The sequence below is a fragment of the Saccopteryx leptura genome, chromosome 5 (assembly GCF_036850995.1).
Source record: "Saccopteryx leptura isolate mSacLep1 chromosome 5, mSacLep1_pri_phased_curated, whole genome shotgun sequence".
NCBI classification, from domain to species: domain Eukaryota; kingdom Metazoa; phylum Chordata; class Mammalia; order Chiroptera; family Emballonuridae; genus Saccopteryx; species Saccopteryx leptura.
In genome coordinates this window covers 112,767,015-113,055,372 of record NC_089507.1, presented here as the reverse complement: position 1 = coordinate 113,055,372, position 288,358 = coordinate 112,767,015, and the positions used below count along the sequence as shown (strand labels likewise).

The 288,358-nt window shown below is 41.7% G+C and overlaps 1 protein-coding gene, 1 long non-coding RNA gene and 1 pseudogene across 5 annotated transcripts in view; 1 reads left to right on the top strand and 2 right to left on the bottom strand.

Annotated features, from left to right (window-relative positions):
* Nucleotides 1-73,716: 73,716 nt before the first annotated feature.
* LOC136406541 (probable ATP-dependent RNA helicase DDX5) lies at nt 73,717-133,734 on the bottom strand (annotated as a pseudogene).
* CUL2 (cullin 2) lies at nt 132,455-251,894 on the bottom strand. 3 transcript variants are annotated; one of them, XM_066384899.1, is made up of 21 exons: nt 251,786-251,894; nt 228,891-229,031; nt 219,402-219,504; nt 215,968-216,062; nt 208,752-208,857; nt 203,357-203,439; nt 187,967-188,063; nt 187,766-187,876; nt 183,301-183,463; nt 179,948-180,072; nt 177,572-177,679; nt 175,053-175,112; nt 173,832-173,960; nt 173,638-173,724; nt 172,986-173,138; nt 172,383-172,460; nt 156,691-156,757; nt 148,535-148,737; nt 146,588-146,689; nt 137,803-137,919; nt 132,455-136,613 (listed from the first exon to the last, which is right to left on the bottom strand). In XM_066384899.1, the coding sequence occupies exons 2-21, from the start codon at nt 229,007-229,009 to the stop codon at nt 136,482-136,484; spliced, it is 2,238 nt and encodes a 745-aa protein (XP_066240996.1). In that variant the 5' UTR covers nt 229,010-229,031; nt 251,786-251,894; the 3' UTR covers nt 132,455-136,481. The 3 variants fall into 3 exon arrangements, with proteins under 3 accessions (XP_066240996.1, XP_066240994.1, XP_066240995.1); XM_066384897.1 differs by lacking the exon at nt 251,786-251,894 and adding an exon at nt 251,546-251,715; XM_066384898.1 differs by lacking the exon at nt 251,786-251,894 and adding an exon at nt 250,811-250,895.
* A 17,371-nt stretch (nt 251,895-269,265) lies between these two features.
* The window catches only part of LOC136406101 (uncharacterized), a 20,259-nt gene continuing 1,166 nt past the window's right edge, over nt 269,266-288,358 (top strand). Inside the window, exons 1-2 of one of the 2 annotated variants that reach the window (XR_010751627.1) lie at nt 269,266-269,397; nt 273,427-273,607. This is a non-coding gene — a long non-coding RNA (uncharacterized lncRNA). Of the gene's footprint in view, nt 269,398-269,496; nt 269,680-273,426; nt 273,608-288,358 lie in introns of those variants that run through there. The other variant, XR_010751628.1, reaches the window with a different exon arrangement.

The following is a 288,358-nucleotide window of genomic DNA, read 5'->3' as shown; positions in this document are numbered from 1 at the left end:
TACTTAAGGTGTTTCCACTATAAAGACTGCTGTCTTAGGGATGAATGCTGATGAACTATTTCAGCAGTTCCCCCTTCTTCAAAGACTTATATGTCAACATAGAGCTCCATGTTTCATAGGACATACTCAAGCTCACTCCATGCTCCCTGGAGCTTTAACACAAGGGAATGCCCTTTTTTTTTTCTTTCCTCTTTTCTTTTTCTTTCTTTTTTTTTTTTTTGTTGTTGTTGTTGTTGTTGTATTTTTCTGAGGATGAAAATGGGGAGGCAGTCAGACAGACTCCCGCATGCTCCTGACCGGGATCCACCTGGCATGCCTACCAGGGGGGAATGCTCTGCCCATCTGATCTGGGGTGTTGCTCTGTTACAACCAGAGCCATTCTGGTGACTGGGGTGGAGGCCATGGGACCATCCTTAGTGCCCAGGGTGGCTTTGCTCCGGTGGAGCCTTGGACGCGGGAGGGGAGGTGAGAGGCGGAGAGGAGGGAGAGGGGGAGGGGTGGAGAGGTAGATGGGCGCTTCTCCTGTGTGATCTGGCCAAGAATCGAACCCGGGAATCCTGCACACCAGGTCAATGACTCCTACGGGTCTACCATATCATGCTTTTTACTTAAAAAAAAAAAAAATTTACATTTCTTTTGAAGGCTGATGAACAGGAGACACCAAATCTTTTTTGCCTGCAAACTACTCCCTTCTTTATTAGATCCAGCCAATAACACTGTTTTGTCTTTTTCCAAATAGCTCCAGATATATGGAAAATATTTATATAGGCGGAAGGGGATCCTCAAACCCCTCAGCGAGATCTTCTGAGCATGGCTTTTAAGATACCTAGAGGCAGAAAAAGCCCAATAGAGATCAGGGGAACTACCAGCTTTTAGGATACACCCTTAAAGGCTCCAACGCCCCAAAGGGGTCTCATAGGATGCCATCTGGGTCCTGCTTCAATAGTGGAAAGGAAGGTCATTGAGCTAAATAAAGCCTGCCAGGCTTATATGCCTCTGCTGTGAGGAAACAGGGACACTGGAAGGTAGGCTTCCCCCTCGCTCCTCTAAGGGACGGTTCAGTCTCTTCCAGCCCTGCTCCAGCCACCTATGACCTAACCTTGCCCAGAAAGCTGGGGTTTGCCACTGAAGGCTGAAGGTGCCCAGGGCCATAGGCCCCATCTACGACACTGTGGACGAGCCTAGGTTGTTTCTTCCAAGAAGCAGGTAAACTGATCTCATTTGCACAAGGGCCACTTAACTATGTTTTGCCTGAATAGTCAGGTTTTTTATTCTTCCCTCAAAGATCTCTGTTGTGGGTGTTGATAGACCTATTTTCTGCTGCTTTGCTCAATATATAGTGTTTCCTTTATCCCTTCTACTTCAATGTCCCACTCATATTTCAGGCTGGGACCTACTCTTAATTTAGAGCTCTCTTTCCCCTTTTTGCCAACTTGTATTATGAATTTACCTTTGCCACCCAGCTTAGTGTATCCCAAGGTTCTCTTTACCATGTCACAGTTGCAGAGCTCCAGGGAAAAGCAACCCGGGCTCAACTCTCCAGGCAGAGGGGAACAGAAGCTCCATATCCACGCATGCTGCAAATGGCTTTTCCAGTCTACCTGAATCATTACCAGCCAGAGCAGCAGTCATTGGGACTTGGACATGAGCTGCAAAGTGTAGAATGGTGACAACAATTCCAGTGCCATGCGGACTTTTCCTGGATGTGGACTTTTCCTGGACTCCTGCTCCCTGTGACAGCTCCTGACAGACTGAACTGTGGTTGGGTTGCATTTTTCAGCGATTTGGCATGGTGATGGGGCCAACTTGGACTTGGTGAACATGTTAAGGACACTACTCTTTTATGGATTCTTTCTGTATTGGCCAAAAGTTTGCTTAAAGGCTTTAAATCACTGTAAAAAAAAATAGAAGACTGGATAAAGAAGATGGGGCACATATACACCATGGTATACTATTCAGCTAGAAGAAATGATGACATCGGATCACTTACAGCAGAATGATGGAATCTTGATAACATTATGCGGAGTGAAATAAGCGAATCAGAAAAACACAAGAACTGCAGGATTCCATACATTGGTGGGACATAAAAGCGAGACTAAGAGACATGGACAGGAGTGTGGTGGTTACGGGGGGTGGGGGGAGGGAAGGAGGAAGAGGAGGAAGGGGAGGGGGAGGGGTACAAAGAAAACTGGATAGAGGGTGACGGAGGACGATCTCTCTTTGGGGGATGGGTATGCAACAGAACTAAATGACAAGATAACCTGGAAATGTTTTCTTTGAATATATGTACCCTGATTTATTGATGTCACTCCATTAAAATAAAAATTTATTTATAATAATAAAAAAAAAGAAATCAGAGGCATTTTTATACACCAACAATTAATAGTCAGAAAGAGTAACTGAGGAAACAATCCCCTTCACTATTACAACCAAAAAATTGAAGTACCTAGGAGTACATTTAACCAAAAATACTAAAGACTTGTACTCGGAAAATTATAAAACATTGATAAAAGAAATCAAGGAAGATACAAACAAGTGCAAGCATATACTTTTCTCATGGTTAGGAAGAATAAATATCATTAAAATGTCTATATTACACAAAGCAATTTATAAAGTCAATGCAATACCAATTAAAATACAAATGACATACTTCAAAGATATAGATCACATATTCCAAAACTTTATATGGAACCAAAAGAGAACACGAATAGCCTCAGGAATCTTAAAAAAGAAGAATAAAGTGGGAGGTATCACACTTCCTGATATCAAGTTATACTACAAGGCCATTGTACTCAAAACAGCCTGGTACTGGCATAAGAACAGGCATATAGATCAATGGAACAGAACAGAGAACCTAGAAATAAACCCACAGCTCTATGGACAACTGATATTTGACAAAGGAGGTAGGAAAATACAATGGAGTAAAGACAGGTTCTTCAACAAATGGTATTGAGAAAATTGGACAGCTACCTGCAAAAATGAAACTAGACCACCAACTTACACCATTCACAAAAGTAAACTCAAAATGGATAAAAGATTTAAATGTAATCCGTGAAACCATAAGCATCTTAGATGAAAACATAGGCATTAATCTCTCCGACATCTCTCGGAGCAATATGTTTGCTGATTTATCTCCACGGGCAAGTGAAATAAAAGACAGGATAAACAAATGGGACTATATCAAACTAAAAAGCTTTTGCACAGCCAAAGACAATAAGAACAGAATAAAGAGACAAAACTACACAATGGGAGAACATATTTGACAATGCATCTGATAAGGGGTTAATAGCCAAAATTTTAAAGAATTTGTAAATCTCAACACCAGGAAGACTAACAATCCAATCAAAATATGAACAAAAGAAATGAATAGACACTTCTCCAAAGAGGACATACGGATGGCCAATAGGCATATGAAATAATGCTCAACATCCTAATCATTAGAGAAATGCAAATTAAAACCACAATGAGATATCACTTCACACCAGTCAGAATGGTGCTCATCAACAAAACAACACAGAATAAGTGCTGGCGAGGATGTGGAGAAAAGGGAACCCTCCTGCACTGCTGGTGGGAATGCAGACTGGTGCAGCCACTGTGGAAAACAGTATGGAGATTTCTTAAAAAATTGAAAATTGAACTGCTTTTTGACCCAGCTATCCCACTTTTAGGAATATACCCTAAGAACACCATAGTACTGTTCCAAAAGGAGAAATGCACCCCCACATTTATGACAGCATTATTTACAATAGCGAAGATCTGGAAACAGCCCAAGTGTTCATCAGAGAACTAGTGGATTAAAAAGCTTTGGTACATATATACTATGGAATACTACTCAGCCATTAGAAATGATGACATTGGATCATTTACAATAACATCGATGGACCTTGACAACATTATACGGAGTGAAATAAGTAAATCAGAAAAAATTAAGTACTATATGAATCAATACATTGATGGGACATAAAAATGAGACTCAGAGACATGGAGAAGAATGAGATGGTAATGGGGGCAGGGTTGGGGGGAGGGGGTGAGGAAGGAGGGGGTGGAGGGGAGGGGCATAAAGAAACCAGATAGAAGGTGACAGAAGACAATTTGACTTTGGGTGAGGGGTATGCAACATAATCAAATGTCAATATAATCTGGGGATCTTTTCTCTGAACCTATGTACCCTGATTTATCAATGTGACTGCATTAAAATTAATAATAAAAAAATAGAAGATCGCCTGCAAACTACTACCTTCTTTATTAGGTCTAGCTAATAACACTGTTCTGTCTTTTTTCCAAATAGCTCCAGATATATGGAAAAGATTTATATAGGCGGAAGGGGATCCTCAAACCCCTCAGCGAGATCTTCTGAGCATGGCTTTTAAGATACCTAGAGGCAGAAAAAGCCCAATAGAGATCAGGGGAACTACCAGCTTTTAGGATACACCCTTAAAGGCTCCAATGCCCCAAAGGGGTCTCCTAGGATGCCATCTGGGTCCTGCTTCAATAGTGGAAAGGAAAGTCATTGAGCTAAAGCCTGCCAGGCTTACATGCCTCTACTGTGAGGAAACAGGGACACTGGAATGTAGGCTTCCCCCTCACTCCTCTAAGAGAGGGTTCAGTCTCTTCCAGCCCTGCTCCAGCCACCTATGACCTAACCTTGCCCAGAAAGCTGGGGTTTGCCACTGAAGGCTGAAGGTGCCCAGGGCCATAGGCCCCATCTACGACACTGTGGACGAGCCTAGGGTATTTCTTCCAAGAAGCAGGTAAACTGATCTCATTTGCACAAGGGCCACTTAACTATGTTTTGCCTGAATAGTCAGGTTTTTTATTCTTCCCTCAAAGATCTCTGTTGTGGGTGTTGATAGTCCTATTTTCTGCTGCTTTGCTTAATATATAGTGTTTCCTTTATCCCTCCTACCTCAATGCCCCACTCATATTTCAGGCTGAGACCTACTCTTAATTTAGAGCTCTCTTTCCTCCTTTTGCCAACTTGTATTATGAATTTACCTTTGCCACCCAGCTTAGTGTATCCCAAGGTTCTCTTTACCAGGCCACAGTCACAGAGCTCCAGGGAAAAGCAACCTGGTCTCAACTCTCTAGGCAGAGGAGAACAGAAGCTCCATATCCACGCATGCTGCAAATGGCTTTTTCCAGTCTGCCTGAATCATTACCAGCTAGAAGCAGCGGTCATTGGGACTTGGACGTGAGCTGCAAAGTATAGAATGGTGACAACAATTCCAGTGCCATGCGGACTTTTCCTGTGGGGAACTTTCCTGGACTCCTGCTCCCTGTGACAGCTCCTAACAGACTGAACTGTGGTTGGGTTGCATTTTTCAGCGATTTGGCATGGTGATGGGGCCAACTTGGACTTGGGGAACATGTTAAGGACACTACTCATTCATGGATTCTTGCTGTATTGGCCAAGAGTTTGCTTAAAGGCTGTTAATCACTGTAAAAAAAATAGAGGACTGGATGAAGAAAATGGGGCACATATACACCATGGTATATTATTCAGCTAGGAGAAATGGTGACATCGGATCACTTATAGCGGAATGGTGGAGTCTTGGTAGCATTGTGCGGGGTGAAATAAGCGAATCAGAAAAAAACAGGAACTGCAGGATTCCATACATTGGTGGGACATAAAAGTGAGACTAAGAGGCATGAACAGGAGTGTGGTGGCTATGGGGGGTGGGGGGAGGGAAGAGGGAGAGGGGGAGGGGGAGGGGTACAGAGAGAACTGGATGGAGGGTGGCGGAGGACGATCTCTCTTCGGGTGATGGGTATGCAACAGAACTAAATGACAAGATAACCTGGAAATGTTTTCTTTGAATGTATGTACCCTGATTTATTGATGTCACCCCATTAAAATAAAAATTTATTTATTAAAAAAAAAAATAGAAGAAAGGCTTTTCAGTTGAGGGTCTAATGTGATATGTCTCCTTCCCTGGGGCTCTTCCTGAGTCAGATAGAAGGAAACCCAGGTAGCGTCTGAGCTCTGCACAAACTCATCTGATTGACCAGTCAGTGATTTCACTACTGAACATACTTTCTGCACACTAGGCTCTTAGAGAATTATAAAGAAATCAAAACATAGTAAAAAAAAATCATTCTCATTCTCAAGCAGATGAAGTGCAAACACACACACTTATTTATGAAGCCCAAATAAAGAGCCTCTAGACAACATAAATAACCTTAAAAACAGCTTGCTAGAACTTGTCCTGAACAGATCACAGTTATTTCTATAGGACATTTTTTTCTTGGGCAATGACTGGTATGTGAAGAAGATTTTCATTAGCAGTGGTAACTGTGTTGGTCATGGGAGAGTAAACACAATAATTTTACATAGAAATACTATGACACTGCTTCATTATTATTATTATTATTATTATTATTATTATTAAATGAGAAGTGATGAGGTAGAGACAGACTCCCTCATGCACTCTGACAGGGATCCACCTGGCAAGCCTCCTACAGCAATGCTCTGCCCATCCGGGGCTGCTGCTCCATTTCTTGGCAACCAAACTACTTTAGTACCTGAGGCAAGGCCATGGAGCCATCCTCAGCACCTGGGGCCCAACTTGCTCAAATTGAGCCATGGCTGCAGGAGGGGATGAGAAGGAGGGAGAGAGAGGGGTGGAGAAGCAGATGGGCGCTTCTTTTCTGTGCCCTGACTGGGAATCAAACCCAGGACATTCACAGGCTAGGCCAACACTATACCATTGAGCCAACTGGCCAGGGCCTATGACACTGCTTCTAAACAGAACAGTGTGATAGGTTCCCAGTGTCTTGGCCATCGTCACCCACAGCCAAGCCCCCGTGCTCTGTGGCAGGAGCCCAGGGCCTCTAGGGTTCTGAGTGGAGGAGTGTCAGGAGGGGGCCTGCTAACCAGGAGGTGTCTGTGCATCATCGGGCAACAGAAGCACTTTGGCATCAACCAGTTTGGATTCAGGTCCAAGATCTGTCACCTGTTCATTGTGTGCCAGTGAAACTTTCTGAGCCTCAACTTCCTACTCTGTAAAAACGTGTAAACAGTAACAAAATTTTCACCTGACTGTTGTGTGAGTAATAAACTTAATCAAGTAGCACAGTACGTGACTCCTTAGGTAAGTTTAATAGAACCCCTTAATAAAAGTATATAGTTCTCTTACCATTGTCATTGTAACTGAATTTTTTTTTCCAAAATGAACTTTCAGGAACATTCTTCTTGACAATTCTCTTATTCTATAGTCCCCTTTTTTTCTTATCTCAAGAACTTTGGCCTGACCTGTGCTGGTGCAGTGGATAAAGCTTTGACTTGGAATGCTGAGGTCATTGGTTTGAAACCTTGGGCTTGCCTGGTCAAGGCACAAATGAGAAACAACTGCTATGAGTTGATGCTTCCCTCCCACTTCCCCACTTTCTCTCTCTAAAATCAATAAATAAAATCTTTTTTTAATAAAGAGAACTTTGGTCCCCAAATATTTCATCATCAGTGCTTTCTTCTCTAATAAACCACCCCCATGAGCATATAAACCAGTTCTATAATCTTCTATCTTGAACAGAAAACAAAAACCCAAAACCTTCCCTGGTACTCACACCTCTCAGCAGAAAGCACGCCCAGTTCCCTGCTGTCCTTTAGCATGAGACACTGTGAAGGACTTGTTTGGACCTGCCATCCCCATTTCCTGATCAGCCTTCTCAAATCCTGTTCCTGTCCCCACAATGCCATCCAACCCCCTCTGGTAAAAGTCACACGTAAGTTCCATGTTTCCAAAGCTGATGGTCTTTTCTTATTCGACCCTCAGCCACATTCCACACCTCCTGAAGCGTTTCTCTTCTGGGTTTCCATAACGTCCTATGCTTCATCTTTCTTTTACCTTGCAGCTGCTCCTTTTCCCTCACTTTGGCTGCATGTCTCACATCCAAAGAACCTCTCAACGTTGGAGTAGCATGAGGATCAACCCCATTATCTTCTTCTCTTGGCTGCCCCGATAATATCATCTCATTCCCTGGACTTCCATGGCCTCCATGACTAATGCAGAGACAGATGGATGAGCAGAGAGAGGGCTGGGAATGGTTGTCCATCTCCATCTTTCCTCTGAGTTCCAGATGGCGACTTCCACCTACTCACAAAACATGGCCTTCTGGATGCAGAGAAGGCACATCGAAAAAGAACCTGGATGCCTGACCAGGTGGATGGAACACTGACCTCGGATGCTGAGGACCCAGGTTTGAAACCCTGAGGTCATTGGCTTCAGCGCAGACTTATCCGGCTTGAGCATGGGCTCACCAGCTTGAGCACAAGGTCACCAGCTTGAGCAGGGGATCATCAACATGACTCCATAGTCAATGGCTTGAGCAAGGGGCCACTGGTTCAGCTAGAGCCTCCAGTCCAGGCACATATGAGAAAGCAATCAATGAACAACTAAAGTGCTATAATTCTAAGTTGATGCTTCTCATCTCTCTCCCTTTCTTTTTTTTTTTTTTTTTTTTTCATTTTTCTGAAGCTGGAAACAGGGAGAGACAGTCAGACAGACTCCCGCATGCGCCCGACCGGGATCCACCCGGCACGCCCACCAGGGGGCGACGCTCTGCCCACCAGGGGGCGATGCTCTGCCCATCCTGGGCGTCGCCATGTTGCGACCAGAGCCACTCTAGCACCTGAGGCAGAGGCCACAGAGCCATCCCCAGCGCCCGGGCCATTTTTGCTCCAATGGAGCCTTGGCTGCGGGAGGGGAAGAGAGAGACAGAGAGGAAAGCACGGCGGAGGGGTGGAGAAGCAAATGGGCGCTTCTCCTGTGTGCCCTGGCCGGGAATCGAACCCAGGTCCTCCGCACGCTAGGCCGATGCTCTATCTCTCCCTTTCTATCTCTCTATCCCTGTCTGTCCCTGCCTGCCCCTCTCTCTCTTTCACTAAAAAAATAAAATAAAAAGAACCTGGACATCTCTACCTCTTTTCCCCAGATTCATTCCTCTCCCAGGCTCCGGAAAACCACCAGCATCCACCCAGTGCTCAAGCCATGAACCTGAAAATCACTGAGTCTCCCTTCCCCTCCCCTTCACAGTGTGCAGACTCCACTTGCAAAGCTCATCTTGAAGCTGCTCCAGGTGCCCCAGGTTCATGTGGTCACCACCATCTCAGCCTCCCCTGTCTCCTGCCTACCCTCCTCACCCCATCCCAGCTGTTTTCCACAGAGAAGTCAGATGATGTTTTCAAAAATAAGTCAGACCGTGCTGCTCCTTGTATTAAAATCCTCAAATGACTTTTCACCCCACTTAGAATAGCCTCATTTGACCCAAGGGACCCTGCATGACCTAGTCCGTACCACATTCCCCCAGGTTTATTCCCCACCCCCCACAACATTCCCACCGCACCAACCTCCTTCTGTCCCTCTGTCCTTCTCTGAGCCTCTGCACTTTCTATCCCCTCTAGTTTCCCAGTGATTCTCATATACCTGCTTCTTGTCATCAGGCTTCAAGGCCAGCTTCTCAGACAGGCTTCCACTAACCTGCGTTAATTATGTGCACATACATATCACTATGCGACAGCTCCTTGTCCATTCTCTCTCACAAGGAGGAGGGCCTCCGGGGAGATGCCTGGGTCAGTGGCCAGTGCACAGCAGGCCTTTGTAAGAATTTGTCGAATGACAGCATTGTCTAACAGCTGGTGGTCAGATATCCAAGGATAACACTCTTTATGGGTTGTCAGACGTAGAATTCTCATCCTGTACTTTTTTGTGGGGTAGTATAATGTTGACATTTGCTTTACATTTTAAGGGAAAATGCACACACAAAAAATGCAGTCATTTTGGTATTGTATGTCCCTCTCTCTCACTCAGAATGTGTACAATATTGCAAGGCAAAATTACATAAACACAAGTAAGCCGACTAACACAAGGGTTTACTGCTTTGAATGCTCTTGTTAGTGTGTCCTCAGACAGCCTACCGTGGGAGTGGTCTGTACTCTCCTACTGCTGTAACCAACGAGCAGCCATTGAGCACCCACTGACTGAGACAGCAAAGAAGAATGTCCCTTGCTTGTCCTCAGAGAGCTCAGAGTCACAGAAACAGAGGGGGCCAATCTGTGTCTTTGTAATGCTAGAACAGGCACAGGGGAACTTGAACATCCCAGGCAGGGACGCCCTTCTGAGCCCAACCCATACAGTTGGAGAAAGGCTTCCTGGAGGTCAAACAGCAAGGCGAGGTCTGCAGGCACGACCTGGGAGATGCCAGGGAGTGAGAGGCATGCCAGGTAGAGGGACAGCAGGAGCAATGGTGTCCTTCTGTCCCTCTGTCCTTCTCTGAGCCTCAGCAGGAGCAATGGTGAACGCTTGAGGATTCAAGTGCACAGCAGGTGCATGAAAAGGCTCTGCATGTAACAGAATCAACTCAAGGAGTGGCATTAGTTCGTTAGGGTAGCCACAACAAAGCACCACATGCTGGCCGGTTTGAGCAACAGGACAGTATTTTGTCACTGTTCTGGAGGCTGGAAGTTCTGGATCAAGTTCTGTATCAAGCTATGGGCAGGGTTGGTTTCTAAGGCTTCTCCCCTTTGTGTTGGAGGTGATCATCTCCTTGTAGCTTCCCAGTATTGCCTCTCTGTACCTGTCTGTTTCTAATCTCCTCGTCCAATAAAGACACCAGTCATACTGGACCAGGGTCCACACTCACAATCTCGTGTTGCCCAAATTACTTAAAGACCCTATCTCCTAATGCAGTCATATTCTGAGGTTCCCGAAGGGCTAGAACTTTAACATGTGAAGTTTGAGGGGATGAAAGTCAGCCCTAACAATAGAAAACAACAAAAGAAAGCTTACTGTAAACGTAGCAAGATGTCATATGACAAGATTGCAGTAAGGAAGTAACAAGAACCATCTATGTAACTGCTCACTAAGAAACAGATCCTTCCAGTTACATGTTTCTAAGTAAGCCCTTCTCAAGGGCTTCCATTCCTCCTCTTTTCTGAATTGCATGTCATATTTGCCCCTACCTTTCCTTTATTTTACCCAATAAGAACATATAGAAGTGAAATTATGTAGTGCATAGTATATGACATGCTTTCTTCAATGCAAACATACTATTGAGATTCAAGCATGTTGATGCACATTGCAATAGTTTATTTTCATGCTGAGTAATATGTGTGACCATTGTATGACTGTATTACTATCTGCGCGTCCTACCAGTTATAACCATCGGGATTATTTCCCATAGTCAGCTGTTAGTCACAGGCCAAGTGGGTTTCTGGACTAGCTCTCTTGGTGCACATGTGCTAGAAATTATCTATGAGATATTCTTAGGAGTAGAGTTTCTTGCTCATAGGTTCTACACATGTTGACTTTACAAGTCAGTGCCACATTGTTTTCCAAAATGAAATTTCCCGTGTCACCAAATGCTTGCCAACACCTAGTATTGTTAGACTTTTACATTTTGGGGGGAGTGTGCAATAGTACCTCACTGTTGGTTTCCTTTTCCTTGCCTTGATTATTGAAGAGATGGTGCCCCTTTTCATGTATTTATGGGTGTGACTTGTTTCCTGTTCTGTGAAGTGGATTTTCATGCCTTTTCCTATTTTCCATTTTCTATTGGGTTCTCTGTCTTTTTCTCATTGATTTGTGTAGTAAATTTATGTATTTTATAGATTAATCCTTTGTCTATGATATGTATATAAAATATCCACTCCTGGTTTGTTTCTTATTTATTTATTTTTTTACTCTCTGAATTGTCTATTAATGAGCAAACATTTTTATGTTTTATGTACTTGAATTTATCATTTTTCTTTAGAGTTTGTACTTTTTTGCAACTTATTTTAAAAACATATACCTTCCCTAAGTTTATAATTATGTATATTCTCCTATTTGTCTTCAAAATTAATTTTAGTTTTATCTTTCAATTTTAAGTCTTCAGTTTATCTAGAATAGATTTTTAATGTGTGAGGAAGCAATCCAACGTGATTTTATTTTTTTTCTGTATGGGTATCCAATTGATTCAAAAGCATTTAATGAATTGTGCATCCTTTTTTCACTGATCCGGTCTGCAGTGCTTGTCCAGTCTTAAATAAAGTTTCCATATTTGTATTCATTTGTTCCAGGGTTTTCTATCCTTTCTCACTGGTTTTTCTAATCTTATGCTAACATCAATGGTCTTTATTGCCATGGCTGCCCCAAAAGTCCTGAAATAACAAACCAAGACACTTCTTTAGGAGTTCTTCACCCTCTGCTTTTCTTCATACATTTTAGGGTCTGTTCATCAAGTTCCAGGCAGAGTAGGATGGGGGAGATCCTTTGGCACCTCAATTTAATAAATTAATGAGCATGGAGAAAATTGAAATGAAATCTTTCCATTTGTGAACACAATATGTCTTTCCATTTATTTAGCCTTTCTTCAGTGTCAATCCACAAAATCTTAAAGGTTGTAAAGAGTTCACTTATTCCAGAAGAGTTCTATCTTGTTCCTTTTCTACTTCTGTTGCTACTGTAAGTGACATCTCTCTTCAAAACTATCATTTTCTAACTGGTTTTGCTGGTGTATAAAAATGCATTTGGTGCTTGTGCTTTGATTTGGTATTCGGCAACCCAGCCAAACTGTCATATTGACTTTCATGATTTTTTTCTATAGATTCTTCTGCTGTTTCTATATAGACAAGATCATCAATAAGCAATAAAAGATTTATTTCTTCCTTTCTAATACCCATGTGGGAGACATAAAGGAAAAATATTTTGGAGTTGTAATTGAAAGCCCTGAGGTGTGTTGGATAAGAGAGGTAGACAAAGGGACAGAATCCAGGATTCTACATGAAAAGATGACAAAAGAGGAAATGCCTTAAATTCAGTAAAAACAAAGAATATACACACAGGCTCATAAATTAAATTTGTTTTCTTCTGTATGGAATTACTAAGCTGTATAGACTGGAACCCTGTCCTTAACTTTTCTCATCACCAGCTTTTATAAATGATATTAATAGTGATTGCAAGGTAATCTCTACAAAACAAGACCATATGGGTTTATTTTTCTGGAGCTTTGGAAATTCCTAGGAGCAGTATTGGTATCACTGTATCACCCACAGTTCTCCTCTTAGAACTATACCAAATCACTTTGGTCAGCTTCAAAATAGTGAATTTTGGTGTTTTCATATATTCACTATCGAGGTTATACATATTTGTAAGTATTGCATTTTCAAAGGTCAAAAATCTTCCCTCCTGGTCCTGGTCGGTTGGTTAAGTGGTAGAGCGTCGACCTGGCATGCGGAAGCCCTGGGTTCGATTCCCGGCCAGGGCACACAGAAGAGGGGCCCATCTGATTCTCCACCCTTCCCCCTCTCCTTTCTCTTTACCTCTCTCTTCCCTTCCCTCAGCCAAGGTTTCACTGGAGCAAAGTTGGCCTGGGTGCTGAGGATGGCTCTATGGCCTCTGCCTGAGGCATTAGAATGGTTGCAATGGAGCAATGACCCAGATAGGTAGAGCATTGCCCCCTCGTGGGAATGCCAGGTGGATCCTGGTCGGGTGCATGCGGGTGTCTGTCTCTCTGCCCGCTTCTCACTTCAGAAAAAAAAAAATCCTCCCTCCTAAGAAAAGCTGAGAGAACAATGTGAGCCAAGAAAAGCGGGTCAGTCTTAGGTCAGTGAAGATACACCATGAAGAGAGGGGACCACCCTTGAGAGGACCCTGGAGCAGTGGAGATCTTAGCAGAGATGTGGAAATGTTTCTTAGAGGAGGCATGAGCTGTTGAACTACTTGAGGAAATGCAGAGGAGGAGAACATGGCTTTTCCTCCTAAGATTGAAGATGTAGAAATCTGGATTAGAAAGTGTGAGGTTGACAGGCACTTAAATATTCTTAGACCCAATACAATAAACATAAAATAAATGAAAGGTAAAAAGCTAATGTGTTTAACAAGAAAACTCGACAGAAACAGTACTTAGTAAAATTGTCAGGTAAGAAAATGCATCTATTTTTTTTGAAGTGCCTAAAAAAAAAGACGTTCCTTTTTTCTGTAATTTGAGGTTTGTTTTCTCAGCTGACTGGGTTTGTCTCAGGGTACCCTGGAGGTCTGGAGTGACATCACCATCTGGACAGCCTCTGAAAACATGTTGAGTAATTTTAATAAACAGAGATTTTTGAACATGCTCTCTTACTTACAGCTGACCATTGGAGCCCACTGCGCAGAAATCCTGTGTAGACAGCCTGTTTTGCAATTTGTTTTTAAAAACAGGGGCCAGGAGGAGTCTGTTTAGTGGGTGTACACTGTGAATCACAGTTTCAAAGGGAAACAACACTACACATCGCAGCCAAGTCATCTGTAAGGCTGGATTGCTGACAGAGGTCTAGGAAGCAGCAGGAAACAACCAACCAGAGAAAGCGTTGAGTGCCTGATAGGAGCTGAAGAAACCACGAGGCATGAACCCAGGATGAGACAGGCGCGCAAGGGGGCAGGGAGGGACTCCCAGGGGCAGTCTCGTGTTTTATTTTTTAATTTTATCTAGAAGTTAAATGTAATGGAGTGACATCGATCCATAAGAGTACCTAGGTTTCAGATGAACATCTCTACAGCATTTGAACTATTGATCGTGTTGTGTGCCCATCACCCACAGTCAAATCATTTTCTGTTACCGTATAACTGTCCCTCTTGACTCTCCTCCGCCCTGCCCCTCCCCCGATAACCACTTCACTTTTATCTGTGCCCACGAATCTCAGTTTTAGGTCCCACCTAGGTGTGAGACTTTGTTTTGAAAAGCTGCCAGACAGGGATGATCTGAGCCTGAAAGCGTGAGAGGCTGGGTGGCGTCGGCAGGCTCCTGTGTCTGGTGCACAGCGGCCTTTTCCCTCCTCCCCCCTCTGAATGTGGGAACAAATTCTGTGTTTTATTGTTTTCATTAATGCCATCAACACAAATCTCTTGGCATAATTACTTTCCAATATTTCATGGTCTTTTCTTAAACAACAACAAATACTTGTTGAGCTTTCTCCCTTCAAAATGTATCAGTGTTTCCATAAGCTACACAAAGGCAAGATGTTTTACCTCTTCTGTTCATGAATGCATTCACAGAACCTAGGAGACTGCCCAGCATGGAGCAGGTGCTCCTTAGATGTTTCTCGAGTGACTGGACAGGTGAACACACACCTGCTGCACATTGGCAGGCAATATTCTAAGTGCTTTAGCTTTAGTGATTCTCTTCATCTCCATCACAATCTGGCAGGGCAGGCACTTACTATTAGCCTTGATTACAGAGAAGCCACCTTCCTCCCAGAGAACTGAATTAGCTTGTCCAAGGCCATGTGCTTGTAAGGGGTAGAGAGGCAGCATCACACCCGGGCCATTTGACTCCAGAATCCACCTCTCCACACTGTTGGTCTTCAAGCTTCATATTTTTCCTTTTAGTTTTTCCTCCATCACCCTACATTTAATTTTCTATAATGCTCTTCTTTTAATTAATTAATTTATTATTATTTTATTTAAAGTATTTTTATTTTTCAATGACAGTTTACATGCAATACTATTTTGTATTGGATTTAGATGTACAGCACAGTGGTTAGACAATCATGTACTTTACGAAGTGTTCCCCTGATGTTTCCAGTACCCACTTGACCATACATAGTTATTACAATAGTATTGACTATATTCTCTAAACTGTACTTTATGTCCCTGTGACTATTTTGTAACTGCCAGTTTGTAGTTCTTAACCCCTTCACCTTTTTTCAGCCAGTCTACCACCCGCCCTCCTCTCTGGCAACCATCAGTCTGTTCTCTGTGTCTATGAGTCTGTTTCTATTTTGTTTGTTCGTTTATTTTGCTCTCTAGATTCCACATATAAGTGAAATCATATGATATTTGTCTTTCTCTGCCTGGCTTATTTCACTGAGCATAATACCACCTAGGTTTATCCATGTTGTCACAAATGATAGGATTTTATTCTTTTTCTTATGATGGAGTGATACTCCATTGTATATATTTATCATTGTTTTTTATCCATTTGTCTAGGGAAGCACTTACGTTGCTTCCAGATCTTGGCTATTGTAATAACACTGCAATAAACATAGGGGTGCATATATTCTTCTGAATTGGTGTTTTGAGTTTCTTCAGATAGATAACCAGAGTGAAATTACTGGGTCATAGGTTATAATGCAATTCTAACAGGTCAAACTAGTTCATACCGCAGCCTTCTCTACATGCAAAGGAAAAGCTTTATTTTGCTCTTTTTAAAAATTATTATTGATTTGAGAGAGAGAGAGAAACATGGATTTGTCGTTCCACTTATTCATGCACTCACTGGTTGATTCTTGTGTGTGCCCCGATAGGGACTGAACTTGCAGCCTTGGTGCATTGGGATGACACTCTCACTAAATAAGCTACCCCACCAGGGCTTATTTTGCTCTTTTAAAAACATATATTATTCAATGTTCTTATCACTTATGCCAAAGGGCCTCAAATTTGTGCAGATGCAGAAAAAAAAATTAAGGCCAGAGAGTAAAAGTATTACCTTGAGATCTTAAATTTACATTTTTTTTGAGACAATATAAGCTATCATGACTTTTTAGAAATAAAAACACATTTAGCCCTGGCCAGTTGGCTAGTGATAGAGTGTCGGCCCCATGTGTGCTTATCCCAGGTTCAATTCCCAGTCAGGGCACACAAGAGAAGCGCCTATCTGCTTCTCCACCCCTCCCCCTCTTGCTTCTCTCTATATATCTTTTCTCCTTCCCTCTTGCAGCCAAGGCTCAATTAGAGCGAGTTGGCCCCAGGTGCTGAGGATGGCTCCATGGCTTCCACCTTAGGCACTAAGAAAAGCTTGGTTGCTGAGCAACAGAGCAACACCTCAGATGGGCAGAGCATTGCCCCCTAGTGGGTTTGCTGGATGGATTCTGGTTGGGGCACATGCAGGAGTCTGTCTCTGCCTCCTTGCCTCTCACTGAATTAAAAAATAATATAAAGTAAAAATAACAAAAAAAACCCATATTTATCTTCAGGTTTGCTCTGTGACACAGCACAGGAAATCATTTTAAGAAGAAAGTAATATGAGGCAAAATGAAGCAGGCCATAAAATTATAAATCTTACTTTTCAATTCTTCATTTTTATATAGTCTTACTAGTCAGAGGCGGATTTAATGGCAGGCACACCAGGTGCATGCCCTGGGCCCCGACTTCTGAAGGGCCCTGCAAAACCCCAACTTTACACTTTTTTCTAATGACACCAAGTTTGGTCTCATATGTGCAGTTTTAACATTAATAGTACATAATATTTTCATTTATTTAAAAATATGGTTAACATGTATTTTTATTTTCTTCTGTGCCGAGGGCCTCAACCCACCTTAATCTGCTTCTGGGCTCCCACAGTCACTCCCGCAGACCCCACGGTCCCGCCCAGCCTGTCCTCACACATCCTGGAGTTGGGGAGGTTTTTTCCCTGGGAGAACATTTTGGTTTTAGGGAAAGGCAGCAAGCCCTTCTCTGGGACACGATCTTGGTCCCTTCCAACTGTGCAAGCATGGGCAACTGCTTGGCCTTCAGTGCCTTAGTGCCCTCACAGGGTCACGGTCAGGTGCTCACGTGAGAAGCAGTGAGCTCAGCATTGCTGCTCTCTGTTGTCCTCAGCCTCAAGCCCAGAGCTCTGCTACCAAGGGTCCACACCAACCATGTTCCCCTCAATCACCATCCTGGGCAAAACTAGAACTCTTCCTCCTTTCTCCCCTTCATCCAGCATCACAAGACCAAGACCCCCTCCAGATTTTATCTATCCCTTTCCCCATCCTCACCACCACCACCTTCTTTCAGACTTTAATAGAGTCAAGAAAGCATTGCAACAGCAGCTTAACAAAATGTGACTTTTCATCTTGGCCCCTTCCTTTCTGAATACTCTCCATTCTGCAGAAGCGTAGAGACAGGCTACCAGTACACCCTGCCTGCAGGAAAAGACAACACTCAGCACTTTAGAAAGACATGGTAGGCCCCTCTTGGGAATGAGTTAGTGCCCCTCTTCTAGGTCTAAGCATCACAGTGGTGGATGTCACTGCTCTTGCCTTCTACTCAGCCCTGAGGGGTGGGGCTCAGGATGTGGACCCACCTAGAAGACAGAGAGGGTACCCTGCCCCGGTCATTCCCAGTGTCTCACCCATCTGCTTAGTGATCCAGGGTCTTTGGTTTTTGATACTTCATACATACTATACCATCTATTTTGGAATGGCTGTCTCTCTTGCTGTCATCTTGGCCAATCCTTATTTATCCATCAAGAAATATATTACTTTCATCCCTAGCCAGATAGCTCAGTTAGTTAGAGCATTGTCCAGAAGTACATAGATTGTTGGTTTGATCCCCATCAGGGCACATGCAGGAACAAATCAATGTTCCTGTCTCTGACTCCCCCTTCCTCTCTCTCTAAAGTTAATTAAAAAAAAATTTTTAAAGAAGTATATCGACTTTTACCCCCTCATATCTGACTTACAGCTCACATCACTGAATGTTCACAGATTTTCCCCCCTAACTTTAGTTCCTCAATTTGATCATGTCTTGCCTGACTGGTGGTGATGCAATGAATAGAGCATGTTCTACCAGGAACACTGAGGTCCCTGGTTTGAAACCCCAAGGTCATCAGCTTGAGTGTGGACTTGCTAGCTTGAGCAAAGAATCATCGACATAATCCCAAGGCTTTGAAGCCCAAGGTTGCTGGCTTGAGCAAGGGGTCACTGGCTCAGTTTGAGCCCCTCCAACACTTGCATCCTATCAGGGTATGTATGAGAATCAATTAGTGAACAACTAAAGTGAAGTGACAACGAGTTGATAATTTTCACACTCCTCCTTCTCTCTTTCTCTATCTCAAAGAAAGAAAAGATTATGTTTTCTTCATCTTTTGACATCCAACTCCTAGGAAATGACATAGTAAGTTCTCAGTAAATATTTGATGAATGGATAACTGAGTGAAAGCAATGTTGTTTCTTTCCCTTATACATAAGACACAGTTTTAAACCTAGAATTCTGGGAAAGTAGGAAATAGTTCTTTTCCAAAGGCAATTTCCCAGGGATTTGAAACAATTTCCCAGATAAATCTCACACTGACCACTTAAACTAGATGAAGATTCCTTTGAATTCCCGCTTTGACTTTGTGTGTGGGGACCAAGCCCTAGAGCATCTGACAAGAAGGGCCGGCCACATTGGAACCTTTCATTGGGTTGTCCTGTAAGGTGAATCTGGGGCTCTGGGCTGACTCAAAAAAATGCAAAACTTCTTGCTATTTTAGAGTTTGAGTGAAACAAAAGGAGGTTTTGAAAGCAACTGTCTGGCAAAATGTAGAATAATAATTCCTAGCAGTGGCTCTTCCTCAACAAGGGTGTAGTAAGACCATGCAGAACGTAAGGATTTAAACCTCATGGCAAACGAGTGCTCTCTATAATAATAAATTAAGGGTAAGTGCATGTGGTGTATGCTTGGAGACAGGACTGTAAGTGCTTCATCCCCATTCACTCATTGTATCCTCACAGCCATCATGACATGTGACAGAATTTCTGTTACCAACCTACCATACTTACAGGTGAGCAGACTGAGCCCTGGAATTGACACCCGTTGGATCCTTAGTGCCCTGGCTGAGACAAAAATAAAGAGGGGGCAGCCTTTTGAGAATCACATTGCTTTTTAAAAAGTCTTAATATTGCTTTATAAAAATTCCAAATAGTATGAGCTCTTCAGACCTAGAATTCTGAAGCCTAACATTTGACAAGGTTGACCCCCCCGATAAACACACAGGGAGGCAGAACAGTGTGAATGCAGCACACGTTGTCCTCACACCCAAGGGGAGGTCTCCTGTAACCAGAACAATATGACTCATGTGTCCATGGGGCAGAGTGGGTTAAAGCATAGCCAGTGTATCTGGGTGCTGCAAGGACCAATGTCTCCCGACGAAGGGTCTGGACAGACACCCCAGTGCCCACTGTCCAAATCTTACCGGATTCATCTCATGGCACTTATACATTTCTTTCTGCATATTCAATTCCCTTGGTGAGTGGGAATTTCTACCTGCATCTTCAATTCATACCTACCAGCCTTTGCAAAAAAGAAGCAAACATACTTTGTGATTTAGTTCAGTGGACTCAGATTTGGGCTTTCCTGTCTATTGCATGCATTGTCCTGAAGGAAGAGAACTTGGCTTCAGAGTCTCATGGGTGAGAGAATGAAGATATAAAACTTGAGTGGCCTCCACAGTACAGCAAAGGCTAAAGACACTTGAGGTAGAGAAGCTGCAGTACCAGCACCATCAACAGCTAGACCTTCTGGTCTCTCTCTCTCTCTTTCTTTTTTAGGTGAGAGGAGGGAGATAGTGAGGCAGACTCCTGCATGCACCCCAACCATGATCCACCTGGCAATGCCACTTGGGGTCAATGCTAGAGTACTGAGCTACTTTTAGCATCTGGGGCTGATGTGCTCCAAATGAGCTATCCTCAACGCATGGGACCCCTCTCAAACCAATTGAGCCACTGGCTGCCAGAGGGAAAGAGGGAGCAAAGGGGAGGAAGAAGGGGGAGGAAAGCAAATGGTTGCTTTCTCTTGTGTGCTCTGACCAGGAATCGAACCTGCGATGTCCATACACCAGGCTGATGCTCTATCCACTGAGCCACTGACCAGAGCCTCTGGTTTCTCATAAATGGTGTATATTTATTACTATCTCAATAGTTGGTATTTGAAGCTCCAGAAAACCCAGTTTTTTCATTGGATAAAAAAAAAGCAATTAGAACATAAATACATGAGAGAGTTCAGAAGCAGATACCTCATCATATTTTCAGAATACCAAGTACGGCACTTGACTTGGTTTGGAGTTGCCTATTACACCAACAACTTCCTTCCGGGCGAGGCAGGCCCTGCCTTCTGGGCTTCCAGGTCCTCAGAGGCACCCACTAGGCTCCCTGAAAGCCAAAGCCACACAACGTCAGCTCACAACACTGTATAAATATTTGCTCCCAAGAACATGTCTTAAATGCTTGTGCAACCCTTTTTCTAGCAGTTGGTCAGATGAAAAGGAGAATTAATGTACATTTTAAAAGATTCCTTCTGAGATCCCCATCAATTGCCTTCTTCACAACACACTTAATGGCTTTTCCCTCCTACTCTCTCCCTCCAAGTTCCCTCCTTCCCAGCTCCTCTAATAAAAAGCACTCTGAGTATTTAGCTCCATTGGCAAGGAGAATTAAATTACAATTTGCCACCTGGTGTTGTCTTACTTAACATATTTCCAAGTGGCTCATAAATCTCTCTCTTTGGAATTCAGAGTGTAAATACTAGAAAGGGAGAAAGGGCAGAAAAAGAGAGAAAGACAGGGAAGTGAGCAAATTTATATACCCCCCCCCCCCCCCGCAGTCAGCTTTCTTTTTAATACATTTTAGTCTGCATTTCTTTTTTTCCCTCCCTTTGCCTTTACAGCTGTCTGTCAACATATCGTGGTTCACTTTTCACAGTCTCACTGTATCGCAGGTTTTAAAATTGTGAACATCTAATGTTGTATCGTGGATTTTTCACTATATTGCAGGATTTTGTGGTATATAGGTATTTTTACATATTTATTATTTTAATTATTTTTTGAGGTAAAATAAGCATTTTCTAGTGTGGAAAGGTTAATAACAGTGTGGGAACGATTTATAAGAGTGTAGGGAGGGTATATAAAGCCTTAAAATATATATAAATAATAAAATAAATATAAGGTCGCTACTTCGTGGATTTTCATTTATCACGGGGTATTCTGTAACCTGACCCCCATAATAGATGAGGGACCACTGTATTTTCTGTGCCTCTTCTCTCAACATACATCTTTTTCTCCTCTTTTTGTCCTCCAGGATTCTATTCCAAAAAGAAACCCGTGTGTTCCCCATGACAATATCATACTTGTGTTCAAAATAGGATGGTCTGCGTGTTTTCATTGAATTTGATCCCAGAAGCTCTGAGATACTGCCCATCTTAACCCTGTTTTAAAATTTTCAGGATTCCTTTCCCCTCCTCTCACTCATTTATTCAGCAAACATTTGCTGAGAACCTATTCTGGCCTAGCACTGTGCTCTCTTCTTTTCCCTATTATTTTTGGACCTATTTTTAGCTCAATTATGAAACATCAGGAGTAAGTAAAATGGTAAAATACCTCCTCTCAACAAAGTCTGTTCTTTCCAACCATAAGTCACTCTTCCCTCTGCAGCCTTCAGCAATAAAATGAGGAATTATAATTAGCAAAAAGTTCTGTAAGACTTGACAAGGTATAAATAATTATTTCTACTATAATGGGTTTTTAATTTAATTTTTGTTTGTTTATTTAATTCAGTGAGAGGAAGGGAGGCAGAGACAGACTCCTGTCTGTGCCCTGACTGGGATCCACCTGGCAACGCCCATCTGGGGCAGATCCTCAAATGAACTGAGCTATTTTTAGTGCCTGAGGGCCAAAGCTTGAACCATGAGTGAGGGGAATAGGGAGAGAAGGGGGAGGGGGAGGGTAAGAGAAGCAGATGGTCGCTTCTCCTGTGTGCCCTGACTGGGAATCGAACCCGGGACATCCACACACCAGGTCCATACTCTAAAAACTGAGCCAAAAAGGCAGGGCCTCTTAGCACTTCTTTTGTTTTTTCTTTATTTTTTTTGTATTTTTCTGAAGTGAGAAGCAGGGAGGCAGACAAACAGACTCCCGCATGCACCCAACAGAGATCCACTTGGCGTGCCCACCAAGGGGTGTTGCTCTGCTCCTCTGGGGTGTTGCTTTGTTGCAACCAGAGCCACTCTAGCACCTGAGGCAGAGGCCATGGAGCCATCCCCAGTGCCCGGGCCATCTTTGCTCTAATGGAGCCTCGCTGCGGGAGGGGAAGAGAGAGACAGAGAGGAAGGAGAGGGGAAGGGGTGGAGAAGCAGATGGGCGCTTCTCCTGTGTGCCCTGGCCGGGAATCAAATGCGGGACTTTCACATGCCGGGCAATGCTCTACTGCTGAGCCAACCATCCAGAGCCTTAGCACTTCTTTATCTAGGTAGTTTGGGCATTAATGAGAAGAAGGCTTATGTATTGTTATCTAAATGAATAGTTCTTTGAAAAAAAAGTGCATGTAATATAATGAGTAATGGATCCTTGCATCTCTAGTCTCTCCATCTGGATAAAAATTTAATCTGTGCCAGGAACAATCAATGAAACAGGGGCAGCGACCTATCCAAAGCTATATAGTAGAATATATGATATTTTTTAGGAATCTCATGCCATGTGATGTTTTTCACTGTGAAAATATCACCTCACACAAACGGTGCTTGGTAAAACTGAGCAAACAGGGATTAGCTCATATATAAAAGTCAATTCAAAACGTATCAACAGAAATGCAACAGGAAAAGTCTCATGCAGTTAAAGCCACAATTATGGATAGTCTGGTAGAAACACTTGCTTTCAAAAAGCTAAATTCTAAACAGCAAAGAATTTACTGATTTTGTGGACCTTCAAAAACAACTAAATGTTAGAGGAGATTCAAGATGTCAGTGGTAGGTACAAGTTTACACTCACCTCCTCCCAGGACCAAACTGGCATTACAACTAAAATATAGAACAACCAACCTGAATAACCAACTGAAGCCTAGCTGAACAAAAGTCTATAACCAAGGACTTACAGAAGAAGCCACACTGAGACTGGTAGGAAGGGCAGAGAAGGAAAAAGGGCTGGTCTCACTGCCCTTTAGCCACTAATGGTAGCTAAAATTCTGGAGGGATATCTCAGCTGCAAACCGAGAGGAGCTGGGGTCTCACCCCCACACAGGGCTTCCCAGCCCAGAACACCTGAGCTGTAGAGAGACGTCCTTGTAACATCTGGCTGTGAAAACTGGCAGGGGTTCTGTCTGCCAGGGAATGATGGGAATCTGCTAGAGACCCAGATGCCTTCCTAAAGGGCCTGCACACAAGATTTCATTCTCTGCCCCTCGCCTTGGTCCCTGGTGGAGGGAGAGTAGAGCAGACTAGAGTCATGTGAGGACAGTCTAAGATTTGTGGCTCTGAGGAGAGAGGTGAAAGGACAGCTGTCAGGGTCCCTATGCTGAGCTCCTCTCCCACCTACAGAAGCTATCTTTCCTGGGTGGAGCACTCCCCTCTATACAACATCAGCCTGGAAGGATGCAACAACCTCGACTTCTGGACTTCCTGTCACCCCCACCCTGTGGAGCTCATGCCCTGCTGAAGAGTCAGCTGCCTTGGTCGGGGTATAGAGTTCTGGGCAGACTCAGAGGGTGTCACTGACTGTGATGTGTAGCTTTGGGACAGGAGCCATTTCCCTTTATTTCTCATGAACCTGACCAGAGCCTTCCCTTCACCCCATATCCTCTAGCTCCTCTCTCTGGGTCCTGGGGGCCTCACCCTCTTGACACTTGATGGTTCCACCCTCCAAGGACTGGGCAGAATGCAGGACAGACTGAATTGTGTGGCTCTGAGATGGAGACAACTCCTCCCACTTTTCCCTAATCCTGACCTGCACCTCCTTATTCCAGGAGACCAACTAGACCCACCCTCCCTACTCTCAGCAGCCCCACTCTGTAGAGCTTGGACTTCTGGCATAATCTTGGACAGACTTGACTGTGTGGCTCTAGGCCAGGGCCATCATTCCCTCAGAAATAAAGATCAGAGCAGAAATAAATAAAATAGAGTCTTAAAAAACAATACGAAAGATCAATGAAATCGAACTGGCTCTGAAAAGATAAGCAAGATCGACAAACCTTTAACCAGACTCATCAAGAAAAAAAGAAGACCTGGCCAGTTGGCTCAGTGGTAGATCATCAGCCTGGTGTGTGGAAGTCCTGATTTCGATTCCTGGCCAGGGCACACAGGAGAAGCGCCCATCTGCTTCTCCACCACTTCCCCTCTCCTTCCTCTCCATCTCTCTCTTCCCCTCCTGCAGCCAAGGCTCCATTGGAGCAAAGTTGGCCTGAGCTCTGAGGATGGTTCCATGGCCTCCACCTCAGGTGCTAGAATGGCCCTGGTTGCAGCAGAGCAATGCCCCAGATGGGCAGAGCATCGCCCCCTGGTGGGCGTGCTGGGTGGATCCTGGTTAGGCACATGCGGGAGTCTGTCTTTCTGCCTCCCCCCCTTCTCACTTTGGAAAAATCCAAAAAAAAATAAAAAGAGAGAGAGAGAGAACCTACCCAAATAAGTAATATTAGAAATGAAAGAGGAGAAGTAACAACCGACTTTACAGAAATACAAGGGATTGTAAGATAATATTACAAACAACTGTATGCCAACAAATTGGACAATCTGGGGGAAAAAATGGATACATTCCTAGAAATAAGCAATTTTCCAAAATTGAGTCTGGGAAAATTAGAAAATCTTAATAGACTGATAACAACTAGTATAATCAAAGCAGGAATAATAATTTTTAAAACATCTAAAAAGAAAGTCCTGGACTGAATGTCCTCACAGATGAATTTTACCAAATATTTAAAGAAGAACTAACACCTATCCTTTTCAAACAATTCCAAAATATTCAAGGAGAGAGAAGAATCCCAAATTCATTTTATAAGGATTTATTCTAATTCCAAAATGAGATAAAGACACTACCAAGAAAGAAAACTATAGCCCTGGAATTAGTTGTGCCCAGCATGCAAATTAGCTCAGGCTCTCAATTCTAAATTCCTGAGAAGCAGCAACTGATTGGCTTAGGTGTGTCTGGCCGCCTTTGTTCCCTCACCTGTGACTGGAGGTGCGGGTTGGGGAGGGGCAGAGACAGCCTCCAGGACCGGAGAAGTTCCTTAAATCCAGCACAGTGATTACCTCTGGTGGGAAGAAAGGAGAAAGGGGTCCATAGGTGGCTTAACTACTTTACATTTGGTTTATTTTCTGAACTCTAGGGTGCATTTCCTGGTGTTTGCTATATTATTTTTTATAGTATTTTGAATGTCTGAAGTCCTTCTTGAACATTTTAACATTAAAAGGAGATGTTCTTCTTTAAATTAAGAAGCAGAAAACTGACATAAAACTGCCTGTACATAAACACATGCATCTCCACAAATGATGAGCTTTTAATAAGATAATTAGATACTTCTCTGTTACTCCTTTGCTTCTCAAACTCTTTGTCCTAGTTTACTGATAGACTTTGTCTTACGCAGGGGTTGATCATTTATTTATTCATTCAATAAACACTGATTGACTGCCTGCCTTACACCGGAGTAGTGGGAAGCTTGGGCTTACAGGACAGCTGAGAACCAGGGGCTTAAACAGGGAGAAACACCTGCAGCTAGGGAGCAGTCGGGTGAAATTTTAATTTTTAAAAAAAATATGAGAGTAGCTTCTATGTAGTTTATCACCATTTCTGTCTAGGAGAATCCTCAATTATTGGAGAGCAATTATTGTTTTTGTGTTGGACTCACTTGAGTGGCCCTGCTTAGTGGTAGGAGGGGGCCGAGGGGGTAGAAAGGCACTTGTATGTGAGTGCTTGACACAGGCTGCTCTCCCTAGTTCTTTAGGTCAGCTGGGGAGGTAGGGTGACTCGGATGGACTGGGACTGGGACGGAAGGGGAAAGGGAAGGAGACTGTGAGGTGGGTGCAGAGTGTCAGAGCCTTTGAGATGCCAGTGGCTTCAAGAGATCTTCTGGCATAGAGGCTCCCAGAGGTGCTGCAAGGGCTCACAGTGCTGGCGGGGTGCCTTCAATTTCTCCGAGAAGCAGGCCCTGAGAGGAGAAGAGAACTCCACAGTAGGTGAATTCCTGAGGAGGCTGTCCCAGCAGGGGCCCGGGGGCAGGGACGCATGGCTGAAGAGCAGCTAGGTAAGTCTGCTACCAGCAGATTCCACAGGAGAAGCTGGAGTGTAGCTGTCTACACTCTGAAGTGAGTAGGGGGGGTCTTGGGTCTAGATTAATCAATCCAGGTTAGCTCAGTCTCCACTGATTCAGTGCAATGTGAGACTGACTAATCATGGACGGACTTAATCTCTATTACCCTTCCTACAGATAGATGCATGTCCCCACTTCTGGCATTCTATTGAGAGCACAACTGGAACTCAAGGCAGAACCAACCACTAAAACTCCCCAGCAACATCTCGGTCTTGGAGAGCCTGCATAAACTTATGACCATGTCTGGTCTGTTTCACAGCAGATCCAGTTCAAAACATAAAGACTACAGACTAGTAACAACCAACAAGCAGTTTTGAAAGCCCTACCTACTCCACTGGGGTTCCACATCCCCAGAGTCATAACTTAGCAAAGACCCCAAATTCATTTTACCTACATTTTAGTCCGACACAAACTACAAACTAGTTACAAACATAAAAACTAAAGCAAAAGTTCAAAGGGAAGCCAGAAAGTTTAGTAAAGCAGAAAGAGTTACTTTACCTACCATCTCGATTTTTTCTGCCAAATTATCCAAATTGTCAAATTTGGGAACTGGGAGGCATCTACCAAGGAACGGTCCAGACCCCACAGAAAGACCAGGAGCCCTGAAAAGTCTCAGGTGGCACACCTCTCCACGAGACTCAAGCGGGGTCGGGCAGCTCAGCAGAGAGTCCAGCCGATTCAAGGTGTCTCAATCCGGTGATGCAAAACACCGAATCTTGGACAAGCCCCCATATGTTATAAAGTACTGCACCCCAGATTCTGAAAGGCACTGTACCTCATTTCATTGAGTTCACATAAAGACAACCAATCTAGATGAATTTTGAACAGTTTTATTAGAGGAGGAAATTTTAATGTGCTGGCCGCATATGGCTGACATGGGACATCTGCAAGCCCAAATCGTGCAGTCCCAAAAGTAGTTCAGGGGCTGCTTATATAACCTTGACCACACACGGGCAGAGGAGAGCATGACATCATAGTATAAGCTGACGACATTTGTTTAGGGGATACACAGAAACATTAAGACTCTCAAGGTAACAAAATCAAAGACATTTACAAATCTTTCAGGGTTCCTCTTCCCTCACTAGCCTAGAGGTATTTTACTCTCAAGATTCCAGGAAGGGGGAGGAACTACAGTCAATGCAAGGTGGTATGTAAATTCTGCCTCCTATTGAAAGAGAAGAAGTTTCTAGGTTAACCTTTATTTTAGATTTGAAACTGAATAACCCATTGTTCTTGCAAGCCAGAAACTTCTACATTCTTCTTCTTCCCCTCCCTAAAAGAGGGACGGGACAGGAAAGCCTGATAGGAAAGCCTGATCTTTCCTCCCAGAATATCAATATCAATTTTCAGCTTTTGGTACCTTTCAACAATATAGTTCATGGGAACCTGCATGACCTGGCCTCTGCTATCCTTCTCAGTCTCATTAGAGCCACTTTCTCCTCGCTTACTAGTCCTGAGCCACATTCACCTTTTTTTGACCATACTTATCAGGTATATCAAATGGCTTCCTGCCTCAGGACCTTTGCACATGTTCATTACATGAGAGGCTCTTCCTGCTTCCTTTACCCCACATGATTGATTCTTCAGGCTTTGTTGAAATATAACACTTCTAAAAACACTTTTCTGATCCCCTCTCCTCCAAATTCAACCATGTCTCTTGATGATTCTCTCTCCTTTTAACTTGTGCTTTGCAGCCATAGCAGCACTTACCCGCAATTTGAAACTATTTTTCTATTCCTGTATGTAACTGGTATGACCTGTTTCACCAGCTTGAGGTGAAAATCAAGTCACCATGCTTTATTCTTTAAATCAGAATTGGCTCTAGTTCCCACTTGTCAGATTTTCAGGAAGCTTACTCCCTTCCCGGGGTTGTGAGGAGATTCTTCTCCCATTGTATTGTTGAGTAACTTTAGGGATTTACACTCAGCCGAGGGGACAGTCCTGATCCTAAAAACCATGGCAAGAGTAAGCTGGTCCTCTCATGGGTTCAGTAGTTCACGCTGTTTTTTTGTTTGTTTTTATTATGCAAATGAGATGCAAAACCAACTTTTATTTCATTGGTGAAAACACACTATACAAAAGGCTGAAAGTTCTGGAGTAGCTGCATGTTCCCTGATCCCCTAATTTTTGTGAGCAGTGTAGATAAGCCCCTGGCAGTTTTCTCAAGTGAAATTTTTTGTCTATATACACACAGGCAGGTGAGCAGGGGTAGGAGAAAGGGTACATGCTGTCCTATCTTGTCCCTCTTTGATACAAATCTGGTGACTTGGTTTCACTGTTCTTAGTAAAACCTTAGTTACAGTTTTATTACCCTTTATCTCATGGCCTGAGGTCAGGATCCATGATCATGGTGCCACTATGGCTGGGGAGGGGGAAGAGCCATGTCCAGCATAGACCCTATAATAAGTAAGAAGAAAATGAAATAATCCAAAGAGTAATTTTTTTGATATTGAGCCTTCTACATAAATAAAATGTCATGGATAATACCATTAATAATATTCCTACAGAAATATGTGCATTTATAATTTTCATACCACTGTTTATGATAGAGTATCTTAAAATACTAATTCTGAAAAAAAAGTCCTACAGTGGAGCAAAATAATTCAATGTCAGTATCTCATTGTCTGAAACTTAATCTAGGGGCAAAATTTGAACTCTAGAGCTATGATTTTGAACCATGCATTGTGGATGCCTTGAATTCCAAGGCTGTGCTGGTTGGGAGAGCAGGGTTGTCTGAGGAATCCAGGGTCTTACCCTTTTAATGTATTTTTGCATTTAATTTAGTAATATTTTTGTTACAGATTTTAGTATCTATGCTTATGAGGGATATTGGTCCATAGTTTCTTTGCTTGTACTATCTTTGTCTGAATGATGCTGACCTTTTAACATGAGTTGGGAGGTAAATCCCAGAGGGAAGGGGAGAAGGAGTTAGGACGAGGGAGAGAAAGTAGGTGTAATTGGGGACATGGGGTGAGGGTATTATATTGAGTGGGACACTTGTATCTAACATAATAAATTGAAATTAATAAAAATTTTTTTTAAAGAAATATAAAATGAGTTAGGAAGTGTTTCTTCCTCCTATGTTATCTGTAAAAGGTTGTGTAGAATTAGTATTATTTTTTTTCTAAATTTATTTATTTAAACTATTAAATTTAACAGGGTGACATTGGTTAACCAGAGTACATAGATTTAGAGAAAAACATCTCCATGTCATTTGGACAGTTGATTATGCTGTATACCCATCACCCAAAGTCAAATCATCTTCCGTCACCCTATATTTGTTTCTCTTTATGCCCCTCCCCTCCCCCCACTCTCTCCTTCTCCTTTCTTCCCCTCCCCCTGGTAATCAATGCACTTTTATCCATTTCTATGAGTCTCAATTTTGTGTCCCACCTATGTATGGAATCACACAATTCTTCGTTTTTTCTGGTTTACTTATTTTACTCCGTATAATGTTATCAAGGTCCATCCATGTTGTCATAAATGATACTATGTCATCATCTCTTATGGCTGAGTAGTATTCCATTTTATATATGTAACACATCTTTTTTTTTTTTTTTTCATTTTTCTGAAGCTGGAAACAGGGAGAGACAGTCAGACAGACTACCGCATGCGCCCGACCGGGATCCACCCAGCACGCCCACCAGGGGGCGATGCTCTGCCCACCAGGGTGCGATGCTCTGTCCATCCTGGGCGTCGCCATGTTGCGACCAGAGCCACTCTAGCGCCTGAGGCAGAGGCCACAGAGCCATCCCCAGCGCCCGGGCCATCTTTGCTCCAATGGAGCCTTGGCTGCGGGAGGGGAAGAAAGAGACAGAGAGGAAAGCGCGGCAGAGGGGTGGAGAAGCAAATGGGCGCTTCTCCTGTGTGCCCTGGCCAGGAATCGAACCCGTGTCCTTCACACGCTAGGCCAACGCTCTACCGCTGAGCCAACCGGCCAGGGTGTAACACATCTTCTTTATCCAATCCTCTATTGAAGGGCATTTTGGTTGTTTTCATGTCTTGGCCACTGTGAACAATGCTGCAATGAACATGTGGGTGCATATGTCTTTGCGTACCCATGTTTTTGAGTTTTGAGGGTATATACCCAGTGGAGGAATTGCTGGGTAATATGGTAGTTCTATTCTTAACTTTTTGAGGAACCACCATACTTTTTTCCATAATGGTTGTATTACTTTACATTCCCACCAACAGTGAATGAGGGTTTCTTTACAGCCTCTCCAATACATGTTATTACCTGTCTTGTTGATAATAGCTAATTTAACAGGTGTGAGGTGGTATCTCATTGTAGTTTTAATTTGCATTTCTCTAATAGCTAATATAGATGAGCATCTTTTCATATATCTGTTGGCCATTTGTATTTCTTCCTGGGAGAAGTGTCTGTTCATGTCCTCTTCCCATTTTTTTTATTGGATTGTTTTCTTGTTTATTGCTGAGTTTTGTGAGTTTTTTATATATTTAAGATATTAGCTCCTTATCTAAGCTGTTATTTGAAAATATCATCTCCCATTTAGTTGGCTGTCTGTTTGTTTTGTTGTCAGTATCTTTTGCTGTGCAGAAGCTTATTAGTTTGATACAGTCCCATTCATTTATTTTTGCCTTCACTTCCCTTGCCTTTGGAGTCAAATTCATAAAATGTTCTCTATGGTCAAGGTCCATGAGTTTAGTACCTATGTTTCCTTCTATGTAATTTATTGTTTCAGATCTTATATTTAGATCTTTGATCCACTTTGAATTAATTTTTGTGCAAGAGGACAAACTGTAGTCGAGTTTCATTCTTTTGCATGTGACTTTCCAATTTTCCCAGCACCATTTATTGAAGAGGCTTTCTTTTCTCCATTTTGTGTTTTTGGCTCATTTGGATCTCTATCCCATTCCATTGGTCTATGTGTCTGTTTTTCTGCCAATACCATGGTATCTTGATTATCGTGGCTTTATAGTATAATTTGAAATCAGATATTGTAATGCCTCCAGTTTCATTTTATTTTTCCTTAGGATTACTTTGGTTATTCAGGTTTTATATGGTTCCATACAAACCTGATTTTTTGTTCCATTTCTTTAAAAAAAGACATTGAAATTTTGATGGGAATTGCATTAACTTTGTATATTGCTTTGGGTAATATGGCCATTTTAACTATATTTATTCTTCTTATTCACGAACAAGGAATATTTTTGCATTTCATTGTGTCTTTTTCAATTTCCTTTAATAATGCTTTGTAGTTTTTATTATATAGGTCCTTTTCATTCTTTGTTATGTTTATTCTTTTTTTGTGGCAGAGACAGAGAGAGTCAGAGAGAGGGACAGATAGGGACAGACAGGAAGGGAGAGAGATGAGAAACATCAGTTCTTCGTTGTGGTTCCTTAGTTGTTCATTGATTGATTTCTCATATGTACCTTGACAGTAGGGCTACAGCAGACTGAGTAACCCCTTGCTCAAGCCAGCAATCTGTGCTCAAGCTGGTGAGCCTTGCTCAAACCAGATGAGCCCACGCTCAAGCTGGCAACCTCGGGGTCTCGAACCTGAGTCCTCCACATCCCAGTTCGACACTCTATCCATTGCGCCACTGCCTGGTCAGGCTGTTATGTTTATTCTAAGATATTTTATTTTTGTTGCAACTGTAATGGAGATTTTTTTTTAGTTCTTTTTCCGAAGTTTCATTGTTGACATACAAGAAAGCAATAGACTTCTGTATATTAATTTTGTATTCTGTGACCTTACTATATTGGTTTATTGTTCCTAGTAGCCTTTCTATGGAGTCTTTGGGGTTTTCTATATACAGGATCATGTCATCTGCAAAAAGTGAAACCTTTACTTCTTCTTTCCCAGTATGAATGCCTTTTATTTCTTTCTCTTGTCTGATTGATCTGGCTAGAACGTCTAGCACTATGTTGAATAGGAGTGGAGAGAGTGGACAACCTTGTATTGTTCCTGATTTTAGAGGAAAAGTTTTCAGTTTTTTACCATTTAGTATGATGTTAGCTGATGGTCTGTCATAAATAGCCTTTATTATGTTGAGGTATTTTCTTTCTATAGCCATTTTGTTGAGTGTTTTCAAAATAAAGAGATGTTGTATTTTATCAAATGCCTTTTCTGTATCTATTGACAAGATCGTATGGTTTTTGTTCTTTGGTTTGTTGATATGATGTATTATGTTAATCGTTTTACATATATTGAAGCATCCTTATGTTTCTGGAATAAATACCACTTGGTCATGATTAATTATTTTTTTAATGTGTTGTTGTATTCAATTTGCTTGCTGTTGTTTTTTAAAGTGTTGCTGCTTCCCTTAGTTTTGAAAACTAACCCTGTACTCTGGGATGGGTCAGTTGTCCACTGGCTTTAATCCATCTTTGCTGGTCCGGAGCTCACTATTTGGGGCTCGCCATGCCAGGGTGGCTTCTTGGCTTAGCCCTTGGCTGGGCTAAGATTTGCTCCCAGACTCCAACCTTCTGCATCTAGCCTGTAACCAGAGGGCTTAGCACTGCACCCTCTCACCAGCAAGCTCAGCCCCTCTGTGGCACTTGATGACAAGTTTCAGCTGGGATTCATTAGTTTCATTTTTTTGCAGGTAGCTGTCCAATTTTCCCAACACCATTTGTTGAAGAGGCTGTCTTTACTCCATTGTATTTCCTTACCTCCTTTGTCAAATATCAGTTGTCCATAGAGCTGTGGGTTTATTTCTGGGTTCTCTGTTCTGTTCCATTGATCTATGTGCCTGTTCTTATGCCAGTACCACACTGTTTTGAGTACAATGGCCTTATAATATAACTAGATATCCGGAAGTGTGATACCTCCCGCTTTATTCTTCCTTTTCAAGATTGCTGAGGCTATTCATGTTCTCTTTTGGTTCCGTATAAATTTTTGGAATAGGTGTTCTATATCTTTGAAGTAAGTCATTTGTATTTTAATTGGTATTGCATTGAATTTATAAATTGCTTTGGGTAATATAGACATTTAATGATGTTTATTCTTCCTAACCATGAGCACGGTATATGCCTCCACTTAATCCTATCTTCCCTGATTTCTTTTATCAGTGTTTTATAATTTTCTGAGTACAAGTCTTTAATCTCCTTGGTTAGATTTATTCCTAGGTACTTAATTTTTTTGGTTGCAATGGTAAAGGGGATTGATTCCTTGATTTCTCTTTCTGACAGTTAATTATTAGTGTATAAAAATGCCTTTGATTTCTGAGTATTGATTTTATATCCTGCCACCTTGCCGAATTCATTTATCAGGTCTAGTAGTTTTTTGACTGAGACTTTAGGGTTTTCTATATACAATATCATATCATCTGCAAATAATGATAGTTTTACTTCTTCTTTTCCAATTCGGATGCCTTTTATTTCTTTTTCTTGTCTGATTGCTGTGGCTAGGACTTCCAGAACTATGTTGAATAAGAGTGGTGAAAAAGGGCACCCCTGCCTTGTTCCTGATCTTAAGGGGATTGCTTTTAATTTTTGCCCTTTGAATATGATGTTGGCTGCGGGTTTGTCATAGATGGCCTTTATTGTGTTGAGGTATGTTCCCTGTATTCCCACTTTGCTGAGAGTTTTGATCATGAATGGGTGCTGGATTTTATCAAATGCTTTTTCTGCATCTATTGAAATTATCATGTGGTTTTTCTCCTTTCTTTTGTTTATGTGATGAATCACATTGATTGATTTGCGAATATTGTACCAGCCTTGCCTCCCAAGAATAATTCCCACTTGATCATGGTGTATGATTTTTTTCATATATTGCTGGATCTGGTTTGCTAATATTTCTTTGAGGATTTTTGCATCTAAGTTCATCAGGGATATTGGCCTATTATTTTCTTTTTTTGTGTTGTCTTTGCCTGGTTTTGGAATCAGAATCAGGCTCACCTCATAATAGGAGTTTGGAAGTCTTCCTTCCTCTTGAATTTTTTGAAATAGCTTGAGAAGGATAGGAGTTAGTTCTTCTTTGAATATTTGGTAGAATTCACTTGTGTAAGCCATCAGGCCCAGGAATTTTCTTTTTTGGGAGTTTTTTGATAGCTGTTTCAATCTCATTTGTTGTAATCGGTCTGTTTAGGTTTTCTGATTCTTCCAGATTGATTTTTGGAAGATTGTATGTTTCAAGGAATTTGTCCATTTCATCTAGGTTGTCTAAGTTTTTTGGCATACAGTTCTTCATTGTATTTTCTTAAAATATTTTGTATTTCTGTTGTGTCAGTTTTTATTTCTCCACTCTCGTTTCTAATTTTATTTATTTGAGCCCTCTCTCTTTTTTTCTTGGTGAGTCTTGTTAAAGGTTCATTGATCTTGTTTACCTTTTCACAGAACCAGCTCCTGGTTTCATTGATCCTCTGTATTGTTTCTTTAGCCTCTATGCCATTTATTTCTGCTCTGATCTTCATTATTTTCTTCCTTCTACTAGCTCTGGGATTTACTTCCTGTTCTTTTTCTAGTTCTTTTAGATGCAAGATTAAGTTGTTTATTTGAGCTTTCTATATTCTTGAGGTATGCCTGTAATGCTATAAACTTCCCTCTCAGGACTGCTTTTGCTGTGTCCCATAAATTTTGAGTTGTTGTATGCTCATTATCATTTGTTTCTAAGAATTTTTTAATTTCTTCTTTGATCTCAATGTTAACCCATTTGTTATTTAATAACATGCTATTCAGTTTCCAAGTGTTTGAATGTTTTTCAAGTTTTCTGTTGTGGTTGATTTCTAGTTTAATGCCATTGTGATCAAAGAAAGTGCTTGATATGATTTCAATCTTCTTAAATTTGTTAAGACTGCTTTTGTGCCCTAACATGTGGTCTATTCTAGAGAATGTACCATGAGCACTTGAAAAGAATGTATATTCTGCTGTTTTAGGGTGAAAGGTTCTGAAGATATCTATTAAATCGAGTTGATCTAACATGTCCCTTAAGTCTGCTGTTTCTTTGTTAATTTTCTTTCTTGAGGACCTATCTAATGATGTTAATGGGGTATTGACATCCCCTACTATTATAGTATTGCTGTTGATCTCACCCATTAAGTCCATCAAAGTCTGCTTTATATATTTAGGTGCTCTTATATTAGGTGCATAGATATTTATAATGGTTCTATCTTCTTTTTGGATTGCTCCCTTTATCATTATGTAGTGACCTTCTTTATCTCTAACTATGGTCTTTGTTTTAAAGTCCATTTTGGGCCCTGGCCGGTTGGCTCAGCGGTAGAGCGTCGGCCTGGCGTGCGGGGGACCCAGGTTTGATTCCTGGCTGGGGCGCATAGGAGAGGCGCCCATTTGCTTCTCCAGTCCCCCCCTCCTTCCTCTCTGTTTCTCTCTTCCCCTCCCGCAGCCAAGGCTCCATTGGAGCAAAGATGGCCCGGGCGCTGGGGATGGCTCCTTGGCCTCTGCCCCAGGCGTTAGAGTGGCTCTGGTTGCAGCAGAGCAATGCCGCGGAGGGACAGAGCATCGCCCCCTGGTGGGCAGAGCGTGGCCCCTGGTGGGCATGCCGGGTGGATCCCGGTCGGGCGCATGCGGGAGTCTGTCTGTCTCTCCCCGTTTCCAGCTTCAGAAAAATACAATAAATAAATAAATAAATAAATAAATAAAGTCCATTTTGTCTGATATAAGTATTGCTACCCCAGCTTTTTTTCATTTCCATTTGCGTGTAATATTTTTTTCCATCCTTTTATCTTCAGTCTGTGTGCATCTTTTGATTTAAGGTGTGTCTCTTGTAGACAGCATATGTATGGGTCCTGTTTTCTTATCCACTCAGCTACCCTATGTCTCTTGATCGGATCATTTAAACCATTAACATTTAAGGTTATTACTGATATGTAATTGTTTATTGCCATTTTTTTCTTTAAAACTGTATTCCTCTTTTGCTATATTCTTTTTTTCCTTTGATCTGTTTACAACAGGTTCCTTAGCATTTCTTGCAGCCTTGGTTTGGTTGCAGTGAATTCCTTGAGGGTTTTTTTTTTGTCTGTAAAGCTTTTTATTTCTCCTTCAATTTTAAATGATAGCCTTGCTGGATAAAGTAGTCTTGGTTATAGGTTCTTGTTCTGCATTACTTTGAATATTTCTTGCCATTCCCTTCTGGCCTCAAGTGTTTCTGTTGAGAAGTCAGAAGTCATCCTTATGGGGGCTCCTTTGTAGGTGATAGTCTTTTTTTTCTCTAGCAGCTTTTAATATTTTCTCTTTATCATTTAGCTTTGCTATTTTAATTATGATGTGTCTTGGTGTTGGTTTCTTTGGGTTTCTCCTTAATGGAGTTCTCTGTGCTTCCTGAACATGTGAAATGTTTTCCTGCCTTAATTGGGGGAAGTTTTCTGCTATAATATGTTTGAACAAAGTCTCTATCCCTTGTTCTTTCTCTTCTTCTTCAGGAACCCCAATGATGCGGATCTTGTTTCTCTTCATGTTGTCACAGAGCTCTCTTAGAGGTTCCTCAGACTTTTTGAGTCTCTTTTCTTTTTTCTGCTCTTCTTCCGTGCCTTTATTTATTGTGTCCTCTAACTCGCTGATTCAATTCTCTGCTTTATCAATCTTGCTTTTAATTCTTTCCATTGTAATCTTTATTTCAGATATTGTATTTGTCATTTCTGACTGATTCTTTTTTATTATTTCAATGTCCTTTTTTATATTTGTTATCTCTTTATTTAGGTTTTTGTAATGGCCATCTATGGTTGTTCTAATATCTTTGAGCATCCTAACAATCGTTATTTTAAACTCTGCATCTGGTAATTTGGTTATATCTGATTCAGTTAGGTCCTTTTCTGGGGATTTATCTTGGTTTATTTGTGTTGTATTTCTCTGCCTCCACATTTTCTCTTCATGGGAGTGGCTGTGATCACGCGCTCGGGTGCACAGCGTTGGTGGCCTTGGCCTTTGCCCCGCCCCCGTGTGTGACGTTATGCTTGGTCCTGAGGGCACTGGTGAGCACCTTTGCTCAGCTGCGGGTCTCCGCCTGTTTCTGGGCTTTCGCCCTGCCCTTGCAGGAGGAGCCCACTCGAGCAACAGCTGCTAGCCTTGACTCTACTGCCAGGCAGGACTGCATGCCCAAGCTCAGCTCAGTAGCAGAACTCCGCCTCTTCTGGGCTTTTGGCTCCACCCCTGCGGAGGAGCCAGCTACCAAGTCAGACCGCAAGGCTGGATTGCACGGGTGGGGCAAGGCTGTGCTCCTGTGCCCTTGCTCAGGGACTGGTCTCCACCCTTTCCAGGGTTCCAGCCCTTCTCTCGCAGGCTGGATTACAGGCTGCTGGCAGCTGAGCTTGACCGCTTTTGCATGCCCCCTTCTCCCCAGCTGGGCAAGATTGAGCTCACACCTGAGCCCAGTGGTGGCCAGCTGGCTTCCGCCCCTGCCAGCAGAACCGTGCTTTTGTCTCCCGCTGCTGCCTGCCTTCCGGCGAGCCCTCAGCTGCATGGGTGAGGACTTTGCAGCTCGGACCCTAAGACTCACCTCTGTAGACCCAAAAGCTCCCTCCTTCTATGTGACTCTGCTCTGAATGCCACGGGGGAGCTTGTTTGGCTGCTCTCCTGCTTCCCTTTTCTGGTATTGCTGTTTCCAGGGGAAATATTCACTTCAGCCTTGGGGAGTGACTTGTCCCAGGGGTTAGGGTGACTATCTCCCAAAATGTTTCTCCCTGTGCCTCCTAGATTACACTCTCTTCCTGTTACTCTGGTCCTCTCCTCTCTCCCCATTCCCAGGAGCCCTGGGTGAATGGTTGTGAGAGAGATGTTCTGCGCGGTCCCTTTAAGAAGGATCCTGGGTCTGAGAAATCAGACTCTTTCTCACAAACAGTATCCTGACTTGTTTCCAGCTAAATACTGTCCTTATGCCTCTTCTGGGCTCTGGGGATGCAGGCTGGGGCTTTGTTCCTGGGGCTCAGGACCTTTCCTCCTCTGCTAAACTCACTTCCTGCCATGCGAGTCTCTCCACAAAAAAGGTTTATATAGGCTGATGGGGATCCTCAAACCCCTCAGCAAGATCTTCTGAGCATGGCTTTTAAGGTACCAAGAGGCAGAAAAAGCCCAGAAGAGATCAGGTGAAATACTAGCTCTTGGGATACACCCTCAAAAGGCTCCAATGCCCCAATGGGGCCTCATAGGACTCCATCAGGGCCCTGCTTCAATAGTGGAAAGGATGGTCATTTAAGCCAAAGCCTTCCAGGCTTACATGCCTTTGCTGTGAGGAAGAAGGGACACTGGAAGGTAGGCTTCCCTCTTGTTCCTCTTTCAGCCCTGTTCCAGCCACCTGTGACCTAACCTTGCCCAGAATGCTGGGATTTGCCACTGAAGGCTGAAGGTGCCCAGGGCCATCGGCCCCATCTATGACACTGTGGATGAGCGTAGGGTATTTATTCCAAGTAGTAGGTAAACTGATCTCATTTACACAAGGGCCACATAACTATGTCTTGCCTGAATATTCAGGTATATTATTCTTCCCTTGAAGATCTCTGTTGTGGGTGTTGATAGTCCTATTTTCTGCTGCTTTATTTAATATATAGTTTTCCTTTATTCCTCCTGCTTCAATGCCCCATTCATATTTTAAGCTGGGACCTATTCCTAATTTAGAGCTCCTTTTTTTCTTTTTTGCCAACTTACAAATTTACCTCTGCCACCCAGCTTAGTGTATTCCAATGTTTGCCTTACCACCCCATGGCTGTAAAGTTCCAGTATAAGGCCCCCTGGGTTCATTTTTCCAGTTTAAAGAAAACGGAAGCTCCATCTTCATGCACGCTGCGGATGGTTTTTCCAGTCTACCTGGGTCATTGCCAGCTGGGAGCAGTGGTCATTGGGACTTTGATGCTAGCTTCAGAGTGTGGAAGTGTGACAGCAATTCCAGTGCCATGTGGACTTTTCCTGGATTTGTTTCTTGGACTCCTGCTCCTGTGACAGCTTTTGATGGACTAAACTGGGGTTGGGTTGCATTTGCAGAGATTTGGAATGGTGTTGGTGCTAATTTGAACTTGGTGAACATGTTAAAGACACTACTCTTTTATGGATTCTTGTTGTACTGTCCAAGAGTTTGCTTAAAGGCTTTAATCACTGTAATGTATTAGAATGTTTGTTTGGGATCTGTTAGCATTGACTATACTAATTTTGTGTTTGTTCTGTATTTTTTTTCAGTCTGCCTCCAAATTAGAATCTGGGAAACTAGGAAATCAGATGAGTGCAAATTTCAGCACACAAATTAAAAAGAAAAAAGAAAAGGGGGATATGTTGTGGACCATAAATGGCAAGAAGCCATTGTAGATTCGAGGCTTAGAAAAAGGCTAAGTTCTCCCCCCTCCATGTCCATATTTGGCTATGATGCTGAGTATTTGCACTCACTCTACTTGCTTCCTTGGGTTGCTGGAAGCAATATACATGCCCTTCCTCTGACTCTTTGTTTGTTTCAGATGTTGGTTCATGAATGTATCCTATGTTTGCCTTGAGAGAGTTCCTGTCTTAGCCTTGGATGTGCAACTTTGTATCAAGGTCCTTGATTTGCATATGGCTATATAATAAAGCAAACTGGGGCTATGAGGCACTCAGATACTGCCAGGCATTTTGAAGAGTCCTCCTGGTCCCATCATTTTTGTTTTGATAAGTGTGTTTCCTTAATTCCGCACCGTTATTAGGAACCGTGCTGGTCCGCAGCATCAGACAGGGCATTTTCTGACAGAGATTAACAATGGATGGGACTAATCAAAATCTTCCCAAGAAAAAAAACTCATGGCTGCTGGGAGATTTTATAATCAGATCCATCGGGAGTCCCCCATCTAAATTTCCGGGCAAAGAATAGGAAAGAAACAAAATGATATTTTAAAGGATTGTAGCTAAAATATTAAAGAAAATCAGACTATAAAAGGAAAAGCTGTGACTTTCCTAATACCTGAGTCTCCTACCCATTCTCAAAATCTATAGCTGCTGCAACTGGAAGTTCAGGTTGACATTGCTGAGACCACTCTTCCATACCAATTCCAGCTGAGTAGCAAACTAAGTTAATAAGTTCTGATAACTCACTACAATCGGACTAGCCTTTAATATTTTTTTATTTATAAATTTTTATAAATTTTTAAATATATTTCTCTATTTATTGTGTTTACATAGATTCTAATGTCTCCCCAAAAGCATTCCCCCTCCCCCATATTCTGCTCAATATCTCCCTTACCTCCCTCCCAACAGCTCCCTCCCCCCTTCACTTCAGGTTTAATTTCATTCCTCAGTTCACATTGTTTCTTGGATTCCTCAAATGAGTGAGGTCATATGATATTTTTCTTTCTCTGCCTGGCTTATTTCACTCAACATAATATTTTCCAGGTCCCTCCATATTGTTGCAAACTGTAATATTTTCTTCTTTTTCATGGCCCCATAGTATTCCATTGTATATATGTACCACTGCTTTTTAATCCACTCATCCACTGTTGGACAATTGGGCTCTTTCCAGATCTTCGCTATTGTGAACAATGATGCCATAAATATGGGGGTGCATTTCTTTTTATCAGTTGGTGATATGGTGTCCTTGAGATATATTCCTATAAGTGGAATGGCTGGGCTAAAGGGCAGTTCCATTTCTAATTTTTTGAGGAATCTCCAAACTGTTTTCCACAGTAACTGCACCAGTCTGCATTCCCACCAGCAATGCAGGAGGGTTCCCCTTTCTCCACATTTTTGCCAGCACCTATTGTGTGTTGTTTTGTTAATGAGTGCCATTCTGACTGGTGTGAGGTGGTTTCTCATTGTGTGTTAAACATTTTTTCATCTGTCTATTGGCCATCTGTATGTCCTCTTTGGAGAAGTGTCTATTCATTTCTTGTGCTCATTTTTTGATTGAATTATTTGTCTTCCTGGTGTTGAGTTTTACAGGTTCTTTATAAAGTTTGGTTATTAACCCCTTATCAGATGTATTATCAAATATGTTCTCCCACTGTGTGTTTTATCTTTTTATTCTGTTCATATTATCTTTAGCTGTGCAAAAGCTTTTCAGCTTGATATAGTCCCATTTGTTTATCCTGTCTTTTATTTCAATTGCCTGTGGAGATAAATCAGCAAATATATTGCTGCGATAGATGTCAGTGAGCTTACTGCCTATGTTTTCTTCTAAGATGCTTATGGTTTCATGACTTACATTTAAGTCTTTTATCCATTTTGAGTTTATTTTTGTGCATGGTATAAGTTGGTGGTCAAGTTTTATTTTTTTGCAGGTAGCTGTCCAGTTTACCCAATACCATTTGTAAAGAGACTGTCTTTACTCCATTATATGCTCTTACTTTCTTTATCAAATATTAGTTGTCCATAAAGGTGTGGGTTTATTTCTCAGTTCTCTATTCTGTTCCATTAACCTATATGCCTGTTCTTATGCCAGTACCAGGCTGTTTTGAATACAATGGCCTTGTAATATAACTTGATATCAGGGAGTGTAATACCACCCACTTTATTTTTCTTTTTCAAGATTGCTGAGGCTATTTGTGTTCTTTTTTGGTTTCATCTAAATTTTTGGAATATGTGTTCTACATCTTTGAAATATGTCATTGGTATTTTAATTGGTATTGCATTGAACTTATAAATTGCTTTGGGTAATATAGACATTTTAATGATGTTTATTCTTTCTAACTATAAGCATGGTATATGTTTCCACTTGTTTGTATCTTCCTTTATTTCTTTTATCAATGTTTTATAATTTTCTGAGTACAAGTCTTTAACCACCTTGGTTAAATTTACTCCTAAGTACTTTATTTTTTTGGTTGCAATAGTGAAGAAGATGGTTTCCTTAATTTCTCTTTATACATATTATTGGTGTATAAAAATGCCTCTGATTTCTGAGTATTAATTTTATATCCTGCCACCTTGCTAAATTCATTTATCAGATCCAGTAGTTTTTTGACTGAGATTTTAGGGTTTTTTATATACATTATCATATCATCTGCAAATAATGAAATAGTTTTACTTCTTCTTTTCCAATGTGGATGTCTTTTATTTCTTCTTCTTGTCTGATTGCTGTGGCTAGGACTTCCAGGACTATATTGAATAAAAGTGGTGAAAGGGGGCACCCCTGCCTTGTTCCTGATTTTAGGGTGATTGCTTTTAGTTTTTGTCCATTAATTATAATGTTGGCTGTGGGTTTGTCATAGATGGCCTTTGTCATGTTGAGGTATGTTCCCTGTATTCCCACTTTGCTAAGAGTTTTGATCATAAATGTGTGCTGTATTTTATCAAATGCTTTTTCTGCATCTATTAAAATTATTATGTGGTTTTTCTCCTTCCTTTTGTTTATGTGGTGGATCACATTGATTGATTTACAAATGTTGTACCATCCTTGCTTCCCCAGAATAAATCCCACTTGATCATGATATATGATTTTTTTCATGTATTGCTGAATCTGGTTTGCTAATATTCTCTTGAGGACTTTAGGGTCTAAATATATCAGGGATATTGGCCTATAATTTTCTTTCTTTGTGTTTTCTTTGCCTGGATTTGGAATCAGAATTATGCTTGCCTTATAAAAGAAACTTGGAAATGTTCCTTTCTCTTGAATTTTTTGAAATAGCTTGAGAAAGATAGGAGTTAGTTCTTCTTTGAATATTTGGTAGAATTCACCAGTGAAGCCATCAGGCCCAGGGCTTTTGTTTTTTGGGGAGCTTTTTGATAACGGTTTCAATCTCATTTGCTGTAATTGGTCTGTTTAGGTTTTCTGATTCTTCCAGATTGATTTTTGGAAGATTATATGTTTCAAGGAATTTGTCCATTTCACCTAGTTTGTTTAAATTTTTGGCATACAGTTCTTCATAGTATTTTCTTAAAATATTTTGTATTTCTGTTGTGTCAGTTGTTATTTCTCCACTCTCATTTCTAATTTTATTTGTTTGAGTCCTCTCTCTTTTTTTCTTTGTGAATCTCATTAAAGGTTCATCGATCTTGTTTACCCTTTCAAAGAACCAGCTCTTGGTTTCATTGATCCTCTGTATTGTTTCTTTAGCCTCTATATCATCTATTTCCACTTTGATCTTTATTATTTCCTTCCTACTACTACCTCTGGGCTTTTCTTTCTGTTCTTTTTCTAGTTCTTTTAGATGAAAGGTTAGGTTGTTTATTTGAGCTTTTTCAAACTTCTTAAGGAATGCCTGTAGTACTATAAGCTTTCCTCTCAGAACTGCTTTTGCTGTGTCCCATAAATTTTGAGTTGTAGTATGTTCATTATTATTTGTTTTGAGAAATTTTTTATTTCTCCTTTGATTTTATTGTCAACCCATTCATTATTTAATAACATGCTATTTAGTTTTCAAGTCTTTGAGTATTTTTCAGTTTTTCTATTGTGGTTGATTTCTAGTTTCATGCCACTGTGATCAGAGAAGTTGCTTGATATGATTTCTATCTTTTTAAATTTGTTGAGACTGCTTTTGTGTCCTAATATGTGGTCTAGCCTAGAGAATGTACACTTGAAAAGAATGTATATTTTGCTGCTTTAGGGTGAAAGGTTCTGAAGATCTCTATTAAATCGAGTTGATCTAGTGTGTTCTTTATGTCTGTTTTTTGTTAATTTTCTTTCTTGAGGGTCTATCTAGTGATGTTAGTGGGGTATTGAAATCCCCTACTATTATAGTATTGTTGTTGATCTCACCCTTTATATCCATCAAAGTCTGCTTTATATATTTAGGTGCTTCTATATTAGGTGTGTAGATATTTATGATGGTTATATCTTCCTGTTGGATTGCTCCCTTTATCATTATGTAGTGGCCTTCCTTATCTCTTACTATATTTTTTTGTTTTAAAGTTCATTTTGTCTGATATAAGTATTGCTACCTCAGCTATTTTTCTTTTTCATTTGCATAAAATATTTTTTCCATCCTTTTACCTTTAGTCTATGTGTATTTTTTGTTTTGAGGTGTGTCTCTTGTAGACAGCATATGTATGGGTCCTGTTTTCTTATCCATGCAGCTACTCTATGTCTTTTGATTGGATCATTTAATCCATTAACATTTAAGGTTATTATTGATATGTAGTTGTTTATTGCCATTTTGTTCTTTAAAGCTATATTTCTCTTTTGCTGTATTCTTTTCTCCCTTTGTTCTGTTTACAACAGGCCCCTTAACATTTCTTGTAGCCTTGGTTTGGTTGTAATAAATTTTTAAAATTTTTATTTTTGTCTGGGAAGCTTTTTATTTCTCCTTTGATTTTAAATGATAGCCTTGCTGGATAAAGTAGTCTTGGTTGTAGGTTCTTGTTCTGCATTACTTTGAATATTTCTTGCCATTCCCTTCTGGCCTCAAGTGTTTCTGTTGAGAAGTTGGAAGTCATCCTTATGGGTGCTCCTTTGTAGGTGATAGCCCTTTTTTCTCTAGCAGCTTTTAATATTTTCTCTTTATCTCTTAGCTTTGCTATTTTAATTATGATGTGTCTTGGTGTGGATTTCTTTTGTTTCTCTTTAATGGAGTTCTCTGTGCTTCTTGAACTTTTGTGACTTTGTCCTGTGTCAATTTAGGGAAGTTTTCAGCTATGATTTGATTGAACTAGGTTTCTAACCCTTGTTCTTTCTCTTCTTCTTCAGGAACTCCTATGATAAGGGTGTTCTTTCTCTTTAGATTGTCACAGAATTTTCTTAGAGTTCCCTCAAATTTTTTCATTCTCTTTTCTTTTTGGTGCTCCACTTCTGTGTTTTTATTTATCTTGTCTTCTAAATTGCTGATTTGATCCTCTGCTTTATCCAGCCTGCTTTTAATTGCTTCTAGTGTAGTCTTCATTTCTGACCTTGTATTTGTCTTTTCTGACTGATTTTTCTTTTTTTATTTCAATGTCCTTTTTAATACTTGTTATTTCTTCATTTATGTGCTCACTGTGATCATCCATTGTTGTTCTAAGATCTTTCAGCATTCTAATAACCATTATTCTAAACTCTGCCTCTGGTAGTTTGCTTATATCTATCTCACTCCGCTCATTTTCTGAGGGTTTCTCTTTTTGAGTCATTTGGATTTTACTTACTCTGTCTTTCCATTTTATCTGTGTTGCTTTGGGCTTCCCTGGTTGGGGCAGATCTGTGGGAGTCACTGCCTGTGACTGGTTCTTATCCACTTTTTTGGGGCTACAGGTTATCCAGATCTTGTGGCTGCCCCTGCTGGGTCCAGGTGTTGTTGTAAATATCAGCTGCACTCCTAGGCTTGCTTTTATCTACTCTTGGCCTGGGAGAAGTTACTTTAAAAGTTAAAGCTCCCCTGAAATTCGCTTTCTGTTGTCTTTTATTGCTGGCTACTTGTTGGGCTCAGTACTGTAATTCAGTGATTATGTACAGTATTAGATGTGGCCTACTTCTTCACTTCAGGTGTTTTTCTATATAGACATTTTAGCTCCTGTTTTCTGGTCTCTCTACCAGGCCACCACTGCTGTTGCTGCCAGGGGCTTTTGGGCTCAGACGCTGTTGGCTCCAGCCCACCTCCATGACTGCAGCTGCCCTGGTTGGGCTCATGCGTGCCAGTGCACCCGTTTGGACCACTTCTGGGACTGCCTCAGTTGGCTCAGATCTCAGCAGCCACCTCAGGGGTCTCGCGCACCCTCTTGGATCTTTGCCAAGGTCGCCTGTGCTGACATTACTGCTGAGGGCATGTCCGCACCTTGAGCAACTTTGCCTGCCACCGGGGTTCCTGCAGTAGCTTGTGCCACTTTTGCCCTGCTGGCAGACTCGTGCACATACCTGTGCTTCCCCACTGGGGCTCTGCCTCCAATCGGACCACTGCCAAGGACGCGCCCAGCCCCGCCCAGCCCCAGTCTGGCTTGCGCACCTGCCCGGCTCCCTGCGGCTGCCAGGCGACTTCCACCTTTGCTGGCGGGCTCAAGCGTGCCCCTGTGTTACCCCTCTGTTGACTCTCGGGCCTCTGCATTTGCCTAGGGCAGGCCACTCAGGGAGCAGGGGTATATCTGAGTCCAGGCTTCTCCAGCAGCAATGGCGGTCCCAGGCTCCGCGGGCCGTCTGTGCGTGCACGCTTGAACCTCTGCAGCCACGCCCTGCCGCGTCTGGCCTGTCTGCCCCAGCAAGATTCAGCAGTGTGTTGGGTGGTGTAGCTTAGACTTCTGCAGTCCCTATTTGTGTTCCTAACATAGTGCCTGGCGCTAAGCACCTTTGTTCTAGCTAGGGTAGGGGAGCCCCTGGTGGACAGGGCACTTTCTCTCCTTTGCTGGTGATGCTGGTTCACTTTAAATCTGGGGAGTGACTCAGCCAAGGGGTTAGGATGTCCTCCTGAAGCCCCTGGAAAGTTGCTGTGAGCGAGGTTCTCTGTGTTGTTCCTTTAATACAGAGCCTTGGTCTGAGAGTCCTGCCTCCTCTCAAACTGTGTCCAGGCTTTTTTCTCAACTAAATATAGTCAGTCAGCCCCTTCCTGGCTCCAGGGCTCTAGGCTAGGATTCCAGTTTTGGGGATAAGGACCTGCTACTCGCTGGACAGCCCTCTCCTTTGTGAAAATTCCTCCCAGATGCTGCTCCCCATTCCCTGCTCAATGGTACCAGGAGCGGGGTAGCCTTAACATCTCTGCCCCTCCTACCAGACTCTGTGTGGTTTCTTTGGTGGTCCTTGGTTGTAGAATCCTCCTAGTTCAGTCCAAAATTTTTATTTCACAATGAATATTCTCAGATTTAAGTTGTAATCCACCTTGGTCTGGGAAGTGGTTGGCATGTCTGCCTACTCTGTGTCCATTTTAGAATGCCCTGGACCAGCCTTTTAGAGGAATGATTTCTCCACTCTGATGAGCTCTCTGGGGAGACTTCATTACTAATCTCCACTGTTGTAAATTAAGTAAATTTTTTCCTGTGGGGGTAAACCAATAACAATGCCTTCTAACTAAATACCATAGTTCGTCTAAAGTTTCTCTCTTAACTTTGACTTTGGAACTACGTAACAGTCTCTTAAGCAACTACAAATAAACATAGGCTTCATAGTCACTTGATGGGGAATTCCCCATTGCTCCACTATCCCAGAGTAGGGACTTACCAGTCAGCACGAATCCCTCTGGTTCCCTTGGGCTGAAAACCAAAAGCTGTCTTGAAGACTTGTTTCCTCCTCATGTCCCATGTTCAGGTGCCATTCAGGGTTTTATGAAGAGGAGCTGCAAAGGAATGAGGCAACAACAGTACTGCAAGTGGAGGTGCCCAATCTCTCCAGGATTTAGGTGCCTTGGAGAGATCAGCTATCCCAGTGGTCGGCAAACTTCAGCTCACAAGCTATGTGCAGCTCTTTGGCCCCTTGAGGGTGGCTCTTCCACAAAATACCACGTGCAGGTGCATAAGTATGAGCAAGGGGTGTCGGTAGGTCCGGCGACAGGAGACATGAAGGCGGGTGGCGGGATACACAGTGTGGGGGAGGCGCATACAATTCATGCAGAAGTTAAGTGAGCCAGTCAGTCAGCAGTCTCACTGTGCAGTGGTTAGTGCTAGTCACGTTCACAAATCGCACATGGTGACAAAAGTACCTACTCGAAGCATAAAGTTACCTGTATTTTTCCCACCAGCTGCAAATCCTGCAGGCATTTTTGTCATCAATTTAAGAATTGTAATTATTTTGTGTTGGTGGCTTTATAAAATGAAACATTTTTTTAGGTGCCCTGTCTGACATGGCTACAATGAAGAAGCAAAGAAAAACGGAAGATGAAAATCATGAATTTGAAGTTGAATGGACCGAGACTTTCGCATTTATTCAAAACTTAAATGGCCTTCCAAACTGCCTTATTTGTCAGGAAAAATTGACGCATAACAAGAAATCAAATTTGGAGAGACACTTTACAACTAAACACGTGTCATTTAGTACTAAATATCCTGTCCATGATGCAAGGAAGAAAACAGTTGAGGGACTTCAGAAGAGTCAAGAAAAATCAAGTTCTGTCTTTAATTACTAGATGCAGTCTTCCAGCAATGTTTATATTGCAAGTGTTGTGGTTAGTCAAGAGACTGCTAAGAGAGGAAAACCATACACAGATGGCGAATACATAAAACATTGTTTTATAAATGCATCCGAAGAGCTATTTTTGGGATTTTAAGAACAAAGCAGATATTCTAAAAAAATTAAAGAGTTACCATTGTCTGCTAAAACAGTGAAAGATAGAACAGTCAAAATGTCTTCGAATATAACCAACCAGCAAGTCGAAGTTTTTAAATTGGTTTCAGCTTTATCAATAGCAGTTGACGGGTCTTGTGACATAAATGATATAGCGCAAGTTTCACTTTTGTACGATTTATTTCATCTACAGGTCCTAAAGAAGAACTTTGAGGATTATTGCCACTCAGAGGTCAAACACGTGGAGAGGATATAGCAAATGCTGTAATTGAGTGTATTGCAAAACATCATATTTCACTCGATAAAATTGTCTCAATTTCAAAAGGCGGGGAGAAAAGTATGACCAGCGTAAGAAACGGGTTTGTTGCTATTTTGAAAGAATAAGTTAATCACGAGATACTTAATTACCATTGCATCATTCATCAAGAAGCGCTTTGTGCACAGACATTTCCAGAAGAAATTTGCAAAGTTACGGAATTGGTGATTAAGATTATCAACTCCATTATAGCTAAAGCTCTTAATCATTGCCAATTTAAAGAATTTCTAGTTGAAATGGAGAGTGAGTACCCAGATCTTCTGCTGCATAACAAGGTACCTTGGTTATCAAGAGGAAATGTTTTGAAACGTTTCACTTCCTTATTAACAGAAATTAAAGCATTTCTCCTTGAGGATGGTGTTCACTCTCCAGAACTAACGAACGATCAGTGAATCCAAAAATTTTATTTCATGGTAGACATTATGTCTCATCTAAATCAGCTTAATCATAAACTACAGGGGAAAGGAAACACAATGTTTTCGATGTTAGAAGAAGTTATTTCATTCAATAACAAATTATCTCTTTTTGCTCAAGATTTTGAAAGAGAAACTTTGATTCACTTTCCAAGCCTGTTGAAGCATCGCCAAGAAAATAATTCTGATATTGACATTTGCTATTTCAAAACAACACTTTTAAATATGAGGGAAGCTTTTCTCAACAGGTTTCAGGAATTCAGAAACAGCAAAGCGACGTTAGCCTTTGTTAAAAAAACACCTCTTAATGCTACTGTAACAGAATTAAATCTTTCTCCCTTTAATAGTGACCATGGCAACTTTGAAATGCAATTGCTGGATTTAAAAAACAAAGAATTGTGGAGCTCGAAATTTGAACGTCTTTGTGCTGATATAGAAATATTGGAGAAAAACAAATGTGAACTTAGTTTACAGCACAAGTGGTCTGCTTTGAAAGACCTGGAGAAGGAAGATATGTTAATTTTTAACACCTGGAATAGTATTCCTGACTCATATAATCAGCTGAAAAAACTAGCGTTTGCTGTTCTTTCAATATTCGAGTCTACATATTCATGAGAACACTCATTTTCAAGCATGAACCTTATCAAGAGTAAATTGAGAAGAACTATCGTCTTATTGATGAGAACCTGGAATAGTGCCTAAAATTAAAAGCAACAACATACAAATCTGACTTACCCAAACTTTCCAAGGAAATGCAAGACCATTGTTCACATTAGTGTTTGTCAGTCATTGTCATGATTTAATTTTATGGATACCTTACAACTTGATTTTATCAATAAATAATATCGTTATTAAGTGTGATATCAAGTTTTATTCAATGTACCTATAGTTTACCTAAGACTTAAAACTTTAAGTAAAGTTCATTAGGTTAGTTTTAGGGAGTGTTGTGGAGTGAAAGAAGATGTAGTGTCGAGGATTGAGAGAGGCATGTTGAGATGGGTTGGACATATAGAGAGGATGAACGAAAGGAGATAGACGAAACAAGTATAGAAGACGAGTGTGGATTGGAAAGTTGGAAGGGGTCGACCTCAGCGAACGTACCTCAATCAGACTGAGGACATTTTTAGCAAAGGCCAGCTTAGTAGTACCTTAATTAAATTAGTAACAATGTACCTACCTATGTGGTTTAAGTTTAAAAAATTTGGCTCTGAAAAGAAATTTCAATCGTTTTACTGTTGATATTTGGCTCTGTTGACTAATGAGTTTGCTGACCACTGTTCTAGGGGATTGAAGGGGAAAAGTTAGTCTGAAGTTTTCTTTGCATCCCAAAGACCGTGCTGTTGTAGTTGTTTAAATAGACTGTTAGAATGGTTTTATGTTCACAGCAAACTGATCAGAAAGTACAGAGACTTCATCATCTGCTCATGGCTTGACAGTATATTTATTTTTCACGCCACATAATATCCTGTTATCTAAAATTACCTCAGTTTATTCACCCATTCAGCTACTGAAGAACATCCTGATTGCTTTCAAGCTTTGGCAGTTATGAATAAACTATTATAAGCACTCATGCTTGTTTTTTGGTGTGTGTTTGCTGATTTGTTTTGTGGACATAAGTTTTCCATTCATTTGGGAAATACCAAGGAGCACAATTGCCAGATCATATGGTAAGAGTATGTATAGTTTGGTAAGATGCCGTCAAACTACCTCCCACAGTGGCAGCACCATTTCCCATTTTTACCAGCACTGAGGGAGAGTCCCTGTTCTACATCCTTCCTGGCATTTGATGGTGGCAGTGTTCTGGGTTTTAGTTATTCCAATAGATAGGTAGTATCTTATTGTTTTGTTAATGTGTGATTCCCTAATGACACACAAGGCTCCACACCTTTTCATGTCTTATTTGCCATCTGTATATCTTATTTGGTGAAGCAGTTGCTGAGGTCTTTCAGCCATTTATTTTAATAAGACAGTTGTTTGAAATCTAGTCCCTGTCTTGGCAAATTTCAGGCACAGGAGAGAAGGCTCAGGGATGTTAGGTGTGCGAACTCTACAGGCAGACTGTCTGGATTTGAATCCCAGACCTACCCTTTTATGGTTTGGTGACTTGCCTCTAGTTTCTCCATTTCTTTACCTGGAGAATGGGAATAATGATCACAATAGCATCTAGCTCAGAGTACTGAGTTATGAGAATTACACATACTAACACATGTCAACAACTTCTCAGACCTGTGTTGATGCGTGCATGCGTGCTCAGCATTCAGCATGACTTCCAAGCAGGCACAAAGCCTGTGAGCTGCTCCATGACCAACGTAGCATTGAGACTCACCAGTGGTAAATGCTCACCAGTTACTGAGAGCCTTCTGGGTTGGAATTTTAATCGTCGCATTCTAGGTGCTATCTCCATTCTGTAATGGACTGGGACAGTTGCTGTGCTGGAGAGCCAGGAGGCAGCACTGGGCTTTGCAGGTGTGAGTTCAGGTCTGTTTAACCTGGGCTCCTGACCACTACTAAGCTCCTTTATGCTGTCAGTGAAAGCAAGCTCATCTGCTTCTTTCAAAACAACATCTACTAGGTGAACTGTATGGCATTGTTGTTACTTGACCATTTTTGTTGTACATTTTGTCTGGTTGATCCTAGCTGTGACGAACTTTACCTTTCAGAATACGACCACAAAGCCATCTAGAAAGGGGGATGTGGAGTGCTCTCTCGGAAGAAAGGCTTGCTCAGAGCCAGGGCTGGGCTGCGTGGCCAGGAGCAGGGCACTCACAGGAAGGATGGCTGACTGCTGGACCTGGGGCAGAAAAGACCATGCTGTCCACTTCCCCTGCTTTGCCAAAGGCAGCCCCAGTGGCTCCCCCAGGCTGGAAACCACAGCATGGGTGAGACTCAGCCATTTGCAACTCAAGAAAACAAATTTCCCAACTATCTAAAAAGCTATGATTACTAGGCTTTTAAAACTGACTCTGAGAGCAAGAACCTTTTAATTTGATGTCTATAAATAGTATTTGGCTCATTGTGAAAGCTTAATAGATATCTTAGAAGAAAAATCACAATAAGTCCCTTGTGTCTGGAGACAAAGAGCTCACTGGCTTTACTTTCCTCTCCCCACTCTGAGGAAGTGCTGCAAACCCTGCAGCTGTGAAGCCCCCACCTCCCTATGGCCAGGGCTCCTCTGTCCCCCAGGGAATGATGGTTCCACCACCTTATCAACAGTAGTCACTTTAATTCCAGCTTGGGTGAGAATAACAGAAAACTGCACAACTTTTATATAATTTCAACAAAAACATTTCAATATCATTATCAGAAAAGTAGGAGCCCTGGCTGGTTAGCTTGTGGGTTAAGAGCACCATCCCAAAATGACAAGGTGGCAGGTTCAATCCCCAGTCAGGGCACACAATAGAAGCAATCAATGAATGTATGACTGAGTGAAACAACAAATGACTGCTTCATTCCCCCTACCCTTCTCTCTCTCTCCCTTTCTCTATCTCTCTAAGAATCAATCAATCAATAAAAAATCTGATAGCTCAGTAGGTTGGAGTGTCCTCCTGGAGCACACAGGCTGCCAGTCAATTCCCCCATGTGGCACATACAGGAGCAGCTCCATGTTCTTGTCTCCCTCTCTTCCTCACTCAAAAAAAAAGAAGAAGAAGAAGAAGAAGAAGAAGAAGAAGAAGAGAAGAAGAAGAAGAAGAAGAAGAAGAAGAAGAAGAAGAAGAAGAAGAAGAAGAAGAAGAAGAAAAGAAAGAAAAAGAAAGGAAGGAAGGAAGAAAAAAGCAGGTGCTCCAGGGGTTTGGTGAGCCTCTCAACTGTGACTGTGGCCAGCCAGACACTGAGTCTGCTCTTGGGGGGGGCTTAAGGATCTACTCAGAGGGTGTGCACAGGGGCAGGCTGGGAAGGCTCTGCTGTCCCTCTGACTGTGAAAGGGTGTGCACAGATGACAGGTTCAGAGATCAGCAGGGTCCCCCATAGGAACAGATTGCAGCGAAGCTTAGGAAGCGCAGGATATGGGAGGTGACCAGAGATGGGCGAGAAAGGTAAGGTGAGGAAGGTGTGGAGGTGGGGAAGGAAGACAGAGTGGGAGTCTGACAGAAAGCAGGGGACACGGGACAGGCACCCATGCTGTGGACAGCCTTGAAACCCTCCTGTATGTGGCATAGGGACAGCTCCCAGATGATGTTCACATAGCTCACTTCACTGGATCTGACAGCAACCCTTCGAGGACTGGTGCCACCTCCACCCACAAGGGATGACGTGGGCTGTGGGACTCATCCACAGTCATACGGTTTTCAAAAGGCAGACCCTGAGGGCAAACCCAGGTCCACATCCCACAAGCTTTGTTCTAAGACCCTCTGTGTGAAAACCACATCGTTCTGCCCCAAATGGGGACTGGTGACAAAAACACCAGTGCCTCATGTTTACTGACTGTCTTTCACCTGTCTACGCATATGAAATCATCACATGTCTGTGATGGAGATGCAATGTAAGTAATAGAGATTTTCTCTTTTTACAGAGCCAGAATGGAATTATGGGCAAGTGACAGAAAACAACAACAAAAACAAAAAAATCACGTTTTGACAGACAACCACTTTCTGGCATTTGGTGGCATCCATGAGAAGGCAGTCAGGGCCCAGGGGTCACCCTGGAGAGGCTGAACCAAGTATTCATAACGACACAGTGAAGATTATAGGAAAGACTGGCCCTGCATTCCTGGGTTGGAACCAGGCTGCCATGAGAAGCATGGTAACCCCGTGACCCTAGGACGTGCTCAGAAGTGAGTTATTTCTCCACATCTGCTGCTGCTGTGGCTAACCAGCCTCACCCCTTAATACCCAACGTGAAATGAAATTTGTAACATGATATCTGCATCTCTGACACCTGGTGGGATGCCAAGGTCTCAGAATTACCCAAACAGGTGACTCAGGGCTACCACTCACACGTTTTCAGCTTCTGGCCCAAGAAAGCGACCCTGTGTGGCTCAGCCGAGGCGGGGCTCAGCTGCTAGCTGTTAGAGCAGCTTGGGAGCCCTGCCTTTCTGGGCTTGCCAGCCTGGTGGCTCTCTGGGACAGCAGCCCCCAGGGGCTCCCTTCCAGCTGCTTTCCTTTTGTGTAGTAATTAATTGCTCTAATAGGACCTCCCAGCTGCTCCAGAAAGAAGCCCTCCCCTCATTACACTGTCTCTCATTCCATTTTCCTGAGGAGTCAAATCTGTCCACCGATCATAGCAGAATCAGTCTTAGAAAGACACTAATGAGACAAAGAGGCCAAGTCCCCTTCACTGTTGCTAAATGCCCACTGCTCAGAAATACAGCTGTGATTTGCCTGCCACCCCCTCACTCCCTGCCATCACTGAGTATATGGTGGGGTAGAGGCTTTGTTTCACTATGCACAGCTGTCTCTGTGACATGTGTCAGAAGGATGCAATTCCACCCGCATCTCCCAGGGGCACAGTAAGTGGCCTTTGAGGCCTCGTCATGTTGCCCAGAACGCTGTGAATGAGTCGTGTCAAATGAGATTCACTCTCCCTGGGCACCCACTAGCCTCAAGAGGCATTTATAATTAACAGAATGATAACACCAGATCACACCATTTTAATTATGGCCAGTGGCAGCTCGTGTCCCAATGCACAGCCATCGACTTCTTGTTAAGGTTATACAGTTCAGATATATTTATTTCCCACTCAAAGATGCAAGCACAGTATTCAATTAACTTGGGCTTGTCTGACTTATAAACAAGGAAGTCAGTAACAAGGGCCCTGGTTTTTCTTTTCTTCTTTTTTTTTTTTATGTGGGAGGAGGGGAGATAGTGAGACAGACTCCTGTGTGTGCCTCAACCAGGATCCATCAGCCATCTGGGCTGATGTTCAAATCAACCAAGCTATTTTTAGTGCCTGAGGCCAATATTCAGACCAACTGAGCCATCCTCAGCACCCAGGGCCAAATCTTGAACCAACTGAGCCCCTGGCTGCATGAGGGAAAGAGGGAGAGAAGCGGATGGTCGCTTCTCCTGTGTGCCCTGAGTAGGAATCAAACCCAGGACGTCCATACACTGGGATGATGCTCTGTCCACTGAGCAACTGGCCAGGGACTAGTTTTTTCATGTGTTATCATTTGCTGCTCCCCAGGTCTTGAGAGCCCCCACAATCTTGTGGAAACCACTGAAACTCATGGAAACTGATCTCCAGTCTTCATTTCTAATGCTTTGCATGACCAACTCTCTTAGGCTTGCATCAAAAGTCCTTTGAAATAAAATCAAGGCCACAGATCATAGTTACAGGTAGAAAGAACATAAAGAAATTTCCTTCATTCTTTTGTTCATTTAGTTAACAAATTCATACAATAAAGAAGCAAATGTATACGTTGTCAGAAGGTAGTAAGAATCGTGATGGAAAATAAACTTGGATAAGGGGATAGAGACTGTGGTGCTGAGGGCAGAGCTTGCTATTTTATGGTGCTTGGTCAGAATGCCCAACTGAAGGGATGACATTGAGGGACACCCTGAAGGAGAAGGAGACGTGTGTGACTCAGGCTGATATGTGGACGGAGAATGCTCTGGACAAAGGGACAACTGCCAGGCTCTTAGGATAGGAGCATGCTTGTCATATCTGGGGAAGAGCAAAAAGGCCACAGTGGATGGAGTCGTGTGAAAAAAAGGGGAAGGCTTCATAGATGATGTCAGAGGAGGGAGAGCTAAATCCCACAGACGGTGGCCCTTGGGAGAGTGTGAGCTATGACTTGAGCTGCATGGGAAACCAAAGGGGTTTTCAGCAGAGGAGACCTGCTGCTATCACATCTCACCAGGCTCACCTTGCTGTGCTACACATCCACTACGGGGGTGAAGGCAGAAGCAAGAAAACCAGGCAAGAGTTGGCTAGGGCTGCCATCCCCAAATATTACAGCCTGGGTAGCTCAGCTAATGAAAATGTATTTCTCCCAGTTCTGTAGGCTAGACATCCAAGATAAACGTGTTGGCCAGTGGGACCCGCCTGAGGCCTCTCTCATTGGTGTGCAGATGACTGTTTTCTCTGTGTCTTCACGTGGCCTTTCTCCTGTGTGTGCACGTTTCTGGCATCTGTCTTATTTGTAGGAAGATGCTAGCCATGAATCATTACCTCATTTAACTTCTATTTAACCTTGTTTATTTTAAAGGCCTTGTCTCTGAAGAGAGTCACACAGGAGAGTTAGGGCTTCAACACATGCACATTGGGAGGATGCAATTCTGTTCACAATATAAAGTCTCTGAGGTAATGCCAACAAAAGAGGCCCAGGCCCTGCCTGGTTAGCTCAGTAGGTTAAGAACATCATCCCAAAACAACAAGGTTGCAGGTTCAATCTCTGGTCAGGGCACACAAAAGAAGCAACCAAAGAATACACGACTGAGTGAAACAAGAAATGAATACTTCCCTTCCTTTTCCCCTTCCCCTCTGCCTCTTTTCTCTCTAAAACTCAATAAAGATTAAGCCCTGGCCAGATAGGCTGGTGTTAGAGCATTTTTCCAGAGCGTGGAGGTTGCTGGTTTGATTTCCTGGTCAGGGCACATAGAGGAGCAGCTTGATGTTTCTGTCTCTCTCTCTCTGTGCCTCTCTCTCAAAAAAAAGAAAAAGAAAGAAGAAAGAAGAAAGAAAGAAAGAAAGAAAGAAAGAAAGAAAGAAAGAAAGAAAGAAAGAAGAAAGAAAGAAGAAAGAAAGAAAGAAAGAAAGAAAGAAAGAAAGAAAGAAAGAAAGAAAGAAAGAAAGAAAGAAAGAAAAAGAAAAGAAAAGAAAAAGAAGGAAAAAGGGCCCATGCTTGGACCACAGGTGTACGCACTAGCACAGGGAATGCAAAGAAGCTGGCTCAGGCTCTTATTCAGGAAGGTGAATTTGACAGCACCCCCTGTGTACCAGTTTTCATGGTCATCAGGAATGAGTTGAAGAAAGATCTTACACTGAGATTTTTTTTAATTAAATTTTTTTTCAATTATAGTTGATAACCAGATATTTCCGCTAGAACTGTGGTATATCCATTTCATGTCTTTAACACCCCAATCCAACGCGGACACAGAGCAGACAAAGGTGATTCCATGCTGGAGACTCTGATGGCCTCCTTGTTAAAACTGACCAGCTGACTCTAACTGCTGTCAAGGAAAGGGGCCAGGTCTCTCACGACCTCCTCAAGTATTTTTTTTTAGATAAAAAAAGGAACTTTTATTTATAACCATGGGAGTCCTACAGGAGTACACAGAACACACATAATGGGCACACACGCAAATGGACCTTTGAAGTCCAGGCCATGCCGTGCCCTCACTGCCCTGTCCCCACTAGCATCACGGTAACAACGTTGCCTGCCGAGCCCCATTGCTCCGCCTTGCTGGCCAGCCTGTTACAGGCTGCTTTCTAGACAGTGTCCATGGCTACTGAGGCTGAAGTTTACAGCTCACTGAAACTGTCTGAATTAGCCACAAATTAAACATATTGGTGGGTAGGGTAGCCTGACCAGGAGGTGGCGCAGTGGATAGAGAGTCGGACTGGGATGCGGAGGACCCAGGTTCGAGACCCTGAGGTCGCCAGCTTGAGTGCGGGCTCATCTGGTTTGAGCAAAAGCTCACCAGCTTGGACCCAAGGTTGCTGACTCGAGCAAGGGGTTACTTGGTCTGCTGAAGGCCCAGGGTCAAGGCACATATGAGAAAGCAATCAATGAACAACTAAGGTGTTGCAATGAAAAACTGATGATTGATGCGTCTATCCCTCTCTCTGACTTTCTCTCTGTCCCTGTAAACAAACCCAAAACCAAAAAAACAAACAAAAAAAACATATTGGTGGGTAGAGGAGACTTCCTTAACAAAGTATATAAGTAGGGTCAAGTGTTTTAATACAATATTAGCTTGAGCAGACCAATTTCTTTTATTTAATGAAACATTTTATTTTCAATTACAGTTGACATTCAATGCTATATTGGTTTCAGGTGTAGAGCATAGTGGTTACAGGTTTATATAACTTACAGAGTGATCCTCCCAATAAGTCTATTACCCCCAACACTACGCATAGTTATTACAATAGTATTGACTATATTCCCTATGCTGTGCTTTACATCCCTGTGACTGTTTTCTAACTGCCAATTTGTATTTTTTGATCCCTTCACCTTTTTTACTCCAATCCCCCAACACCCTTGGCAACAACCATCAGTCTGTTCTCTGTGCCTGTGAGTTTGTTCCCGTTTTGTTTATTTACGTATTTTGCTTTTTAGATTCCACACAGAAGTGAGATCATATGGTATTTGTCTGTCTTTGTCTGACATATTTCACTTAGATACCCTAAAGTTTCATCCATGTTGCAGACAGCAAGATTTCACTCTTTTTTTCTGGCTGAATCATAGTCCATTGAATATATGTACCCTTTTCTTGTTCATTTGTCTGTCTATGGACATCATGAGGTGCTTCTATGCCTTGGCTGCAGTAAGTAATAATGTTGTAATGAGCAGAGGGAAGCACAGGTCTTTTTGATTTCGTATTTTGGGTTTCTTTGGATAAACATCCAGAAGTAGAATTACTGGTTCATCTTTGTTTCTCATAAACAGCCTTTGTTTTAATGTCTATTTTGTCTGATTTAAGCATTACCATTTCAGCTTTCTTTTTCTTCATTTTTATCAAATATATTTTTCTATTCCTTTACTTTCCATCAGTGTGCATCTTTCAATCTGAAGTGAACCTCTTGTTTATTGGTTTGAGAGAGACAAAGGAGGAGCAACTCATAGTTGCTTCTCGCATTATGTGCCTTGACCGGGCAAACCCAGGGTTTCGAATTAGTGACCTCAGCATTTCAGGTTGATGCTTTATCCACTGCGCCACCACAGGTCAGTGAAGTGATTATCTTGTAAGGGTCCTGTTTTGTTATCCATTCAGCCATCATATGTCCTTTGGCGCATTTAATCTATTTACATTTAAAGTACTTGTTGATAGATATATGATCACTGCATTTTAATATTTATATTTTTTTATCTTTTTTTCCTTCTTCTTCTCTTAAAGAATCCCTTTAACATTTTTTGCAATACTGGTTTAGTGGTGATAGACTCCTTTTGCTTTGTCTTATCTCTTCCTTTGATTCTAAATGACAGAGTTCCTGGGTAGAGTAGTCTTGGTTGTAGGTCCTCGCTTCCCATTACTTTGAATATTTCATGACAATTCCTTCTGGCCTGCAAAGTTTCTGTTGAGAAATCAGCTGACAGTCTTATGGAAGCTCTCTTGTACATAACTAGCTGCTTTTTTCTTGCTGCTAGTTCTTAAAATTCTATTTTTTGCTTCAAGCTTTGGCATTTAAAACTGATAACAGACACTAGACTTGCTCTTAGCCAAAAGGCCAAGAAACTTTGGCATTTTAATGTGGATGTGTCTTGGTGTGGGCCTCGTTGGGTTTATCTTGTTTGGACTCTCTGTACTTTTTTCTTTTTAATTTTTTAAATCTTATTTTTATTAATTTTAATGTGGTGACATTGATAAATCAGAGTACATATGTTCTGAGAAAACATCTCCAGATTATTTGGACATTTGATTATGTTGCATACCCATCACCCAAAGTCAAATTGTCTTCCATCACCTTCTGTCTGGTTTTCTTTGTGCCCCTTGCCTCCCCCCACCCCCTCTCTCTACTTCCTCACCCCCTCCCCACCCCTTGTTACAATCACATTCTTGTCCATGTCTCTGAGTCTCCTTTTTATGTCCCATCTATGTATGGGTTCATAGAGTTCTTAGTTTTTTCTGATTTACTTATTTCATTCCGTACAATGTTATCAAGGTCCATCCATGTCATTGTAAACGATCTGATGTCATCATTTCTTATGGCTGAGTAGTATTCCATCGTATATATGTACCAAAGCTTTTTAATCAACACTTCCTCTGATGGACACTTGGGCTATTTACAGATCTTCTCTATTGTGAACAATGCTGCCATAAACATGGGGGTGCATTTCTCCTTCTGGAACAGTTCTATGGTATTCTTAGGTTATATTCATAAAACTGGGATAGCTGGGTCCAAAGGCAGTTCAATTTTTAATTTTTTGAGGAATCTCCATACTGTTTTCCACAGAGGCTGCACCAGTCTGCATTCCCATCAGCAGTGCAGGAGGGTTCCCTTTTCTCCACATCCTCGCCACCACTTATTCTGTGCTGTTTTTTTTTATTTTTTTATTTTTATTTATTTTTATTTATTTATTTATTTTCATTTTTCTGAAGCTGGAAACAGGGAGAGACAGTCAGACAGACTCCCGCATGCGCCCGACCGGGATCCACCCGGCACGCCCACCAGGGGCGACGCTCTGCCCACCAGGGGGCGATGCTCTGCCCATCCTGGGCGTCGCCATGTTGCGACCAGAGCCACTCTAGCGCCTGAGGCAGAGGCCACAGAGCCATCCCCAGCGCCCGGGCCATTTTTGCTCCAATGGAGCCTTGGCTGCAGGAGGGGAAGAGAGAGACAGAGAGGAAAGCGCGGCGGAGGGGTGGAGAAGCAAATGGGCGCTTCTCCTGTGTGCCCTGGCCGGGAATCGAACCCGGGTCCTCCGCACGCTAGGCCGACGCTCTACCGCTGAGCCAACCGGCCAGGGCTACTGTTTTCTTGACGAGCACCATTCTGACTGGTGTGAGGTGATATCTCATTGTGGTCTTAATTTGCATTTCTCTAATGATTAGTGATGTTGAGCATTTTTTCATATGCCTATTGGCCATCTGTATGTCCTCTTTGGAGAAGTGTCTATTCATTTCTTTCGTCCATTTTTTTTTTTTTTTGTATTTTTCTGAAGCTAGAAATGGGGAGAGACAGTCAGACAGACTCCCGCATGCGCCCGACTGGGATCCACCCGGCATGCCCCCTAGGGGGCGACGCTCTGCCCACCACAGGGCGATGCTCTGCCCCTCCGGGGCATCGATCTGTTGCGACCAGAGCCACTCTAGCGCCTGGGGCAGAGGCCAAGGAGCCATCCCCAGCGCCCGGGCCATCTTTGCTCCAATGGAGCCTCAGCTGCGGGAGGGGAAGAGAGAGACAGAGAGGAAGGAGAGGGGGAGGGGTGGAGAAGCAGATAGGCGCTTCTCCTGTGTGCCCTGGGCGGGAATAAAACCCGGGACTTCTGCATGCCAGGCCAACACTCTACCACTGAGCCAACCAGCCAGGGCTCGTCCATTTTTTTGATAGGATTGTTTGTCTTTCTGGTGTTGAGATTTACAAGTTCTTTATAAATTTTGGTTATTAACCCCTTATTAGACGTATTGTCAAATATGTTCTCCCATTGTGTAGTTTGTCTCTTTATTCTGTTCTTATTGTCTTTGGCTGTGCAAAAGCTTTTTAGTTTGATATAGTCCCACTTGTTTATCCTGTCTTTTATTTCACTTGCCTGTGGAGATAAATCAGCAAATATATCGCTGCAAGAAGTGTCAGAGAGCTTACTGCCTATGTTTTCTTCTAAGATGCTTATGGTTTCACAGCTAACATTTAAGTCTTTTATCCATTTTGAGTTTATTTTGGTGACTGGTGTAAGTTGGTGGTCTAGTTTCACTTTTTTGCAGGTAGCTGTCCAATTTCCCAACACCATTTATTAAAGAGGCTGTCTTTACTCCATTGTATGCCCTTACCTCCTTTGTCAAATATCAGTTGTCCATAGAGCTTTGGTTTTGTTTCTGGGTTCTCTGTTCTGTTCCATTGATCTATATGCCTGTTCTTATGTCAGTACCAGGCTGTTTTGAGTACAATGGCCTTATAGTATAGCTTGATATCAGGAAGTGTGATACCTCCCCCTTTATTCTTCCTTTTCAAGATTGCTGAGGCTATTCGTGTTCTCTTTTGGTTCCATATAAATTTTTGGAATATGTTTTCTATATCTTTAAAGTATGTCATTGGTATTTTAATTGGTATTGCATTGAATTTATAAAATTGCTTTGGGTAATATAGACATTTTAATAATGTTTATTCTTCCTAACCATGAGCACGGTATATGCTTCCACTTGTTTGTATCTTCCTTGATTTCTTTTATCAATGTTTTATAATTTTCTGAGTACAAGTCTTTAGTCTACTTGGTTAAATGTATTGCTAGGTACTTTATTTTTTTGGTTGCAATAGTGAAGGGGATGGTTTCCTTAATTTCTCTTTCTGACTGTTCATTGTTGGTGTATAAAAATGCCTCTGATTTCTGAGTATTAATTTTATATTCTGCCACTTTGCTAAATTCATTTATCAGGTCCAGTAGTTTTTTTACTGTGACTTTAGGGTTTTCTATATACAATATTATATCATCTGCAAATAATGATAATTTTACTTCTTCTTTTCCAACTTGAATGCCTTTTATTTCTTCTTCATGTCTGATTGCTATGGCTAGGACTTCCAGGACTATGTTGAATAAAAGTGGTGAAAGGGGGCACCCCTGCCTTGTTCCTGATCTTAAGGAGATTGCTTTTAATTTTTGCCCATTGAGCATGATGTTGGCTGTGGGTTTGTCATAGATGGATTTTATCATGTTGAGGTATGTTCCTTCTATTCCCACTTTGTAGAGTTTTGATCATAAATGGGATTTTATCAAATGTTTTTTCTGCATCTATTGAAATTATCATGTGGGTTTTCTCCTTCCTTTTGTTTATGTGATGAATCACATTGATTGATTTGCGAATGTTGTACCAGCCTTGCCTCCCAAGAATAAATCCCACTTGATTATGCTGTATGATTTTTTTCATACATTGTTAGATCCAGTTTGCTAATATTTTGTGGAGGATTTTAGCATCTATATTCATCAGAGATATTGGCCTATAATTCTCTTTCTTTGTGTTGTCTTTGCCTGGTTTTGGAATCAGAATTATGCTTGTCTCATAAAAGGAGCTTGGAAGTCTTTCTTCCTCTTGAATTTTTTGAAATAGCTTGAGAAGGATAGGAGTTAGTTCTTTGAATATTTGGTAGAATTCACTTGTGTAAGCCATCAGGCCCAGGAATTTTCTTTGTTGGGAGATTGTTGATAATTGTTTTGATCTCATTTATTGTAATTGGTCTGTTTAGGTTTTCTGATTCTTCCAGATTGATTTTTGGAAGATTGTATGTTTCAAGGAATTTGTCCATTTCATCTAGGTTGTCTAGTTTTTTTGGCATACAGTTCTTCATAGTATTTTCTTACAATATTTTGTATTTCTGTTGTGTCAGTTGTTATTTCTCCCCTCTCATTTCTAATTTTATTTATTTGATTCCTCTCTCTCTTTTTCTTGGTGAGTTTAGGTAAAGGTTCATCGATCTTGTTTACCCTTTCAAAGAACCAGCTCCTAGTTTCATTGATCCTCTGTATTGTTTCTTTAGCCTCTATGTTATTTATTTCTGCTCTGATCTTTATTATTTCCTTCCTTCTACTACATTTGGGCTTTACTTGCTGTTCTTTTTTCAGTTCTTTTAGATGCAGGATTAAGTTGTTTATTTGAGCTTTTTCTAGCTTCTTAAAGTGTGCCTGTAGTGCTATGAACTTCACTCTCAATACTGCTTTCACTGTGTCCCATAAATTTTGAGTTGTTGTATGCTCATTATCATTCATTTCTAGGAATTTTTATTTCTTCTTTAATCTCATTCTTAATCCATTTGTTATTTAACAACCTACTATTTAGTGTCCATGTGTTTGAGAATTTTTGAGCTTTTCTGTTGTGGTTCATCTCTAGTTTCATGCCATTGTGATTAGAGAAAGTGCTTGATATGATTTCAATCTTCTTTAATTTGTTGAGACCACTTTTGTGCCCTAACATATGGTCTATCCTAGAGAATGTACCATGAGCACTTGAAAAGAATGTATATTCTGCTGCTTTAGGGTGAAAGGTTCTGAAGATATCTATTAAATCAAGTTTATCTAGTGTGTCCTTTAAGTCTGCTGTTTCTTTGTTAATTTTCTTTCTTGAGGATCTATCTAGTGATGTTAGTAGGGTATTGAAATCCCCTACTATTATAGTATTGCTGTTGATCTCATCCTTTATATCCATCAAATTCTGCTTTATTTATTTAGGTGCACAGATATTTATAATAGTTATATCTTCTTGTTGGATTACTCCCTTTATCATTATGTAGTGGCCGTCTTTTTCTCTTACTATATCCTTTGTTTTAAAGTCCATTTTGTCTGATATAAGTATTGCTACCCCATCTTTTTTTTTCATTTTCATTTGCATGAAATGTTTTTTTTTCATCCTTTTTCCTTCAGTCTATGTGCATCTTTTGTTTTAAGGTGTGTCTCTCGTAGACAGCATATATATGGGTCCTGTTTTCTTATTCATGCAGCTACCGTATATCTTTTGATTGGATCATTTAATCCATTTAGATTTAAGGTTATTATTGATATGTAGTTGTTTCTTGCTATTTTATTCTTTAAAGCTGTATTCCTCTTTTGCTATATTCTTTTCCCACTTTGATCTGTTTACACCATGCCCGTTAACATTTCCTGTAGCATTGGTTTGGTTGTATTGAATTCCTTGAGTTGTTTTTTTGTCTGGGAAGCTTTTTATTTCTCCTTCAATTTTAAGTGATATCCTTGCTGGATAAAGTAGTCTTGGTTGTAGGCTCTTGTTCTGCATTACTTTGAATATTTCTTGCCATTACCTTCTGGCCTCAAGTGTTTCTGTTGAGAAGTCTGATGTCATCCTTATGGGGGCTCCTTTGTAGGTGATAGCCTTTTTTTCTCTAGCAGCTTTTAATATTTTCTCTTTATCACTTAGCTTTGGTATTTTAATTATGATGTGTCTTGGTGTAGTTTTCTTTGGGTTTCTCTTTAATGGAGTTCTCTGTGCTTCTTGAACTTGTGTGAGAGTTTCTCCTGCATTAATTTAGGGAAGTTTTCAGCTATAATATGATTAAACAAAGTCTCTATCCCTTGTTCTTTTTCTTCTTCTTCAGGAACCCCTATGATGCAGATGTTATTTCTCTTTATGTTGTCACAGAGCTCTCTAAGAGTTGTCTCAGACTTTTTGTGTTTCTTTTCTTTTTTCTTCTCTGCTTTCATGCCTTCATTCCAGTTGTTCTTCAACTCGCTGATTTGATACTCAGCTCTATCCATCCTGTTTTTAATTCCTTCCATTGTGGTCTTCATTTCTGATAATGTATTTGTGATCTCTGATTGATTCTTTTTTAATATTTCAATATCCTTTTTTATACTTGCTATTTCTTTTTTTAGGTGTTCGTAAGGACTATCTATTGTTGTTCTAAGATTCCTAAGCATCCTTACAATCATTATTTTGAACTCCGCATCCAGAAGTTTGGTTATTTCCATATCACTCAGTTTATTTCCTGGATGTTTGTCTTGTGGTTTCATTTGGATTGCACTTCTCTGTCTTCTCATTATATCTGTGTGTTTGGATGTTTTGTTTGTAGAGCTGGTTGAGTCTAGGCTTGGTGTTGTCTGCCTCCAGTTTTCAATTGTGTTATTTCTAGGTTTTCTTGGGTTGGCATCAACTATTATTTGTAATCCACTTTCAGATTTGGGCCCCTTTGAAATCTTGATTTGTTTGTTTTCTTAATAGGTGATTGTCTTGTTTGCTCATCTCAGCAGGGGGCTTATTTGAAACTGTATCCAGGAATGCAGTGGGTGTAATCTGAGACTCTGAAGTCCTCTTCTGCCAGTTAATCTCTCTGGGGTGGGTTGCTTTCTCAGCTTCATTATGGGGAGGTGTATCACAGATCTCCATAGAGACCTGCGTTACTGACTCTCCTCCCCACTTCTTGTTTTTACCTGTGTCTTGTTGCGCTGTTTGGAGCTGGAGAGATGTCTGGAGATCTGTGACCTGGAAGCACTTTGAGTTTTGTTTTGTGGAAGGATCAGCCCCTCTCCCAGCTATGGCCGCCTCCAGCACTGAATGAGTCAGCTTTTCACATCGTCCCCTGCATTCCTTTGTCCCTCACCATCTGTGTCTCTCTCTCCCCTTTTTTTTGGGAAAACAAGCTGCCCTTTCTTTCTTTTCTTTTTTTTTTTTTTTAATTTTTTTTTCTCTCTTTTTTGTATCCCCCTGAAGCTGGAAACAGGGAGAGACAGTCAGACAGACTCCCGCATGCGCCCAACCAGGATCCACCTGGCACGCCCACCAGGGGCGACGCTCTGCCCACCAGGGGGCAATGCTCTGCCCCTCCGGGACGTCGCCCTGCCGTGACCAGAGCCACTCCAGCACCCAGGGCAGAGGCCAAGGAGCCATCCCCAGTGCCCGGGCCATCTTTGCTCCAATGGAGCGCCAGCTGTGGGAGGGGAAGAGAGAGACAGAGAGGAAGGAGGGGGGTGGAGAAGCAAATGAACGCCTCTCCTATGTGCCCTGGCTGGGAACCGAACCCAGGTCCCCCGCATGCCAGGCCAACGCTCCACCGCTGAGCCAACCGGCCAGGGCCCAAGCTGCCCTTTCAACACACCTCGTTCCCTGGTTACCAGGCAAGTGGCTGTGAGCAGTATTTACTGCTTTTTTGCTTGGGGTGATATCCCTCTGGGCTCTCAGCCTTACCCCTCCCTCTGTTTGTATAAGCAGGGGAGATTCAGGCACTTCCTACCAGGTTTGTTGCGGCTTCTTCTTTGCTTCTTGGTTTTTGAGAGCTGTTCTTGTAGTCCAGATTTGGTTTTTCATGGTGATTGTTCATAAGTTAGTTTGTAATCCAGTTCAGTGGTGTGAGCTGGGAGTCTGTGCATCTGTCTACTTTGCTGCCATCTTCAGGTCTCACTCTCTGTACTTCTTGGATTTGTATGTTTATTTCTTTTTCCAGGGTAGGAAAGTATTCAGTCATTATTTCTTCAAATATGTTCTCAATTCCTAACTCTCTCTCTTCTTCTGGAATGCATATGATGTGAATGTTATTATGCTTCATATTGTCCTAGATGTCCCTTAACAATCCTCATTTTTTAAAATTCTTTTTTATTGTTCTGATTGAGTGTTTTCTGCTTCCTTATCTTCCAAAATACTGTTTCATGGTGATGGGGGAGACTTGACTTGGGGTGGTGAACACACAATGCAATATACAGATGATGCATTATAGGATTATATGCTTGAAACCTGTATAATTTTATTAACCCATGTCACCTCAATAAATTCAATAAAAAATTTATAAATAAATAATAAAGAGATCAAAAGTTAAAAATTAACCACTATTTCAATCCTCTGCTTCATCTAAGCTTCTGTTGACTTCTTCTAGTGTAGTCTTTATTTCAGTTATTGAATTCTTTTATTTTAAAATTTTATTTATTAAGTTTTATAGCGTGAGAAGCATCAAGTCATAGTTAGTTCACTTTAGTTGTTCCTTGCTTGCTTATCATATGTGCCTTGACCAGGGAAGCCTAGGGTTTCAAACCAGTGACCTCAGCATCCTAGCTCAATGCACTATCTACTGTGCCACTATAGATCAGGCTCAGTTATTGTATTTTTCATTTCTGACCTTTTAAAAACAATTTCTATGTCCTTTTTTATTTTTACTATCTCTTTGTTGAAGTTCTCATTGGGTTTCTTGAACATTCTTATAGCTGGTGTTTTGAACTCTGGATCTGGTACATTGCTTGCCTCCATTTTGTACCGTTGTTTTTGGAGTTTGGTCCTGTTTTTTCATTTGGGACATTTTTTTTGTCTCCTCATTTTGGCAGTAAAATGATACAGGGAGGTCTATATTTCCCAGTCTTGGTAGTGTGGCCTTATGTAGTAGATATCTTGGGCTCCAGGGGTGTCCCTGATGTGAGTTGTGGGTGCCCTCCTGTTGTAATTGAGCCTGCATGCTGTTGGCACGTCAGTGGGTAGAACTGGCCCTCAGACTGACTGGATGTTAGATATGGCCATGACTATTAGCCACAACATGCTGTCATGTGAGGGCTGAGCTCATGGAGTGCAACTTGCTATACTGAGGCTCTGGTGCCTGCTGCGTTCACTTTTTGGGTGTGTCATCTGTGAAGCTAATTGGGTGGTGCTCTGGTGTTGTCTGAAGCTGCTCACAATGTGTGTGGGTACTAGGGTTTCTTGGGAAGGATAGTGGTGCAGGCCCAGGTCAGCCATGATCTGTGCCTGGCCCAGCACCTCTTGGTAGGAGCTACAAAGTGATATGCAGTTTATAGCTCCCTGTGCTGGGCTTGAAAACACTTGGGAGAGGCTATGCTGCAATCTCTGGCCAGCTGCCACTAGTGCTGTGCTGGAGGAGCCTCAGCAAGGGTTACAAGGCTTGCCAAGGCTGGCTGAAGCTCATGGGTTTGTGGCCCTTTCAGAGATTTTAGGGAAATCCATAACATGGGCCATGGCCAGCTGCTAGTGAAACCTCTGAAAGAGGTTGCAGCCTGTGCGACTGATGTGTGAGGTCAGTTCTTAGGAAACCACCAGGGTGGAGTGAGTGTGATGGAGACTCAGATTTGGCACCCACCTGAGCCAGTAGCCTGGGTTGGGGGCAGGTTCAGTAAAGAAACAAAATGATGGAGAGAGCTCCTTCTCCGGCCCCCCACCTGAAGCCAGACAGCTTCACTTCTCCTTGACCCACCCCTGGCACTATTTGTACTTTCTGAGTTGCTGCCCCAGTGCTGGAGCTCAGGACACATACGCCCATTAATGAGTAGGTCCAGGCATGGAGCCTTTAAAAGGAATGCCTGGGGCCTGACCAGGTGGTAGTGCAGTGGATATAGCATCAGACTGGGATGCAGAGGACCCAGGTTCGAAACCCTGAGGTCACTGGCTTGAGCAAGGGCTCATCAGGCTTGAGCATGGGGTCACTGGCTTGAGCATGGAATCATAGACATGACCTCATGGTTGCTGGCTTGAGCCCAAAGTTCACTGGCTTGAACCCAAAGGTTGCTAGCTTGACCCAAGGTCACTTGCTGGCTTGAGCAAGGGGTCACTCGCTCTGCTATAGCCCCCTGGTCAAGGCACATGAGAAAGCAATCAATGAACAACTAAGGTGCCACAATGAATTGATGCTTCTCATCTCTCTCCCTCCTGTCTGTATGATCTTATCTGTCCCTCTCTCTGTCTCTGTCACCAAAAAAAATAATTTTTTTTTTTGTAGAAGGCTTTTTCTGGAGCAGATGATTCCGAAGCCAAATAAAAGACGTCTGTGTTTCAATGACATTTCTGGGCTGCAGCCTTGAGGGGAGATGAGGTCAGACAGGTGGTGAGTGGAGGTAGTCCTAATAGACAGTTTAGGGAAAAGAGTGTAGATGTTGTCGGCCATTTTCAAGAGAATGCTCTTCTCTGAGCAAAATGACAAGCCTGTTGGAAATGGTCTTGCCCAGAAGTGGCACGGCTGGAGCAGGTGAAACATTGCCCTGGTGGTTGCTTTGAGAACAGGCTGGAGTGGGGACATTGCAACTTGAAGTAGAGAAGTCAGCTAAGAGCACTGTGTGGCCATTGGTGGCCTGGGTCACTCTGGTGATTGGTAGCAGTCAAGTCTGGATGGAGTCTGGAGATAGACTTGGTGGATTTGCGGACAGCTGGAAGGTGGGAGTGAAAGAGAGGAAGCGGGGACGGAGCTACTTTGGGAGACATGCATAACTTTTATCAATCTGTTCTGGCTGCCATCACAAAATACCACATGACAGGTAATTTAAATAACAGAAACTAATTTCTCAAAGATCTGGAGGCTGAAAGTCCAAGCTCAGGGTGCCAGCAGGGTTTATTTCTGGGGAGGGCTCTCTTTCTGGTCTGCAGATGGCTGTGTCTTCACGTGGTGAAAAAGGTCCCTGGAGTCTTTTCTTCTGTTTTGTGAACAACAGGGGCCTCACCCTGACAGCCTCATTTGACCCTAATTAGGCCCTAGGGCCCCACCTACAACACAGTCACATGCTGGGGTAGGGCATGCACATATGAATTGGAGTGGGTGGGGCAGCACTCAGTCCAAAGCAACAGATGGAGTTCTGTTTATTACTGATGTGAGAAGTTAAGCAACTAGCAAGTTTTAAGGGAATGAGCAAAAGCTGGAGCTTGTGATGCCTGTTCAATGAGGCAGCTGGTCCCAGCATGTGGAGATCAGAGGGCAGGTTTTGGCTGGAGACGTGGGCAATGGCTCTCTCTGGCTGGCCAGGAAAGCAGACAAGATCCCTCGATGGGAGAAGAATCAACGATGAGCCCTGAATACCCTGTGGGCACAGTTTGCAATGGGGAGGAAAAGCACAGGAGACCCTAAGGGAGCAGTAGAGTGTTGGGCAGATAAAATATATTATGCTCACTTTGTTAAAAATGGCAATGCCCATGTGGAAGCCCGTCTCCCAGGTGATGATATTAGTTGCCCTCATGCTTTGAATGGGTATAATTATATTAATGTGTGTTGGGAGCAGGCTGTGGGCAGGCAGAATCCTTGTAGCCTGGGGCTTGATTTTTGGACTAAGCCTTTCCCGCTTTTTTTTTTTTTTTTTTTTTTGTATTTTTCTGAAGCTGGAAACGGGGAGAGACAGTCAGACAGACTCCCGCATGCGCCCGACCGGAATCCACCCGGCACGCCCACCAGGGGGCAACGCTCTGCCCACCAGGGGGCGATGGTCTGCCCCTCCGGGGCGTCACTCTGTTGCGACCAGAGCCACTCCATTGCCTGGGGCAGAGGCCAAGGAGCCATCCCCAGCGCCCGGGCCATCTTTGCTCCAATGGAGCCTCGCTGCGGGAGGGGAAGAGAGAGACAGAGAGGAAGGAGAGGGGGAGGGGTGGAGAAGCAGATGGGCGCTTCTCCTGTGTGCCCTGGCCGGGAATCGAACCCGGGACTTCTGCACGCCAGGCCGACGCTCTACCACTGAGCCAACCGGCCAGGGCCCTTTCCCACCCTTTTTGATGTGGGGTGGACTTTGTATCAGAGACTTCCTTATTTTGTATATTGGATTAAAGGTTTTGATTTCTACACTAGAAAGTGGGTCAGACTGGGAGCTTGCTCTCTCGGTTCCTGAGATTAGCATTAGAGGAGAGAGCAGAGAGGAGAGCAGAGAAACACCACATGGAGGAGGCCAGGAGAAGCAGCCAAGATGGCAAAGTGTTGAAGGAGAAGCCAGTTTGTGCATTTTGTGCAGAGAGAAGGAGATGGGGAACAGATGGCTGGTGAGCTAGAAACCTTTGATTCTAGGAAACTTGGATAAGTCAGTAGCTTTGTGAGCACTGAATGAGTGGGTTTTGGAGCCCAGTGTGTGTTTTTACTTGCCCGCCGGGTGCAAGCTAGGATTAAAGCTAATGGCCCACCAGTTCTTGTCTCCATTGTTTCATTACCATCTGTTCGAATCCAATGCAAACCTGCATGGGCCAGGCAGCTATGATGGTGGTTGTGGCCACTGGCCTAACACAGAGACAGGAGGAAACCCAGGGTGTGTGAGGTCCTCAGAGCAAATGGAAGCAGCAGTGCTGTAAACAGGATATGGTGGACTGTGCCAAGGGCTACAGACAGGGTGAGAAAGAGAGGACTAAGCATTGAGTGCTGATGTACCCCATAAAGGTCACTGGGACCTTGACCACTGAGGCCTTCCCAGGGCGAAGCCTAGCTGGAGCAGGCTCAGGAGTAGGGTGGGGAGCACAGTGAAGATGTTTGTGCCCACTTCTGGGTCATGTTGTAAATGGAGGAGAGGAACAATTCAGTAGCTGAAGGGGTTGGTGGGCCAAAAAAGGATACCTTCCTAGAGAAAAAAAAATTACACTGCATTTATATATTGTATTAAAGAGAAGAAGGGTATTGAAAACATATCAATTTTTTATTTTCTCATTGGCTGATTACTGATTAAACTTTCTCTTTATTTTTTTTAAGTGAGAGGAAGAAAGAGAGTGAGACAGACTCCCACATGCACCCCAACCAAGATCGACCTAGCAGCTCCCTATGAGAACCAACCAAGCTATCCTCAGCATCTGAGGCTGACAATTGAACCAATCCAGCTACTGTCTGCTGGAGAGAAAGAGGGAGAGAAGAGGGAGGGAATAAAAGCAGATGGTCACTTCTCCTATGTGCCCTGACTGGGGATAGAATCTGGGACTTCCACATGCCAGACTGATGCTCTACCACTGAGTCAACTAGCCAGGGCCTTTATAGTTTTCTACATAGAGATTTTACAAATCTTTTGTAAGATTTCTTTAGGTAGTATATCATTTTTATGTCATTTTAAGTGGTATCTTTTTATCCAATGTAAAGCCAGTATCTATGGCCACCATCACAGCCGCCTGGCCCATGCAGGTTTGCATTGGATTTGGACAGATGGTAATGAAACAATGGAGACAAGAACTGGTGGGCCATTAGCTTTAATCCTAGCTTGCACCCGGCGGGCAAGTAAAAACACACACTGGGCTCCAAAACCCACTCATTCAGTGCTCACAAAGCTACTAACTTATCCAAGTTTCCTAGAATCAAAGGTTTCTAGCTCACCAGCCATCTGTTCCCCATCTCCTTCTCTCTGCACAAAATGCACAAACTGGCTTCTCCTTCAACACTTTGTCATCTTGGCTGCCTCTCCTGGCCTCCTCCACATGGCCTTTCTCTCCTCTCCTCTCTGCTCTCTCCTTTAATGCTAATCTCAGGAACCGAAAGAGCAAGCTCCTGGTCTGCCCCACTTTATAGTGTGGAAATCAAAACCTTTAATCCAATATACAAACAAGGAAGTTTCTGATACAAAGTCACTTATCTGAGGCATAATGGGATTCCTCATGAGAGTGTACCACTCTACATCATGCAATCAGTCAAGGGTGTGGGGAAAAGCTTAGTCTTAAAACTAAGCCTTAGGCTATAAACACCCTGCCTTATTACATAAGCCTGTTCCCCACACCCAATGCAAACTATAAGCGAGCAAACATATATATCATATTTACAAACTTATTTGACCAACATCTATCTTGCTTGATAACACAATAGGAAGAGCCATCACAGAAGACAGGCATTACATATGCTCTGAAGTCTTACTGAGAATGTCCTGTTGGCATCAGACAACAATCACAGACACAGCTGGGGTCATGGGATATGCACTGTCCTGTTGGCTCAGACCACGGTGCATATTTGGAACATGACTTTCATATTGCTATTGCTGAGTGCTAGCAGAACAGTTCTGGTAAGTCCTGCTAGATTGCTGGTCCTAACCAGTCATATACAATTAAGTGCAGACATATAATCACTTTCAAGACTCCTTTTGGTATAATTCATCACCCTATAAACACTATTCTGAGTTTTTGCCCCCAAATCTCTCTTACGCAGATGAAAGTAACTTCTGTCATCATTTCCCCTGTCTTTGGGTACCAGATCCACCCCTTTGGGCCACAGAGGGTCTGCCCCAATGGTCATCCTTTGGGCCACAGAGGGTCTGCCCCAATGGTCATCCTTTATCCCTCCTCCACCCCTGGACCAGTCTCAACCTCTGTCTTGGACCAACTGAAGCAATTTGGGATTAACTGCTTGATTGGCTTCATGAAGTACAAAGATAAGGCTGCTTCCTGGCTTTATGCCATTAGGTGTAAAGAAAGTTGTATGCTGAGCCTGTTTTGGTTCTGTGAACAGTTCTTGCAGTCCAGTGAGTATAACCCTCCGAGGAGTTAAGGTTGTCAGAATTGATGACAGATTCCACATCTTTCATGGTAATCTAGTACTCTGGAGGCCGCATCTGCGGCAACCAGAACAGAGGCTTTTACATGTGAATCCATTCAGCAACCAGTTACGTTCTTGTTGACACTTATCACCAAGGATACCCATGGCAGATGACCTGTCTCTCCTCATTTTTCTAGCAAGTCCATCACATCATCTTTTGGTTTCAACAAAAACAATGGCTTCATTTCCCTTCTCACTTGTGCTCCTTTCCTTCCTACAAGTAAGTTTCTCACCCTTTTCTACATCATGAGCCACACCCAGGATCTGAAGAAGGTTGTGGTTCACACTTGGTTCCCATGCCCCCGTGTTCACACAAACATTATCTCTCAGGTCATCATCAGCAAGCCATCTTGCTTCATTTAGCCAAGTCGCACTCTCCATCAGGGTTTGCCTATCTGGTGGCATCTGATACACCATCCTCCTCTTTGGGAGTTGAAGCTCATATCAAGCATTCTGTCTGCTTCATCCAGAACAGGAAAGATGGCCTTTTTTGGATTTTTTTCTCACACTCTAAAAAGTCAATCAGGCCTGGCTTTTAATGGCACAGTGGATAGAGTGTTGACCTGAAATGCTGAGGTTGCCAGTTTGAAACTTGTGGCTGGCCTAGTCAAGGCATGTACGAGAAGCAACTACTATGAGTTGATGCTTCCCACTTCTTCCTACCCTCCTTTCTCTTTCTCTCTTCTTCTTTCTCCTCTCCCTAAAATTAATATAATATAATATAATATAATATAATATAATATAATATAATATAATATAATATAATATAATATAATATAATATAATATAATATAATAAATACAAAAATAAAAAGTCAATCAGTTTTCTAGATGTTGCAAAACAGATTTCCACACCTGTCTCCAAATCACACAGTTGTGGTCCCTCAGGAGCAGGACCACAGGTGCAAATAGACCTTCCACTGACAGGTTCTACAACGTTCTACTTGCTGTACCTAATGGGCCAGTTCCCGAGTTGGTGCTGGCACCAAGAAGACAGGCCCATTGCCTCTCTCTCGAGGAACAAGAAATGAGGAACGGCTGATGATCGACACAGATAACTGCAGGCAGCAAATAAAACAATGTTTTCCCGGATCCAGTCCCTGTTACCCCAACCATATCCAATCCAGTTAGAGCAACTAGCCATCCTGGAACTTAAACAGCAGGGGCTGCAGTCAAGTATGTACTGTCTTGCAGTCACATCCATGATGGTTGCAGGGAAGTTGTCTCCAGAAAAAGTTAGAACTGGTGTTGGGCAGTTGTGACCTCCAACCACAATTTCCTCACTTCTTCTGTGTGAGTTCACTTGTTGCACTGTGCACCTAGCAACATCTTCTCAAATCTGGGGAATTCAACAAGATTCTACTTTATTTTATTTTTATTTTTTTTAGAGAGAGGCTGGGAGAGAGAGGGGAACATTGAGCTGCTCCTGTGTGTGTCCTGATTGGTGAATCAAACCAGCAACCTTCGTGCTCCAGGACGACACTCCAACTGACTGAGCTAAATGGCCAGGGCTAAGATTCCACTTATTTTAAACTCATTTCTCCCCAGGGTTTCCAAATTTCTATCCTGAAAGAGGCCCTGCCTCCAAACCGAGGTGCACCAAATCCTTCATCCCACTATAGTCTGGGTTATTCAAATAACCTGACACAGCATCAATGGTCACGGTTGGTGGGGAACGAAGTGGAAAGAATTGGTGGGATGAGTCTCTGGAGATGGCATCAGTGACAGCTAAGCCTCATGGGAATGGCAATGCTGTAGGAACAGCAATGACAGGAGACAGAGCTGCTTGCCAAGAGATGGGTGGAAGTGAATGAGATTGCAAGCAGTTTATTTTTTAAATTAATTTTTTCAATCATTTGTGATTAGTTTTTGTATCCTAGCTTTAGCCTTAGCTTTTGGTAACTTATTAATTCTAATTATTTATCTAACATTCCTCTTAGATTTTCTATAGACATAGTATTGTCTTCAAATAATGACATGTTGCCCTTTCCCACTCTTATGCTTCTGATTTTCTTTTCTTGATGACTGCACTGGCCAAGAAATGTCACAAAGAAACAGTGAAAGCAGGCATCCTTGTCTTGATTCTGACATTGAATGAAGAGCTTCCAACTCTACTGTGAAGTCTGGTTTTTCTTAAGATTTTCTAGGTATGGGTACAAGTTTCTTTTCCACTTGTCCTCTTTGGAATGTTTTTGTCTTCTGATAATTGTGATTTGATGTCTTTTGTTAGTTTTGGCTATCAATCAGCCAAACCTCCTCAAATATTGCTTCTTCCCCATTTTCTTTTTTATTTGTGTGAGACTCCAATGAAGCCAATAGTCAGTCCAGCACTAATAAAATCTGCTGAAATAATGGAAATGTTTTATATCTATACTGGAACAATTGGGTGTTTGTATTGCATACCAATGTTGTACAGGCTGAGTTTTGAAATGTGGCTAGTGTGATGGAAGAACTAAATTCTTCAGTTTCATTTACTTGTAATTCATTTAAATTTAAATGTAGATAGCCTCATGTGGCTAGTGGCTTCCAAATTGGACAGTGCAGGTTGATAACCTACTCACTCTAGCATATATGTCTCACTCTTTGTCTGTTCTATCCTTCTGATCTGTCTTCCAGTTCCCTAATTCTTTATTCAGTTGTTTTACATCTATTATTAAACTCATCTTTCTTCATTTTGATTATTTTATTTTTCCAGGCCAGCAGGCACAGAAACTTTCTCAGGAGAATGTGCAGGGACATGGCAAGGGAAGGTTCCCGTGTATTAGAGCAGGTGAGCTCCTGCAGAGCACATGGCCTTTCAGGGCCAGGCCATATCTCCTGCAGTGGGGGTAGCTTCCCCAGCACCCAGCCATCAGCTTTGCACCTGATACTGCTTGTCCTGGCAGGTTTGTAACAGACATTTCCTCGTGAGACCCCTCCCTGGGAACAGCATTCCCCAATCCCCCCTAAAGGGGTCCAAGAAGGTTCAGAAGAAATGCTTCTAGCAATTCCCACCAGAAAACAACACAGCAGTTTCTGTTATCCAGTGAGCTACCACCAGCCATGGCCTTGCAACAAGTTCAGAATCTCAGTCCTACCCTGGCTGGTTGGCTCAGTAGTAGAGCATCAGCTTGGTCTGTGGAAGTTTCGGGTTCGATTCCTGGTCAGGGCACCCAGGATAAGCGACTATCTGCTTCTCCATCCCTCTCCCATACCCCCTTCCCCTCCTGCAGCCATGGCTCAAATGAGCAAGTTGGCCCCAGGCACTGAAGATGGCTCCATGGTCTCACCTCAGGCACTAGAATAGCTCAGTTTCCAAGCAGCAGAGCAGCTTCCCCTGAAGGGCAGAACGTCAGCCCCAGACAGGAGTTGCTGGGTGGATCCTGGTCGGGGTACATGTGGGAGTCTGTCTCTCCACCTCCCTAGCTTTTAACTTGATGGAAGAAAAAAAAAAGAATCCCAGCCTTGGGGTAGGGAGGAGTCTTTCTTGTGTGTGCTATCTCAGCCCTAGTGCTAGTGATGAATCCTTAGGGCTGCTATTTCTGTATTACTCAGCATTCTCTTTACTTCTTACTAGCCAATCCCTCATTACTCAAATCCTTTGTTTAAGTATACATATAATTCTCAATATGCAAATTCACCCTGTTTAAATGAGAATGTGGTTTCTCTCTCCTGTTTAAATCCAGACAGAAACAAATCTTTTTCAAATACAGAGTATCCCTTTTTATAGGGGTAGCACCTGCTGAACATTTTACATTTGGCTTTTATCTCCATGAATGTAACAGGTGCAGTTCTTTTACAGTCTGTGTCTGATAATGGTGCCTCCGAGTATCTGTGAGTTCATTCCTACATCTTTCATTTGTGCTTATTTTCATTTATGTGCCTCATTCCCTGATGTCATGGTTTATCTTTGACTCTATGCTGATCATTAATTGCAGTTTCACAATTATTTACAAATTGTGGCCAAACATGACTGAACTCTCTGCCAGAGATGTTTTATGTACATGTCTTCTGAGGTCTTGGGCATACTCACCAATATTCTCTTAATATCATATCAATGGAAATTTTCTGGACAATTCCTAGAAATTGAGAGATAGCTAAAGGGGATGTTTTGGCTACTTCAGGCTTTTCTTTCCTTCTAAGGTGCAGTCCTGGAAGACCCCAGTGCTAACCAGTGAAGTCCTCCCTGTTGGCTGGCCCACCCACACATCCAATGATTGTCCTCATAGCCTGAGAAGCTGTGACTGTATTGCTTACGCCAACTCTGGACCAGCCCATGCCCTCCAGGAAAAGTGGTTCCAAATGCTGGGCTGAATTCTCCAGGTCCCTCTGTCACCCCAGATTTTGTCCTTGTAACTCTTTATTCTATTTCTAGTTATTTGATGCTTTCAGAGGAAGGTTTTTTTAAAAAGAAAACATTTTGTCTAAATTTTTTGTTGACTTCAGCAAGAGGATTGGAGTGTCAGATGGTTCTGGTCAGAACTCCTAGTAGAAATGGAGTCACCATTTATTTTTTGCTGGAAATAAAGTCTTGGTGATGTGAGGTGGGTCATCCTTAGGCTTCATTCTTACTTTGGAGCATCTCTCCCAGGAAGCTGTCTTTGAACACATATCTTCACGTCCTACAGTAGCCTTTGCATATTTAATCATCTTTTAAATCTAGACTGGGAGTTACTTAAGGGCATTCATTGTTCCCTGTTTATTCTTCATGGTGTTGGTGTCTATCACCATGTCACACACATACAGGTGTTCAATAGCTGCTACATGGAGGATTGACAAAGGCCTTCTTCTGATTTCTTAAATTTTTGACATTTCCTCCTAAAAGTTGATCCTATCTTTGGGAAGAAGAGCTTAATCTGTCATTCAAGGACTAAATTGTAAAGCATACAAAAGAAACTTGCTCAGGCTTGTCACAGACTCCTGTTCTTCCTCCTCTGTCTTGTAGAATTAATCTCTTCTCTGCTGGGTGCTTTTCTTTCTACATATTCATGTTTCTGCAGGCCAGGCAGCAAATGAGTCAATGCTGACTTGGTGTCAAAGAGAAGTCAGCCTGGGGTCACAAAATGCATGTCTTTTTTAAATCCACAGAAAGAGAATTCACTTATTTTAAAATGCTGTAACATTCTTCAAAATATGTTTGCAAGAAGAGACCTGAAGATGGCAGCAGAGTAGGCAGAACAGACTCAGCTCACACTACCAAACTGGATTAAAATTAATTTAGGAACAGTCAACATGAAAAACCAACTCTAAACTACAAGAACAGCTCTCAAAAACCAAGGAGCAAAAAAGAAGCCACACCAAGCCTGGTAGGGAGCACTGAGGAGGAGTGAGTTTCCTCTGCTTACAGGAACGGGGTGGGGGGGTGAGGCTGAGAGCCTAGAAGGGCTCTCACTCCAAGGAAAAGAGCAAAAAATATCGCTCACAGCCACTTGCCTGAAGACCTGGGAACAAGGCGTGTTGAAAGGGCTGGCTTGTCTTCCAAAAAGAAAGGGAAGAAAGAGATAGATGGTGATGGGCAGAGGAATGCATGGGACTACCCGAGAAGTTGACTCATCCAGTGCTGGAGGCGGCCATGGCTGCAGGAGAGGTTGATCATTCCACATAACACAAGACTAAAGTGATTCCAGGTCACATATCTCCAGACATCTCTCCAGCTCCAATCAGTGCAACAAGACACAGCTGAAAACAACAAGTGGGGAGGAGGGGCAGTAACTCGGGTCTCCATGGAGACCTGAGATACACCTCCCCCTACTGAAGCTGAGAAAACACCCCATACTAGGAGAGAGTAACTGGAAGATCAGGCCTTTAGAGTCTCATGATACACCCACCCCATGGCTGGATACAGTTTCAAATAAGCCACCTGCTGAGATCAGTAAACAAGACTACAATTGAGAAGAAAACAAAAATTCAAGACTTCAAAAGGGCTCAAATCCAAAAGTGGATTACAAATAACAGCAGATGCCAACCTAAGAAGACCTAGAAATAACACAACTGAAAACTGGAGGCAGACAACACCAAGCCTAGACTCAACCAGCTCTACAAACAATGCACCTAAATACACAGACATAATGAGAAGACAGAGAAGTGCAGTGCAAATAAAACCACAAGAGAAACCTCCAGGAAATGAACTAAGTGATATGGATATAACCAAACTTCCAGATGCAGAGTTTAAAATAATAATTGTAAGGATGCTTAGGGATCTTAGAACAACAATGGATGGTCATTATGAACACCTAAATAAAGAAATAGCAAGTATAAAAACGGACATTGAAATATTAAAAAAGAATCAGTCAGAGATGACAAATACATTATCAGAAATGAAGACCACAATGGAAGGAATTAAAAACAGGATGGATGAAGCTGAGGATCAAATCAGCGAGTTGGGAGGACAAGTTGAATGAAGGCATGGAAAGAGAGCAGAAAAAAGAAGAAAGACTCAAAAATTCGGAGGAAACTCTTAGAGAGCTTTGTGACAACATAAAGAGAAATAACATCCACATCATAGGGGTTCCTGAAGAAGAAGAGAAAGAACAAGGGATAGAGACTTTGTTCAATCATATTATAGCTGAAAACTTCCCTAAATTAATGCAGGAAAAACTCTCACAAGTTCAAGAAGCACAGAGAACTCCATTAAACAGAAACCCAAAGAAACCTACACCAAGACACATCAAACCTAAGTGACAAGAAGAAAATATTAAAAGCTACTAGAGAAAAAAGGCTATCACCTACAAAGGAGCCTCCATAAGGATGACATCAGACTTCTCAACAAAACACTTGAGGCCAGAAGGGAATGGCAAGAAATATTAAAGGTACTGCAGAACAAGAACCTACAACCAAGACTACTTTATCCAGCAAGGATATCATTTAAAATTGAGGAGAAATAAAAAGCTTCCCAGGCAAAAAAAACAAAAAAAACTCAAGGAATTCATTACAACCAAACCAGTGCTGCAGGAAATGTTAAGGGGCCTGTTGTAAACAAATCAAAGAGGGAAAAATATATAGCAAAAGAGGAATATAGCTTTAAAGAATAAAATGGCAATAAACAACTACATATTAATAATAACCTTAAATGTAAATGGTTTAAATGATCCAATCAAAAGACATAGGGTAGCTGCATAGATAAGAAAACAGGACCCATACATATGCTCTCTACAAGAGACACACCTTAAAACAAAAGATGCACATAGACTGAAGGTAAAAGGATGGAAATATAATATTTAATGAAAATGGAAATAAAAAAAAAGCTGGGGTAGCAATACTTATATCAGACTAAATGGACTTTAAAACAAAGGCTATAGCAAGAGATAAAAAAGGCCACATAATGATAAAAAGAGAAATCCAACAGGAAGATAACTATTATAAATATCTGCGTACCTAAAATAGGAGCACCTAAATATATAAAGCAGACTTTAATAGATATAAAGGGTGAGATCAACAGTAATACTATAATAGTAGGGGATTTTAGTACCCCACTAACATCACTAGATAGATCCTCAAGAAAGAAAATTAACAAAGAAACAGCAGACTTAAAGGACACACTAGATCAACTTAATTTAATAGATATCTTCAAAACTTTTCACTATAAAGCAGCAGAATATACACTTTTCAAGTGCTCATGGTACATTCTGTAGGATAGACCACATGTTAGGGCACAAAAGTGATCTCAACAAATTAAAGAAGATTGAAATCATATCAAGCACTTTCTCTAATCACAATGGCATGAAACTAGAAATCAATCACAACAGAAAAACTCAAAAATTCTCAAACACATAAAAACTAAATAGCAGGTTGTTAAATTACAAATGGATTAAGAATGAGATCAAAGAAGAAATAAAAAAGTTCCTAGAAACAAATGATAATGACAGCAACTCAAAATTTATGGAACATAGCAAAAGCAGTGAGAGCTAAGTTCATAGCACTACAGGCACACTTTAAGAAGCTAGAAAAAGCTCAAATAAACAACTTAACCCTGCATCTAAAAGAACTAGAAAAAAAAACAGCAAGTAATGCCCAAATGTAGTAGAAGGAATAAAGATCAGAGTGGAAATAAATGACATAAAGGCTAAAGAAACAATACAGAGGATCAATGAAACCAGAAGCTGGTCTTGGAAAAGGTAAACAAGATTGATGAACCTTTAACTAGACTCACCAAGAATAAAAGAGAGAGGACTCAAGTAAATAAAATTAGAAATGGGAGTGGAGAAATAACAACTGACACAATAGAAATAAAATATATTATAAGAAAATACTATAAAGAACTGTATGCCAAAAAAACTAAACAACCTAGAAGAAATGGACAAATTCCTTGAAACATACAATCTTCCAAAAATCAATCTAGAAGAATCAGAAAACCTAAACAGACTGATTACAACAAATGAGATAGAAACTGTTATCAAAAAACTCCCAACAAAAAAAGTCCTGTGCCTGATGGTTTCACAAGTGAATTCTACCAAATATTCAAAGAAGAACTATCTCCTATCCTTCTCAAGCTGTTTCAAAAACTTCAAGAGGAAGGAAGACTTCCAAGCTCCTTTTATGAGGCAAGCATAATTCTGATTCCAAAACCAGGCAAAGACAACACAAAGAAAGAGAATTATAGGCCAATATCTCTGATGAATATAGATGCTAAAATCCTCAACAAAATATTAGCAAACCAAACACAGCAATATATGAAAAAAATTATACATCATTATCAAGTTAGATTTATTCTGTGGAGGCAAGGCTGGTACAATATTTGCAAATCAATCAATGTGATTCATTACATAAACAGGAGAAAAACCACATGATAATATCAATAGAGGCATGAAAAGCATTTGATAAAATCCAGCACCCATTCATGATCAAAACTCTCAGCAAAGTGGGAATACAGGGAACATACCTCAACATGATAAAAGCCATGACAAACCCACAGCCAACATCATACTCAATGGGCAAAAATTAAAAGCAATTTTCTTAAGATCAGGAACAAGGCTGGGTTGCCCCTTTCAACACTCTTATTCAACATAGTCCTGGAAGTCCTAGCCACAGCAATCAGACAAGAAGAAAAAATAAAGGCATCCAAATTGGAGAAGAAGAAGTAAAATTATCATTATTTGCAGATGATATGATATTGTCTATAGAAAACCCTAAAGTCTCAGTCAAAAAACTACTGGACCTGATAAATAAATTCAGCAAAGTGGCAGAATATAAAATTAATACTCAGAAATCAGAGGCATTTTTATACACCAACAATGAGCAGTCAGAATAAGGTATTAAGGAAACAATCCCCTTCACTATTGCAACCAAAAAAATAAAGTACCTAGGAGTAAATTTAACCAAGTAGATTAAAGACTTGTACTCAGAAAATTATAAAACATTGATAAAAGAAGCCAAGGAAGATATAAACAAGTGGAAGCATATACCATGCTCATGGTTAGGAAGAATAAACATCATTAAAATGTCTATATTACCCAAAGCAATTTATAAATTCAATGCAATACCAATTAAAATACGAATGACATACTTCAAAGATTTAGAACACATTTTCCAAAAATTTATATGGAACCAATAAAGAACACGAATAGCCTCAGCAATCTTGAAAAGGAAGAATAAAGCGGGAGGTATCACACTTCCCGATATCAAGTTATACTACAAGGCCATTGTACTCAAAACAGCCTGGTACTGGCATAAGAACAGGCATATAGATCAATGGAAAAGAACAGAGAACCCAGAAATAAACCCACAGCTTTATAGACAACTGATATTTGACAAAGGAGGTAATGGAATAAAGATAGCCTCTTTAATAAATGGTGTTGGTAATATTGGACAGCTACCTGCAAAAAAATGAAACTATACCATCAACTTACACAATTCACAAAAATAAACTCAAAATAGATAATAGACTTAAATGTAATCCGTGAAACCATAAGCATCTTAGAAGAAAACATAGGCAGTAAGCTCTCTGACATCTCTCGCAGCAATATATTTGCTGATTTATCTCCACAGAGAAGTGAAATAAAAGACAGGACAAACAAATGGGACTTATATCAAACTAAAAAGCTTTTGCACAGCCAAAGACAATAAGAACAGAATAAAGAGACAAACTACACAATGAGAGAACATATTCGACAATACATCTGATAAGGGGTTAATAACCAAAATTTATAAAGAATTGTAAAACTCAACACCAGAAAGACTAACAATCCAATCAAAACATGAGCAAAAGAAATGAATAGACACTTCCTCAAAGAGGACATAGAGATGGCCAATAGGCATATGAAAAAATGCTCAACATCACTAATCATTAGAGAAATCCAAATTAAACCATAATGCGATATCACCTCACACCAGTCAGAATGGTGCTCATCAAGAAAACAACACAGAGCTCTGGCTGGTTGGCTCAGTGGTAGAGCGTCGGCCTGGCGTGCAGAAGTCCCGGGTTCGATTCCCAGCCAGGGCACACAGGAGAAGCGCCCATCTGCTTCTCCACACCTCCCCTTCTCCTTCCTCTCTGTCTCTCTCTTCCCCTCCCGCAGCCAAGGCTCCATTGGAGCAAAGATGGCCCGGGCGCTGGGGATGGCTCTGTGGCCTCTGCCTCAGGTGCTAGAGTGGCTCTGGTTGCAACATAGCGATGCCCAGGATAGGCAGAATGTCGCCCCTGGTGGGTGTGCCGGGTGGATCCCGGTCGGGCCCATGCGGGAGTCTGTCTGACTGTCTCTCCCCATTTCCAGCTTCAGAAAAATACAAAAAAAAAAAGAAAAAGAAAAAAGAAAACAACACGGAATAAGTGCTGGCGAGGATGTGGAGAAAAGGGAACCCTCCTGCACTGCTGGTGGGAATGCAGACTGGTGCAGCCTCTGTGGAAAACAGTATGGAGATTCCTCAAAAAATTAAAAATCGAACTGCCTTTGAACCCAGCTATCTTACTTTTCGGAATATACCCTAAGAACACCATAGAACTGTTCCAAAAGGAGAAATGCACCCCCATGTTTATGGCAGCATTGTTCACAATACCAAAGATCTGGAGACAGCCCAAGTGTCCATCAGAGGATGAATGGATTAAAAAGCTTTGGTATATATATACACACACACACACACACACACACACACACACACACACACACACACATACTATGGAATACTACTCAGCCATAAGAAATGATGACATTGGATCATTTACAATAACATGGATGGACCTTGATAATATTATACTGAATGAAATTAGTAAATTAGAAAAAACTAAGAACTATATGAATCCATACGTTAATGGGACATAAAAATGAGACTCAGAGACATGGACAAGAATGCGATGGTGCCTGACCAGAGACGATGGCGCAGTGGATGGAGCGTCGGACTGGGATGCAGAAGGACCCAGCTTTAAGACCCCAAGGTTGCCAGTTTGAGGGCGGGTTCATCTGGCTTGAGCAAAAAAAAAAAAAGAAAAAAGCTCACCAGCCTGGACCCAGGGTCGCTGGCTTGAGCAAGGAGTTACTCAGTCTGCTGAAGGCCTGCGGTCAAGGCACATGTGGGAGGGCAATCAATGAACAACTAAGGAGTCCCAATGGAAAACTGAAAAACTGATGATTGATGCTTCTCATCTCTCTCCGTTCCTGTCTGCCTATCCCTATCTGTCCCTCTCTCTGACTCTCTTTCTGTCCCTGTAAAAAAAAAAAAAAAAAAAAAAGAATGCGATGGTAATGATAATGAGGGGGGGAGGAAGTAGAGAGTGGGGCTGGGGGGAGGGTAGGGGCACAAAGAAACCCAGATAGAAGGTGACAGAAGACAATTTGACTTTGGGTGAGGGGTATGCAACATAATCAAATGTCCAAATAATCTGGAGATGTTTTCTCTGAACATATGTATCCTGATTTATCAATGTCACAGCATTAAAATTAATAAATTAATATCAAAAAATTTTAATTAGACTGGTCTCAGAGATGACTTCTAGGGAGAGAATGACTAAGTCTACTGGTGTCTTAAGGTAATAATGAATTAAGACATTTATCCCAAAACAGGCATTACCTGCTTTCCACCATATTGGCAGCTTCAGTTAAGGATGGTTGTCAAGCTACCGCACACACGCACACTGCAGAGATGCAGAACAATGTCTGGATGCCTGCCCAAAACTGGTCTTTCCAAATGACAGGCTGAACGTTTGTTTCCAATCTAAAGCTCATTGAGGATTAGTAGTATTTTTCCCCAATTGGTGTGGGAAAGGGGTTAAATTTGGAAAGCTCAAAGCACGGGTCTTCCACCTGCCTGTGTAAAACAGAAAGGCTGACAACATATTCATTAAACTTGATCTGAAGCTCGGGAGCCTGCGAGGTCTTTCCTGAAATATTCATAAGGTGTGTTACCGGATTCGCCACTTACAGGTTGAGCAGAAACGCGCGCGCGCGCGCGCGCGCACACACACACACACACACACACACACACACAAAATACATTTGCAAGGACCATATAAGGTGAGTGTGTTCGGAGTGTGCTCACATCTGTGTGTGTGAGTGTGTTTAAGTATGCTTCAGCTGAAGTCAGTTTCTTCATCAGGAACTTGCTCTTCAAGTGTGGTCAGTTAACATTTAACCTAAAAGCATACAGCAGAGTCAGCTGTTAGCTTTCGTAGGAGAGACATTTTTACTAGAAAAATAAGTGATGTGTCATAAATAGGTTTTCACTTACAAAATCAGTGTCTTGGGTGGGGAGAGATGGAAGAGGGCAAAGAGGGGACAGAGCATGGCGGAAGGAGACTTGACTTTGGGTGGTGAACGCACGATGCGGTGTGCAGATGACGCATTACAGAGTTGTACGTCTGCAACCTGTGTGCATATCACCCCTACAAATATAATAAAAATAAAAAGTAATAATAAAAACAATTTATTAACCCATATCATCCCTACAAATATAATAAAAATAAAAAGTAATAATAAAAACAATTTATTAACCCATATCATCCCTACAAATATAATAAAAATAAAAAGTAATAATAAAAACAATTTATTAACCCATATCATCCCTACAAATATAATAAAAATAAAAAGTAATAATAAAAACAATTTTTAGAGTAAAAAAATAAATAAAATAAAATTAGTGTCTTGCTGAACTGCATGGTGATGGGTGTCAGAAATGAACTCTTACTCCACACAAGCAAACAAACAAAACTCATCATGCCCATTCCGTTTCATAGGCAAGTCCACCTAATGGACAAACAGACCATTCTAATTTTATAAAGTGTTTTCTAGAGAATAGAAAAAATTACCCAAACTCATTTCAAGAGGCAAGTATAACTCTGATTTAAAATTTTAGTAGGAGCTTAACCAGGTGGTAGAGCAGTGGATAGAGCATCAGACTGGGATGCGGAGAACCCAGGTTTGAAACCCCAAGGTTGCTGGCTTGAGCGCGGGCTCATCTGGTTTGAACAAGGCTCACCAGCTTGAGCCCAGGGTTGCTGGCTTAAACATGAGATTATAGACATGACCCCATGGTCGCTGACTTGAGCCAAAAGGTTGCTGACTTGAAGCCCAAGGTTGCTGGCTTGAGCCAAAGGTCACTGACTTGAGCAAAGGGTCACTGGCTCTGCTGTAGCCCCCCGGTCTAGGCACATATGAGAAAGCAATCAATGAACAACTAAGTTGCCACAATGAAGAATTGATGTTTCTCATCTCTCTCTCTTCCTGTCTGTCTGTCCCTATCTGTCCCTCTCTCTGACTTGCTCTTTCAGTCTCTGTTAAAGAAAAAAATTTTGTAGGAGGTCAGATGGCTAAATGGATATTGTTGTCCTGGCACATCAAGGTCATAGGTTTAATCCCCAGTCAGGGCACCTATAAGAAGCGACCAACAAATGCACAACTAAATGGAGCAACAAGTTAATGTTTCTCTCTCTCTTTCTTTCTCCATCTTGTCCTTTCCTCCTCTTGCCCTTCCCCCTTTTCTCTCTCTCTCTCTCAAATCAATGGAAAATTTTTAGACATAATAATGAAATAAAAATTAGTAAAAACAGTAATCTTTAAGACCAGAAAAAAGACAAAGACATCCACTTTCATCACATCCAGTCAACAGGTCCCAGCTGATACAATAAATCAAGAAAAATAAATCCAAGTCATAAGAGTTAAAAAGGAGAAAACAAAATTATAACACGTTATGATGATATCATTATTTTCTTGAAAACTGAAAAGAGTTAACAAATAAATTAGTAGATATAAAAAAGAGATAGAGTTTGACAAAATGATAGCTATAACCATATAAACAACAGTTCCACTCTCTTTACCAGTGACAATTAGTTAGAAAATATTATTTTTAAAAAGACACCATTGAGCAAATCTAACCTGTGGAGGCACACTGGATAAAAGATCGACCTGGTAATGCTGAGGTCACTAGTTTAAAACCCTGGGTTTGGGCCCTGGCCGGTTGGCTCAGTGGTAGAGTGCCGGCCTGGTGTGCAGGAGTCCCGGGTTCGATTCCCGGTCAGGGCACACAGGAGAAGCGCCCATCTGCTTCTCCACCCCTCCCCCTCTCCTTCCTCTCTGTCTCTCTCTTCCCCTCCCGCAGCCAAGGCTCCATTGGAGCAAAGTTGGCCTGGGCGCTGAGGATGGCTCTGTGGCCTCTGCCTCAGGCACTAGAATGGCCTTGGTTGCAACAGGGCAATGCCCCAGATGGGCAGAGCATCACCCCCTGGTGGGCATGCCAGGTGGATCCCGGTCTGGCGCATGCGGGAGTCTGTCTGACTGCCTCCCCGTTTCCAACTTCGGAAAAATACAAAAAAATAAATAAATAAATAAAATTAAAACCCTGGGTTTGCCTGGTCAAGGTACATATGGGAGTTGATGCTTCCTGCTCCTCCCCACTCCTCTCTCCTCCCCTCTCCTCCTCACCCCTCCCCTCCCTTCTCCTCTCCTCTCCTCTCAAAAATGAATACATAAAAATCTAAAAAAAAAAAGAAATGTAAAAAAACTTTAACAAACATAGAAAGAAACCTGATAATAGATACTCCAGCCCTATCCACAGAAAATTGTATAACTGTTATTTTAAAAAAAATAATATTCAAAATGCTCAGATGAAGATTATATATTGATGGGCAGGAAGGTTTAACTTAAAGGTGTCGTGATTCATATAACAGGCTACAGATTTACTGCAAGTGCAGTAAAAACTCACAACAGAGTTTGTGTTCATTTTTATGAAACATGACACATGTATGAAGAAGACCAAAGACTATCTGAGACATTTCTGAACAAGAAGAGTAGGGGGCAAACTAGCCCTGCCACACATGAGACTTAGGATAACATTAGAGCAACTAAGACAATTATGTTATTAGCATGGAGACCAGTAAGCAATGGAATAAAAAGAGCACCTAGAAACAGAACTATGCATGCAAAGAACATCAGTGGATGGCCAAGGTGTCATGGCAAATCTTTGATGATAGAAAAACTGTTCAGTGACCAAAAATTGGTTATTTATACTGGGAGAAAAATGACCCTGGATCACTACCATAAATAACTCTTGAATAGATTAAGAACTTGAATGTCAAAAGAAAAAATGTTAACCTTTAGAAGAAATAATAGGTGACCTCTTCCAAGCATAGAATAAAGAATCATTTTAAAATAAGGCTCAATCTACAAAATACTTGGCCAATACTTTTCAAAACTGTCAAGGTGTGAGAAGCAAAAAAAGACCATCCTAGATCAGAAGATAATAGGGAGATGTGACAACCAATTTTTCTGAGGTTTCCTGGGTGAGATCCTGGAACAAAATTGGCACAAATCAAGCAAAGTCTGGAGCTTAGTTACTAGTAATCATCGATGTTGGTTTCTTAGTTTTAACAATGTAATGTGGGGCTGGCATAGTTAAACATGGTGCCTCCTTCCACAACCACATTAAAATGGCAACTAAACTATAGCACAGCCATCTTCTAGCTGCCTGATATCTGGCTGAATGGAAGTCCTACAACTAGGCATTTAAAGAGGAAGCCATAGGCAGAGTAAATCCCCTCAACAAAGTTCTAGTTTTTTACATTGGGAAGATTAAGAAGGTCATTCTAGATTTTTTTAAGCCTTATGGGCTCCCTGGATGGCCAGTTAATTTGTGGGGTAGAGATGTTTTGAAAAACACGGGAGCATTGCTTGTCAGTCCTAATGGTTTAGTCAGTACTCAGATGCTTGATCAGGGATTTTTGCCCACTAAGGGACTAGGGAAAGAACAGAGAGGAATTCTCACCCCTATAGAAATGGCAACCAACACCAGAAGGCGTGGATTAGGATATCAAAATTTAGCATAGGGGCCTTGGTAGCTCCAGCTACCCCAATAATGCATTGTACAGACCCAATTACTTGGAAATCAGATAATCCTGTATGGGTAGACTAATGGCCCCTTTCTCAGGAGAAACTTAGGGCAGCTGCTCAACTGGTACAAGAGCAGCTACAGCTTGGGCACATTGAACCCTCTAACAGCCCATGGAATACACTTCCATATTTTGACCTTGTCGCCTCCTTGATTATCAAGGGGCATAGGTGACCCTTACAGCTTATAGGTTTTGAACCTCAAAATTATTGTTGTTCCTTTTTCAAAGGATCAACAACAATGGTCTAGGAAACTTCCACTAAATGGCAAATCGCTTTTGCAAATCAATGAACAATTTTATACTGAAACAGTCAAACATAAAATCAGCTCAAAGACTGGAAATATATGCCATTATCATGGCTTTTCAGCATTCGCCATATTTCTCCTTTAATCTATATACAGACAGCAAATATTTACTTATGGTTGCTTCCACTATAAAGACTGCTGTCTTAGGGACAACTGCTGATGAACTATTTCAGCAGTTCCTCCTTCTTTGAAGACTTGTATGTCAACATAGAGCTACATATTTTATATTTTATAGGACATACTCGAGCTCACTCCATGCTCCCTGGAGCTTTAGGACAAGGGAATGCCCTTGTTGATCAAGCTACCCAAAAGAAAATTATTTGGAGCAACCATGACAGATTGAGCAATTCAGTCTCATACTATTCATCACCAGAACGCTGCAGCCCTGTGTAAACAGTTTCAACTTTCTCAGGAAGCAGCACAGCAGATTGGTAAATCCTGTCCAAGGGGTCCTATACTACAATCTGTCCCTTCATTTGGAGTTAACCCTCAAGGACTCCTGCCAGGACAACTTTGGTAAATGGATGTTACTCATATACCTTCATTTGGCAAACAGTCCTATGTCCACGTTACAGTGGATACATATTCTGGATTTATAGTAACCTCTGTCAGAACAGGAAAGGCTGCTAAGCATGTTATAGCTCATTGTCTGTATGCATTTTTCTATTATTGGATTTCCTAAGCTGGTTAAACTGACAATGCTCCTGCACATGTAGCAAAAGCATTTACTGTATTTTGTCAAACCTTTCAAATTATGGGTATCTCTTACAATCGTTAAAGTCAAGGTATTATTAAAGTGTACCCAGCAAATATTTTAAGGTCAATTAAAAAAATTTTTTAAAGGGGGGAGTCGTATGGGTCTGAAACTCCTACGAGTCTACCATATCATGCTTTTTACTTAAAAAAATTTAAATTTCTTTTGAATGCTGATGAACAGGAGACACCAAATCTTCTGCAAACTTCTACTTTCTTTTATTTGATCCAGCTAATAACACTGTTTTGTCTTTTCCAAATAACTCCAGATATACAGAAAAGGTTTATATAGGCGGATGGGGATTCTCAAACCCCTCAGTGAGATCCTCTTATCATGGCCTTTAAGGTACCAAGAGGCAGAAAAAGCCCAATAGAGATCAGGTGAATTACCAGCTTTTAGGATATGCCCTTAAAGGCTCCAACGCCCCAAAGAAGTCTCATAGGAATACATCAGGGTCCTGCTTCAATAGTAAAAAGGAAGGTCATTGAGCTAAAGCCTGCAAGGCTTACATGCCTTTGCCATGAGGAAAAGGGACACTGGAAGGTAGGCTTCCCCCTTGCTCCTCTAAGGGAGGGTTCAGTCTCTTCCAGCCCTGCTCCAGCCACCTATGACCTAACCTTGCCCAGAATGCTGGGGTTTGCCACTGAGGCTGAAGGTGCCCAGGGCCATCAGCCCCATCTACGACACTGTGGATGAGCCTAGGGTATTTATTCCAAGAAGCAAGTAAACTGATCTCATTTACACAAGGGCCACTTAACTATGTATTGCCTGAATAGTCAGGTTTTTTTATTCTCCCCTCAAAGATCTCTGTTGTGGGTGTTGATAGTCCTATTTTCTACTGCTTTGTTCAATATATAGTATTTCCTTTATTCATCCTACCTCAATGCCCCACTCATATTTCAGGCTGGGACCTACTACTAATTTAGAGCTTTCTCTCCCCATTTTGCCAACTTCAATTGTGAATTTACCTTTGCCACCCAGCTTAGTGTATTCCACGGTTCTCTTTACCAAGCCACAGTCGCAGAGTTCCAGGGAAAAGCAACCTGGTCTCATCTCTCCAGGCAGAGGAGAACAGAGGCTCCATCTCCACACATGCTGCAGGTGGCTTTTTCAGTCTACCCGAATCATTACCAGCTAGAAGCAGCGGTCATTGGGACTTGGAAGTGAACTGCAAAGTATAGAATTGTGACAACAATTCCAGTGCCATGCGGACTTTTCCTGGATGTGGACTTTTTCTGGACTCCTGCTCCTTGTGATACCTCCTACTGAACTAGGGTTGGGTTGCATTTGCAGGGATTTGGAATGATGTTGGTGCCAACTTGGACTTGGTGAGCATGTTAAGGACACTCCTCTTTTATGGATTCTTGCTGTATTGGCCAAGAGTTTGCTTAAAGGCTTTAATCACAGTAAAAAAAAAAAAAAAAAAAAAAAAAAAAATATATATATATATATATATATATATATATATATATATATATATATATATATGGCTGGATAAAGAAGATGTGGCACATATACACTATGGTATACTACTCAGCCATAAGAAATAATGACATCAAATCATCTACAACAAAATGGTGGGATTTTGATAACATTATACGAAGTGAAATAAGTAAATCAGAAAAAAACAAGAACTACATGATTTCATACACTGGTGGGACATAAAAACGAGACTAAGAGACATGGACAAGAGTGTGGTGGTTATGGGGGGAGGAAGGAGGGAGAGGGGGAGGGGGAGGGGGAGGGGCACAAAGAAAACTAGATAGAGGGTGACAGAGGACAATCTGACTTTGGGTGATGGGTATGCAACATAATTGAAGGACAAGATAACCTGGACATGTTTTCTTTGAATATATGTACCCTGATTTATTGATGTCACCCCATTAAAATTAATAAGAATTTATGTATAAAAAAAAGAGGCAGCCACATTGGGACTGGTAAGAGGGCAAAGACATGGAGAGAGCTGGTCTCACACCCATGTGCAGTGACTGAAAATTGGGAGGGATATCTCAGCTGTGGAGGTTCCCCCCTAAGAAGAAGGGAGGGGTCCCTGCCCCATATCCGGTCCCCCAGCCCAGGGTTTCAGTGCCAGGAAGAGGAGCCCCCATAAATTCCAGCTGTAGAAACTGGCAGAGATTGTGGCTGGGTGAATGGAGGGTGGCTGGAGTCCCAGGCAACCTATAAAAAGGCCCATGCATTGACTTACCCAGATGCACTTGTTCTGAGTTCCCGCACTGGGGCTGCAGCTTGAAGGGCACCAGGGACATATGGGGAGGAACTGTATTATCTGGCAATAGATGACAGCTGGGGGACAGCTTTTTCCTGACAGAAGTGCTGGGCAGAAGCCATTGTTCCTCTGATGATCCCTCCCCGCACAGAGCCAGCCGGCAAGTACCATATGAGTCTTCCTCAACCTGGCTGGCACTGTGATGTCCTGAGATACTGCTCCACCCAACTTTCAGGCCCACCCAACCTGTTTCCAGTAGCTTTCCCATAGAAATGGCCTGTCTGGGCTCATGCTTCAGGTTTTCCTAAAACCCCTCAAACTAGTAGCATCTCAACTCAGCAAGCCCCATACCTCTTGCTAAGTGGCCCCAAGGTCAACACCAGTGGCAGCCAGCCTTGGTTCGCAGATTGGCCTTATCTAGGCATCTCTAAGCCCAGCACAAATAACAGCCATCTGAAGATTTTTCAGGGACGTCAGAGAAATGGTGCCATGAAGAGTGCAACCAACAAATTTCCCCAAAATTTCAACAAATTCATCAACCAGAGACAGAAAAATCTAACCTTGGAGCGTCTGGGAATTCCACACACTGAAGGCATAGGTAAGATCGAGTGAAAAATTGACTGAATATATAATCAACCCTGAAGAAAATAAGTCTGACAAAGGAACACTCCGCCTTCCTCACTAACCTGAGCAAAGGCTGCTTTCACTTGAAACTGAGAGTTGGGGGGGGCGCTAAGGGTGTGGAGGAAGCTAGGCTGCAGGATGGATGTTCATTCAAGCCAAGGAAAGAGTGTGTTTGTGGTGAATCAGCCCACACGACAAATGCTCGCGCACCAGGAGCAAACGCCCACGCCAGGAGCAGCAGCTGTAAGCGGTGCGCGGGGAGTGCGACAAAGCAAACTTCCCTACGCCCGAGCTTCTCTAGGCAGGTGGGGAGCCTCACCCAGCCATTCAAGCTAACAATCAAGCATTGGGGGAGGGGCATGCGGGCAGCTTGCAGTCCTTTCTGGAGCAGATCCGCGGATCCAATAGCTGAAATTAGCTTAACCCACAGTCTGCTCACCTCTCAACTGACCTACGTGGCTCTAATTGACAAGATCTCTCTCAGTTCAGCGATCTAAGACAAGAAGCGTGATATTTTTTAGTGCCTCTTGCTAAAGTGGTGGGGGCAACTTCTGATTGGCAGAGCTTTCATACTCAGGGATATACGCTAAAAAGAGGGACTTGGCAGATGTTAAGACCTCCTGTACTGCAGGCAGCGACTAGGGCATCTTCTTCCCAGCCAAAACAGGTTACAAAGTGCGGAAAGCCTGGGGAGAGTGGTCCCACAGAGTGCTAGGTGTGCTGAACAGGCCTGGAGGCTCATAGAAGGTCACCTTGAGAGCAATTGGCTCCCAGCCCCGCCTGATTATGCTGGCGGCTCTGACTGCCAGAGCCTTAACCAGAGTCCTGCATTGAGTGGGGATAGAGTGGGGATTTGCCAGTTCTCTAAGCCTCTTACTCCCCAGGCAGAGGCAGCAGCAGCCTCATAGCTGGATCATCAGGCTGCAAATTCAGGAAGGAGAGACTAGGAGAGAGGCTCCAGGAAAATGGATTCTCTCATTGTCGGAGCCTGCAAACACTAACAAGCCTTGACAACCAAGGAGACTGAAACCTAATATATGACATCACCATAGAGTCTCATCAACTGCAAATCTCTACCTAAGCATGCCACAGGGGCAGAGCCTGGGGTACAGAGTCACCGACCAGGAAGAGGGAGAGGAAAGAAAATGGAAGAAGTTAACCTCTCAAAATCAAGAAAAATCCACAGACCTTATAACTTGTTCCACTATTTTTTTTGTTTCTTTCATCTTCTTGCCTTTATTATTATTATTTTATTTCCACCACCTTGGTCCTTTTATTCTCTGCCCTTCTTATTCTTTCCTCTTCTTGAACTACACTACCCATAAGTGTTACATTTTATTTCTTTTCTTCTTTCTTACCCTCCATGAGGGTTACACTCCAAAACCCTTAACTCTCTCTCTCTCTCTTTGTTTTTTTTCTTTGTTCTTCTTTTCCTTTTCCCCTTTATCTTATATCTCCTTCTTTATTAGTTTCTTCTTTTCTCTTTTTACTTTTCCTCTCATTCAATCCTCAATCACGAACAAATTATTTAATTTGAGACTCAAGTTGTTTTTTGGTTTTTTTTAGTGGCATTTTGAGTACTTTTTACTTCACTTTTTAACTCATTAGCACTCCTCCCAACCCAGGATCTCCATTCTATTTTGTTTTTGCTCCACTTAATACAATAGTTTTTTTTTTTTTCCTTTTTCCTGTTTCCCTCTTATCCTTGTCATTATATCTCTTAGTCGACCATCACTTACAAGCAAATCATTTTATACTTGACCCAAATTTTTTCCTTTTTTGCATTTTGTGGGTCCCTACTTCCTTTTTTGCCCCTTGAACACTTCCCCCCAACTCAGGCCCTCCGTTATAGGCAGTTTTTGTTCCATTTAGCATAATAAAATTCACAGTTCATCAAAATATTTTTTTAAGCAATTTATAAATTTACTGCAATTCTCATCAAAATTCCTATGACATGGCCCTGGCCAGTTGGCTCAGCAGTAGAGCGTCGGCCTGGTGTGCGAAAGTCCCAGGTTCGATTCCCGGCCAGGGCACAGAGGAGAGGCGCCCATCTGCTTCTCCACCCCTCCCCCTCTCCTCCTCTCTGTCTCTCTCTTCCCCTCCCACAGCCGAGGCTCCATTGGAGCAAAAGATGGCCCGGGCGCTGGGGATGGCTCCCTGGCTTCTGCCTCAGGCACCAGAGTGGCTCTGGTCACCACAGAGCGATGCCCCGGATGGGCAGATCATCGCCCCCTGGTGGGCGTGCCGGGTGGATCCCGGTCGGGCGCATGTGGGAGTCTGTCTGACTGCCTCCCCATTTCCAGCTTCAGAAAAATACAAAAATACAAAAAAAAATTTCTATGACATTTTTTAAAGAAATGGAACAAAAAATCATCAGATTTATATGGAACTATAAAAAACCCCGAATAGCCAAAGGAATCCTAAATAAAAAGAATGAAGCTGGGGGCATTATAATACCTGACTTCAAACTATATTATAGGGCCACAACAATCAAAACAGCATGGTATTGGCAGAAAAATAGACACTCAGACCAATGGAACAGAATAGAAAGTCCAGAAATAAAACCACATATATATGGTCAAATAATTTTCGATAAAGGGGCCAACAACACACAATAGAGAAAAGAAAGCCTCTTCAACAAATGGTGCTGGGAAAACTACATGCAAAAGAATGAAACTCGACTACAGCTTGTCTCCTTGTACTAAAATTAATTTAAAAAAGATCAAAGACCTAAATATAAGACCTGAAACAATAAAGTACATAGAAGAAAAAATAGGTACTAAACTCATGGACCTGGGTTTTAAAGAGCATTTCATGAATTTGACTCCAAAGGCAAGAGAAGTGATGGCAAAGATAAATGAATGGGACTACATCAGACTAAAAAGTTTTTGCTCAGCAAGAGAAACTGAAAACAAAATAAACAGAGAGCCAACTAACTGGGTAATGATATTTTCAAACAACAGTTCAGATAAGGGCCTAATATTTAAAATATAGAAAGAACTCATAAAACTCAACAACAAACAAACAAACAATCCAATAAAAAATGGGAAGAGGACATGAACAGACACTTCTCCCAGGAAGAAATACAAATGGCCAACAGATATATGAAGAGATGCTCATCTTCATTAGTTATTAGAGAAATGCAAATCAAAACTGCAATGAGATACCACCTCACACCTGTTAGATTAGCTATTATCAACAAGACAGGTAATAGCAAATGTTGGAGAGGCTGTGGAGAAAAAGGAACCCTCATTCACTGTTGGTGGGAATATAAAGTAGTACAACCATTATGGAAGAAAGTATGGTGGTTCCTCAAAAAACTGAAAATAGAACTACCTTATGACCCAGCAATCCCTCTACTGGGTATACACCCCAAAAACTCAGAAACATTGATACATAAAGACACATGCAGCCCCATGTTCATAGCAGCATTGTTCACAGTGGCCAAGACATGGTAACAACCAAAAAGCCCTTCAATAGAAGACTGGATAAAGAAGATGTGGCACATATACACTATGGAATATTACTCAGCCATAAGAAATGATGACATCGAATCATCTACAACAGCGGTTCTCAACCTGTGGGTCATGACCCCGGCGGGGGTCGAACGACCAAAACACAGGGGTCGCCTAAAGCCATCGGAAAATACATATTTATTATACAATACATTTTTAAATAAAATGTAGATTCTACAACAAAATGGTGGGATCTTGATAACATTATACGAAGTGAAATAAGTAAGTCAGAAAAAACCAAGAACTACATGATTCCATACATTGGTGGGACATAAAAACGAGACTAAGAGACATGGACAAAAGTGTGGTGGTTACTGGGGTGGGGGAAGGGGGCATGGGAGGGAAGGAGGGAGAGGGGAAGGTGGAAGGGGAGGGGCACAAAGGAAACTAGATAGAGGGTGACAGAAGACAATCTGACTTTGGGTGATGGGTATGCAACATAATTGAATGACAAGATAACCTGGACATGTTTTCGTTGAATATATGTACCCTGATTTATTGATGTCACCCCATTAACATTAACAAAAATTTATTTATTAAAAAAAAGAAAAGAATGTATATTCTGCTGCTTTAGGGTGAAAGTTTCTGAAGATATCTATTAAATCGAGTTGATCTAGTAAAAAAAAAAAGAATTCTCAGTAAATCATGTTGGGTGATCCTGAGCAGGCAATGGCTGACCTTGGCCTGCATCTACCGGGAGGCCCCAGAAAAAACACACCCAGTGGACAGCTTCTGACCCCATCTAATCACCACCCAACCAACTTCCCAGGCAACACACTCAAGGGGCAGAGTCACTGGGCACCAGAGCCCCACTGAAGTAAGTCTTATTTCCTTGGGTGAGCTCCTGCACAGCTGATTTTCCATGGTGGCTGGTCAGTGGGGTGGTCAGTGGTCACAGCCAGTCCTTGCTGCTGATCAGCCTGGGGGTAAATCCCTTTCATTGACATGTTAACAGCAATCAAGTCTCAACTGCAACAGGAGAGTGTACACACTTCACTCAGGGGATGCACTTCGAATGCTCAGCTTGGGTGATTGGGGGTGGAGGCTGTACCACTGAATCCAACAGAACCCCTAGTATATTAGGCAACACTACCAAGTCTGGGAGACATGATCTAATAATACACAAAAACAAACAGAGGAAGGCTGCCAAAATAAAGAGACAATGAAACATGTCTCAGATGAAAGAACAGAACAAAACACCAGAAAAAGAACTAAACAGGCAGTGGATAAAGGATTGACCTGAAATGCTGAGTTCACTGGTTCAAAATCCCAGGCTTGCCTAGTTAAGGCACATAAGGGAGTTGATGCTTTCTGCTCCTCTTCTTTTTCTCTCTTTCTCTAAAAAGATGAAATCTTAAATTAAAAGAATAAAGAATAAAAAAAGAACTAAATAAAATGGAGACAATCTACTAAATGTAGAGTTCAAATAACTGGTTATAATGATGCTCAATGAATTCTTGCTGTACCTGAGCCTTAATTACTGTTGGGAGGATTGATTACTGTTGGATTACTTGATGCCAATGCGAGAGACTTACCCTCAGGCTGATAGGCTGCAAGGATGAATTGAGATCACCATGGACGGTCAGCTGTGCAGCCCCCGCCCCCCTAGAGCAGGACATACTTCAGCAGGGCTCTGCTGCCTGCTGAGCCCACCCATGGAGTGTGTCACTTGTGGAGGTAGTTGAGTGGTGCTTCAACATGGTTTGAAGCTATCCACTGGGTGTGTTGTGTCTGGGGCCTCCCAGAAGGTGCAGGCCAAGGTCAGCCACAACCTGTGTTCTGCCTAGGTCTACCCAGCATGAGCTACTTGTGCTGAGCTTGGAGATGCCTAAGTGAGGCTAATCTGTGAACCAAGGCTGGCTGCTACTAGTGTTGACCCTGGGGCCACTTAGCAAGAGGTATGGGGCTTGCTGAGTCCAGATGCTGCTAGTTTGAGGGGTTTTAGAAAAACCTAAAGCATGAGCCCAGACATGCCATTCATATGAATAACCCACTGGAAACAGGTTGGGTGGGCCCACAAGTTTGTGGGGTGGGGTCTCAGGGAATCAGCAAGGTGGGGCAAACAATGTGAACCAGGTTGATGAAAACTGAGAGCCTGCCAGCTCTGTGGGTTGAAGGTTCAGAAAAGGAACAATGACCTCTGCCAACACTTCTGTCTAGACCAGGAGTAGTCAACATTTTTATACCTACTGCCCACTTTTGTATCTCTGTTAGTAGTACAATTTTCTAACCACTCACTGGTTCCACAGTAATGGTGATTTATAAAGTAGGGAAGTAACTTTACTTTATAAAATTTATAAAGCAGAGTTACAGCAAGTTAAAGCATATAATAATAATTACTTACCAAGTACTTTATGCCAGATTTTCACTGTTTGGCAGAATAAATCTTTATAAACAACTTACTATAGTTAAATCTATCTTTTTATTTATACTTTGGTTGCTCTGCTACCACCCACCATGAAAGCTGGAATGCCCACTAGTGGGCGGTAGGGACCAGGTTGACTACCACTGATCTAGAAGAACATTGCCCCCAGCTCTAATCCTGATGCCAGACAATCCAGTCCCTCCCCATATGTCCCTGGTGCCTTTCAAGCTGCTGCCCCAGTGCTGGAGCTCAGAGGGAGCAGGTCCAAGTAAGTCTGTGCACGAGCCCTTTAAGAGGAGCTGTCTGAGACTCCAGCAGCCTCTGTCTCCCTTAGCCTCAATTCCCACTGGTTTTTACAGATAGAAGTTGTGAGAACTTCTCATCTTGGTACTGGAACCCTGGGCTGGGGGGCCGGTGTGGGGCTGGGACCCTTCACTCGTTATGGTGGAACTCTGCAGCTGAGAAATTCTTCCTAATTTTTACCCACCACACCTGGGTGTGGGACCAGACTGTCCTGTGTCTCCACCCCTCCTACCAGTCTCCTTTAATCCCCTAATTGTAGGACTTCCATTCAGTCAGATTTCAGGCAATTCCGAATAATGGTTGTTCTGTAGTTTGGTTGTGTTTTGATGTGGTTGTGGGAAGTGTGAGTACCACAGTTACCTACTCTGCCATCTTGACCAGAATTCAACAACAGAAATTTATTTGTCACGGTTTTTTTTTCTTTTTTTTTTTGTTTTCTGAAGTTGGAAACGGGGAGGCAGTCAGACAGACTCCCACATGTGCCCAACTGGGATCCACCCGGCATACCCACCAGGGGGCGATGCTCTGCCCATCTGGGGCATTGCTCTGTCGCAGCCAGAGCCATTCTAGCGCCTGGGGCAGAGGCCATGGAGCCATCCTCAGCGCCCGGGCCAACTTTGCTCCAATGGAGCCTTGGCTGCTGGAGGGGAAGAGAGAGACAGAAAGGAAGGAGAGGGGGAGGGGTGGAGAAGCAGATGGGTGCTTCTCCTGGCCAGGAATCGAATCCGGGACTCCTGCACGCCAGGCCGATGCTCTACCACTGAGCCAACCAGCCAAGGCCTATTTATCACAGTTTTGAAGGCTGGAAGTTCAAGATCAGGGTGTCAGCAACGTCGGGTTCCAACAAGGGCCTCTTTTGGGTTGTAGGCTGCCAACTTCTCTCTGTGTCCTCACATGGCAGACAGAAGAGAGAAAAAGTGACTATTATGAGGGCCCCCACCTCATGACCTCATCTGTTTCTAATTACCCTCTCCAAGGCTATCCCCTTGTACCATCACTTCGTGGGGTATGGTTCAACCTATGAATTTGACAGGACAAAAATGTTCAGTCCATTGTGCCATGGTGATCAAAGGTAACATCACCTGTGTCATGTCCACCCAATGAGGAGCTGCAAAGAGTAGATGGCATCACTTGTACAACGTTCCTGCCAAAGGCACACAAGAACCAGATGCATCAAGTGAGGAGGAAACATCAGAACATCCTTCACAACAACTGGCCTAACCATCTCCAAATACGCTGAATCTGCAGAGTCAAGAAAAGACTGAGAAACTATTTCAAATGGAAAAAGAAACTACACAGACATCACAACTACATGACCTTTATCCTCTTGTTATAAGGGACACACCTGGAGCAACGGGGCAGCTTCAGTGGGGTTTGCAGATTGGGTGGTGGGAACGTATGATGCCAATTTCTTGATGGCAAGAGTTCTATTGTGGTTGTGTAGGGGTGCGTCCTTGTGTAGAGAGAATACACCCTGAAGTGTTTAGAGGTAATGGGGCATCAGGTCAGCACCATACTTTCAAATTATTCAGAAAAAAAAGAGGTTTTATGTAATATATTCAGCTTTCCTATAGATTTGAGATTGCTTAAAATAAACAAAAAAAAATGAAAAGAAAAAAAGGAAAAAGAAAGAATAAACTAAAGAAAAGCCAGATCTTAAATTCTTTACATCACGGTGAAGTGGAAGAGGGGACAAAATTGAGAGCAAGGTCCACACACTGTACTCAGCATACAATTTCCATGACCACATTTTGCCTCACGTTTTGAGCAGTTGTGAAGAGTTAACGAAAGGGAACAGGGAGAGTCATTTCTCATTTTTGTTGTTCACCTTCCAGTAATTTCCACAAGGAATAAAACCCAAAGACTGCAGGTGATTCACAGATTACCAAGGGAGGAAGAAATGTCCCTAACTCCTGGACCTAACCTGGACGCTTTGGGATTTAATGATCTGTGGTGACAAGTTCCCCCTGAGGCAAGGATCATAGGTCATGGAGCTCGGATTTAGGCAGCTTTGTATGGGGGAGGGTTTTCTCAACTTCCTTCTGGGTAGGCCCCCTGCTGGGCACGCGCACCGCTGTCCAGGGGAATGGCTCCTCCCTGCTCCATCCAGCAGCTCATAGCTCTTAGAAGCCCAGTAGCCAGAGTCCACTGTTTGCTGACTCACAGGAAAGAGGGGGAACTCTGAGGAATCCGCAAGACCTCCCCTCTGAAATCAGCTGCCTTTCCAAACAAGGGCAGCAGGGGCTGAGTGAGAGGAACAGGGTGACTAGCTGGGAGACTGGCTGCTGGCAGAGACAGTTCATTGACTTCAGGTCCTCCTGTCCTGTGGAATGGGTAGACTGCATTTTATTTACCCATTCTCAGTTGATGGATAGTTGGGCAACCCCCCCTCCGCATTATTCATAATGCTGCTGTGAACATTTGTGGAAAAATCTTTGTACGACCATAAGTTTTTAATTCTTTTGGGTATATACCTAGGAGGGAGTTGATGATTATATGGTAATTTGATTTTAAAATTTTTGAGAAACTGACAAATTTTTCAGAGCAGCTGCACAAAGTTTTGCATTCTTACCAACAAAGGGTTTCCATTTCTCCATATCTTCACTAACACTTATACCTGTCCTATTGGATAGGACATGGTAACTCATTGCAGTTTTGATTTGCATTTCCTTAATGACTAATGACCAGGTGGTTGCACAGTGGATAGAGTGTTGACCTGGGATGCTGAGAACTCAGGTTCGAAACCCCGAGGTCACCAGCTTGTGCACGGTCTTAGCTGGCTTGAACATAGGGCTTCCAGCTTAAGTGTGAGATTATAGACATGACCCCATGGTCGCTGGTTTAAACCCAAGGTCAATTGCTTGAACAAGGTGTCACTGGCTCAGCTGAAGTCCCCAGTTAAGGCGTGTATGATAAAGCAATCAATGAACAACTAAAGTGCCGCAACTATGAGTTGATGCTTCTCATCTCTCTCCCTTCTATCTGCCTATCTCTCTCTTGCTAAAAAAATAATAATAAATAAATAAATATATTTTTTGTATGGAAATAGAAATGTTCTTTGGAAAAATGTTCAAACACTTTGACCACTTTTTAATTGGGCTAATATTCTTTTTATTATTGAGTTGCACGAGTTCTTTGTATGATCCGCAAATATCTTTCTCCATTCTGTGGATTAAAATGTCAGTTTCTTTACAGTGTCCTTTGTCACACAAATGTTTTAAATTTTTTATAAAATTAGGTATTTTTATTTTTTTAAGGATAAATTTCTTGTAGGTAGTCAAGTTATCACATATCAATATTGCACATGGAAATGCCAGGAATATACAGTGACTGCAAAAAGGCATATACATCTGCATGAGGAGATTACAAATATTTTTTTTATTTATTTTTATTTTTTTATTATTATTAAATTTAATGCAGTGACATTGATAAATCAGGGTACATATGTTGAGAGAAAACATCTCCAGATTATTTTGACATTTGATTGTGCTGTATACTCCTCCCCCAAAGTCAAATTGTCTTCTGTCACCTTCTATCTGGTTTTCTTTGTGCCTCTCCCCTCCCCCAACCCCTCTCTCCTTCCTTGCCCCATCCCCCCTCCCCCATTCTCCCACCCCTGTTGCCATCACATTCTTGTTCATGTCTCTAAGTCTCATTTTTATGTCCCATCTTTGTATGGATTCATATAGTCCTTAGTTTTTTTTTATTTACTTATTTCACTCCATATAATGTTATCAAGGTCCATCCATGTTATTGTAAATGATCTGATGTCATCATTTCTTATGGCTGAGTAGTATTCCATAGTATATATGTACCAAAGCTTTTTAATCCACTCGTCCTCTGACGGACACTTGGGATGTTTCCAGATCTTCGCTATTGTGAACAATGCTGCCACAAACATGGGGGTGCATTTCTCCTTTTGGAGCCATTCTATGGTGTTCTTGGGGTATATTCCTAAAAGTGGGATAGCTGGGTCAAAAGGCAGTTTGATTTTCAGTTTTTTGAGGAATCTCCATACTGTTTTCCACAGTGGCTGCACCAGTCTGCACTCCCACCAGCAGTGGAGGGTTCCCTTTTCTCCACATCCTCGCCAGCACTTATTCTGTGTTGTTTTGTTGATGAGCGCCATTCTGACCTGTGTGAGGTGATTATCTCATTGTGGTTTTAATTTGCATTTCTCTAATGATTAGTGATGTTGAGCATTTTTTCATATGCCTATTGGCCATCTGTATGTCCTCTTTGGAGAAGTGTCTATTCATTTCTTTTTCCCATTTTTTGATTAGATTGTTTGTCTTCCTGGTATTGAGATTTACAAGTTCTTTATAAATTTTGGTTATTAACCCCTTATCAGACGTATTGTCAAATATGTTCTCCCATTGTGTAGTTTGTCTTTTTTTTCTGTTCTTATTGTATTTAGCTGTGCAAAAGCTTTTCAGTTTGATATATTCCCATTTGTTTATCCTGTCTTTTATTTCACTTGTCCGTGGAGATAAATCAGCAAATATATTGCTCCGAGAGATGTCAGAGAGCTTACTGTCTATGTTTTCTTCTAAGATGCTTATGGTTTCAAGGCCTACATTTAAGTCTTTTATCCATTTTGAGTTTATTTTTGTGAGTGGTGTAAGCTGGTGGTCTAGTTTCATTTTTTTGCAAGTAGCTGTCCAATTTTCCCAACACCATTTGTTAAAGAGGCTGTTTTTACTCCATTGTATTTCCTTACCTCCTTTGTCAAATATCAGTTGTCATAAAGCTGTGGGTGTATTTCTGGGTTCTCTGTTCTGTTCCGTTGATCTATATGCCTGTTATTATGCCAATACCAGGCTGTTTTGAGTACAATGGCCTTATAGTATAACTTGATATCAGGAAGTGTGATACCTCTCACTTTATTTTTCTTTTTTAAGATTGCTGAGGCTATTCGTGTTCTTTTTTGGTTCCATATAAAGTTTTGGAATATGTGATCTATATCTTTGAATTATGTCATTAGTATTTTAATTGGTATTGCATTGAATTTATAGATTGCTTTAGGTAATATAGACATTTTAATGATGTTTATTCTTCCTAACTATGAGCATGGCATATGCTTCCACTTGTTTGTATCTTTATTGATTTCTTTTATCAATGCTTTGTAATTTTCCAAGTACAAGTTTTTAGTCTCTTTGGTTAAGTTTACTCCTAGGTACTTTATTTTTTTGGTTGTAATAGTGAAGGGGATTGTTTCATTAATTTCTCTTTCTGACTGTTCATTGTTGGTGTATAAAAATGCCTCTGATTTCTGAGTATTGATTTTATATCCTGCCACTTTGCTGAATTCATTTATCAGGTTCAGTAGTTTTTTGACTGAGACTTTAGGGTTTTCTCTATACAGTATCATATCATCTGCAAATAATGATAGTTTTACTTCTTCTTTTTCAACTTGAATGCCTTTTATTTCTTCTTCTTGTCTGATTGCTGTGGCTAGGACTTCCAGGACTATGTTAAATAAGAGCGGTGAAAGGGGGCACCCCTACCTTGTTCCTGATCATAAGGGGATTGCTTTTAATTTTTGCCCATTGAGTATGATGTTGGCTGTGGGTTTCTCATAGATGGCTTTTATCATGTTGAGGTATGTTCCCTGTATTCCGACTTTGCTGAGAGTTTGGATTATGAATGGGTGCTGGATTTTATCAAATGCTTTTTCTGCATCTATTAAAATTATCATATGGCTTTTCTCTTTCTTTTTGTTTATGTGATGAATCACATTGATTGATTTGCGAATATTGTACCAGCTTTGCCTCCCCAGAATAAATCCAACTTGATCATGGTGTATGATTTTTTCCATATATTGTTGGATCTGGTTTGCGAATATTTTGTTGAGGATTTTAGCATCTATATTCATCAGAGATATTGGCCTATAATTTTCTTTCTTTGTGTTGTCTTTGCCTGGATTTGGAATCAGAATTATGCTTGCCTCATAAAAGGAGCTTGGAAGTCTTCCTTCCTCTTGAATTTTTTGAAATAGTTGGAAAAGGATAGGAGTTAGTTCTTCTTTGAATATTTAGTAGAATTCACTTGTGAAGCCATCAGGCCCCGGACTTTTCTTTGTTGGGAGTATTTTGATAACTGTTTCGATCTCATTTGGTGTAATCAGTCTGTTTAGGTTTTCTGATTCTTCCAGATTGATTTTTGGAAGATTGTATGTTTCAAGGAATTTGTCCATTTCATCTAGGTTGTCTAATTTTTTGGCATACTGTTCTTCATAGTATTTTTTTACAATATTTTGATGTCTGTTGTGTCAGTTGTTATTTCTCCCCTCTCATTTCTAATTTTATTTATTTGAGTCCTCTCTCTCTTTTTCTTGGTGAGTCTAGTTAAAGGTTCATCAATCTTGTTTACTTTTTCAAAGAACCAGCTCCTAGTTTCATTGATCGTTTGTATTGTTTCTTTAGCCTCTATGTCATTTATTTTTGCTCTGATCTTTATTATTTCCTTCCTTCTACTACATTTGGGTTTTAGTTGCTGTTCTTTTTCTAGTTCTTTTAGATGCAAAGTTAAGTTGTTTATTTGAGCTTTATCTAGCTTCTTAAAGTGTGCCTGTAGTGCTATGAACTTCCCTCTCAGTACTGTTTTTGCTGTCTCCCATAAATTTTGAATTGTTGTATGCTCATTGTCATTCATTTCTAGGAATTTTTTTATTTCTTCTTTGATCTCATTCTTAATCCATTCATTATTTAACAACCTGCTATTTAGTTTCCATGTGTTTGAGAATATTTGAGCTTTTCTGTTGTGGTTCATTTCTAGTTTCATGCCGTTGTGATCAGAGAAAGTGCTTGATGTGATTTCAATCTTCTTAAATTTGTTGAGAGCACTTTTGTGCCCTAACATGAGGTCTATCCTAGAGAATGTACCATGCACACTTGAAAAGAATGTATATTCTGCTGCTTTAGGGTGAAAGGTTCTGAAGATATCTATTAAATCGAGTTGATCTAGTGTGTCCAATAAGCCTGCTGTTTCTTTGTTAATTTTCTTTCTTGTGGATCTATCTAGTGATGTTAGTAGGGTATTGAAATCCCCTACTATTATAGTATTTCTGTTGATCTTGCCTTTTAAATCCATCAAAGTCAGCTTTATATATTTAGGTGCTCCTATATTAGGTGCATAGATATTTATAATAATTATATCTTCCTGTTGGATTACTCCCTTTATCATTATGTAGTGGCCTTCTTTATCACTTACTATAGCCTTGGTTTTAAAGTCCATTTTGTCTGATATAAGTATTGCTACCCCAGCTTTTTTTTCATTTCCATTTGCATGAAATATCTTTTCCCATCTTTTTACCTTCAATCTATGTGTATCTTTTGTTCTAAGGTGTGTCTCTTGTAGACAGCATATGTATGGGTCCTGTTTTCTTATCCACGCAGCTACCCTATGTGTTTTGATTGGATCATTTAATCCATTTACATTTAAGGTTATTATTGATATGTAGTTATTTATTGCCATTTTATTCTTTAAAGCTGTATTCCTTTTTTGCTATTTTCTTTTCCCACTTTGATCTGTTTACAACAAGCCCCTTAACATTTCCTGCAGCATTGGTTTGGTTGTATTGAATTCCTTGAGTTCTTTTTTGTCTGGGAAGCTTTGTATTTCTCCTTCGATTTTAAATGATAGCCTTGCTGGATAAAGTAGTCTTGGTTGTAGGCTCTTGTTCTGCATTACTTTGAATATTTCTTGCTATTCCCTTCTGGCCTCAAGTGTTTCTGTTGAGAAGTTGGATGTCATCCTTATGGTGGCTCCTTTGTAGGTGATAGCTTTTTTTTCTCTTGCAGCTTTTAATATTTTCTCTTTATTGCTTAGCTTTGGTATTTTAATTATGATGTGTCTTGGTGTAGGTTTCTTTGGGTTTCTCTTTAATGGAGTCCTCTGTGCTTCTTGATCTTGTGAGAGTTTCTCCTGCATTTATTTAGGGAAGTTTTCATCTATGATATGATTGAACAAAGTCTCTATCCCTTATTCTTTCTCTTCTTCTTTAGGAACCCCTATGGTGAGGATGTTATTTCTCTTCATGTTGTCACAGAGCTCTCTAAGAGTTTCCTTAGACTTTTTGAGTCTCTTTTCTTTTTTCTTCTCTGCTTTCATGCCTTCATTCCAGTTGTCCTCCAACTCACTGATTCGATCCTCAGCTCTATCCATCCTGTTTTTAATTCCTTCCATTGTCGTCTTTATTTCTGATATTGTATTTGTCATCTCCGACTTATTCTTTTTTTTACTTACTATTTCTTTAGGTGTTCATAATGACCATCCAATGTTGTTCTAAGATCCCTAAGCATCCTTACAATTATTATTTTGAACTCTGCATCTGGAAGTTTGATTATTTCCACATCACTCAGTTCATCTCCTGTAGATTTCTCTTGTGGTTTCATTTGGATTTCACTTTTTTGTCTTCTCATTATGTCTGTGTTTGGGTGTTTTCTTTGTAGAGTTGGTTGAGTCTAGGCTTGGTGTTGTCTGCCTCCAGTTTTCAATTGTGTTATTTCTAGGTCTTCTTGGGTTGGTATCAGCTATTATTTGTAATCTACTTTCAGATTTGTGCAGCTTTGAAGTCTTGATTTGTTTGTTTTCTTAACAGGTGATAGTCTTGTTTACTGATCTCAGCAGGGGGTTTCCTTGAAACTGTATCCAGGAATGCGATGGGTGTAACCTGAGACTCTGTAGGCCTCTTCCACCAACTAATCTCTCTCGGGGCAGGGTGTTTTCTCAGCTTCAGTAGGGGGAGGTGTATCTTAGATATCCATGGAGACCTGAGTTACTGCCCCTCCTCCCCACTTCTTGTTTTCAGCTGTGTCTTGTTGCGCTGATTGGAGCTGGAGAGATGTCTGGCAATCTCTCCAAATGTTTTAAATTTTGAGGAAATCCAATTGATCTATTTTTTTTCCTTTGGTTGCTTATGTTTTTGATGTCCTATCTAAAAAGTTGTTACCTAATTCAAGGTTGTAAAGCCAGAATCCATGGCCAGGGCAGCTATCACAGCAGCCCAGCCCATGCAGGTTCGCATTGGATTCGGACAGCGGAGCCAAAAATTGATGGGCCATAGTCTTTAATTCTAGCTTGCACCTGGCGGGCAAGTAAAAATACACACTGGGCTCCAAAACCCAGTCACATTCAGTGCTCACAAAGCTACTGACTTATCCGAGTTTCCTAGAATCAAAGGTTTCTAGCTCACCAGACTTATTCTCCTCAGTTCCCCATCTCCTTCCTTATCCCAGATACAAACTCTACACAGACTGGCATCTCACTCAGCACTCCGCCTTCTTGGCTGCTTCTCCTGGCCTCCTCCACGTGGCCTTTCTCTGCTCTCCTCTGATCTCTCTTCTAATGATAATCTCAGGAACCGAGAGCACAAGCTCCCGTTCTACCCATATTTTATAGTGTAGCTTCACAACCTCTAATCCAATATACAAAATAGGGAAGTCTCTAATACAAAGTCACTTCTCTGAGGCATGATTGGATTGTACCACCCCACATCAAAAAAGGGTAGGAAAGGCTTAATCCCAAAACCAAGCCCCAGGCTACAAGGATTCTCAACACACATTAATATCACCTGGGCGACGGCCTCTTCATGGGCAGCACCGTCTTTAACAAAGTGAGCATAATATATTTTATCTGCCCAACAATCCACCCCTATGCTCACTTTACTACCCACCAATTTACATCACCAGCATCCCCGTGCAAGGAAATTAGGCACATTACACAAATTACAAAATGACAAACATACAGTTTCAACAATCACAAAGGTACACTTCACCAGTCTCTGAGCACTTTGCCCAAAGCGCAAAATGTCCTCGCTTTCTTTCTAGCTATGGGAAAAGCTTCCCGGGGCAGGGGAGTGCTTCCAGCAAAGCCACCCCCCACCCCCATCAGGGTATTTTACATTGTCCAAAATCCGTAATCCGTAAGTCCATCCAACAAAAGAGCCAATGCCCACTCCGGTCGTAGTCCAGGAAATCAGTCCAAGCACATGGGGCATCAGCCACCCCCCTCATTCCTGCTGTCCTGGCAGGTCTTACACTGTCCCAAAGAGGACCACATGGTAATGGCAGTCAGCATTTCCATCTCTGCTCCGGATAGCATGTCCCAAAATCGCAGACCTACCAGGGCCGCAGTAGGTGCTCCTTCCAACTGGGCTTCCACCTTCTGGAGACTGCGGATTGCAACTCCAGCTCGATTATCCTCATCTTCCAAAGAGGAGCTTAAAACACCAGCTCCCGTTGCCAGTCTCGAGTACCGGGCCACTGAGGCCCTCTGCTCCGCAGACGTTGCAACTCCGGACCCGGCCTCAGCCTCAGCCTCAGCCTCAGCCTCAGCCCCGGCCTCCTGCTGCTGCTGGCTCTCCGCAACATCCAGGGCAATCTGCAACTCACGAACCTCTGAATCCTCCTCCAGCGTTTGCTCCATTTCCAGGCAAATCTCGAACACCTGGTTGGCCTCCTCCTCCAGCATTTCCTCCAGCTCCAGGGTCAGCATCGGTTTCTCCTGTGTTTGCTCCAGCTCCTTCTGCTGCTCGGTTTGCAGGTCCCGGGCAGCCTCTTCCACAGAGCTCTCGGTTTCCTCACGCATGGCTGTAAAAGTCAGCCAGCCTACAATCCCCAAAAGGACAGCCATGGGGAACCCTAACACTAGCCAGTCCTCTACTCCACTGCTCAAAGGCTCCTTGCCAATCTGTATCAAATCCTGCCGACTACGCCAAATGTAAAGCCAGAAGCCACGGCCAGGGCAGCTATCACAGCAGCCCAGCCCATGCAGGTTCGCATTGGATTCGGACAGTCGGTAAAGAAACAGTGGAGCCAAAAACTGATGGGCCATAGTCTTTAATTCTAGCTTGCACCCAGCGGGCAAGTAAAAATACACACTGGGCTCCAAAACCCAGTCACATTCAGTGCTCACAAAGCTACTGACTTATCCGAGTTTCCTAGAATCAAAGGTTTCTAGCTCACCAGACTTATTCTCCTCAGTTCCCCATCTCCTTCCTTATCCCAGATACAAACTCTACACAAACTGGCATCTCACTCAGCACTCCGCCATCTTGGCTGCTTCTCCTGGCCTCCTCCACGTGGCCTTTCTCTGCTCTCCTCTGATCTCTCTTCTAATGATAATCTCAGGAACCAAGAGCACAAGCTCCCGTTCTACCCATATTTTATAGTGTAGCTTCACAACCTCTAATCCAATATACAAAATAGGGAAGTCTCTAATACAAAGTCACTTCTCTGAGGCATGATTGGATTGTACCACCCCACATCAAAAAAGGGTAGGAAAGGCTTAATCCCAAAACCAAGCCCCAGGCTACAAGGATTCTCAACACACATTAAAATCACCTGGGCGACGGCCTCTTCATGGGCAGCACCGTCTTTAACAAAGTGAGCATAATATATTTTATCTGCCCAACAAAGGTCATAAAGATTTACCCATATGTTTTCTTCTTAGAATTTGGTAGGTTTCGTTCTTACATCTAAGTTTCTAGTCCATTTTGAGTTAATTTTGCTAACTGTGTGAAGCTGGGGTCCTAATTCATTCTTTTGCATGTGGGTACCTACCACATGCAAGATGCTCACACCATTGATGTTATCATTTCCCCATTAAATAGTCTTAGTGCTCTTGTCAAAAGTTAATTGACCATAAAATGTAAGAGCTTATTTCGAACTCTCAAGTCTATTCCACTGATCTTATGATAACACCACACTGTCTATTTACTGTAGGTTTTTATTATCGTTTAAAATCAGAAAGTATAAGTCCTCCAACTTTGCTCTTTTTCAAGGCTGTTTATTCTGAATCTGTGTAAATTTGAGGATCAGCTTTTTTATTTCCAAAAAATAGAAGACTGTAGAAAGTTTCATAGGGGTTGTATTGAATCTGCATATTGCTTTGGGATGTATTGCCATATTAACATTTTTATGTCTTACATAAATATGGGATGCCTTTCCAATGTTTTCTCAGTCTTCTTTACTTTCTTTTAGAAGTGGTTTCTAGTTTTTAGAGCACAGATCTTTCACCTCCTTGGTTAAGTCTATTCTTAAGTATATTATTACTTTTATGCTTTTGTAAATAAAAGTGTTTTCTTAATTTGATTTTGTAATTAATTTAAATAAGTTTTTTATGTGTTGACTTTAGAGAGAGGAAGAAAGAGAAAAAGAGAGAGAGAAACATCAATCTGTTGTTACACTTCTTTATGCATACAAGAATCATACCCTGACCAGGGATTGAACTCATAACCTTGATGTATTGGGATGATGCTCTGTCCATAAGCATACTCTCACTTCAAAATACACACACACAAACACATTCGTTGAATGCTAAGTTCTCTGTATGTAAAACTGCATATCTACCAAACTATATTTATTACCTTGCTCAATTTCTCTGTTCTTACTTGTTTTTTTAATCTAATAGATTGGCCACTCAAAGCAAGAAACATTAAAATGATCAATCAGAGCCCTGGCTGGTTGGCTCAGCGGTAGAGCGTCGGCCTGGCGTGCGGGAGACCCGGGTTCGATTCCCGGCCAGGGCACATGGGAGAGGCGCCCATTTGCTTCTCCACCCCCCTCCCTCCTTCCTCTCTGTCTCTCTCTTCCCCTCCCGCAGCCAAGGCTCCATTGGAGCAAAGATGGCCCGGGCGCTGGGGATGGCTCCTTGGCCTCTGCCCCAGGCGCTAGAGTGGCTCTGGTCACGGCAGAGCATCGCCCCCTGGTGGGCAGAGCGTCGCCCCTGGTGGGCATGCCAGGTGGATCCCGGTCGGGCGCATGCGGGAGTCTGTCTGACTGTCTCTCCCCGTTTCCAGCTTCAGAAAAATACAAAAAAAAAAAAATTAAAATGATCTATCAGAGTGTTGGCCCAGGACACTGAGGACCCAGGTCCAAATCCCCAAGGTCGCTGGCTTGAATGCAGGGTCACTGGCTTGAGCATGGGTTTGCTGACTTTAGCATGAGATCATAGACATGATCCCATGGTCACTGGCTTGAGCCCAAAGGTCACTGGCTTGAAGCCCAAGGTTGCTGGCTTGAACCCAAGGTCGCTGGCTTGGGCAAGGGGTCACTAGCTCTGCTGGAGTCCCCCCTCCCCAGCCAAGGCACATATGAGAAAGCAATCAATGAACAACTAAGGTGCCACAATGAAGAATTGATGCTTCTCATCTCTCCTTCCTGTCTGTCTGTACCTGTCTGTCCCTGTCTCTATCTCTCTCTCTCTCTGTCCCTATGTCTCTCACTAAAAAAAAAAATGTCCTATCATAATTAGTACCATGTTGCTAGTCTCTGAAGCTGGAAATCAATAGCTCTACTATTCTTTCCTCTTTTATAAATGTTTTAATTTATTTCTTAAATATCCAACTATAATCCCATGTTTACTACACCCTCTTTGCATTTCTAATCATGTTTTCTTTATATGTTTAGCTAATGTGTTGTTCAGTGACTACAAATTTATAACAGTGATATCTTTCTCCAGTAATGTCTGCCTTTATTACAACGCTCCTTTCAATTGTGTTTTGTATTTTTTAGCATTGACACTACTTTGTCTAAGGTTAATGTTGCCGCTTCTGTTTTTTCCTCCTGGTATTTGCCTGACTCACCTTGCCATTCTTTTAGGTTCATCCTACTCTTATCCCTTCTTATAAATAACATGGAGGTCATAATTTCTGTCTTTTAATATAATAAGGCATGCAGCCTGTTCACACTTAGTGTGGTGAAGATTGTAGAGTACTTGACTTTCATCCTTTCTTACTACTTTAGTGTTTCTTTTATGTCTTGTTTCCTTTCTTGTCCATTAGTTTGCTGATGTGATCACACTCTCCTTGGTCCTCTCTCCTTTCCTTCTCATTAACTTGAAGACTTGCAGGCAAATTGCTTTCCAACTGGTAAGAGGGATGCAAAGGGGCCACTCAGGGATGCCTGGGCCCTGACTTGGAGCCCTATGTCAGCTCCAGAAACGATGTCCTTGACAGCTCCAACTTTGGCTCAAAACCCAGCAGACATTCATGTTTGTATTCATTTCCGAAATAGAACTATCAGCATTTCTTCCTGGAGGTTTTCTTATTCACACATAAGGTCTCCTGGATCTAACTTTCAATTTTTTAATCTGTCCCTTCAATATTTACATTGGCTTGTTATTTCATCCTACATTTTGAGATTTTTTTTCTGCTGAATCTTCTGGGCTCAGCCATCCTCTGCTTCCACCCATCCAGGAAAAGTTTAAGTGCAGAAGGCATGGTTCTTATTTCTGCAAAGTATTTTGATGCTTCAATTGAGACTCTTTGATTTTGTATTATATTCTTTTCTGGTTCAAGAAGCTGTATGTCTCATTGATTCTTGCTCTTCTGCGGGCCAGGTCCCTTCAGGTGAGCAATTAATTTCAAGGCTCTCGGGCATGTTTGGCAGTGGGCAGGTGGCAGGAGTGCAATCAGGGAAGCTCTTCAGACCTTGCTTTCCTCAGTTGCAGAACTGGTCCTCTGCAACTCGGGGTTTGGAACCACAGCTTGGAGGAGAGGTGGATGTACGGGTCTCCTCCAGCCCAACTCTCTCCTGATACTGAGTTCCAGTCATTAGCCAGGGCTCCCTACTGCTTGTCCCACTCTCATCCTTCCCAGGGACCAAGGTCTTGAGCTTTTCACCCTGGGTATGGCAGAAGCCTCCCCCATCATCTATCTGCTGGTCTCAGCACCTGCTGCATCAGGAAAGACAGTTGGTGCCAAAAAGGGGTTAGGAAGGAGAGCCTGCCATCATCACAGTGGTGTCATTTAGCACAAGCAACCATGACACCTTCCATGAAGGGACTTATTCTTTGGCTATAGAGAGAAGTGAGAGATATTTAAACCAGCATTTGTTATGGGTGCCTATGGATCCTAAATCTATCAGCTGGCAAATATAATGTATCAAACAGGCCTGGCTATTTCTTCAGAAAAATTTTCTTCTTTCGCCTGACTCGTGGTGGTGCAGTGGATAAAGCAATAGCCTGGGACAGTAGTCGGCAAACTCATTAGTCAACAGAGCCAAATATCAACAGTACAATGATTGAAATTTCTTTTGAGAGCCAAATTTTTAAAACTTAAACTACATAGGTAGGTACATTGTTATTAACTTAATTAAGGTACTACTAAGCTGGCCTTTGCTAGAAACGTCCTCAGTCTGATTGAGGTACATTTGCTGAGGTTGACCCCTTCCAACTTTCCAATCCACACTCGTCTTCTATACTTGTTTCGTCTATCTCCTTTCGTTCATCCTCTCTATATGTCCAAACCATCTCAACATGCCTCTCTCAATCCTCGACACTACATCTTCTTTCACTCCACAACACTCCCTAAAACTAACCTAATGAACTTTACTTAAAGTTTTAAGTCTTAGGTAAACTATAGGTACATTGAATAAAACTTGATATCACACTTAATAATGATATTATTTATTGATAAAATCAAGTTGTAAGGTATCCATAAAATTAAATCATGACAAACACTAATGTGAACAATGGTCTTGCATTTCCTTGGAAAGTTTGGGTAAGTCAGATTTGTATGTTGTTGTTTTTAATTTTAGGCACTATTCCAGGTTCTCATCAATAAGATGATGGTTCTTCTCAATTTACTCTTGATAAGGTTCATGCTTGAAAATGATTGTTCACATGAATATGTAGACCCGAATAAGGAAAGAACAGCAAACGCTAGTTTTTTCAGCTGATTATATGAGTCAGGAATACTATTCCAGGTGTTAAAAATTAACATATCTTCCTTCTCCAGGTCTTTCAAAGCAGACCACTTGTGCTGTAAACTAAGTTCACATTTGTTTTTCTCCAATATTTCTATATCAGCATAAAGACGTTCAAATTTTGAGCTCCACAATTCTTTGTTTTTTAAATCCAGCAATTGCATTTCAAAGTTGCCATGGTCAATATTAAAAGGAGAAAAATTTAATTCTGTTACAGTAGCACTAAGAGGTTTTTTTTTAACAAAGGCTAACGTCGCTTTGCTGTTTCTGAATTCCTAAAACCTGTTGAGAAAAGCTTCCCTCATATTTAAAAGTGTTGTTTTGAAATAGGAAATGTCAATATCAGAATTATTTTCTTGGTGGTGTTTCAACAGGCTTGGAAAGTGAATCAAAGTTTCTCTTTCAAAATCTTGAGCAAAAAGAGATAATTTGTTTTTGAATGAAATAACTTCTTCTAACATCGAAAAAAATGTGTTTCCTTTCCCCTGTAGTTTATGATTAAGCTGAGAGTTTAGATGAGACGTAACGTCTACCATGAAATAAAATTTTTGGATCCACTGATCGTTCGTTAGTTCTGGATAGTGAACACCCTTCTCAAGGAGAAATGCTTTAATTTCTGTTAATAAGGAAGTGAAACATTTCAAAACATTTCCTCTTGATAACCAACTTACCTTGTTATGTAGCAGAAGATCTGGGTACTCACTCTCCATTTCAACTAAAAATTCTTTAAATTGGTGATGATTAAGAGCTTTAGCTATAATGGAGTTGATAATCTTAATCACCAATTCCATAACTTTGCAAATTTCTTCTGGAAATGTCTGTGCACAAAGCGCTTCTTGATGAATGATACAATGGTAAGTAAATATCTTGTGATTAATTTATTCTTTCAAAATAGAAACAAACCCGAGTCTTACTCTGGTCATACTTTTCTCCCTGCCTGTTGAAATTGAGTCAATTTTATCAAGTGAAATATGATGTTTTGCAATACACTCAATTACAGCATTTGCTATATCCTCTCCACGTGTTTGACCTCTGAGTGGCAATAATCCTCAAAGTTCTTCTTTAGGACCTGTAGATGAAATAAATCGTACAAAAAGTGAAATTTGTGCTGTATCATTTATGTCACAAGACCCGTCAACTGCTATTGATAAAGCTGAAACTAATTTAAGATCTTCGACTTGCTGGTTGGTTATATTCGAAGACATTTTGATTGTTCTATCTTTCACTGTTTTAGCAGACAATGGTAACTCTTTAATTTTTTTTTAGAATATCTGCTTTGTTCTTAAAATCCCAAAAATAGCTCTTCGGATGCATTTATAAAAACAATATTTTATGTATTTGCCACCTGTGTATGGTTTTCCTCTCTTAGCAATCTCTTGACTAACCACAATACTTGCAATATTAACATTGCTGGAAGATTGCATCTAGTAATTAAAGACAGAACATGATTTTTCTTGACTCTTCTGAAGTCTCTCAACTGTTTTCTTCCTTGCATCACAAACAGGATATTTAGTACTAAATGACACGTGTTTAGTTGTAAAGTGTCTCTCCAAATTTGATTTCTTTTTTTTCTTTTCTTTTTTAATTTCTCTGAAGCTGGAAACTGGGAGGCAGTCAGTCAGACTCCCGCATGCACCCGACTGGGATCCACCCGGCATGCCCACCAGGGGGCGATGCTCTGCCCATCTGGGACGTTGCTCTGTTGCAACCAGGGCCATTCTAGCGTCTGAGGCAGAGGCCATAGAGCCATCCTCAGCACCCGGGACAACTTTGCTCCAATGGAGCCTTGGCTGCGGGAGGGGAAGGGAGAGACAGAGAGGAAGGAGAGGGGGAAGGGTGGAGAAGCAGATGGGTGCTTCTCCTGTGTGTCCTGGCCAGGAATCGAACCTGGGACTCCTGCACGCCAGGCCAACACTCTACCACTGAGCCAACCGGCCAGGGCCAAATTTTATTTCTTGTTATGCGCCAATTTTTCCTGACAAATAAGGCAGTTCAGAAGGCCATTTAAGTTTTGAATAAACACGAAAGTCTTGGTCCATTCAACTTCAAATTCACGGTTTTCATCTTCTGTTTTCTTTGCTTCTTCATTGTAGCCATGTCAGACAGGGAACCTAAAAAAATGTTTCATTTTATACAGCCACCAACACAAAATAATTACAATTCTTAAATTGATGACAAAAATGCCTGCAGGATTTGCAGCTGGTTGAAAAAATACAGGTAACTTTATGCTTCGAGTAGGTACTTTTGTCACCATGTGCGATTTGTGAACGTGACTAGCACTAACCACTGCACAGTGAGACTGCTGACTGACTGGCTCACTTAACTTCTGCATGAATCGTATGCGCCTCCCCCACACTGCGTATCCTGCCACTGGCCTGCCCCGTGTCTCCTATCACCGGACCTACTGACACTCCCGCGCATACCTGTGCACCGGCACATGGTATTTTGTGGAAGAGCCACACTCAAGGGGCCGAAGAGCCACATGTGGCTCAGTGGTTTGCTGACTACTGCCCTGGGATATTGAGGACCCCAAGATCTCCAGCTCAATCATGGTATCATCGTCATGACCCCATGGTCACTTGCTTGAGCCCAACGGTCACTGGCTTGAGCAAGGAGTCACTGGCTCAGCTGGAGCCCCCGGTTAAGACAAGTATGAGAAATAATCATGTACAACTAACATGATGCAACTACAAGTTGATGCTTCTCATCTCTCCCTCTCAAAAAAAAAAATCTCTCCTTTAACCCTCACAGCAATGCTATAGTCATTGTTCACTGAGAGCTACTGAGCAACCTGCTCAGGATCACATCCAGCACCTATTAGTGGACTCGAGTTATTCAGCGTCTCCAGAGTGCTTGCCGTTCTGGGACAGAGTGCAGCCTTCCTAACAACCAGGTTCCATAGCTTTAGTTCCTGCAGCCTGCACACATGTGCACCAGTTGTCATGACAACACGACAGAATGCTGCCATCCTTGTTGAGAGGACAAAACTTCATATTCTAAAAGGGAGCAAAACCCCCAACATTTGAATGTGTCAGAAAGAAGCCTTCATGTGCAGAAACTCCTGAGCAGATCCTGCAACTCCCAGAGCCCTTCTGATATTCTCCTTCCCACCAGACCTCAAGACTTGTGACTCGACTGCTTCAGGTATACAGACAGTTGGCTGGTTGTTTCAGCTGGTGAAAAAGCAGAGGTAATCCAGAATATGTGAGTGCTACCAGAACACCAGTTTGCACAATTACACCCACAGGAATCTTGAATAGAGAAAATTGAGAACACGGTAATGGTTGGAAGGTGTTTTTGGTCTGAGATTTTCAGCCACCTCAATCCACAGTGGCATAGCACCTGCAGCCCCGCTTCCATTCCAAAGAACACATGTTTGGTTTCCCAGACAATTTCAGCCTGGTGTCAGGGGAGAAGATGCCCTCAGTCCCCTTTCCTTCTAGAAACACAAGGAATACATGTTGAGTCTTAGGTTTCCACTTCCTCCAGAGATCCCATCACTTGGCTCAAAAAGGGAACACCTGCTACATTTATACTCTACCCTGCAGAACTGAAGTGTCTCCTTGGGTATTTCTGCTGTACGGGAAAGAAATAGCTATTTTATTTAAGCCAATAACATGACAAGGGATGGGAGTCAAAAGCAGATGTTTCTTTTCTTTAAAAAAAATTCCATTTTTGCCCATAGTCATTCGAGCAAGTTGTCGCAAACCAGTGCGACTTGTAATTTTGCAAGTCTTGGGTGGGAATGGTGGAGGATTAGAAAATAAACACAGAAATAAAAAGAATGGGATTGGGAGGTCTTATGGTGGCTGAAGGCCTACCCAAAGCACCTGCACTCCCAAAAGCTTTATTTTTATAGTGTAAAGCAAAGTCATTTGCAAATCAAAGAGAGCTCAGATACAAAGTCACATTTCTGAGGCAAACTAAGAATTCTCCCCAGAGCCCAAAAAACCCTCCACCATACATAACATCTTCACTTCACAAAACAAAGGGTAAAACTGCCTCCAGTCTCTCGGAAGGACAGGGAGGATAGGACTAGTAGGAACAATCCAGCATCACTGCTAACATGGAGGTGTGGGGAAGGGCTTAGCGTTTAGCAACTTAATCAGGCAAGTGAGGTGGGGGATGGGCAGCAAGGACCCTGTCAGTTTACTGCCAGTCCCCCACACTTCTGTCCCCTAAAAATATAAACCGCAAGAACCCTATCAGCTTGCAGTCTCCAACAGCAAGTCGTGAGCCTGTTCAGCAGGAAACCCTTGAACCATTGGTCTGGTTCTGACACACAGTACTTCCTGGCAGGATATTAGGGAGCGCATAAGTCTGCAGTGTTGTAAAGAATGGTTTGACACCATATGAAATTAAGAGTGCTTAGCCTGCAGGAAAGAGGTTGTGAAAAATTATCCTGCAGCAAGGAACTGCATGGGTTCTCTGCTGCCCAGAGAACCAAGCTGGAGCCCATGAGTGCTCTTGGGTGTGAGGTTTAAGGGTGGCTAGGCAGAGAAGAGGTCTGTGCAAAGGTGGTGGAGCCAGAGAAAGGGGAAAATGGTGTCACCAGAGTCTGGCTCTGACAAGAACTTCTTGCTCTCCCAAAGCCCAGGGTCAGAAAATGTGGTCCATTCAGCACTAGCTGGGCAGTCCCTGAGACCAGATGCTCTGACATCGTAGGTTGGGCAAAAAAAGCAAAGGATTCTAGGCAACAGTTCCAAGGTCCTTCCGCAAGGGGCCATTCCGTGACTGGCAAGGAATGTGTGGGCAGGGCACAATGAGACAAAGCGCCTCATAACCACCTGAGTTCTGGATGAAGCCACCTTAGGGCAGAGCTGGGTCACTGCTCAGAAACTAGGGGAAGAGAACTTGGTTGATGCCTAGCCCAATGCGCTTGGTTAGTGGAGTGAGAAGGCGGGGGAAGGACAAGGTCACGTCATGGGGCCCTGAGGCACAGGACCATGTGTGCTGGCCATGGAAGGGTCTGGAAGTGCAGGTGGGAATGGGGAGGGGGATGCTGGGTGTGGAGTCAGGGGAGACTAGGGAAGTTGGGGGTAAGACAGCAAAGTGGGGCCAGCTGGAAGGCCATCTGACAAGATGGCGATGGCTTATGTGTCATCAAGTTCACTCAGACACCAGTCCGTCAGGCCCTGAGAAGATCTTTCAGTTAGAGTTGTAACCATTTGCTCTTTAAGGCCCAGTTTAACTCTAATGCATAGGTCCCATGGGGCCAATAATCCACAAGGCCTAGGAAAGACACCAGGTCCTCACTATGCAAACACAGCTGTCTACTGCTGTTCTCGTCCAGAATTGTACAGCGTGTTTCAGCAGTGAGTGTTCTTGGTGATCCTGTGAGAATGCCGTCAGGCCTGTGCGACTCCCACCCCAGTGTCTCACCTCTATCCAAACGGTGGTCTCTTGATCACCCCTTGAGGTCTGGCCTCTAGACCTCATCCGTGCAATAAGAGAAGAGATATGTCGTCTAGCCCTGCTGAATCAGGCTGGTCTGCTGTCCATTTCTGATGAGCGATCATCCTCCTGCTTCTGAGCCTCCCAGGCTCCACTGGTGTTAACTGGGCCTTGATTCTTACGCTTGGACCTGTATTAGGGTGTGGGAGACAGGCTGGAAGATGACAAAGTCCTTACAGCCCTTCCCCACATTCCTTGCTTGAGTTGCTAAAGGCAGTCTATATTCCCTTCCTCTTACCCTTTGTTTGAGGAACTGCTAGTTAAGATGTTATACAGCTAGTGCTCGACTTACGACCACGATTGATTCCGGCAGACCGGTCGTAAGTTGAATAGGCTATATGTACAGTACTGTGAAATGATGTTATAAAAATCTTTCAGTCATATTTTATCATAACTTTCTTTCATTATTATTATATATCATAATTTTCTTTGTTCATTTTATGCCATTTGTATCATCTCTACACCATTTTGTTTCTTACTTTTACATTCGTTAGGTTTAAGTAAAACACTGCATTACCAGTACAACTGGTTTAATATTTGCAAAGACAATTTCCTCTTGGTAGACATCTTGGGAGGTGTTTGATGAAAAATATCCAAGACACAAAACACAAATTGCTGTACCGAGTCTGGGATAACAGTTGAAATGGTGCATGCGGAGATGGTAGTGCTGCCAGAAGCTGGTCCGCACTGTCGTACACCCAGCTGGGCAACGCTTGCACTGCCAGACGCAGAGCAGTCGTGGCTAGTGATTGTAGTCATAAAGGTCGTAAGTCAAATGGTCATAAGTTGCATAGGTTGTAAGTTGATCAATATGTGTACAAAACTTTGAATCGGAGACTTTCTTGCTAAAGCTCCCAGTAATATGCAAGTGGCAAACGGCTCTGTTCTCTGCATTATAAAATAGTTTGTGGGTGTCTGGGCTTTTGGTAGGTCATCAGCCACCAGAAGACCTTCTGATCTCATCCCTTTTCTCTCTGTGTTTATTCCTTCATCCTCCACCAAACTCACTCAGGACTGGACCTCACTTGCAACATTAGGGGAACCCTGTGTGATAAGGTGCCAAGGAACTGTAAAACTTAGTATTGGCAACGCCATTTTAAAGAGGAAAGGTCAGGCTTCTTGCCCCCTCTTTCTGTGGAGAATGGAGGGAGAAGAATGCAGGAGCTTCCTGGCTTACAAGGGCAACTGGGTCAGATAAGTCATAATTTAACTACAGAGCAAGGAAGGTAAAACATATCTAAGAATCCCTTCACTTCTCTTTTCTTAAAAGCCTTTAGAAAAGAATGTTTATGTACCTTAATTAAGAATTCCTACACTCTGACTCACCCTCCCACCCTAAAGTCATGAGAGTGACATATTCCTCACAAAGGGACCACAAGCCCCTCCTTCCCCACCCCAACCAGTATGTGATTTGGTCTATAAAAAAAGCCACAGAATGGTAGAGACTGGCTACATGATTTGAGATTGTGCCCCGTGTAGCTAGCCGGGTAATTAATAAACTCCTCAAAAATTCATTTAGACTTGGTGTCTCTATATAATGCACGGATTTAAGTTCACTACTGTACAACACCTGGGCCTTGGCTTGCACTTTCCAGACTCTGTGACTGGGCCCTGACATCTGCTGACTCCTTCCCTGGTGGCCGCTGCTGCTGCTCATGCTGCTGCATGTCTGTTGGTCAAATAAGTTTGTAAATATGATACATATGTTTGCTCACTTATACTTTGCATTGGGTGTGGGGGACAGGCTGTAAGCAGGCAGAGTCATTATAGCCTAAGCCTTAGTTTTAAGACTAAGCCTTTCCCACCCTTTTAATACTAAGATCTTTTCAAAACTAAGCTTTTCCCTACACCCTTGTCTGTTGTATGATGTGGGGTGGTGCACTCTTATGAGGAATCCCATTTATGCCTCAGATAAGTGACTTTGTATCAGAGACTTCCTTATTTATATATTGGATTAAAGGTTTTGATTTCTACACTATAAAATGGGGCAGACCAAGAGCTTGCTCTCTCTAGGTTCCTGAGATTAGTATTAGAGAGGAGAGCAGAGAAAGGCCATGTAGAGGAGAGGAGAAGCAGCCAAGATGGCGGAGTGCTGAAGGAGAAGCCATTTTGTGCAGAGTTTGTGCAGAGAGAAGGAGGTGGGGAACAGAAGTGAATAAGGCTGGTGAGGTAGAAATCTTTGATTCTATGAAACTCGGATAAGTCAGTGGCTTTGGGAGCCCTGAATTGAAAGGGAAGTGTTTTCCCATTGTGTGTATTTCTTGCCTGCTGGGTGCGAGCTAGGATTACAGCTAATGGCCCACCAGTTCTAGGCTTCATTGTTTCATTACCGTCTGTTCGAATCAAATGCGAACCTGCATGGGCCAGGTGGCTGTGATGGTGGCCGTGGCTACTGGCTTTACAATGTCCCTTGCCACCAGGCATCCAGTGTGCTTCACCGGAGCCTGCTCCTGGAGATGTACCTGCTGTCCTGCTGGACTCCTCTCACCCTTTCTGGGGTGGTCCATCTGCAGGTCTATGTCCTGAGAGTAGAGCCAACATGTGAGATGGGAAAGAAAGAGAAGATTAAAGAAGAACAAACTTCCTGGCCCGAGACACTGGGAGGAGGAGCTGCCACAGCTGCAATGGGCCAGCCTTTGAGTGGCACATGGGTGGGGTGGCTGGGGAAGATGAGTTTGGTTTCAGATATGCTAAGTTAGTGAGGTCCTTCCACCATCCACGTGTGGAGAGCGAGTGTCACTGGACACTTCTGGAATGTGAGATAGGTATGGCCTGGATGCTGTTTTGGATATTGTTGGGATGTAGGTGTCATGGAAGCCATTGCATAGGAAACAGTCACCAAAGGATTGATGTAAAAAAGAACACGTTCAAGGGCAGAAACATGCAATCTCCTACACTAAGAGATTGGGGGGCCTGACCTATCAGTGGTGGCACACTGGGTGGAGCCTCAACCTGGGATACTGAGGACCCATGTTCAAACCCTGAGGTCTCCGGCTTGAGTGCATGGTTGCTGGCTTGAGCATGAGATCATAGACATAACCCCATGGTCACTGGCTTGAAGCCCAAGATCACTGGCTTGAGCCCAAGGTTGCTGGCTTCAGCAAGGGATCACTAGCTCTGCTGTAGCCCCCTGGTCAAGGAACATACGAGAAGCAATCAATAAACAACTAACATGCTGCATCTATGAGTTGATGCTTCTCACCTCTGTCCCTTTTTGTCTGTCTGTCTCCCTCTTTGAAAAGGGGGGGGGGAATTTGGGACAAAAGGAAGAACCAGCAAAGATGACTTCCAGAAAACTGCTTGCTTTTGTTCTTTTTTTTTATGATTTTTAAAATTTACTGATTTTTTTTTTTTCCTGAAGCTGGAAACGGGGAGAGACAGTCAGACAGACTCCCGCATGCGCCCAACCGGGATCCACCCGGCACGCCCACCGGGGATGACGCTCTGCTCCTCCGGGGCATCGCTCTGCTGCGACAAGAGCCACTCTAGCGCCTGGGGCAGAGGCCAAGGAGCCATCCCCAGCGCCCGGGCCATCTTTGCTCCAATGGAACCTTGGCTGCGGGAGGGGAAGAGAGAGACAGAGAGGAAGGAGGGGGGGGTGGAGAAGCAAATGGGCGCTTCTCCTATGTGCCCTGGCCGGGAATCAAACCCAGGTCCCCCGCACGCCAGGCCGATGCTCTACCGCTGAGCCAACCGGCCAGGGCCAAAATTTATTGATTTTTAAAGTAGAGACAGAAAGGTGGACTGGAGTGGGGGGAAGAGCAGGAAATATCAGCTCATAGTTGCTACTCAGATGTGCCTTGATTGGGCTCAGTCATTTGAACTGGTGACTTCAGCATTCTAAGTCGATGCTTTGTTCACTGCACCACCACAGGTCAGGGGAGGAACTGTTCGCTTTCTTCAGCAAATATTGATAATTAGCAGCAGTGATCACTGCCCTATGCTGGAATCCTAGCAGAGTCTTTCCTCTTTGAGTTTCTGTCTAGTGTGTGCCTTGCTATAAGCAGAGATCTTGAATAGTTTGTACTGCAGTATTGGGTTGGCTCTGAAGCTCCCTCACTTTCTCCTGGTAGGAGTGGGCTTGGGGTGCCTTCATGGAGGTGGAGTGGACTCTGACTGGCGGGTCACACGTTGCACTGGATGCAGAGTAGAAGAGCACTGCTCTCTCTGCAATACACTGGGCAATCAGACCTGTGTGTGTATGGGGGAGGATTTGGCTTTTTATTCAGGTGCATATATAGTCTTCATCTGGGAAGCGGTGATTCTTCGGGAACTACAGTGTGTCCGTAAAGTCACGGTGCACTTTTGACTGGTCACAGGAAAGCAACAAAGGATGATAGAAATGTGAAATCTGCACCAAATAAAAGGAAAACCCTCCCAGTTTCTGTAGAATGATGTGGCAGCATGTGCGCATGTGCAGATGATGCCGTAGCACCATATATATAGCGGAACAGCCCACGGCCATGCCAGTCAAGATGTGAATGGTACAGAGGAAAGTTCAGTGTGTTCTGTGGCTCGCTAAATTTTAATCTTTGACCAAAGTGCAATGTGAATATCGGCGCATTTATATTGAAGCACCACCACATAGGAATAACATTACTCGGTGGGATAAACAGTTGAAGGAAACCGGCAGTTTGGTGGAGAAACCCCGTTCTGGTAGGCCATCAGTCAGTGACGAGTCTGTAGAGGCTATATGGGATAGCTACCTAAGGAGCCCTAAAAACTGTGCGTGAGCCCACATCAAACTGCACTGAATAGGTATGAAACTGGGAGAGTTTTCCTTTTATTTGGTGCAGATTTCACATTTCTATTATCTTTTGTTGCTTTCCTGTGACCGGTCAAAAGTGCACCATGACTTTACGGACACACTGTATTTCCTCTGTGTCTTTTTAAGGAAAACCCAGAAGAGTTTGTTTAGTTGGCTTTCATACCAAGTGTAATCTCCTAATTAAAATATGAACTATTTTAGAACAGCCCACAAAGATTTTAAGCAATGCTATTTAAACACTTTATTAAGGTTTACTAGGACTGTCATTACAAAGTACCATAAACTTGGTGGCTTAAAACACACAATTGATTTCCCCACAGATCTGTAAACTACAAGTGGAAAATCCAAGGTGTTCCGTCAAGGCCTCACTCCAGGGCCCACCAACACCTCTTCAGTCTTCAAGGGGTCCCCAGCGAGCCCGCATTCCTGGGCTTGTTGCTGTGTCACTCCAATCTTTGCCCAAATTTTCCCTTTCTTATAAGAAATAAAAATTGTACTAGGGTTCACCTTACTCCATTATGACCCCTGTCATATCTGCAAAGACCCTCTTTCCAAATAAGGTGACTTAGGTTCTGCATGTAAACTGGGGTGGCACTGTCTACCCCAGGACAGTAACTAACTTCTCTGCTCTGTGGGGCTGTGGAGAGAGTGCCCAAGCAGGGCCCAGCACACGTATGGTTCATAGGTAACTACATACTAGGCATTAGACGATTCTCATAACTATGTACACACACACACTGATTACAAAACAAAGATATTAACAAATAAGCACTTATGGTGGAAAAGGACTTACCTTGAGTTCCCTGCACACTTCACAGTATTTCTCAAGTGTATTTTCAGAGACCACCGCTCTCACCCTGCTCCTTGATGCCCCATGAGGCTCTTCCGTGGGCCCCATGCATGCTCCTTTGTGTCATCCCCAGAGTCGGTGATGTTGCTGCAGGAACAGGCACGAACCAGCTAGCCGTGGGGCCCTTCCCTTCCTTGATCTTTATGCTGTGATCTCAAATTTCTAATACGCTGACATGTGGTAAACCAGATAATGACTCAATCATAACTTCAGCCAATATACAAACACTGGAGAGTCCCAGATCGCTTGTTGCAAAAACTATTGCCCAGCTGGTCTCAGAGCGTTCAGATCAACCAAATTGAACTCAGGTTATGGGGCTGGCAGTAAGCCTTACTTTTCTAGAATTGAGGTTGTTACCAGACTAAACCAGGTCCAATTACTCAGTACTGTAGTTGCCAGACCAAAGACAACTCTGGGAGAAGGAATGGACCAGCCAGTAGGAAGGGGTGGTGGTGTTGGGAAGGCCACTTCCCCAAAGCATCAAGGATTGGGCTTTTCTTTGTTCAGGGACATCCTGCATAAACCTCAGGGTGAGCATCATCATCACATGTCTAGGTGGGGACACGCTGTGCCCACGCAGCTAGGAAATATGGCCATACATATCTCACATGTTTAAAATGGTGGAAAATCTTTGCCCTTTAGTGATTTTAGGATAATTTTTCGGATAATAATGAGGGTATACTGTAATGAAAAAAGTTCGTGGGGAGGTCAGCAGAGGGTCCTCCAGGCAACTTTGGTCAGCCGTAGGCATTGTGAGCCAGATCAGCACCCTGGTCCTGCAGATTCTCCTGGGCTTGTCCCTAAAGAGACAACCCTTGCAGCCATCAAAGTCAGGGTGGGTGCGGGGAAGTGTGGAAGGAAGTTTAATCAAGCCTGTCTGTTAAACTCTTAGCAAATGACAAGATGTGGTCACACAAATCTCCCAACACGTAGGGTGATCTAGGTGGGTTTACAGGTTAATCTAAGCAAAGTTATGAATTTTAAACCAAAGTTAGTCTCTGGTGGGATATGCACAACGGTGTAAGTACCTAGGTTAGGTTACATTGTTGACCTACATGCAGCCTCCTAAGGAATGCAGACGGGAGTCCTCTGTGCAGACACAAGCCAGTGCCTGTGGGAAGAGGTCATCAAAGTGGACTGCTAGGCTGTGGATATCCCATCCCCCCACCCTCAGCACCTCTCTTCCTGCATGATGGAGCAGTGGAGAGGGTGATCCCAATCAGGGTCAGGCATACAGTGGACAAGAAGGCGTGTTGCACACCTTGTAGCTCCGTTCCATTCCACAGTCCACTCACCAAATGGCTGGACGTCCTCATCGTTTCTGGCTCTCCATGTGTAGAGGTGGTTATTTTTACATGTCCAGTCTACACAAGGAATCTCAGATGCTTACCTCACAGCACAGCATGGGTTTGAATGTAGTAACATCAGCTATATGGAGGGAAAATGCTAACAGCTCTTTTGTTTTCCATCTACTCAGCATTCAACTATTTCTGTAACATCAGAGGGCTTCTGCCGTGTCACTGACCTCCTTGGGACAGATGTTATGCCCAACAGTTTATGCTAAACCTAATTAAAAGTAGATCTTTGCTTATGCTAGAAAGGAGAGACGGATAAAACCACGCACTTTGAGGACTGCGTGCTAAACTGGGAGTATCCCCATGAGCTGGTTATTAAAGTCACAGAAAATTTACATCTTTTTCCTGCAACCCTAAAACTCCACCAAGAAAAATATCAATCTGGCCCTAGAGAAAGAAACCAGCAAGGCATTCTCTTTACCCCACTCCACCCCGCCCCCAGGAGCACTAACTTCCACACTGGCTGCAATTTTCAATTATTGCAACTGTCAACAGTAAACGACTAACAATAGGGAAGCAGAAACAATAATAAAGAAACAAATCCTTTCTTTCTTATTCCTTTTGCTGGAAAATGATGTTGTTAAATTTGCCAGGGAAATGCAGAAACACTGATGTATCTGCCCCTTCATAGCAGTGCTCAGCCACAGATCTGTTGATTGTAAGAGATGACTGGAAGCAGATTCCCTTTCACCCAACTTCTATCAATGTTTCCTCACCTCAAGGTGGGGGTGACAAAGATACCCACTCAAGTTCCAGGAAGACACATCCTGGAATTTTATAAACAACTAGACACTCTCAACCCTTTCAATTCTTGTATTTTTTTTTTAAGTGAGAGGAGGGAAGATAGACTCCTCCAGGCACCACAACTGGGATCCAACTGGCAACCCCTGTCTGGAGCCAACGCTTGAATCAACTGAGCTATTTTCACTGCCTGAGGTTGATGCACTCAGACCAACTTAACTACCTTCAATGCCCGAGGCCAACACTGAAACTAATTGAGCCACACTGGCTGCAGGAGGCTAAGAGGAAGAAAAGAGAGAGAGAGAGAGAGAAAGAGAAGCAGGTGGTCACTTCTTATGTGTGCCCTGCCCGGGGATCAAAGCTGGGATGGCTGCATGCTGGGCCAACACTCTATCCACTGAGCCAACTGGCCAGGGCTTCGATCCTTATATTTATTAGTTTAAAAAGTATGGAATAGGCCTGACCTGTGGTGGCACAGCGGATAAAGCGTTGACATGGAATGCTGAGGTTACCAGTTCAAAACCCTGGGCTTGCCTGGTCAGAGCACATATGGGAGTTGATGCTTTCTGCTTCTCCCCACTTCTCTCTCCCTAAAAAAAAAAATGAATATAATATAAAAAAAGAAAAATAGTATGGAATATATTCATGTGTGACATATGGCCTGTAGTCACATTTAACCTGGATGTTAATGCATGGACTACAGTCCAAGAAATGAATGGGCTGAAAAACCTCGATGGATTGGCTTCTAGATTCAAGACCAGAGCATCCATGCAGCCAAAATTAGACCTGCCCACTCCATTCCATTATTTCAAAGGTACATCAGATGCAGGGTGTCTGCCACCTAGACTCTAGGTACTACCTCCATCCTCATCCTGTCCCTGGGTTCCCTCATTTGCTGGGTAGCATTAGTGGTGAAAGCCAAAAATTGAGGTGTTGCCATGAGTCACCCTTTGCCTTACTCACCCACCCATCACTACCCGATGTCAGTTTTATCTACTTTCTCCCTCTAGAGGTTGCCACTGCCACGCACATACACTGCTCATCGTCTCCCGCGGTAACCCCACCTGTCACTAGCCACGAGTCCCTTCTGCACCCTAATGCAGTTATCTATTTTCCACTAAACTATACAAATATTACTATGAAATAGTTCACAAACACCAAAGAAACACACATAAATAGGTATACTTTAAAGCATAATAAAGTGAATATTCATTTACCTGCCACCCAAAATAAGAAAACTTATTGGTATTTTATTTTTTCATGCAACTATAACTTCCCTGCTTAAAATTCACAGAATACAGCCATCCAGGCCTTTTGGTTCTTGGGTTCTGGCTTCTGACCTTGGGATCTCTGCTGGTGCCCGTTTATAGACTACGCTCTCCTGCTCTGTTCTCTGCCCCTTGAACGTCTTGTACACATCCCTCCTTGGGAGTCACAGGGTTTCCCTGCATACATAGTAATACTTAGAATGCCGTATTTATGACTGTGACAAGCCTAAAGGTTCCATGTGGGCACAGACCTCATCTTTTTCACTAATCATGGCAGCAACTGTCTCCACAACACGCTGGCACCGGTACATATTTAAGATGATGAAAGGAAGGTGACTCACCCAGTTATACAGATGGAGGGTTGGGGAGGGAGAAGCCATAGACAGACCTCCCTGGGCAGCGCGGTCCCTGCATATGGAAATGGTTCCTCCCCATCCGTGAAGATGCCAACTGTCAACCTGTGGGCCTCCCCATATTAGTTTCCACTCACACAGCTAAGGCCCAGGTACAGTGGTCCTTTGGACAAGTAAGTAGTTTAAAACTTTCCATCTTTGGCCTTGCTTAACCAAAAACCTGTCCTAGGAACCAAAAATTAAGAGCTCAGTAAGTTACCCATTGCTTTTTTTTTTAGATTTTATTTATTCATTTTTATTAGAGAGAGAGGGGAGAGAGAGATAGAGAGAGAACAGGGGGAGGAGCAGGAAACATCAACTCCCATATGTGCCTTGACCAGGCAAGCCCGGGGTTTTGAACCGGCGACCTCAGCATTCCAGGTCGACGCTTTTATCCACTGCGCCACCACAGGTCAGGCCGTAAGTTACCCATTGCTACTATCCAGCTCAGAAATTTTAACTGAAAACAAGTCTGCATTCAGTAGCTACACTTGAAATAATTGTTCTATACAGTTGCAGGTGTGAGTGTAAAATGTTACAGTCACAAGTACTCTTGGTCATGAAAGGGCTTAAAGCAAAGTCATTAAACCATGCACATTTACATCTTAAAGAAGTATCTCAAGAAACAACAACAAAAAGTATTGGTTATTACAAATTATTTTACTGGAAATAATTCTTTTTCTTGAAAGTCAGGAAAAACTGCCTGACCTGTGGTGGTGCAGTGGATACAGCATTGACCTGGAATGCTGAGGTCACTGGTTTGAAACCCTGGGCTTGCCTGGGCGAGGCACATACGAGAAGCAGCAATTAGTTGATGTTTCCTGCTCCTCCCCCTGCCTTTCTCTCTCTATATATTAAAAATCAATAAATAAAATCTTTTAAAAAGTCAGGAAAACTTATTCTTAACATAAAAAGTGAAGTTATTTCTCTGTCTTCTAGGCTACGCTGTATATAGAAAGACTGTATTTATTAGGACCACAGTTCAGACTGGGATTAAAGTCAGATTCTGCAGTTTCTAGCAGTGACCCTGGAACACTCTTCATCTACCTACTTGGTATGGTAGGGTTGAAGACGAGAAAACCTCTGTAATGACCTAAACACTTGCTAAGTTTGGTCACTGACAAAGTTTTCTAGAGATGTTCTCCTTCTGGGCCAGAAGTTCAAGGTAAGAAGACTGCCCCAAACCAGAGGACCCTTTGATGGTATGGACTTTCCTAATTACACCCTCATAATACTAAAATCTGCACCCCAGGTGCTTTCTCTGCCATTTCTGACCAACAGTGTTTGTGTATCCATATCTGCTCACGGTGTATGCACAACCCAGTCATACTCAGCATGAATAACATATGCCACCAGCCCCATGATGCCCCAGTCTTCTGTCCCAGGGGGGCACTGCTCAGGGAATGACCTCCAGGGCACTCCTTGCCTGCTGGCTTGCAGTCAGGTCCCTATTAAAGCACAATACACCTGGAGTGTTCTTTCGGCTAGGCCTGTTTCAGGTCATTGCCTAGTTACTGTATTTACCCATTTAAGATGCACCTTAATTTGGGGGCCCAAACTTTGAAAAAAAAAATGTATTACATAAAGTTTTTGAACTCCAGTTTTATTCATCATAAAATTTATACAACTCCTCCTCACTGTCAAAACTCTCATCCATTAGCTTGTCTTCATCTATCTGATGACAAATCACTGTCTTCATATACTGCCTCCTCAGTTCCATCAGTGGCAATTGAAATGCCTCTCTTCTTAAGTAACTTGACAACGATCTCAATCTTGTTATTATCCCAGGATCTTTTCACCCAGGTACAAACTTCTCCTCTAGTTGATTTCTTCACTTGTCCTGCTGGTGCCAAATTGTCCCCAGAAGACTTCATCCATTCCTTCCATTCATCTCTCAGGGCAGCTTTGAAGGGTTTGTTAATGCTGACATCAAGTGGTTGGAGCTGGAATGTCAAGCCTCCAGGTATGATGGCAAGTTTTGTTTTTGTTTTTCCTCTGCAGGAATCTTTGTGTTTGTTGTTACGTGTGCCCTGAACTGATCAAGCACCAATAGGGCAGGTTTCTGTAAGAGCCCACCTGGTCTCCTTCTCCAAACTTTCTCAAACCAGATCTTCATCCCATCCTGATCCATCCAACCCTTGTCATGAACATGGACAATCACTCCTCGAGGAATGTCTTCTTTTGACATTGTTTGTGTTTGGAAATCAGCATAGGAGGCAGCTTGGTTCCGTCGGCACAAGGTACAACAACTGTATAATGGTTCTTTTCATGTCTGCTTGTCTTCACAATTAGTTTTCACCCCCTTCTCATCAACAGTTCTGTTACTTGGGACATCAAATTGAAGGGGGTCTTCGTCCATATTTGCAATCTGTCCCAACTCAAACTGGTGTGTCTTCCAACATTGAATGACAAAACGATGAAATTCAAGGACCTTCTGCTCACAGCTTTCATGAAGGCAACTTTTGGGCAAGTCTGGTGTGTGTACGCATGCTTAGTCCATCCCGTTTCATGAACCTGAAGCACCAATTGTGTCCTTTAAAATCAGTAACTTCTTTTCATCAGCAATTTTTCTTGCCTCATGCTGAACCATCTTTGTGGACACAGGAATTCCAATTGTCCTTTGCTCTTCAAGCCATATCTTCAATTCCCTCTCTAAATCAGGCCATTTTGCAGACTTGCCTCTCATGGCCTTCTTCTGACGTCGAGTTTTCAGTAGGGTTTCCTCTTCCCGTAGCCAGTCTCGGATTGATTTCTCAGTTGGAGGAGGACCCAACTTACGCTCAGCAGCAAGATTTCCATTCACTTTTGCAAACTGGATCACTTTTAACTTGAATTCAGCACTGTACGAAAATCTTTTCTGAGCCATTTTTGGGCAGAGCATGGCAAAATGTAACCTACCAAATATACTGTAACAAGTGCAAAACAGTGAGCGCAAAGACAAGCGCAAAAAAGTGGGAAATGCAAGTTTAAAAAAATCTACAATCACTTTATAAGATGCACCCAGTTTGTAGACCTCAAATTTTTTTGAAAAAGGGGGTGTCTTATACATGGGGAAATATAGTAACAATATTATTGAAGATCAAGTAAAAGAACATATGTGGAAGCATGTCACAGCATGTACTTTGTAACAGTTTAAAAAAAATTTCACAGCACTGCAGAATACACAGGTTGCAAAATCCTATACACATATTAACTTATCCATAAAAGTAGAACACAACCCCCCCAAAACATCTATTCTTTTGTTTGCATTTAAGCAGGTTGTCATAAAATATTGGGCTGAACCCTAGAATTAATCTGTATTAAAAATAGCAATTAGCCTGGCCTGTGGTGGCACAATGGGATAAAGCATCGACCTGGATGAGGTTGCCAGTTCAAAACCTCGGGTTTGCCTGGTCAAGGCACATATGGGAGTTGATGCTTCCTGCTCCTCCCCCTTCTCTCTCTCTCTTTCTCTCTAAAAATCAATAAATAAAATATTTAAAAAAAATTAAAATACCTGGATTCAAAAAGGAGGGACGGATGGCTGAGGAGTCCCATGAACTCATGAACGTTAACTGCCTACATGTTAATGTCTCAGAACCACTTAAAGTTTTACTTGTGCTGTTTTTGTTTTCTGATGTAAAGCACATACAGCCCTCACCTTTCCGACCTCTCTTCTCCTCTCCCTTTTTAAGCTCTGACCCTTGCTGCCCAGAAGTCCGAAGTGCACAGGGAGGATTTCAGGAGACTCCCCTCCTCTCCTCAGGGAGCGGCGGCCTCAGATTCCACCTGGAGACTGCTTCCTCTAGGGCTGGGGGCTTAATTAGGAGGACCTGGCCTCCTTCCTACTCAGGCATGAGCATGTCTCTGTCTCCTTTCAGATAATGCGGGAAAAGATGGGCGGGAAACCTGTCAGTCATTTCTGTCAACTACAGTGCAAGCAAGCATTTTGCCCGTTTTCCAAAAGAAAGCACAGGGTGAGGCAAAAGCAGGCTCCCAGTGGCCAGTCCGAAAGCACCGTTCAGCCATGTGTTACTGTTTGTTAGTCACTGTATTACTTTCCATACCAATGACTGGAAACCTACATTTGCTGCACCCTCTAGTTTCTTGAACAGATACCAGAATAACACAAATATTTAAGAAAAAGGAATCAATCTGGGAGACTTAATCAACAAGTTATTACAACAAAGGCCTGTTTTTTGATGGTGAAATGTATACTCTTCTATGGTTTGCCATTACTTCCTAAGAAGAAAGGTAAAATGAGATATCAGTATGTAAGTCATTCTAAAGTCAGATTTTTAAAAACACTGAGGAGACACGACTTAGAAAAAGTGCAAACAAACCAACTGTAAAAGCCATTTGTTTTTTATTTTTTTTTAAAAAAAAGACCTCATCTGTTAGACATACACTAAAATATTATAAGGGAAATTATTTGTGTAGAATATGCTTTAAAAGCCTGGCTTAAAAAAAATTGTATGTGTTGTGGTGGTGTTGGAGATAGGGTAAGTAGATAAATACGGCAACAGACCAGAGCACTAATACTGGCTGTTGGTATAAAGATAATAAACAAAATGATGGAGTTTCAGTCTCTGAGTGGTGCCTGGTATAATGCAACATACAGACATTGTACAGGTGTTTCGGGCATGTGTTGCTAAGCACAGCTGAGACATACACATGAACCCAGCATAGAGATGCCAAGGGTCTAAGGGTCTTCCTAGGCAGGAGTGTGCCAGGGGCAGGCTGGATCACAGGGTCACCTACAACTCAGAGAGCTGGCAGGTGGTACTGGTGAGAGTGGGGACACTGTCCATTGTCAGAATTACTACATTATGAAAACTGAAGACAACTTTTGAAGAAAAGAGTCCTTTTGTGCCAGACTCCAAGTCACCGCGCACTCGCCTCAGACTGTTTTTGTGGGCAGCATGTTGCCAGCAACTCATGATGGAACTAAGTCCTCACAATTCAAACTGCTCGTGCCTGATGTGGCTCCAGCCCTTACAGAGAAAACATTTTCTATGCTGAATGCATTTTTATGCACTCAAGGACAATAATCAACATTTTCTGGAGGATTTAAATAGGAGTACAAGTGAATGACACCATTCAGAAAGAAACACAAGCAGAGCTTCCCGGGCAGCCCAGATGACTCACATTCATGTACACTATTTAATGTGATGCTCTGTCCACATAGAAAAGGCATTCTACTTCTTTATTTTTTTATTTGACAAGCAGCAATATCATGTTTGTCATTTTAATGTAGATACAATTATTAGGTTATCTGTCATATTACAATATTTAAGTTCTTTATTTTATGTCCTTTAAGATACATTAAAAAAAAACACATCAACTGCAAACGTGAAGGGGAGAGAAAGCATGGTACCCCACCAGATTTCCACATGTCAGCAAATGCTCCACTCACTCTTTAATAAAGTTTTAAGAAATGTCACAATGACATGAGCTTGAAATAGCTCCAGGCATCTTCTCCAACGCTCATGACGTGGCACTGGTGATGTTGTAAACAGCAGAGAGACTGGGGCTGCTGAAGGACCAGATTATGGAGGCACCGGCCTGCTCCTGCCCACAGGAACAGACTGCGTGCAGCGGCAATGAGCTTCTCGCACATACAGGAGATCTGCGTCATGCCACATAGCTGTACTCATCGGCGGAGGCCTGGCTGCGCTCGATGTACTGCTTGTCTATCAGCACCTCAATGCACTTCTTGATCATGCTGATGCTGGGGTTAAACCTCGCTCTCGACTGGCTGATCACCTGTGTGAGATGGGATGTCATGAATAATAACTTTTATCCAATCAGCTAGAGCAGTGTCTCAAATTTACTGAGGTTTCGTCAAGCACATTTAAGCCATATAGAAAACTATACTTAAAAGTATTATGAAATTATTTTAAACTGAATAAAATCATCCTTAAAGGCTACACATGAGGTATCCATAACAATATTAAAACTTTTACACTTGGCAGCATAAGGAGAGAGGGAGAATTAGATCAATTTTGGCATAATGACCAGAAATAACTTTTTATGCAAAGGAAAAAGACTAATGTTTATATTGTGAAGGAATTAAAATTTATACAGTGGTACCTTGAGATAAAAATTTAATTCATTCTGTAACCGACCTCGTAAGTCAGTCAACTCATATATCAAACTGCCGATACTGGACCCGTGCGCCAACGTGCCAAGTGGTAGCTTCCCGAATCACGACTTGTATCTCGGAATTTCACTCGGATCTCGAACAAAAATACAGACCAAAAAAACAAACAAACAAAAAACAAACAAACAAAAAACCCCCCCAAAAAAATACAGACAAAGTTGCAGCTTGTATTTTAAAAAATTAGTATGTTGGTCTGTTCATATCTCAAGGTACCACTGTATAGTAAAATCTAATATTCATGCATAACTAAACTATATGCTAATTAATCTATCTAAACACACATCCCTCAATCTTCCATTTATTCCCTACTCATTCTAGCTCTTGGCTACAGGAACCCTCTTTCTCAAGGTTATCATCCCCCGCCCTGTAGGTCAGGAGTGTGTCAGTGCTCACAGGGAGTGCTACCAGCACTGGGTCCCTTCTATTCAGAGCGGGTTCCTGTAACTGTATTTATTTGCATATTACTTCAACAATGTACTTCTCTGTCAGACTGGGAACTCCAGGGGGACAGGAACCATGCAGGGCTGCCACATTGCAGACACTCACATAGTTACTGAGTGACTATCTAATGTGCTGGGCGTCCTTCGACAACTAGAGAAAAGACTCAGTATATGGTTAAGTTTATATCTCTAAACTCAAGCCAAAGCAAATCTGAGTCTAATACTGAGATTATAGTGAGTACTGCTCCCATGAAGTCAGGAAGCATTTCTTCATGTTCTTTGCAAGGCAGCACTGGGCTTCTCTGCACTGGGAAGGCCCTCCACCGCAGGGAGTGGTGAGGACCCCTCTTACCTCCTGAATGAGGGCATTATGCCGGAGCACTTTCCGCGCTTTCATGATACGAACGATAGCGGCCTGCAGGTACATTTTCCGGTCCTCGTCCACAGCACTTCTGGTCTGCTCCATCTCCTGTTTTATGGGGGAAAGCAAATAAGATATTAAATCATAGAAACTGTTCTTAATCCATTTTATCACCCAAGTTTACTTAAATAAGCTTCCAATCAATACAGAACATAAAATTATAGTTATTATGTGTCCAATATCACACAATCTTTACCAAAAGAATATTTAAAATGAGTTATATGTAATTTCTTGGGTTAAAGTTGGAAAGTTATTATTTTTTTTTTTTGAGAGAGAGAGAGAGAGAGAGAGGAATGGAGAGGGATGGGAAGCATCAACCTATAGTTGCGGCTCCTTAGTAGTTCACTGATTACTTCTCATATGTGCCTTGACCGGAGGCTCAAACTGAGCCAGTGACCCCTTGCTCAAGCCAGCAACCTTGGGCTTCAAGCCAGTGATCAAGGGTCATGTCTGTGATCTCACGCTTGAACCAGCAACCTTGGCATTTCAAACCTGGGTCCTTAGCATGCCCAACAGATGCTCTATCCACTGTGTTACCACCAGTCAAGCTGGAAGGATATTTTAAAAATTAACATTATAACAGTATTATAAACTGTATTCAATGTACATAGACAATAAAGTAGAACTTAAGTGACTCAGAGCAATCATTTTCAAGATGGCTTGTCCTATCAGGGAGTACAGACACATGGTGCAGTGTTTCTAGATGCTTCAGTAATGGGCTCCAAGTGCACACGGGGTCAGACCTAGGGGGAAGGGGTGTGGAGGGCTCTGTTTGGCTCAAATAGAGAAGCCAGGATGGCTGTGACAGAAAGGGCCTGTCTCCATGTAACTCAAGGTAAAAGTAGAAGCAAGGCACAGAAGACGGACGGAAATGCCACATTATAGGGATCTCATAATAGCCTTTAAAAGGTAAAATACAAACCATAGATTACAAATTGCTATTCGTTAGTCTAAAGGAAAACAGAACATCAAACAGGTTCAAATTTAAAAGCAATTCATCCATGTCTGTCTCCCCAAGGGGAAGTTCCTGAAAAGGACCTGACCTCTTTTTTTCTTTGCGAGTATCAAATTTATGTATTTATTCAAATATTAATGAACATTTAAAAAAATTTATTTGATTTTAATTTATTGTATTTACATAGATTCACGAGTACCACTGAATAGATCTCCCCCCACCCCCGTGTTCCCCTCGGCTGCCCCCTTTGCCCCCTCCCCCCAATGCCTTTCCCCCTTCCCTCCAGAATTTACTGTCCTGCTCTCTATAATGCTGTGTTATGTATATATAATTTCACTAATCTCCCTTCTCTGATCCCATCTTCTCTTCCACTTTCCCTCTGGTCCCTTTGATCCCACCTCTGCCTCTATTCGGTTCCTCAGTTCACATTGTTCATTAGATTCCTATGAGTGAGGTCATATGATATTTTCCTTTCTCTGCCTGGCTTATTTCACTTAGCATGATAGCTTCCAGGCCCATCCATGTTGTCGCAAAAGGTAAGATTTCCTTATTCCTCACGGCCACGCAGTATTCCATTGTGTATCTGTACCACAGCTTTTTAATCCACACATCCACTGATGGACACTTGGGCTGTTTCTAGATCTTGGCTTTTGTAAACAATGCTGCCATAAACATGGGGGTGCATTCCTTCTTCTGAATCAGTGATTTGTATTCATAGGATATATTCCTAAAGTGGGATTGTTGGGTCAAAGGGCAGTTCCATTTTTAATTTTTTGAGGAGTATCCATACTGTTTTCCACAGTGGCGGCACCAGTCTGCATTCCCAGCAGCAGTGCAGGAGGGTTCCCTTTTCTCCACATCCACGCCAGCACTTAATTCTGTGTTGTTTTGTTGATGAGCACCATTCTGAGGCGTGAGGTGATATATCATTGTGGTTTTAATTTGCATTTCTCTAATGATCAGTGATGTTGAACATTTTTTCATATGCCTATTGGCCATCTGTATGTCCTCTTTGGAGAAGTGTCTATTCATTTCTTTTGCCCATTTTTTGATTGAACTGTTTACCTTCCTGGTGTTGAGTTTTACAAGTTCTTTATAAACTGGTTATTAACCCCTTATGATATATTGGCAAATATATTCTCCGATTGTGTGGGTGTCTTTTTATTTTGTTAATGGTGTTTTTTGCTGTGCAAAAGCTTTTTAGTTTCATATAGTCCCATTTGTTCATCCTGTCTTTTATTTCACTTGCCCATGATGATAAATCAGCAAAAATATTGCTATGTAATATATTGGAGAGTTTACTGCCTATGTTTTCTTCCAAGATGTTTTTGGTTTCACGACTTACATTTAAGTCTTTTATCCATTTTGAGTTGATTTTTGTGAATGGTACAAGTTGGTGATCCAGTTTCATTTTCTTGCAAGTACTTGTTCAATTTTCCAGACACCATTTGTTAAAGAGACTGACTTTACTCCACTGTATGCTCTTACCTCCTTTGTCAAATATCAACTGTCCATATAGGTGTGGGTTTATTTCTGGGTTTTCTGTTCTGTTCCATTGATCTATATGCCTTTCTTATGCCAGTACCAAGCTGTTTTGAGTACGATGGCCTTGTAGTATAACTTGATATCAGAAACTGTGATACCCCCCACTTTATTCTTCTTTTTCAGGATTGCTGAGGCTATTCGTGTTCTTTTTAGGTCCCATATAAATTTTTGGAATATTTGTTCTATATCTTTAAAGTATTGACATTGGTATTTTAATAGAAACTGCATTGAATTTATAGATTGATTTGGGTAATATAGACATTTTAATGATGTTTATTCTTCCTATCCATGAACACAGTATATGCTTCCACTTGTTTGTATTTTCCTTAATTTCATTTATCAATGTTTTATAATTTTCCAAGTATAAGTCTTTAACCTCTTTGGTTAAATTTACTCCTAGATACTTTGTTTTTTGTTGCCATAGTGAAGGGAATTGTTCTTAATTTCTCTTTTAGACAGTTCATTGTTGATGTATAAAAATGCCACTGATTTCGAATATTGATTTTATATCCTGCCACCTTGCTGAATTCATTTATCAGGTCCAGTAGTTTTTTGACTGAGACTTTAGGGTTTTCTCTGCATAGTATCAAGTCATCAGCAAATAATGAAAGTTTTACTTCTTTTCCAATTTGAATGCCTTTTATCTCTTCTTCTTGTCTAATTGCTGTGGCTAGGACTTACAGAACTATGTTGAATAAGAGTGGTGAAAGGGGGCACCCTTGCCTTGTTCCTGATGTTAAGGGGTTTCTTTTAAGTTTTGCCCACTGATTATGATGTTGGCTGTGGGTCTGTCATAGATGGCTTTTATCATGTTGAGGTATGATCTCTGTATTCCTACTTTGCTGAGAGTTTTGATTATTAATGGGTACTGTATTTTATCAAATGCTTTTCCTGATTCTATTGATATTATCACGTAATTTTAGTCCTTTATTTATATGTTGAATCACATTGATTGATTTGGGAATATTGTACCAGCTTTGTATCCCCAGAATAAATCCCACTTGATCATGATGTATGATTTTTTTTCATGTATTGCTGGATCCGGTTTGCTAATATTTTGTTGAGAGTTTTAGCATCTAAGTTCATCAGAGATATAGGTCTATAGTTTTCTTTCTGTGTGTTGTCTTTGCCTAGTTTTGGAATGAGGATTATGTTCGCCTCATTAAAGGAATTTGGAAGTCTTCCCTCCTCTTGAATTTTTTGAAATGGCTTTAGAAGGACAGGAGTTAGTTCTTCTTTGAATATTTGGTAAAATTCGATTGTGAAGCCATCTGGTCCAGGACTTTTGTTTGTTGGGAGTTTTTTGATAACTGTTTCAATCTCATTTGATGAAATTGGTCAGTTTAGGCTTTCTGATTCTTCCAGATTGATTTTTGGAAGATTGTATGTTTCAAGGAATTTGTCCATTTCACCCAGGTTGTCTAATTTTATGGCATACAGTTCTTCATAGTATTTCTTACAAACCTTTGTATTTCTGCTGTGTCAGTTGTTACTTCTTGTATTTCATTTCTAATTTTATTTATATGAGTCCTCTCTCTTTTTTTCTTGGTGAGTCTGGTTAAAGGTTCATCAATCTTGTTTACCTTTTCAAAGAACCAGCTCTTGGTTTCACTGATTCTCTATATTGTTTTTTTTAGCCTCTATGTCATTTATTTTCTCTCTGCTCTTTATTATTTCCTTCCTTTTACTTCCTCTGGGCTTTTACTTGCTGTTCTTTATCTAGTTCTTTTAGATGAAAGGTTAAATTGTTTATCTGAGCTTTTTCTAGCTTCCTAAAGTATGCCTGTAATGCTAAGAACTTCCCTCTCATGACTGCTTTTGCTGTGTCCCATAAATTTTGAGTTGTATGTTCATCTTCATTTGTTTCAAGGATATTTTTTATTTCTTCCTTGATCTCGTTGTTAACCCATTTGTTATTTCATAACATGCTATTTAGTTTCCAAGTATTTGAGTGTATTTCAGTTTTTCTATTGTAGTTGATTTCTAGTTTCATGCCATTGTGATCCAAGAAGATGCTTGATATGATTTCAATCTTCTTAAATTTATTGAGACTCATTTTGTGTCCTAACATGTGGTATATCCTAAAGGATGTACCATGAGCACCTGAAAAGAATGTATATATATATAAAGCAGATTTTGATGGACATAAAGGGTGAGATCAACAGCAACACTATAATAGTAGGGGATTTTAATATCCCACTAACATCACTGGATAGATCCTCAAGAAAGAAAATTAAAGAAACAGTAGACTTAAAGGACACACTAGATCAACTTGATTTAATAGATATCTTCAGAACTTTTCACCTTAAAGCAGCAGAATATATATATTTAGGTGCTCCTATATTAGGTGCATAGATACTTATTTATATCCTCCTGTCAGATTGCTCCCTTTACCATTATGTAGTGAGTGACCTTCTTTATCCCTTACTATATCCTTTGTTTTAAAGTCTATTTTGTTAGATATAACTATTGATACTCCAACTCTTTTTTCATTTCCATTTGCATAAATTATTTTTTTCTATCCCTTTACTTTTAGTCTATGTGTATCTTTTGTTTTGAGGTGTGTCTCTTGTAGACAGCATATGTACGGGTTCTGTTTTCTTATCCATACAGCTACCTTATGTCTTTTGATTGGAGCTTTTAATCCATTTACATTTAAGGTTATTGATATGTAGTTGTTTACTGTCATTTTATTCTTTAGTTCTACATTCCTCTTTTACTAGATTCCCCCGCCCCCATTTGTTCTGTTTACAGCAGGCCCCTTAATATTTCTTGTAGGATTGGTTTGGTTGTAATGAATTCCTTGTTGTTGTTGTTTTTTGTCTGGGAAGCTTTTTATTTCTCCTTCAATTTTAAATGATAGCCTTGCTGGATAGAGAAGTCTTGGTTGTAGGCTCTTGTTCTGCATTACTTTGAATATTTCTTGCTATTCCCTTTTGGTCTCTAATGTTTCTGTTGAGAAGTCAATTTGGGGCTCCTCTGTAGGTAATTGACTGCTTTTCTCTTGCAGCTTTTAGTATTCTTTATCTCATAATAATTATTATATTTTAATTATGATGTGTCTTGGTGTAGGCCACTGGGTTCATCCGTAATGGGACTCTCTGTGCTTCTTGAACTTGTGTGAATTTTTCCTTCATCAATTTAAGGAAGTTTTCAGCTATGATTTCTTCAATCGGGTTCTCTATCCCTTGCTCTTTCTCTTCTCCTTCAGGAACCCCTATAATGCAAATGTTTTTTCTCTTCATGTTGTCACAGAGCTCTCTTAGAGCTTCCTCAGATTTTTTGAGCCTCTTTTCTTTTTGCTATTAGGCTTCTGTGCTTTCGCTTATCTTGTTCTCTAAATCGCTGATTTGGCCCTCAGCTTCATCTATCCTGCTTTTAATTCCTTTTAGTGTTGTCTTAATTTCTGGTATTGTATTTGTCATTTCTGACTGGTTCTTTTTAATGATTTCAATGTCCTTTTTGATGCTCACTATCTCTTTATTTAGGTGCTCATTATGTCCATCCATTGTTGCTCTAAGATCTTTGAATTATTATTTTAAACTCTGCATCTGGTAATTTGGTTATTTCCATCTCATTCAGATCTTTTTCTGGGGATTTCTCTTGTTGATTCATTTGGGTTGCATTTCTCTGCCTTCCCATCTTCTCTGTGTATAGACTCCTTCTTTGGATGAGTTGTTTGTGTAGCTCGCTATCTATGGTTGGTATTGTCTGCCTCCAGTTTCAAGTTGTGTTGTTTCTAGAACTTCTTAGGTTGGCATCAGAGGCTATTTGTAAACTGCTTTGGGCTCTTTGTCTGGTCACTGTTCTTTTTGCTATTTGTACTGGCATCTTCTATTTCTTAGCTGGGTCAGGTGTGAGGAGCTCTTCCTTAAGATGTCACTCTAACAAGGGTTGTTAGGTCTTGAACTGATGCTCTCCGTATCTGGCCTCTGGATGTGCCCTCCCTGGACCTTCTTGGCCTGAACCTGGTGCAGACCAGTGGGGTTCGCTGCCTATGACTGACCCTTATCTACCTTTTGGAGCAGCTGGGGATCCAGATCCTGTGGCTGCCTCTGCTGAGCCCAGGTGCCATTGTAAATATCAACGTAGGCTGGCTTTTATCTACTTTTGGCCTGGAGGACGTTCGTTTAAATTTTTAATTTCCCTTGAGATCCGTTTTCTGTCACCTCTTATTGGTGGCTACTTGTTGGGCTCAGTACTATAAATCAGGGGTAAGGTATGGTATTAAATTTGACTTGTCCCTTAGCCTCAGGTGTCGTTCTATCTAGCCTTTCTTATTTTATATTTTTCTTCTTTTTTAGCCCTCAGAAGGGTGTGGCCACAGGAATCCAATGGGTGTGGCCTCTGTGTTCCCTCGGTGTGGTCTGTCCTCAGGCCTGCCATCACCGCTGCCGCAGCCTCAGGAGTTTGGGCATGGATGTTGCCGGCGCTGGCCTGCCACTGCGTACCCCCTGCCCCGGGCGGGACTGCGTTCTTGCATCAGGCACATGCTTCGGTCTATTCCGCAGCTTCCACCTTGCCATCACTGGTGGAGCTGCGCTTGCACACCTGTGCCACAAGCCTCGACCAGCTCCCCAGCCTTCACCTCGTCCCCATGCGTCGGGCTGCGCTTGTGTACCTGGGCCGCAAGCCTCGGCTGGCTTCCCAGCCTCTGTTTTGTCCCCATAGGCAGGACCCCAGGTGGAACTGCTTTCACGTGCCCAAGGTCGCAGCCGCAGAAAGCCCCTGGCTTCCACCTGTGAAGACGGGACCGTGCTACCATTTCTCACTGCTGTCTGCCCTCCCACGAGCACTTAGTAGTGTGGGGGTGGCAATGTAGCTCAGACCTCAGCATTCAACACTGTATCCCTGAAGGCTCCCTGCTTCTAAGCAACTCTTTGCTCTGACTGCAGCAGGAGAGCTTCCATTTGGCTGGTGACCTACTTCCCTTTGCTGGTATTGCTGTTTCCAGGAAAAATATTCACTTTAGATTTGGGGAGTTTGCCCTTTATTTGGGCAAACCTACATAGGGTTTGCCCAAATAATGACTCTACGCAGGGTTAGGGTGGCTGTCCCCTCAAAGTGTTTCTCCCTGCGCCTCCTAAATTACACTCTCTTCCTGCTACTCCGGTACTCTCAGCTCCCCCACCCCCCGAATCCTTGGGTGAGTGGTTGTGAAAGAGGTTTTCTGCATGGTCCCTTTAAGACAAATCCTGGGTCTGAGAAATCTGTCTCTTTCTCATAAACAGTATCCTGGCTTGTTTCACAGCTAAATACTGTCCATATGCCTCTTTTAGGCTCTGGGGCTGTAGGCTGGGGCTCCAGTCCCGGGACCCAGGACCCTCCCCTCTCTGGGAAGTCCCCCACCCACCACCCGAGTCCCTTTGTGCCACTGTTCACTCCCGGGAGCTGGGCAGCCCTCTCTGCATTTCCACTTTTCCTACCAGTCTCAGTGTAGCTTCTTCGGTGATCCTTGGTTATAGATTCCTCTTGGTTTAGCCCAAAGTTGGTTTTTCCAGATGATTGTTCTAAAAATTAAGTTGTTGATTGTCTAAAAATTACTTTGGTTCTGGGAGGTGGAAGTTTAAACATCCGCCTACTCCATCACCATCTTGCCGCTCGACCTGACCTTCTTTCACCTCCTGCACTGGCCCAAGGACAGGGTAACACACAATGATAGTCAGGAAACAAAGTGACACGAACAGCTGACCCCAGAACTAAGCAGCCAACCCTGCTGGGTTACAGAATTACAGCACACAGCAGACTGGGTCAGCTGGCTCAGGTCTGGACCCGCCCAAACCTCAGTGATTATAACTTTGGTCTGACAAGGTAGTTCATCTGCACATGAATACTTGCTTGAGGAGCATTTTAAGTATTTTTTCTTTGAAAGAAATGTGCTGTAAACTTTTCCCTTATTTTAAAATTGAAAAATGTAAGCGATTATATTACTATTCAAGCTAGGAATTTGGGGGAAGATGCAAAGCAGAGCAATGCATTTAGTTTAAGAGCAATGGGTACCCTCTCTCCCTCAGATTCCTCTTACACAAACGACTGTTCTTATAGCTAAACTCAAGCAGAGATTCTGTCTTTAAGGTTAGGAGGTGCAAAGAAAAAACCTGGGAGATGCATCATGTTTTTAATTCTGATGTGCAGAGTTCTGTATCATCTCAATGTTACTACTTGCAAAATACAGTGCTTAAATATTTCCAACAGAAATAACAGAAAAGCACTAACCTGTGGGGTGTCTTTCTGCATCGATGTTGTAATTTTAAATTTTGTCCTTTTACTGCTGAAGTTCATATTTAATGAAAATGAAGATTCTGCATCAATATCTTCCTACAATTAAAATAATTCACTTATATGTATAAAACATAAAATCATTAAGAGTTGCTGCAAATAGTCTATGAAATAACTAAGCAAAAAACCTGAATTCTCATAATCTTTTTCATTATAAAGTAAAAAATAACTGTCTTCTGTCAAACAAAGAAGTAAAAAACAATTATTTTCTAATTTTACACTTGACAGAACTTTAATCAGTTTAGACTAAATAAATAAGCAATTCTGGCCCAAGTATTACATATATTACCTCTGGATAAAACAAAAGAATGAAGATCAATGGCTTAAACAGAATATAACATTTTAATTTTTATGAAATACTATAACCCATAATTTTTCCATTACCCCATTTTGAAAAACCAAACAGCCAAATGTTAGTGCTGTAACAGCAAAATACCAATATAAATGACCTGACTAAGAAAGCAAGTTGTTTCCAGTGGCACTTCTCTGTGACCCTGTGTGATTTGGACAAGAATCTGCTCTGAATTCAATTCATGTTTCCTTCACTCTGCCAGAAGCAAGTGGCCTTTTCTCAAGTGAAAGCTTTTCAGCCAGTTTTTAGAGTCACAGCTTCGGGCTTGAGAGAGCCACTCACATCATATAGTGGGATTTCGATGGAGTCATCCTCAATAATGACCTAAGGAATTCTAAGAAACTTGCAGATTCATAATTAAAATTTAATGTGCAAATGATCTGTATTTATTTTGTATATTTTTGGGGAAGCAAAAAAAAACCCCATGTTTTAAATATATATATAACTTAAACAATTTTTTTGTTGAGTTTATAGGGGTGATGTTGGCTAATAAAATTATACAGGTTTCAGGTACACAATCCTACAACACATCATCAGTATGTTGTATGGTGTGTTCACCACCTCAAGTCAAGTCTTTCTCCATCACCACCCATCCCCCCTCTACCCTCTGCTACCCCCACCCTATATAACTTCTAAGTGCAGCAATTAAGCCAAGTCATAATTAACTGCCATAATTAAAATCTTAATATTAAGAACTGTAATATTTTCTTAAGATTTTAAAGTAAAATAATTTAATCACATTTCAAAATTAAGAAAAGTCTCTGAAAAGATTTTCAGAATATATGCAATTTAGAGATGTCAGCAAAATTAACTGAAGAGAGAAATAAGCTGTAGGCTATTAACTTTACCAAAAAAAGGAGTATCACAAGAATTTTTTCTTATAGGCACAATAATTTGAAGTAGGATACTTAACCAATCACATGTGCTGCTTTTTTTTTTCCTTAACCATTTAATTATCTAAGGTATACTACAATAACAAAAACTTATTACTGGAAAGAAAAGTTATAAAGAAAAAGAATACACTACTACTGGCTTGCTAGTCTCATGACAGACAGTAAAAAAGCATGTTGGCTATTTGAGTCCTGAAATTAAAGGACATGAGAATGAGAGCATCTGGGATAAAGTTACACATGTTAAATATCATCCAAGTGACATCAACAGGCTGTCATTTCCTACTACAGAACTTAATATTCACATGCAGTAAAATATTAACTAAGCACATGAAAAAAACCCCAGGATTTACATGTTAGTTTTCAACCTCAATTTATTGATATACTGCCGACAGTAATTCTTTCCCAATTTTATAGTAAGCTGTCATAAGATAGGACAAATGAAATCAAGCTATAAAGGGCATACAGGCATCAACTTACATAGCTTTCTCAGAGACTTCTGCAAGTAATGGAGCTCACTCATGTGCTTTCCACAGAACCACGGGCATTACCAATCACAGCCTACTTTTAAACCGTGAAGATCCCAGGAAAAAGCTTTCATGTTTATAATGCTTACATTACTGGACCTTTCGATCCCCGTACCTTCTCTGAATCGTGGTTAATCATCTTCACGTCCAGTAATGACTTGATTGTTTTTGTCAGCTCCTTTTCATTCATCTGAGTGCTGTCCTGGAGCTCCTTATAGCCGATGATCTCACTGTTATTAAATGCTAGAAGCACTGCCATTTGGTATGTTGTGACCATGGCTACATAGGGTTTTCCCAAATAATTCATTTTAACTTCACCTATAATTAAAACGGAACTGTGACAAACTGATCATTCAAAGAAACACTTCGAAATTACCTGAATAAGCACTATTTATTTCAGGTATTTTTCTCCCAAAGTGAGGACTGATGAATAGTCAAGCCATTCCTGCAATGTGATTGTCTGGTCTGTCTGGGGCAGGGCTATTACTTGTGAGTATAAGTCACACTTCAGCTATCAGAGCTTTCCCAGCAGGGCTTACACAATGTCTTTACATAGTCAACGGAAGGCTAACTAAGACTTAGAAAACAAACAGCCAGAGGAGGTGGGGACAGGAAAAGACACAGAGGGAAGCGAATATGGGCCTGCTATCAGCCCCTGCCCCAGTGCTGCCTCTGTTCTACCCCAGGTAAGGGTAAAACTGACAGGGAAGTCTATAAAACACACAGGAAATGCTTATCCTGAAGCTCCGATTAGACTGTAATTTCTGCCAACATTGTTAAAATAACATTTTTCTTCCCAGCAATATTCTAGGGGAAACAAGAATAGGAAGAGAGACAAACAGATCTGAGTTGTAATGACACAGTTGACAGATCAATCAAACTCTGCACCACCCGGGAGCCATGAGACACAAAGCAGGTTTAGGCCCCGCAGTTCTGCAGCCTTCCAGGGAGACAGCACACTGAAAATCATATGACCAACATGTATCATTCTGTAACACTCTGGAATATGGTGGAAAAGTTATTGCAAGTCAAGGAACTTCCTAAAGCATTAGCTGTGGTATAGTAATTGTATCTCTCTCTCTCTCTCTCTCTCTCTCTCTCTCTCTCACACACACACACACACACACACACACACACTCTCTCTCTCTCTCTCTCTCTCACACACACACACTCACTCAAACAGCCTGAATTATTTGACTGTCAATGAATTATAAACTGGTCCAGCATGAAATCTGGTTTTAGAACTCTACATTTTAACTCAGGGAAGCTGTATTTCACATGAATGTAACCCCAGAAGCTGCATTCTCCACATTACAGGCAATTAGTAACACTGACCAAGATTTTGTGCTTCTTTATTCATTATGTAATTAAAGTTTTTAAGGAACATAATTGTATTCCTCAGTTTATTATCACCACACAGATGCTTATTCTAATCATTATACCTTGACTTATTTCAGAAAAAAACTGATATTCAGAAATATTTTTCAAAATTACTTAAATGGGGCCTGACCCGTGGTGGCGCAGGAATCAGAGCATCAGCCTGGGATGCTGAGGGCCCCAAACCCCAAGGTTAGGCCCTGGCTGGTTGGCTCAGTGGTAGAGTGTCGGTCTGGCGTGCGGAAGTCCCGGGTTCGATTCCCGGCCAGGGCACACAGGAGAGGCACCCATCTGCTTCTCCACCCCTCCCCCTCTCCTTCCTCTCTGTCTCTCTCTTCCCCTCCCGCAGCCGAGGCTCCATTGGAGCAAAAGATGGCCCGGGCGCTGGGGATGGCTCTGTGGTCTCTGCCCCAGGCACTAGAGTGGCTCTGGTCGCGACAGAGCGACGCCCCGGATGGGCAGAGCAACACCCCCTGGTGGGCGTGCCGGGTGGATCCCGGTCGGGCGCATGCGGGAGTCTGTCTGGCTGCCTCCCCGTTTCCAGCTTCAGAAAAATACAAAACAAACAAACAAACAAACAAACCCCAAGGTTGCCAACTTGAGCATGGCCTTCTTGGTTTGAGTGTGGGGTCACTGACTTAAGCTACCTCCACTCCCACCATCAAGGCAAGTACAAGCAATCAATGAACAACTAATGTGACGCAACTATCAGTTGATGCTTCTCATCTGTCTATTCCTTCTCTTCCTCTCTCTCTCAAAAAAACAAAACCAAAAAGATTAATTTGGATAGAAACAGCTCCAGGCAAAAATTCCTAATCTTGGCCCTGGGCAGGTAGCTCAGCTGGTTAGAGTGTCATCCCCCTACACCTAGGCTGTGGGTTCAATCTCTGATTAGGGCACATACAAGAATCCACCAATGATGGTACAAATAAGTAGAAAACAAATTGATGTTTTTCTCCCTCCCTCCCTCTTCTTCTAGCTCTCTCTCTAAAAAAAAAAAAGTCAATTAAAAATAGTCTTCCTGACCTGGCGGTGGCGCAGTGGATGGAGCATCGGACTAAGACAGGGAGAACCCAGGTTCGAGACTCTGAGGTCGCCAGCTTGAATGTGGGCTCATCTGGTTTGAGCAAAGCTCACCAGCTTGGACCCAAGGTCGCTGGCTCAAGCAAGGGGTCACTCAGTCTGCTATAGCCCCACGGTCAAGGCACATATGAGAAAGCAATCAATGAACAACTAAGGAGCCGCAACGAAGAATTGATGTTTCTCATCTCTTCCCCTTCCTGTCTGTCTGTCCCTATCTGTCCCTCTCTCTGACTCTGTCTCTGCCACAAAAAAAAAACAAAAAAAAACAAAACAAAACTTAATTTCTGAATTTTCATGAAAGGAGGTTTAATCAGAATATTTGACACACACACACACAGTTTAAGTCAGAAATTATCACTAAGTGTGTACTATTAACAATTAGTATAAAAAGTACTTTAAGGGCTTTCATCTCAACATTTCAATTTAGAAAATTTGGTGAAAAGCATAATATCACATGCACTGCATTACCACATGTGCTCAACGACTGCTTAATCACACACCCGAAACAAGCCTAAAACAACCCAGTAGTTACCTTGATGGCTACTGAGGCCATCAGAGAGCATGTCCCTGATGCTATGACACCCTGCATGGCTCTGGCAACAGAAGGAGCCTTTTGTCACATAAAACAGTCTCCCGCCACCACGAGAACCCAAAGAGCACGAGGAAACAATGCAAGTAAGGGGTCAATGCTGTTAGGTTTCGGTCCAGAGCCCTGTTAAGCTCAAACTCCCCTCAGTCAGCCTCTTGCTGGGGCAGCGCCCTCATCAGGTGATCTCCCTCACCCCTTAACTCCTTCACCCAGGAGGGTCTGGGAAGTGTCCTTGGCACAAGGCCTTCGGGAGGAACCTGAGGGTTGGGAAAGGGAGAGCCTCTGTGACCAAAGCCACAAACCAGGATGTGCTGATCTGAGCATGCCCAGCTGCACCAACCCCACGTCAGCAGTGTCTGCAGCAGCGCCCATATCAGACCCCTTCCTGCAGCTCTCTGCTGATGCCACTTGGGTCTCAGCCCGTCTGTGTGCAGATGCATAAATAAACTTCTTATAAAATTCATCAGGCCTGTGAGTCCCTCCTTTGGTTGATCTAACAAATGTATCACTTAGTATTAAAAAGGGGAAATCTAATGAGCCTTCTATTATGCCTTTTTTTGCTATTTTTTTTTCAATAAATTACCAGGATCCTTCCCACCTTTTCAGCATCATGTTCTGTTGGTCAGCATACGGCTGAAAAGACTGGGCCCTAAAGATCAGCCCTCAGGTCACGTGCTGACTGAGCAGGGTCAGGTACATCAGCAGTGGAGCAACGTGGTCTCAGTGTCGCTGCAGTAGGACTATCTGGCGAGACGTGTCTCTGGCTATAATGTAACATGAGGAACAGAGAATCCCCCAGAGGTACCCTGATCAACAATACCTCATCTGAATAGTATCAAACTTTCAGAGATAATTTCCACTTTACAGAAAATACAGGGATAGAAAACAGATAAAATACATCACAGGTAAAGAACATGTCAGCTCCACAATGCTGGGTATTCTACAAGAACAACTGCCCTGGCCTTTGTAAAAAGCATGTCCAGCCTGACCTGTGGTGGCGCAGTGGATAAAGCGTCGACCTGGAAATGCTGAGGTTGCCGGTTCGAAACCCTGGGCTTGCCTGGTCAAGGCACATATGGGAGTTAATGCTTCCAGCTCCTCCCCCCTTCTCTCTCTCCTCTCTCTTTCCCTCTCTGTCTCTCTCTCTCCCCTTCTTTCTCCTCTCTATAATGAATAAAAAAAAAAATTTTTTAAAAAAAAAGGAAAATTTTTTGGAAACAACCAAAAAGCCCGTCAATAGATGACTGGATAAAGAAGATGTGGCACATATACACTATGGAATACTACTCAGCCATAAGAAATGATGACATCGGATCATTTACAGCAAAATGGTGGGATCTTGGTAACATTATACGAAGTGAAATAAGTAAATCAGAAAAAAACAGGAACTGCATTATTCCATACGTAGGTGGGACATAAAAGTGAAACTAAGAGACATTGATAAGAGTGTGGTGGTTACGGGGGGAGGGGGGAGAGGGAGAGGGAAAGGGGGAGGGGCACAAAGAAAACTAGATAGAAGGTGACAGAGGACAATCTGACTTTGGGTGATGGGTATGCAACAAATTGAAAGACAAGATAACCTAGACTTGTTATCTTTGAATATATGTATCCTGATTTATTGATGTCGCCCCATTAAAAAAATAAAATTTAAAAAAAAAAAAAAAAAAAAAAAGCATGTCCAGAGGATTAGTGCAGGGGTGTAGGGTAGATGGTGGAGGTGTTAGATAAGGCAAGGTCTCAAGGTCTGGGCAGTTCTAAATGTTATTACTAAATACTGTTCTTGCTGAACATTAGAGTGGAGCACAGTCCTCTGCAGACCAGCTGTGAACAGGAAGTGCAGACAGGAACTCAACCTGGATCACCTACCCCAATGCCAGGAAAAACCCAACGTGTAAGTACCCTAACAGTATGCCTACACCATGACTATGTCCCCTTCTGAGGGACCGGTTTTGCCTACAAACCCCGTCTCCTTTACTTGCTGCAAGTAAACTAAACTACTTCGCAACAACCAGGTCTCATTCTTGAACAGAGAACTCCCAAGGGGCAAACCCCTTGAGTTTGGTAACAAGAGGAAGTGGGAAGACACAAAAAAACAAACACAATTAGTAGTCTCTGATAACATTACTAACAGGCATCAAAGTAACTAGAAACAACCAGGAAAATCTGAATTTGGACTGGACATGAGATAATATTGAAACCCCTCACCATTTTAGCTGCTGAGTACTTGAAACCAGTGAGGAGAATTCACTCACTGACAGAATCCCTTATAAGGTATATGCAGTGTGAGTCTCATATTGTCAGATTTCATTTGAGCAAACAGGAACTACTGACAATGTGCTTCCGTGATCTAGTCATATGTATTATCTGTGTATGTCTACACATCCCTGTATTATCCAATGAAGTGTGTCTCCCTTGAGCTCATCTTCCCTCAGCGTCTCTCAGCAACAGACCAAGGATTCCGCCACTTCTTGCTCTGCCACAAGTGAAAAAATCATGTCTGGACAGTGTCCCAGTTTCCATGTTCTATGCTTATAGCTCTTCATCAAGTTGCTCTCTCAGAATAATTCTAGCCAATGTCCTAGTCAGAAGTCCAATGGAATTTTCCTCTTTCTCTTCTGAAGTAACTGTCACATCTGATATTGCTGACCAGCAATTTCCAACCAGTGTGGCACAAAGTGTTTAATATACACAATGCCTGATTATTCAGTCAGGGGCACTGACTTCTTCTCCCTTAGACTGTCAAATTAAAAAATGAAAACAGCGAACAATGGTTGTCCAGTGGGAATGATCCAAATTATACCTACATTTTTTGTCAGATTGGCAAAAAAACATTTTTTGGTGTGCTACAGAATTTTAATATTAGTTTGTGTGCCATGAAATGAAATAGAATAAAAATCGCTGTTGTAGAATGCTTAATTCTTACATTTTTTAAAAAAACTTCTGCTGGTAATACAGTTGTCACTCGCCATATCACGGTTCACTTTTCACGGTCTCACTGTTTCGTGGATTTTTTTGTTTGTATTTTTTCAAAGTGAGAAGTGGGGGGCGGAAGACAGACAGACTTCTGCATGCCCGATCGGGATCCACCTGGCATGCTCACCAGGGGGCGATGCTTGGCCCATCCGGAGGTTGCTCCGCTGCAACCAGAGCCCTTCTAGCGCCTGAGGCAGAGGTTATGGAGCCATCCTCAGCGCTTGGCACAACTTTGCTCCAATGGAGCCTTAGCTGTGGGAGGGGAAGAGAGAGATAGAGCAAATGGAGAGGGGGAAGGATGGAGAAGCAGATGGGTGCTTCTCCTGTGTGCCTTGGCCGGAAATCGAACCCGGGACTTCCACATGTTGGGCCGACTCTCTACCACTGAGCCAACCGGCCAGGGCTGTCTCGCAGATTTTTAAATTGTATCTATCTAATTTTGTATCATGGATTTTTCGTTATATGACAGGTATTTTTATATATTTATTATTTTAATTATTTTTGTGGTAAAATAAGCAAAATTAAGTGTGAGAAAGGTTAATAACAGTGTAGAAAAGATTTATAAGAGTGTGGAAAGGGTTTATATACCTTAAAACATATATAAATAATAAAATATAAGGTCATTACTTTGCAGATTTTCGCCTATTGTGGGGGTTCTGGAACCCAATACCTGTGATAGATGAGGGACCACACTGTACACTCACAACACTCTTCTACGCCTGTTTTGGCTAAGTTATATCTATCCTTGAAAACAAAGGTCAGATATATTACCTACCCAGTAGCTGTGTGTCACTACCATTCTCTGTGATCCACAATCCCCTGGGCTTGCCTTTTCACGACAACATTCAAAACACTGTGCTATAATTATATCTTTGTCCTTCGAATAGATGTGAGATTTTTTTAGGGCTGAGTCTCTGTCGACTTGGCACTTAGAAGTATCTGGACCACAGAAGATATATTCTGAGTTGATAAATTTCACAAAGCTAAAGGATGAGGAAACAGGCTTAGAGAAGTAACTTGCTCAAGGTTATAAAGCTAGTAGGCTAATACTTAACTCTCTATCTTCTGATTCTAAATTCCTTCAAATACCACTTTATTCCCCATTTCCAACAATTTGGCTTATACCATAAAAATACTTGGTCATGTGAAATGGACTACAAAAGATTAATTTTGATTATATGTGTGTAAGTACAAAATAAAAGGTCCTGAAAAAAACAGAACTCAGAGTGATCAGTCCAGGATCAGTCAACGTTTTGGGCACTGCAGAACAAGTTTTTTTTGTTTTTGTTTTTTTCTGAGAGAGATTGAGAGAGACAATAAGGAAGAGAGATGAGAAGCAACAACTTGTAACTGTAGCAGTTAGAGCTGTTCATTGACTGATTCTCATATGTGCCTTGACGGGGACTCAATCCAAGTCAGTGTGACCTCTTGCTTAAGCCAGCGACCTGAAGTTCAAGCCAGTGACCTTCGGGCTCAAGTCAGCAACCATGGAGTCATGTCAACGATACTTCACTCAAGCCGGTGACCCAACAATCAAGCTGGATGAGCCCACACTCAAACTGGTGACTCGTGGTTTTGAACCTGGGACCTCAGCATCCCAGGTCCATGTCTATCCACTGCATCATCACCAGGCAGGCTATTACTGTTAATTAATAATAATAATAATAATAATAATAAATTAATACCATCTCTTATGTTCCAGAGAAAAATAAAGGTAATGATAAGATTGTGATCAACTTTTCTAAAATTAGAATCTACTAGAAACTGACTGGAACATTCTTGAGAAAGCATTTACTACTTCAGTCCAATAATAGTACCACAAATAAAAATCCACTGGTTATATCTACTGATGATGCTTATAATAGTTAATAAAATTTCCAACATCTGGCATATTTAGAGAGAACAGGTTTTTCGGAGTATCTGACTCATCAAGTTTCTAAATAAAATCTAACTAAGGTCTATGAAAAGTAGTTTGTTAAGAAATGTAATAAACCATACAAAATTCAGAAATTTAAAAAATAAGCAATAACAATACAAGCAGCATAACTATAAAATATTAAAAATATAGCACTTAAATTTCATTATCAGTTGTTTTAATGGTAATCAGAAAGACAGGAAGGTAGAGGAGAAAAAGTTAAAAACCATCATTAGAAAAAAACCTACAATTAGGCTATAGGAAATCTCTAACGTATTAACATAATCATAGCAGGTCAATTTTCTTAAATTGAACATAATTAAGTTCATTTTACCTGTGCAGAGATAATGTAACCAGGTAAGTTTCCTTCCACTGAAATGCTGGCTGTAAAATAATTCAAACTGTAAAAAAATAAAAAACATCAAATTACTTTCAGCTACTGTAATATAATTTACTTGGCTGTGACTACTACACTGAGAAAGTTAGAAAACACTTGCGCCATAACGACATCAGAGCCGATCTGGTATATGTACCTACTTGCTTGTTACAGATGAGGAAACACATCCATGCAAATATCACACAAACACTATTCCTCCAGCTCTTGTCCCTCCCTTGCTATTCCCCACTCAGCGAAGCCCTGCACATTTGACTTCTTGTATAAATTCAGAAATGACGTGATGATTCACTATCATTTTTGCAAGTTATCGATTTAGACTTGATCAATACTGATGACAGATCAAAAGCACCATCATATGAACATCAATGTGAACATACAAGTCATGTCTTACCTGAAGTATAGACTGACTACTGTCTGTGGTCACCTACAAAGTGACATCTGTGATTTAACCTCTATACCCAAACACTGAGATAAGCAAAGCTACAGGGCACCTGTCTCTGTATTTTCTTTTGTTGACAGTATTGCAAAAACTTGACTTTAACATTCTAATATTGTAGCTTTGAAATTTAAAAAGTTCAGTCATTGGATTGAATGTGTAATAGTAGGTCACCAATCCAAAAAATAAGAGTCCATATCTTTTAAAGAGCTGTTACAAAATATACAGGGAGATAATAATATTGAAGTATAAAAAAGATAAAAACTCAACAGCATTACAAAACTGAAAAATAAACAAGTGTATCATGTCATAATTCAGAATTGTGAACATTTTAGCATGATATGCCATATGTAATATACCTAAAGCTTTTATCTGTATTACAAACTTTACATTTTATTCTCTTTCTTTCTTTTCTTTTCTTTTCTTTTCTTTTACTTTTAAGTGAGAGACAGGAAAGGAAGAGAGATGAGAAGCATCAACTCATAGTTGAGTCACTTTAGTTGTTCATTGATTGCTTCTCATATGTGCCTTGACCGGAGTGAGGGTGGGGCTCCAGCCGAGCCAGTGACTCCTTGCATAAGCCAGCGACCTTGGGCCTCAAGCCAGTGACCTTTGGGCTCAAGCCAGTGACAATTAGATCATTCTGATGATCCCACGCCCAAGCTTGCGACTCTACACTCAAGCCTGCAACCTCAGGGTCTCGAACCTGGGACCTCAACATCCAGGTCGACACTCTATCCACTGTTCCGGCTACTTTCTATACTTTCAAAAAGAAGTTTAAATAAAGCTATTACCAACATCTGACCTATCAGCTGCACTCTGCCCACTCCTTATAACAAAACTGATTCACTGCCAGCCAAAAATTCTTCAGCACTTTATTCCAAGTTTTCCTAGTCCTGGGAAACTCAAGGTTGTTACGTTTGCTTTCCCTCCAAGGGTGCAGTGTTCTCCTCCATGAGCAAACCCATCAACCCTCTGTAAGATAAACAGGAAATGACTGGCAGCTAGAATACTTAAGACTTTCCTCCTGGTTCTAATGTAGATAAAGAGAAAATAAAAATATGTCGCAAAAGGCTCCCAGAAGTATGCTTTGACTAATTAATAATCTGTAAAGGTTGTGTCAGTAAAATTCAACTAGTATGCAACTTATAATTTAATTATGAAACATTTATAATGAATTTGTGGGAAATCAAAATAAAACATTTCTGAAACTGAGAAACCAAAAGTTTAAAATGTTCTTTACAAATTATTTAAGTGCAAACTAGCTTCCAGATATATATTCAAAGCTCTGAAGGGACAAGTTTTATCTCTTTTTTACTTTTACCTTTATTTATTCCTAGCAACTGGTGCAATCAATAACGTTTTATTAATTATATCAATATACTAAAATAAATTTCTTTAAATTTAAAATCTGATTAGATAGTCAAAACAAAAGATTCAGTTCCAAATGAAAATACTATAAATTTATCTGGTATTAAAAGACAAAAATTGTAAAAAAAACTTGCTTAATTATATCATTAAATAATCACTATCAAAGTTTATTAGTAAGAACTATCTATATTTTGACTAAACTAGCATTTTTTTTTAAGTGCAAGGAGGGGAGACAGAAAGACTCCTGGCACCTGCCCCAACCAGGATCCACCCAGCAACCCCTATCTGGGTCAATACTCTAATCAACTGAGCTGTCCTCAGCACCTGGGGAGACCCTGGAACCAATCGAGCCACTGGATGCAGAAGAGCAAGAGGGAGAAAAGGGGAAACAGGAAGGGGAGAGAAAGAGATGGGGGAGAAGGGAGAAAGAGAAGCATCAACTCATAGTTCCACTTAGTTGTGAACTCACTGATGGCTTCTTGCATGGGCCCTGACTGAGGGAGGGAATAAGGGGGCTGAAAGGGAGAGGCAGGAGGTGTGGTTTGAACCCATGACCCTCAGGCTCTTGGATGACACTCTTATCTACTAGGCAACCTGACCAGGGCCTAAATCACTTTTAATTAAAGCTTAATTTCCATAGTTTTAAGATATGTATGTATAGCCTGACTGGTGGTGGCTCAGTGGATAGAACGTCAACCTAGGATGCTGAGGACCCATGTTTGAAACCCCAAGGTCGCTGGCTTGAGTGTGGGCCATTTTGGCTTGAGCACAGGCTAGCCAGCTTGAGCTTGGGGTCACAGACATGAACGACTCCACGGTCACCAGCTTGAGGCCCTCCTAGGTTGTTGGCTTGAGCAAGGGGTCGCTGGCTTGGCTTGAGAAATAATCAATGAACTCAAGTATCACAACTATGAGTTGATTATTCTCATCTCTCTCCCTTCTTGTCTCTCTCAAGAAAAAAAAATTAAGATATATATTTGTAAAATGAAATTAATTTTTGATAAATAGCTATATTTAATATTAAGATATAAAAATATAAATAATCACTAAAGGTGAATTAATGTATATGTAAAAAAATGTACAGTATGAAGTAAACAGAAATGGATTTTCATTCCTATGTAACTGAAAACTTGGATTAGAAAAAAGTATGAAGACAAACTTCCTCTACTGGTAATTCAAGAAAATCCAAATGGAGAGAACATTCTTAGAAGTATAGTTTTATAGTAGGAAGAAAACCCATTTCCTATTCGTATATGAGGGAATTGAAACCAGATGATGGTCACACATTAATAAAGTTTATTGTATTAACAAGCTATTTTCCTAAAATTTCTAAAATAATCAGTCTCTGGCCTCAGTGTGCCCTATACCTCTCCATAAGTGGCTCTAGGGCCTCAGTGTGTCCTGTACCTCTCCATAAGTGGCTCTAGGGCCTCAGTGTGCCCCGTACCTCTCCATAAGTGGCTCTAGGGCCTCAGTGTGCCCCGTACCTCTCCGTAAGTGGCTCTAGGGCCTCAGTGTGCCCTGTACCTCTCCATAAGTGGCTCTAGGGCCTCAGTGTGCCCTGTACCTCTCCATAAGTGGCACTAGTGGCCTCAGTGTGCCCTGTACCTCTCCATAAGTGGCTCTAGGGCCTCAGTGTGCCCCGTACCTCTCCATAAGTGGCACTAGTGGCCTCAGTGTGCCCTGTACCTCTCCATAAGTGGCTCTAGGGCCTCAGTGTGCCCTGTACCTCTCCATAAGTGGCTCTAGGGCTGGCACTAGTGGCCTCAGTGTGCCCTGTACCTCTCCATAAGTGGCTCTAGGGCCTCAGTGTGTCCTGTACCTCTCCATAAGTGGCTCTAGGGCCTCAGTGTGCCCCGTACCTCTCCATAAGTGGCTCTAGGGCCTCAGTGTGCCCCGTACCTCTCCGTAAGTGGCTCTAGGGCCTCAGTGTGCCCTGTACCTCTCCATAAGTGGCTCTAGGGCCTCAGTGTGTCCTGTACCTCTCCATAAGTGGCTCTAGGGCCTCAGTGTGTCCTGTACCTCTCCATAAGTGGCTCTAGGGCCTCAGTGTGCCCTGTACCTCTCCATAAGTGGCTCTAGGGCCTCAGTGTGCCCTGTACCTCTCCATAAGTGGCACTAGTGGCCTCAGTGTGCCCTGTACCTCTCCATAAGTGGCTCTAGGGCCTCAGTGTGCCCCGTACCTCTCCATAAGTGGCACTAGTGGCCTCAGTGTGCCCTGTACCTCTCCATAAGTGGCTCTAGGGCCTCAGTGTGCCCTGTACCTCTCCATAAGTGGCTCTAGGGCTGGCACTAGTGGCCTCAGTGTGCCCTGTACCTCTCCATAAGTGGTTCTAGGGCTGGCACTAGTGGCCTCAGTGTGCCCTATACCTCTCCATAAGTGGCTCTAGGGCTGGCACTAGTGGCAGCCTGTCTTGGTTCACAGCTTGGCCTCTCCTGGGCACCTCCAAGCCCAGCACAAGTGGTGGCCATCTGAGATCACTGTGTAGCTCATGCTAGGTGGCCCTGGGCAGAACACAGGGAGTGGCTGACATTGGCCGGCACCTCCTGGGAGGCCCCAGAGCCAGCTTACCCAGTAGACAGCTTCAGACCACGTCTAAGCATCACCACGCAACCATCTCCACAACAACACACTGAAGGGCACCACAGCCCCACTGAAGTAAGTCCTGCTCTGTGGAGGCAGTGGGGGCCTGCACAACTAACCCTCTATCATGGTCACAACTAGTCCTTGTAGAGGATCAGCCTGGGGGTAAACCCCTCCCACTGACATTCCAACAGCATTCAAGGCTCAGCTACAACAGGGGGGTGGACACAGCCCATGAGGGGCAGAGTAAATACCTAAAATGCCCAGCTCAGGTGAATGAGGAGGCTGTGCCATGGGACCCTATGGGACACCTACTACATAAGGCCACTCTGCTACCAGTGACACAGCAGCTTGACCTAATATATAGAAACAAACAGGGAAGCTGTCAAAAATGAGGAGACAAAGAAACACGTCCCAAATGAAAGAACAGGAAAAATTTCCAGAAAAGGAACTAAACAAAATGGAGGTCAGCAATTTACCAGATGCAGAGTATATATAATACTGGTTATAAGGATGCTCAGTGAACTCAGGGGAAAAGAAGAGGAACTTAACAAGAACTTCAACAAAAAGATAGAAAACATAAAAATGAAACTAGAAAATATAAAAAAGAACCAGTCAGAAATGAAGAATGCATTACAGGGAATCAACAGTAGAGTAGATGAAGCAGAGGGTCAACTCAGAGATCTGGAAGAAAAAAAACAGAAAACACCCAATCAGAACAACAAGAAGAAAAAAGAATTCAAAAACAAGGATAGTATAATGAGCCTTTGCAACAACTTCAGGTGTACCAACATTCACATCATGGGGTGCTGGGAACAGAAGAGAGCAAGTAATTAGAAATATATTGTATTTGAAAAAATGATGACAGAAAACTCCCCTAACCAGGTGAAGGAAATAGATACACAAGTCCAGGAAACACAAAATCTCAAACAAGATGAGCCCAAAGAGGCCCACACCAAGACATACCATAAATAAAATGCAAAATGGTAAAGACAGAGAATTTTTAAAGCAGCAAGAGAAAAGCAGTTAGTTACTTACAAGGGAGCTTCCATAAGACTGTGAGCTGATTGATTTCTCAACAGAAACTTTGCAGGCCAGAAGGGAGTGGCAAGAAATATTCAAAGTGATGAAAATCAAGGACCTACAAACAATACTACTTTATCCAACAAAGCTATCATTTAGAATCAAAGAAGAGATAAGGAACTTCTCAGACAAAAAATAAGCTAAAGAAGTTCAACACCACCAAACCAGCATTACATGAGATGTTAAAGGGTTTTTCTCAAGAAGAAGAAAAAGCAACAAGATAAAAAATGTGTATAATAAAATGGCAATACAGGAATGGGGCAAAAGTAGGTGTAAAGCTGTCTTATTATTAATTTATCATTGCATTATTTTTCATACAAACAACTGTAAACCTACTTTTGTCCCACCTTGTACATATCTATCAACAACTGAATTTAAAAAACAAAATAAACAGGTAGAACAAAAACAGACTCATACATACAGAGAACATTTTGATGATTGCCAGGTAAAGGGGGGTTTCAGGTGAAGAGATTTTTAAGTAGAGATTGGTAATTACAGAATAGTCATGGGGATGTCAAGTACAGCACAGAGAATACAGTCAATAACATTGTAATAACTATGTGTGGTGTCAGATGGGTATGACATGTTACTGGAATGATCACTAAGTTATGAAATGTCTAATCACTGCAGTGTGAAACTTACATCGTATATCAACTATAACTGAAAAATAAAAAAATTTTATTCAAAAAAAAAACTATTATTAAAAAATAATTATTGCCCTGGCCGGTTGGCTCAGTGGTAGAGCGTCGGCCTGGTGTGCAGAAGTCCCGAGTTCGATTTCCGGCCAGGGCACACAGGAGAAGCGCCCATCTGCTTCTCCACCCCTCCCGCTCTCCTTCCTCTCTGTCTCTCTCTTCCCCTCCCGCAGCCGAGGCTCCATTGGAGCAAAGATGGCCCGGGCGCTGGGGATGGCTCCTTGGCCTCTGCCCCAGGCGCTAGAGTGGCTCTGGTTGCAACAAAGCAATGCCCCGGAAGGGCAGAGCGTCGCCCCCTGGTGGGCGTGCTGGGTGGATCCCGGTCGGGCACATGCGGGAGTCTGTCTCTCCCCGTTTCCAGCTTCAGAAAAATACAAAAAAAAAAAAAAAAGAAAAAAGAAAAAAATTATTATTTTAAGTGAAGAGAGAACAACATAAAGTTAGAATGCAACTTTATTTCTGCCCGCCCCCATTCTGTCTTCATTTCAATGGGAAAATCAGGCTCCTAAGAAGAAGTGTTTTAAGGCTGTCAAAAGTGAAGGGTCAGTTTCTTTTGCCTGGTCACAAATATATCAAAATGTTTTACCTGGCTACCCAGCCCTTGCTTAAGCTTGCATCTATTCTTTCTGGAAAATTCATACTCTGTCCATCCAAATAAATGTTCTTCATGTAGTTTGATGGTTTCTGCTTTAATAACTTTTCTAAGAAGATGTGAAATATCCTAAATTATACTATTCTGAGAGTCCACATAATATCTTGAAGTCCACCTGGCTGCCTATAGACTGTACTGTGCTATAGGCACCACCACGCTACTATTACTTGTGATCTCAGCTACTGCTGATGGAGTGCTCACACATACCATGTTAAATGCTTCGTGCTTTACAAGACTCCACTTCATGTTCATACGCACACTCTGAAGTAGTACTATTACACTGGGGAACAAAATTTTTGTTGCATTCACAAAAACACTTGTTCTTACCTAATTCGAGTGTGCTGTTCTCAAATCTGACATTAGTTTTTCTCTGTAAGCTACAGTTTTTTTGCAATTCAAGATTTTAGGTTTTCATCTTACTGTAAAATTTTCAACATTTAGTTTAACATAATGAAGTAGAATGTCTTCTTGGGCATCATCTATGTGAAAATGTAATAATTTTATAATGCAGTAAATACACTAATACACTAAAAGATATGACTGCATTAGAATTTGTCTACAATCTCAAAATAGAACACATTAAAACACTTACTTTAACCATAAAATTTGTGCAAAACATTTAAATTCTATTCAGGCAAAAATTTGCATTTGTAGCTTTTGCATTTGTGTATTTGTTGAGGACAATCTCGTTTGATGCTCCAGCAGTAGTCTGCTCATCACTAACAGCTCCAAGATTTTCGGGAAACTTATCAAGGTGACTGTTTAGGAAGTGAATCTTAACGCTCATGTTACATCCAATGTTGCGGAAAGCCAACAGCATCCTTTGAACCAGAAGTTCATAGTTTTTTGCTTTTTTGTTGCCAAGGAAGTTCTTTGTAACTGCCACAAAAGACTGCCATGCTGCTTTCTCCTCCTGATTCATCTTCCTGGCGAATTCTTCATCATGCATGAGGGTTCGAATCTGTGGTTCATCGAAACACCTTTTATCTTCTCGAAAGACAAGGCAGGAAAAGCAGAAATAATATGTTGAAAGCATTCACTTTCTCTATTCAAAGCCTAAACAAATTGCTTCATTAAGCCAAGTTTGATGTGAAGTGGGGGAAAAAGTGATCCTGTCTCAATTAAATACAGGTTCATTCACAAATATTTTGCATTCCTACTTCCAGAGCTTCACGTTTCAGCCACTCCTTCTGTGTCCAGTGTTTCTCCCGAGCTCGGCTGTCCCACAAACACAGAAAGCAAGGATACTTCGTGAAATCTCTCTGTTGTCCTAGCAGGAAATTTACCATTTTAAGATCTACACAAATGATCCAGATATGCTCCTCATACTTCAGAAAGTCGAGGACAATTTTTATGTCATTATAATCTTCTCGCAGATGAGCTGAATAACCAATTGGAACTGCTGCATAAACATTACGATTGTGTAGGAGAACACATTTCAGACTCCGTTTAGAGCTTTCAAGAAATAGCCACCATTCTGTTGGACTGTAAGTGGTAACACCTAGCTGGCTGAGAAGACTGCTGATATCATGACAGTAAACAAAGTATTTGTCTTCAGGAAAAAAAGTCCACAAAAATTTGTTAACGCTTCCTGAAATGGGATACTTTAGCTGACCGGTAAAGCACATTCTTTTCTTGAAATGTGGAGGGTAATAACTCAGCTGCTTTCTTTGATAGGCCCAAATCTCTTACTAAGTCATTCAATTTCGGTTGACTAAACTGCTGAGGGGTTAATGACTGCTTGGCATCAGAAGAAGACCCTTCAGATTCTACAACCATTTCCTCATGCATCTTATCAAAATACACTTGATCACCAAATTCACTTTCTTCGTCCTTAGAAGAAATAAAACCATTGAAAACTGGAACCGAGAGTGTCTCAGAGTGTGGGATAGGTCGTATTGCTGAAGGAATATTAGGATATGCGATCATATGCCGTTTTTTCTTGCTGATACCCTTTGTATCAATCAGACAGAAATAACAGTCACTGCTGTGGTCCTTAGGTTCACGCCAAACCGTGGGAATACCAAAAGGCATTCCTTTGCGTTTTCTTTTTGTCCAGTCATAAAGCATTTCCTCACAATTATGACACACAATATGAGGAGCCCAATTCTTGTCTTGATCACCAAGGAGAACTTGAAAATAGGCAATATATGCACGTGTCACAAATGATGAAATATTATGCCTTTGATGTTGAAGTGTGTAACAGCCACATATATAATAGAGGATGTCAGGACTATTCTTACATTTATGCCTACTCGAAGAAGCCATGATTCAATCTTAAAACAAAGTAAGAGGGTGTTTTTATCAGATAATAATTTTTACATTTAAAAACTACAATTATGTAAAAGTGATGTTTGTAAAACATTAATTGCCTTGTGGTTATGTTCAATCCAAAAGTCATTGCCCTTTAACTCCAATTTAAAAACCAATGCATGCCATTAACTGTAACAAAAAAAAATTAAAATTACATAAAACTAGAGCATGCACCAAAAAGTAAATTTCAGATTTGGAATTCGCGGTGCAGAAATATATAGAAACAGTTCTAAAACCTCATGCAACAGAAAATGAAAAAAAAAAAGTTTTCCAGCACTATCAGCAAAAAATTTAAAAGGTAATTGCCCTAAATCACAGATCACAGTAAATGGCATACTAGATATGTGAAATCAGGAATTATGATTCCAGAGCCTATATTGTTGTTTTATGTATGACCCTTATTTTGAAGGAAATAAAAAGTAGCATACTTACTATAAAAAGATAACCCAAACTACCCATTGTGAACATCTCTAGGACACAGTGTAGTCAAATACTATTTTCATTTTAAACTTCATAAATCTATCTATAGTTCACTAGTTCACAACCTCAAGTCACTGCCAAATCAGAAGTTTACAAAAGATAATGAAGCCCTGGCCAGGTGGTTCACTGGATAAAACATCAACCTGGGACGCTGAAGGTTGCAGGTTCAACCCTCAGTCAGGGCATGTCCAAGAAGCACTCAGTGCGTACACAACACAATGGAACAACTAAGTGGAGCAAGGTGATGCTTCTCTCTCTCTCTCTCCCTTCTTTCCCCACTTGCCCTAAAATCAATGAAAAAATTATTAAAAAAAAAAGATAATGGAGATTTCTCTAGACAAACTATGCTACCCAAACTTCCATCCACTCAAGAAATAAGATGCCTCTTTTGGTGAGTTAAGAAAAAAAAAAGGGCCATGTTAATGAGCAATGAAAGCATGTATTCTCAAAAACTTGTACATGAATGTTCACAGCAGCATTATTCATACCAAAATGGCAGAAACAACCAAGAGCCCAAATGTTCACCAACTCATGATGGATAAATAAAATGTGACCTATCCCTACAATGGAATATTATTTGGTAATAACAAGGAATGAACCACTGACGCATGCTACAACATGGGTGAACACTGTGCTGAGTAAATGAAGTCAGTCATAAGAACACATATGGTAGGACTCGATCTGCGCTGTCCAGAAGAGGGGGCTCTACAGATTGGCTAGGGCTGAGGGCAGGGGAGAAGAGAGTTTGGGGCGGGGGGAAGAGGGAGTGACCACTAATGCATAGGGGACTTATTCTGGAGTAATTTTGGGGTAATAAAAATATTTTACAATTAACTGGTGATGATGGTTGCACAACTCTGTGAATATACTAAAAATCAGTAAAATCATATACTTCAAAAAAACTGTATACTTTAAATGAGTGAATTCAGAGTGTTATGACTGGAGTGTTTGCGTCCCCCAAAGTCACGCTAAAATTCTCATGTGCAACCTAATATAGGAGCACCCAAATATATAAAACAGACTTTGATGGATTTAAAGGGCGAGATCAACAGCAATACTATAATAGTAGGGGATTTCAATACCCCACTAACATCACTAGATAGATCCTCAAGAAAGAAAATTAACAAAGAAACAGCAGAATTAAAGGACACACTAGATCAACTCAATTTAATAGATATCTTCAGAACCTTTCACCCTAAAGCAACAGAATATACATTCTTTTCAAGTGCTCATGGTACATTCTCTAGGATAGACCACATGTTAGGGCACAAAAGTGCTCTCAACAAATTTAAGAAGATTGAAATCATATCAAGCACTTTCTCCGATCACAACGGCATGAAACTAGAAATGAATCACAGCAGAAAAGCTCAAAAATTCTCAAGCACATGGAAACTAAATAGCAGGGTGTTAAATAACGAATGGATCAAGAATGAGATCAAAAAGAAATAAAAAAATTCCTAGAAACGAATGACAATGAGCATACAACAACTCAAAATTTATGGGACACAGCGAAAGCAGTGCTGAGAGGGAAGTTCATAGCACTACAGGCACACTTTCAGAAGCTAGAAAAAGCTCAAATAAACAACTTAACCCTGCATGTAAAAGAATTAGAAAAAGAACAGCAAGTAAAGCCCAAATGTAGTAGAAGGAAGGAAATAATAAAGATCAGAGCAGAAATAAATGACATAGAGGCTAAAGAAACAATACAGAGGATCAATGAAACTAGGAGCTGGTTCTTTGAAAAGGTAAACAAGATTGATGAACCTTTAAGTAGACTCACCAAGAAAAAGAGAGAGAGGACTCAAATAAATAAAATTAGAAATGAGAGAGGAGAAATAACAACTGACACAACAGAAATACAACATATTGTAAGAAAATACTATGAAGAACAGTATGCCAAAAAACTAGACAACCTAGATGAAATAGACAAATTCCTTGAAACATACAATCTTCCAAAAATCAATCTGGAAGAATCAGAAAACCTAAACAGACCGATTACAACAAATGAGATCGAAACAGTTATCAAAAAACTCCCAACAAAGAAAAGTCCGGGGCCTGATGGCTTCACAACGGAATTCTACCAAATATTCAAAGAAGAACTAACTCCTATCCTTCTCAAACTATTTCAAAAAATTCAAGAGGAAGGAAGACTTCCAAGCTCCTTTTATGAGGCGAGCATAATTCTGATTCCAAAACCAGGCAAAGACAACACAAAGAAAGAAAATTATAGGCCAATATCCCTGATGAACTTAGATGCTAAAATCCTCAACAAAATATTAGCAAACCGGATCCAACAATATATGGAAAAAATCATACACCATGAACAAGTGGGATTTATTCTGGGGAGGCAAGGCTGGTACAATATTCGTAAATCAATCAATGTGATTCATCACATAAACAAAAAGAAGAAAAACCATATGATAATTTCAATAGATGCAGAAAAGCATTTGATAAAATCCAGCACCCATTCATGATCAAAACTCTCAGCAAAGTGGGAATACAGGGAACATACCTCAACATGATAAAAGCCATCTATGAGAAACCCACAGCCAACATCATACTCAATGGGAAAAAATTAAAAGCAATACCCTTAAGATCAGGAACAAGGCAGGGGTGCCCCCTTTCACCACTCTTATTTAACATAGTCCTGGAAGTCCTAGCCACAGCAATCAGACAAGAAGAAGAAATAAAAGGCATTCAAGTTGGAAAAGAAGAAGTAAAACTATCATTATTTGCAGATGATATGATATTGTATATAGAAAACCCTAAAGTCTCAGTCAAAAAACTACTGGACCTGATAAATAAATTCAGCAAAGTGGCAGGATATAAAATCAATACTCAGCCCTGGCCGGTTGGCTCAGCGGTAGAGCGTCGGCCTAGCGTGCGGAGGACCCGGGTTCGATTCCCGGCCAGGGCACACAGGAGAAGCGCCCATTTGCTTCTCCACCCCTCCGCCGCACTTTCCTCTCTGTCTCTCTCTTCCCCTCCCGCAGCCAAGGCTCCATTGGAGCAAAGATGGCCCGGGCGCTGGGGATGGCTCTGTGGCCTCTGCCCCAGGCGCTAGAGTGGCTCTGGTCGCAATATGGCGACGCCCAGGATGGGCAGAGCATCGCCCCCTGGTGGGCAGAGCGTCGCCCCATGGTGGGCGTGCCGGGTGGATCCCGGTCGGGCGCATGCGGGAGTCTGTCTGACTGTCTCTCCCCGTTTCCAGCTTCAGAAAAATGAAAAAAAAAAAAAAAAAAGAAAAAAAAAAAATCAATACTCAGAAATCAGAAGCATTTTTATACACCAACAATGAACAGTCAGAAAGAGAAATCAAAGAATCAATCCCCTTTACCATTGTAACTAAAAAAATAAAGTACCTAGGAATAAACTTAACCAAGGAGACTAAAGACTTGTACTCGGAAAATTACAAAACATTGATAAAAGAAATCAAGGAAGATACAAACAAGTGGAAGCATATACCGTGCTCATGGTTAGGAAGAATAAACATCATTAAAATGTCTATATTACCCAAAGCAATTTATAAATTCAATGCAATACCAATTAAAATACCAATGACATACTTCAAAGATATAGAACACATATTCCAAAAATTTATATGGAACCAAAAGAGGACACGAATAGCCTCAGCAATCTTAAAAAAGAAGAATAAAGTGGGAGGTATCACACTTCCTGATATCAAGTTATACTACAAGGCCGTTGTACTCAAAACAGGCTGGTACTGGCATAAGAACAGGCATATAGATCAATGGAACAGAACAGAGAACCCAGAAATAAACCAACAGCTCTATAGACAACTGATATTTAACAAAGGAGGTAAGGAAATACAATGGAGTAAAGACAGCCTCTTTAACAAATGGTGTTGGGAAAATTGGACAGCTACCTGCAAAAAAATGAAACTAGATCACCAGCTTACACCACTCACAAAAATAAACTCAAAATGGATTAAAGACTTAAATATAGGCCGTGAAACCATAAGCATCTTAGAAGAAAACATAGGCAGTAAGCTCTCGGACATCTCTCGGAGCAATATATTTGCTGATTTATCTCCACGGGGAAGTGAAATAAAAGACAGGATAAACAAATGGGACTATATCAAACTAAAAAGCTTTTGCACAGCTAAAGACAATAAGAACAGAATAAAAAGACAAACTACACAATGGGAGAACATATTTGACAATACGTCTGATAAGGGGTTAATAACCAAAATTTATAAAGAACTTGTAAAACTCAACACCAGGAAGACAAACAACCCAATCCAAAAATGGGCAAAAGAGATGAATAGACACTTCTCCAAAGAGGACATACAGATGGCCAATAGGCATATGAAAAAATGCTCAACATCACTAATCATTAGAGAAATGCAAATTAAAACCACAATGAGATATCACCTCACACCAGTCAGAATGGCGCTTATCAACAAAACAACACAGAATAAGTGCTGGCGAGGATGTGGAGAAAAGGGAACCCTCCTGCACTGCTGGTGGGAATGCAGACTGGTGCAGCCACTGTGGAAAACAGTATGGAGATTCCTCAAAAAACTGAAAATCGAACTGCCTTTTGACCCAGCTATCCCACTTTTAGGAATATACCCCAAGGACACCATAGAACGGCTCCAAAAGGAGAAATGCATCCCCATGTTTGTGGCAGCATTGTTCACAATAGCGAAGATCTGGAAACAGCCCAAGTGTCCGTCAGAGGACGAGTGGATTAAAAAGCTTTGGTACATATATACTATGGAATACTACTCAGCCATAAGAAATGATGACATTGGATCATTTACAATAACATGGATGGACCTTGATAACATTATACGGAGTGAAATAAGTAAATCAGAAAAAAAACTAAGATGAATCCATACATAGAAGGGACATAAAAATGAGACTCAGAGACATGAACAAGAATGTGATGGCAACAGGGGCGGGGGGTTGGGGGAGGGGGGATGGGGTGAAGAAGGAGAGAGGGGTGGGGGAGGGGAGGGGCACAAAGAAAACCAGATAGAAGGTGACAGAAGACAATTTAACTTTGGGGGAGGGATATACAGCACAATCAAATGTCAAAATAATCTAGAGATATTTTCTCTCAACATATGTACCCTGACTTATCAATGTCACTGCATTAAATTTAATTAAAAAAAATAATAATGATATAAGAATAAAAAAAAAAAATTCTCATGTGCAATACGATGGTGTCAGGAGGCGGGGCCTTTGGAGGAGGTTTAGGTTGAAAGGGGAGCCCTCATGAAGGAAGTCCTACTACTAGAAAAACAGACCAGAGAGCTCCCAGCCCCTCTGCCAATGAGAAGACAAAAGCCTGGAGAGGCCTCAGCACATGGCCCATCTCACTCCCAGCCTCCAGAGCTAGGAGGAATGAATGCTTGCTGTTCATAAGCCACCCAGCATGAGGCGCTGTGACAGCAGCTTGAACAGACCACATTGTGGTATGTGAGTTATATAGCTCAATACAAGTGTAAAAGATCTAGTCTGTACAGTCTCTCAGAAAGCGTTTGGAACGCATTCTAAAGTTTCTATTCAGTCATACTTTAAGCCAATTTTTACTTAAATTTTCCAACTTCAACCCATTTTCCTAGAATAGTTCACATTCCATATATTTACCTAAATGATAGCCCCCAAATAAAAATAACTACAAGGGATAAATGAGGTATAAAAATGACTAAAAATTCAAACAAAAAATTAGAAAACGATAGTTTTAAGTATCAAGTTTTAAACTTTCTTCTAATACGAAAATTTGTTATAATTAAAAACTCCCTAAAGCAGATAATAGATTTATCAAAGAGTAAAAGACACGTTTTGACAAAGAACTCTGTCAACCATAGCATTTGAGTTTTAGTATCAGTAACTATAATAATTTACATTCTTCCTTCAAGGTAAGATTAATTTTTTAATAATACATTTATATCACACAAGCTGTTAAGACTTTGGGAAAACATTTAAGGTGAAATAACATGGAGACATTATGAAAATCTCCATAATGTCTGTCCTGCGAACTCACCATCTGGACACTTTTCTCCAGCTCTTGGGGGATTGCAAACGTGGACGAAGGAGCCTGCGTCAGAGGCCACGCACCAGCCTAGATGAGAAAGTAAAAAAAAAGTCAAACAGGAAAACATCTACTTTGAGAGTCAATATTTATAAATGACTTAAACAATTAAAAGTACCCTCAGTGGATAGAGTGTCAGCCCAGCATATGGAAGTCCCAGGTTTGATCCCCATCAGGGCACACAGAAGTGACCATCTGCTTCACTCCCCCTCTCCATCTCCCACTTCTCTTTCTCTTCCCCTCACACAGCCAGTGGCTTGACTGGTTCGAGCATCACCTTGGGCACAGAGGATAGCTTGGCTGGTCTAAGTGCATTAGCGTCAGGCACTAAAAATAGCTTGGTACTCGGGCACTGGCTCAGGATAGGGTTGCTGGGTGGACCCCAGTTGGAGTGCATGTGGGAGTCCACATCACTATCTCCCATTCTCTCATCTAATAAAAATAAATAAATGCTACACTCCAGTGATCAAAAGTGAGGTAACCAGGCACCAATGTATTACTCCTTTGTATCAGACTATTAACATTAGTGATGCCTGCAATAAAACATAGTCATACCTGTAGTACATATATTTGAAAACTAATTCCCAAATCGATCACAGTGTCCTGACTTTTGATAAAGTTGCTGAACTTGTTGTTGAGGTCGGCACTGACACTCATGTCCGTGTACATCCGGTGCAGTTTGCTGGTGAACTCATAGCCACAAGCTTGCTGGAAAAAGTTTTTTAAAAATATATGATTTAAAAAGAAAAATAATAAGCTATATTAATAAGAACGTGTTACTACTGCTAGGTCTATGGTCAAGGGTCCGTATATTATACTCAAGTCTACTACATAGGAAGATGACCAACTACGGAATAACTCAGGATGAATATGAATCAGCTGCTACTTATTTAATCAATGTATAAGCTAAAATGAGGCAAAAATGAAAATTCTACTACACTATGAAACCTGTACTTAAAGGAATATTTTAGGTGTATTCATTTGTATTAATACAAATCTTTGTTAACAGTTTATCTCGTGGATAATTCTGTGTCAATATACAACACAGTAGCTGCATATCCCACCACATGACTACACCATCGTACACATTTAACCAGTCACCTGTTGATAAATTATTTCCTGTTATTGTGTATAATGCTGAAATTAATACTTTTATGTGCCAGTGGAATAATTTCTAGGACCTTATCAGATAAAAGGCTTACATTACCTTTAACTTATTAATCATAGCTTCTTCAGAATCCATAGACATAGATAACCCGTGAATTAAACGTTTCGCCAGCATTCTTGCATAAAACTATATTAAAAAAATATTTATGAAGATTATTTCCTTTCTGAGGGCTTCAAGTTTAATAATAAATCAAATCTGACTAAACAAATAAACCTTCTCTGTTCACAACTTACCTTTTGAAAAACATCCTTATCATCGATATATTTGAAGACAGTAATGAAGCTGGTGAGTTTGTCTTCCACCTCATTCTCAGTCATCCCCTTTGCTGACTTCTTCAGTAAGTTGTCACAGTACTTAGCAAGCTCAAAGAGAAAGTGACAGTAAATCTTCCTGCACATATCATGCCTCAAAAGAGGCAACATGACAATAGTACAGATACCAGTGGACAGGGTCTCTGCAATCCTCAAGCTGATGTTTTAAAAATAATAAACCCTGGCCAGGTAGCTCAGTTGGTTAGAGTGTCATTCCAATACACCAAGGTTGTGGACTCAATCCCTGGTCAGGGAACATACAGGAATCAACCAATGAATGCACAGATAATGGAATAACAAATCAGTGTTTCTTTCTCCTTCTCTTTCCTCTTTCTCTAAAATCAATCAGTAATTATTTTTTAAAAATAATTAATGTGCACTAAAGAACAAAATACATTTCACAAGGAAAATTAAAAAAGAACTATAAACAAGTCAAAGTTCTAATCAACACGCAGTGAACAATAAACATTGATATAGGTAATATAAGTTTCAAAAGAACACCTAGATGAGTTTTGAGTAGTTCTATAATTTTTTACATTAAACAAGTACTCTTTTTTCACTCTTTCAAAAACCTTATAATTAAGTTTCCTTTAATGGTTGGTAATAAAAAATTAATCGCCCAATCTTTTTCAATGTCAGATAAAATAAAATCTCTATGAGAATGCAAATTATTTCAAGGCATATAACTTTAAAACCTAAACTTTATAAAATGGAGTACTTTCTCCTTCAGTTATTTCTTTTAAAAAGGCGATAGTATATATGGCCTACTACACTTCTTAAATAAATGCCAAATGATATATGATGTAGGTAATAATTTTTATTTTTTATTGAACTTACTGGGGTGATACCGATAAATAAAATTACACAGGCTTCAGGGGTACAATTCTATAATATGTCGTCTCTACATTGTATGGTGTGGTCACCACCCCAGGTCAAGTCTCCTTCCATCACCACTTATCCCCTTTACCCTCTTGTGCTTCTGTCCAACCCCCTTTCCTTCTGGTAATCACCATACTGGTATCTAAGAGGGTTTCGTTCCTGAATTCCTTCACTTTTATTTTTATTTTTAATAATTCAGTTTCAGTTTTCGGTTTCTAATATTGATGTTTCATAAGATTGTTTTTAAGCAATTGTCAAACTTACCAATTCAGGAGCTTTGCAAACAGACTTGGGTTCTCTGTAATTGACAACTGATGTAAGAGCCTAAACAGAAAACAGGCTAGTAATTAGCCACCAGAAATAGGATATAGTCTATAAATTATTACCACAGCATTTCAGTGGTAGCTTGTTAATTTTGTTTTCATTGAGAACACAGGGTAAACTCCTCTAACTGTAGGCTTCGAGAAAATTGCAGAACAATTCTATACCTTATTCCTAATGAAAGCTATTCTTCATAACTCATTACTGATATCTGAACAGAAATAAGACTAAACTTTTAAAAATCTTGTAACAACCATGTAAACAAATTTTCTTTAAAGTATACCAAAATTCAAAAGTTTGTAAAATTTTATTTTCTTTCAGATAGTATTCAATATAGCCTACATATTAAAAAAAAGCACCAATTAAAATTACATGTTTTTTCAGAACCTGAGAATTTATTAACAATTCCCCTTATGTGGCATGAACATGGGAAATTCAATTCTCATATAATTCAAACATTCATTTTAACCATTCAGTTATTAATATAAAAGTTATGCCATTATTTTGATTTCCACATTTAAATTAATCTCCATGTTGAGATTAGAAATCTCATAATTAGAACCTCAACCCTGAAATCATCTTAAAGAATAATAAGAGAATTATAACCAGCCCTTGAACAACAGGGTTTGGGCTGCACAGCTTCATTTATAACCAGATTTTTGTCTATAAACACGGTAAAAGTATTTATCCTTCCTTCAGATTTTCTTAATAACATTTTCTATTCTCTAGCTTACTTCCTTGTGAGAATACAGAATAAAATAAATATACAGAAGCCTGGCCTGAGGTGGCACAGTGGATAAAGCGTTGACCTGGAATGCTGAGGTCACCAGTTCCAAACCCTGACTTACCTGGTCAAGGCACATACGACAAGCAATCAATTAACAACTAGAAAGAAGCAACTACCAGCTGATATTTCTCACTGCCTCCCTTTGCAAAATCAATAAAATCTTTTACAAAATAAAATAATACACAGAATACGTGTTGTCTGTTTAGGCTATTGGTAAGGCTTCTGGTGATAGCATTAGCTTATCACTAGCGAAGCTTTTGGGAAGTCAAGCTATACGTGGATTTCGACGGCAGGGGAGGCTATCAGCACCCCATCCCCAGTGCTGTTCTAGGGTCATATTTATGTGCAGACAGTCTCTGACTCAGGATAGTTATTACCATGTTTTGACTACGTGATGAGAAAGCTTGTATTCAGTGCAAGCTGCACTGGGAACCTGACTTGTGAAGGTCCCCGGGTTCGTGGTATGTGCACCACTCCCTTGAGATGCCGGGCAGGGTTGCGAGCACAGTTGCACCTCACAAGGTGATCACCCACACTTGGCTGCAGCCATTTTCAGCTGCTCTCATCTCTCAGTGCACATAAACTAATTACCAAAATTCAGCACCATGCCAAAAATGTATTTTTGGCTGATCTGACAAAAATTTTTTTGACTTATTCACATTGAACAGGTAGTGTGTTGGCTGCTGTCATATTTTATTTGACAGTCTAATGAAAAAGCGTCAGTGTCCCTGATTAAACAGTCAGATGCTATGTTTTAAATATTCTTGTGGCACACTAATTGAAAACCACTGATCAGCCTGACCTGTGGTGGTGCCGTGCATTGACCTGGGATGCTGAGGACCTAGGCCTCACCAGCTTGATCGCAGGCTCACCAGCTTGAGCATGAAATCATAAACATGACCCCATGGTGGCTGGCTTGAGCCCAAAGGTCACTGGCTTTAGCAAAGGGTCACTAACTTAGCTGGAGCCCCCCAGGCAAGGCACATATGAGAAGCAATAAATGAACAACTAAGGTGCTGCAACTAAGAGTTGATGCTTCTCATCCTCTCTCCTTTCCTGTCTCTCTTGCTAAAAATAAAATCACTGATCCACTACGTATTTTCCGAAGTGAGAAGTGGGGGGGAGGGGAAGGCAGCAGACAGACAGACTCCCGCATGCGCCCAACTGGGATCCACCCAGCATGCCCACTAGGGGGCAATGCTCTGTCCATCTGGGGTGTTGCTCCGTTGCAACTGGAGCCATTCTAGCGCCTGAGATGGAGGCTGTGGAACCATCTTCAGTGCCCATGCCAACTTTGCTCCAGTGGAGCCTTGGCTGCAGGAGGGGAAGAGAGAGATAGAGAGAAAAGAGAGGGGGTAGAGTGGAGAAGCAGATGGGCGATTCTCCTGTGTGCCCTGGTCAGAAATCGAACCTGGGACTTCCACATGCCAGGCCGACGCTCACTGGCTGAGCCAGCCAGCCAGGGCTACTGTGTTAGATGATTTTGCCCAAGTACAGCTCATGCAAGAGTTCTGAGAACATTTAAGGCAGGCTCACTTAAACTACGATGTTTGGTAGGTTAGGTGTACTAAATGAAATTTTGACTTAGTATATTTTCAACAAATGATGGGTTTACCAGGACATAACCCCATCGTTGTTGAGCAGTATCTGTAGACATAGACATTATTAAAATTACCTTATCCAATGCACTCATAAAGTGCTGGTCACCATTCAAAACAGTGTTGATAAGTTGAACAAATTTACCATGTACTTCCAAAACTGACTCCACAAATAGTGTTGGCATCTAGAAATATAAAATACAAAGAACAAAACACATTTTAAAAAGTTCAAGGATAGCCTGACCTGTGGTGGCGCAGTGGATAAAGCATCAACCTGGAATGCTGAGGTCGCTGGTTTGAAACCCTGGGCTTGCCTGGTCAAGGCACATACGAGAAGAAATTACTACAAGTTGATGCTTCCTGCTCCTCCCCCCATTTCTCTCTCTCTCTCTTTCTCCTCTCTCTAAATTCAATATATAAATCTTAAAAAAAACATCAAGGATATAGTTAGGCTTATTAGTTATTTAAGAGTAAAGTTTTTCCCAAGCAAATTAATGTTGCACATACACATACAACTTCAAAATAATATTTTTAGCTGAAATAGTTTTAAAATTTTGAAACCTCAATGCTGAACTTAGCTGTCATTCAACACGAGAACTGCAGGGTTGTAGTTCCTCCGCCGGCAGAACCCACTAAAAACGTGCTCCTCTCTGATGCTCGACACTCTACAGCACGGGTAACCAGACACGCGCTCTGCAGCACCCCGCCTGTCACTTTCAGACAGGGTGTATCAACAAAACTGCCTGCAACCACTGAAGTCTGACAGAGCAGAGTTCAAAGGCCAGTCACTGTCTGCGGCAACTGAGAACCCTGGACCCCTGCAATTCCCCCGTATCTTGCAGGAAGAAATTCGTAGTTGTGCAAACGGGAGTTTTCACTCTTAGTGGGGATATCTACAGTGCTAGTACATAAGAATCCACTAAGTCAAGTAAAACTCTTTGCATCTAAGAAAATGCATTCTCTCGTATTTCTGTCTCCCAGTCCGACACCACACTCTGCCTCTATGCCTAATGTCACCTAACACCCTGAATCTGTAACACAGTAACACAAACTAATAAACCTAACAAAGAACACAGACTAATAAACATACACACTAATAGTTTTTTAAAAATATAAAACTTACTCATTACTGTGATAAAGTCTATGATTTGCCAAAGACAAACCTACAGCTAAAGTGATGAGCATCTAATAAATGCCCTGAACAATGTTGTCTATACACAGACTACTGCTTATATGTAAACACATCAGTGTAACAAAGAAGAAACTTTTTTTTTTTGTATTTTTCCGAAGTTAGAAGCGGGTGGCAGTCAGACTCCTGCATGCGCCCGACCAGGATCCGCCCGGCATGCCTACCAGGGGGTGATGCTCTGCCCCTCTGAGGTGTTGCTCCATTGCGGCCAGAGCCATTCTAGCACCTGAGGCAGAGACCATGGAGCCGTCCTCAGCACCCAGGCCAACTTTGCTCCAATGGAGCCTTGGCTGCAGGAGGGGAAGAGAGAGACAGAGAGAAAGGAGGGAGAAGGGTGGAGAAGCAGATGGGCATTTCTCCTGTGTGCCCTGACCAGGAAACGAACCCAGGACTTCCACACACTGGGTTAATGCTCTATTGCTTAGCCAACCCGCCAGGGCCAACAAAGAAGAAACTTAATCTCATTCAATGATTTTCTAATAATATGACAATTCCAAAATGTGTCCAACATACTCTAGGTTTGAAACATTTTTATTTTTATTATTATTTTTTTTAATTTATTTATTCATTCTTTTAGAGAGGAGAGGGAGAGACAGAGAGAGAGAGAGGAGAGACAGAGAGAGAGAAGGGGGGGAGGAGCTGGAAGCATCAACTTCCATATGTGCCTTGACCAGGCAAGCCCAGGGTTTTGAACCGGCGACCTCAGCATTTCCAGGTCGACTCTTTACCCACTGCGCCACCACAGGTCAGGCTGAAACATTTTTAAAAAGATGTTTCACTTGTTAGGATGGCAAACATTTCTTTCATTGTTTAAGAAGTAGAGTAAAAAACAAAACACTTAACTCCACCTGACCAGTTGAGCTTCTACCTGGGACCCTGAAGTTCCTGGTTTGAAACCCTGAGGTTGCCAGCTTGAGTGTCAACTGGGCTTGTCAACTGGAGTGCTGGATTACTGACATGATCTCAAATGTTGCGGGCTTTAGCCCAAGATCTCTGGCTTGAGCCCAAGGTCGTTGGCTTGAGCAAGGGGTCACTGGCTTGGCTTGAGCCCTCCCCCAGTCAAGGCACATATAAGAAGCAATCAATAAAATAAAGTAAAACAAAAGTGAAATAAAGTGAAGCAACTATGAGTTGATGCTTCTGATCTCTCTCCTCCCTCTCCTTCTCTTCTCTTTCTCTCATAAAAAAAAAAAAAAAAAAAAGAAAAAAGCCCAACTCCATGGTAATCTGATTGAAAGACTTTCATGTTCCTCAGAGAACTCACATTTTCCTGAGTGAGATTACTGGTTGCTCTAAGGCCCTCGTCATGGACGTGGTTTTGCAGCTCCTGGATCATGTGAGGTAAGCCTGTGGACACGGCACGGAGTAGGACATACATGTTTGCCATGTCTGTGGGGAAAGATGTGATTATTTCCAAATGTTTTTCAATATAGTAGGTAATACTCAGTCCAAAATGCAGAATTCCAAGGGTATGCAGAGAAAGTCCCCCATACCTGCCACCCAAACACCAGGTTCTCCTCCCCAAGGGAAAACAACTTTGTGGCTAATATCTTGTCAAAGCTGCTTCCTGCAGTCAGGCATACACATACACTCTTCCCTCTGCTCCTTTTCATGAGACAGTGAAATGTATTTTATGTACTAGTCACAGCTGCAGAACGCAACACTTTCAATTGGAGATCGTTTATGTCAGTACACAAAGCATTTCTTCATTATTTTATAATCTGTATGGCACTCTGTTCTATATTACAATCTCTTAACAATTAACAGGAATTTGGTTGTTTCCAATCTCTGGGTATTAAAATGCTACAATTAATAATCCTGTATATGGACAAGAATATCTATAGCATAAATCCCTAGGAGTGGGACTGCTGTATCAAAGTTTAATCTTCCAGAAGGATCCTCCAAACAGAGCTCCCAACAGCAGGGAACACCCCTGCCAGCAATACATCCTCAAACATTTTGATCTCTGCCACCGAGGGGAGGAAAACGATGTCTCAGGGTAAAAGTTTTCATCCTAAATTTACTGTTGAAGTAGAAGAGACACAGAGAAAAGCATATAAACCCGAAATGTGTGTCTCAATGAATGAGCACACGTGAATGCCCCCCACAACCGGGCATGAAACAGACACTCCTACATCTAGAGTCTCCTTCGCCTTTCACCCCCATCTCTGCTCCCCTTGCTCTCCTGCAAAGGTAATCACTGTTGTAAGTACCAAGCCACACACTAGTTCTGCTTGTTTTTAACTATTTATAAAAATGGGATTGCACAACTCTCTCATGTTTGGTTTCTTTGTTCAACATGTTTATAAGGTTCTCATCTGTATGTTGTATGCAGATGTAATTTGCTCATTTTTCACTCTTCTATTACATATATTCTGTCGTATGACTACACTGTACTTTATTCCTTCTGTTGTTATTGGACTTCTGAGTAGTCTGCAATTTGGAGCTGCTATGAACACTTCTGTATACATGTGCATGCTGTCTTGGGGGCAGGGATATATATGGGAGAGGGATGATCAGACCTACATATCTACCAATATGTAGATATACATACTGTCAGCTTCAGCAGGTAATGTCAGCTTTTCAGAGTGGCTGCAACAATCTATATCCTGAGCTCAGTGTATAACAAGTTCCCACTACTCCACACACTTTTCCACATTGAGTAGGCTTTTAAATTTTATATCAAAATGTAAGTATTGATTTTTTTTTTCATTTTTCCGAAAACGGGGAGGCACTCAGACAGACTCCCGCATGCGCCTGACCGGGATCCACCTGGCACGCTTACCAGGGGGCGATACTCTGCCCCTCTGGGGCATTGCTCTGTCGCATCCAGAGCCATTCTAGCGCCTGAGGCAGAGGCCACAGAGCCATCCTCAGCGCCCGGGCCAACTTTGCTCCAATGGAGCCTCGGCTGCGGGAGGGGAAGAGAGAGACAGAGAGAAAGGTGGGGGGAGGGGTGGAGAAGCAGATGGGCGCTTCTCCTGTGTGCCCTAGCCGGGAATCAAACCCAGGACTCCTGCACGCCAGGCCGACGCTCTACCACTGAGCCAACCGGCCAGGGCCTAAGTATTGATTTTTTAGTGTGCTTTTAATTTGCTGCCCCCTAGCCTGACCAGTCGGTGGCGAAGGGGATAGAGAGTCGGATTGGGATGCGGAAGGACCCAGGTTCAAGACCCTGAGGTTGCCAGCTTGAGCGCAGGATCATCTGATTTGAGCAAAAGCTCACCAGCTTGGACCCAAGGTCGCTGGCTCGAGCAAGGGGTTACTCGGTCTGCTGAAGGCCTGTGGTCAAGGCACATATGAGAGAGCAATCAATGAACAACTAAGGTGTCGCAACGAAAAACTGATGATTGATGCTTCTCATCTCTCTCCATTCCTGTCTGTCCCTATCTATCCTTCTCTCTGACTCTCTCTCTGTCTCTGTAGAAAAAAATAAATAAAACAAAAAAAATCTGCTGCCCTCTATTTTAACGAGATTGAGTGCTTATTTATGTTTTTTTGGCCATTTGGATAGCCTCTATTCTGCTGTGTCTATTCAAATTTCTTGATCATTTTATATTTGGACATAAACCTTTTTCAGTCATTGCAAATATATTCTTACCCTATGACTATCTTTTGGTGATCTAAAGTTGTTAATTTTAATGCATTCTATTTGATCTATCTTTCCTTTGTTGTGATTTTTATGTCTTATTTAAAACATCTTTCCCTACTTCAAGGTCATGAAGTTATTCTCCTATCTTACCTTACTGTTTCACATTTAGAACAGAAGCCTGCAATGACTTCACTGATTTTGTACATGGTGTCTGAAGTAGAGATCAAATTCCATTTTTCCCAAATGAATACCCAGTGGACTAGGCACTGTGCTGAGACAGTCTCTCCCAGTGCTATGCAGTGTCCTTTCGTCTTACATCACGTTTCTGCATAGGCACGGTTACTTCCAGGTATTCACTCCCTGGTCTATTTGTTTATCCCTGACCAATGCCTCACTGTCACAATTCCCGTGGTTTCATAAATCATTCTATCCTGCAAGGTCTTCCTGTCATAGCTGTCAACACTGTCATGACTGTTCTTAGTCTAAGAGCATAACTTTCAGAATTAAAAAAAAAAAAAAAACTTTGGTTTTGAGTAGATAGCCCTGTGTCTATTACATCAATGTTGCTTTCAATGATGTTTAATTTCCTACATAAGTTTGGCACAAATTTTGTTAGCTTTATTCCCTGCCATTGGAAAATTCTGCATGCTATTTCACTGCATATTGCTAGCATCTCATTGTTTTTATTTTGTATTTCACCTACTTTGAGAGAGACTGCATATCTCCATTATATTTAAAAATATTTATATTTCCTTTTCATATTCTTTGCCTTTTTTCCTATTGTTTATCAGAACTCTTAATATATTAAGGAAATTAGCCCTTATGATACATAAGAATGTGCAAACATATTTTCTGGGTTTTTTTTTTTTTTGAGTTTAGAATGCACTTTGAGAATATACTTTCCCCAAAGTCTTTTAAAACAGATTATTGATAAGGCATATTGAAATCTAAAGACACTTGAAGGCTATGTAAAAAGTGCTATATAATTTAATTTTTATTTACATTTAACAATTCATATCACTTACCATTTTTTTTCTCCTGTCGAATGATATTATGACATTCTGCATGTAAGAACTGTAAGTGGTCTGCTACCATTCGTTGTTGACATTCATGGATCACTTTAGTATATGAACTTGGGTTCAAGTACTTTCGACATCGAATTTCTTCATCTTTTAATCTACCTAGGACCTTTAGAAACATATTGTTATAAACTATTATGAAAAAAAAAACTGTAGTATCAGTAACTTAGGTAGCCTAATTTTACTGGCTTATATCCAATTTAAATGCACATTCTATAAATCTTTTCAAATTTTTAATTACACTACAAGTTCACCACAGACTTATGAACATGAACTAGTTATGTAATCTACATTTTGTCTTAATTTACTGACCCTGATCATCCGAGCACATAGACAACTGAACATGCAGCAGGAAAAGTAGGTAAAAATTATTAAAAACCAAAACAGGTGGTCACTTCATAAATATTTAATTATTAATCTGAAAAATAATTCACATCAAGCAGATTAATCTAATTATTTTGTGTTGGTTCCTCATATGGTATGTGCATGGTTAATTATCATGGTAAAGATTTCTTAAAAATTTTGGAAATTAAAATATGTTTAGTCATAGTTAAATATGTCACATAAGACCTTTATTAAAGCTTTTGTGATATAAAAAGCACTAAGCTACAAACAATACACTACTAGTTAATATTAACAAGAACTAGTAAAGATAATAGCCAGAGAACGGCTAATTTCTACATCAAAACAAAAATACATTTGCAATGAGAATATACCTGCATAGAACATGCACACATAGATATTTATGCCCTGAAAATACTCCGTAAAGTAAAGTTATGTAACTAGAGTTTCTGAACTGGCCCCAGGGAACTATGTGCATTTAAACCTTGGAGAAGTGCCTGACCAGGCAGTGGTGCAGTGGATAGAGTGTCGGACTGGGATGCCGAGGACCCAGGTTCGAGACCCCGAGGTTGCCAGCTTGAGCGCGGGCTCATCTGGTTTGAGCAGAAGCTCAAGAGCTTGAACCCAAGGTCGCTGGCTCCAGCAAGGGGCTACTCAGTCTGCTGAAGGCCCGCGGTCAAGGCACATATGAGAAAGCAATCAATGAACAACTAAGGTGTTGCAACACGCAATGAAAAACTAATGATTGATGCTTCTCATCTCTCTCAGTTCCTGTCTGTCTGTCTGTCCCTGTCTATCCCTCTCTCTGACTCACTCTCTGTCTCTGTAAAAAAATAAAATTAAATTAAATTAAAAAATAAATAAATAAATAAACCTTGGGGAAGTACTACTGAGCTTTCCTGGGCACAAGAAGGTGATGTTGGGAGGAAAGATGATGGTGAGGAAAATAAGACATCACTCCTGGACCACCTCTCAGAGATCGTCTGACAAAAACAGACTGAAGATTGAGAGACACAAGTCCTGTCTTTCTGGCTGTGCCTCCCTGTGTGTGGAGCCAGCAGTTCAGGGCAAAGTCACAGAAACCAAAGGTAGAATCTAGAATAAAAGACATTCACCACACATTTCATCAACTAAGAAAGTCATTTTGGTTCTGGCAGGGTAGCTCAGTTGGTTAGCTCAGCAGTGGTTTTCAACCACATATAGCAAGGGACCAGTGAACATATTTCAGAGACCACTAAGGCAGAAATTATCCTGAGAATATGTGAATTTGACTAAGATCACTGGGTATATATAATCTTCATAACATCAGGGTAGTGAATTCTTCTGCAACAGGCACGAAATATCTGGTGGACCAGTCTGCGGACCAGTGGTTGGAAAACTCTGGGGTAGAGTGTCACCCTGACAATGCCGAAGTTGTGGGTTTGGTCCCTGGTCAGGGCATATACAAGACTCAAGTAACAAATACATAAATAAGCGAAACAACAAATTAATGTTTCTCTCTCTCTCTCTTCTTCCTATCTCTAAAATCAATAAATAAATTAAAAAAATTGGAAAGTCATTTTGGTCAACATTTTTCTTTCAAAATAAAAAATTTTAAAAATAAAGTAAAAATAGTTCTTAAAAGGATTGTGCCTATTAGTCATTGTATAAATGACTTTAACCTGTTTATGAATGTATAACATGCAATGGGAATGAGTGTGGGCCTGAGGGAGGTGAGGGAAGATGAGGAAAAAAAAAGAACCCAAAATGATAACTGGGTGGGAGGTGGGCTGAGGCGCACACACCAAAAGGTAGACAAGGATGGAGTGTTGGATGCAGGGCTTCAGACAGCTATAGCACCACTGCAGCTGGGGAATAGGCCAAAATTAGAGGACAGATACAAAGAGGAAAGGAAGAAGGCTACACTATTAAGTCTATTAAATGAACTACTCTTATAAGCGTCACTTTCCAGACATAATTTCCAGTGGCCCTCCTTTTAACAGTTTAAAATGTAATGTACATATCATGATTCACCCATTTAAAGTATACAATTCAGGCCCTAGCCTAGTAGTTTAGTGGGTAGAGCATCCTCTCGATACACCAAGGTTGCGGGTTCGATACCCGGTCAGGGCAGGTGCAAGAATCAAACAATGATGCATAAATAAATGGAACAACAAATCAATGTTTCCTTCTCTGTCTCTCCCCTCTTCTCTCTCTAAAATCAGTAAATAAAAGTTTTAAAAAAGGAAATGTATTTTAAAAAATAAAGTATGAAATTCAATAGTTTTTGACATATTACATTATTAGTGTTTTTAAAATTGTGATAAAATATATAACATAAACTTTGCCATTATAACCCTTTTTTTGTGACAGAGAGAGACAGAGATAGGGACAGATAGGGACAGACAGACAGGAAGGGAGAGAGATGAGAAGCATCAATTCTTCGTTGCGGCACCTTAGTTGTTCATTGATTGCTTTCTCATATGTATGTGCCTTGACTGGGGGTCTACAGCAGATCGAGTGACCCCTTGCTCAAGTCAGAGACCTTGGGCTCAAGCTGGTGAGCCTTGCTCAAACCAGATGAGCCTGTGCTCAAGCTGACGACCTTGAGGTCTCGAACCCGGGTCCTCCACGTCCTAGTCCGACGCGTTATCTACTACGACACTGCCTGGTCAGGCCATTTTAACCCTTTTTATGTGTGTAATACGTGGCATTAATTATATTCACAATATACAACTATTTTAAAAACTTTTTCATCATACCAAACAAAACCCTTAAAACACTAAGCAGTAGCTACCTATCCTCCCCTCTGCATAACTTCTAACCCACTTTCTGTATCTCAGAATGTGCCTAGTCCAGGTGTTGCATATAAGTGGACCCACACAACATGTTTGCCAATGGTCTTTTGAGAGCCAGATCTAATGAGGAATATGTTTCACTTATCACTGTGAGCACTTTCAAGATTGCATCACGATCCTTTAACAAGAGTCTCAGCTGCAAAGAGGGCTAAGAGCTGAGAAGCACTGACAGTGTAACCTGCACTTAACAGACAGAGAAAAATGTCCTAGATGATTTACTCAAGGTCCCGAGCAAATGAGAGACAACAGCAGGAAATGAATTAAACAGCCAGAATGCTAGGCCTGGGCTTTATGAAATGCATAACAGTTTATCAGTAAGTAATGATATTTCTTGACTTATATATCTTCTATGCAGACACACTACACTGTACTTATATTTTATCTTTCTTACTTATGTTTATTTAATATTTTAACTTTCTTGGCTGAACTAACTAATAAAAATCATCCTATAATAAAATGCTTGAACCCAACAATGCAGATGAGAAAAGGCCATTAAAATTTCTAATATATCTTGCCCTTCCTCTCTAAAATCAAGAAATAAAAACAAAGAAATAAATAAAATTTCTAATATAGCTTGTAAGATATCTATTCTTTTACTGAGAAAACATACATGGTATTTTAAATATGGTAATAAATGTGCTAATGATTAAAACTTCTTCTGGAAAAATTTATTTTCTTAGCCTTCCCTTAAACAGACAAAAAGAGTGACCTATTCAAATCTCCATAGAATTATAGTTTTCCTTTTTTTTCTTCCATTTTAGAGGAAGAAAGATAAAAATCTAAATACTTATCATCCAGACTTACCCTATTCCCTAAACATATCCACTAAGCCAGCGGTTCTCAACCTGTGGGTCGCGACCCAGGCGGGGGTCGAACGACCAAAACACAGGGGTCGCCTAAAGCGCTTTAGGCAATAGGCACTAAGCAAAAAAATATAGTTTATTTTTCCCAGAATGTGAATACATATTCATTTTAAAGACAAGCAATCACGATTCACCAAAAGTATCAACCATGAAAAATACTAAAACTCACAGAAAATGCTGTAGCAAGAAAAATATAGGTATCAGGAGGTGTTGCACATTAACTATAATTCAGAGCAATGACCAAACAGAAACTTTTTCCACCAAAAAATAAATTAAAAAAATATATATATATAAACAAGAAAACTATTACACAAAACCATGCTTGATAAATATAGAAGACGTACTGAGCATATATGTTTTCTTCCTTACCTTTTCCATATACTGTGAACAGTTTGATTCTTGTAATAAATTTGAAGCTTCTTGCTTGTAATACTCTCCTGTTTCCATCAGAAAGGGGGACTCAAAGATTTCCTGATAAAACTAAATAAATCAATTAAAATAATATTGAAAAAATTAAAACAAGTAATATAAGAAATTAAAGGTCTGATGTTTTTAAAGGAGGCTTTTTACCTTTAAGGGGAATTTTTTCTTATACTGTTCAACATGAACAAAGGAGTTAATAACCCCATGGATTACTTTCTGGTTCGGGTCTTCTCCACCACGATCACTAAAAGAAGGTGTAACACAAAAATATTTTTGAGAATACAAATTATCTGTAGAAATATACCAGTATGCCACAATATGACTGCTTATTCATTGGTCTAATCAAATTGTAAAGCATCTTAAAGGTCAATGCACGCATGCCCTGGCCAGTTACTTCAGTTGGTTGGAGCATCATCCCAATATACCAAGGTTGCAGGTTCAATCCCTGGTCAGGGCACATACAAGAATCAACCAATGAATGCATAAATAAGTGAAACAATAAATCAATGTTTCTCTCTCTCTTTCTTCCTCTCTAAAACCAATAAATAAAAAAAATTTTAAAAAGGTCAATGCACACATGATGCCTAATCCTAATTTTTTCATATAAAAGCTGAATTATTTGATATTTAATGTACATTATTAGCTATCATTTCAATAAATAAAAGAAAGGCCTTGACTGTAAAATTAAACATATTCTGCTGATACTAAAAGGCTACTTTAATTTTAGAATAGATATGATCCTATCAGTTCAAGACTTTAATATTGGTGGTTAAGAATTTTGAATATTACTCACCATAAATACTGTTATTAAAAGATTTGGTCTGAGATTTTCAGTCTTTGAACCATTACAAGTACGCCTCTAGTAATGTGACAGTACACATCCTCAGAGAGGTACACTCTATAGCAGTGTTCTTCAATAATTTATAATCTTCACACTTCATACAACATCAGGGTGGTTAAATTTTATTATGGACCAGCATGAAATTTCCATACTCTTCATACAACACAGGATGGTTAAATTAACTCTTTCATGAGCTGGCATGAAATTTCTGGTGCACCAGCAGTGGTATGCAGACAGCAGTTGAAAATCACTACTCTACAGAACACATCACTCACTGAAATGATGACAGCTGTGTGTTTTCTCTACGCGATCTGCTGGAGCTGTTAAATTGCTTTCCATTCAAGCACAAAGGTATTTCTCTATTTAGAAGTTCATGCTCTGGCTGGTAGCTCTGGATAGAGCATCAGCCTGGCGTATGGATGTCCTGGGTTCGATCCCTGGTCAGGGCGCACATGAGAAGTGATCATCCGCTTTTTTTCTCCTCCCTCCCCCCTTCTCTCTCTTCCTCTCCCACAGCCAGTGGCTCAATTGGTTTGAGCGTAGGCCCCAGGCACTGAGGATAACTTGGTTGGTCAGAATGCATCAGCTTCAGGTGCTAAAAATAGCTCGGTACTCAAGCATCAGCTCCACATGGGGGTGGGGGTAGGGGGTGTTTGCCGGAGGGGGGGATACCAGTCAGGAAGCACGTGGGAGTCCTCCTCACTATCTCCTGTCCTTCACAAACATACATATATAAAGAAGCTCAGTGAGCTCTGTTTTAATATTTCTATATTTCTTTATAATTGCAAAGGGATCTAAAATCATCTCAATTATTCATCTGTTAAGTTCCCACATAGTTTTGTTTTGTTTTGTATTTTTCAGAGGTTGCAAATGGGAGGCAGTCAGACTCCCGCATGTGCCCGACCGGGATCCACCCAGCATGCCCACCAGGGGGCGATGCTCTGCCCATCCAGGGTGTTGCTCTGTTGCGACCAGAGCCATTCTAGCGCCTGAGGTAGAGGCCATGGAGCCGTCCTCAGAGCCTGGGCCAACCTTGTTCCCATGGAGCCTTGGCTGCGGGAGGGGAAGAGAGAGACAGAGAGGAAGGAGAGGGGGAGGGGTGGAGAAGCAGACGGGTGCTTCTCCTGTGTGCCCTGGCCAGGAATTGAACCTGGGACTCCTGCACGCCAGGCCGACGCTCTACCACTGAGCCAACCAGCCAGGGCCAGTTCCCACATAGTTAAGGTACTACTGCAATGCAAGTCTCAATCACAATTTTTAAAATGCAGGTGAATGTTTGCCTTTCTAATTACAGGTACAGGGAAATGAAACAGAAAAAATGTTCACCTAAAGCCATAGTCAAACAGTCAGACTCAAAGCTTAGAGTTTCCAACTCCAGTAGTAATTGTTGATTTAAACCATTATACAGTCAAAGGGTCAGGTTTCTACTAGAAACCTCCACCTCACTTAAATTTTTTTTAAATTAGTAATTATTTTATAAAGAGAGCAACAGAAAATGTTACCATCATCTCCTAGTAAACATGCTTTGTTCTGTGTAGTAGGACTGAAATTGTCTACCATATAAGGCAAGTATGAGGCAACTGTCCCTCCCGGCCTCTGCGCCCCTCTGAGCCTCTCTCTCTCCTTCGTCCTCTAATTATCTGCATATTCTGGGAAAAGCTGTTGTGCGTGAACTAATATGGCCAAGTAATTCTGTCAGTAACAGACTTTTAGATACAAAGTCTACATGTTTTTAAGAAAAACAAAAGGTCACACAGTAAGTTCATTTCCTTTGCATATCTTCTTTAGTTCCCTCTTAAGCTCAAGTAAAATCTGGTGAAATAATGTTCTAACTTATCTATTTGGAATACACCACTTTTAACTTTGCCTAGGACCAAATAAAAATCAGCCAAGAACAAGAAATCTCTAAATATTTGGAAAATCAGGTTACCTAAAATTCTTTTCACCAAATCCTATTGTCCCGGTTCAGCACCAGGAAAACTTCCATTCCTGCTATTGCCTTGATATATATTTTTTTTTTGTATTTTTCTGAAGCTGGAAATGGGGAGAGACAGTCAGACAGACTCCCGTATGCGCCCGACCGGGATCCACCCGGCATGCCCACCAGGGGCGACGCTCTGCCCACCAGGGGGCGATGCTCTGCCCCTCCGGGGCATCGCTCTGCCGGGACCAGAGCCACTCTAGCACCTGGGGCAGAGGCCAAGGAGCCATCCCCAGCGCCCGGGCCATCTTTGCTCCAATGGAGCCTTGGCTGCGGGAGGGGAAGAGAGAGAAAGAGAGGAAGAAGGGGGTGGGGGGTGAAGAAGCAAATGGGCGCTTCTCCTATGTGCCCTGGCCGGGAATTGAACCCGGGTTCCCCGCACGCCAGGCCGATGCTCTACCGCTGAGCCAACTGGCCAGGGCCTGCCTTGACATTTGATTCTGATCCCAAAAGGCCCAGATAAGATGGATTCAGACAGGGAACTGCCTAGAAAAAAATATTAGTATCCGTAGTACTTATTAACTAAGTTGTCCTCCCTATAGGACTAACATCTGAACGCAGAAACTCTTAGACATAATTATTCAATTTAAGATCACCACATATTTTTATAACTAAACAAAAAATACTATATAAAATCCAGGAATAGAACTAAAATGAAACAGAGGCAAGTAATCTAACAGATTTCAAAAACAGTGGTTAAAAGGGTGCTCAAGGAATTTAGTAAGGACGCCAACAAAAAGACAGTAAGCTTAAGAAAGGACACAGAAATCATAAAAAAAGTCAGAAATGAAAAACACAATTACTGAAATGAAGAATATACTAGAAGGAATCAACAGAAGATTAGATGAAGCAGAGAACTGAATCAGCAACTTGGAAGACAAGGTAGCAAAAAACATCCAATAAGTAGAGCAAAAAGGAAAAAGAATGAAAAAATGAGGATAGTTTAAGGGACCTCTGAGACGACATCAAGCAAAACAATATCCACATCACAAGGGTACCAGAAGGTGCAAAGAGAGAGCAAAGGATTTAAAAATATTTGAATAGTGACTGAAACTTCCTGATGAAGAAAACTGACATACAAGTCTACAAAGTGTAGAGGGTCCCAAATAAGATGAACGCAAAGAGGCCCACACCAAGGCACAGCATAGTTAAAATACCAAGAGTAAAAGACAAAGATAGAATCTTAAAAGCAGCAAGAGAAAAGCAGTTAGTTACTTGCACAGGAGCTCCCATAAGACTGTCAGCTGATTTCTCAACAGAAACATTTCAGACCAGAAGGGATTGGCATGAAATAGCAAAAGTGATGAAAGTGATGAAAAGCACTGACCTGCAACCAAGACTACTCTACCCAGCAAGGCTATCATTAAAATGAGAGATAAAAAACTCCCAGATTAAAAAATAAAAGCTAAATAAGTTCATCACCACCAGACCAGTATTACAAGAAATGTTAAGAGATACCTTTAAGAAGGAGGAAAATAAAATATAAGTATGAATAATAAAAGAGCCATAACCACGTGCCTATTAATAATCACTTTAAAAGTAAATGGAGTAAATGCTCCAATAAAAGCCATAGGTAACTGAATGGATAAGAAAACAAGATGCTTACATATGAAGAGATTCGCTTCAGAATAACTTCCAATCTCTTGAAAGTAAATGGATAAAAAAGATATTTCATGCAATTAGAAACAAAAAAAAAGTTGGAGTGGTAACACTTATATTAAACAAAATAAACTTTAAAACAAAGGCTGTAACAAAAAAGGACATTTTGTAATGATAAAGGGATCAATCCAACAAAAGGATACACAACACAGAAGCATCTACAAATTGTCAGGTTGGTATTGGACTTATAGGAGGGTAACTTCATAAATTATATATATCAAGTTATCTAACCACTAAGCTGTATACCTGGAACAAATACAAACTAATATTTTTTTAAATGTTTTTTATTATTTATTGATTTTAGAGAGAAAGAGAGAGGAAGAGGGGAGAGGGAGGAAAGGAGGGGAGCAGGAGGGAGAGATTAATGGACTCATCTATGCACTCATTGTATGATTCTTGTGTGCGCCCTGAATCCAACCTGCAACCTTGGGGTATCAGGACAATGCTCTAACCAACTAAGCTACCAAACCAGGGCTAATATATCTTTTAATATAAAATAATATTGACTGGGGTGGTGAACACACAATACAATATATAGATGATGTATATTATAGAATTATACACCTGATATCTGTATACTTCTATTAACCAATGTCACCCTAAAAAATTCAATAAAAATTTTAAAAAATAGTAATATTGAATGTGAACTGGTATCAAAAATTAAAAATAATAAATTCTTATGAAGAGAAAGAAATGAGACATGACAGCTAAATGCAATGCAGTGACTTGGACTGAATCCAGGGACAGAATGAGGACATCAGTGAAAGAACTGGAAAAATGCAAATAAAGCCTGCCATTTAATTAATAGTATAATACCAATGCTCACAGATACACCATCGGCAGTAAGATGGTGATGGTAGGGTGAACAGGTACAGGAACTTTCTGTGCTAGCTTTACATCAAAAGTTACTTGAAATAAAAAGTTTTTGAACAGAATATGATCAACAGTGACTTTCTAATGATTTTGAAAAGATAATCACAACTGACTAAAAAAGAAATATAAGTTTAATTAGTCTTAAGACTATAAAAAAAACTGCACCACTGTTAAAAATATTATTTTAAAATATCTTCTTACAAAGAAACCCTAGATCCAGATAGTTCTGAAAGGAGTTTCACTAAACCTCAAAAAATTGATCATTCTGGCCCTGGCCAGTTTGCTCAGTGGATAGAGCATCAGCCTGGCATGCAGACATCCCAGATTCGATCCCTGGTCAGGGTACACAGGAGACTTCTGTGCTTCTCTCCCGCTTCTCTCTCTTTTCCCCTTTCACAGCCAGGGTTCGATTGGTTCAAGTGTTAGCCTCAGGCCCTGAGGATAGGTAGGTTGATTTGAGCATCGGCCCCAGATGGGGGGGTGCCAGGTAGATACTTGTTGGGGTGCATCCGGGAGTCTGTCTCTCTATCTCCCCTCCTCTCACTTAAAAAACAATAACTGATCATTCAAATTTCATACAAACTCTTATTTAAAAGAAAAAGAGAAAATACCCTATAATCCAGCCTATAAGGATGAGCCTAATACCAAACCCAAAGACAGTATGAGAAAGAGTAATTACAGGCCCACCCAGTCATGAATACAGATGCAAAATGATAAATAAAATACTTGCAAATCAAATGTAACAATGTGTAAAAATTATAATAGACAAAAAACCTGGGTTTTATCCCAGTTACATAAAGATAATTTAATATTAGAACATCTATAAATGTAATTCACCACATTAACAGAATAAGAGAAAAAACATAAAATCTCTCAATAGAAATACAAAAATCATTTCAAAGATTCAACACCAATCCCAACTAATTTCATCACTTGGATACCGAGTGTTTAAAAATTAGAGAAATCACCATCTTAAACGGACAACGTTGTACACGTAGACTTTAAAATCAGGCATGAGACAAGATGCCAGCTGCCCATCACTTCTCTTCAAACTGCTTTAGGGGTCTTAGAAAATTAGTATTAGAACTTACACAGAAAACAGAAATACGTGTAAACTATTAGAAATAATGGAATTTAACTAGGAGGCTGAATATGAACTTTATATACAAAGTCAGTTGTAGCCCTATAAACTAGGAGAAAACAAACAGAACAAGTAGTTATACAGAACAAGGTTTTTATACTGTAATAAAGAATATACCAAGTATTGCAAATAAATCAAACAAAAAACCTTTAGGACCTTTCAGATAAGTTTTTTGTGTTTTTTTTTTTGTATTTTTCTGAAGTTGGAAACGGAGAGGCAGTCAGACAGACTCCCCCGCATGCGCCCGACCGGGATCCACCCGTCATGCCCACCAGGGGGCGATGCTCTGCCCATCTGGGGCATTGCTCCATTGCAACCAGAGCCATTCTAGTGCCTGAGGCAGAGGCCAAAGAGCCATCCTCAGTGCCCGGGCCAACCTTGCTCCAATGGAGCCTTGGCTGCAGGAGGGGAAGAGAGAGAGAGAGAGGAAGGAGAGGGGGTGAGGTGGAGAAGCAGATAGGCGCCTCTCCTGTGTGCCCTGGGCCGGGAATCGAACCTGGGACTCCTGCACTCCAGGCCGATGCTCTACCACTAAGCCAACCAGCCAGGGCTAGTTTTTAAACTTATTAGAAGATATTAAAGAAGGCATAATAAACAGATACACTTTGTTCACGGATAGGAAGATTCAATACTGTGAAGATGTAACTTCTCTCCAAACTAACTTGTAGATTCAATTCTATTTTGATCCACAGAAAAATTTAAAGGTAACTAATAATCACCTCTAAAAAAATGTTATTATATGAAAAAAAGTGCAAAGGAACAGTCAGAACACTTCTGGTTTATGGAGGGCAAACTTGTTTTGGCAGATACCATAACTCCTTATGCTATAATAATAAACCCTGAAGACTAACAAAGGAAACAGAAAAGAGCCTGAAATGGAGCTCTACTTGTAGGAAAGTTTGTTATCTGTATGACATCACATCAGCAGGGAAAGCAGAAGAATTTAAAATATGGAGCTGTGAAGTCAGAAATATTTTCTCTATTTGTCACTTAACTCCTGCCATTTTTATGATGTAAACATGCAAACAGGAAAAGAATGCTTAAACCATGACCGCCTTGCCGTTGAGTTATACTTTCAGAAGGGATAAAAATTTTAACACGTATTTTTATATGGGGAGGTTCAACTGCTCCATCATCTTCCTAAAGGAATAAAAAGGTTTCTCCCAAAGAAAGAAAGCCACTATACGTACATAAAGAAGTATTCAAGTACAACCAAATTATTGTCAGTAGTTTTAAGGAGAAGAAATAAAGCCTTAGGTAAAAGGAAGAACATAGGGATAGTCACATTTTTTATGTTGTTTAAACATTTTTTTTGTGTGTATGACAGAGACAGAGAGAGGGACAGATAAGGCCAGACAGGCAGGAAGGGAGAGAGATGAGAAGCATCAATTCTTTGTTGCGGCTTCCAGTATCCTTAGTTGTTCCTGGATTGCTTTCTCATTAGTGCCTTGACCAGGGGGCTACAGCAGAGTGAGTGACCCCTTGCTCAAGCCAGCAACCCCGCGCTCAAGCTGGTGAGCCCATGCTCAAGCTGGCGACCTCGGGGTTTCAAACCTGGCTTCTCCATGTCCCAGTCCAACACTTTATCTGCTGTACCACCATCTGGTCAGGCTACGCTGTTTAAACTTTTAAAAAATATTTAAAAATTCTGAAATAACTAAAGACTCACAGAAGTTGCAGAAATATAGAGCAATCCCAGGAACCCTTCACCCAGTTTCTCCAATGGTAACATTTTACATAACTCTGGCACAGTATCAAAACCAGGAAATCCATACTGGTGCAATCCATGGACCTTATTCAGATTTTGCCACTTTTTACATACAGTCGTTTGTGTATGTTTGAGTGTGTGTAGTTCTATGCAATTTTATCACATGTCTAGATTCATGTCACACCACTATATTCAAGATATAAAAACTGTTTTAGCACCGTAAGGAACTCCCTCACACTACCAGTTTGTCTCACACCAACCACTAATCTGCTCTAACTTTTAAGAAAAATACATTTTTAAGTATTCTTAATATTTATGTAATAAAAAAATCCAAAGTTAAAAACGTAAACACTCTAATGAAAGCTTTACAAGTGAAGAAAAAATTATTATTTTTTGAATGAAGGGAAAATTATTTAGCATAGAAAAGTACTTCATAAATGGTGATGTACACTAGATGCATAAATACCATCTCTGGAAGCTTTGTAAAAACAGAGGTTCTTACTCTTCTTAGGAACCCAGATATGTAGACTTTCAAAAAGCTCTCCATGTGTATGTGTGTATGTATGTATGTATGTATGTATGTACATGGTGTAATAATATGTATAAAAATATGTATGTATGGAGATATAGAAAATTTCTATCAGAAAACACTTTAAATCCTTAATAGTGATTTCCTTTAAATAACAGAAGCGAAAATACTGGGAGAAAAGTAAAAGGCCTTTTATTTTTTCTTTCTAACTTTCTGTGCATGTTCATTTTTCTACCATCGGCATATACTTTACATATATATATATTTTTTATTTTTTTTATTTTTTGGTAGTAAGATAATGTTTTGAAACATTCCTTGCATGAGCCTGATTTTCAGGGGCCAGATCAGAAACCAGTAGTACACAGTAATGTTACTTAGACACCTGTAGAGAACACTTAGGAAGCTAGGGATGAATATGAATAAATGATTGTGAATAAGCTGATAGGAAATCAAATTTGCAAAAAATACCTTCTGTTCTAGCTGAACAGATTTTACTCTGTAAGTCTGGTGGAGCTCTTCCCACAAAGAAGCAGTAGGTACCATAACAACATATTTCCTTGTTTGTGGCAATGACATGAGATACAACTTGAGCAAACTATTTTTAAGGTCCTGGTTGGGAAGCTTAGATGTAGTCAGAGCAGTGGTTTTCAACCTTTTTACACTTGGGGACAGTGAAAATAGGTGAATTATTTCAGGAACCACTAAGGCAGAAATAAAACTCCTTATTAGTATTTTGTGCATTATCTTTTAATTGTAATACTATAAAATAAAAATTCTTCAAAATAATTAGACAAGCAGTAAAAATAAATATTTTTTAATAAAACAAAACTGAAATTTCTAGAGAGTAATTACAGTGGTCCCTCATCTATCGTGGGGTTTAGGTTCCAGAACCCCTTGCAATAGGCGAAAATCCACAAAGTAGTGACCGTATATTTATTTTATTATTTATATATATTTTAAGGCTTTATTTTGATTTAATATTCTTTTAATATGTTTTAATTAATATTTCTATAGTTTTCAATTTTTTTTGGCTAGAAAATGCTTATTTTACCACAAAAATAACTAAAATAATAAATATATAAAAATACCTATATACCACAAATCCAGCGATAAAGTGAAAAATCCTTGATACAAAGTTAGATATATACAATTTTTAAATCCGGGATACAGTGAGACTGTGCAAAGTGAACCGCCAAATGGCAAGGGACGACTATTGATATATTCAATCCAAGTAAAGTTAGTGTGAAAGCTGCTGTTGCTTCTTTGCAGGAACTCTCGATGACCGGGGCTGCGGTCTTGTTTCCGAGAGAGGAAGTGCTGCATTGACTTCCGTTTGGTTTCTCTGTTTGGGTTTTATTAGTGATGGGGCCAAAAAAGTCTTCTCACACACGTAGAGAGTAGAGAATATGATTAAAAATTTAATAGCTTTGTAACTAAGAAGTGGATATTCTTCTTCCAGTGATACCCAACAATGTGACAATGACTGCATTTTATGTTTGGACACCATGTGACATCAGAAGATAATTCTATCAATTTTTCTTTTTCACAATGATTGAGGGAGCAGGAGTTGATATCTTCCATGAATGGATCCAGAGGTTACCTTTACGGGTACCCTCATTTTCAGGGTAATAACGGTCAAAGTTTTGAACTAACACCTTTAAATATTGACTTATTATACTAAACATAAATTTCTGGTTGATATGTGCAGCAATCAAAGTCTTAGAAAAGTGGAAACATTTCTACATCTTCTTTCTATATGCAACTTTCCCAAAGAACAAGTTTCATTTTGAATGCATCCGTCTTCTTTCTTAGTGTAAAGATGTTTGTGTTAAACCCCTGAAGAGAAATACTTAGTTTGCTGAAGAGGCTAAATATATCCTCTATATGTGCAAGCTTAGCCATTCATTCTTCAACCAACACAAACTCGCTGTTGCAGAAACTATTTCATTTCTCTCAGCTGGAAAATGCATGAAATAATCCTTCCTCTTGAGAGCCACCCTCATTTCCGTATAAAAGAGATGCTGGTGTTGTGAATCCATGCTTTCACACAGCGTCATGAACAGTCTGGAGTTCAGACCCTGACTACAAATATCATTAACATTCTTCACTGTGTCATTCATCACTGTGTTCAATTCAGGGGAAAGTTTCTTTGCAACTAAATGCTGCTGGTGAATCATACAGTGTGTGGACAACATTTCTGGATGTGTAACGTTCTTTATTTTCACAGCTATCCCTGAGTGATATCCAATCACATTTGCATCACCGTCCACACACACTCTGATGCACTTTACCAGCCTAAGCCCTCCACTTGAAAGTAGTCACTGAGAACATTAAATATCTCTGAACTAGTGGTCTGACCAGGTAGATCAAGACAACAGAGTAGTTCTTCTCTCACGTCTTTATCATCAATACATACACCCCGTGAAGCAAAGTAGAGCAGCACGGTTACTCATGTAAGCTCTTTATCCTTTCTACATTAGCTCTTCAATATCGTTAGCCATATCAACAATTGTCTGAACAGTATTGTCTGAAAGTGGTATACCCTCAAGTTTCTGTGTGGTTTGAGGACACAAAATTTCCCAAGTGACATCTCCGATGCAAGGTTTTACTAATTCTTCATCAACAGTGAATGGTTTTTGGTTTTGATATTCCAAGGACAGCTCAATAAAATGCTTGAAATAGTCATTTGTCACTAGTCATCATTTTCTTCATTGGAATTTTCTGACTTTTCATTTGGTAGTGTAACCTTACAAAAAAATCCAGTGGCTTCTCAATAAGACTGCTATGCTTCTAATGCAAGTGACGACGAGTGAGTTTGGAAGGTTTCAGTGCATCATTTGACAGAACTGCAGAACATGCTATATACACAAGGGCCACGGTGATAATTCACGAGAAGGTGCTGCAGTTTTAATACCCAGCACCAAGTTTTAAATACTCTTTATGGTACTGCCTAACAATGTTATCTTTCCTTTTTTGTTTTCTGTTACACCTTCCAAATTAACAACACATTTCTCTTTCACTGTTTCTTTTAAACCTGAAGCACTAGTACTTGCTTTACTTTCTGTGTCATCACAACTTTTCTTTTGACTACTGGTTTTGCTTTTAAAGGTCACAATGTTTTGTTGTTTTTTTCTCCCATTTTGTAGGGTTTAAAGTTTACGGCACAATGACAATAAAACACAATTTATTTGCAAACAATATGAATGTGTTCTGAACAGGTGAGTGCATGCACAACCATTTGCGCAAGTGTGAAAAAATGTACTAAGAGAAGGAGGGGGCCGAAAAGGGAAACACACAATAGATAAAGTTCTATCATATTGTACATGATAGTGCATTACGGTGCAAGCTGGTACTTGGTTTCTAAACGCCATGTGTATGATGCACTGAACACTAGACTAGCTAAGTTTGTCCCAAAGCTATTTGCACAAATGTGAAAAAAATGAACTGCCAAGAGAGGGCATGGGCATTAGACCCTGAGCATAACCTAGTTGATCTGGGAACAGAAACATGCAATGAAGAAAGTTTTATCTTACTATGCAGAACAGTGCAACATGGTACTAGCTGGAGCTTGATTTCCAAACTCAACATGTACAATGTATTGAACACTTACATAAGTTTGTCTGAATGCTTTTTGTCTGTTGTGCATAATTTCCAACTGCTCTGCAGTGTAAAAAGTTGTTCAAACGAGCCTACAAGTTCCAGAGTTATCTGAGACCACTTCAATAGTATTTCCATCGACTACCCAAGCTGCTAAGGGGCCATCACTCTGAGCATAAGTGAATTCAACTAAGATCACTGAATCTATAATCTTCACAAAACATTAGCATGGTTAATTCTTTCATGGACCAGCACAAAATTTCTGATGGACTGACATTGGCACAACCATGGATTGGCAGCTGAAAAACACTGAGTAGGAGCATTTCCCAATATGCCATAGCTGCGGGTTCAAGCCCCAATCAGGGCACATACAAGAATCAGCCAATGCAATGCATAATAAATAAGTGGGAAAATAAAATCAATGTTTTTCTCCTTTTCTTCTCTTTCTTCTCTCTCTAAAATCAATAAATAAAAAATTTTAAAAATACATATAGGCCCTGGCCGGTTGGCTCAGTGGTAAAGCGTCAGCCTGGCATGCGGAAGTCCCGGGTTCGAATCCCAGCCAGGGCACACAGGAGAGGCGCCCATCTGCTTCTCCACCCCTCCTCTTCTCCTTCCTCTCTTTCTTTCTCTTCCCCTCCCGCAGCCAAGGCTCCATTGGAGCAAAAGATGGCCCGGGCACTGGGGATGGCTCCTTGGCCTCTGCCCCAGGCGCTAGAGTGGCTCTGGTCGCGACAGAGCGATGCCCAGATGGGCAGAGTATCGCCCCCTGGTGGGCGTGCCGGGTGGATACTGGTCGGGCGCATGTGGGAGTCTGTCTGACTGCCTCCCCGTTTCCAGCTTCAGAAAAATACAAAAAAAAAAAAAAAAAAAAAATATATATATATATATATATATATATAATATGTAAGACCAAAGATCTAAGGACCAAAATTCAGCCATGTACTACTTATAAACATACTTGAGTAAATTGACGACACTTGACTAATTTCCTATTTGTAAAATGAGCCTGTGATAATATTCACCATCATATGCTGTTACACGGATCTGACAATATGACAAATAAGGAGCATCTACCACAGTCACTTGCCCATGTACAGCCAGTTACAGTATCTAGCCATATCAACTCAAAAATGACAATATATAAACAGATTTAGTTAAAGCAATGCAGTGAAAACCCAAATTGGAAGTCTGAAGGCATGGAGTCACTTTCCTTAGCTATATCAAGTTCAATACATCATTTCTCCTTGTTGAAGGTCAATTTACTTACATATAAAATTTGTCTTGTCTCCTTAGATCAAATAAAGAAACGTGTGAAAACACTGGAATACTCAAGGCATTATAAAACTAAAATGTATTCATCATTAAGCTAAAGTATTAGAGCTAGGAATGGAAGAAATATTCTGTGAATTAAAAAGACAGCTACAGTATAATGGCCTGACCTGTGGTGGTGCAATGAATAAAGCATTGACCTGGAATGCTGAGATCACCAGTTCAAAGCCCCGGGCTTGCTCAGTTAAGGCACATACGAGAAGCAACTGCTATGAGTAGATGCTTCCCACTCCTCCCCCCACCTTTCTCTCTCTCTCAAATCAATAAATAAAATCTTTAAAAAAATAAATAATGCCCTAGCTGGTGGCTCAGTGCATAGAGCGTTGGCCAGGCATGTAATCGTCCTGAGTTCGATCCCTGGTCAGGGCACACAGGAGAAGTGCCCATCTGCTTTCTCCACTCCTCCACTCCTCCCTCTCTTCCTCTTCCCATCAAGCAGCCAGTGGTTTGATTGGTTCAAGTGTGGCCCTGGGCACTGAGGATAGCTCCATTGAAGAGCATCAGCCTCAGGTGCTAAAAATAACTTAGTACCTGAGCATCGACCCTAGACGGGGTTGCGGGGTGGATCCTAGTTGGGCGCATGCTGTAGTCTATCTCCTCTCCTCTCACCTTATAAACAAACAAACAAATAAAATATTCTTTTATTCTCTTTTGTGGCTTTTTTTAAAACCCCTTATTTCCTACTAGGATCCCCTCACATGAAATACTCCATATTTGGGTTTTCTTAAAGAAAGCAGACTCACTAGAGAGAACAAAATAAATAAAATAGTAAGACTTAGAGACACAGAGAACAGACTGACTTTTGCCAGAGGGAAGGATGTCAGGGAATGGGTAGAAAAGGTGAAAAGATTAAGAAGTATAGATTGGTAGTTACAATATAATCACAGGGATATAAAGTAAAGCATAGAGAATATAGTCAATAATACTGGAAGAACTATACGGTGTCAGGTGGGTATTGAAAATATCAGAGGAGGCAACACTTTCTAAAGTACTGTATATGCTTAACCACTATGCCACAGACCTAAAACGAACACAAAATAAAAAGAATATAAGCTGCAACTGAATAATAAAGTAAAAATTTTAAATTAAAGTTGAAAAATAAAGAAAAAAAACGAGGGCAGATTCAGATGGAGTGGTCATCTCACACTGTGACTCACTAGTCTAAGTAATTCCTATAACATCAGTTCCAATAATCTGAAATTTTTATATACACATCTGCATAACTGACATTTAGTGCTTCTGATTCTCCAAAGCTGAGTTAGTTCGTTTGATTTTCCATAGATTAAAAACACTCGTCTTCTAAGTCAGAGCTGACCCAAGGGTATTCTATCCTGGACTCCATAGGAAAGTTTGCTTTGTCCCAAACTCTATTCACACGGCAATTAGGTCAAGAGTCAACCACTCTGAGCCTTAAATAGAGTGGGGAACTACATATTTTTCCCATAAACTTACCTGACAATAATAGGCAAGTTATTGGTTTAATATGGGGGCTAAGAGATAAGCAACTAACTAGAATAACCTGCTTTCCTGAATAGGCTATCCTCATCAGGATTTAACCTGAGAGAACTCGTTTAAACAGCTCAGCGCTGCCTGTAAGGTCCAAAAGGTTCCAGGACTGAAAAACAGTCAGTCACTTCCTTCAGGGATGTATTTATTTACTAAGCACGTTTGAGATATGAATAAAGACCAAACACCGGCCCCCCAAATTAAAAAACAAACAAACAGTTTTTAAATATTGGCATTAAGATGGAACATGAGGCTCATTACAATCAAATGAGGCCTATGTCTGGTCAATGGTCACGCCATTGTTTCCTACTTGAACCCACACCAAACGGCAGATCAAAACCGACTCCCAAAGACAAATGCCAGAACTCACTTTTTGATTTCTCGGAGCAGCATTCGGATAAGAACAGTCTGAAGCGGTTCAACCATCAATTTCCTCCACATATCCAATGCTAGCTGCAGGAAAAATAGAAACCACCAAGACTGAGTTACTTAGTAGTTGCTTCTAAAAATTGTTTAAAACTTAAAAAAACGGTAAAGCGTCGGCCTAGCGTGCAGAGGACCCGGGTTCGATTCCCGGCCAGGGCACACAGGAGAAGCGCCCATTTGTTTCTCCACCCCTCCACCACGCCTTCCTCTCTGTCTCTCTCTTCCCCTCCCGCAGCCAAGGCTCCATTGGAGCAAAGATGGCCCAGGCGCTGGGGATGGCTCTGTGGCCTCCGCCTCAGGCGCTAGAGTGGCTCTGGTCGCAACATGGCGACGCCCAGGATGGGCAGAGCATCGCCCCCCTGGTGGGCAGAGCGTCGCCCCATGGTGGGCGTGCCGGGTGGATCCCGGTCGGGCGCATGCGGGAGTCTGTCTGACTGTCTCTCCCTGTTTCCAGCTTCAGAAAAATGCACAAAAAAAAAAAAAACACTTAAAAAAAAAAACCCACAAAAACCACTAAAAGAAGTAGTTATAACTAATATTTCAAAGTTGAAATGAAAACTGAATAAACATAAGTAAAATTCATTTCTAATTTTAAATGACATCATATCAGACTTATACAAAGAACAGAATTAAGGGTTTTTGACTGGTTAAAAATTTTACAGAAATAATTGATTTTTATAAAACCTTACTTGATTATTAAATGCTCAGTATTATGGAGGGCTATATGTGCCTAGATTGTAATAAGAAGTTAGGTTAAATAAAATAATATAACTTGGCTGTTAGCTAATTTCTTAAATTATAACGCCTCTCATACAAACACAACAGGATAAGTCAATTTAAATGCAGTACACACCCCTGATGTCACCAACCAAATTGCAAAGTACAATTCCACCATTACAATTGCTTCAACTGCCCTCCAGCTTTACTCACTGACGTCACTAGCCTGCATTTTGTGTTAACTCATTCCGTTGCTTATAATTCTACCAAATGCCTAAGTATCTCCATATAATATTTTTGAAGCTGACTATTTCTGACATTGGTAACAAAATTATATTGTATTTTCTATGTGTGATTTTTAATATTTGACTGTTTACTAAAATCCATCTAAATGGAAAGCTACAATTATATATATTTCAATCATTGACACTGCTATATAGTACCCTATGGTATAAATACACCATGATTTACTTTTTCTTTTCACTGCTGATGACATATGTTTGCGATTCCCGTTTTTTTCCTACTGAAAAAAATGCTGCTATTCTTGTATATAAATTCTGGTGAACATAAGCAAGAAATTCCCAGATATACAACTACAAATGGAGATGCTAGGCTACAGGGTTAGAGACACATGTTTTCCAATTTATACTTGTGTAAGCAATGAATGAGAGTTCATTAGTCAACATCCCTGACAACAAGTGCAACTGCCAGGCTTTAGTCTAACTTTGTCTATCTGTTGCATATAAAATGGTAGCTGCTTGTAATTTTTTTTTCTGAAGTGCGAAGCGGGGGGAGGCAGACAGACTCCTGCATGCGCCCAACCAGGATCCACCCAGCATGCCCACTAGGGGGCAATGCTCTGCCCATCTGGGGCACTGCTCCACTGTAATTGGAGCCGTTCTAGCACCTGAAGCAGAGGCCATGGAGCCATCCACAGCACCCAGGCAAATTTTGCTCAAATGGAGCCTTGGCTGCGGGAGGAGAAGAGAGAGATAGAAAGGAAGGAGAGGGGGAGGGGTGGAGAAGCAGATGGGCACGTCTCCTGTGTGCCCTGGCCGGGAATTGAACCTGGTACTTCCAAACGCCGGGCCAATGCTCTACCACTGAGCCAACAGGCCAGGACCTCTCCTTGTAATTTTAACTGGCATCTTCTCAAATAAAACTAGGCATCTTTTTTACATTTATGGTGCATGACAGTTCTCCTATGAAATTAATCTCTTTTGCCCATTATCCCATTAATGTATGTCTCATTTTTAATGAAACCTAGTTCTTCATATACTGTAGAAAATAATCCCTTGGCAGTTTTACATATTGCCATTTGTCATAGTTTGTGACTTGACTTTTGAGTTTCTTATATTTTATATTTTAATGTGCTCAAATTTATCAATCTTTTCCTTTGTCATTTCTACTGTTTGTGTCTTTTACAATCTCTTTCCCAGCCCTAAAATCATAAGGGTATGATCTGCCATAAGATCATAAGGTCTTCTCCAATATTGTCTTCCCAAAGTCTTCCCTTCACATTTAAGCCTTTCACCCCAATATACTTTTCCATACATAGTACAAATTATTCCAGTATCAAGAACTGACTGATCCTGTTTCTAACTAAACTGTATCCACAGTGGTGCAAGTCTGCTCTTGGCTTCTTTATTCTGTTTTCCTGAGGAACTCCATTCTGATCCACTGGTAATTCCTTTTCAAATAAGTAAAAGTATCTGTCTTCTTACAAGGGACATCCTTTAAGTTTTGTCCTTTTTTTTCTTTGTAAATAGCACAACCAGGGAAAAATAGAAGGTAATACATAAGAAAAAGATTTTATAGTGTGGTGGGAGGGCAAACTGGTAAAGCTTTTTGAAAAGCATATGGGCAGAGCAAGTTTTCACTCAGAAAATGAACTTCCAGGCATCCACTCTGTGAAGATTTCCACTTGTATATAAAGAGATACACACATAAATGTAGTTCCCTGGGTGACATTTTTGTCTACTTTGTTCACTGCTGTGTTCCTAACATACAAAACTGTGCCTGGCACAGAGAGGGGCTCAAAAGACATTTATTTATTTATTTATTTATTTATTTATTTATTCATTCATTCATTCATTCATTCATTCATTTTAGAGAGGGAAGAGAGAGAAGGCAGGGAGGAGCAGGAAGCATCAACTCCCATATGTGCCTTGACCCGGCAAGCCCAAGGTTTTGAACCTGCGACCTCAGTGTTCCAGGTCAATGATTTATCCACTGCGCCACCACAGGTCAGGCTCAAAAGACATGTAATAAATAAGGTAGAATGTTCACTGTAGTATTGTTTGTAACAAAAACTGAAGACTACGAGGAATAGTTTAATAAATAATTAACACATTATTGTCATGTCCCTAATGTAGAATATTAAACTCCCCACCAAAAAAAAAAAAAAAAAAAATTTATGTGAAAAGAACTCCCAGACATGTTAACAAAAAGGTATGGAGAACTTGGAGAACATAATACATCACCAGTGGTTAAAAAGCAAAATCAAAACTATTACGCATGTATATATGAATATTTATATGCAAATGTACAAGTAAAACTCAGAAAAGCTAGAAATCACTTGTTTACAGTGACTTCCTCTGGGAAAGGAGCAGGCTTGTGGTGTCAATGATGCAGACGGTCACTCAGGACAGCCCTCACCCATGACCCGACTAACGAGGTTAGCTGCTGTGAAGCCTGTGGCGCTTCTCACTAGTGGGCTTCAGGACAGCCTCTCTTCCCTACAGCTTTAGTTCTATTAAGTGTATGACGTCATGCCCAATTGTTTTGTGTTTTTGTTTTTTTGACAGAGCCAGAGAGGAGAGCCAGAGAGAAGGACAGATAGGGACAGACAGACAGGAATGAAAACAGATGAGAAGCATCAATTCTTCGTTGCAGCACCTTAGTTGTTCATTGATTGCTTTCTCATATGTGTCTTCGACAGGGGGCTGCAGCAGAGCCAGTGACATTGGGCTCAAGCCAGTGACCTTGAGCTCAAGCCAGTAACCTTTAGATTCAAGCCAGCAACCACGGGGTCATTTCTATGATCCCACACTCAAGCCAGAGACCCTGCACTCAAGGTGGTGAGTCCGCACTCAAGCCAGTGACCTTGGGCTTTCGAACCTGGGTCCTCCGCGTCCCAGTCCGATGCTCTATCCACTGCACCACTGCCTGGTCAGGGACCAATTGTTTTTATAGACCATTTTCCCTTTGTTAAAGTTCCTATGAACTATATTCCACTATTAATTTATTCATTTGCCTACCTTCATAACAAAATCACACTAGATACATTCTTCTATGTATGATTTTTATTGTTGGCTACTGCAAATTTAGAATGTTTACCCATTAGTCATCTTTTTTTTTTTGTATTTTTCCGAAGCTGGAAACGGGGAGAGACAGTCAGACAGACTCCCACATGCGCCCGACCGGGATCAACCCGGCACGCCCACCAGGGGGCAACGCTCTGCCCACCAGGGGGCGATGCTCTGCCCCTCCAGGGCGTCGCTCCGCTGTGACCAGAGCCACTTCAGCACCTGAGGCAGAGGCCAAGGAGCCATCCCCAGCGCCCGGGCCATCTTTGCTCCAATGGAGCCTCGGCTGCAGGAGGGGAAGAGAGAGACAAGAGAGGAAGGAGAGGGGGAGGGGTGGAGAAGCAGATGGGCACCTCTCCTGTGTGCCCTGGCCGGGAATCGAACCCGGGACTTCTGCACGCCAGGCTGACGCTCTACACTGAGCCAACCGGCCAGGGCCTACCCATTAGTCATCTTTATTAGCACTGATTGCAAGAAATACTTCCAAACATTTAAACATTTTACCCACCCCCATACTTATTATTTTTATGGCATAAATTACTAGACCTGGAATTACCTGGTCAATAGGTAGTACACATTTTAAAGTCTACTGAAAGACATTGACAAATTTCTTTCTAAAAGGACTATTCTAATTTAAATCTCTACTAATGCTGTATCTTATCTGTTTATTTCCTTCATTAACACTCATCACACTTTAACATTAATTCCTTTACTTATTTGGCATCTGCTTCCCCATGAGATGGGCCCCTTCAGTTTTCACCACTGCGTCCACAATGTCTGGCTACTCAATAAATGTTTTATATGAATAAACAAACATCACACTAGGGTAGTTCTTTCACAATCATGCATTATATAATTCTCCACATTTAAATTTGAGTGAATTACATGAACTGCACACTTCATTTGTGTTTTACTCTGAATTTAATTACTTTCTAAAGTAAAAATAAATGTGTTATATCCATAAAATTTATATTTATTCTCTTTTAGGCTCTCTTTTAAGTCCTTGTCCTGGGCACTTTTTGACTATAAGAGTCTCAACATTTTAAAAATACTTTTCATGAACCTTATCACATAGCAGAACTATGAACTTACCATTAATTATTAAAATAGCATTCATCATATCTTTTCTGTTCTCATATATTTGAAGATTCTTTAAAAATCATTACTGTATTTTATTTACCTAACATTTCAGATGTTTTAAATTTTGACAATTTTAAGATCAAGTCAGTGTCCTTAAAAAAAGGACAGTGAAGCAAATGACCTAAATAAGTAAACATATTCTTATGTTTGCCAGTAATTTCAAGAATTTCCTACCTCTCCTATTTCCATAAGTGGTTCATTCATATCTACACCACCATAGCCATACTGAAGGTCAGCTTCTGTCAACTTATTTTTTTTAATAAACTGGGTGTTGAGATACCTGAAAAATAAATGTAATATATCATTGGACAGTAAGTGTAAACCAGTAGAAAAATAAGTAACTTGCAACTTTGGAACAACAATTTTAGGGTTATAAATCAACTACAGAATCCAAAAAGAAATTAAGTAAAAATTAAAAATATAATTAAAAATATAAAAATCATCAGCCCCACTTTCTTTTTTTCTAATTGAATTTATTGGGGTGACACTGGTTAACAAATTTACACAGGTTTCAGGTGCCCAGATCTACAGCACATCTCTGTACACCATACTGCGTGTTCACCTTCCCAAATTAATCCATCCATCATCATTTCTCTCTCCTACACCTTCTTCCTCCTTCCCCCTGCAATCCCTACACTGTTGTCCATGTCCATGAGTTTTTTCTTTTGTTGTCCTTTTTTGCTCAATCCCTCCACCCCCTCACCCAGTACCCCCCAGCCCCACTTTCTGCCCAGGCCCTAAGAGACAAAGAATAAGAACTCTATAGTAGTGAGAAAACCCTATAACCCCAGTCTCACTTGAAGAAAAACCTCACGGGTTTCACTCTAATAATTCCAAAGGTCTTATAGCCCAATAGCTTCTATGGAAGGGACAAGCCTTTTACAATCTTTCCCAGATTCTTCTAAGTCAAGGTAAGTTTACTTTGAAAAGAATTAAATAGGAAATGGTTAAAAGATCAAAGTTGGGTCTGTTCTCTAATTTATACACTTCCCCAGGGAATAAAATGTAATTGCAGTTTTAAACAAAACGTTAAAATCACAGTCGGTAGGTAAGACAATGTAATGAACTGTTATAAGCCGTAGGAAGTATGAGGAAAACTGACAGACTTAAGATCACTGTGTCAACCTGAGAAAAATGACTTTATTAAGAAAATGTTTCAATATATTTTAAGACTAATAACTGTAATGAACACCAAGAATCCCTTAGATAAATATAGAGTTCTGAAATTAAACTATCCAGAAAGAGCCTATAACATCCAAGCACTCACTTTTCACCACCCCATTTCACTGTAATGCCTTTAAAGCTCATGACCTAAAACCTATTCACCTGAAAGGGTCTGCTATTGATAATACAAGTATTTAGGCAACAACCATGAATCTCCTATTAGAATATACACTTTCTAATGTTCACCACATCATCATGAAAGGTCCACGTAACATTTACAGATGGCCAACACTGAAAGTAAAGACCACAGAGCCACCAGACTTCACCAGCAATTCTAAGTGATGAGAACTGTATTAACCCCCAGCGGCACAGCCACAACCATTTACACAGGTCCCACTCCCACTCACTCACTTCAAGCCTCTGGACCCCCAGGCTTACAACCTTGGTGTTCCACTTGACATTTAGCCTCCTCTGCCCATAGGTTACAAAGCTGTATTACTTTTTTTCCTTCAAAGTGTCATTTAACCATTTTCTTCTCACTATAACTCTCATACTATCCCTGGGCTCGTGACCATGCCTCCTAGATGCAAAGATCACAACTGAGAGACAGAAGTGACGCCAAAGACAGTGGCATCTTCACTTGAAACAGGTGTCTGGGATGGGCCTGAACTGCCTGACCTGCCCTCCTCCAGACATTTTAACCGTGGCCTCTGTCATGCAGGTCTGGGTTCAAGCACACCTCTCTCAGGCCAGACCTGAGCCCAGGCCACATGTACCCTGAGCAGCATGGTGTGCAGCAGGAGGCGAGGACGTGGTTCCATATTCGGATGCCACAGCTGCAGTTCAGCCCCATGTGCAGGGCTGCCTGTACCCAGGAGCTAAACAACCTCGTGGTGCCCAGTAAGAGCCGGCTGCCCAGACACAGCCTCACGGAGGCTCAATGGAGGGCATGGTTTCAGATCAAGTCAAGCTCCTGGCCGCGTGTCCCCAGGGAAGGACACTGCCCTGGGCCTATGCAGGGTGGAGGCTCTGACCAAGCTGCAAGTAGCCAGCCCTACGCTGGGAGGTGAAGTCCATGGCTTTTTGGCCCGTGCTGGGAAAGTAAGACGTCAGATCCCTGAGGTGGCCAAATGGGAGAAAAAGAAGACTGGCCAGGTCCAGCAGCAGATGCGGAACAACCGTGGTTACTCAGTGCTGGGCCCATGTTGGCAAGAAGGGCCCAGAGCCAACTCTTAAGAGCTTTCTAATGCTGCTTTCTCCAATAAAGCCACTTAGCTCAGGAAAAAAAACCAAACAAAATATAAAAAACCTTAACCGCCCCCCTCAGTGAAGAACTATTTAAAACATAGCTGTTTTTATCACAGTACTACTCTTATGTGAAATAATCCCATTCTGTCATAGGGTCTCCTCCCTAGAACAGAAGGTCTGAGAGCAAGGACCATGTCTTGGACATGCGTCTAGAACAGTGGCAGGCAATTCTGATGTCCTGAAGAAATACTCTTTTAATGAATTACTAAACAAACGCATAACCTTCCAGACCACAGGGACAGCAAAAGGTAATGCTAGAAACACAAGCTTGGAAAAGGAGACTGAAGCCAGATCACCAAAGCCAGGAACAGTAGGAAATAAAGTATGACTAACACTGATTTAGCTCACAACCCATGTCAGACGCAGCCCTCAGCCTGTTACGAAGCACACTACCAGGAGGTAGATGGATGTGGTGCTTCACAAGCCTCACTTTACACAGGAAGACTGCAGCTCAGCCTAAGGAACTCGCCGAGACCAGTTTGCTGGCAGGTGCAGAGTGGGCAAAGAAAAGCCTGCTCTTCACTCCCTCCAGCTGAGTGGCACTTTATGGCAGGTACTCTGCAAGGCACTGGGGACAGAGGTGAACAACAGTGTGGTCTCCACCCACAGGGAGCTGGAGCATCTGGTAGAATAGACAAACATAACAGATGTAACATTTCACAATGACAAGTGCTCCCTGAGGAGAGGGGCACCAGTGTTGAATCTTTACCATGCGTCTGTGACTTCCTCTGCAGATCCTTTGCTGAAAACCAGTTTACTTTTGGGGTCATCATATCAAAAAAAAGGGTACGGCCACCAGTACCCTCCTGTAGCTCATCCTTCCGGTTCACCTCCTTTAATCAGTTGGGCTTCAAGTCCTACTAAACTATCCATCATCTCCTCCATGACTTCCCTCTCTACTTCCTATGCCATTTGTCCACTCTCCACTTGGATTCTTGCCACACTCTCATGACTGGTTTCTATTTCCCTTTTGTGGTGTCTCCAATTCATTTCAAACTTCAATGTTCAGGATTCCACTTCCCTATTTAGATCTTACAGGAGTTCCCATATGCCTTCACAGTGAGCGTTACTTCTCAGAACAGCGGCTTGTTGCCTCTGAAGAAGTAGCTGCTACATCTGCAGGGGTCTGTCTTCACTAATCGGTTCCAAAGATCCATATGCTGTTCTGGAGCCAGTACACTGTTTCAGTGGAGCTTTATTTTGTGTGTTTGTTTGTTTGTGGTTCTTAAAGAAAGAGGGTGAGAAAGAAAGAGAGAGACTGGAAGGGAGAGAGATGAGAAGCATCAACTTGTAGTTGTGTCACTGAACCTTGACTGAGGGGCGCCAGCCAAGCTAGTGACCCCTTTCTCAATCCAGCAATCTTGGGATCATGTTGATAACCCCATGTTCAAGCCAACACTTCTGAATTCAAGCCAGTAACCCTGACTCAAGCCAGATGAGCCCATACTCAAGACAGTGATCTTGGGGTTTTGAACCTGTGAACTTCAGTGACCTAGGCAGATGCTCTATCCACTATGCCACCACTGGTCAGACAATGGAGCTTTATGTTTATATCTGATATGACAAGTCACTGTTCTCTCTCTTTCACAGAATAAATTAAAACCAACTTATATTAAATGTATCTTTCTCGGCCCTGGCACGTTAGCTCAGTCAGTGAGAGCACTGTCCTGAAACACCAAGTTTGTGGGTTCAATCCCCAGTCAGAGTACATACGGGAAGCAACCAGTGGAATGCACAACTAAATATGACAACAAATGAATACTTCTCTCTGTCTCTGTAAAAATCAATCAATTAAAAAGAAAATCTTTCTCATTCTAGATTTCTACTCTTGAGAGGTTAAGCCTAACAGACAAGCTTTTAACATAACAAAAATTACCCTAAAATAAATTTTTTAAATATAAGTTAAAATGTTAATAGTGCAATTTTTCATTTTATATTGATATCATTCTTAATTTCGAAGTCACTGTAGCATTTTGCAATAAAATTAACCACACATTTGTTTTTAAATAAAGACATGTTCTAGAACAGCGGTTCTCAAACCTGTGGGTTGCGACCCCGGCGGGGGTCGAACAACCAAAACACAGGGGTTAAATATGTATTTCTGATGGCTTTAGGCGACCCCTGTTTTGGTCATTCAACCCCCGCCAGGGTCGCGACCCACAGGTTGAGAACCGCTGTTCTAGAAAATCATAAAAAAATTTGCACCCAGTAATTTATTAGCTTATACTCTACCACACAAAGTCCCTTTGCTTTTCCGGAGTGTGAGTATATGGCAAGAATTAAAATAGCTTAAGGTAACTTAAAAAGCCTCTAAGAAATCAGGCTTTTCACCTGTCTTAGGAAGCTCCACTGTAAGAATTGTTCTCATGCTAGCAGTACCTACTGGACTTCAAGAGCTGCTAGTTCTCAGGCCAGCACCTTAGGTACTGTACTTCCAGGGCCACCAGTCTGAACAGATGCATGGTGGGGGAGGGGGGTGCAAGTATCATTCTTTTCCTTTAAAATTAGGTTTCTTATGTTATTTATGCTAATGAGTATCTATCTTATAAATTAAATCTGAGTAAAGAAGAGGCTAGGCAGTGATTAAATTTGCTCTTTAGAAAAGACAGAAGTTTATCAAATAGAATAAATAAGAAATCAAAAATAGATGCTAATTACAGGGACTTTATTATTATTAGTCCTGGTGAGAAATGATAAAGAGCTTGAACTATGACAGTGCAGAGGAAATAATGGATGTAGGAGACTCTAGAGCAGTCAGCCATGGGGGTCAGGTGGAGAGGGTAAGCCTCAGTGAGGACAATGGCAACAGCTGGCCTGTGTGCGGGTGTACAGCACTACTAGTCATTAAATCAGTCATGCTGGGGCACCGTGAGGGTAAAGGGTAATGAGGTCAGTTTAAAACTCCTCCGTAGTACAATGTACTCATGAATGTCTTGGAGAGTTCAGAAGCTAGGTAAAACACTCTTCTAAAACTTAAACTGCTGAAGATAAAAAATATTTTGGTAGCTAATAATATACATACATATATGTGTGTGTGTGTATATATATATATATGTAGAGAGAGAGAGAGAGAGAGAAGCTAAAATCAGGAGTAATTGGGATCCTTCTAGAAAGAATGTGTAGAGTGAGAAATGAGAACAAAATCTAGGTAAGTGACTAAAAGAGCATACCTAGAATGAGACTAAGGTGAAATGAAGACGTTAAGTGGGTTTAATCAGACTGACCTGGGATAAAATTCTGCCCTTGTGATTCTTTAGCCAAGTGGCCTTGAGTAAAGTCATTTAGCTTCTCTATGCCTCAGTTTTCTCCTCTATAGGAATGGAGATGCCAACTACCTCATATTGTTTTACACACATACATGTGTATCATATATACTGCAACTTGTAGTAAGAGCTCACTAATGTACTAATATAATAGTTTTAATTTAAGTAATATCAAATTGACTTTGGTAAACAGAGATGCAGAAGAACTGAGAGAGGTGTGTCCTAGAAAACGAAGAAAGATTAGAACGACAACTTAAATCTTTGCTGACCCGTCTCAGCTAAAGAGACTGCACTGCACAGCACACACGTGGACACTTTCATCATCTCTGTGCCGTAGCCCACGTGTCTCAGCAGTGACAGAGGTGTGCACACCCCCTCTCCCACAGTCTAATTAGAGAAGTCTCCATGTTCTATTTGTGATATCTCACTTTGGTGGATGAGGGGGAAACAGCAAATGTCAGGATGCTTAATGCATGACAAACACTTCTATAAAAGCAAAAGCCACAGTAAATGCAGTGCTTGCTAGCAATGACTGGTTTCTGGTTTTACTACATTTTGCTCCTTATTAGAAGAAATAAAAGCTACTGGCCATGAGAAGTAAGTTCATTGTTGTTATAAACACATTAAGGGAGCATGAGCCAGTGAAGCAAAGGACAGACATGCCAAGGAAACAGAGCCTGGGCCCCAAAGTGGCGTTTCTGCATGGCGTTCCTGTGTGGCTTAGTGTGCAGAGAACATTCATGACCAGCTCTCCTCATCAGCTCCTCCCTAGTGAAAAACTGAGGCAAGGGCACATCGCTGGCCTGCACAGGGGACTGTCACTACATCCACCTGCAACTTCAACCACATCAAGAGCACACACCTTTGCTCCAAGGGTGAGGCCCAGCTGCTAATGGCACTGCTCTTTATCCACTATTCAACGAACAGTTCTCTGCCCTCTGTGCCCAAACACGTCTTTCCATCGTCTGCATGAACAGGTTGAAGAGGACCTGCAGATGCCATGAGAACTCACAGGACTGGCAGTTAACGAAAGAGTTGAGCAGGAGGCTAGGCAGAGGCAAGGAGGAAAGTCCAGAGAGGGGAATGTGAAAAGTACATCAGAATTACTCAAAGGAAGAAAAGCAATCAAGACAGACAGAACAGCACGAGGAAAGGCAGAGACAGGAAAGACCGCAGGGCATTATAACACCAGGGTAACTCAAAATGCCTACAGGAGAGGGCAGAACTTCAAGAGGAAAACTGCTGAGTACTTTGACTAATAGTGTTTTCACGAAACATAACAGACTAGATCCCAATAGGAGTCAACTGAAGGGGATGTGAGCTTAGATGTACTAGGCTGAGCTTCATCCAAACTAAAGCTGCACTGTGTCTTTCTGTTGAGATTCATCACGTGCTATGTCGTCCCAGACGAGCTGAAGAAACAGAGCTCTACTATCAAATAAATACACTTTTCACAGAACAACCTTCTACACACAGCCTGGCTCCCAAATAACCCAGACTACAGACCTTTTCCAGAGTTGAGAAAAGTCTATATAGCAGGAAACACTTTTGAGTTGTGTACTTCAGTGGGTAGTAGATAATATAAAAACAAAACCCCTTCAATTATAAATGCAAGCAATACTGTTTAGATGGTCAGAGTTTAAAAGCATACTTACCTATACAAGCAGTCCATATAGTCTGCTCCCTTGCTATATTCCTCCCAATACCTATGATACATAACAAGTACTTGCTCTTCAGACTCCAGAACTTTCTATATAAAGAAGAAAAATATTTTTACTTGGAAAGTATTAAGCATCTTCATTTGTAAGCTAGAAAATTTATCAAAAGTGAATGTTTTAAAATAACATAATTTAAGAGTTTTAAGTTCCATTCTAATGTACCTTCCTTTAGTAACAATGAAACACTAGAAAAAATGTGAGTCTTAGATATAAAAGTGAAGCATCTCCACTAGAGAGTGAACTGTTTCATTCTCTATATATAAAAAGACAAACTGTAATGGTCTGATGCTTTCTTTGGGCTAGAATATATTAATGCAACATATATAGAATATAATTCCATCGCCATGTCTTTATGTGTTTCTTAAAGTCCATCAATTTGATCAACGTGCTAAGTATATTAGTACATCAGCCTGATATAATATCAATTCAAATTATTCATTTTTGTAAAGACTACTTATAAAAGTAGACATATTTTTCACATTCCCCAAAGTTAGGTTGTTTTTTTTAAATTTAGTTAAATCACACTGATATCTGAGGTCTTTTTTAGAAGTTATTTTTAAAGAAAATCTAGTCTCACAATAAAAATATATATATTGAACTGATATTCAGGGGATCTTAGGTTCCCGGATCAAAACTGTCCATATGACCTGAAATCACGACCTCAACTTTCATCTAATTAATTTCCTAATGAAATACTATTAAACTTGGAATTTTAACAATTAAGGCTCAGGACAACAGAAACAACCTATGAATGTACTTTTTTGTTTATCATGTTGGTAAATAAATTAAAAATAGCAACTATTAATCCTGGAGAACAGGGTACCTTAGGAAGTTGCTGGTTTGATAGACAATTTGTTACTATATGTCAAAAACACTTAAAAATGTTCATGACTGATGACCAGTAAGTCCAGGTCTAGGAATAGATGCTACAGAAAACTTTGTTACACAAAAATAATTTAGCCACATCAATGCTCACAGAAGTACTGTTGATAATAATTATATAAATTTGAAATAACCTGTATGCTTAGCAATACAGGAATATTTATTTCTTTTGCCCATTTTGATTGGATTATTTACCTTCCTGGTGTTGAGTTTTACAAGTTCTTTATAAATTTTGGTTATTAACCCTTTATCAGACGTATTGGTGAATATATTCTCCCATTGTGTGGGTTGTCTTTTTATTTTGTTAACGGTGTCTTTTGCTGTGCAAAAGCTTTTTAGTTTCATATAATCCCATTTGTCCATCCTGTCCTTTATTTCACTTGCCCATGGAGATAAATCAGCAAAAATATTGCTATGAGTATACAGGAATATTTAAACAAATCATAGCATTCCCAAACAATAAAACTTTTTAGCATCATTGCCAGCATTACAAAAGTCTATTCAATGAAAAAGAGAGCCATACAATATTATTAAAAACAAAAAGATAATAAAGTGTATACCTTGATTTAAGTTTCTAATAAAAATTCAAAGTCTACACAAAGCAAAAATATGCATTACATAATTTTTATTGTATCTTGCATTATAGGAATTATTAAATCAAGTTATATATATTAATATGCACCAAAAAAGATGTGTTTAAATATAGATATATCAAAAATATTAACAGTGGCTAATTCTGGGGGTATGTTATGGGTGATGTTTATTTTCTTCCTTTTGCTTATCTGTATGTCCAAAATTAGTTCTATTGGTAATGTAACATATACATTGGTATAACTTTATTATAATTTTAAAAGTTCCCTTCCCCAATTAAACCAAATTTTCTTCTCACAGGTGAAAAGGCTTTCATTGACTATGGTAACAATTTACTTTTGTCATCCACACATCAGCCAACTTTTTTTTTTTTGGTCACTGAATCTGAGAACGTAGAGTGTATCACAAGTATAAACTTTGATAAAACTACTTGAAAATACCATTTTAAAATCACACAGTTATAGCAATGTTAATTTCTTAGTTTTAATATTATACCACTAATTATGCAAGATGTTCACATTAAGAAGCTGGATAAAAAGTATATGAGAACTCTCTGTTCTATTTTTGCAACTTTTCTATAAATCTAAAAACAATTCAAAGTTTTTTTTAAAATCACACAACCTATGCTAAAATATAAAATTGCAAACTTTATAAATACCTTCCACAGTTATCAGTTATAGTATAATCAAAGCTCACCAGCTCACCAAGCAGAACTTCAAACTTAATGAACATAGTAAACATTTTAAGACCCATTTAAAGCACTTGCTATCAACAGCGCTTCCATGAACCAGTAAGTGCACATACTGGAACACTGCGTCTGCCATACACAACAGAAAGTCAAGCATTTCTCTGATGGTTTTAAAGGCAACTATTACATGATCACCTCAGCTCTACTTATGACCTATTATCACTTTAAAAAGCTAGCTGTCCATCCTGACCAGTGGTGAGACAGTGGATAGAGCGTCGACCTGGAATGCTGAGGTCTTTGGTTCAAAACCTGGAGGCTACCAGCTTTAGAGTGGGCTCTCTGGCTTGAGTGTGGGATCAACATGATCACTGGCTTGAAGCCCAGTTGCTGGCTTGAGCCCAAGGTTTCTGACTTGAGCAAGGGGTCAATGGCTCTGCATGAGCCACACACACACACCCGCCTCCCATCAAGGCCCATACAGGAAGCAATCAATGAACAACTAAAGTGAAGGAACTGTAAGTTGCCGCTTCTCACTCTCTTTTCTTTCTCTCCCTTCCTGTCTCTCTCAAGAAAAAAAAAAACAACTATCTGCTCTAAGCCTTGTGCAGGGTTAGACATTAGGTTGTATTGTTTTATCTTCCATTTTATAAAGAAACTTAAAATAGGTTATGTGAGTTGCCCATAGTCACAGGGATACTAAAGGCAAGGGTCAAGCTGCCAGCGCAGACAAGAAACGGTCTCTTCCAATGCCTGACAAGATCAGTAGGTGAGTTAGAAATGCTGTCTGTAGTCAAATACTGCAAATTGTGTATGCACAGATCAAGTCTGTGACGCTGCCCACAAACATGTGGCATACCAGCCCCCCCAAAATCGTCAGGAACAATTTCTATCATGCTTTTAAATTAACCATTTCCCCTTTTAACTTTAGGTTTTTGTAAAACTTTATATAGGATATAAAGGTGCAGGTAAATAAAATAGTTGATATAATACAGGCAGATTTACTGCTCCCCCACCTACTACTTATTAGCAATTATACTAATTTCTCTGAGAACTAAAAGCACATCTTAAATATGTATGATTTAGAAAAATACTATTTAGGAAACAAAACAAATAAACCCTAACCTCATCTAAGTTCTGCACTGGAAACAGTGAACTAAGCAAATAATTACGCAGTTACAAACATTTGTATAATGCATTTATTATTCCTTACCTTGTGCAAATGTCGTACATGATTTTCCAAAAAAATTTTAGTTTCTGTATAAAGTCTTTCTCCAAGGGGTTCAGGATAGGCCACACATAAAGCATAGATATCTCTAGTTAAACTGTTAAGGTTTTTACATTCATTGGAGATATTCTTTAAAACAAATGAGATATAACTCACATTTCACATTAAAAAATGAAGTCATTTTTTTGTGGTCTTGGATTATACAGATACAGATACAGAATAAAAGGAAAAATGTATAATGCATAACCATGCTTACTTTTAAAAAGCACTCGGAGATATTGTCATTTACTCACTTAACAAATATTTACTGAGAATTATTGGATGACATTGTAAGGAAAATGGTTTCTCTCAGAGGGATTAAAATTCAGAGGAGGATTCTGGGAAGCCAAGTTACCCCCAGAACCTACAAAATAAGGTTCTGTAAAAAAGGACGTAAGCATAATACCAACAAAAGGCTATGAAATATCATGAGGCAGATATGTCTAAGCAATTCTGAAAAACACAAGTTACAAAAATAACTCATTCGACACATATTCCCATGACAGGAACTCAACAGAATATTTTACAACACTGTCCTTAAGCATTTATTCTATTAGAATTACAGTATGAATAGTAATATCAATTGATTAAGTTTTGAACATCCACTAAGTACCTCGCTAGGTATCATAGGTGTTCTGCTGTAGAGAGTCAGAGAAAATGGTACCTGCTTGAGGCACTTACTAGCCAGTGATCCTGATCAAGTCTCATAACCCTTCTGTGCTTACTTCCTTGTTTCTAAGATAAACACTCTCCTGAGATCTCTATAGGATCCTTGTAAGAACCAAATAAGTTCATGTATGTTAAAGTGCTTTATGAACTATGCATCACTCACCAAATGTGAAAAATAAAACCCACATGAAGCAACCTGAGACCAGCCTCAACAGGGAAGCTGATAAAAACTAAAAACAAGTTTGAGTATTTGGGATGGAGTCAAGTATTTATACAGTACATAAGGACTGGAAAATATTAAAAAATAAAAATTTGTGCTTAAAAATATATCATAGTAGGATGTAGGTTTCTCCCTCCTTATAATCTCCATAACATTTTATATATTCTTCTATAGAATTTCTTCTACACAATAGAAATTATTTATACCTTTGTCACCTATACTAGCCTGATCTTAAAATCATCTCTGTATTCCAAGCCCCCAGGGACAGCTCCTGACATGTAACAGGCATGTATTCAAGTCCTGGTGATGCAAAGGAAACAGGGATAAAATCTCACATGCCTATGAACCTGGTGTCATTACTCTGGAAAGAGCAAGCAGCCCTCCTTATGTCAGCCCTCTCCACCAGATACAAGTCAGACTTCCTCATGCTCCTTATAAATCCTTTTGTTTATTTGTAATTAATATTAGTAACTAATAAAATATTTTCATGTCTATATGTATATATATTTCTTCAATATATTATTCTAGTAAATATAAGTAAAATTCTTTAGATTAAAAGAAACAAACACGGCAAAGCAAAAATCTCATCTGTTTAGTGTAATATCACAGCCAGGATTTCTGTAAAAAAAAAAAAAATACACAAAAAAAAACCATTACAGAAAAAGGAAACTATTACAATTGTTTTAAATAAACTTAGATGCAATAATAAAACAGAAAATTAAGTAAATTACTATATAAGAACGATCAGATTCAATTCCCAGTCGGGGCACACAGGAAAAGCACCTGCTTCTCTATCCTTCCCCCTTTTGGTTCTATCTCTCTCTTCCCCTCCTACAGCCAAGGTTCCATTGGAGCAAAGTTGGCCTGGGTGCTGAGGATGGCTCCATGGCCTCCACCTCAGGCGCTAGAATGGCTCTGGTTGCAATGGAGCAGCGGCCCAGATGGGCAGAGCATCACCCCCTAGTGGGCATACCAAGTGGATCCCGGTCGGGCGCATGAGGGGGCCGTCTCCCTGCTTCTCACTTCAGAAAAATTAAAAAAAAGAACTATCAGAATAACATATCAAAATATTAACCTATATTACAAGGAAACTAGAGGGCAATACAGATCACCTAAGAAAGAACTGATCTGGCACAAATGCTACAGAGAGCTGGCAATGGCTGGGTGCATGGGAGAAAAAACAAGGCATCAACAGAGAAGGGGGCAGCTTCAAAACATGCGCAATCTGTGAGCGTCTGGAGCTGACTTACAGCCCCTTTAGGTTTCAGCTATAAATTCCTTAAAAAAAAAAGTCCTAGTTCACTACATAATGAAATCTCTGAAAAGTTTTGTTCTATTTTCTTGTACCATACTCAATCTCAGTTACTCATCACAAATCACCCTAGTAAAATCAGATACAAAAGAGCTGTCTGAACTAAATGTACTCAATGTTGATACAGTGGTTAGAGGGAAAAAGAGGAATCCTGTGGTGCTAAGAGCGCTCTCTTTAGTGAACACACTGGTATGTTCACTTTGTAAAAATTCATCTGTATTTTTTATGAGTCAGTATGTATTTTATTTCTTTTTAAAGACTAAATTTAGCCTGACCAAGCAGTGACACAGTGAACAAAGCATCAGCCTCGGACGCTGAAGACCCAGGTTCGAAACCTAGAGGTTGCTTACTTGAGCGTGGGCTAACCAGCTTGAGCATGGGATCATGGACATGACCCCATGGTTGCTGGCTTGAGCAATGGGTCACTGGCTCAGCTGAAGCCCCCTGGTCAAGGCACATATGAGAAAGCAATCAACTAAAGTGACACAACTTTATGAGTTGGTCGATACTTCTCATCTCTCTCCCTTCCTGTCTCCACACCCTTCCTCTGCCAAAAAGAAAAAAAAGAAAAGAAAAAAAAAAAGACTACATTTAGCCAGAATGTAGATCAACAATCCTTTCAGCAAAGGCATGGTGTATTTAATACCATTAAGTTTTGAATACCGACCTCCAGAATTCTCATCCACCATAGTATTTGCTCCATCTATTATTTCCTTAAGTTATATTCACACTTACTTCTAGAACACACTGCTTACTTGGTACTAAAAGATTAAAATGATTCAATACCATAAAGTCAGCATGTGCTAACATGTGCCCAAATATATTCTCAGTACATCCAGTGTGGGTACCCAGAACTGACTGTGAGGATTCAAATCACAGGGCTTACTTTCTTTCTGCTTAGGAGACGAGGATCCTGTGTCAGCGAGGCAATACGGGTATGGGAGACTCTCCCATTTCGTTCCATACATAGGACCTATATTATTTTCCTCGGTGAGAATGTACTCACATGTTTGTAATGGACTCACCTTAATAAATTTTTCAAATTAATATTTTAACTCACCAGTTTGGGCCCACTTAGCAACTGTCTAATTTCTTTCAACTACCTAAAAGATATTTCTAAATATATTATTTTTCTCTAACTTATTCAAATTTCAACCACCCTGGAAATGCTTAGGCCTTAGGAAAAACACCCAAAAAGAGCATTTCTGAGACACATTAAAAGGCCAAAAATGGGAACTAAGTGGAGAAGGTCACACTTAGATTCAAAGATTCCCTTCCCTAAGGTCTTTTCCTTACATCACTCTTCAGGAAGCCAGAATACGAAAATTCCTCTATTTATTAACTTTTCATTTAAAAGTCCTCATTCAGAAATAAAACGTGCAGAGCAAATGCTCTGAACTGTTACAACCAAGACAGAGTCAGCTAGCAGGACGATCCTTTATTCTAGTTCATGCTCTCCATTAAGAGGCGCTTCCTATACGTGGATTTCGAGTTTTAACACTATACTATTATTAACTCTTTGTATAGCAGGTTCCAATGAGTTTTGAAATGACAATAAAAGTAAATTATCTAAAATTGAAAATGACAAACAACACTGACCAAAAAAGAAATTATTGACAGTAAAAAATAGAGGTTTATTGATATTTCTTAAGTGAAGAAATGAAAATGTCACATGCAAAAAATGAATCTGTAATATCATCAACTTAAAAAAAAAAAAACTAGATAAAAATAAAATAGCCTGGCCTGAGGTGGCACAGTGGATAGAGCATCAACCTGAAATTCTGGGGTTGCTAGCTTGAAGCCCTGTGCTTGCTGGTCAGGGCACATATGACAAGCAATCAATGAACAACTAAAGTGAAGCAACTATGAGTTGGTATTTCTCATCCCCATCCTCCTCTCTCCATATAATCAACAAATAAAATCTTAAAACTGCCTGACCCATGGTGGTACAGTGGATTAAGACCTGGAATGCTGAGATCACCAGTTCAAAACCTCAAGGTTGTTGGCTCTGAGTGTGGGTTTGTCATTATGGGATCACTGACCTAAGTGGAGAATTCATTCACACAATCCCAAAGCTCGCCAGCTCGAGCCCAAAAGTCACTGACATGAAAAGCCCAAGGTTGCTGGCTTGAGCAAGGGGACTTTGGCGCGGCCCCAATCAAGGCACATATGAGAAGCTCAGTGTACAACTAAAGTGAAAGCACCAATGAGTTAACGCTTCTCACCCTCTCTCTCCCTTCCCGCCTCCTCTGCGTCTCTCTCAAAATAAAAAACAAATGTGAATGAATAAATACACAGTGTGTCCGTAAAGTCATGGTGCACTTTTGACCGGTCACAGGAAAGCAACAAAAGATGATAGAAATGTGAAATCTGCACCAAATAAAAGGAAAACCCTCCCAGTTTCTGTAAGATGATGTGGCAGCATGTGCACATGTGCAGATGATAACGTAACACTGTGTATACAGCGGAGCAGCCCACGGCCATGCCAGTCAAGATGTGGATGGTACAGAGGAAAGTTCAGTGTGTTCTGTGGCTCGCTGAGTTCAAATCCGTGACCAAAGTGCAACATGAATATCGGCGCATTTATAACAAAGTGCCACCACATAGGAATAACATTACTTGGTGGGATAAGTAGTTGAAGGAAATTGGCAGTTTGGTGGAGAAACCCCGTTCTGGTAGACCATCAGTCAGTGATGAGTCTGTAGAGGTTGTACGGGATAGCTACCTAAGGAGCCCTAAAAATTTTGTGTGTGAGCCCACATCGAACTGCACTGAATAGGTACGAAACTGGGAGAGTTTTCCTTTTATTTGGTGCAGATTTCACATTTCTACCGTCTTTTGTTGCTTTCCTGTGACCAGTCAAAAGTGCACCATGACTTTACGGACACACTGTATAGCAACAGCATCAACTGTTGGTCTAATGAAATTTAGAAGCACAGAATGAAACTGCTGCTGAAGGACCAACCAGCGATGACTATAGAGAAAATCTTTTCCTAACTCCAACCCAGAGAAACAAATAGTAAATGCAGATCTATACTTCGTCTATATCTCACCATAGGAAAGCACTTGATAAAGGGATAATTCCAAACGACCATAGGGAATGCTCCAGAGCTCCCATAAAGCATTCTCATGAAGCAGCATTATTACCTGTTAGGCACACTTCTGAAAATGGACTCACAAGTTTCCTACCCTAATACCTGAGACTGAATATATGGTATCACAGCCAAGTTACTTTACATGGCAAAAGGAACTCTGCAAATGCAATTACGATAACTAATCAGTTGACCCTAAAATAAGAGACATTACTCTGGACTTTCTTGGTGGCTCTAATCTAATAGCAGGACCCCTTTAAAAGCAGATTCTTCCCCCCTACCCCCGGTTGCTAGCTGCAGAGGGGACGTCTGAAAGAGTGAAGCACAGAAAGATCTAGCATGCCACTACTGGCTTGGAAGATGGAGGGGAGTCGCCTGCAAAAACTAGAGTGACCACAAGTCACTGAGGGCAACTCCTGGCCAACTGTTAACAAGGAAACAGGGAACTCAGTCCCATAACTGCACAAGACTCAATTCTGCCAATCAACAGGCATGAACTCAGGAGACCCTGCCTTCTCAAGGAGAACATTTCAGCCTGTGAGGACCTGGGCAGAGAACCCATCATACCATGAACCTCTGACCAACAGAACTGCGAGACGATAGAAGAGTTTCTTTAACCTGGCAAATCTGTGGTAATTTGTCACATATCAAAAAACACTGATGTTTTCTACTTACATTAATTATCAACCAGAATGCCCGCATATACACCTGGACCTAGGACATTTATGAGGGATGAGTGTTAGGAGCCCCACTTAGCAACACAGTAAGAGACCTACCTAAATTTTAATGTTATTTATTTCATCTGTACAGTACGCTTGATGACATTTAGTTGGTAATAGCTATTCAATCACCAAATATTTGCTGGGAATACAGCAGTCAACAAAACAGGCAAGAACCCTGTCCTTATAGAGGTTATGTTTAGTAAAACTGTTCGTGGCCAGGGTTCAGCAGGTTCCATACTAGCACATGTGAGATACTCCAATTGGCAGCCATCCCTCCTCAATGCCGACCATGACAGTACAAAAGACTAACATTCTCATCCCAGCACTCTGTCCTGTAGTACCAGCAAATCATCTTATCCCTCCTGGATCACAAAATTCTCAACTGTAAAAGTAAACTAATAATACATATTTTACAAGGCCATTTGTAAAGTAATTATCACACACATTTAAAAAAAGGCAGACTGACTAGTGGTTGCTCAGTGGACAGAATGTTGACCTGGGATGCTGAGGTCCCATGTTCAAGACCCTGAGATTGCCAGCTTGAGCGCAGGCTCACCAGCTTACGTGCAGGATCGCCAGTGTGAGCACAAGATCATTGAAATGATCTTATGGTCGCTGGCTTGATGTCCAAGGCTGCTGGCTTGAGCAAGTGGTCAAGGCTCAGCTTAAGCCCCCCCTCCCAGTCAAAGCACGTATGAAAAAGCAATCAGTGAACAACTAAAGTGAAGCAGCAACTAAAGTGAAGTGAAGATGCTTCTCATCTCTCCTCCCTCCTCTCCTCTCAAATAAATAAATAAATAAAAAGGGAAAAATTAAATACTAACATAAATGACAGTACTAAGTGGGGAGGGAGCATTTTTCATTTTCAAACTAGTAAAGAACACATTCTTTTCTTTTTCTTTATTATACTCATTTCCCTTTTTTTGTAATCTTCTATCACTAGTTCCTTATCTTCTCTGTTTAGTATTTTAGTTACTCTTCACAGTACCTTAGCACTTGCCTAGACAACCTCATTAACACACAAGTAGCCTTTAACACTTACTCAATTTCTATCAAGATTCCTACTCCAAAACAATCCACGATGATCCACATAAAAATTTAAAGAGGCTGACTGAATAATCAACTCTTTAAAGGCAGAAATCTATAGCAAACATGCTCTAAAGATACAGTAAGTGTAGGGAATTAGATTTTAGAAACCTTGTATTCAAGTCTGTGCTCCATCCTATGTGACCCTGGGCAAGTTCCTGTACCCCTAAGTACCAGTTTCCTCATCTGTTACATAAAGACTGTAATTATATCTGGCCTATCAATCTGATAGGCTTGTTTGAAGTACCGAATAACATTCAAAAATGTAAAAGATGTTTGCAAATGATGAAATCTTCCAGAAACATTTCCATTATCTTATGCATCATTAGTGCCTAGAACATGGGCAAACTAACAGAGGTTTCTCACTAACAACTGCAAGTGTAATGAGTCAGACGTTCTCCTATTGGTCCAAAAGAACTCCACGGTCCTTACATCAGCATTCAGCTCAATACCAACCACTGTGTCAGGTACTGAGAACAAGCTGAATCACTGTCTTCTGAATTCAGGTGTTTCTAAACAGCGCTCCACATGGTGAGGAAGCCACTCCTCAGCCCTGCAAGCTGCCAAGAGGGCAGCAGCCTGAAGGACTCTGACCGGCCACACGGTCTAGATACCATCACACCTGGCGGCACTTTTCGGGGTAGGATCTACAGTGCCCCTCCATTCCCACAGGCCTCCTTCAGGGCCAAGGATACTGCCACACCATTTGGACTGAGACCTGGGTCTTAACCCTGTCCTCTTTCTCCACCCACTGTGGTGAGACTGAGGTGGTTCAGGAGTCTAACAGCAGTGTCCCAATGTGCCTGTGTTGTCCCTATGCCTGCCCTGCCTTGGTCCCTGGCAGACACTGGGCAGAGTGGTAAGACTGGTAACCACAACTCTGCCCCAATTACCTGTGGCAGAGGATACCCAGGGATCCCCTTCACCTCCCAAATACTATGAATCTAAAGTATTTTAATATTTGGGGCTTTTTCTTGGTGCCAGAGTTTATACCCTAGGTGCTAGGTTTGCAATGTGGTTTTTCTTTATATAATAGTTATATATAAATTATATTTTATTATACAAGTAAAAATGTACGTATCAGATAAACAACCATATACATAATATCTATATTTAACTTTTAGAAGACTGCTGACACGTAGAAATGTAGGATGCCTGGTCTCAGACAGCCCTAGGGAAACCATACATTTGTTTTTCACATGGACTTCTAATTCACAGATATAGACAACCAGTACCCACTTAACTTGCCCTTCACTCCCTCCTGCAGGTATCTGCAGACATACTCCCTCACTGTGCTCCGGTCTCGACTCAAATAGCATTGCCCTCAGAGAGGCTTTCCTCGGCACCCCCTCTCACTCACACAGAGACTCAATCACACTCCACACTCTTGCTGTGTGTTGTGGAGTTAGCTCCGACTCCTGACCCCCGCAGGAATGAGTGACATCCAGTGTCCGGTCTCAGCAGCCCTGCTCAGCTCCCAGAGACTCACGCCTGTGGCTTCTTTTGCAGAGTCCGTCCACCGCATATTTTGTCTTTCCCTCTTCCCGCTGCCGTCTGTTTTTCTCAGTATTGCTGAGCTTTCCAAAGAGCCCTGCCTTCTCATGATGCACCTGAAATAGGACAACTTCAACTTTGTTATATTTGCCTCCAGAGATGTTTCAGGCTTGATTTGCTCTAGGCCCACAGAACTCTTCTCCAACACCATGTTTCAAGTGAATGTTCATTTCCTCTCCGCCTTTGTCAGAGTCCAGTTTTCCCATCCGTAAACAGTAACTGGGATATGGGGATATGGCTGACCTCAGCCTTGGTCTCTAATGACCTCCTAGTGCTCTTCCCTAACCCTTCCATGGCTGCCCTTCTGAGTCTCGGCCTCCCCTTCACTGCTTGGCTGTGGTCTCCACGGGAACTAATGACCCTTACCTGCTCTACTTTCCCCACAGTGTTTATCACTGCCTGTTATCAGAAGCACTGGCATTCAAGTTTTTATATTGTCTGTTTCCCTTGGCAGAGTGAAAGGAAAGTAGTTTACTTTATTCACAAATTTATTCCTAAAACCTACAGTAGTACCTGACATAAATGCTAAGTATTTGCTAAAGAAACGTTATCAAAGATTAATGATTGTCACATATAGGTGAGGAACTTGGAAATGTATATAATAATATATTTGAAAACAATCACACTGGTATGTTCTTCCATTTATATAAACTTAAACCTGTCTTACTTTTTGACAAGTTTAGCAATTCTAGAACATTTATCAATGTTCATTGCTACATTTATCAATACAGTATCATTATCAATACAAGAACATTTATCAATGCCCATAAAAAAGGATACGAGAAGCGATCGTTCCATGTTGCTCTTTCAACGTATTCCAACATGACAACAGCTTTGATTGTCGTTAAAAGTTTGTTCCATGTTTCATCAAAATCTACTACTCTTGGCTTCAAAGACATTGTGCAAGTTTAGTGTTGAAATCTGTTAATTATAAAAAACAGTGATGTTAGCATGAGTTCTACAAGATTCATTATTTGTTTTTAAAACACTGTGTAAACAGCATGCTAAATGAAAGGGTAAGAACAGAAACTGGCGCACAGTAAGAATATGATAAACACTACTGTCTTTATGACTGTGCCGACACTGAAGTCCACAGAATATCTGCATTCTTTACAAACTCTAAGAAATGGAAAGCTTTTAGTACAAATTATTCATAAAAAGAGGTGTTATTCCAAAGACTTGTAAGTCTCATTAAATGTGTTAAGGGAAAGAAATTCTGACCAGTTAGCCAAAGGCCATCTCTCATTATGAGAAATAAAAAGGTTTTGGCCCCAAATCTTTAAGCTGGGGAATGAAGTGGTAAGCAGGGGAATATGAGAACACATAAGAAAATGGAAGGATTTATCTTCCTGGAGCATGAGTTTAGGTAAAAAATTAAAAGAAAATTTATATTAAAACAAAGATGAACTCTAGAGTAGAATACAAAATTCACATGAACCATTAGGGTAAACATGAAAGATTTTAAAGAAATATAAGGGTTGTTCCTTCTCTGATTCTCAGGGAATCCGGCCCCATTACTCTGATGAAAATCACAACTCTAGCATGGAACCCTTGGTTCAGGTGAACTTGACCAGCCCAGTAGTGAGCTAAAAATATACATTCTGCCTAGCAGACAAGCTATATTCTAGGAAATAGCTGGGTTTTGAACAAAAAGGCCCCAAAGGTTACAGAAACTTGCTTCAAAAGCTAGATTCAAATCCTTCTCAATATCACACCAGAGGAACAGAATTGGTAGAGAAACGTTTTCAAGTTAAATTTAAGAGCACAAGGGAATGTTTTTCTGGCATGTGTTTGAACATCCTTCCTAGTTTTCCCTTATTACTGGGATCGTGAAACACCAAGCTGGTTTGCACTCAGGCCAAACAAGGAAGACACATCTGTTCTCTGGTCTCCTACTATGGGAAAAGGGGGTAGGAAAATAGTGGGATTAGGGGAGCAGAAAAAGAAAGAGAAAAGGAGACAAGAAAAGGGAACTAGAGAAAAGGAGACAAGAAAAGGGAACTAGGGGAAGACCCCCAGACCACAACCTGAGATGGCCATAGACCCTTCTTATGCTTCTGTCCTGTGACCAAAAGAATTCAGAGTCCATGGAATAGACTTCAAGGGAGAGAAAGAGAAGGAATCAAAGAAGCCAAGCAAAAATCGAGCAAAGGTTGTGCCACAATTCATCAGTGCTTCCCTTCACTTACCAAAGCCCACCTCTAGGCCTTGAATTTCCTACTAACTAGAATGGGTCACAGTCACAATTTAACTTGGTGTGTTGGGGGGGGGGGGGTGAAAGGGAAAAGGGCAAGAACACTGGAGAAAGAACCTAAAGCTCTAACTTTACATTAGGGAATTATCCTTAATTCCTTCTCATCCTTATTTACCACAACCTATCCAACTGTGTTCCTATTTCTTAAATCCACCCCTTCCTGTGTAACCTTACATACACTCTGGGATCAGGCCCTTAGCAGCTCTGGTTTGTATTAATCTTTCACTCATAAAAGAAATAATAATAACTGTTAATACTTATGTAGTGCTCACTATTCTAAGTGCTTTATATAAACTAATTTAACCTGAATAGGTAGGTCCTGCTATTCTCTACATTTTCTAGATAAGAAAACTAAGTCACAGGGTGATTAAGAAACTTGATTAAGGTCACAGAGCTATTTAATGGTGGCATCAACATTTAGACCAGGGGTTGGGAACTTGTTTGGTTGAGAGAGCCATGAACACCACATATTTTAAAATGTAATTCTGTGAGAGCCATACAACGACCCATGCACGTTAGGCATTATCCAATAAAAATTTAGTGTTGTCCCAGAGGACAGCTGTGATTGGCTCCAGCCACCCGCAACCATGAACATGAGCGGTAGGAAATGAATGGATTGTAATACAGGAGAATGTTTTATATTTTTAATGTTATTAATTTTTTTATTAAAGATTTGTCTGCAAGCCAGATGCAGCCATCAAAAGAGCCACATCTGGCTCATGAGCCATAGATTCCCGACCCCTGATTTAGACCCATGCTGGGGCCCAAGCTCTCAACTGCTATATGCCTTATGAACATTTTTAGCATACACTTAACTATTTATATTTGCCAGGCACCGTCCTAGGCTCTGAGGATGCAGTAGACAATAACAAAGTTCCTGACCTTCAAAAAGATTAGACAATCAGATTAGGTGCTCAAAAACAACAATAACCTGCCTGAACCAGAAAGCTGAGCATGTCACCCTTTTGTTTTGGTGCTTTCGAAAACACAGCATTCAGTGCAATGAGTGACATGGCATACTAAGTTTCCATGATTTGACCTTAGACTAGAGCACCTCTCCAGCTTCTTCTCCTGGAACCCCTTGACATCATAATCCAGACTCTTCCCTCTGCTCAGAGGTCAGTGAACAAATTCATATGCCCTGCCTTTACCCTTGGTTTTCTCTACCTAAAATTCTTCTATTTCCCTACACCCACCTACCACCCATTCACCTGACTCTTACTGCTATTAACGCCTTAGTCCAGTATATCTGCTTTGAAAAAACTTTTCCTGAGCTCACTTAAGATAGGAAAGGTACCATATCTTGCCTGTTACATGAGACCTCTATGTTTACCTCTACTGTAATCATCCAAGTGCTTCTTGAGGATAGGGACTACTTTGTAACCATATATCAAAAAGTGGCAAGGCCCTGGCCGGTTGGCTCAGTGGTAGAGCGTCAGCCTGGCGTGCAGGAGTCCCAGGTTCGATTCCCGGCCAGGGCACACAGGAGAAGCACCCATCTGCTTCTCCACCCCTCCCCCTCTCCTTCCTCTCTGTCTCTCTCTTCCCCTCCCGCAGCCAAGGCTCCATTGGAGCAAAGTTGGCCCGGGCGCTGGGATGGCTCTATGGCCTCTGCCTCAGGCACTAGAATGGCTCTGGTTGCAACAGAGCAATGCCCCAGATGGGCAGAGCATCACCCCCTGGTGGGCATGCCGGGTGGATCCCGGTCGGGCGCATGTGGCAGTCTGTCTGAGTGCCTCCCCGTTTCCAGCTTCAGAAAAATACAAAAAAAAAAAAAAAAAAAAAAAGTGGCAATGTCCTGCTTGACCTGTGATGGTGCAGTGGATAGAGTGTTGACATGGAATGCTAAGGTTGCTGGTTCTAAACCCTGGGTTTGCCCAGTCAAGGCACATACGAGAAGCAACCACTACCAATTGATACTTCCTGCTCCTTCCCCCACCTTTCTCTCTGTGTCCTCTCTCTTTAAAATCAATAAAAAAAAAAAACCCTTAAAAATAAGTTGGCAATGTCCCCTTAACATTATTTCTCTCCTGTTATTAAAATGGGATATTATACACACTGTTTAAAATTATTTTAATGGTTGCAGAAATTGTTTAGTTTTTATTCAGTTTTGACAGCACCACTGTCACTAGCTTCTCTACTGAGACCAGCAGATTTACAGTAGCACGGGCACATGTGCAGTGATGCTCCATTCTAGATGAAAGCCAAGGTGACGGAGGCACGAGCCCAGAGAGACACACTAAACACTAACAAGCCAACAGCAGCAAGTGTGCTGAAACTATCTGCTAAATTCTCTGCCTGACCAATGAGAAAGCAAATATAACTAAAAAATGTTCAGTTCCTTCACTTTATTTAAATTGTTTAAATGATCATTTATTCATGGAGAATTTACATAAGGCAAAGAAAGAGACAGGACCATGAGCACCATGCACTCTTCCCTGCCCCCAGCCACCAGACAGCTCATAAATACAGGAGCCTCGCTCTTCACGCCTGTGCCTCACGACCTGCTGCCAGGACCCCTTCCATCCACACTCATTAAATCATGTCGCACTGAGTACCTGCAAAGTTCAATCTACATGAGCACAACCCCCCCAGCTTTCTTCTGAGTTCCATAGCGCAAAGTTGGGAATTTTAACACTAGACACATAGGGACTATGCCTAAGGCCCCTAAGTGTTATGAATCCTAAAAGTAAATCACAGGCTCTAAATATCTTTAAAAAGCAAAATAAATATTCATGTTTAATTACATTTCCAGATAACCTGTCAGCATTAGTAATAATATACTGCTCACAAAAATTAGGGGATATTTCAAAAAGAGTATGAAGCGATAAAATATCCCCTAATTTTTGTGAGCAGTATATTACGCTTGGCCCGTGGTGGTGCAGAGGATCAAGTGTTGATCTGGAAACCTGATGTCACAGGTTCAAAACCCCAGGCTTGCCCAGTCAGGGCTTATATGGGAAACAACTACTACAAGTTGATGTTTCCCACTCACCCCACCCCCGTTCTCTCTTTTTCTCTCTCTCCTCTCCTCTCTCTAAAATCAATAAATAATTTATAAAAATAAAAATAAATAACAAGGTACTTCTCTTTGACATATTAAAACACTTGAGATAAAGGTTCCAAAAGTTTCCAGAAAAGAAAAACAAGTTACAATACACTAGAAATGGAAAAGTCTGTAGATTTTATAGTAGCAACACTAGAAGCGGTAAGGTAATACAAAGCAATTCTTTTAAAATTCTCAGGGAAAATAACTAATCACCTAAAACCAAGAGCAACAGCAAATCATTTCCTGATGCATCCTTTTTTCCGTCAGGAAAATCGAATACAATATATCCTCTATCAGGAGGGAAGGAAACAAACCAAGAGGACCTGGGACCCCAGAGACGGAGGAGGCACAGCTGCTATGCAGATCTTAAAAACAACTGTCCACATGAATCTAGAACAAGGGCTCCAGCACAGTTTTCTCCAAGAAAAGGGGACAGGGAGGAGGGGCTGACATACTTTGTCAAGGATCAACAAACTTTTCCTGTAAAGGAACAGATAGTTAACTTTAAAAAAGTTTTTAATTGAAATCACTGGGGTGACATTGGTTAATAAAACTTTATAGGTTTCATGTGTGTGTTCCACCCCAAGTCAAGTCTCCCTCCATTACCTTGATCCTCCCTCTGCACTCCACCTCCCTCTAGACAAGCATTCTAAACTTTGCAAACCCTCCAGTCCGATACAACTACTCAATCCTGCCACTGTAGCACAAAAGCAGCCACCCACAAAAAAGCAATGAGAATGAATGGGTGTGGCTGTGTTCCAAGGAAACCTTATTAACAAAAAGAAACAGGAAGAGGAAAGGATCTAATCCCTGGGCCATATTTTGTCTGGACCCTTCCTACCTCATCCCTGTAACTGCTTGTCACATTTGGTCAATACAAAGAGTTGGCAGCTCTGGTGAAGAATTTAGGGATAATTTACCGTATTCCCCCATGTATAAGACGCACCTTAATCTTGGGGCCTGAAATTTGACAGAAAAAAAAATTACTTAAAGTTATTGAACTCAAGTTTTATTCATCATAAAATTCATACAACTCATCACTGTCAGAACTCCCATCCAACAGCTTTTCTTCATCTATGTTTGAAGACAAATCATGGTCTTCAACAATGAGCACAAAAAACACAAAAAAGCAGGAAATGCAAGTAAAATAATCTGCAACCACTGTGTAAGACGCATCCAGTTTTTTTACCCCAAATTTTTCCAAAAAATGCATGGGGAAATATGCTAAGTACGTTACATTAAAAGCTAAGAATTGTATGATTTCACGCATAGGTGGGATGTAAAACTGAGACTCATAGACACAGACAAAAGCGAAGTGGTTACCAGTGAAAGTGGGGGAAGGGAGATGGGAGTAAAGAAGGACAAACATATGGTGACAGAAAATGATTTACCTTTGGGTGATGGGCACACAACACAATAGTTCAAATGCTATAGAAACGTTCACCCGAAACCTTTCTGTACTTATTGGTCAGTGTCAGTTCATTAAATTTAATTTCTAAATAGAATTTTAAAAAATGTTAAAAAAATAGAAAATAACCTCAAAATAAAAATAAAATTTTAAAAATTGGACTTCATCAATATTAAAAACTCTTAGAAGACTTTCAAGGTGGTAGCATAGGTAAACGTGGTACTCGGATCCTCCCACAACCACACCAAAATGACACTAAACTACAGAGCAACCACCTTTCAGAAGCACCTGAAATCTAGCTGAATGGAAGTCCCATATCTAGGGATTTAAAGAAGTCACATGGAGACTAGTAGGAGGGATGGAGATGCAGAACAAGCTGCTCCCACTCCCACTCCCACGTGTGGCAGATAAAAATCAGGAGAAATATCTCAGCTGCAGATGTTCCTCCTGAAGAGCAAGGGGTCCCAGCACCACACCACGTCCCCCCAGCCCAGGGCTCCAGTGCCAGGAAGAGAAGTCCCCATAACTTCTGGCTGTAAAAACCAGTGGGAATTGAGACTGAGGGAGACGGAGGCTGCTGGCGTCCCAGGCAGCCCCTCTTAAAGGGCCCATGCACAGACTGACTCTCTCTCTCTCTGAGCTCCAGTTTTGGGGCAGCAGCTTGAAAGGAACCAGGGACATTGTTGGTCAAATCAGTTTGTAAAATATGATTTTTATGTTTGCTCACTTATAGTTTGCATTGGAGGCTGAGCATGGCTAGTTATATGTGGGTCTGTGAAATTGCAAATTACCTTCCTGCTTAAGAAGGGCCACTGTTTTGCTAATGTTTGCTGGAGGAGAGGTTTTCATACCAGAAAGTTTTGAAAAAAGGAGAAGAGGCAGAGAAAGAAGCCATGTTTGCAGAGTGAGAGTGGAGAGAATGCAGAGTGCTGAAGAAGAAGCCATGTTGGCAGGGAAAGGGAAGGTGTGCAGACGGGAAATCAGAGCTGAGGGGTTTTGCAAGCTCTGCTATGGTGGGGCCTTTGCTTCTAGGGAAAACCAAATAAGATTCTCCTGGTTGTGGAACCGAAGAATATGTCAGTGGCTTTGGGAGCCCTGTGTGTTTGCTCGTCGGCTGGTGCAAGACTTTAATAAAGGAATGGCCCACCATTCCTTTGGCTTCACTGTTTCTTTAATGTCGGTCCGAATTCAATGAGAACCTGTATGTGCATGGCCACAATGGCAGCGGCTACTGGCCTTATAGACATACAAGGAGGAACTGGATGGACCAGCATCAGGACAAGAGCTGAGGAGACAGTGTTCTCCCAGACAAAAGTGCTGGCAGAGGCCCTGGCCGGTTGGCTCAGTGGTAGAGCGTCGGCCTGGCGTGCGGAAGTCCCGGGTTCGATTCCCGGCCAGGGCACACAGGAGAGGCGCCCATCTGCTTCTCCACCCCTCCCCTCTCCTTCCTCTCTGTCTCTCTCTTCCCCTCCCGCAGCCGAGGCTCCATTGGAGCAAAAGTTGGTCCGGGCGCTGGGGATGGCTCCTTGGCCTCTGCCCCAGGCGCTAGAGTGGCTCTGGTCCCGACAGAGCGACGCCCCGGATGAGCAGAGCATCGCCCCCTGGTGGGCGTGCCGGGTGAATCCCGGTCGGGCACATGCGGGAGTCTGTCTGACTTGCCTCCCATTTCCAGCTTCAGAAAAATACAAAAAAAAAAAAAAAAAAAGTGCTGGCATGAGGCCATTTTTCCTTTCCTGAGATACCCCCAACCCCTCAGGCTGGCGCCATATCTGAGACTTCATAAACCTGGCTATCATTGTTCCCTGAGACCCTGGCCCCACCCAACCTGTGGGCCTACCCTAGCCATTCCAATGGCTTTTCCATAAAAATGGACTCTTTGACTCATGCTTTGGGTTTTCTTAAAATCTCAAACAAGCTGTATTTAGCCTCTGTGCACCCCATACCTTTTGCTAAGTAGCCCCAGGCCTGGCACTAGAGGTAGTTGGCGTCTGTTCACAGCCTGGTCTCTCCTGGGTACCTCCAAGCCCAGCACAAGTAGCACAAGTAACTTCTGTAGCTTTTGCGAGGTGGACCCAGGCAGGGCACAGGTGGTGGCTGACCTTGTACCTCACAGGAGGCCCCAGAACCAGTGCACCTGCTGGAGAGCCACAGACTGAGACTATGTCAGATGACAACCCTATCACCTCCACAAGTGACACACTCAGGGGTGGAGTAAGAACCAAGCCCCACTGAAGTGAGTCCTGCTCTACAGGGTCAACTCCTACAGAGCTGCTCCTCTGCTGTAGTCACAGTCCGGACTCCCAGATGATCGGCCTGGGGGTCAGTCCCTACCAATGATGCCAACAGCAGCTAAAGCTCAACTACAACAGGACAGTGCACAGAGCCCACATAAGGGTGCACCTGGAGCACCCAACTTGGTAAGAGGAGGCTGTGCCCCTGGGCCCCACAAAACACCTACTACACAAAGCCACTCTAGCAAGTCTGGGAGACATAGCAGCTGTACCTAATACACAGAAACAAACATAAGGAAGCAGCCAAAATGCAGGGACAAGACGTGTCCCAAATGAAAGAACAGTACCCAGGCCAGATAGCTCAGTTGATTAGAGCATCATCCTGATAGGTAAGGGTGTGAGTTTGATCTCCAGTCAGGGCACATACAAGAATTAACCTTAAATTGTTATCAACTTAAAGGACTGTTATAAATATACATTGTTATACACAAGCCTCAAGGTAACCACAAAGCAAAAACCTGTAGTAGATACACAAGAGATAAAGAGAAAGGATTAAGCATATTACTAAATCATATATCCACAAAGGAAGAGTCAGAAAAAAAGAAACAGGAAGTACAAAACAGCTAGAAAATAATAAACAAAATGGCAGTAAGTACATATCTATCAATAATTCTTTAAATGTAAGTAGAATAAATTCGCCAATCAAAAGACACAGAGTGGCTAAATAGACTTGAAAAAAAAAGACTCATCTGTACAGGAAACTCACTTCAGATGTAAGGACACAACACAAACTGAAAGTGAAGAGATGGAGAAAGATATTCCATGCAAACAGAAACAAAAAGAAAGCTGTGGTAGCTATAGTTATATCAGAAAAAGAAAAAGGTAGACTTTAACACAGAGACTGTATGCCTGACCTGTGGTGGCACAGTGGGTAAGAGCATTGACCTGGAATGCTGAGGTCACTCGTCCAAAATCCTGGGCCTGCCTAGTCAAGGCACATACGACAAAGCAATGAATGAACAACAAAATGAGCAACAATGAGTTGATGCTTCTCACTTCCCCACCTCTCTCCTCTTTGTAAAGTCAGTTTTTAAAAAGACTACAATAAGAGACAAAGAAGGTGTCTTAATGATAAAAGGTCAACCCAAGAAGAGAGTATCATATTTGTATATATCTATTCACCTAACATAGGAATGCCTAAATATATAAAGCATACTCTTATTGATCAATGTCACCCTGTTAAATTTAATTTTCTAAATAAAAATAAAATATATATAAAGTAAATACTAACAGACCTAAAGGAAAAAATAGACAGCAATATATAATAGTACTAAGAGGGGGCTTTTTAAATTAGTTTTTATGGATTTAAAAGACAGGAAGAGAGGAAGGAAGAAAGAGAGAGAGAAAGAGAAACAATGATTTGTTGTTCCACTTATTTATGCATTCATTGGTTGATTCTTGTATGTGACCTGACCCGGATCAAACCTGCAGCTTTGGAGTATGGGGACAACACTCTACTCTAGACAAATGAGCGACCCTGCCAGGGGTAGGCTGGAACTTGAATACCCCACTTACCATGAACAGATCATCCAGACAGAAAATCATAAGGAAACACGAGCCTTAAAACAACACATTAGACAAGAGAAACTTAATAGGTATACATGGAACATTCCACCCAGAAGCAAGAGAATACATATTCTTCTCAAATGCGCACACAACTATCTTCATGGGAGATTATATGTTAAGTCACAAAACAAGTTTTAATCAACTTTAGAAAATTAAAACCACATCAAATATCTTCTCTAACTATAATGGTATGAAACTAGAAATGGATTCAAGGAAGAAAAAGTCACAAATACAGGGTTGGCAAATGTAGGTTAACAGTTGTGAGCACATAAAACACAGTTTATTATTATTCTGAGTTAATGAAACTACTGTAATAATCATAACCTACATGTCCTTTTTCATACAAACAAAGGTAAGCCTATTTTTGCCCATGTATGTGGAGATCAATCAATGGGTCAAAGAATAAAAAAAATTTTAAACTACCTTGTGACATATGAAAAGGGAAATCCAACATAAAAAATCCAACATATCAAAACTTACAGAATGCAGCAAAAACAGTGCTAAGAGGGAAATTCACAGTGATAAGTGCCTACATCAAGAAACAAACAAACAAAATTTTTCAAATAAACAACTTCACACCTGAAGGAACTAGAAAAATAAAAAAGCCCAAAGTTAGTACAACGAAGGACATAAAGATTAGAGTGGAAATAAGTGGAAGAGAGACTTAAAAGACAATAGGAAAGATCAATGAAACTAAGAACTGGTTCTTTAAAAAGAGAAACAAAATTGACAAACCTGCTAGACTCACCAATAACAAAAAAGCAAAGACAAACATCAGAAATGAAAAACACATTACAACCAACAGCAAAGAAATACAAAGGATCATAAAAGGTAACTATGAACAATATATGCCAACAATTTAGACAACCTAGAAGAAATGGATAAATTCCTAAAGACAAATAACCTAAGACTGAATCATGGAGAAACAAAAATCTGAACAGACAGATTAATAGATTGCATCCATAATCAAAATCTTACCAACAAATAGAAGTCCATGGCTTCACTGCTGATTTCTACCAAATATTCAAATCAGAACCAATATCGCCCTGACCAGGTAGTCCAGTTGTGAGAGCATTGTTCTGATATACCAAGATTAGAGGTTTGATCCCTGGTCAGGGCACATAAAAGAAACAACCAATGAATACGTAAATAAGCAGAACAGCAAATCGATGTTCCTTCTCTCTCTCTTAATCAATAAAAAATAATTTCCTCTGCAAACTCTCCCAAATAACAGATGAGGACTGAACCTCCAAGCTCATTTTGCATGGCCAGCCCTACCCTGAAATCAAACCAGACAGGGTGCTACAAGAACAGACAATTACAGGCCAAATTTCCCCAATGAACACAGATGCAAAAGTCATGAACAAAATATTAGCCAACCAGCCTGACTGGTGGTGGTGCAGTGAATAGGGCACTGACCTGGGACACTAAGATCCCCGACTGGAAGCTCCAAGCTCACCAGCTTAAGCGCAGATAGCCAGCTTGGGCACAGGATCATCGACGGATCCAATGGTGCCAGCTTGACCGCAGAGGTCACTCAGTCTGCTGTAGCCCCTATACCCCGGTCAAGGCACATATGATAAAGCAATCTATGAGCAACTAAGGTGACACAATGAAGAGTTGATGGCTCTCATCTCTCTCCCTTCCTGTCTGTCCCTCCTTCGCTAATAAATAAAAATTAAAAACTAAATCATTATGCTGTACAGCTGAAACTAATAATATTATATGTCAATTACATCTCAATAAAAAAGTAAAAAATGAAAGACAAGTATTGGCCTGAAAGAAAAGTACCAGAATATATTTAAAAGTTCTCAGGCCTTGGCTAGTAGCTCAACTGATTGGAGTATCTTCCCAGTATGCCAAGGTTGCGGGTTTGATCCCTGATCAGGGCACATGCAAGGAGCAACCAATGAGTACATAAATAAAATGAACAACAAACTGATGTTTGTTTCTCTCTCTACCCTCACCCCAAAATCAATAAATTAAAAAGAAAAGTAAAATCTCTCAAAGCTCAATAATAAGAAAACATACAACCAATCTGACAGTCAAAACAGAAAAAAACCCAAATAAAGTTCTGAAATACAGATGGCCTATAAACACAGAAAAGACTCCCAACATCATTATCATTAGGGAAATACATATTAAAACCTCAACATGATACCATTACACATTAATTAGATGGCTCAAAAAACTAACAGTATTGCCTGACCAGTGGTGGTGCAGTGGGTAGAGCGCCAGCGGGCTATGTTGAGGGCTCCGGTTCAAAACCTGGAGGTTGCTGGCTTGAGCGCAGAATCATTGACATGATCCCAAGGTCACTGGCTAGAGCCCAAGGTTGCTGGCTGAGCAAGGAGTCATTGGCTCTGCTTGAGCCCCCTGGTCAAGGCACATATAAGAAGCAATCAATTAACAACTCAAGTGATGCAATCAATAAACAATTCAAGTGATGCAACTACAAGTTGATGCTTCTCATCTCTCTCTCCTCCCCTCCTTCCTGTCTCTATATATTAAAAGAGCAATATATATATAGATATACATGAGTTCTATATATAAAAGTCCTCTCTATATAAAAGAGCAATACAGAATGACCATGTGAATCCAGCAATCACAATCCTCAGTATTTACCCAAAAGAATTAAAAGCAGAGACTGAAAAAGATACTTGGGCCCCCAGGTTCACTGCAGCATTATATACAACAGCCAAAAACTGGAAACAACTTAAGTGCTCATGAACAGAAGAATAGAGGGACAAAATGTGGCATATACATAAATGGAATATTATTCAGTCATAAAAAAGAATAGAGTTCTAACACATGCTACAACATGGATAAATGTTGAAGACATTGTATCAAATCAAGCCAGACACAAAGGACAAATATTTTATTTTATAATGCTACTTATATGATGTACCTACACTAGGCAAATTCATAAAGATAAAAAGTAGATTAGAAGTTACCAGGTGCTGCAATGAACTGAGGAACAAAATAGAAACAGAGGCATGGACACATGGAACAGACTGACAGCTGTTAGAGGGGAAGATGGGAGGGGACTAGATGAGAGAAGGGAAGGGTTTAGACAAAATCATACATATATAACACGCAGACACAGACAACAGGATAGCAATAGATAGAGGAAGGGGGTGAGGGATAGGTGGAGGTGGGCAAAGGTGGGGGAAATGGGGAAGGAAAGAGACTTTGCTGGGGTGGAGGCTACATGATGTGGAGTGCAGGTGGTGTTATATTGACTTGTACATTTGAAACCTGTATGGCAGGGGTCAGGAACCTATGGCTCGCGAGCCAGATGTGGCTCTTTTGATGGCTGCATCTGGCTGCAGACAAATCTTTAATAAAAAAAATAATAACAAAAATATAAAACATTCTCATGTATTACAATCCATTCATTTCCTACCGCTCATGTTCATGGTTGCGGGTGGCTGGAGCCAATCACAGCTGTCCTCCGGAACACCACCAAATTTTTATTGGATAATGCGTAATCTACATGGGTCGTTGTATGGCTCTCATGGAATTTTAAAATATCTGGTGTTCATGGCTCTCTCAGCCAAAAAGGTTCCCGACCCCTGCTGTATGGTTTTGCAAACCAATGTCATCCTAATAAATTTGATTTTAAAAAAAAGCCATCAGGTGCTGGTAAAAGGGGAATAGGAAATTATTACTTAATGGTTGCAATTTCTACTGAAGTAATGAAAAATAATTGGAAATATAGTAGCAATGGCGACACTGTGAGTGCAATCAATGCCAGGAACTGTACACTTGAAAATCGTTAAAGGTAAATTTTATGTTATATGTATTTTACCACAATTTAAAAAACTAAAACAAACAAAAAATCCTTATTCTAAGTGCTTAAATGGACAACAAATTGTTGATGTAAGAGAAAGTATCTGAATAAAATACTTTTAAAGTGTGTAAAGTGTTCTCTAAAATATTAATACTTTTTACATGGATGCTTACTAATAAAAACAATACCTAGAGAAAAAAAACCAATATTTAGAACTATGAAGATACAATATCATTATTTTTGGTTCAGACAGACCAAATAAAACACAAGTACTTTGTGATATTGTTTATATTTTTTGAGGCTGAGGATTACTTGGGGATCTTTTTCTTGTTGTCACATTATTCATTATTTTGGTAATTTCATACAACTGACATGATTATCGTGACTATTAGAAAGTGTGCATGCCCTGGCTGGTTGGCTCAGTTGTTTAGAACATCACCCCATTATGGAAAGGTTGTCGGTTTGATCCCTGGTCAGGGCACATACAGAAACAGACTGATGTTTCTGTCTGTCTGTCTCTGATATCAATTAATAAAAAAAATTTTGTTTGTTTTATGTGCCTTGACTGTGGGCCTTCAGCAGACTGAGTAACCCCTTGCTCGAGCCAGCGACCTTGGGTCCAAGCTGGTGAGCCTTGCTCAAACCAGAAGAGCCCTCACTCAAGCTGGCGACCTCAGGGTCTCGAACCTGGGTCTTCCGCATCCCAGTCCGACGCTCTATCCACTGCGCCACTGCCTGGTCAGGCTAATAAAAAAACATTAAAAAAAAAAAGTATGACCTGTGGTGGCACAGTGAATAAAGCATCCACCTGGAACGCTGAGGTTGCCAGTTCAAAACCCCAGGCTTGCCCAGTCAAGGCACACACAAGAAGCAACTATGGACTGATGCTTCACACTCCTATCCCCGCCCCATGCTTCTCTCTCTCCTCTCTCTAAAATCAATAAATAAAACCTTAGCCTGACCAGGAAATAGTGCAGTAGATAGAGTATCAACTTGGGGCACTAAGGACCCAGGTTCAAAACCACAGGGTTGCTGGCTTGAGCGTGGACTTATCTGGTTTGAGTGCAGGTTCACCAGCTTGAGCTCAGGTTATTGGCTTGTGTGTGGGGTCATAGACATGACTCATGGTCACTGGCTTGAACCCAAGGTCACTGGCTTGAGCAAGGAGTTACTGGCTCAGCAAAAGCCCCTAGTCAAGGCACATATGAGAAAACAATCAATGAACAACTAAAGTGTTGTAACTATGAGTTGATGCTTCTCATCTCCCTCCCTTCCTGTCTCTCTCTTTCTCTAAATAAAAAAAAAGGGAAAAAAAAGTATGCTCTATTTCTCACTACCAAAATAAGCAGTTATAAATCAAGGCAGATGGTAGCACACACTATTGTGTTTGATTGGAATAAGAGGTATCAGCATGAACTCGTGGTTTTTAACACACACATAGATGAAAAGATATGGAAATAAACCTAGAAGTTTATGTATGCATGGATTAGTATAAATATACTTTTAGCTCTGTCACTAAGAGGGCCTAGGAGCAATGACCCAGTGACAATGATCACATGTAGCATCAGATTTTGGTGTCTAAACACCATTCTCCAATAAAAGATATCAGAGCTCCTTGGAGAAATAATTGATTTCAGGGCTGCAGCAGAGAAAATACAAGATCCTAAAGAAAAAGAAATGGAGTATGTTGAAAAGACAAAGGGTCCACCTTGAAGGCCACAGCTTGAATAATTTGAGCAACAAAATAAATAATATTAGATTATAAACCACAGAATAAAAAAACTATCTATAGCTGATCTGTGGTGGCACAGTGGGTAAAGTGTCGACCTGCAATGCTGAGGGCACTGACTCGAATCACGGGCCTTGCCTGGTCAAGGCACATATAAAAAGCAATTACTATGAGTTGATGCTTCCCAGGTCTCCACCTCCCTTCTCTCTCTTCCCCTCTGTGTAAAATCAATAAATAAAATATTTTAAAAATAAATTCTCTTGGTCCTGGCTGTTTGGATCAGTTGTAGAGCATCAGCACATGTGTGGATGTCCCGGGTTTGATTCCTGGTCAAGGCATGCAGGAGAAGCGCCCATGTACTTCTCCACCCTGCCCCCTTTCATTTCTCTATCTCTCAATCTTTGGCTCTACCCTTCCTGCAGCCATGGCTCAACTGGAGAAAGCTGGTCCCAGGCACTAAAGATGGCTCCATTGCCTCCGCCTCAAGTGCTAAGAAAATCTTGGTTGGAGCAATTGAGCGATGGCTCCCGATGGGCAGAGCATCGCCTCCTAGTGGGGTTGCCAAGTGGATCCCAGTTGGGGTGCATGCGGGAGTCTGTCCATGCCTCCCCTCCCCTCACTGAATTAAAATAAATTCTCTCTATCCATTAAAGAACATTCTTTTATTTTATTTACTTATTTATTTTTTAAGTGAGAAGAGGAGAGACAGTGAGAAAGACTTCCACATGCACCTCTACTGGGATCAACTTGGCAACCCCTAACTGGGGCTGATGCTTGAATCAATCGAGCTATTTTTAGCTCCTGAGGCTGATGCGCTCAGACCAATGAGCTATCCTCAGTACCCAAGGCCAACGCTGGAACCAAGCCATCGGCTGTAGAAGGGGAAGAAGATGAGGGGAGGAAAAGGGGGAAAGCAGCAGATGGTTGCTTCTCCTGTTTGTCCTGACCAGGAATCAAATCTGGGACATCTATATGCCAAGGCAATGCTCTACCACTGAGCCAACTGGCCAGGGGCAGAAGATTCTCTTTAAAAAAAAAAACAACAACTAGCTATAACTCAATACTGATATAAACAAATTACCAAATAAATACATGCAGTGAGGGGGTAGTTCTCCCTTATAAAAGAATTCCAATTAATAAATGTAGAAGGAAATGAAAAAAATATAAAATCACCTTCAGAGGTGAACCCCACTATAATTCTTACAGGCAATATCTACCAAAGAATGCTTCAATGAGTGGGCAAAAGTTTGAGAACAAGACATCTGCATACTTTCAAAGTATCTCCCCAAGACAGCTAATATTTACAAAGAGGGGAATAGTAACTTTACAGGTAGAGAAATTTACCAGAAAGGACCTGAAACAAACAAAGTTTGTTTTACCTCGAACAGGACAGTCTGACATCCTGTACCCATAATATGAGGCACTGGGTAGGATGCAGTATCACTTCTGTGGCATTGTGCCAAAAACGCATAACCCCAATCTAGACATGGCAAACTCAAATTAAGAGAGTCTACAAAGTAACCAACCAGTCACACTCATCCCAAGTGTGAAGGTCATGCAAGATAAGAAAACATGATCATATATCAGAAACAAATAAATGCCTTGTCTGATCCTGGATCAAATCCTGAAACAGGAAAAGGATATTAGTAGGAAAACTGGGGAGATTCAAATAAGGTCTGTAATGTAGTTAGTAGTATTGTACCAGTGTTAATTTCCTGGTTTTGATCATTGTGTTCTGGATATGTAAGTTAACATCAGGGAAAGCTGGGTGAAGGGTGTATCTGAGCTTTCTGTACCATTTTTTGCAGTTTCTCTGTAAGTCTAAAATTATTTCAAAAAATTTTTTAATGTTTTTACATATTCTGTACATTTTCTCCTTCAACTGAATTAAAACAAAATTGAAATATTCAAGAAATATTTATACAGAGTAAACCCAACATTTCATTTGAAAAATAACCTACATTAGAACAAGATTTTTTTTTTAATTTTTTATTCATTTTACAGAGGAGAGAGAAAGGGAGAGAGAGAGAGAGAGAGGGAGAGAGAGAGGAGAGAGAAGGTGGGGAGGAGCTGGAAGCATCAACTCCCATATGTGCCTTGACCAGGCAAGCCCAGGATTTCGAACCAGCGACCTCAGCATTTCCAGGTTGACGCTTTATCCACTGTGCCACCACAGGTCAGGCCAAGATTTTAAGGCCCTGGCCAGTTGGATCAGTGGTAGAGCATCAGCCCAGCATGTCCCAGGTTCGATTCCTGGTCAGGGCACACAGGAGAAGAACCCATCTGTATCTCTACCCCTTCCCTCTCGCTTCTCTCTCTCTCTCTCTCTCTTCCCTCCTGCAACCATGGCTGAATTGGAGAAACTTGGCCCTGGGCTCTGAGGATGACTCCATGGCCTCTCCCTCAGGCACTAAAAAGAGCTCAGCTGCTGAGCAATGGAGCAACACTACAGATGGGCAGGGCATCGCCCCCTAGTGGGCTTGCCGGGTGGATCCCAGTTGGGGTGTATGCAAGAGTCTGTCTATGCCTCCCCTCCTCGCACTGATTTAAAAAATACATACATACATACATATATATACTTAAGCCACTGAGTTAATGGAAACATTAAATATTTCCTATATTTCAGACCTCTTCCAGGGGCTAGAAATGTTGCCCTCAGGAAGCTTTCAGCTGATAAAAGAAACAAAAATGATAAAATGTTAACCTAATTGATGAAAAATTCTGACATGCCCAGCTGAGTACTGAGTTATCCTGAAATGCCAAGGTTGCAGGTTCAATCCCTGGTCAGGGCCAACAAATGCACAGCTAAATGGAACAACAAGAATGCTTCTCTCGCCTGACCAGGCGGTGGCGCAGTGGATAGAGCGTCGGACTGGGATGCCAAGGACCCATGTTCGAGACCCCGAGGTCACCAGCTTGAGCGCGGGCTCATCTGGTTTGAGCAAAAAAAGAGCTCCCCAGCTTGGACCCAAGGTTGCTGGCTCAAGCAAGGGGTTATTCTGTCTGCTGAAGGCCCGCGGTCAAGGCACATATGAGAAAGCAATCAATGAACAACTAAGGTGCCGCAATGTGCAACAAAAAAAACTAATTATTGATGCTTCTCATCTCTCCGTTCCTGTCTGTCTGTCCCTATCTATCCCTCTCTCTGACTCTCTCTCTGTCTTTGTAGTAAAAAAAAAAAAAGAATGCTTCTCTCTCCCCTCCCCCCACTGTCTATGTCTCAGGTAAATCAATTAAAGAAATAAATAGATTTATTTTTTAAAATCCTGACACAGAGACTATAATCTAATGATTAAATAACAACAGTAACGTCATTTATAATGTTTAAGTATATAAATGAAAATCCTTTGGATAATTCAATTGTCAAATAGGTCATTAATACCTATATATTTACAGAGTTTAAGTAACTTAAACTTTCTACACATTTCATACAGTGGTCTTATATGTTATAATTAGTGTCTAAAGCTTCAGAAAGTACTATTAAATATTTTCTATTAAAGATTATATTTCTCCAGTGTAAAAACTAGTTACTTACTTTAATCTTAGGCAAAAAAAAAAAAGAAGAAAAGAAAGGGAACAATAATAAAAATAACCACAAAAATCAGACTAAACAGTTCTTAAACCAAGGACAATCTCAGAAAAAAACAGGTAAATCAATTTATATAGAAAGTATCTGGCTAAAGGCAGCTAACTGAAAAACAAAATGTCATTCAACACAGAAAGTATAATTTCAGGGAAGAACACAATATAAGTCCAGATTTTTAACTCTTCAAAGTAATAATGCTTAAAGCAACTGAGAGTGAGAAAATATCCCATTGCTCCTCTTTCAGATGACTCAATCAACAGGGTTCAACTGCAGCCCAATAGTTGTTAAAAATGCTAACATGGTGATCTTAACACCACTCACTTCAAAACTTTTAAGAATCAGAGGAACTGCATGGTTCCAGTGCCTCCAATAGGCCTTTACAAATCAAAGTAGTGACACAGGATGAAATCTATATATTGAAGTCAGTAACACAAAGATTATACAAACATCTGCAGTGTAATAGAAACATTACTATTATGATTCAAACCCAGGCAAGGAGCCAGATCACTCTAAACCTGGGACAGTCAACCTTTTTATACCTACCACACACTTTTGTTAGTAGTAAAATTTTCTAATCGCCCACCGGTTCCAGAGTAATGGTGATTTATAAAGTAGGGAAGTAACTTTACTTTATAAAATTTATAAAGCAGAGTTACAGCAAGTTAAAGCATATAATAATTATTACTTACCAAGTACTTTATGCAGGATTTTCGCTAAGTTTGGCAGAATAAATCTTTATAAAACAACTTACTATAGTTAAATCTATCTTTTTATTTACACTTTGGTTGCTCTGCTACCGCCCACCATGAAAGCTGGAATGCCCACTAGTGGGTGGTAGGGACCAGGTTGACTACCACTGCTTTAAACAGATAATGTGATTAATCGACTACGGAGAGAGAATGCAGCCATACGTCTCAAATATCAATAACTCGTTATAAATCTCATGATAACATTTCAAATTTCTGCTTGTTTTCCCCAAGAGCAATTTGCCAGTCAAAAATCTTCAAAATATGAAGACTCAAGGCCTGATCCTGTCATCAGTGTACTTGAATTTAACTGACGGTATGTATATACGTGAAAACACTGCTTTCAATAATAATCAAATATTTTTCCAGTATATAAAGAGAAGAGGCAGCTAAGCAAGGGTGAACACACATAATAAACCACAATGCAAACTTCTATAAAAAGTCGCACAAAAACCTCTTTCAACATCTCCACATCGGTAGGTCCAAAACACAAAGAAGGTACAGGCCAAGTCAGAAAGTGGAGCCGGGTTCCATGACTTTCTCCTCTGCATTCTTTCTTTAAGTGGTCCCATCTGTTTCACAACCTTTAAACACTGTTTAATTCTCTTAAAAAAAAAAAAAAAGGTGTCAAAGCAGGTGAAGTATGCTACCACTCTTGCAAAGTGGAGAGAAGAATACATATTTGCTTATGTACGCAAAAAATATATCTTTGGAAGTACAGTATATATAAGAAAACACTAACATTGTTTGGCTCTGACCAAAACTGGATGATGGAAGACAAAGAACAGATTTTCATGCTGTACCCCATTTTGAATCATAAAAACATAAATATAATAAACCCAACAGATAAATGCTGACACGGCCTCGTCTCTTTCTCTCCTCAGAATTTAAGGCCCACAAAGGCAGACGTTTTCATCTAGTCACTACTCTAACCCCACTGCCTGGTCCACAGCTGGTACTTGAAAAATATTTTGAATGAATGACTCTGTAAACTCTCCACTAAATTCCAGATTTAGATATGCAACTGCCTACTTCTAACCTCTGCATGAACATCTAATAGTTTCTACTTAACATGTACACTCCTATGTAATAGCTTGCTTCGTCACTTTCTCCCCATTCCAATACATGGTGCCACCACCCTCCAGCTGATGCCTTGAACCCAGGAACCACTGCACTGGTCCTGTCAAACTGCACTTCCATCCAAACCACAGTCAATAAATACCTGTAACTCCAAAATGTATCTCAAAACCCTTTTTCCTTGTCTCTGACACTCCAGGCACTATTCTACTCACTAGTCTCCCTGCTTCCTTTTCCTCTTATCCCATCTTCTCCATGGTCAGCTTGTAAGTCAAGCTCCACCACTCCCAGATTTGCAAAATTTGTGATAGCTTTTCAATGTGCTTTAAAAATAAAAGTCAAAGTCCTATGAACAAGAAGAGCTCGCATGATCAAGCGCCTGCTGTGACCTTACCTCTTGTCTCTTACAAGGGCCCTCACCTAGAGCCCTTCAGTTTGCTGAACCCAAGCTCGACACTACCTGTGGGTATTTTCATTTGCTGCTCCAACAGAAACATTTCCTCAGCTTTTCAAAGGCTAACTACCTCTCACTTTCCAGGTATCAGGTTAAAGGTCACCTCAGACAGGTCTTTCCTGACCACCGCATGGGATGTAGTCTCCCAGTCATGACCACAACTCCCTGTTCTATTTCCTTTATTTCAATTTCTCATTGACTGTCTATGTCTCCCTCTCCCACCACCAGAACTGAAACTCCAGGTGGGCAGAAATGTCAACGTCTTCTGTGTGGCATAAGACAGGTGCCTAATACTATTTAACTGATAGGTAAGGCAAAACTGACTATAAAGGAAGTTCACATTTAATTTAGTGACACACTGGTGAACATGAAAGACACGGATAGACTAATTTCACTCACAAAACACTGAAAATCATCAGAGTGGGAAAGAAGAGGATTTCAGACGTGCAAGTAAATACTGAAACACACAGAAAAGGTATTTTTCACGCACACTATGTGAACGCACACTTGTAGAAATGTTCCCACAACTTGTAAACAACATCTGGAAATATATATATATATATATTAAAGGATCACTCAAGACACTGCGTGCATCTGTGATTTCATGGGTGACTCTTGTGGAAGGGTCTTCCCAACGCTGCCTTTGGGCAAACAGGGCGAAGGAGAGCCAGCGTGCTCACCGGTCTGTCTTGGGAAGGAAGGTGAAATTCAGATGGGACAATCGTGTCAGTGTTTTTAAATGCCTACCAGGTCGTCAGCAGTCAATCAGCATCAAGCGATCGCTTCCTCTAGTTCACACGCATGCAGATTTGGGACGGGTCTAGTTAGACTTGCAGAGGGTCCACAGCACGAGTCTGCAGCGAGTGGTCACTTTCTATCACAGCTCTTCCACATTTAAACTCCCCAAGGACTGCCTTCCACTGGGACCAACATCCCGTGGAGGACAGGAAAGGCTTGGACAATAAAAAGCCTGCACTTCACAGGTGTTCTGTGCCCGCGCAAGTGTCTGCGGGGTGGCGGGGCCGGCGCGGGGACCCCAAGGTGTCATCCACCGGTCCCCAAGCTCGGGAGCTGCTCCTCCCACGGCCCTCACCCCCGCCGTCTGCAGAAACAAAAGTGGAAATGCCCGGGGTGGGGACGTCGGGCCAGGCCGCCCCGCCCCCGCGCACGGAGGTGCGGGTCCTGGAGAGACACGGCAGGTGAATCCACGCACGCTCCCCTCGCTTCCTTCAGAGGAAAATGGGGCCGAGGCAGGGGCGGCCCAGGCCGGGGCGGCCCAGGATCCCGCCGCTGGTCGGCCGGGCTCCGGGGTCAGCGTCCGGGGGACCGGGGACACGTGCGGGACCCTGAGGCGCCCGGCCGCTCTCCCCGCCCCTCCCCCTCCGCGCCCCCCACTCCGCCACCCGCCCGGTCCCCGCCACTCTCTGCGGGGAAGGAAGTTTGCCGGCGTCGGCAGCCAGCCCGGACCCCCAGCCGGGTTACCTGATGCGGCAGCAGAGCCGGGGACAAGGGGCCGGGGGCGGGGGCCAGGGGCGGGCGGCGGCCCGCAGGAACCGAGGACGGAGTCCCGGCGAGGAGGGTGGGCGGCGGCGGTGGCTGTCACTCGCGTTCCCCTCTCACCGCGCTGCCATTACTGTGCTGCAGGCGCCTCCCCACCGGCCGCCACCACCCGCGCTCACACGTGGGGGGGCCACGACGACCAGGTGCCGGCGCCCCGCTCACCTGCTGCCGCACGCGGGCACGGAAGAGCCCGCGCGGGGCCGAGGACAAAGATAGGCTGGTGAGTGACCTAGGAGACACAGTCCCCCCGAGGGCCCGGCTTTCCCGATGTACACACGCCCTGCTCTATCTTCCACCGCCACCAAAGCCCCCTCGGAACGTAATGGTAGAGTCTGTGTACGGCAAGCGAGACGGCCCGCGCTAGTGCGATAGCGAAGCGCTGCCGAGGGCTCGTCTGCGCGGTCGCCGTGGTGGCGCCCTTCCCAGAGCAGGAGAAATCCAGAACCCCCAGGCCCAGGTCCGACGTACTAATAACTATATGTCAGTAGGTGGTGTCAACACAGATAGTTTCCTTTGAGTGGTTTCCGACCTGTGTGAATATTTTCGGGAACCTCCAATTTCCTTGGCACACAAGGCCACTCTTCAAATCATCGGATAAGCCAAACTGCTTCTCCCTCTGACATACTCCTTTTATAATGGGTTTTCACCTATGAACAAATTCTTTTCAAGTTTACTTATTGATTTTAGAGAGAGAGAGAAAAAAAATCTATTTGTTATTCTACTTAGTTGTGCATTAATTGATTTGATTCTTGTGTGTGTTCTGACCAGGGATGGAACCCACAACTTCGGTGTGTTGGCATGATGCTCTAATCAATTGAGCTACCTCGCCAGGGTCCACCCGGCAAATTGTGAAGGTTTTTTTGTTTTGTTTTGTTTTGTTTGAGAGAGAGAGGGGAGGGGGAGTGAGATGCGTCAACTGGTAGTTGTTTCACTGTATGTAGTTCATTGATTGCTTCTCATACATGCCTAGGGGGGTGGGGTTCCAGCCGAGATGATGACCCTTTTCTCAAACCAGTGACTTTGGGCTTAAGCCAGCAACCTTGGGATCATGTCAATGAGCCTGCGCTCAAGTCAGCAACTTTGAAGTTTTTAACCTGGGACCTCAGTGTTCCAGGTCAACACTCTATCCACTGTGCCACCACAGGTCAGGTAAATTCTGAGTCTTGACCACTACTACCCTATCTCCCCCCACCTCCCCATCACCATCATCTTATCAGTGTAAAGGACTTTCTTCCCTCACAGTTTTAAACCTATGACCTAACTATGCACCTAGGACCACAATGGAACAAAAGCCTGTCATTATTCCTTATTTGTCTTTCATAGCCACAAGATCTCAATGGTCACTCTGGTCAGTTCTTTATTTGTACTTGTTTTTGAGCAAGTCTTTCCCTGCCAACGCATTCCTTGAACAATTTGTACCTACTCTTCAAGGCCCACTTCAAACTCTTTCTCCTGATCTGATATACCCTGTCAGTCTTTCTCCTAATCTGTTTCTTGTGGCACTTGAAGTCTGTATTCTGTTTTAATAAAATTATTATATGCTAAATTTAATTCATCAGTTTGTTTCCATGACATGACCTTGTTCTCATTACTTTTTTTTTTTTTTTCTTTTTTTTTGAGAAAAAGAGACAGGGAGAGAGAGTGAGAAGCATCAACTTGTAGTTGTGTCACTTTAGTTGTCCATTGATTGCTTCTTCTATGTGCCTTGACCAGGGCAAGCTAGTGTCCTCTTGCTCAAGCCAGCAACCTTTGGGCTTAAGCTGGCGAGCTTTGGGAATCAAGTGGATGATTCCCCAACTCAGACCAGTGACCAATGCTGATGAGTCCACATTCAGGGCCAACGACCTCGGGGCTCTGAACTGTCAACCTCAGCATTCCTGGTTGATGCATTATCCACTATACCACACAGGTCAGGCAGTTCTTCCTCTTTTAATTCTGCAATTATCAAACAGTGGTCCTTAGGCCTCTGGAAATCGCAAGCTGTTTTGGAGTCTTGAGGTTAAAACAATCTTTGTAATAATACATGCTTGTAGTCTTTTTTCTTGGGTCCACATTGGTACTAATGGTGTATTAAACAGTAGTAATACTGCTGACACTGTCCTATCAGAAATTCAGAGGGTGGTACATTGTCACTGATCATTATCAATCACTATATATTTGCTGCCAGTATTTTTTTTTTAGTTGATTTAGGAATATCCTTGATGGAGTACTAAAAAGTATTAATCTTATAAATGTCAATCCTTGTGTCCACATCTTTCTAACATTCTGTGAGAAGAAATGGGAAGTCCACATGCAAGAATGTCCGTGGAAGAGGCCACCTGTGTGGCTGAGCAGCGAGCGGAATTCTCTGCTTTTTTCATGGAACACTGTTTTCCTTGAAAGAACAACTGACAAATAATGTTATATAGACTTGGGAAATGACAACTGTTTCTCCTCCAACATGAACAAAATGAGCCTAAAATTTCAAGCAAAACAGCCAACAGTACTGGCTACCAGAGATCAAATTAAGCTTTCAAATGAAATTTGAAAATTGGGAAAATATGTTTATCATCATGAGTTTGACAGTTTAAAGACTTTTCTAATGAAATGGTAGTGCAATTAATGAATATGACTTTCTGGTATTGTATGAGGTATGGATCATCTGCATGACACAATGAACCAATATTTTCCAAATGACCAATGCAGGGCATTACAAAATCATGCATGGATAGAAAATCCATTCAGGTCCTGGCTGGATAGCTCAGTTGGTTAGAGCACTGTCCTGATATGTGAAGGCTGCAGTTTCCATCTCCTGTCAGGCCACATACAAGAATCAACAATCAATGCATAAATAGGTGTAACAACAAATCGTGTGTCTCCCTTTCTCACTCTCTCTCTCAAAAAAAAAAAAAATCCATTCGAAGTGCAAGATAGACCAATGGATAGATATGTGTGCATGTGCATGCGAATGCACAGACACAAAAGTAGTCCTTGATGTGGCTAAAGGTTACAACTAACCTTTAAGAAATGACCACTTGTCAAATTTTCTGTAGTGTCATAGAGGAATATCCACACTTATCCAAAATACTTAAATTTTCTTTCTAAAGCCTTCTATATTCTTCATATATTTCAACCATAAAGAACCTAGAGATCTTCTATTAAGCCAGTTATAAAAGAGATATGATATACAATATGTAATTCTTACTAAAACTTATTTTGAAAAAATACTTTTCATAAAAACATGCAATTTATATTAACATGTTTGTGTTTATTATTTTTAATAAATAGACTTTTAAATTTCTTATTTAATTGATTGATTTTTAGGGAGAGAGAGATGATTTATTGTTCCATTTATTTATACATTCATGAATTGGATTTGTGTATGTGCCCTCAATGGGATTCAAACCCACAACCTTGGCATATTGACAGGACACTCAACCAACAGAGTTACCCAGCCAAGGCAAAGTGTTTTAAGTTAAAATAAAAGTTACCTAGCCTGACCGGTGATGGTGGTGCAGTGGACACAGCATCAACCTGGAATGCTGAGGTCTCAGGTTTGAAACCCTGATGTCGCTAGCTTGAGCAAGAGTTCATCCGGCTTGAGTGTGGGATCATCAACATGATTCCAAGGTTGCTGGCTTGAGCCCAAAGTCTCTGGCTTGAAGCTGAAAGTTGCTGCCTTGAGCCCAAGGTTGCTGGCTTGAGCAAGGGGTCATTGGTTGAAGGTTATTGACTTGAGCCCAAGGTCTCTGGCTTGAGCAAGGGATCACTGGCTTGGCTTGAGCTCAAGGCATGTATGAGAAGCAATCAATGAACAACTAAAGTGATGCAACTATAAATTGATGCTTCTCAAATCTCTCTCTTCTGGTCTTTCTCTCAAAAAAAAAAAAAAAAAATGTTACCAATCTCTTGGTTCCAAAAGGTGTCTTTTTGCTAGGAAAAAGGAAAATAGAAAAAACGAAGTGAAGCATTCACAACATGTAGTCTTAGAAATCAGCTTATGTGTAAATGTGGTGGGTCTTTAACCAACCTATTTGCAACAAGTCACTCACTTGTAGCCTAGAGACCGTGTCACATTTCCCTGATAACTGCTGTGGAAGATAGGAAAGACTGGAGTCCTGACCTCCTTGCACTGGTTTACACTTTGTTTCCTATTCTTCTGTATTTACTTTTATTTTTAAGTTATACAATAAAATGTATTGGGGGAGGGGTGTCCAGTCCTATCAATTTTAACATCTTTATAGATCTGTGTAGCCACCACAATTAGGATTAAGAAGAGTGCAAGCACCCGACAAAGTCTCTCCTATTGTTCCTTAATATTGTTTTGTGTTCCTTCCACATCTTCATAGGCTCTCATCGCGTTCTCACTGAAGTTTCTCTCCCTTTTTCCTGGCCATTTGTAATCAATGGACCTTACAAAAGTATGGGAGCAAGAGACATGCCTGTATCTCTGTGTGGATACTCCCTGGCAGTGAGAAGAAGAACGAAAGACAGGAGAAAACTTCAGGGCAGTGAGAAAGCAGGAAACTTATTTATAACACAGGGTTTCCAGTCTTTCATCTGGACAAGTCTCAAACCTTCAAAGAAGTCTCTGATCCCTCATCTACGAAATTAACGATTTTGGAAAACTTAAACTCATGTAAGAGACACAGTACCTGGAAAGGAAGACATTCCTAAAGAAATACTGTAAAAGGATTATTTTTATAATTTTAACAGATAACATCATTTTATTCTAATTCTAGCGGGGGAGGGGGGACACACAGGACAGACGGACGGGAAGGGAGAGATGAGAAGCATCAATTCTTTTTTGTGCTTCCTTAGTTGTTCATCGATTGCTTTCTCACATGTGCCTTCACTGGGGGCTCCAGCTCAAGACAGTGACCTTGGACTCAAGCCAGTGACCTTGGGCTTAAAGCCAGTGAACTTTGGGCTGAAGCCAGCAACCATGGGTCATGCCTATGATCCCACTCAAATTGGCAACCATGTGCTCAAGTCTGATGAGCTCGTGCTCAAGCCGGCGACCTTGGGTTTCAAACCTGGGTCCTCAGCATTCCGAGCTGATTCTATCCACTGTACCACTGCCTGGTCAGGATAGATTCTACTTTTAAAAATGTAAGGCAAGCCCTGGCCAGGTAGCTCAGTTGGTTAGAGCATCCTCCCAATACACTGAAGTTGCAGGTTCGATCCCTGGTCAGGGCACATAGAAGAATCAACCAATTGAATGCATAAATAAACAGAACATTTACTTCCCAGAGTATTAATCTGGTTGAAAATAATGTCAGAAAAATGTGTAATTACAGCTATGTTTGATAGTTTTGAATATACCCTCCTTGAAGGGGCTAATGCTGTCCAATATCATCTCCTGGTACTCACCAAATCTTTTGATACTACACCAAACTTTTTACTGTCTCTAGACAAATCAGGTCTCATAATGTCTCTTTTCATGTACATTGTCCCTCTATCAAGAATATCTTTACTCTTCTCTATGAGTAAAACTCCTACTCAACCTATTCTCCCAACCACTACCATCAAGCTGAACTAAGATTGATATTTGTACTTTTGTATGAACACCTTCCTTTTCATACTGTAACTCCCTATTCATATAGAGGTCTCACCAGCTGTGATGAACTGTGAAGGGTCTGATCATTGACACGACTTGCAAGCTGACAATTTGCTAGAATTTCATAAATGCTGGCAGAAGATATGAAACTCCCTGGTTGGAGTTTCATTACTCCCAGCGCAGCAGGAAGCACCAGCTCTGAGTTCACACTGGTTGCCCTCTCCACAGCCCCCAAGTTGGCGCAGGGCTGAAATGGAGCAGCCAAGGTGATTGCTGAGTATGCTGTGGGTTTGTGTTACAGCTGAGGAACCCTGAGCTCAGGAGTCTCAACTCTAATGATCAGCTGTCTTACAATGAACATTCACATATATAAACCGCATGTATATATAAACCATTCTTGAAAAAATAATCTTGAACAAAAGCAGTCAATGCCTGTCTGAAAAATGTACAGAAATGCGGGAAATAATCTGCCAACAGTAAAACTGAAAAGCTATCAAGCTACTTTGTGCAAAACACTACAGAATATAAGAAGGCTGAAATAGGTCTAACTGGACACTCACTAAATATTAATTTCATAAGTGAATGATTTGGATAGATGGGAAATGTGAGTTTGTGTGTTCCCATGAAAGACACGTTTGTTTAGTTCCATTCTTTCTTTTTTTTTCTTCCCTTTTCTTTCTCTTTTTCTCTCTCTCTCTCCCCCCCTCCCTCCCTTTCTTTCTCGCTTTTAATTATTGATTTGAGAGAGAGGAAGAGAGAGAAAAAAATCGATTTGTTGTAACACTTATGCATTCTTTGGTTGATTCTTGTGTGTGAACTGACGGGGTATTGAACCCACAACTTTGGTGTATCTGGACGATACTCTAATCAACAGAGCTACCTGGTCAAGGCTCTAGTTCTGTTTTCTGGCTGAGCAATATAATGTTCATAATGTTGGAAGTAAGCTTTGTAAATAATTGACTTTCTGATCGGAAATGGGTTTTATGTGAATCTGGCCAGTTTTTCCTCAGGACTTTATAATCCCTAGATAAGTTTTAAGGAGACTCTGAGCTCTGCCCCTGCCTAATTTTCCAGTCTTGACCTCTCTCACTCACTTTTGTGTACTCCATGCTCCAGTCATCTTGGTCCTCATCCATGTCCTCAAACGCCAAACTCCTATAAAAGGCAGAGCTTTTCTACAAGCTGTCCTTGCCTGGGACAATTTTATCCTGCCTCTTTTCCTACCGGTCCTTCAAGAGTCACTTTCCTGTTCAGGAAAGCCAACCTGTCCTTTAGACTTTGTTGAGTTCCTGTTTTATGTCCCTCCAAATTTTTGTATTTTCCTCTTAAACCCCTTATCACAGTGCAGTTAAGTCATTCTTTGTATATTTAACGTTTATATAATATGTCTCCCCCAGTTGACAAATTTTGGCTAAGTAGGGACCATGTGTATCTTGTACCGCTTTATCCTTGAATGTGGTACAATGCTTGGCATAGTAAATCCTAATAATTGTTGAATCAGTGAGGAGCAGTTTTGAAGCTGACCTGACATTCACCACCACCCCTAACTATACTATGAAATGTGAATCTGTCTCTGAGTTAAGAGGGTGAGTGACATCGGTGTCACCACATGCTCATAGCTTGTGACTATCAGTCAATGGTAAGTGTATACTTTCTTGTTGAGACGTGATGCTAATCTAGAGTCCTTAACACAATGAGAGTGACCAGGGAGCTGCTAACAATTGACCGGAGTTAGTATGAGTTGAAATCCATCTGCTGTTCTTGATGTATTTTTGTGATACATGCATGTGAACAGATGATTGATTCCCATTATAAGTTAAATTCAACAAAAATGTATACATCACTGAAGAGAATAAAACACCTAAAAATACCTGATCACTGTCTGGATTGGTCAATGCAAAAACAAGTTTAAGCATAGCAGGAATGTATTGGCTCATGTAACTGGGAAGTCCAGAGGGTGAGCTGGCATAATGATCCCATAATGCAGTACTTTTCAAAGTAATGTTCACACAAATCACCAAGAGATCTTGTTAAAATGCAGATTCTGATTCATAGATCTGGGAAGGGCCTGATATTCTGTGTTTCCAACAAGCTCCTCACTGATATAGAAGCTGCTTGTCTCTTTTTGTATTTTTTCCATTATTTGAGAGAGTGAGTGAGAGAGGAAGGGAGAGAGATGTCAAGTAGTTTTTATTTAGTCACTTTTATTAATGTATGTGGGTAGCATACAAGTAGGAAAAAATAATAGGCAGAATACACTCTTTGCATTTTCATATCCAATCATACATTTCAAACTTGCACTGATTATAGTATTCAATATATTTTATTTGGTCCCTCATTTATGTGATGGTATGGAGCACATGAAAGAAGCATCCAACCCAGTCTTAGAGAACAGACACGTTAATTCCTTCAGCATCGCTTCCAAGTCTCTTCTCCTTTGCCTTCAACTACTTGGAGCAAATACCTGTACTTCTTTGCAGCTAAAGGTGGCCAAGTGACACATTTCTGGCCAATTAGGGAGGCAAAAGTCCCGGGGAGAACTATCTTTCTGAGTAATAATGACAAAGTCTCACTAGAAGGCTTTTCTTCTTTGTCCTTTGTTCCTGGTCTTTTTCTTTCTGCCAGATTTGGGTACACTGCCTGTAGATTCAACAGCCGTCTAGTGATCATAAGGACAAAAGCCACACTGTAAGGATAATATAGCAGGAAGGTAAAAGAATTCCGGGTCCATGTAAATATCTTTAAGTTGTTATACCATCCCTGCAGTTGTTATTTTGTGAGATGAACAAACCCATTACATGTTTAAGCTACTATTGGGTTTTTTACTTTTTTTTTTTGGCAGAGACAGAGACAGTCAGAGAGAGGGACAGACAGACAGGAAGGGAGAGAGTTGAGAAACATCAATTCTTCGTTGCGGCTCCTTAGTTGTTCATTGATTGATTTCTCATATGTGCCTTGACTATGGGGCTACAGCAGACCGAGTGACCCCTTGCTCGAGCCAGCGACCTTGGGCTCAAGCTGGTGAGCCTTGCTCAAACCCGATGAGCCTGCGCTCAAGCTGGTGACCTTGGGGTCTCGAACCTGGGTCCTCCACATCCCAGTCCGATGCTCTATCCACTGCGCTACCTCCTGGTCAGGCTATTGGGTTTTATTTTATTGATACTTTCAAATGCATTTATAAAACTACAGAAACCCTCCATATGGAAAGGTATGTAAGCCCAAAAGCATTTATACATTAACTTGGCAAAAAGAGAACAATAGGTTTGTTAATTGTATTTAAATTAATATTCATTTATTAAACTTAAAATTAAAAGCCAAATTTAAGCCTTTAAGCTCAAATTACAAAGGTTTTTTATACAACTATATTTTATACTAAAATATTAAAAACACCTGCCTTCATGTTGTCTTGCTATTAATGCTCACTTTATAATATTGAAAGAATAAGTTTCTCTAAATCTTTCCCAAACATATACAAGCTTTATTAATTTCCCTTAAATTTTTAAACCACAATCACAAATTAAATACATCAAAAATTTTTAGCATTTCACATCCTAAACAATACAAAGTAATAACAAATCTTTAGGATATAAACACTATTACAAACAAATGTCTAAACATGCCAGTTTACTAAATCAGGCCCTTTTAAACTTTCAGTACTGTTTCCAGTCACATTCTCATAGATATTTCAAATTAAAACTGGAATAGTCTGGTCAAGATGATGGAGTAGGTAGAAGCTCCTATGACTACATCAAAAGTACCACGAAATACAGAATCAATCTGTAGAACCACCTGTACACTAGCTGAACAGAGGTCCTATTAGTAAGGATATACAGAAGTCACACTGAGACTGGTAGGAGGGACAGACACACAAAACAGGCTGGCCTAACACCCACATGTGGCAGTTGAGAATCTGGAGGGTTATCTCAGCAGCAGAGGTCTCCATTAAATGTGAGGGTTCTCAGCCCCATGCTGGGGTCCCCTGTCCAAAAGACCAGTGCTGAGAAGAGGAACCCACATTAATATCTTGCTGTAAAAATTGGGGATTTTGTCCATCCAGGTGGGATAAAAGGCTGCTAGAAACCCAGGTATCCTCTTAAAGGACAAACACAAAAACTTGCTTGAAAGTATTCACCTTGAGCTCCAGTAAAGGGTCAGAGACTTGGGAGTGCCAGAAACATACAGGGAGAAACTGAGTAGTGTGGCTTCAGAGCAATGGTTGAAGTCACTAACTTCCTTGTGTTGAGGCCTCCTCTCCCATGGTCCACATGCACCATCTTTTTTAGGTGATGTTTTTCCCACACACAGGCATCAGCCTGGTCGAGTTACACTAGCTCCACTCTAACAGCACCCTGAAACCCTATGCTGCCTAACTAGCACACAACCAGTCTCCAACAGTGGAAACCAGCATAGGCCCCTGTTGTAGTATTTCTTTAAAAAATTCAGGTGCTCTCTCTTGAGGGAGCACACCTGTGCCTCTTCCCTCCCCTCCGCCCACCAGGAACATTTCCCTTGCCTCTCTCTCTACTAAGCTTCAAGGGCCCTTCTTTTGCCTCTGTAACTTGTTTCCTAAAGCCCATTTCTTCTACCTCTGTGACTTTCCTTTTGTGAGAGGAAGGTAGATAGACTCCTACATGTGCCCTGACCAGGATCCCCCTGGCAACCCGTCTGGGGCTGATGCTCAAACAACTGAATTATCCTAGGTGCCAGGGGCCAGCGCTTGAACCAACTGAGCCACTGGTTGCGAGAAGGAAGAGAGGGGGAGATGAAGGGGAAGAGTAGCAGATGGTTGCTTCTTATGTGTGCCCTGACCAGTGACTGAACCTGGGACATCCACATGTGGATCTGGCACTCTATCCACTAAATCAACAGGCCAGGGCCCTCTGTGATTTTCTAAATAAACTTGCCCTGGCCGGTTGGCTCAGTGGTAGAGCGTTGGCCTGGCGTGCAAGAGTCCCAGGTTTGATTCCCAGCCAGGGCACACAGGAGAAGCACCCATCTGCTTCTCCACCCCTCCCCCTCTCCTTTCTCTCTGTCTCTCTTCCCTTCCCGCAGCCAAGGCTCTATTGGAGCAAAGTTGGCCTGGGCACTGAGGATGGCTCTATGGCCTCTGCCTTAGGCGCTAGAATGGCTCTGGTTGCAACAGAGTGACGCCCCAGATGGGCAGAGCATCGCCCCCTGGTGGGCATGCCGGGTGGATCCCGGTGGGGCACATGTGGGAGTATGTCTGACTGCCTCCCCATTTCCAACTTCAGAAAAATACAAAAAAACACAAACAAACAAAAAACAACAACAACGAGCCTGACCAGGTGGTGGCTCAGTGGATAGAGCATTGGACTGGGATGCAGAGGACCCAGGTTCGAGACCCTGAGGTCACTGGCTTGAGCGCAGGCTCATCTGGTTTGAGTAAAGCTCACCAGCTTGGACCCAAGGTCACTGGCTCAAGCAAGGGGTTACTCAGTCTGCTGAAGGCCCACAGTCAAGGCACATATGAGAAAGCAATCAATGAACAACTAAGGTGTTGCAACAAAAAATTGGTGATTGATGCTTCTCATCTCTCTCCATTCCTATCTGTCTGTCCCTATCTATCCCTCTCTCTGACTCTCTCTCTGTCTCTGTAAAAAAACAAAACAAAACAAAAAACAAAACCAAAAAAACAACAACGAAACTTCAGGTAAGAGGATATATTCAGGATTATAAAAATTGAATGAAGAGACCTGCAGTGAAAAATCTTTCCAGGAATTCTGGCTAAGTTTGAGGGCTGCCAGAGACATACCGGGAGAAACTGAGTTGGGGCCAACTTTCCTGTGTGGAGCCTTCCCCACCACGTGGCATTAGCCTGGTGAGCTACACTAGCTCACTAGCTCCACCCTGACAACTCGCTGAAACCCCAATTAGGGCTCCCTCAATAGCGACCAGCCTGGATCCATGTTGCAGTCTGTCTAAAAAAGAACTCCGGAGGAATTCAGTCAAGATTGGTGGGTGCCATAAATAAGCAAGGAGAATCTGAGCTGTGTGGCTTCAATGTGGGGGCCATTCTCCCACATGGCTCGTAGGTACCATTGTTCCTGTGTTGAACCCTTACACCACAATGCCAAATCTTAATACGCATTGGCCTTGTGAGCTCTGCTTGCTCCATCCTGTGGAAACCTGAGACCCAGCACCACTGCTTGGGTCCACTGGAACCAGAGGGTGGTAGCTTGCTATGGTATACCCTGAGACTTCTGCTGAGTGGCTTCAGACCCAGCACTGAAGCTGAATTTAATCTCTTAATAACCTGGTGAACACTATTCACCAGACCCTAATGACTACCTCAGAGCTTCCTCAGAAAGTGTTTTCTGAGACTTGCACGCAGCTGTTAGATGATGGCAGGTCTTCCAGTGCCTTGGAATCTATGTTGACCTACCCAGATTGGGTCCTGGTGAGAGCTGGCATTGATTCTCAGCTTGGCAACTCTCACGAACACCCAGGCCTAGTACAGATAGTTACCAGCCGTGGATCACTTTGTAGGTTTTTTTTTTTTTTTTACAGAGACAGAGAGAGAGAGGGACAGACAGACAGGAACGGAGATGAGAAGCATCAATCATTAGTTTTTTGTTGAGCATTGCGACACCTTAGTTGTTCATTGATTGCTTTCTCATATGTGCCTTGACCGTGGGGCTACAGCAGACTGAGTAACCCCTTGCTCGAGCCAGCAACCTTGGGTCCAAGCTGGTGAGCTTTGCTCAAACCAGATGAGCCCGCGCTCAAGCTGGCAACCTCGGGGTCTCGAACCTGGGTCCTCCACATCCCAGTCTGATGCTCTATCCACTGCGCCACCGCCTGGTCAGGCTACTTTGTAGCTTTTACTACACTGTTCACAAAAATTAGGGGATATTTCAAAATGAATATGAAATAATAAAAAAAGCATTTGATTTTTTTTATTAAACAAGAACATCAGAAAAAACAAGTCAAGGAAAATTGTTTGATTATTCAAATGAGATGCAAAACCAACTTTCTTTGCATTGGTGAAAATGCACTATACAAAAGGCTGAAAGTACTGGAGTATCTGCAAGTTCCCTGATCCCCTAATTTTTGTGATCAGTATAGGGAGCCCCAGGCCAGTCACAGGCAGGGTATGACACTGACCTGCACTACAATTCATCCCAGGTAGCTCCAGAACCAAGACACCTGGTCGCTGGCTTCAGCCCACAACATAGTTAGCTCCATAATTGACACACCCCAAGAGTGGTCTCAGCAGGCACCAGACCCTGCAGGGACACATTCTGCTTCATGGTGTCAGCCCCTGCATAGCTCCTTGTATACTATAGTTGGGGCCAATCCTCACAGGCAGCAAGCCTGCCTGTCAACCCTATCCACTGATGTGTCCACAGCAATCAAGGCTTAGCTGCAACAGGTCACACGTAACTCACACAAGTGACACTCCTGGAGCACCTGGCTCCAAGATCAGGGAGAATGTAGCACTGGGCTCTACTGGATACCTACCACAATTTGAGCAGAAACCTAAAGTGAGTGTGACCCCAGTACCAAGAGGAAGAGCATTCCAGGCAGGATAGTAGGGTCCTGAGACAGAGAAATACTTGATGTACTGGAGAAAGGGGGAGGATAGAGTGGTGGGAAATGAGCAAGTGAAAAATCATTGGACATGAAGCCAGAAGTAACATGGCTGGGAGACAGTTTACACAAGGCCTTAAAGACCATGTCAGAGCTTTGGCTCTTATTCTGAGGGAGACAGAAACACTGATTTGTTGTTCTACTTATCCATGCATTCATTGGTTGATTCTAGAATGTGCTCCGACTGGGGATTGAACCTGCAAGCTTGGCATACCAGTATGACTATAACCAAATGAGCTACCCAAGCAAAGCAGAATGCTTTTAAAGGGATCACTCTTGAGTCCTGCCCAGATTGCTTGGTTGGTTCGAATGTTGTCTCGAAGCGCAGATTGACAGTTCGATCCCCAGTCCCAGGGCACATAAGGGGATAGATCTATTCTTCTGTCTCTCTCTAAAATCAATCAATTAAAATATGAATAAATTAATTATATCAGCTTGACCTATGGTAGCACAGTGGATAAGGAGTCAACCTGAAGTGCGGAGGTTGCTGGTTCAAAACCATGGGCTTGCCCAGTCAAGCATGTATGAAGAGTAACTACAAGTTGATGCTTCCTGCTCCTCCCCACCTTCCTCTCTCTTCTCACTAAAATCAGTAAAAAATTAAAGGCACTCTGGTTAGACAGATTGGTTGAAGATTCCTTCCTAAGCAGAGGTTGCTGAATCAATCACCGATCAGGGCACTTACAGAAACAAATCTGTTCGTTTCTCACTCTTTCCAAAATCAATAGATGAATAAAAAAAAAATTAAAAGGATCCCTCTATTGAGTGAGTAAGCCACATGGAAGCAAGTGTAAAAGTGGGAGATCAAGCCCTGGCCAAGTAACTCAGTTGGTTAGAGTATTGTGTGCATACATCAAGGTTGATAGTTCCATTCCTAGTCAGGGCATGTATAAGAATCAACCAATAAATGCATGAATAGGAAAAAATCAATGTTTCTCTCTCCCTTCATTTCTCTCTTGCTCTAAAATCAATAAAGCAAGCCCTGGCCAGATAGCTTGGTTGGTTAGAGCACCATCTGAAAGCACAGAGGTTGCTGGTTCAATTCCTGGTCAGGCACATACAGGAACAGATCGATGTTCCCATCTTCTAAGATCAGTAAAATAAACATTAAAAAATTTTTAAACAAAAAAATAAAATCAATAAAATTTTAAAAGTTGAAAAAAATTAAAGTGGTCTGACTAGTGGTGGTGTAATGGACAGAGCATCAACTTGGGATGCTGAGGTTTTTGGTTCTAAACTGCAAGGTCACCATCTTAAGCATGGAGTCGTCTTGAAGCCCAGGGTTGCTGGCTTAAGGGGTCACTGGCTTGGCTTGAGCCCCCTGGTCAAGGCATGTATGAGAAGAAATCAATTAAAAAAACTAAAGTGACAAATCTATGAGTTGATGCTTTTCATCTCTTCCTCTCTCCTGCAAAATAAAGAAAAAAGTAGATCAGTTAGGGGACCCTTGCTGTGGTCCATGTGTAAGACAGTAGCCTGGACCAGAGTAAATATGATCAAGCTGGTGAATAGAGATCAGATTTTGTGTACATTTTAAAAATGATGAGATTGGCTGATGAGAATGTGAGGTATAGAAGAATCAAGGATAACTCCAAAGTTTTTAGCCAAAACCAGAAGACTGGAGTTGCTATTGCTATTTCATGAAATATAGAAGACCTGAAGGATTGGTTTGGGAGGAAAAGTTAGCAGTTTGGCTTTGGATACATTAAGTGTGTGATGCCCATTTAGACATTCAAGCAGTGCTGAGAGTCTGACCGGGCGGTGGCACAGTGGATAGAGCGTCGGACTGGGATGCAGAGGACCCAGGTTCAAGACTCTGAGGTCTCCAGCTTGAGCGTGGGCTCATCTGGTTTGAGCAAGGGGTGACTCGGTTTGCTGTAGCTCCCTGGTCAAGGCACATATGAGAAAGCAATCAATGAACAACTAAGGTGCCACAACAAAAAAACTACTAATTGATGCTTCTCATCTCTCTCCATTCCTGTTTGTCTGTCCCTATCTATCCCTCTGACTCTTGTCTCTCTTAAAAAAAAAAAAAAAAAAAAAAAAAGCAGTGCTGAGAGTAGGCAGTAAAGGGTGAATGGGATGTTTTTCCTTTTTTTAAGTAACTTTTGTTTACATTTCTTCATTTTTATTAATTGATTTAAGAGAGAGAGAAAGGGAGACACATTGATTTGTGGTTCCACTTATTTACCCATTTATTGGTTGATTCTTGTATTTCTCCAGGAGACACATCACATAGCCTTCCTGTGCATAGAAATACCAGACAGCACTTTGGTACCGTTCGGGGGTGGGGGAGCATTTAAAACAGCAAAATCACAAGTAAAAAGCACCAAAAAAGTGATAAACATGACACTATATATACCGTGAAAAGCACATTTGTTTTCATGTGAGAGGTGAAACAATAAGGCTGAGTGTAGCCTTGTTTAACCTCCTCTGAAAATGCATGTCAGGCAGGTTGTTGTCACCACTCTGCACATGTCCACGCACGCTGCACCTACTGACTCTGGGGAGCAGTGGAGCCGAGACTCTGGGAATGAGGAGGATGGCTGCACACTGCCTGGCAGTTTCCTGAACAGCTCGGCCAGCGCTGCTGCTTTTGATCCAAGGGTGGAGGTCCATTTTAGCAGACATTTCATTACCAAATGAGAACTACCAGTTTTCAGTTTCTGCATAAGGTTTATACAGCACTTCGTGTGCTCTTTTTTTTTTTTTTTGTATTTTTCCTAAGCTGGAAACAGGGAGGCAGTCAGACTCCCGCATGCGCCCTACCGGGATCCACCCGGCATGCCCACCAGGGGGCAAAGCTCTGCCCATCTTGGGGCGTTGCTCTGCCGCAATCAGAGCCATTCTAGCGCCTGAGGCAGAGGCCACAGAGCCATCCTCAGCAGCCGGTCAAACTTTGCTCCAGTGGAGCCTTGGCTGCGGGAGGGGAAGAGAGAGACAGAGAGGAAGGAGAGGGGGAGGGGTGGAGAAGCAGATGGGCGCTTCTCCTGTGTGCCCTGGCCGGGAATCGAACCCGGGACCTCTGCACGCCAGGCCGACGCTCTACCACTGAGCCAACCGGTCAGGGCCTCGTGTGCTCTTCTAACCGACGTCTGCCGCCTTCTATGTGTTCATTCCAAGTGTGAGATATGACACGCGGACTCCAGTATCTTTTCTCCTATGGTCACTGGCAGTGTTCCTTCGTTACTAAGTGGGCACTAGGCAGGCTTTTCCTAGTCCTCAAACAGCCGCTACCTCCACATTCGGCTAGTGGATGTGACCCATCAAGTTACAGGTGCTCACTTTTTCCAATCAGTCGTGATTTCACAGTCCTCTCCTCACATCATTCACGTCTTCATTAGGTCCCGCAATCGTGCAACTGGTGGGTCCAAACAAATCAGTAACTTTTCCATAGTGTTTTCTGGAGGTCTATTTCCTTGTAGTTTCCTATTTCGCCTTTCCTTCTATAAAATCAGCTGAGGGCTCACTCCGTGTGTGTGACGATGCTCTCATTCCTGTGCGGAGTTCTGAGAGCGGAGAACGTCCCCGAGCCCCCGCCCCAGCACCCCTGACCTTTCGGGACACAGACCTCTCCGTCCCCCGACCCAGCTGAGTCCCGCGCCACCCCCACGAACCGGGACGACACCGGGAGGAGGGCGCACGCGGCGCTGCCGCCCGGGCATCCCCGGCTCGTCCGGTTACAGCCGCTCGCGCCTTTCCCGCCGTCATCGCGCGCGCAGCGGTCGCGAATGGAACGTGATTGCTGACCGTGTGGAGCGGCCGGTTCGGCACTGGTGCCCGGACCCGGTTCGGCCCCGGATCCAGGCCGAGCGGATTGTCGTCGCGCTCTCCTCGTTCCCCAGGAGGGGCTGCGGCCGCGGCCCCCGAGCAGCAACAGGGACCGTCCCGACGCCCTCCGAGCGCCTGGCGACCATGCCGGCCGCCGCTCCCCGGACTCCCTCTCCCGCCCGCCTCGGCGCACGCGCAGCCATCCAGTCGCCCTTCTTTAGTCCGAGATGGCTTCTCTCGCGCCCCACCGTCCTCCTCCCGAAGGCGGCTCCCTCCCCACGCGCCCCGGGGCCGCAAGGACTATCCTGGAACGGGTCTCCAGGCAGGACTCTCCATAAACTGGAACGGCAGTGTCCGGACGTGAGCGTGAGGAAAGGCAGCGGCAACCGGAAAGCGCTAAAGGAGCTCCAGTCGGCGAGCCAGGCCTCAGAGGAAGAGGCAAGTCGGAGGGAGCCGAGGTTTGCCGAAGGCGGCGTTCCGGAGCTGCGCAGGGCGGGGCGCAGGGCCGATGGGAGCCGAGGTTTGCCGAAGGCGGCGTTCCGGAGCTGCGCAGGGCGGGGCGCAGGGCCGATGGGAGCCGAGGTTTGCCGAAGGCGGTGTTTGGTTGCTGCGAGGGGCGGGGCGGGGCGGGGCGGGGCGGGGCGGAAGACCGTGGAGATCGAGGTTTGCCGAAGGCGGCTTTCTGGAGCTGCGTGGGGCGGGGCGGGGCGGAGGACCGAGGGGGACCGAGGTTTGCCGAAAGAGGCGTTCGGGAGCTGCGCGGGGCGGGGCGCAGGGCCAATGGGAGCCGAGGTTTGCCGAAGGCGGTGTTTGGTTGCTGCGCCGGGCGGAGTGGAGGACCGACGGGACGGATGTTTGTCGAAGGCATCGTTCAAGAGCTGCGCGGGGCGGGGCAGAGGGCCGAGGCGGGGCGCGGCGGAAACTACCGAAAGTTGCCGAAGATGGTGTTGGGAGTTGCCCGGGCGGAGGGGTACGCTCGGGGGGCGTGTAGTGTTTGTATGGTACTGTGCTTTATGTTATTGTTTATTGTTTGAGAGCAGGTGTATTAAAGTTCGGGACGGTGAAATGAAGAAGGACTTAGGTCAGAAGCAGCGACTGGGGAGAGCGAGCCAGGCGGGGTGCTGTAGCTGGAAAGGTAGGTTTTGGAGGGGGTCCTAGGGGTCAGCTCTGGCTGAGCTGCCGGTCGCTCCCCAGGTGGCAAGCCTCGTGAGGTCCTACAGAGTTCAGGGAACGCGTGCATGCTGGGGGTGGACAAGGGTTAAAGGAAGGCGCAGGTGTGCTCCTGGTGGGAGAGCCAGCTGTGCTGAACGTTTAGAATGATGTGGATTGGGGCCTAGGCCGGGTATTAGGTTGTTGGAGCGTCACCCTGACATGCTGAGGTTGCGGTTCCGACCCGGTCGGGGCGCGTGCAAGAATCCAGAGAAGACAGGAATAAGGGGAACAACAAATCAAATGTTTATTTCCCTCGTTCAATAAACATTTTTAAAAATTATTTTTTTAAAAAGTTTCTGTTTTGGTTTGGATATATTTACGTTTTAAGGGGTATGCTTCTAGAGATATGTCCTTTTTAACTTGGTAACAAAAATTAAAGTAAAAAATGTAAAGTGGAGGCCCTGGCCGGTTGGCTCAGTGGTAGCGCGTCGGCCTGGCGTGCAGAAGTCCCAGGTTCGATTCCTGGCCAGGGCACACAGGAGACGCGCCCATCTGCTTCTCCACCCCTCCCCCTCTCCTTCCTCTCTGTCTCTCTCTTCCCCTCCCGCATCCGAGGCTCCATTGGAGCAAAGTTGGCCGGGGCACTGAGGACAGCTCCATGGCCTCTGCCTCAGGCGCCAGAATGGCTCTGGTTGCAATTGAGCAAAGCCCCAGATGGGCAGAGCATCGCCCCCTGGTGGGCATGCCGGGTGGATCCCGGTTGGGCGCATGCGGGAGTCTGTCTGACTGCCTCCCGGTTTCCAGCTTCAGAAAAAGACAAAAAAAAAAAAAAATGTAAAGTGTAAAGAGCACCAGTCTTTTTTTTTTATTTTATTTTATTTTTTTATTTTTGTTTTTTATTTATTTATTTATTTATTTATTTATTTATTTTTAGAGAGGAGAGAGAGACAGAGAGGGAGAGAGAGGAGAGAGAGACAGAGAGAGAGAAGGGGGGAGGAGCAGGAAGCATCAACTCCCATATGTGCCTTGACCAGGCAAGCCCAGGGTTTCGAACCTGCGACCTCAGCATTTCCAGGTCGACGCTTTATCCACTGGAGCACCAGTCTTGAAATCTCGATGTTGTAGTTCTTGTTTTGCTTTTTGAGTATGGGCAAGTCATATAACTTATTGGCTGCTGCTTTTATATTTTTTCTTCCTCTGTTTTTCAAAAAGCTGGGATTAATAATTTCCAGGGTCCTTTTCAAATAAATGGCTTGAGATGCGTGCGATCAGAAGGGAAAACCTTCTGATTTTTGTGCATAAGTTATGCTTTCAATTATTTACTGTGTCCTGCCATTCGGTGGTGTTTAAAACTCTCCCTAACAACAGCATATTATATTATGTGTGGCTTCTTATGTTGTGGGGGACCTTTGCAGTATTTCCCATAAATGTTTATTTAGTATTTTTACATCACTGCATAGAGAAAAGTGGAACAGCATAATACTTTTCTCTGCATTTATTATTATTTTTACTTTCTATTTTACTTTTTTTAGTGAGAGAGAGAGAGAGAGAGAGAGAGAGAGGGGAACGGAGGAGAGAAGCATCAACTCGAGTTGTGTCACTTTAGTTGTACATTGATGACTTCTCATAGGTGGCTTGGGGGGCGGGTGTCTTCAAGCCAAGCCAGTGACCTTGTCCTCTAGCCATCAACCTTTGGGCTCAAGCCAACGACCATGGGGTCATATCTATGACCCCATGCTCAAGCCAGTGACCCCCTGCTAAAGCTGGTGAGCCTGCGCACAGGCCAACAACTTAGGGGTTTCGAAACCGGGGTCCTCAGCATCCCAGGTCAGCACTTTATCCACTACACCACCACTGGTCAGGTTATTATTCTCCTTGCATCTTGGTTTTGTTTACTTTGTTTAGCTTTTGACTTCCTTAATGCCATTATCCTCCCTTGTCCCCCATGTCCACTTATGAGTCTCTTGGATCTTGCCTCTGAAATCACTTTTGAATCTATTCATTTTTTTGTAGCATGGATTATTATTCTCTTTTGCCTGAATTAAAGCATTGGCATTCTATACTGCCCTTTCCTTACCTCCAGTTTATTCCCTGCATCAGCATTACCTTTAAAGAAAAGCACACTTGCTCACTCTTGGTATAAAAATGTTTGTGTCTTCCACCCGCCGTTAAGATACAGTACAACTGTTTGAACAGCCTGCTGCATTTCTATATTTCTCTAGCCCTCCTGTGTGCTTCAGTTCTTTGAAGGTAAGTTCTGTCACACATGGGAACACCACACATGCTGTTCTCTTTTAGAATACTCTCTCTCCTCCAGTCCTTTTACCTAGTTCATTCCTTCCATTTTTCAGGCTTCAATTTAAGAGTTACTGTCTCTAACCTCCAATCCCCAATGCAGGTTAGTTAGCACATCTGTTAACCACATGTAACTTTTTGTGGTGATTATCGTGTAGTGTCCAACCTGAGCTTCTCGTTTTCCCCTCTCTAACTTGCTTTCCCACAGTCTTCTGCATTTTGTTCAGTAGAAAGAATAGCCTCCCATTTGCTCAGGCCAATAATCTTGAGTCTTCTAGCAGGTCTTTCAACTATGCAGTTCATTCTCAATTCAGCTGTCATATCAAGTCACTCTTTGCTCAAAACCCTCTCAGATGTCCTTACAGAGGCACACAAGCCCTGTGTGGTTTGTTCCTCTCCCCACTGTTATCTCTTTGACCTTATGTCTCTAGGTTTGATCCTAGCTTTCTTTATAATTGTGCTTTTGGCTCTGAATTTGTGAGTTCTCTTTCTAAATAATGTTTCTCAAGTGGCTAAATGACATGCAGTGTTTTTGTTTCTAGATTTAAAAGAAAAATGAGCCCTGGCCAGGTCGCTCAGTGGTTAGTGTTAACCCAGTGTGCCAGAGCTTATGGGTTCAACCCACATCAGGGCACATATGAAAAGCAGTCAGATAAATGAAACAACACAGTGAAACAATGAGTTGATGCTTCTTTCTCTCTCTCTTTCTCTTTCTCTACCCATTCCTTCCTTCCTCGCTCCTTCTTTCTCTCCCACCCCTTCTCTCCCCATCTCCCTCCCTTCTTGCCTTGAATCAATGGAAAAAATAATTCAAATGCTAATCAGCATTACTGTAAGTAGTGTGGGACTCTGGGAGACCTGAGGGCCCTGTGAGGTCACCGCTGTGGATCAGATGACAGCTTTTGTGCAGGACACTGGGAGACTTGAGGTCCGTGTGAGGTCACCACTGTGGATCAAATGACAGTTCTGGTGTGGGACACTTCCTTCCCACAGCCTCCCTATCCCGGCCCTGTAATGGGAAACAAGAATATAAAGAAATAAGATGAGGACTCTGTTTTAGTTTATTTTAGTGGAAGGGCTACTGAGAACAAGTGTTATTTTGGAGTCGACTTTGCTACCATGATCAGAGAAACTGTCTAGAGTTCAGTCAATCAACCAGTATGTATCAGCACCTACTATGTGCCAGACATTCTATGGGGAGCGAAGAGAGTAAATACAGAGTTCCTGCCTTTGGCACCTACATAAACTAGTGCTGTTGGTTCTGTTTTATTGTTCTGTATCTTCACTGGGTAATATTTAGTTGAGTATGAGTGGGCTGTTTGACAATTTGTAGTGCACTATTTATGCTTATTTGTCTGATTTCCAGGATAGAATACAGAGAAAATTTTAAAGGCTCAGATTAATGTGTTCTGTTTATCTTTCTCTGTTTTTAAAGGTGTCATGAGAGTGGACATAGATCTTCAGAAAGTGGACATTGGCCAACGTTTGAGTGATGGCTGGTTTTCAGGAACTCACAAAAAGCACCTTAATAATTCAGAAGTGTGAAAATGAATATAGAGACCTCTGAAATCAAGCGCTCAGAAATGTATTATTACTTATATATATTGTTTGTGTGGGTAAGTGAACAAGAGGCCTCTTAACTGGGAAAATGTCTCCTGTGCAGGTCTGAATGTTGAAAGATGAACTGCAAAAGGAGTAGGAAATTAGATTTGTGCAGAATAACTTCATTTGGAGACTAAGAGAAGGCTGAAACTGAAATTATGTCTGAAGTTTGGCATTCATCAAAGGATGATCCTGCTTCAAAAGGGACTGGAAATTAAACTAACAATGAAGTAGAAAACCAGTCCTGGAGAGGTCAGCCAGATTTTTCATATTTTAATGGATTCTGGTGCCTGTTTGAAGAACGTATGCTGTTGAGACACACTGCCGTCTGCAGTGAAGGCAGTGGAGAGGGCAAGGCAGGGAAATGGTGAGAGCAGGGCGACAACTGGACACAGGGACGTGGAAAGCAAGTGTGAATATTTGTGTGTGTATTCCAGTTGTCAGCCCTTACCCATACCCTAGTTAATGGACTGTGGTTGGTTAGGGGCAGGCATAGCAACCACACGTCTAGAAATAAGACTGTCACTTGTGAATTTTCAGACAGGAAGTGTGATGACACCCTGATTTCATTTTTGGTAGTGTATTTCACAAAATGTTAAGAACAAACATACAATTAAGTTCCTGATCGTGCCATGGGGAAATATAGTCAGTAATATTGTGATAGCTATTTACGTTGTCAGGTGTGTGCTGGAGATAATGGGGGGCCATTTTGTAAGGTGTATGGTTGTCTAACCACTATGCTGTGCACCTGAATCTAAGGCAAAATAATATTGAATGTGAACTTTAATTGAAAAAAAAATGTTGAGATCCAAAAAAAAATTTCTGATCTTAAATTCCCAACTTTGAGCTTATGAGTCGAGTAGGAATGTCAGTTCAATTTATTTAAAATAGAGAGGATCCAGCCACTACACCTTCTTTGAAAGTGGATGGCACCTGTGGTCATCTCCAGGCAGCTCCTAAATTTACAATTACCCACTAAATTTCCAGAGCCCTCCTGCTTGATTATCATTTTCCCCGGGATGCTAGGCACCTTATATCATGCCCTAATCTCCTTCATTCAATGTGGTGTTTCTCTCAGGCTAGTGGCTGTTCAATTACGTAGTATTCAGCCCTAGCACCTGATATACGGTAGAGACTTAGTAATGATTTGAAAAACATAAAATAATATTTGAAAAACATAAAATACAGAGTTACTCACTGTAGCAGAGAACTTGAGTTTTCCATCAAAACCTATTCTCCTATTTTGGGACCTGTAGCTGGACAACCTCTCCCAGCCCCCAGCTGCCCCTCCGCCCCCACAGCAGACACATGGCAGTGTTGTTCTTTGCCAGTTTGAGAAGAACGAAAGTGGTGTGTCATTGCAGACCTGGTCTGTGAAACCCTCCAGAACGCCTTTCTCTGTGGTCTTCACATTTCTGCCGATAGACGCATAGGCCTAGCTGTGTTACGGATAGAGAATGCACATGGTAGAAGAACTATGTTTCCTGAATCACCATGGAAATCAGTGCTGTGTCTCCTGCTCCACACACATCCAGCACCCGTATTTGCAATTATTTGCAGTAATGAGCTGTGAAAACTAAGTTATGTGGTAATGTTACCTAAAATGTACACAGAGTTAAGGCTGTTGCTCCACCAGCCATCAGGCACCAAAACAAAGCCTTGTGGGTGGACAGCAGCTACTAAGCTCTGGAACAGAAAGACGGGCGATGACCTTCTGTTATGGCAAGCAGTGCTTACGACTGTCCATGTCCATAGTCCCCTTCCATGACCACCATAAGAATATTCTTTTTGTCTGTGCCTGTATCATCCTGGGTTTTCTGATTAGTGTAGGGAACCTTCACCATCAGAGTAGTACTTGATCTGCCTTGAATAATGGTGTAAACCTGGGAGTCTCTACATCCCTGGGATATATACTTGTATCCACCATGCAGATGCAGGAGTAGTATTGCCCCCAGAATCCTCCAAACCTCTGGTGTCTGTCCACTCCACTTTTGTGTCACCTTCCAGTATTTGCCAAGCCCCAGTGTTTCATTAAAAAATAAAAAATACCACTCCTACCATGGTCCAAGTGGTTAGGCTTAAACCAGGGGTCTCCAAACTTTTTACACAGGGGGCCAGTTCACTGTCCCTCAGACCATTGGAGGGCTGCCAAATACAGTGGTCCTCTCACTGACCACCAATGAAAGAGGTGCCCCTTCCAGAAGTGCAGTGGGGGCTGGATAAATGGCCTCAGGGGGCCGCAGGAAAGCCCACAGAGCCATTGGAATGCCTCTACTGCTTGAGGAATGCCAGGATGTTTTGACACTCCAACAAAAAGCAGTCGGAGAGAGCAGGGACCTTAGACCGCCGCCAGGCTGAATGCAAATTTTAGCAGGTTGTTGTCCAACACAACACTGTAAAATTGAAATACAGTGGCCTTTAGAAATACAGGGACAGGCTAAGTCTCCCCAAAGGAAGAGACCTTGGATGAAGTAACAGTGTGGGCCGCCCAGCGAAGGGGTCAATTCTCACCTGTGGAACTAGCTTAGGGAATCCGGGCCCACGTAACCCAGTGTGGCATCTCTTCCAGTGGAAGTCCACAGTGGTACAAAACTGTATGCACAACCACTCATGTCAAAGGATGGTACATGGAGGCCTGGGGTTGGAGGAGGAATAAAGCTTGGGAAGATGATGAAGCCAAGATGAGAAAGACATTCGAGACAGCTCTGCCATAGTGCAGTGGCATCTGGTCCAGAGCATGACCAGGGTCCACAGCCTAGGGAGAGGAAATGAGCCAGGACGAAGGACCTGAAAGCCCCTGGGGTCTGCGTAGGCAGGCGTTGTGCCAGGCCTAGGCTGAGGAAGAGAGGCTCTGGGTTCTGAGATCCACAGCTCTGGGTAGAAACAGTTAAGATAAACTTTTTCCTCTGCCCTTTACCACTACCCCAAGGATGGATAGTGTTGAAGAAGAGAAATCCTCAATTTCCTTCTCTAAAAATTTAGGACTTTCATTGAGAAGTCTCAGGGATATTGATGTTTTTCAGCCCATGACTGCCAAGAGTCCCAGGACGTGCAGCATGCCTGCTGTGCCGTGCAGATCCTTCTAATTGATCATAGAAGGACTCAACATCCTGCCCTTTAAATTCTGAGGCTCTAGCACAGGCATGGCCAACATACGGCCCGCCGTAATGAGTTTATGCAGCCCGTGATTAAATTTTTAATATTCTCCGCTACTTTAAAGTCTCAGCTACTCAGAAGTGGAAGCATCTTTGATTATTGGAAATCGAGATATTTAAGAAGATAGTGATACGTGTAAAAGAATTCCACCTGTGACTAATCTAGGGTTAACTTCCAATTGGTTGAATGGATTTGCAATACTTCTTTATTTTTTTAAAAAATTCCATTATAAAGATTTACAACTTTTGTACTTGTCTGTACTCAATATGAACTGTTTGACGTTTTGCGGCGATGTGAAACCCACATTCTTGTAGGCGGAGTTTGCCAGAGTGCACCCAAGGTCAAACAATTTATTTTTGCAGTCAAGTGTGCTGAATCAAGTGGCATTGTAGCATAGACAATAGCTGCAGTTGATAACTGAAAATGTGTCCAGGCTGTTTGTAAAACAAAATAATTGTTTTATTTGTAATATAACCCATTCAAGCTCATTCTATTAATTAAATATTGTTTCGATTGATTGCAGTACAGTTTGGATATTTATATAGTATGTAATTATATTTTTATTAAAATATATTTTTCTTAAAATAATATTGTATATTAAAATTTTTTCACTCATATTTATTCATAAATTGCATAATAAAATTTTGTTTACTTAAATGAATTGTTTTTATATTTAACATTTTTAAATTTTAATATTTCATCCGGCCCGTGAGAAAAGTTTTCTTTCTAATCTGGCCTGGAGGCAAAAACTGTTGACCATGCCTGGTCTAGCACCAAGTGGCTTAACACTAGATCGTTTATCCTTGATCTGGAACAAAACCACTCTCCCTGAGTGTTGGCACTTTTCTTTTTCTGAATTAGGGATTGACTTACCACCCCAGACCCAATGAGAAGGTCTTGTGAATGAACTTTCCATCCCAAAGCAGCGCAGATAGGTGGAAAACAAGGAAAGGTTTTGAGATCCCTTCTGCAGCTCCCTGGACTCTGCAAGTGTTGCTGCTTTGTTCCCATGCCTCAGAGACCCTCAGAGACAGGTGTGGTGGGTGCTGTGGTTTTTCTGCTTGAAGTGCAGCCTCAGGGCTGACCACCTGGGACATCCTGTGCTCAGCAGGTTCAGCTGCAGCACCTGGAGCAAGAGGGTCACTTGGCCCTTTCTATTTTACTAGGCAACTTGGAACTGTTGACTGCCTCCTATGATTAGGATTTCTCCCTGATCTCACAGCAACTGGTCAGGAGTGGTATGAGTCCTCTTATATCTTGCTGTGATCATGTGAATCATGCCCATGCTAAGAAAGAATTCACATTCTCTCTGCCCTGTAAATGGGAGCTTGGGGCACGGTAAGGGGGAGATGGACAAGGGCACAGCCAGGTCCATGGTCCATTGCTGGGTGACAGCGTGACCCCATGCTTCCTTTCTTGACCAACTAACACATGTTCTGTCACAGTTATCAATACTTTGGAGGGGGAACCAAGCACTATTCAGTGGATGCTTCTGTAGGCATCACTCCATTCGCTGGAGCTGCAGGCCCAGCTGTGGCAGGGTCCGCTGCTCAGAGGTCTTGGGAGTTCTGTGCAGACTGCAGGCTGGACTCCTTTTCTGGCTGCTGCTCTCCTGCAGATACAGGCCACGTGGGTCTCACCTCTTAGCAGGTCACAACCTAGATGCTTCCTCCCCAGATGGATAGGTCTGAGAGAGAGATAAGAGAGAGAACACAGTTCTTGGTGACTTTCCAATTTGGCCCTGACTTTATATTTTTTTATTTATATTTTTATTTATTTTTTTTAAGTGAGAGGAAGGAAGATAGTGACAGACCCTTGCATACACCCTGACCACCTGGTAAAACCTTCTCAGGCAATGCTCAATCAAATGAGCTATTTTTAGTGCCTGAGGACAATGCTCAGACCAACCAGGTATCCTCAGCACCCAGGGCGAGGCTCCAACCAACTAACTACTAGCTGTGAAAGGAGATGAGGGAGAGAAATGGAAGAAGGAGGGGTGGAGAAACAGATGGTCCCTGTGGTATGCTAGGCCAATGCTCTATCAACTGAATCACTGGCCAAGGCCTATTTTTTAATTAATTTTTTTTTAAATTTTAATTTATTGTGTTAACATGAATTCAAGTGTCTCACTCAATATATTTCCCTCACCCCCACCCCCTTGTCCCTCATAACCCGTCCCTCCCCACTTCCTTTTGGGATTTACTGTCCTGTTATCTGTATCTATGTGTTATGTATATATAATTTCACTAATCCCTTCACCTACTCTAATTCCATCTACTCATCCCCCTTCCCTCTGACAGCTGTCTTTCTGGTCCCTGTGACCCTGCCTCTGCCTCTATTTTGTTTCTCAGTTCACTTTTGTTCATTAAATTCCACATATAAGTGAGATCATATGATATTTGTCTTTCTCTGCCTGGCTTATTTCACTTAACATGATAACCTCCAGGTCCATCAGTGCCATCACAAAGGATAAGATTTCCTTCTTTTTCATGGCTGCATAGTATTCCATTGTGTATATGTACCACTGCTTTTTAATCCACTCGTCCACTGACAGACACTTGGGTTGTTTCCAGATCTTGGCTATTGTAAACAATACTACAATAAACATGGAGTACATATCTTCTTTTGAATCAGTGATTTGGTATTCTTAGGATATATTTCTTGAAGTTAGATAGCTGGGTTAAAAAGCAGTTCCATTTTTAATTTTTTAAGGAGACTCTATACTGTTTTCTACAGAGGCTGCACAAGTCTGCATTCCACCAGCAATTCAGGAGGGTTCCCTTTTCTCCACATCCTCGCCAGCACTTATTATATGTTGTTTTGTTAATGAGTGCCATTTTGACAGGTGTAAGGTAATATCTCATTGTGGTTTTAATTTGCACTTCTCTGGCGATTGATGACATTGAACATTTTTTTTTTATATGCCTATTGCCCATCTGTATGTCCTCTTTGGAGAAGTGTCTTTTCAGTTCTTTTGCCCATTTTTTTTCTTTTTTCTTTTTCTGAAGTTGGAAATGGGGAGGCAGTCAGACTCCCGCATGCGCCCAACCGGGATCCACCTGGCACGCCCACCAGGGGGCGATGCTCTGCCGTTCTTGGGGCGTCGCTCTGCCGCAATCAGAGCCATTCTAGCGCCTGAGGCAGAGGCCACAGAGCCATCCTCAGCACCCAGGCAAACTGTGCTCCAATGGAGCCTTGGCTGCGGGAGGGGAAGAGAGAGACAGAGAGGAAGGAGAGGGGGAGGGGTGGAGAAGCAGATGGGCATTTCTCCTGTGTGCCCTGGCCGGGAATTGAACCCGGGACTCCCGCATGCCAGGCCAATGCTCTACCACTGAGCCAATCGGCCAGGGCCGTGCCCACTTTTTAAATTGGATTGTTTACTTTCCTGGAATTGAGTTTTAGCAGTTTTAAAATAAATTTTGGTTATTAACCCCTTATCAGATGTATTGGTGAATATGTTCTCCCATTGTGTGGGTTGTCTTTTAATTTTGTTCAGTGTCTTTTGCTGTGCAAAAGCTTTTTAGTTTCATAGAGTCCGATTTGTTTATTTTGTCCTTTATTTCACTTGCCTGTGCAGATATATTGGCAAAAATATTGCTATAAGAGATATTGGAGAGTTTACTGCCTATGTTTTCTTCCAAGATGTTTATGGTTTCACAACTTACGTTTAAGTCTTTTATCCATCTTGAATTTATTTTTGTGAATGGTGTAAGTTGGTGGTCTAGTTTCATTTTTTTGCATGTACCTGTCCAATTTTCTCAACACTACTAAAGAGACTGTCTTTACTCCACTGTATGCTCTTACCTCCTTTGTCAAATATCAATTGACCATAAAGGTATGGGTTTATTTCTGGGTTCTCTGTTCTGTTCCACTGATCTGTATGCCTGTTCTTATGACAGTACCAAGTTGTTTTGATTATAATGGCCTTGTAGTATAACTTGATATCAGGGAGTGTGATACCTCCCACTTTATTCTTTATTTTCAAGATTGCTGAAGCAAGTGTTTCTGTTGAGAAATCAGATGTCATCCTTATGGGGGCTCCTCCATAGGTAATTAACTGCTTTTCTCTTGCAGCTTTTAGTATTCTTTCTTTGTCTCTTAACTTTGACTCTTTAATTTTGATGTGTCTTGGTGTAGGCCTCCTTGAGTTTCTCTTTAATGGGACTCTCTGTTCTTCTTGTATTTGTGTAACTTTTTCCTTCATCAATTTAGGAAAGTTTTCAGCTATGATTTCTTCAAAGAGGTTCTCTATCCCTTGTTCATTCTCTTCTCCTTCAAGAACCACTATAATGCAGATGTTGTTTCTCTTCATGCTGTTACAGAGCTCTCAGAGTTTCCTCAGTCTTTCTGAGCCTTTTTTCTCTTGGGGGCTCTACTTCCGTGCTTTCATTTTTCTTGTCCTCTAAATCGCTGATTCTATCCTCTGCTTCATGCAGCTGCTGTTGATTTCTTCTAGTGCAACCTTTATTTCTGATAATGTATTTGTCATTTCTGACTGGTTATTTTTTTTATAAATTCAATGGTCCTTTTTGATGCTCACTATCCCCTTATTTAGGTGCTCATTATGTCCATCCATTGTTGCTCTAAGATTCTTGAGTATCCTAAAAGTCATTATTTTAAACTCTGCATCTGGTAGTTTGGTTTCTTCCATCTCATTCAGTTCTTTTTTGGGGGATTTCTCTTGTTGATTCATTTGGGTCACAGTTCTCTGTCTGCCTATTTTGTCTGTGCATTAGGTAGCGCTGTCTGACTTTGACTTGTTTGTGGTGTCTTTATGAAGAAGATGAGCTCTTTGGTACTGACCTCCAGGTCACCTGTTTTTATTGTTCTAGGAATGCTTCTTGAGGGTAATATTTTCCCTCTTATTGTATTTGAGTATTAAATGCAGTTGGTTTTTTCATGCATACGGTTATCCTTTCATACTGGCTGGCTCTAAGGGTCAACCTTGATCATGTGTATTACACACTGGTCTGTCCTGTTTGGTCTATTTATTCTCCAAAATGTCTGGTGCCTGTTAGATTCCTCCTTTGAGCATGCTGCTTGTGTAGCTAGCTGAGTCTAGGGTTGGTGCTGTCTGCTACCCACTGCCAGTTGTGTTGGTTCTAGATCTTCTTTGGTTGGTGTCAGCTGTTGTTTATAACCTGCCGTGGACTACCTGTCTGCAGTTACTGCACTTTTCACTGTTTGTGTCTGCATTTTCTGTGCCTGGGTAGTGTGGGAGGGGCCAACCTATGTATAAGGATCAGCTTCCTCCTGCTTAGAGATGACAGCAGCTCCATAAAAACCCCAAACTCTGTAAGATATGTCTTCACTTTTTAGCTGCTCCTCCTCCTCTTGCAGCTGCCTGGTCTTCCTACAGAGTCTTCTGTAGTAAGACTAGTTTGAGCTCAGACTGGCCTCACCCAATCAACACCTCTACAGGTTGCATGTTGGGTTAGGGCAGCAGAGGTTGGGAATACAATGTTAGTGGGACCCCCTATGTCAGGAGTCTCTTGGACAGGAGCTTAGTATGGGGAATGTGGCTCCTACTCCAGAGCTGGATACTCAAATTTTATTTCTTCCCAACAAGGTGAGCAATAGGTTTAGACTGAATTTTGCCAACAGTCACCTCTGCAGAAGTTCTTTCAGCTGGTGAGACCCTGGTCTCAGGGAGGAAGACAGAGAGTTTTCTCCTGGGTCTGACAGTGCCCCCCAGAAAGGTGTCTAAGCCCCTAGACCAGATCCAACAATAGACTCACAGAGACCCACACGTTAAATGTTCATGCTCCAAGCCTCTCTCCTTTCTCTCTGTGGAATCTAGCCTGGCAGGGCAGGATATCTAGTGACCAGGCCTTCTGACTGTGAAGCTCCACCCTATCCAATGCATATGAGCTGCTATGCCAGAGCTGATCAAAGAGAGTGGAACTTGCTTCGGCTGGGCCAGGTGTGAGGAGCCCTTCCTTTGGATACCATTCTAGCAAGGGTTGTTAGGTCCTGAAACAATGCTTTCGCAGCTAGCCCCTGAATGTGTCAGCCTTGGGCTTCCCTGGCAGGAACTTGGCACAGACCAGAGGGAGACACTGCCCCTGACTTGCCCTCAACAACCTTCTTGGAGCTATAAGCAATCTAGAGTTTGTGACTGCCTCTGCTAAATCCAGGTGTACATGGAAATACCAAGTTGCACTCCTAGGCTAGCTTTTACCCACACTGGGCCTACGGCAAGGTCTGCTAAAAGGCCAAATTTCCCTGAGTTCTGCCTCCTGAAGCCTCTGTCTGCTGGCTGCTTGTTGGGCTCAGCTGCTGAAAATACCTCTGCTAGAATCTAGCACCTGCAGCAATTCAGGGATTAGAAAGGGTGGTGGGTGTGGCTTCGCCCCTGACTCCAGTTGTTAGTCTGTCTGTCCATACTTTTTTCACAGACCTCAGTAGGGTGTGGCCCCAGGAGTGTGGTGGGTGTGGCCTCTGAGACCCAGAGGTGTGGTTTGCCTGCCCTCTGGACAGTTTTTACTGAGTCTCCGGTTAAGTGGAAGCACCAGTCATAGACTTGGGAGAGTGTGGTGGGGGAGCTCTGGTCTCAACACTAGAAAACTGGTCACTGATGCTCCCCTGCTTCCTGGCCTCTCAGAATGATCTGTCGCCATGACTGGGGTAGAAGAGACTCCTGAGGGTGGAGCAGTTGGTTTTCTCCAGGCTGATGCCGCACAAAGGGGACTGCTCCACCCAAGAAAGATGCCAACTGCAGTACTGGAGAATGACTCAGCACAGGGGTTCTGGGGTCCATTCCCCACAGTGTCTCTCTCTGGGTCTCCAACTTTACACTTTCCTCACACAACTCCGGTCCTCTCAGCTCTCCCTCCACCCGATCCCCAGGCAAGTGGCTGTGAATGAGATTTTCAGCATGGGCCCTTTAAGATGGAGTCTGCATCTCAAAAAACTCAGTGTCTTTCTCGCAGACAGAGACCCAGCTCTTTTCACCACCAAATGCTGTCTGGGCACCTCTTCTGGGCTCTGGGGTTTTAGCCTGGGGCTCTGGGCCTGTGGTTGAGCACCCACACCTCTCAGGCTACCCTCCCCGCAGTGAGAGTCCCTCTGTAACCTCAGCCGTCATTTGCTCCTGGGAGCAGGGCAGCCCTTTTTGCGTCTCCGCCCTTCCTACCAGTCTCAGTGTGACTTCTTCTGTGATCCTTGGTTATAGACTCCTCTTCCTTCTATAGTTGGTTTTTCAGGATGATTGTTCTAAAATTAAGTTGTAATCCCAATTTGGTCTTGGGAGGTGGCAGTTGGTATGTCCACCTACTCTGTCGCCATCTTGAAATATATTTTTTAATTTTTTAAAAGGCTGTATTTATTGGTTTTTGAGAAAGGAGGGAAGATAGGAGTGAGAAGCATCAATTTGTAGTTGCTTCTTGTATGTACCTTGATGGGGCAAGCCAGGAATTTTGAATAAGTGACCTCACTGTTTTAGGTTGATGCTTTATCCACTGCGGGGCCTAGTGGGCTCTTCAAGGGGATTAGTGATTTCTCAGAAACTAGAGAGAATGACGGGTTATCAGGGCAGTCAAGAAGGCTAGCATTATCAAAAGAAGGCAAAGCAGAAATGGATTCTAAAACATACCTAGGACCAGATTAGACCTGGCTGAGGGTGCATTGAGGATAACCATTCATGTAAAAAGTCTGGCAGGAAACAAAGAAGACTCATCTTTCTGACATGTAAACAACTCTGAAGTGTCCTGATTTCAAATATATTCTCCAACTTGTGGTCTTGCATCCTCAATTGCCTCATTGCTCAGTATATGACACCTCTTCTCTCTCAGGTGCTGGGTTAGGGGCCTGAAATATTGGCACAACTAGGGCTGGGACAGTGCTCTCAGATGGCTGAGCAATGGTGACAACACCAGGCAGAGTGAAGATCACTTGTTGGCAGGATGCTGGTTCCTTTAAATCATAAAGTTATTTCTCCTCCAAGATATTAGAATCATATTTCCTGCTTCTGACCTGGATGCTCTTTTAGGATATCAAAGACCTCATTCATTCACCTTTCCTAGAGAAGAGCGTGCCCAGGGCTCTGAAGGTAGGAGACAGTGTGAACACAGGCATGACTGTGCCGAACAAGAGCTTTCCACTTGGACAGATAGCCACTGACATCTCCTGCCAAACACATTCATCATGGTTTCTAGAATTTCAGCAACATCTTCACAATCTTACCACTAGCTTCTCAAAGATTTATGTTGCAAAAAAGAGCTTGCAGAATGAAGAAATATCTCTAAATCATTACAGAGGTTCACTTTTATTTTTGAGAAAGAGAGTGAGAGAGAGAAAGAGATAGACAGACAGATGGATAGACAAGGACAGACAGAGAAGAAGGGAGAGAGATGAAAGCATCAACTCATAGCTGCGGCACCTTAGTTGCTCATTGATTGCTTCTCATATGTGCCTTGGCCTGGGGGCTCCAGCTGAATCAGTGATCTCTTGCTCAAGCTCACAACCTTGGGCTCAAGCCAGTGACCTTAGGCTTCAAGCCAGTGACCTTTGGGCTCAGGCCAGCGACCATGGGGGTCATGTCTATGATCTCACACTCAAACCAGTGACCTCAGGGCTTTGAATCTGGGTCCTCAGCATCCCAGATTGGCAGTCTATCCACTGAGCTACCACTGGTCAGGCAGAGGGTCACATTTTATTTTACTCAGAGGTTTACACATGTTGGGAGAGATTTAGGGAAGGATGTAAGTGGAGACAGATAAGGCCTGGACACACTTTGTCTGGATCACCAAAGGCATTTTCCTTTCAGTGGTCCACTTTGTATTTGGGACTGGTAGTTGGTTTTTATTACCTTACGAGTCAAACACAAGAAGAAAAGCAAGTAAATATTGTTTCAGAAGTTTAGATAAGAAAAACACTTGATGAAAAAAGCTAGCTAGATAGCGTTGGAGATGAAGCAGTGTCATTGTTCCAAGTAGACACACACTACCCCCTGGTGGCCCAGTAAGAAACGGCATGAGGGCTGCAGGGCTCAGAATCCAAACCAAACAGACATTTTTTGGTAGACTGAATTATATTCTGAGAAATTCAGTGTCCCAGGATGCATACCAGTGAAAATAAAGTCTTGAAGGTTTTCATTATGAAAAAAATAGGTCGGTTCTTAAGTACAATATTTCAGATCAATTTATTGGACACCTGATTCAGGCCTCAGGTTCCAACAGAGCAGTGAGGGAATGTTTTGAGAATTACCTTTCTACCTCAAAGCTCTGTGTGCCTGCTTTAAAAAATTATTTACACAATGACCAATGCATATTAACAAAATTATTTTGATTAAATCAACAAAAATATATTTTTAATATTGGAAGATTGCAACTCAACATATCTATGTAATGCCATCTAAGGTTATTGACATTTTTTATTTAAGTGAGAGGAAGGGAGATAGATGACTTCTGCATGCACCCTAATGGCAACCTTTGTCTCAGGCCCATGCTCTAATCAACCAAGCTATCTTCAGTGGTCAGGGCCTACATTCCAAGCTATTTAGCCACTTGCTGCGAGAGGGGAAGAGAGAGAAGGGGGAGATGGAGGGGAGGAGAAGCAGATAGTCTCTTCTCTTGTGTGCCCGGACTGAGATAGAACCTGGGACATCCACACAGCAGGCACTGGGCTCATGCTCTAGCCCAGGCGTGGCCAACAGTTTTTGCCCCCGGGCCAGATTAGAAAGAAAACTTTTTTCACGGGTCGGACAAAATATTAAAATTAAAAAATGTTAAATACAAAAACGATTCATTTAAGTAAACAAAATTTTATTATGTAATTTGTTTATGAATAAATGTGAGTGAAAAAAATTTTAATATACAATATTATTTAAAAATATATATATTTTAATAAAAATATAATTACAGGCCCTGGCCTGTTGGCTCAGTGGTAGAGCGTCGGCCTGGCATGCAGAAGTCCTGGGTTCGATTCCCGGCCAGGGCACACAGGAGAAGCGCCCATCTGCTTCTCCACCCCTCCCCCTCTCCTTCCTCTCTGTCTCTCTCTTCCCCTCCCGCAGCCGAGGCTCCACTGGAGCAAAGATGGCCCGGGTGCTGGGGATGGCTCCTCGGCCTCTGCCCCAGACACTAGAGTGGCTCTGGTCACAACAGAGCGACACCCCAGAGGGGAAGAGCATCGCCCCCTGGTAGGCTTGCCGGGTGGATCCCGGTCGGGCGCATGCAGGAGTCTGTCTGACTGTCTCTCCCCATTTCCGCCTTCAGAAAAATACAGAAAAAAAAAAAAATATATATATATATATATAATTACAGACCATATAAATGTCCAAACTGTATCACAATCAATTGAAACAATATTTAATTAATAGAATGAGCTTGAACGGGTTATATCACAAATAAAACAATTATTTTGTTTTACAAACAGCCTGGACAAGTTTTCAGTTATCAACTGCAGCTGTTGTCTATGCTACAATGCCACTTGATTCAGCACACTAGATCACAAAAATAACGAATTGTTGGACCTTGGATGCTCACTGGCAAACTCCGCCTAAAAGAATGTGAGTTTCACATCGCCGCTAAATGTCAAACAGTTCATATTGAGTACAGACGAGTACAAAAGTTGTAAATCTTTATAATGGATTTTTTTTTTTTAGGGACAGAGAGAGAGTCAGAGAGAGGGATAGATAGGGACAGGGACAGACAGACAGCAACGGAGAGAGATGAGAAGCATCAATCATCAGTTTTTTGTTGCGAGACCTTAATTGTTCATTGATTGCTTTCTCATATGTGCCTTGACCACGGGCCTTCAGCAGACTGAGTAATCCCTTGCTTGAGCCAGCAACCTTGGGTACAAACTGGTGAGCTTTTGCTCAAACCAGATGAGCCTGCGCTCAACCTGGCAACCTCGGGGTCTTGAACCTGGGTCCTCTGCATCCCAGTCTGACGCTCTATCCACTGAGCCACTGCCTGGTCATGCTATAATGGAATTTTTTTTTTTTTTTAAATATTTTTTATTTATTCATTTTAGAGAGGGGAGAGAGAAAGAGAGAGAGAGAGAGAGAGGGAGAGAGAGAGAGAGAGAGAGAGAGAGAGAGAGAGAAGGGGGGAGGAGCAGGAAGCATCAACTCCCATATGTGCCTTGACCGGGCAAGCCCAGGGATTTGAACTGGCGACCTCAGTGTTTCCAGGTTGATGCTTTATCCGCTGCGCCACCACAGGTCAGGCTCTATAATGGAATTTTTTAAAAAATAAAGAAGTATTGTGCATACATTCAACCAATTATTGGAAGTTAACCCTAGATTAGTCACATGTGGAATTCTTTTATGCGTATCACTATCTTCTTAAATATCTTGATTTCCAATAATCAAAGACGCTTCTGCTTCTGGGTAGCTGAGATTTTAAAGTAGCAAAGCATATTAAAAATTTAATCACAGGCCACATAAACTCATTACGTGGGCTGGATGCGGCCCATGGGCTTTATGTTGGCCATGCCTGCTCTAGCCACTGAGCCAACCAGACATGGCCTAAATTTTCTCCATCACTTTTTACTTGTTGGTGTGTGCAAGCCTTTCAATTTCTATAAAAATATTTTTTATTGCTGCATAGTATTTCTTCTAAAATATTGATATGCCAGGAATGTCATGCTATTTATCATCA

Bases quoted from the DNA above. Each gene is read 5' to 3' on its own strand.
- CUL2 (XM_066384899.1), bottom strand. From the start codon at position 229,009: ATGTCTTTGAAGCCAAGAGTAGTAGATTTTGATGAAACATGGAACAAA. The intron at 216,063-219,401 runs GTAAGGAATAAT...TTCTTTATATAG, and splicing joins ATGTACGACATTTGCACAAG to AAAGTTCTGGAGTCTGAAGA. The intron at 188,064-203,356 runs GTGAGTTCTGGC...ACCTTCTTTTAG, and splicing joins CTGCTCCGAGAAATCAAAAA to TGATCGTGGTGGAGAAGACC.